The 248418-nt window shown below is 42.0% G+C and overlaps 5 protein-coding genes and 1 non-coding gene across 10 annotated transcripts; 3 read left to right on the top strand and 3 right to left on the bottom strand.

The window, feature by feature from the left end:
• Positions 1 to 7236: 7236 nt before the first annotated feature.
• Positions 7237 to 8412, bottom strand: si:dkey-22f5.9 (liver-expressed antimicrobial peptide 2-like). The gene is made up of 3 exons (XM_060934915.1): positions 8365 to 8412; positions 7765 to 7931; positions 7237 to 7276 (listed from the first exon to the last, which is right to left on the bottom strand). Exons 1-3 carry the CDS (start codon positions 8410 to 8412, stop codon positions 7237 to 7239), a joined length of 255 nt encoding a protein of 84 aa, XP_060790898.1.
• A 27437-nt stretch (positions 8413 to 35849) lies between these two features.
• clcn5a (chloride channel, voltage-sensitive 5a) lies at positions 35850 to 80373 on the top strand. The gene is given in 13 exon segments (XM_060936251.1): positions 35850 to 36029; positions 36687 to 36852; positions 39899 to 40041; positions 42962 to 43061; positions 47134 to 47444; positions 47574 to 47780; positions 47939 to 48019; positions 48173 to 48718; positions 60363 to 60525; positions 60528 to 60548; positions 60722 to 61120; positions 67739 to 67955; positions 78529 to 80373. Coding segments are annotated over 12 exon segments (2424 nt in total). The 5' UTR covers positions 35850 to 36029; positions 36687 to 36707; the 3' UTR covers positions 78620 to 80373.
• A 14216-nt stretch (positions 80374 to 94589) lies between these two features.
• Positions 94590 to 113863, bottom strand: tnfsf10l3 (tumor necrosis factor (ligand) superfamily, member 10 like 3). Its single transcript, XM_060935170.1, has 5 exons — positions 113543 to 113863; positions 106773 to 106922; positions 100519 to 100555; positions 100264 to 100356; positions 94590 to 97003 (listed from the first exon to the last, which is right to left on the bottom strand). Exons 1-5 carry the CDS (start codon positions 113813 to 113815, stop codon positions 96546 to 96548), a joined length of 1011 nt encoding a protein of 336 aa, XP_060791153.1. The 5' UTR covers positions 113816 to 113863; the 3' UTR covers positions 94590 to 96545.
• A 13067-nt stretch (positions 113864 to 126930) lies between these two features.
• LOC132894801 (short transient receptor potential channel 2-like) lies at positions 126931 to 193585 on the top strand. The gene is made up of 21 exons (XM_060934913.1): positions 126931 to 127090; positions 130829 to 130970; positions 146956 to 147111; positions 155367 to 155539; positions 158691 to 158773; positions 161613 to 161776; positions 161894 to 161939; positions 164805 to 164980; positions 168928 to 169154; positions 175471 to 176163; positions 177281 to 177490; positions 177600 to 177764; positions 179443 to 179617; positions 181996 to 182193; positions 183945 to 184107; positions 186970 to 187062; positions 187191 to 187383; positions 189042 to 189169; positions 189268 to 189328; positions 189412 to 189520; positions 192354 to 193585. The coding sequence occupies exons 1-21, from the start codon at positions 127046 to 127048 to the stop codon at positions 193064 to 193066; spliced, it is 4113 nt and encodes a 1370-aa protein (XP_060790896.1). The 5' UTR covers positions 126931 to 127045; the 3' UTR covers positions 193067 to 193585.
• A 2491-nt stretch (positions 193586 to 196076) lies between these two features.
• Positions 196077 to 239365, bottom strand: rrm1 (ribonucleotide reductase M1 polypeptide). Of its 5 annotated transcripts, none has more exons than XM_060936249.1 (20): positions 239312 to 239365; positions 232521 to 232991; positions 216819 to 216907; positions 216290 to 216467; positions 214251 to 214351; positions 214114 to 214173; positions 212734 to 212773; positions 212481 to 212643; positions 208563 to 208704; positions 208381 to 208464; positions 206251 to 206412; positions 204975 to 205054; positions 201300 to 201501; positions 201010 to 201159; positions 200670 to 200891; positions 200481 to 200557; positions 198700 to 198835; positions 198096 to 198191; positions 197112 to 197300; positions 196077 to 197026 (listed from the first exon to the last, which is right to left on the bottom strand). In XM_060936249.1, exons 3-20 carry the CDS (start codon positions 216885 to 216887, stop codon positions 196835 to 196837), a joined length of 2343 nt encoding a protein of 780 aa, XP_060792232.1. In that variant the 5' UTR covers positions 216888 to 216907; positions 232521 to 232991; positions 239312 to 239365; the 3' UTR covers positions 196077 to 196834. The 5 variants fall into 5 exon arrangements, with proteins under 5 accessions (XP_060792232.1, XP_060792231.1, XP_060792229.1 ...); XM_060936248.1 differs by lacking the exon at positions 239312 to 239365 and adding an exon at positions 239166 to 239181; XM_060936246.1 differs by lacking the exons at positions 232521 to 232991; positions 239312 to 239365 and adding an exon at positions 229493 to 229671.
• trnad-guc (transfer RNA aspartic acid (anticodon GUC)) lies at positions 230336 to 230407 on the top strand. The gene has a single exon. It is a non-coding gene; the product is annotated as a tRNA-Asp (tRNA).
• Positions 239366 to 248418: the final 9053 nt, after the last annotated feature.

The following is a 248418-nucleotide window of genomic DNA, read 5'->3' as shown; positions in this document are numbered from 1 at the left end:
CATAATAATATTATAGCATATGAACTGTCACAAATACATACTTATTCCTTTGTTTGACACTGCAAGCCATGTGCCAGAAACAACACCACGACATTTATTATGGTGTGACTCTGCTGGGTGCCTGGTGGACAGCAGTGAACCAGCGCTTTCACTTTACATCGTTACTATATAGTTACCATTGAATATCAAACTTGATATGTTGAACAGTTGTCTGGTTACATCTGTCACATCCACGCATGTGCAGCACCATTAAAGGAGAACTGAAGGCAAATTTTTTTATCACCAAAATTCTATTTATCTCATTTTATTAAATATAGGAATGCTTTTTTAATAACTATTTTGTCACTGCTATAGCAAGTTATGAGTGTTTGAAATATGCCATGTAATATATCAGTCCCTATGTCAAAGCAATGGCTGTAAACGAGATTCGTTGAGACCTGTGCGAGACATCGTAGGATGGAAGTAAAACATACAGCGGAAATCAAAGTGACCAACATCTGCCAACGTTGTTAAAAGACGCGTGACCTCTTTCGAATGCAGATGTAATCAAGCCGGAAGTTTTGTTTGTTTTGATAGCAGTCAGGAAAGTTTGAAAAAAGTATGCAGTAATCGTCATTTAAACTCGTTTTTGTGCAATATTTTGTTTGGAAAACAGTTCATTTGGTGGAATAAATGTGACACAAGATGCCGAGGACACCTGGCTGACACTTCACGTTTTGAAGTCTCGCACAAGTCTCGTGAAGATCATGTGAATAAGTGATGCCTGCCGTGGACCAAACGAACTACATTCAAGATGGCTAAAAACCGAATAGGCCGATAAGTATAATATTTAATTGCAATTAGTTGCCAATATGAGTCACGATATAAGGTTACAAAAACCAAAAACATAATTGAATAACATGTTAATTAAGAAATAATGCAAGTTTAAAAATGACTTCAGTACCCCTTTAAGACTAATTACCATGCACCTGTTCGTGATTAGAGCTCAACCACAGCGCATGCATATAAGAACTTGCAGTAACACACAGACTTTGCGAAACCCTTGTATTTCGTATCATGTTTCTGGTTTTGACCCTATTTATGTTTTTGGACTTTGATTATTGTATTACCTATGATGTCCTGCCTGTGCCTCACTGGAACACTGCCTGTTTTTTGACTCTGCCTTTGTCTGCATTATCAGGGCTTTCCCCAAAGATGTCACTTGCACACCAAAAAAAAAAAATCAATATCATAAATTGAACAATGCAGAGTACTTTGTGCACCTAAATATCTCCTATTCCCCTCTGAAAATGAGTAATAACTATAGAAATCGGAAGATATTGTAATATATAGGTCTTGACTAGGGCGGCATGGTGGTGTAGTGGTTAGCGCTGTCACCTCACAGCAAGAAGGTCCGGGTTCGAGCCCTGTGGCCGGCGAGGGCCTTTCTGTGCGGAGTTTGCATGTTCTCCCTGTGTCCGCGTGGGTTTCCTCCGGGTACTCCGGTTTCCCCCACAGTCCAAAGGCATGCAGGTTAGGTTAACTGACGACTCTAAATTGACCGTAGGTGTGAGTGTGAATGGTTGTCTGTGTCTATGTGTCAGCCCTGTGATGACCTGGCGACTTGTCCAGGGTGTACCCCGCCTTTCGCCTGTAGTCAGCTGGGATAGGCTCCAGCTTGCCTGCGACCCTGTAGAACAGGATAAAGCAGCTACAGATAATGAGATGAGATGAGGTCTTGACTATCCTGGTACTCAACCCAGACATAAAAATAAATGGTTTTGCTGCGTGCACCGATTGCCATTCGCAACCATATGTAAAACCATGCTGGTCAATAGATGGCGCTGTTGCGTGATTTGACCTCGATTCTGTTCCTGGCATCCTGGAACTGGAAAATGAAGAGGTGTGCTACAAAGTGTTTTCATTTTGAATCTAAATTTATCCTTTAAATTTTGCACCTTGCATATTTAACAAGGTGAAAAACAACAAATTTAATAATATTGAATTGTGCCTAAATCAGGCCTAGATGCCACCATAATGCACCATTTGAAGTCTCTAGTTTCTAAATTTTCCAGGGGAACATGCCCCCAGGCCCCCCAGCAGCCTTTGGGGCCCTCTGGGCCGAGCCAGCCCTTACAGGCTGGGCTCTGCATCAGTAGTGGTGCTCTGATATTTTTTTCTGGGGAAAGCCCTGATTATGGATCTGTTTGCTAGCATGTTTTCAATAAAACTCTTCCTGCGATTACACCGGTCTACCACCCTTACATGACAGAAACTGTCAACTGTCCAACAAGCTAGTGGACTAATAAAACTGTTTTAACTAGATTTATATGAAACTGTCATGAATATTTTCCATAAAATGTGCTAGTAAATAATCCTATGTTATTTTTTAAAAAGCAAATTAAAAATAAGCACTGGGTAGAAATCCATCTATCTTATGTAAATAAAGATACACATGTTGCTGTCTGGCAAGAAGGTTCTGGGTTCGAGCCCCGGGGCCGGCGAGGGCCTTTCTGTGCGGAGTTTGCATGTTCTCCCCGTGTCCGCGTGGGTTTCCTCCGGGTGCTCCGGTTTCCCCCACAGTCCAAAGACATGCAGGTTAGGTTAACTGGTGACTCTAAATTGACCGTAGGTGTGAATGTGAGTGTGAATGGTTGTCTGTGTCTATGTGTCAGCCCTGTGATGACCTGACAACTTGTCCAGGGTGTACCCCGCCTTTCGCCCGTAGTCAGCTGGGATAGGCTCCAGCTTGCCTGCGACCCTGTAGAAGGATAAAGCGGCTAGAGATAATGAGATGAGATGTTGCTGTCTGGTGGTCAAGTGTTTGAGAGACGTTGCCTTGCACTTACGATTGGGTTCTCTGTGGTGGTGCTACATGTTCGTCGTTCAGACTGATGTTGTACAGTCAAGCCATCAAAAATCAGGTTGATGCATTACCATATTCTCCGCTATGAATTTAATAGGCTTTTGTGTAATATTTTCCATTATGCAACAATTAGTTCCTGTCCACTAATTTGATAAGACAAGAGGCTTTCTATCCATCCATCCATCATCTGTAGCCGCTTATCCTGTCCTACAGGGCGAGAGGCGGGGTACACCCTGGACAAGTCGCCAGGTCATCACAGGGCTGACACATAGACACAAACAACCATTCACACTCACATTCACACCTACGGTCAATTTAGAGCCACCAATTAACCTAACCTGCATGTCTTTGGACTGTGGGGGAAAACGGAGCACCCGGAGGAAACCCACGTGGACACGGGGAGAACATGCAAACTCCACACAGAAAGGCCCTCACCAGCCACTAGGCTTGAACTCAGGACCTTCTTGCTGTGAGGCAACAATGCTAACCACTACACCACCGTGCCAGCCCAAGAGGCTTTCTAATTCTAGGAAATGATTTATTACATTGACATCATTATGACACTATGGGCTGTCAGTCGATCTGTGTGTTGCAAGGCAACGTGCAACACTCTATCCAAATATTGCTTCTTGTTCTTTGTGAAAGGTATAAAATGCTTTCTACTTATTAAATATTTTCAAAACCAGCTAACTTGGTTGGTGTGAAGAAAAGAAAAAAGTTTGAAAAAATCGGATAGAGTATTGAACATGTGACAAAGTGTTATCGCATCATAAAATGTAAAAGGTTCTAGTAGGCCTGCTTGCTTTGGGTTGGCATGTTTCTAATTTGCACCTTTATGTTATTTATAGGGCAGCACGGTGGTGTAGTGGTTAGCACTGTCGCCTCACAGCAAGAAGGTTCTGGGTTCGAGCCCCGTGGCCGACGGGGGCCTTTCTGTGCGGAGTTTGCACGTTCTCCCCGTGTCTGCGTGGGTTTCCTCCGGGTGCTCTGGTTTCCCCCACAGTCCAAAGACATGCAGGTTAGGTTAACTGGTGACTCTAAATTGACCGTAGGTGTGAATGTGAGTGTGAATGGTTGTCTGTGTCTATGTGTCAGCCCTGTGATGACCTGGTGACTTGTCCAGGGTGTACCCCGCCTTTCGCCCGTAGTCAGCTGGGATAGGCTCCAGCTTGCCCGTGTGGGACCCTGAACAGGATAAGTGGTTACAGATAATGGATGGATGTTATTTATAAGGTTAAATGTAGGTTTGTTCTGCTTTCTATTTAGAAAATGTATTACACAGAACAAGTTTTGGATGACTTTACAAAACCAATTGGAGCTGATAATCACACTGGGTACACAGTAGTATCAAACATGTGGTAGGAATGACATTATAGACTTGCAACATCCAGTGATTTATTCTTTTCAAAATAAAACTCTAATAATTGCAAAATTGTGTGAGTAGGCCAATATTTTAACAAATACAACTAGAAGGAAAAAAATTATGCCATTTTTATTTGACAATGTTTTGTTTTACAAGAGTGCACAGTATGTGTAAATTGTACATATAGGTCACACAACTAAGGATTCTTGGTAACCCAGCAATTATTCAAGAGCAAATCATGAGTGAATGCAGGAATAATTTAAAATTCAATAATGCATTATCAAGGCCTTTAACAGTACAAGTTTTTTTACAGTACAATTTTGTGAAAATAATTCACTCTTTCAGATGTCGGCAATAACAAACCACAGTGTATAAATATCACTTTTCTTAATGAAATTAATAAAATGTATGATTTGTATTAAATGTTTGACACTTACAAAACATTTCAGACTTCTAATAAATGTTTAAGAGGCATTTCAGGTATCTGTACACAGGAAATGGCATAATAACGCAATATTATTCAAATTAAAAAGGGAAAAAAATAGTTGCAATAAAATAAAAAAGTGTCAAGTGTAAGTTTTTTGTCAGCTTATTAAATGATAAAAAAAATTGACATGTGCCTCAACTAAACATTTTGAGTAATACATTTTGTATATTTAGTACACACATACACACTCACCGGCCACTTTAATAGGAACTTGTTCTTGATTCTAAGAGTCCTGTTCTTGGCTGCAGGAGTGGAACCCAATGTGGTCTTCTGCTGTTGCATGCTGAGATGCTTTTCTGCTCACCACGGTTGTAAAGAGTTTCTATGAGTTACTATATCCTTCCTGGCAGCACGAACCAATCTGCCCATTTCCCTCTGCCCTCTCTTATCAACAAGACGTTTCCACCCACAGAACTGTCAGGAGCGTAGCTAGGATTTTTCAAAGGGGGGGTCACACACTGACCGGCAGCCTGAGTACATTATGTAACAAAAAATAATTACCATTGCTAGTTTTAGGTAGCTTAGAAACCGGCTCTTCCATTATTGCTGTTTCTTCCACATTTTCTTGATGCTGTGTTCTAGAAACGGCACACTAAAACTTAGCTTCGAAACCACAAAATGCAACTTTAATGGAAAAAATATATAATAAATTACTTTCCTCTCTTCACGTCGAAAGAAGGAGGAAAGTTTTGCTTGTTTTGACATGGCGAATTATTAACACAAGAGGAAATATTTGTAATTCGCAACTAAAAAGACTGCAGCGACACTGGCAGCTTGAACATGCTTTCTAGTGCGATCGTGTTTTGCTTGCGCAGAACTGTGTCAGTCTCGCGCACCTTGGCTCGTGCACCTGAAGGTGCGCCTCGGGCTGGGCGCACACCTAACGAGCTCTGGCATGCGCGCCGTTAACAAAGAACACCTGTCTTTAATCAGTGAACTATGTTTGGGCTATTTAAGGACTGTGCCCATGCAAGGACGATGCGAAGTATTACGCCGCGTCTAGTGTGTCTTACAAAGCCTTGTTTCCTGTCCTTGTCGATCTCCTGGTTTTTTGACTCCTGTTTCTTGTCCCTTGATCTTGTATAGTTTTGCCTTTGATATTCTCTCCACGCCTCGATTGACCTCCTGCCTGTTTCCTTGATTACGACTTTGCCTGCTGTTTTGGACTGTTTGCCTGTTGTGTGGATTTCATGCACTTTATGCTCATATCGCACTGTGTATTATTTAACATATCTGCACTTACATCCGCCTCTCTCTCCCGCACACACGCTGACAAACTGGGATTTTGCACCCAAACCACAGGAAGTCCATACAAGGTTATAGAAACCCTAATGAGGCTGAGGCTCCGGAAACGTGGGTTCCCTCCAGGTGCTCCCGTTTCCCCCACAGTCCAAAGACATGCAGGTTAGGTTAACTGGTGACTCTAAATTGACCGTAGGTGTGAATGTGAGTGTGAATGGTTGTCTATGTGTCAGCCCTGTGATGACCTGGTGACCTGTCCAGGGTGTACCCCTCCTTTTGCCCGTAGTCAGCTGGGATAGGCTCCAGCTTGCCCGTGTGGGACCCTGAACAGGATAAGTGTTAAAAAAAAATCTAGTTAAAAAAATGTTAGAAAAATTACAGTGGGCGCTTTTCTAATATTCTTATGCTGCTATTGAAAAAATGTATGGTCCGACAAAGGGGGGGGGTCACGGGCACCCCAGGACCCCCCAGCTACGCCCCTGACTGTCTCCCACTCACTCACTGTTTTTTGTTTTTCGCACCATTCTGTCTGTGTAAACTCTAGAGACTGTTGTGTGTGAAAACCCCAGGAGATCAGCAGTTTCTGAAATTTTCAAACCAGTCCATCTGGCTCAAACCAGCACCCATGCCACAGTGAAAGTCACAATTTGAGATCAGAGTTTTTCCCATTCTGATGTTTAAAGTGAACATTAACTGAAGCTCTTGATTTGTCTCTGCACGATTTTATGTATTGTGCTGCTGTCAAGGGATCGGCTGATTAGAGAACTGCATCAAACAGCAGGTGGATGGGTGGTCCTAATAAATTGGCCAGTGAGTGTAGTTAAATTAGTAATATACTTACAATAATTTAACTGCTATATATATGTATCCTACACAGTTGTACAAAGACATAAAAATGCTGTGTAGTACACATATTGTTGTGTTATTGTAAATATATTTGTACAATTAAGAAATAAATAAAGGAATGCAATTAATATAGGGTATTGTTACAATATTAAAAATATTAATATTTACATATTTTACATGTGACGTTAATATTTTGTTGTTGTTGTTGTTTTACTTAAGCTCATACTTTGCATAGAAACAATTGTCCAGTTTATACATTTTCAATTAAATGTGCAGACATTTTGCTGTTCTGACATAACAATTTCAGTGAAAAAGAATGAATATTTATAAATTGTAAATTTAATTTTAAAAATGTATTGCTCTCATTTTGTATACCTCTGTTTATATTTGTGTTGTTGGCTTTTGTAGTTTGACATGACATCAACAACGTAATTCTTTTAGCTTGCAGATCCACTAGGAGTGAACAGGTTCATCAAAAGAGCAAAAGCCATTCCTGTGGAGAGTAAACAAGATCAAATTTTGCTTCTAAATTTGCAATGAATGCCTCTCAGTTACAAATGCATGTAGAGAAGCAGCCTTGATACCAAAAGGTCACTGGTTCAATTCCCTGGACCAGCAGGAATGGCTGAAGTGCACTTGAAAAAGGCACCTAACCCCCAACTGCTCCCTAGCCTGCTCTGGGTATGTCATACCATATGTCACTCTGGATAAGAGCGCCTGCTAAATGCCCGTCATGTCATGTAATTAATGTACATTTAGCAGACGTGCTTATTCACAGCAATGTACAACATACCCAGAGCAGCCTGGGGAGCAGTTGGGGGTTAGGTGCCTTGCTCAAGGGCACTTCAGCCATTCCTGCTGGTCCAGGGAATCAAACCGGTGACCTTTTGGTCCCAAAACTGCTTCTCTGACCATTAGGCCATGGCTTCCCCGTACAGTAAATAATGCATACTGATGAATTTGTGTTAAAGTGTCATTTACCTGCAGAGTCTTGTCAAGCACTCTATATGGTCATGACAGTAAGCACCATGTGGTTTACTGGCTAAGTTTCTCCACAACGGAGTCATACGAGCTTTACGGTGCAGTACAGCATCTGATTGCTCGATACCTGACGTATCTTCAGACGTTAGTGTTGGCGCACTAGAGGACTAAAGCACACAGGTTAATGGTAACTACATTACAAAGGACAGTAGTCGACATATTATTAGCAAACTCAATTGGAATCATTTATGTCAATCAAATAGAGCGATATTCAGATTTTTTGTAATATAAATGTAAAGAAAACAATGATATGCATTTACACGCCATAAGTTAAAAATAATGAAAAAAAGGTCAGTAAAAGTAAAAACATTACCTGATGTATTATGAAAAGCAAAGCCAAAAGGCACAATGTGGTTAGAGTTTGGTTGTAATGCTGCATGTTGATGGCAGTTCCTTCCGAAAAGCTGAACGCTGGTCCAGTTGATTGTGAGTCCAAGAGCTCAGTCTGACTTTATAAAGCTGCAGGGCAGGCTTTCATCCCTCGCTCTGCTTTTATGCCCCGTTGTCACTGTCACTCTCCTATGGCCCCAGGAAAATCACCTTGGGCAAATATTTGACAGTTGAGATAGTCTCCAGCCTGGCAACCATTCATTTCTTGTTACTTGGTCTGTGCAGGCATAACGTGAAGTTTATATCTTCAAATTATGTGCATAAAAATGCCATGAATATTTCTACAATGGTAGAAAAGACTAAATAAATCAAGACATGACAAGTTTATTTTTACAGAATGCTTATTTTTATAGAAAGTTAAAGAACAAGGAATGAAGAATTAACTGAAATAATATACCGGATTAAACAATAAATAATGATTAAAAGCAGAATATGATATATATATTTTTAAAAAACGAGGTGATTAGTAATTTTAAGGCTTAGTTAAACTGTGCATGTTTTAATAGGCCATGTATTTTTTCATACATTAATCTTTAATATACTGCTTGTGATTTTCCATGCGTCTTTGCATGCATTTCAAATAATCAAAACTAAAACTCCAATGATAACTTTGGTCAGTTTATGATATTAGAATTGAACTTGAAGGCAGCAAAAGTCCGGTGTACGAATGGAGTCGAAATGTGCTGCGTGTCAGAACATGATGTACTTTCTCCCTTTTACACTAAGGTCAATATCTATGTGCCTGGTCTAGATCTCAGAAATGCAATAAAAATTCGGTGAATTTGCTCTGCTCAGAATGAGTATTCTGTGCTTGCAGTTCAACCCAGTATTATGTTCTTAAACTGGTTAGAATAGAAAAAAAAAAAAAAAAACACAACACAGCGTGCTCTTCTAAGAAAATAATCAGTGATGGGTTGATGTGATCTGGTATCGTTTTGATTGTTTTCCAAGAACAGCATGCCCTGAAGTGTTTTATGTCTCGTATACCACAACAACTTGCCAAACAATTGAATGACACTCCATGATTTTTTTTTATTCATTTATAGTTACCATGAATGTTACAGTTATACTATAACATGTATGCTATTTAATATACTATTTAATATTAGTCAAAATTATGTTAACACTTAAATGCTAGAAACTGTTTATTCACAAAACATACATCATATGTGCAAGATGATTTACAGGACAGTCTCAACCTGTTCGCCATCGTGTTCAACACAAAAAATTACATGTAAATCCGGGGATCGAGATGCTGACCTCTTCTGCTCCTCGGACCTGCCTGATCCATCCTGGTGCCCTGTGTCTGGTTGGAGTCTCATCGCATCGCTCCTGTGGAGGACGGCTCCATATGGACAGTTGAAAGTCGCACTAGGAGGACGCTCTGGACTCTTAGGCCCAATCCCAATTCTAATTTCTACCCCTACCCCTCCCCCTTCCCCTCCCCCTTCCCCTTGAAACTGAGCTACAAGGGATAGGGCTTGAAATTCAACCCTTACGTATTGGGATAGCCCTTCAATGATCGCATACGTCATCGCGTACCTCCGTCAGCGTTTACGTTAGCAAAACGCGACCAAATGCGTCATTGGCTGCGACCAGCCGCTACAGTCAGAGCCAGAGGCAGAACCAGAAATCTCTGCTGGCAGGGTGTGATTTGTTAACTAACACCACTGAATGGGATATCTTTGGCGCTTCGTGCACCACATCCGACAGAATGAGGTGTCAGAACACTCATGTAAACAATAAAAGCGAGAATAACAGAACAAAACGTACGCAGTCAAGCAACCGAAAACAATACTCACTCCCAAAGCTTTTTAGCAGCAGCTTGGATTTCAGAAATCGCTGCTCATTCTCAGCTCAAAAGCGAATCAAGCGGCGTGTTTCCTCTGGATAACAACTTAAAACACGTAAATAATGGAGAAAATACATTTATGACAATCTTTCGCCGCGGGAACCGCCATCTTTCTGAAATCCGCATGAAATCTCGCTGAAATCCGCATGGCATTGTGGGAAATCACTCAAACCCCTTCGTTCGGAGTCAGCTCCAGGAAAATCTCCGTTTGGAGGGGTACAGAAGCCCTACCCCTTCCCCTACCCCTCCGCGTTAACTGGGATTGGGATACCCCTACCCCTTCACGTGAACGCACAAAATGGAGGGGAAGGGCCAAGGGGTTGGTCCAAGGGGTGAAATGGGATTCGGCCTTACAGTAATGCTTTTATGGCTGAGGACTACAGCTGACTTGCTAACTTTAGGACTGCAGTTGTCATGAACAGTTTTGCACTCAAGTTTCCATCAATGAAGAGTTTATAACATCAACGAAACAGACTTCATGTTAAAACTGTTAATGTTATAGTCATGTTGTCTGTTGTCCAGGTGAGGATGGGTTCCCTTTTGAGTCTGGTTCCTCTCGAGGTTTCTTCCTCGTGTCATCTGGGGGAGTTTTTCTTTGTCACTGTCACCACGGGCTTGCTCATTGGGGATAGATTAGGGATAAAATTGGCTCATGTCTTGGGTCATTCAGATTCTGTAAAGCTGCTTTGGGACAATGTCTATTGTTAAAAGCGCTATACAAATAAACTTGACTTGACAAAAACCAGCGAGTAACAGTACCATTTAAAGAATAATAAAAATAATAATAATAAAAATAATCCATTAGTGTTAACATAATTTTGATTAACCGTGTATATTTAATATATTTAATGTAAAAAATCTTCGGCGCGTAAAAAGAAATGCTGTAAAACAAAGATGCCTTCAAACATAACACTAAATGTTTCTACATAGAAATCCTATGAGGGGAAAATCAGTAATAAACTAAAAGAGCACTCGGTAGAGTGAATACCTCCGCCAAGCCACATATTCAGATTTGCATCAAAATCTAATCAATTGTTTCTTGGCCCATGGTGCACCTTTCCTCAAAATGTCATCCAAATCCATTCACTGCTTTTTGAGTTAATTTGGGAAAAGGCAAACAAACAAACGGAGGCGAAAACATAACCTCTTCCAACAAAGTTGGTGGAGATAATAAATACACATTCAAACAAATATACATCCAAATACAAATATATACATATATGAATATACATTCGGCTTCTTTTTTTTCATGTCTGAAAAATGATCTGTTATATAATGTATTGCTTTCTTTACTGACAAAAAAATTGTTTTTTGTCGGAAAATATTAATATAAATATACGTAAATGTAAAATCTTTCTGTGCTGACTCAATAACGCACAAATCCTCAAATAAACATCTTTAACAAAATGTGTTTTTAAAGAAATGAAGGTGAATAAGACTTTAGCACAGTCTTGTATATTGATGACAAAATCTTTTTCTTTTGTTTGCCTTGTAATTGTAATTTTATTTTTCCTTGCTTGGTGCTACAAATATTTAAACTTATTTACATGACTGTATTTACTTGACTTCAGAATGTACTACACACACACACACACACACACACACACACACACAATATACTACAAATTAAAAATGATCAGGGAAAAAAAATGTTTTAATAATAACAGGAAAAAATAGACTTGATAAGATTTCTCTCTTTTCTGTGCGGTTAAGCAGTAGAAATAATGTAGCAGGAATAATGATTAACTCTTTGTAAGGACTGGATTTCAGTGTGTATAATATACTATTCATTACTTAGTTAAAGCTAGACGGACTTTCGATTTCATAAAATCAGTGAAATTTAGTTCCCTCTGAAATTTGGTCAGTGTGATATATGTTTATTTCTGTAATATTTCACAAAATATCAGGCCATTCTGTGGCTGGGAAGTTATTTAATTTGAGGGGATTCCCGAGCAAATAATGGGCATGAAATCCCTCGCTTCGCGCAGTCAAGCAGACAGAGGAAGTCCATGTGTGCATACGCAGGTTTACCTTCTTCTTCTTTTGGGTTTTACGGCAGCTGGCATCCACAGTGTTGCATTACTGCCATCTACAGGTTTACCTTTGACCGTGCACTGACAGTTCCATCATTCTGTCGCTAAACGAACAGCTGATCACACCGAGGTGCTCGCTGAGCGCCGATATTTATTAGTTTGGTCCTGCGTTTCCTTTCCTTCACAACATAACGTCTTTTCTTCTCACTTTCCGTTACTGTAGTCGGTCTTTCACATTTCATTCGCACGCTCATGTCCTCCATTTTTCTCTCCTGTTTCAAATTTGTATCCCACAATGCCTTGCGCGAACAGGGAAAGCCCACCACGTGATGCATGACGTAGTATCTTGAATTGGGTCATGGTGAAGCAGGAAAAAAAATAGCGGAGAATTTAGGGCCACGTGGTTCTAAATTCATTAATTGTTCTATTTTTAAAAAACAAATAAAATTAGAAGTCTTTGATTCGAATTCAGTAGCTTTCGGTCCACTAAACAAAAATAATTGGGTGTCGGGGAAAATTCTTTTTATGACCTACACTTGAAAAATCTGAAAGGCAGTCTACCTTTAACTGCTGTCACTTTGACCTGTACACTTGAATATAATCAGTATGTGAAACATTTACAAATTGTGCACTGGAGATGCATACTAGTGTTACTATTTGTAAAAAAAAAAAAAAAACTACAAAATATGAAAATATATAAGCAATAATATTTTGTGTTCTCCATATGCATTATATGTGGACGTTATAAAAAGAGTTCACTGTGTGAAGCGTTTCGCAAACATTAACTTGGTAGAGTCTAATGCTTGCAGAGAGATATTGCTCATCATGTGACTCCACACAGACCGCAACTCCAAGTCATCCAGTTTGCTCAAGTAGAGAAACAGTGATGATGTAGTGGTTGGTCAATTCTCAATCAGACTAATCACACTGGGGTCAACCATTTCAGAACACTGTCTACACAAGCATTTTCTACACATCACCCATAGGGCAGTGGTCTACTCCATGCCCTTTTACCTATTTAACTATGACCTATTGTTTCTCTCTCTCTCTCTCTCTAATATACTCTTCTTCTGTTTGTGTCAAATATCGACAAGTTCATCCTTTATTAATCCCACAGTGGGAAAGAAGCAAGATATAATAACAGTAGAGTAAGTAAACAAGCAGCAAGAGGATATAAAGATAATAAGTAAAACAGGTACTTCACAATTTTATATATAGTCCCAAAAAAATGTACTCACTCTTTAAATTACAGTAAATGCATTGCGTGAGTACATTACTTGTATTTTTTATTTTTTTGGAAACTTATGACTTTAACTTCACTACATTTGAAAGACAAAGATTGTACTTTTCACTCCACTACATTTCTATCAAGGTCCTCGTTACTATGAAGCAGCTTTGAAAGTGAATGTTTTTTTCTTTTCTAAAATATGATTGTTTTTTTTCTGCAGGTGACACTGAGAGCCGATCAGTAATCACTAGGGTCACGTCACGTCCATAGACTGGATAAAATCAAGTTCAGTGATTTCTCAGCAGCATTATTTAACACGATCAGTTGATGGCAGAATGGAAGGAGGCGGTTCTTCTGGAAAATGCACGCACCCATGGGCCATGAACCCATGTTTCAGTTTTCTGAAAGGATTAAAAATTTGTTTCATTTAAAATGTTTTCTTTGTTTGCCGAAAACGAACCACATCACGGCCTACAAAAACTTGCCGTCCAACCTGCGGAAGCATATTGAGGGATATAAACGTTTTATTCCAAGAGAAAGCTTGCAGTGAAGTTGTCTGTGCTTTTAGAGCTAGCGATAACGTTGCAATAGCTATGCAGTCTGGTTAGTCAAATGACTTTCTATGGATTTGCCCGCTGAGTTGCCATCGCCTTGTCCTTGGAGTTTGCATGCTCTCGCCGTATCTGCGTGGGTTTCCTCTCGGTGCTCTGGTTTCCCCCACATTCCAAAGACATGCTGTTAGGTTAACATGGGGCAGCCATAGCCTGAGGTTGGGCTGAAGTGCCCTTGAGCAAGGCACCTACTGTAACCCACAACTGCTCCCCGGGCGCTGTAGCATAGCTGCCCACTGCAATGGGTATGTATGTGTGTGTGCTCATTGCTCACTTGTGTGTTCACTGCTTCAGATGGGTTAAATGTAGAGGACGAATTTCACGCTGTGCTTGAGTGTACATCAGGGCTTTACATTAGCACCCGCCCACCCGCCGAATGTGGGTAAAATTTGGCTTTGGCGGGTAATGCCTTTAGTCCCTCTAGCCACTTTGGCGGGGGGTTTATTCTGTGGTATGACAATATATTTTAATTGTAGTTTTCTCTGAAGGCATCTGATATAAACGCATTGCAATGTAATATTATGCGCCTACAACTCCCATGAGCACCTGCATAAACATTCTGATAACATTAGAATTGTTTAGAACGTTTGTTAACATCTCAGATAAAATCAATGATACGGTAACCTGCGGTTAATGAAAGAAGCAACAAAGTTGCTGACGACTGACAAGCGCACTATGTGGCAGCATATTGCTGGAGTTTCAAACCCTGCTGCTCAGGAAAAAAGGGGCAGAAATGATCAGGGCCAGAGCAGCATTTTAAAATCACCGAGGTCCGTGATGCGCAAAGTGCATGCCGAAAACTTTGACATATTTAAATGAGAGGGGTGAATTACATGCCATACAAGAAATCTATTCTGAAATTACTTTTAATGGTGTTTGAACTGAATATCATCCGTTTTGAAAAAAAATCATGTATGTGGCAAGAGTAAGAATAATTTAAGCTTGTTTAATGGTTTGATCTGGCCCAAGCAATGAGGACAAAAGATACCCTAACCATGTAGCCTATGGAACTAAGATACATTAACAATCTGGCATCTGTTACACCTACACACATACAAAAAAAAAAATTCTGGGAAAAAAAAAAGTATACACCACCATGTTTTAGGCAAAGTTATCCAAGGCAAACATAAGTTGAAACTTTCCACTCTATTGCTTTGGCTTATCGAATGATTTATTTTTAAAATCACAAACAAGGCAGGCTACAACTGCGCTGCTTCAAAAATGTAAATTGAACAGCTTCGTGAAAGTGCGCTGATGGTTACTATGGAAACCCCGTGTCTCCTGCACTGTGTTCCTCCCCCGAGTCGCGCGCTCATTCGCTTTTGAGTTCTTGGTCTCGGAGCCGCACGCACCAAACACACACACAAGACAGAATCAATGTTTAACATAATTAACAATGCACTTTTTACAGAGAAGTTTTAATGTTATTCTTTTTTTTATCCAGTTGAATATTTAGCGTACAAATGTATTTTCAGCTCTTAAAAATGACCGAGGTCCAGGCCTCAGGGGCCTCATAGCTGGCTATGGCCATGGAGATGAACAAGACGCTAATAGGAAGATGAGACAGTCCAATGACAAATGGAAGTTCGGGTGAGATTGGCTAGTTCATAGCAAAACCAAAAATACCATGTACTGTGAAGACTGTAGAAAGTCTGGGAAAGACAGGCACCAGTAATTTTAAACTCAAAACTATAAAGGACCACAAAAAGTCAAATGCACACATCGGTACTATAACATCAAAACCGGCGAAGACGGCTGGTTCACTACAGGACAGCATTGCTTTCAAGTCCCTGGCTGTCATGAAGTCGGCTGAGCTGGAGAGGATGGAGCTGCTGTTTAGAAACGTTCACGCGATTAGAAAGAAGTTGATCCCACCCCAGTTATCAACTTACGGCCTGCTGGAAGCCTCAGGTCACGAAGACCATTTTTCATGGACCATTCAGACTCATCTGATGATGAATGTAATGAAGACATTTAATGTCTCTCTCTACACGTTCACACACACACACACACACACACACACACACACACACACACACACAATTAATAGATAATACATAATATACAACCCCGATTCCAAAAAAAGTTGGGACAAAGTACAAATTGTAAATAAAAACGGAATGCAATGATGTGGAAGTTTCAAAATTCCATATTTTATTCAAAATAGAACATAGATGACATATCAAATGTTTAAACTGAGAAAATGTATCATTTAAAGAGAAAAATTAGGTGATTTTAAATTTCATGACAACAACACATCTCAAAAAAGTTGGGACAAGGCCATGTTTACCACTGTGAGACATCCCCTTTTCTCTTTACAACAGTCTGTAAACGTCTGGGGACTGAGGAGACAAGTTGCTCAAGTTTAGGGATAGGAATGTTAACCCATTCTTGTCTAATGTAGGATTCTAGTTGCTCAACTGTCTGAGGTCTTTTTTGTCGTATCTTCCGTTTTATGATGCGCCAAATGTTTTCTATGGGTGAAAGATCTGGACTGCAGGCTGGCCAGTTCAGTACCTGGACCCTTCTTCTACACAGCCATGATGCTGTAATTGATGCAGTATGTGGTTTGGCATTGCCATGTTGGAAAATGCAAGGTCTTCCCTGAAAGAGACGTCGTCTGGATGGGAGCATATGTTGCTCTAGAACCTGGATATACCTTTCAGCATTGATGGTGTCTTTCCAGATGTGTAAGCTGCCCATGCCACACACACTAATGCAACCCCATGCCATCAGAGATGCAGGCTTCTAAACTGAGCGCTGATAACAACTTGGGTCGTCCTTCTCCTCTTTAGTCCGAATGACACAGTGTCCCTGATTTCCATAAAGAACTTCAAATTTTGATTTGTCTGACCACAGAACAGTTTTCCACTTTGCCACAGTCCATTTTAAATGAGCCTTGGCCCAGAGAAGATGTCTGCGCTTCTGGATCATGTTTAGATATGGCTTCTTCTTTGAACTATAGAGTTTTAGCTGGCAACGGCAGATTGCACGGTGAATTGTGTTCACAGATAATGTTCTCTGGAAATATTCCTGAGCCTATTTTGTGATTTCCAATACAGAAGCATGCCTGTATGTGATGCAGTGCCATCTAAGGGCCCGAAGATCACGGGCACCCAGTATGGTTTTCCAGCCTTGACCCTTACGCACAGAGATTCTTCCAGATTCTCTGAATCTTTTGATATTATGCACTGTAGATGATGATATGTTCAAACTCTTTGCAATTTTACACTGTCAAACTCCTTTCTGATATTGCTCCACTATTTGTCGGGGCAGAATTGGGGGATTGGTGATCCTCTTCCCATCTTTACTTCTGAGAGCCGCTGCCACTCCAAGATGCTCTTTTTATACCCAGTCATGTTAATGACCTATTGCCAATTGACCTAATGAGTTGCAATTTGGTCCTCCATCTGTTCCTTTTTTGTACCTTTAACTTTTCCAGCCTCTTATTGCCCCTGTCCCAACTTTTTTGAGATGTGTTGCTGTCATGAAATTTCAAATGAGCCAATATTTGGCATGAAATTTCAAAATGTCTCACTTTCGACATTTAATATGTTGTCTATGTTCTATTGTGAATACAATATCAGTTTTTGAGATTTGTAAATTATTGCATTCTGTTTTTATTTACAATTTGTACTTTGTCCCAACTTTTTTGGAATCGGGGTTGTACATAATACTTGATAATACACATAATACTTGGATATCAAAACATCAAATGTTTTTCAATGATAAATGTTTTGAATTGGACTTTTGATATTAGAATCAGTTCAGTTGTACTGAATGTTATTTTTCATATTATACGATATTTCATATTGTAAGGGGCTTGAATTTGAGTTCAATAAACAGAATACTCTGTTTATATTTTTGTATAAATTGGTTGCATGTTTTCATATAGGGAGCTACCTTAACAGCACTGAATACTTGAGTGCTACTGTAGAGATACATTATACGCTGCCATTCATAATTAAGTCTAGATCTTCCGAACTTTAACGTATCATGGTGAAGAAAAAACTGTGATTTCCTGGCAACAAAATTGTGGCTAGTGAAAAGGCTGAATGGCTAGTGACTCGGGAAAACCAGTAGCCACAGTGGCCGGTGAGCAAAAAAGTTAATGTAAAGCCCTGGTGTACATGTGACTGTAAAAAGTATGAATACTTTTTAAACCTGTGCACAACATGTGGACTTTTATATGTGTCAATGTATCTGCCTTGGCTTGTCTTTGTCTTTGGTTTTGTTTGTGTACCGTCCCTGTTCACTCACACTATATTACCCAAAATGCACCACACCGTTAGTTACATCGGCACGCTAATTGCATGTATCTCCATTGAACCGGCAGCGGCATCTACCCGGTGAGTTTTGATCATTAGCGGCACACATTACAAACCATAAACACAGTTACTTTACCGTTTAAATGCAGTTTAATCCAAACATCCTAGCGAATAGTAAGATAACTTCTGATTCTGCTCCATTTTCCATTCCGTTGTTGATATTGGTTTCTCCACAACTCACACACTTGCATTCATTAGCACTGATGTCTCCCTGGTCCGTCTGACATGGATTCCCCGTAGGAAGCGCGCGCCTCGGGTGAGCGATGTTTTTAAGTTCCACCTTGGGCTAGGGAAAGTTTACTGGTTGTAGGGGTGACTGTTGTGTCTTTTGTGATGTTTGTGTCATTTATGTTAACTGTGGGGATGTGTCATTTATGTTAACTGTGGGGATGGGAAATGTATGTAGGTATAGTGGTAGATGTTTGTTATGCATTTTAATGGTGAATGGAATGTTGACATTTTTAATCTTCACTGTGAATGTTGATTTGTTTTGGTTTGTACCTCTGTGGTGAATGGATTCATCCAATCATTTACACTGGTTTTCATTGGTGGTTGTGTTTAGGAGGTAAGTTGGCCAATTATAGGATTATTACTTTTCCTATCCCTGTCAATTATCGTATTACTGTGCATTGTATTTCAGCCAGTCATAGCACTCCGCATATTGTGGGCTCAGCCAATCAGAGGGTAATTGGTGGGATATTTAAAGGGCTGTATTTTCTTTGTTGTTAGTTTTTTTTGACAGGCTCTGGTGGAGGTGAGACCCTTGTAATTCAGAATTGAGAATTGAGAACTGTGAACTGTAAGCACTGTCGTTGCAACTTGTCGTGAGGTTGCCTTCCAGTTCTATGTGTGTTTATTTAGTTATGCCTATGATGGCCCGTTTGGTTTCATTTTGAAAGTCTTTTTGTTTGCATTTTGAGTACTTCTCCGCATTGTAAAATAAATCACACTCATTTACTTTTAAAACTTTCATTCTCGTTGTACTCATTTGGTGGTGACGCTTAGTGGAAGTGGGACAGCAACGGTACCCTTTCACAGTGACGAATAAAGGCTTCTTGGCTTGGCTTCTTAAATAAGTCAAATTTGAAACTTCAGCAATACTGTGATACTAATAGAGGGAAATGATCTGAGATAACGTGAAGGAATTAAACAATATGATTACCTAATCATAAACAAAAAGTGTAAATGTAACAGCGATAGTATAATGAGGAACAAAATTAATTTAATTAATTAATTAAAGGATAACGGGATTTTTGGTCAAACTATTCCTGTATGCGGCAGCAATCAATTTTCTTTGATTGTTTATTTATTTATTTTTATTTCTCCAGATGGGAGCTTTGGACCCTGACAACAAGTGCATGACTAGTTTCATCATCCTCACCTGTGCCAAATAAGAACAGTGTTCAAGGCCTTACTGCTCACACCACTTGAGTGTGTGTGTGTGTGTGTGTGTGTGTGTGTGTGTACATGAGTGATTTTTGATCAGCTCCCTCAGGTTTTTTTTGTTTTTAATCTTGTAACTTGCCAATTACTAGGTATTGGCTTCACAGGGGTCAAAAGATCAGATGACTATCTAATGTGTGTGTGCGAGCATACTCTGTGCGTACTTTGGCCTGAATTTGAGAATCCAGCTGATCCACACTGACTCGGAGGAGAAAGAAAAAAAAAGTCACACCCGTGCAAATACCTTTGTGTACGTGTATGTGTACCTTTCTCCATCCAAATGTTTTCAGGTTCGAGTGCTCATGATTATTGTAACCTATTAAACCCTTTTACATTCCAACTTTGTGTTCTGTGGGGTTTTTTTTCCCCCCCAATTAAAACTGCAAATTGTACAAATGGTCATTGTGGCAGCGGGGGCGTGGCCAAGCGTCGGTCTGTGAACAGAGGGCGGAGTCAGGGAAGGTAAGTGGCAGAATCACTACACCTGATGTTAGTTAACCTGTGTTTGTGTGTCTTCCCCAGTGACCACACCCTATAAAAAAGGAGAGAGAGAGCAGAGGAGGGAGACTCTCTCCGGCCAGGAGGCTTATGTGTATGTATAGTTTAAAGCTGAAAAGCTATAATAAAGAGTTTGAGAACTCAGTTCTGGCCTGCCGTGCTTCTGTGCTCCACCCACCCTAAACGATTGCAACAGTGGTGCTGAAACCCGGGATGCGGAGTACAGAAGAGAACAGCCTCATGGAGTCCTCCCCCTTCAAGGACCTGGTCCATGCCCTCGCCACGGCCCAACAGAGCCAGCACCAGGCACTGGTAACCCTCCAGAAGGAGCAGGAAGAATGGTTTGAAGCCCTGGTGCTGGTGCAGCAGGAAGACCACCAGGCGTTCCGGCACCTGCTCGCGTCGGCAGGGTCCACCATCACCACCGCCATGGACCCTCCCCACCTCACCCTAACGAAGATGGGTCCGCACGATGACCCCGAAGCCTTCCTCGCTCTGTTTGAGCAGGCAGCAGAGGCGTGGGGTTAGCCAGTGGAACAGCACACGGCACGCCTCCTTCCCCTGCTAACGGGCGAGGCGCAGCTGGCCGCGCTACAGCTCCCCACCGACAGCCGGCTGGCCTCCACAGGGCCGTCCTCCAACACGTGGGGCGCACCCCAGAGCAGCAACGGCAGCGCTTCCGTGCGCTGCGCCTGGAGGAGGTCGGCCGGCCGTTCGCGTTTGGCCAGCAACTCCGGGACGCCTGCCAGCGGTGGCTGAGGGCCGACAACGGCAACACCGAGGGAATCCTCGACCTGGTGGTGCTAGAACAGTTCATCGCCCGACTTCCAGAAGGAGCAGCAGAGTGGGTCCAGTGCCATCACCCGGCATCGTTGATCAGGCCATCGAGCTGGCGGAGGACCATATGGTGGCTGTTCCGACAGCAGGACAGCGTGTCTCCTCTTCTCCCCTCTCTTTCCCCCCCTTCTGTTTCTCGTCCTCACCCCATTCCCCCACCGCAGAGGTGGGGGCCGGCTCCACCCCAGCCGGCCCGCCGCACCTGCGGTGCCCTACTGTTTCCTGCTTCCATGCCTGTGTCTCCCCCCCCCTCAGGTGAATGAGCCCCAAAACACCGGTGCAGAGAGAGAGCCTGAGCCGGTTTGCTGGCACTGTGGGGAGCCGGGGCACCTCCAGCATCAGTGCTCGGCAATGGAGGTGGGCGCAGTGGTCCAGATCCCCGAAGCGCCAGGGACCGCCCTCGATCGGGCCGGAGCGTATCGCATACCAGTGAGTATCCAAGGGGATACGTATCAGGCTTTGGTGGACTCCGGCTGTAATCAGACCTCAATCCACCAAAGCCTGGTGCAAGACGAGGCATTGGGGAGAGCACAATTGGTGAAGGTGTTGTGTGTGCATGGGGATGTTCACAACTACCCTTTAGTGTCAGTCCACATTCTATTTTGAGGAGAAAAACTTAGAGTAAAGGCAGCGGTTAATCCTTGCCTTACCCACTCGATAATTTTGGGGACTGATTGGCCGGGATTTTGGGAGCTAATGACTCATTTAGTGAAGAGTGGGTCCTGCCATAGTTTAGCGGGGGGAGGTCCCGGTGTGGCATTGGCAGGAGCAGCTGTCACAGAGCCATCTACATCATCACCGCATCAGAGCGAGGAGCCACCGGCTCCTCCTCCCTCTCTCGGGGAATCCCTCACAGATTTTCCATTAGAGCAGTCACGAGACGAGTCTCTGCGGCATGCGTTTGACCAATCAATGGTCAAACGCTCCAGCCAAACACCACCCCGTCCTTCCCCTATTTCTCCATCATGAGGGATAGATTATAGCTACCGAGTGACGCAGGACACTCAGACTAAGGAGCCGATAATACAACTTTTGATCCCAAAGAGCCACCAGGAATTGGTATTCCAGGTGGCTCACTTTAATCCCATGGCTGGACACTTAGGGCAGGATAAGACACTAGCCCGAATAATGGCCTGGTTCTATTGGCCAGGGATTCGCGGCGATGTCCGTAGGTGGTGTACGGCGTGCCGCGAATGCCGTTTAGTAAATCCACTGGCCATTCCAAAAGCGCCTTTGCGCCCTCTACCATTAATCGAGACCCCGTTCGAAAGAATTGGGATGGATCTCGTTGGGCCATTAGATCGGTCAACACAAGGGTATTGCTTTATTTTAGTTCTGGTGGACTATGCAACGCAATATCCGGAAGCAGTGCCGCTTCGCAATATCTCTGCACGTAGTATTGCGGAAGCGCTCTTCCGCGTCATGTCCCGAGTCAGAATCCCCAAAGAGATTCTGACTGATCAAGGCACTACGTTTATGTCACGCACACTGTGGGAACTGTATGGGTTACTGGGAATCAAGCCGATCCGCACCAGCATTTATCACCCACAAACGGACGGCTTAGTCAAACGGTTTAATCGCACCCTCAAACATAATTAAAAAATTGTAAGCGAGGACGCTCGTAACTGGGATAAATGGCTCAAGCCCCTGCTTTTCGCAGTGCGAGAGGTCCCACAAGCCTCCACGGGGTTCTCCCCGTTCGAATTATTATATGGGCGTAAGCCGCGTGGCATCCTAGATGTGCTGCGGGAAAGTTGGGAGGAGGGACCTTCACCGAGCAAAAATGAAATTCAGTATGTTATTGACCTGCGCGCAAAACTCCACACACTCCCACAACTAACCCAGGAGAATTTGCGGCAGGCTCAAGAACGGCAAATCCGGCTGTACGACAGGGGCACGCGCCTTAGGGAGTTCGCACCGGGAGATAAAGTGCTCGTGCTGTTGCCCATGTCGAGCTCCAAATTGATCGCCAAGTGGCAAGGACCCTTTGAGGTCACACGGCGAGTCGGGGACGTCGACTATGAGGTGCGGCGAACGGACAGGGGTGGGGCGTTACAGATTTACCACCTCAATCTCTTAACTTTGGAACGAGGAGGTCCCCGTGGCATTGGTGTCGGTGGTTCCAGAGAAGGCGGAGCTGGGGCCGGAGGTTCAAAAAGTAAAATTGACATCACCCACCTCTCTCCGACCCAACTCACGGAGGTCACCCAGTTGCAGGCAGAATTTTCTGATGTATTCTCACCCCTGCCCGGCCGCACCCACCTCATAGAACACCACATTGAGACGCCCCCGGGGGTGGTAGTGCGCAGCCACCCTTACAGACTGCCTAAACACAAAAAAAAGGTGGTTCGGGAAGAACTCGAGGCCATGCTCGACATGAGCATTGTCGAGGAGTCCCACAGTGAATGGAGCAGTCCGGTGGTCTTGGTTCCCAAGGCTGATGGGTCGGTCCAGTTCTGTGTGGACTACAGAAAAGTCAACGCGGTGTCTAAATTCGATGCGTACCCAATGCCTCGTATTGACGAGTTGCTTGATCGACTAGGCATGGCTCGTTTTTATTCGACACTGGTTTTGACAAAGGGATATTGGCAGATCCCCTTGACTCCATTATCCCGAGAGAAAACGGCCTTTTCCACACCGTTTGGCTTACACCAGTTTGTCACGCTTCCTTTTGAGCTGTTTGGGGCGCCCGCTACGTTCCAGCGGCTTATGGATAGGGTCCTCCGCCCCATGCCACCTACACGGCCGCATAGCTCGACGACATTATTATTTATAGTAATGACTGGCCGCGGCATTTACAACACCTGAGGGCCGTCCTTAGGTCGCTGAGGCAAGCGGGTCTTACAGCCAACCCAAAGAAGTGTGCGATTGGGCGGGTGGAAGTATGGTATCTGGGCTTCCACTTGGGCAATGGGCAGGTGCGTCCCCAAATTAATAAGACAGCAGCGATTGTGGCCTGCCTGAGGCCCAAGACCAAAAAGGGCGTGAGACACTTCCTGGGGCTGGCTGGCTACTAGCGTAGGTTTATACCTAATTATTCGGATGTCACCAGCTAACTGACTGATCTCACTAAAAAGGGGGCACCAGATCCGGTCCAGTGGATGGAGCAATGCCAGCGGGCTTTCTCTGAGGTAAAGGCTGCACTGTGTGGGGAGCCACTATTACACTCCCCAGACTTCACTCTCCCCTTTGTTTTGCAGACGGATGCGTCGGACAGGGGGCTGAGGGTCGTTCTGTCCCAGGAGGTGGAGGAGGAGGACCACCCAGTGCTGTACATCAGCAGGAAGCTGTCGGTGCGTGAAGGCCACTACAGCACTATAGAGAAGGAGTCCCTTGCCATCAAGTGGGCGGTCCTACCTATTGGGACGCCCTTTCACCCTCTGTTCGGACTACGCGCCCCTCCAGTGGCTCCACCGCATGAAGGATGCCAATGCGCGGATCACCCGTTGGTATCTGGCACTCCAGCCGTTTAAGTTCAAGGTGATCCACAGACCGGGGGCGCAGATGGTCGTGGCGGATTTCCTCTCCCATCAAGGGGGGGAGTTGGCTGCAGGCCGGATGGCTCCCCGGCCTGAGTCGGGCAGTGGGGGTATGTGGCAACGGGGGTGTGGTCAAGCGTCAGTCTGTGAACGGAGGACGGAGTCAGGGAAGGTAAGTGGCAGAATCACTACACTTGATGTTAGTTAACCTGTGTTTGTGTGTCTTCCCCAGTGACCACGTCCTATAAAAAAGGAGAGAGAGAGCAGAGGAGGGAGACTCTCTCCAGCCAGGAGGCTTGTGTGTGTGTATAGTTTAAAGCTGAAAAGCTATAATAAAAAGAGTTTGAGAACTCAGTTCTGGCCTGCCGTGCTTCTGTGCTCCACCCACCCTAAACGATTGCAACAATCATATTTACATGTGTGCTCTCACATGCATCTTTATGATATCATTCAGTCAGGGTGAACATAGTCCAGTTGCCATGTGTTTTGTAACCATCAGCACATTCCCAGATTAGTGCTCCGAGCAGCTCGGTTAATGTGTCGTATCTGTGAAAAGGTGAGTAGAAAGACACTTCGAATAATCTCTGAGAAAAGAAATAATAAAACTGTGGATTATGGAACATTTAACAGTACACACAGTTACCAGTTTATTAGGTATACCTCATTCACTCTTCACTGGGTAAACTTAGTTATAGATCATTTTGTGGGTTTACAGTTACAGACAGTAACCCATATGTTCTTATAAAGTTCTCCAGAAACTGCACCTGATAATAAAATGGCCATAATGGCAGTAAAACCCCAACAATAGTGCTGTATTTAATGCACTCACACTAGCAGCACGCACACTACCACGTCAAGGAATTCTAGTGGTCCCTTTTTTTTTCTTAAATAATAGACTCAGTTGAACAGATTTACATCCAAAGTGCATCTGTATGGTAGGTTGTGCAGATATAATTTAGCCAAACCCAGTGAAGGGCTCGTGTATATCATAATGGCATATTTATTTATTACATTTGCTTAAAATCCTTTTTTTTGTGTGTGTGTGGGGGGGGACCTGGTACCTAGTTCTATTAGCATCTTTATATATGAAGAACCCAGATGATAATAGCACACCCAGAGCAGTGGGCAGCCATGCTAACAGCACCCGGTTGGGAGTTAGGTGCCTCGCTCAAGGCCGTCCCATATTAACCTAACCGCATGTCTTTGGACTGTGAGGGGAAACCGAAGCACCCGGAGGAAACCCACGCAGACACGGGGAGAACATGCAAACTCCACACAGAAAGGCCCCCACCGGCCACTGGGCTTGAACCCAGAACCTTCTTGCTGTGAGGTGACCGTGCTAACCACTTACACCACCGTGCTGCCCCAATAATAAGGTAAAGCTTTTTGTAAAGAGAAGTTTATTTAACATTTCTGAAAGGAGTCTCCAGTATAAGTGCTTTGTAAGAGTCAGTGAGACCAAGGCAGGGTGAGACCGAGTCGAGACCAGAACCAGACCCGTGTGTGTGAAGGGGGGTGGGGGAGAGGTAATAGCCGTTAACAGTAACAAAAATTTCAAATTAGCAATGAGTCACATTATCAGATCCATTTGAAGCAGGAAGATTGACATCCAATCACAGTAATGATGTTAACAAATAAATCAGACAATGCATGGGCAATTTAGTGAAATCCCTACAGTTGTGGTCTTGACCAGTCTTGAAATAAAATCCTGAGTCCTCTATGTCTGAGATCAAGACAAGAGCGAGTAAAAACGCGGTCGATTCCAAGACAAGACCGAGATCTTCAAAGAGTGGTCTTGAGACTGGTCTCGAATACTACAACATGAGCTTGACCTGCGGTTGCTTCACTTTTTAGTCTTTACCAGAGATGTTATAAGGGAGGAGACGTCACACTAAGATTTCCTGAATAAGAAGCTATGGGAAAAGTCTGCAATGTCAAAGACGGCAGTTAGATGCACATACTCCATCCCTCTCCCCAAAAAGCCAATTGTCTGCCAAACTGGGAAACATAGTAAAGCTAAATGCGTTGTTGCACTGATGCAAGCATGCAGGTGCAGACACGTCATAGACCCTGGTGCAAATTCTACACAGGATCCTGTAGGATCCTGTAAGATCCTGTAGGATCCTGGTAGGATCTTATTTAGGAATGGGATCCTGAATAGGATCCTACATAGGAACAGGATCCTATTTAAGATCCTGAATAGGATCCTATGTAGAAATAGGATCCTGCACAGGATTACATTCCTATTTAAGATCCTAAGTAGAAATAGGATCCTATATAAGATCCTGTGCAGGATCCTAAATAGGATCCTAGAAGGAGCCAAAATCTTGGCAGTGATAGGATCTTGAACAGGATCCTGTATAAGATCTTGAAAAAGTATCAGGATCCTGTAAAAGATCCTAAGTAGGATCCTGAATAAGATCCTAGCTCATATGCTTCAGGATCCTAAGTAGGATCTTGTAGGATCTTAAACAAGATCTTCAGTGGGATCCTGAATAAGATCCTAACTCAAATGCTTCAGGATCCTGAGAATGATCTTGTAGGATCTTAAACAAGATCTTGAGTAGGATCCCGAATGAGATCCTAACTCGAATGCTTCAGGATCCTGAGTAGGATCTTGTAGGATCTTAAACAAGATCTTGAACAGGATCCTGAATAAGATCCTAACTGGATACCAACAGGATCCTGAGTAGGATCTTGTAGGATCTTAAACAAGATCTTGAACAGAATCCTGAATAAGATCCTAACTCAATTGCAGCAGGATCCTGTGTAGGATCTTGTAGGATCTTAAACAAGATCTTGAACAGGATCCTAACTGGATACCAACAGGATCCTGGGTATGTTCTTGTAGGATCTTAACAAGATCCTAAGTAGGATCCTGAATAAGATCCTAACTGGATACCAACAGGATCCTGAGTAGGTTCTTGTCGAACAAATTCCCAATACTCTGATTCAGCAAATTCAGGGTAGCATGGAAACAAGGCTTGCTAGCCCTAAATTCTTGAATAGATAGTGCATTTAAAGTTTTTTTGCGAGGTTTTTTTTAAACTTAAATAAATATCCTTCTGTACAAGAGCAGAAGAGGGCTCACACATACTATATGTGATTTAGGGCTTAAATATAGCTAAATATGATGACCTTTATTTCAACAAACCATAATAACGTGAATATGGAAGACAATTTTAACTATTCCATGATAATATTTCAGAGTTACAGTTTTCATTAGTTTGCTTGAATAAAGTTATAAAGAGCAGTGTTCCATATTTATTCAAATATGAAACCTAGTACAATCAACAGCATGTTTGGTTGAAAAATAACCTTCATAATAATGTGATTCATCTAAAAGTATGCATATACCTGGGTCACAGCTGATTCTTTATGAAATGAATGCAAGCACCCTCTTAAATGTTGATTAAAACAATAATGGCTATTCAGAACACCACTTGAATAGGCTTTACTTGTTTAACCTTTTCTACCAAAAAAGAAGTCAGGTCTTACAATATGGTTAATCAATCATGTTGATAACTCTTCAAGGTGGAAGAAACATAGCCATCAATACCATCAACATCATCCTGGTACACACATACCCTGGTGCAAATCCTGGCCAGGATCCTACCAGGATCTTACCAGGATCCTAACCAGGATCTTGTACAGGATCTGAAATATAATCCTAAAGGATCCTGTCCAAGATCCTGTAGGATCCTGTTCAAGATCCTGTAGGATCCTGTTCAAGATCCTGTAGGATCCTGTTCAAGATCCTGTAGGATATTGTAGGATCCTGTACGAGATCCTGTAGGATATTCTAGGATCCTTCACAAAATCCTGTAGGATCCTAAAGGATATTGTCCAAGATCCTACAGGATCCTGTACAAGATCCTGTAGGATCCTACAGGATCTTGTACAGGATCCTGTAGGATCTTGGACAAGATCCTTTAGGATTATATTTCAGATACTGTATAAGATCCTGGTTAGGATCCTGGTAGGATCCTGGCCAGGATTTGCACCAGGGGAAGTGCAGTGACCTCGCAGCAAGCTTGCACATGCGAGGGAAAAACCTGTAGGGAAAAAAACTTTTTAAACCTTATTTTGGGGCAAAGTCACCAAAATGTTTAAGGTTTTTTTTTTTAATAAGATTTGACTGGTGATTCTACACATGCTGTTTTTATGTCTCTGTGGTCATTAAAAATGCAAAGTGCAATTATGGCTCTCTCTTCATTCATTTACTTTTCATTTTGATTTTAATGATTTTACTTTCTTTATTTTAATTTCTTTTTAATCTTGGATTTTAATGATTTTACTTTTACTTTAATTCTTTGTTACTGTTCTTATGCTTTTATTTTTTGTGAAGCACATTGAATTGCCTGTGTGTATGAAATGCGCTATACAAATAAACTTGCCTTGCCTTTACTTGTAGATATGGAGTCAGTCTCATTCACCTGAAATAACTGCCTGGGTGTGTTACCAAAATGGCTGCTGAATGGCAAGACTTTCTTATAAAAGACTTTGTCTTTATGCTGTCCATGTTTTGTTTTGAACAGTTATTGACAGGTCCTAACATTCCACAACCTTGAACCTATCTGTAAAATGGCTAAAAGTACAAAATGTTTATTAAATCTTTTATTAATTTTAAATCTTTGGCAAATTGCAGCTATATAATATGAATAAAAGACTTCAAAAGACTTATTGGAAAATATTCAGTTTTGGGGTTGATTCACACCAAATCTTAATTGAATACAACCCCGATTCCAAAAAAGTTGGGACAAAGTACAAATTGTAAATAAAAACAGAATGCAATAATTTACAAATCTCAAAAACTGATATTGTATTCACAATAGAACATAGACAACATATCAAATGTCGAAAGGAGACATTTTGAAATTTCATGCCAAATATTGGCTCATTTGAAATTTCATGACAGCAACACATCTCAAAAAAGTTGGGACAGGGGCAATAAGAGGCTGGAAAAGTTAAAGGTACAAAAAAGGAACAGCTGGAGGACCAAATTGCAACTCATTAGGTCAATTGGCAATAGGTCATTAACATGACTGGGTATAAAAAGAGCATCTTGGAGTGGCAGCGGCTCTCAGAAGTAAAGATGGAAAGAGGATCACCAATCCCCCTAATTCTGCGCTGATAAATAGTGGAGCAATATCAGAAAGGAGTTCGACAGTGTAAAATTGCAAAGAGTTTGAACATATCATCATCTACAGTGCATCATATCATCAAAAGATTCAGAAAATCTGGAAGAATCTCTGTGCGTAAGGGTCAAGGCCGGAAAACCATACTGGGTGCCCGTGATCTTCGGGCCCTTAGACGGCACTGCATCACATACAGGCATGCTTCTGTATTGGAAATCACAAAATGGGCTCAGGAATATTTCCAGAGAACATTATCTGTGAACACAATTCACCGTGCCATCCGCCGTTGCCAGCTAAAATTCTATGGTTCAAAGAAGAAGCCATATCTAAACATGATCCAGAAGTGCAGACGTCTTCTCTGGGCCAAGGCTCATTTAAAATGGACTGTGGCAAAGTGGAAAACTGTTCTGTGGTCAGACGAATCAAAATTTGAAGTTCTTTATGGGAATCAGGGACGCCGTGTCATTCAGACTAAAGAGGAGAAGGATGACCCAAGTTGTTATCAGCGCTCAGTTCAGAAGCCTGCATCTCTGATGGTATGGGGTTGCATTAGTGCGTGTGGCATGGGCAGCTTACACATCTGGAAAGACACCATCAATGCTGAAAGGTATATCCAGGTTCTAGAGCAACATATGCTCCCATCCAGACGACGTCTCTTTCAGGGAAGACCTTGCATTTTCCAACATGACAATGCCAAACCACATACTGCATCAATTACAGCATCATGGCTGCGTAGAAGGGTCCGGGTACTGAACTGGCCAGCCTGCAGTCCAGAGCTTTCACCCATAGAAAACATTTGGCGCATCATAAAACGGAAGATACGACAAAAAAAGACCTACAGTAAGACAGTTGAGCAACTAGAATCCTACATTAGACAAGAATGGGTTAACATTCCTATCCCTAAACTTGAGCAACTTGTCTCCTCAGTCCCCAGACGTTTACAGACTGTTGTAAAGAGAAAAGGGGATGTCTCACAGTGGTAAATATGGCCTTGTCCCAACTTTTTTGAGATGTGTTGTTGTCATGAAATTTTAAATCACCTAATTTTTCTCTTTAAATGATACATTTTCTCAGTTTAAACATTTGATATGTCATCTATGTTCTATTCTGAATAAAATATGGAATTTTGAAACCTCCACATCATTGCATTCTGTTTTTATTTACAATTTGTACTTTGTCCCAACTTTTTTGGAATCAGGGTTGTATTTTCCTTCTATCTGCTTATATACGGTATCAAATTTACAACAGCATTTTAGCACCAATTTAAAAAAAAAATACAAACAGCAAGATTTCAAGAATAAAGTTGAAATATTTCAAGGAAAAAAAGTCATAATTTTATGATTTATATTTCCTAAATATTAACACTTTTTATCTAAATCTTTTTAAGTGACCCTAAAAGGCCTTTGTACAAATCTCTCATTAGGATTTGTCGAGTTTCCTGTGAAGAAAAACAAGAAAATCAGTATGATCTTACAAAACAAAAATGATGAACTCTAGTAATATAATTCTATGTCTGTTTATACACTAAATATTATTTAATTATGTCACGGTTTTGGTTCTCCAAAACCGTGACACAATTAAATAGGAAAACAAGCTTGTCTGCTTGTTTTCCTTTTCCCCCCTTTCTATCCATGGACAATCTTTAACTACAGCATTTCCTACATAATTTGTTTCTTTCTTGAAGCTTCCAAATTTGTTTGTTTCTTGAAGTTACTTAAGATCCTTAAAATTTGTGAAAGGAGCAAAAGCAGAAAGATTGTATGATATTTTAAAACATTTTCCCACTGAATTAGAAAGAAAGAAAGAAAGAAAGAAAGAAAGGACAACTTTATTCATCACACACTTGTGAAATTTCTCTCTGCATTTAACCCATCTGAAGCAGTGAACACACAAACGTGAGCAATGAGCACACACACATACCCAGAGCAGTGGGCAGCCATGCTAACAGCGCCCGGGGAGCAGTTGGGAGTTTGGTGCCTCGCTAAAGGGCACCTCAGCCCAAGGCCGTCCCATATTAACCTAACCTGCATGTCTTTGGACTGTGGGGGAAACCGGAGCACCCGGAGGAAACCCACACAGACACAGGAAGAACATGCAAACTCCACACAGAAAGGCTCAAACTCAGAACCTTCTTGCTGTGAGGCGACCGTGCTAACCACTACACCACCGTGCCGCCCAAATTAAAACTGTTTCCCCTTGTATGTATAGTGGTATGCAAAAGTTTGGGCATCCCTGGTCAAAATTGCTGTTACTGTGAACAGTTAAGCAAGTTGAAGATGAAATGATCTCCAAAAGGCATAAAGTTAAAGATGACTCATTCCCTTTATATTTTAAGCAAAAACAATTTATTTTCATCTTTTAGATTTTCAAAATGACAAAAGGAAAAACACCCGAAGCAAAAAAGTTTGAGCACCCTGCATGGTTAGTACCTAGTAACACCCCCTTTGGCAAGTATCACAGCTTGTAAACACTTTTTGTAGCCAGCTAATAATCTTTCAGTTCTTACCTGGGGGATTTTCACACACTCGTCCTTGCAAAAGGCTTCCAGTTCTACAAGTTTCTTGGGCTGTCTTGCATGCACTGCTCTTTTGAGATCTATCCACAGATTTTCAATGATGTTTAGGTTAGGTGACTGTGAGGGCCAGGGCAAAACCTTCAGCTTGTGCCTCTTGAGGTATTCCATTGTAGAGTTTGAGGTGTGTTTTGGATCATCGTCTTATTGTAGGACCCATCCTCTTTTTAACTTCAACTTTTTTACAGATGGTGTGATGTTTGCTTCCAGAGTTTGCTGGTATTTATTCGAATCCATGCTTCCCTCGACCAATGAAATGTGCCCTGTGCCACTGGCTGCAACACAACCCCAAAACATGATCGATCCACACCCATGCTTCAGAGTTGGAGAAGTGTTCTTTTCCTGGAATTTGGCACCCTTTTTTCTCCAAACATACCTTTGCACATTGTGGCCAAAAAGTTCTATTTTGATTCCATCAGTCCACAGGACTTGTTTCCAAAATGCATCAGGCTTATTTAGATGTTCATTTGCAAACTTCAGACGCTGAATTTTGTGGCTAGGACTCAGGAACGGTTTTCTTCGGATGACTCTTCCATGAAGGTCATATTTGTTCAGGTGTTGCTGCATAGTAGAACAGTGCACCACCACTCCAGGGTCTGCTAAATCTTTCTGAAGGTCTTTTGCAGTCAAACAGAGGTTTTTATTTGCCTTTCTAGCAATCCAACCAGCAGTTCTTTCAGAAAGTTTTCTTCATCTTCCAGACCTCACCTTGACCTCCACTTTCTGTTAACTGCCATTTCTTAATAACATTACAAACTGAGGAAACAGCTACCTGAAAACACTTTGCTACGTTCTTGTAGCCTTCTCCTGCTTTGTGAGCATCAATTATTTTATTATTCAGAATGCGAGGGAGTTGCTTAAAGGAGCCCATAGCTGTTGATTTTAGGGACAAGTTTGAGGAGTCAGAGAATTTATACAGCTTTGAAATCTGCATCATCTGACCTTTCCTAACGAAGAATTTGAACAAGCCACAACTCAATAAGCTAATTAAGGTCTGGAACCTTGGTAAAAGTTCCCTGAGAACTCAAATGGATTAGGGTGCCCAAACTTTCGCATGGTGTTCCTTGTCTTTTTTCACTCTCCAGTTGTACAAAACAAAAATAATACACAAATTTTGCAGAAAACGCTGAAAAGAAATGTGCCGTCTTTACCTTTATGTCTTTTGATGATCAGTTCATTTTCTGCTCACTTAACTATTCACAGTAACAGACATTTTCAGTAAGGGTGCCCAAACTTTTGCATGCCATTGTATGTGTGTGTGTGTGTGGGTTTTTTTTATTATTATTAGTTTTCTTGCTTATCTGCTTGTTTTCCTTTTCCCCCCTTTCTATCCATGGACATCTTTAAAGGTCCCATGGCATGGTGGTTTGTTGATGCTTTAAACGGGCTCATGGAGGCTTCCGGATGTTATATCCGCAGCCTTTCTCGAAATGAACCCTCGGCACATAGATCTAGCCTCCTGGGAGAAAGCCCCATTTCAGCGCTTTTCCCAGTGCGTCGTTTTGCTAATGAGAAGCAGGAGGCGGGGAAGGGTAGAGGGTGGGGGCGGGTCTTATCATTAATGTTCATGACACGTAAACGTGTTACCTCTGGCTAACAGCACTGTGACGCTACCTCCAGTGGGTCAGAACAAGCGGATGTGGGTGTCTTACTATGGCGAGAGAGAAGGAACAAACCGCAAAGGGAAAAATACCGCGCGCTGACGTCATTAAGGTGCGACGCGAGGAAATAAAATAAATTCAACAAATGTTTGGGTTTTTAGTGAACAAACAAACAAATAAAATGAACGAGTGACCTAAAAAAAAGAATGTGGGTGTCTTTGTAAAAACTGTTTTGATTGGCTATTATAACAGAGCATGCTGCATGCTTTTTGGTTTTGTAGCGCAGAGTACCTGGCTAACTGCAGGAAGCGGTTAGCTGCACAGCTAATGTAGCCATTGCAAGGCTAACGTGGCACCGATTTTAAAACATGGCAAAATGACCAGTTATACACTTACTTGTTCGGTGTTTGAGGCTGATGCGGCAGGGATGCTTGGTACGGACCCAGGCTTCAGTAACAGTTGATGTGCAAAACCTGCCCTGTACTGTCCCAAGTTGTGGAAACATTCATCAGTAAAATGCTTCCGACAAACATACACCGTCTTAGGTAGACTCGACGGCGTATTATTGAAGTAAATAAAATTAAGCCACTGCGTCTTCAGGGGCTCTCCCGTCGGCAGTAAAAACAGACTCCTTTCTGTGTTGTCACATCCATGTACAGCGCAACTTCCATGTTTCGCTCGCTTAGGTGGTGCCATGTTGTTGTGTCCTCTATGGTCTCCTCACTACAACTGGGCGGGCAATCCATACGGTGGGTGGGAATCCAGAGGGGGGGTGTGGGGATCATCTCCCTTGCTGACGTCGGCAAGGGAAGAGCTTCTCAACGCGTCGTTTTGACGCGCCATTCTCAAATGTTGGGCATAGTTTGGTTTACACGTCATGAAATTTCTAGCCACTGGGGTGACTTAAAAAGGTCAGAGGAACTCATTTTAATGTTAAAAAACCTCAGAAAGTGAAAATTTCATGCCATGGGACCTTTAACTACAGCATTTCCTACATAATTTATTTTCAGTTTTGTATTAGAAATTCAGGGGTGGCACGGTGGTGTAGTGGTTAGCGCTGTTGCCTCACAGCAAGAAGGTCCTGGGTTCGAGCCCCGGGGCTGGTGAGGGCCTTTCTGTGTGGAGTTTGCATGTTCTCCCTGTGTCCGCGTGGGTTTCCTCCGGGTACTCTGGTTTCCCCCACAGTCCAAAGACATGCAGGTTAGGTTAACTGGTGACTCTAAATTGACCGTAGGTGTGAATGTGAGTGTGAATGGTTGTCTGTGTCTATGTGTCGGCCCTGTAATGACCTGGCGACTTGTCCAGGGTGTACCCCGCCTTTCGCCCGTAGTCAGCTGGGATAGGCTCCAGCTTGCCTGCGACCCTGTAGAAGGATAAAGCGGCTAGAGATAATGAGATGAGATGAGATGAGGGGCGGCACGGTGGTGTAGTGGTTAGCGCGGTCGCCTCACAGCAAGAAGGTCCTGGGTTCGGGGCTGGCGAGGGCCTTTCTGTATGGAGTTTGCATGTTCTCCCCGTGTCCGCGTGGGTTTCCTCCGGGTACTCCGGTTTCCCCCACAGTCCAAAGACATGCAGGTTAGGTTAACTGGTGACTCTAAATTGACCGTAGGTGTGAATGTGAGTGTGAATGGTTGTCTGTGTCTATGTGTCAGCCCTGTGATGACCTGGCGACTTGTCCAGGGTGTACCCCGCCTTTCGCCCGTAGTCAGCTGGGATAGGCTCCAGCTTGCCTGCGACCCTGTAGAAGGATAAAGCGGCTTGAGATAATGAGATGAGAATGAGTATTAGAAATTCAATTGCTTATACTAGATTTCTATCAGATTGTTCCCTTTGATAATTTCTCTGTTCTTCCATATATTTAATAGGTCGATAACATGATGTTGCTATATTGGTTTTGTATATTTGTACTTTTTCAGTAAAGTGTTATTTTAAAAAAAATATATATCCAAAAGAAAACAAGAAAATCTGAAAGTGTTTCCTGTTAATCGATTCCCGAGTCACTGTAATGGTGTATCGTCACTCCATTAGTTACGTCTGTTCGGGAAATGCAAGTCAAGCTGGCTGAGTAAAACTAGCTAGCGTAGCCAGATAATATTTAACTAACCTGACAACAATACACATTCTCCTTAAGTAAATATGTAACGTGTTATAAACTTGGTTAAAACATACCCTGAAAGTGTTGAACTAAGTAAGAGGTATGAATTTCTCTTTCTAGTCGCGGAGCAACTTTTAATTTCTCTCTGTTTTGCTAACATTAGCTGTCAATGTTTATCCTACTTTCTAGCTAGCAGCTAGCTCATGTACATTTTCTTTGACGTTATTAGCTCACACCAGCGGCTAAGTTTCAGTATTCAATGAACTGCTCTGTTTTCTTGGATAATGTTTCGTTGTTGAGGGGAAAAAATGACAAAGAAGTTTGTTTGCTATCTTGCTTTAGCGACACTGAATCTGCTCTGATTTGTGTGTGCTAATCGGATATAATACACTATTATCAAGGAAGCACTGGATTAGCTGTTGGATCAGAAATGTATGAGTGTGCTAAAGCGATTTGTTTATTCATTTCGGTTTTTCTAACTATACATTAAGCGTCTCAGGTCTTTGTATGTTTCAATATTGCAGATTGAGCTGGTTTTCCTCCCTGATTTGAATACTTGTTCTGTACTTATTTAATAATCTACTGTTTTCGTCCTGTTGATTATTCGTCGTGCTTGTTGTGGTTTTATATTTCACTGACCAGACTGAAACATGGAGTTGAGGCTGTGATTTGGCAGGTAGTAGTCACTCATTCCAGCTCAGCAACCCTGCTGTAAGATGTGTCATTAATTCAGTCTCCATTGTCTGTCTGATCACAGGACTGCCTGCGTAAGGTGAGGATGGAGAATCCTGGCTATGCTGAGAGCTTTCCTGACATCCACACGGCCACCAGTAGCGACGAAGATCTAGTGGAAATCGCTGGGGCCACTTTGGATTTCTCCAGCACTGATGATGTGCCTCCTTTAGACCGGGACTATGGATCAGGTAGATGTCCAAATGACCTGAAGACTAGAATGCCAGATCAGATTACACACGATAGTCACAATGTCCGATTAAGCAATCAGAGTGCCATAAATTCTTGGCTGGGAGACTGGCAACATGACAAGTTTGACTACAGCCAAGCATTGTTTACGTCACTGGGGAGGAGGGTCAAGAAATTGTCAGTCATAGTGACAGAAAGAGCGTCAAGGAACATGTCATTGGAGTCGTCGAACTAGGTGAGGGAAGAAAAAAAAAATTCTGACATACTAGACTTGTCATGAGGTGTCCCAAACATCAGTTCACTGTTCTTTGATTATGTCAGACTACATGGCCTGTTCATCATTCTCAACATTCATATTCGGACCTGACACTGGAAATTTGTCAGCTGTGATTCTGATCTTGGCATAAAACACATCTCGCACGTCAACAACAAAGATTATTATTATTAGAAATCTTTATCTATAGTTCATACCTGCAAACTCGTCACCTTTCGGCGAAATTCGCCGTTTTGATCCCAAAATAGGTCACTTGTGTGAATCGTGTAGATCCGAAGAGTTTTTTTTTTTGGTGGGGGGGGGTGTGCGAGGCTACGTTGCCGAACATTTGGTTTCAATGTACTACTACTTCAAAGTACTACTACTACTTTTCTCCTCACACCCACATTCAGACCATTTCCGCCTTCTTCATACTTCAAACTTCTCTCTGATTGGATGACATTCCAATGAGCCAATAGTCTTACAGAACGCTGGACAGTATCCGCGAATTGTAACTGAATAGAGGCGGGGTTTTCTTGAATACGGGTGTGTATAGGAGGATGGCAGAGATCATCCAAACGCAATGCAGAACGGGACACTGAGTCTTGAAAACAGCTCACGGAATCATATTTTCTGATTTTTTCCGGAACTCTATATTACATCTGGAGACGGAAAAACATTTTTAGTATGCGGAGAAAGCTGTGTTACGATGAGTGCGATTTAAAGAGGCTTTAGGGTGGTTTTTTTGGTACCTGTGATTTGGTGGTCTGTGAGTCGCGTTTTTATGACGTAGGACGCAAGGGGCGGGGCTGTTATGTTTGAACCGAACGCGCGACACGGAAGATGTTTCTGTGGGCTGAAACAAAACAGAAAAAAATGTCAAATCAGTTTGAATAAAGTCATTTTTTGTTGAACATAAGGATCTATAAATGCGTGTTTTGGGTAAGAGAAATCATTTTTATGTGAAACTATTGGTGGGATTGTCAGAATTATAACGTAATGTGTGTTGATCTCGGTTGTATTCAGAGAACCAGTTAGTTGTGAGGTGAGAGTGTGTGTGTGAGTGAGTGAGATTCTCTCTCACTCACACACTCTCTCACTCACACACACACTCTCACACCATGAATTTGGCAGCACTGAAGGAAAGGAGGGCTGAATTTGGTGTCCAGCATGGCGCGAAAGAGGCACATGGCAGAGCAGCATAAACGTGCCCTTGAACGGCTTGTTCGGGCCAAAAGGTCTAAAAAATGATAAACTGGTCTGCTGAAGAAAGTTTCCAGTGTCACACTTCAAAAATTACTTTTTTAAATTCAAATTTTACTTTTTATACTTTTCCTTCCTTAATGGTAATGTAATGAGGTGTCAGATGCAAAACTGAAAATTGCAAAGCTAAAAATGAATAAATCTTGTCTTTGTTTTAAATGTTGTCTTTTCCCTTTATTTTCCTTGATCGCGCGCTGTTTAGGGGGGGGGGGGGGGGTTACTGGTGGTTTGACACCTTTTTCAACCCTCATGAGTTTGCAGGTATGATAGTTTGGCTATTTGCAGGCAGCGAGAATGAGTGAGTATTTAGTACAATGTAGCTTAATAGCTTTAATTTTATACACAGTGCTGTTGAAATTTCGATTCGCATTGGTCGGAAGATGTTGATTAATTTTCTATTGCATCAGCTCAGACAGTAGTGCTGGTTGTGAGAACGCAGGTTTTTATTAATGCGGTCATTCTAATGTTATAGAGACGTTTATTTTTGGAAGGAGTCTCCACTGTCAGTGCTTCATAATAATCAGCTTTAACTTCAAGACAGAGAAAAATGAGAGGCTAGTGAGGGAAGGCATGACGTAATTCTTTAATAAATAAAAATTGTAATCGTAGGAAAATTGCTGTGCTGTGAGATGAATAATACACTTTGGAAAGTGCTATTGTTGGAAAATAGTCCACTTTGCATCAGGCCGCATCACACTACAATTCATTTTAATGTTATCTCTGAAATGTAACGGCTAAAACCAATGAGGAATCACACCGATCGCTGAGGTGTTAAACGCTTCGTTTTTGCTAAGGAGTAGTCGGAGCCTACGGCAGGATCTATAACAAGCTGTAAAGTACATTCATTTTTCTCCATCTTCATTATGTGACCTACTTTTTGCACATTCCGGGACATACTGTACAGCTTGGACTTCAACAATTTATGTACATAACCTTTAAATACGAGGGTAAGTCAAAAAGTTCTAAGACAGATATTATAATTTCAAAAAGAATTCAAAAAAGGAATACAAAGAAGGAACTGTCCGATGGAAACATCGCTTACAGAAGTGTTTAGACTTAAATGGAGGATATGTAGAGAAATAATCTTTATTTATGAAAATAAAGCTTTTTTCATTTGTCTTAGAACTTTTTGACTTACCCTCGTATGTCCACTTTTTGAATTCGTATATTTTAGAATATTCGTTTTTTTTTTTTTTAATTCTACGTATATAACTACTTTTGTCTTTGCTAAATTCTTCTATCTTAACTGTTCGAGCACCAAAGCAGATTCCTTGTATGTGAGAATGTACTCGGGAATAAACTTGGTTCTGATTTTAAAAACTGCTGTTAGACCACTTTGCAGAAATGGTTGCCTATAACATTTTCCTAGAATAATAGTATACAGTTGCGTGTGTGAAATATAATATTTTTTTGATACGTTTTCAGATTATTCAAATTGATTCCTTTGAAAGTACAGATTCCATGAACGCATAAAGGTTGTGGTGTAAGTTCAACTTTTCCATCTGTATTTGTCCAACATCCTCTTTGTGCAGGTGCAGTTGGGAATGGGTTTAATGGCGTTCCTAAGCTGATGGACCTTCTAGATGAGCCAGTGCCTGGAGTGGGCACTTATGAAGACTTCAACACTATTGACTGGGTGCGAGAAAAGTCCAAGGACCGGGATCGTCACAGAGAGGTTGTGTATACTACACTGCAGTAAGATACAATCCAGTCTCCAGTGTGGCTCGACGTTTTCATTCCAGCCGTACAGCAGCACCTGATCTGTACGTCATCGTGTGTTTAAAGTGCTGATGACACGTTTTTGACATCTTTGGCGATGTTTTATAACATAAAAAGTAATTCCCGATGATCCATATATTAATTCATGAAGGCGCCTATTTTACAAGTTATGATAAAAAACGCGGCTATTTGGGCAAATTTGACGGGGCTGCAGCACCCAGGAGACGAAAGAGGAGGAGGGGCTATATGACGTCAGCGAAAGAACCTTCCTCCTAACTTACCAGTTTGTTGTTGATGTGACAGGTGTTCAGTTTATCATTATTATTATTATTATTATACATTATTATAATATATAGTAGGGCTGTAACGATACACCCAACTCACTATTCGATTCGTATCGCGATTTTTGACCCACGATTCGATACGCCCACGATTTTTAAAAAAATGTTTTTTTAAAGTAGTAAATTTGACTTATTAACATTTACTTACTTACATTAACTATTTAATAACAAATAATTCAGACCACTGCAGAGAATGAGTAATATGTATGCAAAAATGAACAAATGTATATCCAAAGATATTGTTTTATTTCTCAAAATAATACTGTTGAGCCGGAAGCTCTGTTTTTTTCAGTTCTGAAAAAGTCATTTTTCCAAATCGTGTAAATCCGTTAAGATTTTTTTTGGGGGGGTGGCTCTCTCACTGTCTCACTCTCATAGGGCCAATGATTTTCTGTGATCGCAGAAAACAGATGGAAATTACGGAATTTTTATGGTGAAACATTGCTCGCGTGTCAAAATGTAACTACCATAGAAGGCTTCCGCCCAAGCAGACATGCCTTCAGTGTTGCCAGATATTGCTAATGTTTTCCACCCCAAAATATGTTCAAAACCAGCCAAAAAGCACCTAAACCCGCCCAATCTGGCAACACTGCATGCCTTTCCGGTCAAGTGATTGTGATTGGCTTGTGGCACACCTAGCCAGCCAATGAGCTGCTTGTTTACAGATTCGCTCCCCGCGTCGCAACCAGAATGGCGACTGCTTAAAAGAAACGAATGCTCTGCCAGTGGCGAGTGTGGACGTTGCGTGACTCGCAGAAGATTGTCGCAGGTCGGCGAAAAAACGACTTACTAATAGATATAAAAAAAATAAAAGTAATTTAAGTAAGTTTAAAATGTAATTTAAATAAAAAGTAAAGTATTCATAAATTGAAGTTTGGAAGCGCCTCTGTTTTTGGGCTGAGGAGAAGTTTGAAAGGGTGTACCGCGATTCTGCCTTCTTGTATCGCGATACGGATCGTGGCTCTGCGTATTTCGATTTCGATACGCATATCGTTACAGCCCTAATATATAGTTATTATGCCTTCGCGTTGTGTTGCCGGCTTTTGCTCCAAAACCCACAAGGATGGGGTAAGTTTATTCAAGTTTCCCAGAGATCCCGAGCTGCATGCGAAGTGGGTGAAGCAAGTCAGGCGCACTCGTGACAAGTGGGAGCCCTCACCAACATCCGTCCTGTGCTCTGAACACTTCGATTTGGATTGTTTTGACACCCTTCCCAGCTTAAAGGAATCTCTTGGGTGTTCAGTTCAGCACAAACGTGTGCTGCTACCATCAGCAGTGCCTACAGTATTCCGGAGGGGGTCTACTAGTAGCTATGCCGGATCCAGCAGTCGCCTGGGACAAGGCGACTCCTCCAAAGACAGTCCTCCTGTCAGAACATGTGTTGAGAAACGACATAAGATAAAGGTACGTAGCGCTATAGAGTGCTCCGATATGATGCTAAAAATAGTAACCATGCGGTCTGCGCGACCATCTTGGAAGTGACTCGCTCCAGAGCGCTCATAGAGTACACATTCATGATAATCATAAATGTAATCATAAAGTCGGCGTGATATCAGTCATGTATTTGCTTGTGAAAGCTTGTTTCTCAAAGCAAACACTGAGGGAAAGCTAACTTAGCCAGACAAATAGGCTACAGATTGTCATTTGCTTACGCTGATGTAGGTTATCAAATATTTTGCTTCATTCAAGGATAAAACTAAGAAGCCATAAACTAGAAGACGTGCCTGCCAATATTATCCTAAATGTATCACGGATCAGGCATAGTCGTAAGCTTATTATGTTAGCCGTTTGCATGCTCCATTAGGAACTATGTATTCAGTGTAGCATACGGCTTACATGATATAAGCAGTGTTTACACATGCAAGACAACAATACACAATATTACAATATTGATTCCGTAACATTTTGAACAAATACGGGTTGACCTACCAATCCTTGTTATCCGACCTTGTGGTGTTCAATGCTGGGCTGTCTGCCTGTCCGCTGTCCATCTCGGGGTCGGAGTCGCTCTCAGATTGCACAGTAACAGGTTCAAACCTGTACGGTTGGATGCACCCGTGTTCGTCATCACTTGATTCTTCCGATCTATCCCACTCACAACACCATTCTAGACTCCCAGAAAAGGAAGAGCTAGCACTAGAGAGTTCACCGGCGTTTTCATGTGCCATTTCCATTGAGTAGACAGCCAGTGAACCGCAGCGTGTTCTTCCGCTGACGTCACAACATGGCCGCGAGCCACGGACCCAGTTTTCTTGCGCTGCGCAATTAAAAGTTGGATATTCGCGTAACAACAGCTTCTTTTCACGTAATTATAACAGAAATCTAACATGTTTGCCATGTTGTATAGTTTATTTAAGAAATTGCATAGAGTCATGTTCGTGTCATCAGCCCTTTAATAACCGAGATCTTTCAGCAATAGGTGTACTTCTGCTGAGTTGGACTGAAAATCTTCAGCCCTTTGGACACCCCCGGGATATACTGTAGTAATATCTACGAGTCTGTTTTGGAGGCACTGATTGTGCATGTATTTTGCAGATTGCCAGTCAGAGCAAAGAGTCGACATGGGCTTTAATGAAGAGCATCAATGATGCCTTCTCTGGTTGGCTCCTCATGTTATTGGTTGGACTGATGTCAGGTTAGTAATGACTTTCCCCCCCTCCATTGACTCTAATAACTGATAGTAGGTCCAGTTCTCTCAAATCCCCAAGCATTGGGTCTCATTTATCTAACTGGATATGAGCAAATTTATTCATAGTGTGTGTACAGTACCAGTATGTTTCTTTCTTTATTTTTATTAATTAAAAGACCCTTCATTTTTTAAAGTAATGATAGACTATTGTTTCTCTTTACTTAGTTGAGCGGTTCTTGGCATAATATATTATATGGACACGAGTGTTTTACTGGGAAATGCACCACTTGTATTTTTCATAAGCGCTACATCCAGGACATGGAGAACCAAAACCGTGACATAATTAAATAATATTGGCTGGCGTTGAGTGGTGTATCAGATAGATTCCATTCAGCTAGCATGATGTTGTACTCTTGCACTGTGTGTGTGTTGTAGATTGTAGTCCTGTGATGTTTAATGTAGCACCATGGTCCTGGAAAAACGTTTCGTTTTAACTGCGTACTGTACCAACTATATATGGTTGAAATGACAAATAAAAGAATCTTAAACTTATGAGTCGAAGATGAGTAGTAAGAGTGCTATTTAAAAAAAAAAACCACACACATTCTGTGCAGAATGTGGTTTCGCATTGTCTTATTGAAATATGCATGGACTTTCCTGGAAAACCTGTCGTCTTTAAGGCAGCATATGTTGCTCCATGTACTTTTCTGCATTAATGCTGCCATCACAGAAGTGTAAGTTACCTTCGCCAAGGGCACCGACACAATCCCATACCATGACAGACCCTAGCTTTTGGACTTGTTGCTCGTAACAGTCTGGATGGTCCTGGTCATCTTAGAGCACACAGTGTCCGTTTCCTCAAAAAAAAAAAAGGACCTGGAATTAGGGCTGTGCGATGTGGGAAAAAATGAATATCCCGATACGTTTTCTCCGTTCCACGATATACGATATATATCTCAATATATTGAAATCTCCTCTAAAGGACCCCATGAAATCTAACTTTTTTACTCTTTACTGTTTTCACTACAATCCCTGCAGATTAAATAACATTCTTGGTTAACTTTACAGGTGGTTTTCAACAACACATTTTAAATTTTCATGTTAGTGATTAATCACAATTGAGTTGAAATAAGACTATTTTTATTCAACAAAGATGTGGCACAAACTGCAAAAACAATCTTGAAAATTGCAACAAAGGGGCAACACAATACAGAGCTGCTCAGAGCTCAAACCAATAAAGTGCAAGCTCAACACTGAGAAAGACATTTAGCCTAAATAGGAAAAGTGCTCATTCATTAAATTATTTTAAAAAATAGATCTCCAAGCTATTAATCTGACTACTGAGAACCACTGGAACATTCACAATAGAGAGAGAGAGAGAGATTGAGGGAGAGAAGAGAGAGAGATCTGCAAAACATAATTTTTCTCTTTGCACACTTTTGAACTGAATGTTTTCTGGCTCTGCCTCTCAGATGTGTATAATTCCGGCTGCTGCCTTTCGTGATGACAGGTTTTTTTGCACACTTTACAAACTGGCATTTGCTGCTCCACGTCCTCCTCGCGATACCCAAAAAAAATGCCAGATGACTGACCCCTTACTAGTTCTTTTAGGAACCAATTCGTCCGCTTCCATTTTTTATTTGTCGCTAAAATTGACAGAGCTTACACAGTAGCCTATGCAGCACGAACTGAGTCAGCGCTGTAAACCGGAACCAGGAAATCTTCCCGCCGGCAGTGTTGCCAGATACTGCTGACGGTTTCCAGCCCAAAATATGTTCAAAACCCGCCAAAACGCACTTAAAACCGCCCAATCTGGCAACACAACCGAAACTAGAAAATCTTCCCGGAAGTTCCTTTCAGCACCAAGATGTCGCCCGGGATTGGTTGGCGAGTGCGTGACGTTATTGTTTTCTTTACCCTTAGGCAGCCTCTCACGTTACTGCCTGAGGGACAGGGAGAAAACCACCGGGAAATGTTTTAAACAAACACGAAACGAACGCAAGTCGGAAGATGACCATAAAATACTCGATAGTTACGATATAATAATTTTATGTATCGCACACAGAATTTTTGGCGATATATCGAGTATATTCGATATATCGCACAGCCCTACCTGGAATACTGATTTGTCTGAACACAATGCACATTTCCACTGTGTGATGGTCCATCCCAGATGCCTCCGAGCCCAGAAAAGTCGACACCACTTCTCATCTCATTATCTCTAGCCGCTTTATCCTTCTACAGGGTCGCAGGCAAGCTGGAGCCTATCCCAGCTGACTATGGGCGAAAGGCGGGGTACACCCTGGACAAGTCGCCAGGTCATCACGGGGCTGACACATAGACACAGACAACCATTCACACTCACATTCACACCTACGGTCAATTTAGAGTCACCAGTTAACCTAACCTGCATGTCTTTGGACTGTGGAGGAAACCGGAGCACCCGGAGGAAACCCACGCGGACACGGGGAGAACATGCAAACTCCACAGAGAAAGGCTCGAACCCGGACCCTCTTGCTGTGAGGCGACAGCGCTAACCACTACACCACCATGCCGCCCGACACCACTTCTGTTCACATAAAGTTTCTTCTTGCACAGTAAAGTTTTAACTGGCATTTGTGGATGTAACTCTGCATTGTGGTGCTTGGCAAAGGTTTTGCCAGAGTAATCCTTAACCGATGTGGTTATATCAGCTATAGATGAATGACGGTTCTTGATGCAGTGCCATGTGAAGGATCGGAGATTACAGGTGTTCAGCTTTGGCTTGTGCCCTTGCCCTGAACACACTGAAATTCCTCCAGATTCCTTGAATTGTTGAATGATATTGTGCACCGTAGAGGGTGAAATATCCAAATCCCTTCTTATCTTTCTTCGAGGAACATTGTTTTTAAACATTTCAATAATTTTCTCATGCATTTTTTGACAAACTGGAGATCCTCAGCCCATCTTTGCTCCTCAAAGACTAGGCCTTTCCTGGATACTGATTTTATACCAAATCGCGATTACGATCGGTATTTTACGGTATTTTTTGGGGCTGTAGTTAGATGCGACCAAACTCTTCCGCGTTTTTCCTGTTTACATAGGTTTATATGACCAGTGACATGAAACAAGTTCAGTTACACAAATTGAAACGTAGCGATTTTCTATGCTATGGAAAGTCCGCACTATAATGACAGGCGTACTAACACCTTCGGCAGCGCATTGATATCTGAGCTCTGTATCAATGCGCTGCCGAAGCGCGCAGAAGGTGTTAGTACGCCTGTCATTATAGTGCGGACTTTCCATAGCATAGAAAATCGCTACGTTTCAATTTGTGTAACTGAACTTGTTTCATATCACTGGTCATATAAACCTATGTAAACAGGAAAAACGCGGAAGAGTTTGGTCGCATCTAACTACAGCCCCAAAAAATACCATTGGCCATACTGAGCCTAGCTACATTGCTAACAGGAGTGACAGCGCGTCTGACTGACTGGGAGGTCATGCAAAGCTTGGAGAGGTACGGATCAGCTTGTCCCAATTCAGATAAGAGCATATTTCATTATAGAAGTACGGTGGACTGTTCCTTTAACATCGGTTTCGAATCACTTGATTATTTAATTACCGCATTACTAGCCCTACATTTTTTTTTGGAATGTGTTACAGGCCTGAAATGTGCGAATGGATGTATATTAACAAATGCAATGAAGCTGACCAGACAAAACATGAAATACTGTCTGCAATGAATACAAGTCAAAGTAAATTTAGAAATTGCTGCTTTTTTTTTTTAATTTGCATTTTCCATACCCTCCCAAGTTTTTCTGATTTGAGGTTGTATATTTTATTGATCTTCATAAAAAAAAAAAAAGGTACCTACTGCCGTCTGGCAAGGCACGCTACAATACAGATGTAAGTGGGGAGTCAAACTCTCGCGGTTACCCCACTGTAACCCTAGCTATGTAATAGGCGAGAGGCCGAGCACTACAGAAATGGAGATCGGCACTGCCGTATGCGCCACGTGGTGTGGGAAGGGACTTTGATATTTTATTGATGAATCCTCCATTATCCATTCTGCTTTATTTCCTCATTTGTTGTGAAGGTGCTCTGGCTGGTGGGATCGACATCTCTGCTCACTGGATGACTGACCTGAAGGAAGGAGTATGTCTCAATGGTTTCTGGTTCAACCATGAACAATGCTGCTGGAACTCCAATGAGGCCACATTCCAGGAGAGAGACAAGTGTCCGCAGTGGAAGAGCTGGGCCGAGCTCATGATTGGCTCCAACGATGGACCCTTTGCTTACATCGTTAGCTATCTGATGTACGTGTGCTGGGCTCTGCTCTTCTCCTTCCTTGCAGTGTCTCTAGTTCGAGCCTTTGCTCCTTATGCCTGCGGATCTGGTATCCCAGAGGTACAGTATTGATTTCCTTTAATCTGTTTTTACTGTTTGTAGAAGACACAGTTTTGTCGAGCGGAGCTTCTAGTTGTTATTCATGATATTTTTCTGACAGAAATGTTTTGCTCTCACTCTGGTCTTCAGATTAAGACCATCCTCAGCGGGTTCATCATTCGCGGTTACTTGGGCAAGTGGACCCTGATGATTAAAACAATCACTCTGGTGCTGGCCGTGTCGTCTGGATTGAGTCTGGGCAAAGAGGGGCCGCTGGTCCATGTAGCCTGCTGCTGTGGAAATATACTGTGCCATCTTTTTACCAAGTACCGAAAGAATGAAGCCAAAAGGCGAGAGGTGTGTGTGTGTGAGAAAGAGAAATGAGGAAGAAGTGTGTAAAACTATCCTGAAATTAAATAGAGTCTGGGAGTTTTAACTAAACTCTACACCTCAGCTTTGTTGGTTCTGGTCTATTGTAACCGTTCTCTCTATTGTGTGTTTGTTTATTACATCAGGTACTCTCCGCTGCTGCTGCAGTCGGTGTTTCAGTGGCATTCGGTGCTCCTATTGGAGGAGTTCTCTTCAGTCTAGAGGAGGTAAATGCCCTCCAGTTATTCCCTTTTTTTACTGCTGTTCGGTTGTTTTTGAAGTGGTTTGTTACTTCTGCTGGAATAGAAGTCTTATCTCTTATAGTCGATCAGAGCACTAAGTTCACCAAGCAGTTCTCTCTGAACATTTCTCTCCTGCAGGTGAGTTATTACTTCCCCTTAAAGACACTGTGGCGTTCTTTCTTCGCCGCCCTTGTGGCAGCCTTCACGCTGCGCTCCATCAACCCGTTTGGAAACAGTCGGCTGGTGCTGTTCTATGTGGAGTTTCACTCTCCCTGGCACCTTGTTGAACTGGTGCCCTTTGTGTTACTGGGTATCTTCGGTGGCATCTGGGGTGCCTTCTTCATTCGGGCGAACATCTCCTGGTGTCGGCGGCGCAAAACAACACGCCTGGGCCACTACCCAGTCCTGGAGGTGCTGGTGGTGACGGCGCTCACGGCTGTGCTGGCTTTCCCCAACAGCTACACACGTATGAGCACCAGCGAGCTCATTTCCGAGCTGTTCAATGACTGCGGCCTGCTTGACTCCTCTCAGCTGTGTAACTACGCCAACGCAACCGACATCAAGAGCAACAGCAACGCTCTGCCCGACCGACCCGCCGGCCACGAAGTCTTCACGGCCATGTGGCAGCTGGCACTGGCGCTCGTCTTCAAGATGCTCGTTACCGTGGTTACCTTTGGCATGAAGGTCAGTTGAAAAAGTAGCTCAGCTCTTTCAGTAAATAACCTAATTTGAACATTATTAACGAGTAATATGTCTCAAGACCAAACCCAGTAAAATTAATAAAAATGAGCAAAGGCTGCATTTTAATTTCAGACTTGGAAAGAAAAGTGTTCTTTTAAAAGCATATTCTATGAAAAAGTTGAATGCTGACACTAGTGGCACACAAACAGTCTTTGTGCTTGCTTATCTTACACACATCAATCTGTCACTGTGAGAGCTCACTGAAAATTGGGCCTTGTAAATAAGTATAGTTTTAGAGGCCAGGAAGTGACAGGTTTACTGATGGGCCATAAAAGAGAAGTCAGAGAGAAAACGGTGGGGGTTTTCTCTGGATCTTGCCGCTATAATGAAAAACTGCAAGTAATGTTGGCTTAAAATTAGTGCTGTCAAAAATGTCGCGTTATTAACGCGTTAACTTGACTCAATTTTAACGGCGATAATTTTTTTATTGCGAGATTAACGCTCTGTGACATGATGTAGGTTTTTCATAAGCTTTTGAAACTGCCAGGAACTTGGAACAGAGGCTTTGCTTAGAAAAACGATAGCGGCTAGCCACGCCCCGCACAGCCAGAGTCCTCTGCCCTCCTCCCTCAAAGAAGCAGCGTGGGCGGGGCGCGCTAGTAGAGATGGGATTTATGGCTCTTTGATGGGATCCGCATCTTTGTGATCCGTTCTTTGAAAAGAGCCGTTCAAAAGACTGGCTCATTTGGCTCTTTTTAAATATTTATTCAGTTTTAAGAAGACAGCGTCTAAAGAAGCCAGATCCCTCTGAACTGTAAACTCAATGCTATCCCAGAAATCCTTCCTGTAATATGCAAATTTGGCCGCCTCTGATTGGACAGCGCGACGTATCAACAGGCAGAAAGTGTAAAAGTACAAAATGTGTTAAAGGGATAGTTCGGGATTTTTGACATGAATCTGTATGGCATCCCCATCAATAGTGTCGTGCAAACATACTGACTTACCCCTGACAGCATCCTGTGAGTCCAGTTCTTGTCCAGTTTTGGTCCAGACGAAAGTAGTCCGGCAAGTTTGTTGGGGTCACGAAAGTAAAACGTTTTTTCTCTCAAAACAGTATGTGTTCAAAAGAGTGATATATTTGCATCACAAAACCGTTGTCAAATAAAAAGTCAGACCTCGAAATCGCTTGGCACTATTTTCTCTCCCTTCTTATCACTGCGCGCTGCCGCCAGGTGACAGCCACGGCTGTTTCATTCATTGTTTTAGTGATGGGAATTTCGGCTCTTTTGGCTCGTCTTACTATAAGGAGCCGGCTCTTTCGGAAGATTTTTTATAATTATTTCTCATGACTTGTACATTCACATCGAGTACACATATCAATGCAAATTAACACGAAGGGATTTACTAGACCAATTTATATCTGGAACTATTTTCAGCCACAGCACAGGCAAAGCACCGCTGCAGGCGCAAACACACCGCGCAGCGCCTGAAAATGGGTTTTCAGGCGCTGCACACCCGTTTTCAGGCGCTGCGCGGTGTGTTTGCGCCTGCAGCGGTGCTTTTGCCTGTGCTGTGGCTGAAAATAGTTCCAGATATAAATTGGTCTAGTAAATCCCTTCGTGTTAATTTGCATTGATGTGTACTCGATGTGAATGTACAAGTCATGAGAAATAATTATAAAAACTCTTCCGAAAGAGCCGGCTCCTTATAGTAAGACGAGCCAAAAGAGCCGAAATTCCCATCACTAGTAAACAATGACTACGCTTACATGCACGTCCAAATCGAGCTGCTGTTGGTAATCGAGCAAAGGGTCCCAGCAGAGGTGCCAGAGAAATCCAATCCTACATGCACAAGTGAAATCGGGCTATTGTGCAAAGTGCATTGTGCACCCGAGCCACACGTGGCGCTACACGCCCCATCGTGTTGGTACACTTCCGGTTGTCGTCATGAAGAAGAGCTATAGTGTTGCCAGATACTGCTGACGTATTCCAGCCCAAAACATGTTCAAATCCGCTAAAATGCACTTAAAACCCCCAATCTGGCAACACTAGCAGTTCCGTGTTCAAGCTGTTAGGCTTGCTCTAACAGACTATGGCTACAAACTGTCCGGCGCAGACCACTGTTTTGTAAGACAACTTATTTTGCACAATAATATTTTTCTAAAGTCCATTTTTTGCTTACAATTTAACTTATGTCTTAATAAACACACAAAAAGTTCAGTTGTTTTGTTTTTATTGACATTCTTCAGATGTTGGACATATATACACACACACACACACACACACACACACACACACACAAATACAATGACTTGTTTATGTACACAATTCACAGCTATGCAACAGCTGTACAGATGTATTTGGTGATACAGTAAGTGAGCTAAATTTTAACAGTGCAAACAATGCCACAAAAAGAAAAGATTCATGCCGTTGTCATGATTCGTTGTCATGCCGACCGAGGCTGTTGTGTTTCCCGCTTGTGGTCTCGTCACTCGTCACTTCCGGAAGTAGCTCGACAACTAGCTCGATAGGGTATACATGCGCAAAATAGCTCGGCAGAAATCGCATAAACTAGGTCGTGTAGCTCGATTCCGAGAACTCAAGTTCGGTTCAATTTCAGCCGAATTAAGGTGTATACATGGCATTTTGAACTTCGATTTCAGTCGAGCAACGGCAGAAATTCGATTCTCTCTATGTGCATGTAAACGTAGTGAATGAATGAAACAGCCGTGGCTGTCACCTGGCGGCAGCACGCAGTGATAAGAAGGGAGAGAAAATAGTGCCAAGCGATTTCGTGGTCTGACTTTTTATTTGACAACGGTTTTGTGATGCAAATATATCACTCTTTTGAACACGTACTGTTTTGAGACGAAAAACGTTTTACTTTCGTGACCCCAACAAACTTGCCGGACTACTTTCGTCTGGACCAAAACTGGACAAGAACTGGACTCACAGGATGCTGTCAGGGGTAAGTCAGTGTGTTTGCACGACACTATTGATGGGGATGCCATACAGATTCATGTCAAAAATCCCGAACTATCCCTTTAAGTGAGCTGAAACAGTAAAGATCAGATTCAATGCAATATTTATCAACGAACAACTTAAAGTTAATATAATAGTGTACTTTATATTATAATCAAGCAAGTCAAGCCTACCGTCACTGTGTAACCTGTCTCTCTGATAGACTAACTCAAGCAGTAGATCACTTCACTCATGGTTCTCTTGTTAGTCTCGGGACGAAGAGCCACGGTGCTCAGCTTAGGTTTCAGTTTGCAGTGGCTGTGTCAAGACGTGTTATGCTTTGCAATAAGAAAAACATTGGTACAAAACAAGCCCATTCACTTTTTTATGCTGGTAAGAGAATTACAATGGTTTTTCGTGTGACAAGAATGTGCGATTAAATTGCGATTAATCGCGAGTTAACTATGACAGTCGCGACATTAATCGCGATTAAATATTTTAATCGCTTGACAGCACTACTTAAAATATAACTTGTTTCAAAACTGCTGACATTTAGTCATGGTTTCGGGACCCCTTAAGGATGTTTTTGATTTCTCCTTGGTTTTCCTTGAGCGGTTTTGTAAAGGATCACTTTCTAGTAGTGTATAAAGTAGCCTGCTTCAGCATTTGAGTGTTGAGTAAAATTCTTTGAAACACATTTAACCCAAGTTAGCCGGGGATCAGTCCGCCTTCCCTCTCCCCGGCCACCTCCACCAGCTCTTCCAGGGAGTGGGAAGTCTGGGCTGCTCTGCTTAGGCTGCTACCCCTGCAACCCGGATCCGGATAAGCGGTAGAAGATGGATGGACGTTTAGCCCGAACTGAAGTACAGCATTACCACTGTATATGATCAAATAACGTTTATTCGCACAAGAAATTAAGCCTACTGTGTGATTGTAGGGCAGCCAAAATGTATATTTTACGAGCTGATTATTATTCATGTGAACTACAAATAAAACTGGCTGTAAATGGGAAGATCTGCAACAAACAAAACTATAGGAAACATCTTAAAGTGCCATTCCACCATTGGATGTATTCTTTGGCATAAAATACAATATATTTTATGACAACATGACTAGACAGAGAAATCTTTTAGCTTCAAAATGATATATCAAACATAATTTTTTGACAACGACAAGTATATTAATTTTGCGACCAAAGTCACCTACCCTTTTAATTTCCGCGCGGTAGTGAAACGTGATGTCATCGGCAGGTTCCCCTTCTTGTGTAGACATGGCACAGATTATCAGCAATGGCGGATAGAACGCGATTTCCACTTGTTGATTGCTGTGCCGATATTCACCATCGACCGTCTCCTTTGGGCATCACTTGCTATTTTCCTTCGCTTCTTTTCCGAAGCTGACAATCGCGTTCTATCCGCCATTGCTGATAATCTGTGCCACGTCACACGTGACGTGGTACACAAGAAGGGGAACCTGCCGATGACATCACGTTTCACTACCGCGCGGAAATTAAAAGGGTAGGTGACTTTGGTCGCAAAATTAATATACTTGTCGTTGTCAAAAAATTATGTTTGATATATCATTTTGAAGCTAAAAGATTTCTCTCTCTAGTCATGTTGTCATAAAATATATTGTATTTTATGCCAAAAAAATACATCCAATGGTGGAATGGCACTTTAAAGTGCATATTCTGGACCAATTTCATGTGTTTTTTTTTTTTTTTTAAATATGAAAGTATGTCCCTTTACACACTCATCCAGAAGGGTAATTTAGCACAAGGCCATCTGTCTACAGCAGAAAAAAATAAAGTAACAAAACGCGTCTGGAAAAATCCCAAGGGAGTCTGGAGCCAGATTCGTGACGTTACCTGCGGAAGCGTCAGCAGGCTGCGCGAGCTTAGCACAGTTTCAGTGCACAGCCTGTGTAGACCAAGCGCTCCCATTTCTCTCTCATTGTCTGGGCTTTTGGAAAACGATGAGTACTAATCCCATCAAGATTGGTGTTGCTACACCCTCCTACGATACATCTGTTAACCATTTTAATAATTGCGTGATAACGTTGAAGAAATTTGCAGCAAACCACCAGGTTGTTTTCTCATAAACAAACCAGCGCTGAAGTAGGATTCAGACGGAGGCGTCCGGCACGCGACGTCACGAAAATCAATGTTTGCCGGGAAATTCAAATGCCAGGTTTTTTCCGAGGCGGACCAATTCGCCTCAAATGGCTTGATTTCAACTGAATTTGTCTGGTATTGCGCAAGGTAAAAAAATTGCAGAGAATGCAGAATGTTACAGATATTTGACCAAAGTTTAATATAAAATAGGAGAATTACATTGATCTTGCTCCTGAATTTACCCGTGATATGCCCTTTAACATATCACTGTACTGATGTTCTCCTCTCAGGCTAATTTAAAGGTTATTCCTTGTTACAATCACAGTAACCAATTTAATTTACAAATAAGGAATTTGACAAGTCGTTCATTTTAAACAAATCATGAATTTTAAATCTAAGTCTTTCTGTCTATTTATTCAGGCTTTTCTAAATTACATAGATGTTCCTCATCATTGTCAGAGTGGTTTAGCTGTTTGCATGTTCTCCCCGTGTCCGCATGGGTTTCCTCCGGGGTGCTCCGGTTTCCCCCACAGTCCAAAGACATGCAGGTTAGGTTAACTGGTGACTCTAAATTGACCGTAGGTGTGAATGTGAGTGTGAATGGTTGTCTGTGTCTATGTGTCAGCCCTGTGATGACCTGGCGACTTGTCCAGGGTGTACCCCGCCTTTCACCCGTAGTCAGCTGGGATAGGCTCCAGCTTGCCTGCGACCCTGTAGGACAGGATAAAGCGGTTACAGATGATGGATGGGTTCCTCATCGTTAATCTTAACAAGCCAAAATTAAATTGTCTAAAACTGCTTCATTAAAGTATGAAATGACTACACACATTCAGTATTAAAGCCTTTAAATGAAATGTAATATGCCAGTGATGAGTGTTTAATTTATTACAGGAATTGTATGAAACGTCACACATTTTATTTTATTTACTTATTTTTTTAAAGATATTTTTTGGGCTTTTTTCACCTTTATTATTAGATACGACAGTGTAGAGACAGGAAATGAGCGGGAAAGAGAGACAGGGAGGGATCGGGAAATGACCTCAGGCCCGAATCGAACCTGGGTCCCCAGATTTATGGTATGGCACCTGAGCCACGACGCCCCCACGTCACACATTTTAAAGCTGTACTGCCTTTCAGATTTTTCAAGTGTAGGTCATAAACAGAATTTTTCCCGACACTCAAGTTATTTTTGTTTAGTGGACCGAAAGCTACTGAATTCAAATCACAGACTTCCGATTTTATTAGGTTCCCCCCCCCCCCCCCCCCCCCCCATAGAACAATTAATTAATTTAGAGCCATGTGGCCCTAAATTCTCCACTATTTTTTTTTCCTGCTTCACCATGACCCAATTCAAGATACTATGTCATGCATGGCGTGGTGGGCTTTCCCTATTCACGCAAGGCATTGTGGGATACAAATTTGAAACAGGAGGGAACAATGGAGGATGCGAGTGTGCGAATGAAATGTGAAAGACCGACTACAGTAACGGAAAGCGAGAAGTAAAGACGTTATGTTATATACGAAGGAAAGGAAACGCAGGACCAAACTAATAAATATCGGCGGTCAGCAAGCACCTCGGTGTGATCAGCTGTTCGTTTAGCGACAGAATGATGGAACAGTCAGTGCACAGTCAAGGTTAACTTGCATATGCGCACACTGACTTCATCTGTCTGCTTGACTGCGCGAAGCGAGCGATTTCATGCACATTATTTGCTCGGGAATCCCCTCAAATTAAATAACTTCCCAGCCACAGAATGGCCTGATACTTTGTGAGATTACAGAAATAATATCACCGATTTTTTTATGAAATCGAAAGGCCGCTTGCTTTAAAGTTTATAGTTAATATTGTGAAATGTCCAAAAGACAAGTTATTTCCTGTTCTCGCTTACACTCACCGGCCACTTTAATAGGAACTTGTTCTTGAGTCTAAGGGTGTTTTCACACCTGGTCCCCTTTAAAGGAACCAGACTCAGTCCTCTTAAAGTGGACCAACAGAAAAAGAACTCAGTTCTTTTTGTGTTCACACTGTGAATTTATTACAAAGAGGACTGGGTTCTCTTTCTGGTCCAGTTAAGCTTTGATGGGGCCTCAGTCCTCTTTCTGTTCACACCAGGTCCTCTAGAGCCCTCAGACCCCCAGTGCACAGAATTCTGGGTAATTTTCTCTTGAATCAAAATGTCTGCTGCCATGCTTGCCCTGCTGTATTCTTTGATCAAAATAGTGCGGATTAAGGAAAATAAATGTATTATATAATATAAATATATTAATATTATATATATATATATATATATATATATATATATATATATATATATATATATATATAAAAACACACACACATACATATATAGTTTATATTATTGTGGCCGACTCGTCAGTCAGTAAGTTCAGAGAACTGTAAAGCGGCTGTGGTAAGTTGCAAAAGGAAGTTGAGTTTCCCTGCTACAGTCACGTGACCAACTACGGCAAACGAAGAAGGTTAAACTACAGTGAAAAAGGCGAAGTGAACCCGGTGCGCTTTTTGTTCACAATGCGCAGATTAGGTGAACCGTACCGTTGATTTTTAGCAACCCGTACTGAGACCACCTCCTGAGGTGGTCTCAGTTCGGTTCGCTTTAAAGGGGTCTGGGTACGGTTGGAGTGTTCACATATGCACAAAAAATGCTGAGTCATCGATCTGAGTTCGGTTAGATGGCTGAAAGGGACCAAGTGTGAAAACACCCTAAGATTCCTGTTCTTTGCTGCACGAGTGGAACCCAATGTGTTCTTCTGCTGTTGCATGCTGAGATGCTTTTCTGCTAACCACGGTTGTAAAGAGTTACTATGAGTTACTATATCCTTCCTGGCAGCTCAAACCAGTCTGGCCATTTTTCTCTGACCCTCTCTTATCAACAAGGCCTTTGTTTCCACCCACAGAACTGTCATTCACTCAACTCGATGTTTTTCGCACCGTTCTATCTGTTTAACTCTAGAGACTGTTGAGTGAAAACCTCAGGAGAAACCGCAGCAGTTTCTGAAATACTTAAACCAGTCCATCTGGCTCAAACCAACACCCGTACTACGGTGAAAGAAAGTCACACTTTGAGGTGACAGTTTTTCTCATTCTGATGTTTGACGTGAACATTAACTGAATCTCTTGATTTGTATCTGCATGATTTGATGCACTGTGCTGCTGTCGAGGGATCGGCTGATTAGAGAACTGCATAAAACAGCAGGTGGACGGGTGTTCCTAATAAACTGGCATGTGAGTGTATATTATAGCTATGGTAAACTGGCATTCCTTCACCCGTCCGTCCGTCCGTCCATGCCTTGTCATTGTCACACACCTTGAGTGTGTTGTACATGTTAAATAAATCTCTCCTAATATTATAGATTTTACTTTGTTAAAGAACACTTTTTTTTTTTTTTAATTCTAAATATGTTTATTATTAGTATTGGATGATCTGGAGCATCTGTCATACAAGTCCCTGCGGATGAGCTGTTACTATGGAAACAGCATATTTGAATGAGCACATTTAATAATAACCTATTCATATTACAGCTGGAGCTACTGTCCAAACCATCCTGTTATATACAAAAATAATGCGCACCATCTGACCAATCAAATTCAAGCATTCAACCACGCTGTGAATAATTTAATATCGGGATTATCACCCAAGAGGGAGTGCTGTTGTACTGAATGCCATGCAGACTTTGTTGCTGTGTTTTGTTGAGGGCACAAACTCAATGGGCTGTATGAGGTCATGATCAGCCTGTCGGAGTTAATAGGTGTACTCGTTTTGTCTGTGAAATATGAGCTGTGAAAATGACTGACTGAAATACGCATCTCTATATCGCTTCTACTGTCAGATAAATAACACATTGCCTGCGGTGTAGATAGCATTTGACAACAGTTTATTCTCCCGACAGGAGTTCATCTGTAAGTGTTTATATAATTAAATTGCACTTCATCTTGTATATATGTAAAAAAGCAAAGCTATTAAAAATGAGCAAAGAGTTTCTGTTTTAATTGGAGTTTAAAGCTGGCAAATGTTAACGTTTCGGTGTTTGTTGAGGTCCATTAAGAGCATGAGGCACGTTTTCGTACTGCGCCTTTTAATCTGTAATGTGTCAGCGATGAGAACAGTACTTGACTACATTATTCATTTTATTGGACTGATGGTTTTGTAACTGCAGCATGTTGTATGCAGTTTTAAAGGAGAACTGAAGGCAATATATATTTTTTTCATCTCATCTCATTATCTCTAGCCGCTTTATCCTTCTACAGGGTCGCAGGCAAGCTGGAGCCTATCCCAGCTGACTACGGGAGAAAGGCGGGGTACACCCTGGACAAGTCGCCAGGTCATCACAGGGCTGACACATAGACACAGACAACCATTCACACTCACATTCACACCTACGGTCAATTTAGAGTCACCAGTTAACCTAACCTGCATGTCTTTGGACTGTGGGGGAAACCGGAGCACCCGGAGGAAACCCACGCAGACACGGGGAGAACATGCAAACTCCGCACAGAAAGGCCCTCGCCGGCCACGGGGCTCGAACCCGGACCTTCTTGCTGTGAGGCGACAGCGCTAACCACTACACCACCGTGCCGCCCTCTATTGATCTCATTTTATTAAATATAGGAACGCATTTTTGATCGCTATTTTTGTCACTGCTATAGCAAGTTATGAGTGTTTTTGAAATATGACAGGGTCTCCGCGGATCCTTAAAAAGTCTTATTTTTAATATGTGTTTTTTAAGGTCTTAAAAAGCATTATATTTCGCTAGTTTTGAGCTATGGTATTAAATTTCACATGGGAGGTCTTAAATTTCATCCGGGTAGCCTACGGTAAATGAAAAAAAAACAAACATATGTCTGGATTTTTTTTCCGCGCTAACGTTATTTATTCAACCAGCGTCGTTTGTTATCAAGATGCTGAACAAGTAGCACAAGAGCCGTTGTGTGTCTAGCACTAGTTCTAATAGCGCAGGAACCACGCCACAGGGGGCAGTGTGTTCTTTTATCCATGTAGTAGAACCATTGAGAGTAGAGCAGACGAGGAAGAAGTGGTTGAACTTGAACGGAGATGGGGAAGTGTAAGTTTAGTAACAAGTGGCTTGAGGAGCCAAAATAGAAAAGTTGGCTAACAACAGCAACTTCAGAATATGAAGCGAGATGTAAGGTATGTCGGAAAGACATCAAGTTAACAACAATGGGCTGTAAAGCCCTTGACGCTCACTCGAAAGGGGAAAAGCATATGTGCTATGCTGCTAGTCGGGCAACAACAGTCCCCATGCCAATGTTCGCCTCTACGGTCACAAAAAGTGCAATGCCAGCTTTAGCGTCTCCGGGTCCCAGCACAAGTGCTTTCGCGGCATTCGCCCCAACCGCTACGCTGAAGGCAGAAATACTGACAGTATCGAGAAGGCAGCTAATGTTCTGTTTTGTAAACTGAAGATGCACTTATTTATTTAAAAAAAATGAGCTTGAGGAGCTGAAAAGAAAGAGAGTGGCATTGGAGGGGGTATGTGATGGTCTACAAAATGAAGCGGACCAGATGGCTGACAAAGCAGAAAATTCTGGTGGAACAAAAATGGCAACTCTAATAACAAAATCCAACACACTCAGACGTCGAGCCAAAGAAAAAAGGGAGGAGTTGGTTGGCCTGAAGGCTGACATTAAGGAGAAATCCGATGCACTGAGGCAGTTCGATCAGTAGTCAAACTTCCTTGTTTCCTCACTGTTTATGTTCATGGCAGTACCCTACTATTAAAATATCGAGAAGGCAGCTAATGTTCTGTTTTGTAAACTGAAGATGCACTTATTTATTTAAAAAAATGCTTTGAACTTAACCTAGAGTGTGCTTTTTTTTTTACTGTACGTATTTGTTCCGCGGTAGTGGTCTTATTTTTTATACTCAGTGGTCTTAAAATGGTCTTAAAAAGTATTATTTTTGCTGGTCAGAAATGTGCAGAGACCCTGTGCTATGTAATATATTAGTCCGTATGTCAAAGTAAACAAGATTCGTTGAGACCTGTGCGAGACATCGTAGGACAGAAGTAAAACGTACAGCGGAAATCAAAGTGACCAACATCTGCCAGCATTGTCAAAAGACGCGCGCGCCCTCTTTCGAACGCTGATTTAATCAAGCTGGAAGTTTTGTTTGTTTTGATAGCAGTCAGGAAAGTTTGGGGAAAAAAGTAGGTAGTAATCATCATTTAAACTCGTTTTTGTGCAATATTTAGTTTGGAAAACAGTTTTCAAAATGGCGGCACTGACACCTGGTTGACGCTTGACGTTTCGAAGTTTCGCACAAGTCTCGTGAAGATCGTGCGGATAAGCGACGCCTGTCGTGGACCAAACAAACGAAATTCAACATGGCTAAAAACCGAATAGGCTGATAAGTATAATATTTAATTGCAGTTAGTTGCCAGTACGAGTCACGATATAAGGTTACTAAAATGTAATTGAATAACACGTTAATTAAGAAATAAAGCAAGTTTAAAAATGACTTCAGTTCTTCTTTAAATTATTTGTCTTTTTTTGGGGGGGGGTCTGAGTATTGACTGGTCATTTTTCTCTATGCAGGTTCCCTCGGGTCTGTTCATCCCCAGCATGGCTGTGGGGGCGATTGCAGGAAGGCTGTTAGGCGTGGGCATGGAACAGCTGGCATATTACAACCATGACTGGGTTATCTTTAGGGGTTGGTGCTCACCTGGGGCAGACTGCATCACACCAGGCCTTTATGCAATGGTGGAGCTGCTGCCTGCTTGGGTAAGAGATTATGACCGACAGACTGCACTGGTGGGTTTGAATTTTCAGTATTGAAGAACTCACAAATGCAGTTTCTTTTGATGAAAGATTTGAAATGAAGCAGAGATGTAGAGCATGCGAAAAAAGGAACGAAGTAAAATCTTCTTGCTTCTACGTATATTCTGACTCTGCAGGTGGTGTAACTCGGATGACAGTCTCCCTGGTGGTCATAATGTTTGAGCTGACCGGCGGTTTGGAGTATATTGTGCCCCTAATGGCTGCCACTATGACCAGTAAGTGGGTGGCGGACGCACTGGGCCGCGAGGGCATCTACGAGGCCCACATCCGTCTGAACGGCTACCCGTTCCTGGAGCCTAAAGAGGAGTTCAGCCACAAAACGCTGGCCATGGACGTTATGCGGCCTCGTCGTAGTGACCCCCCGCTCTCAGTCATTACGCAGGATGGCATGAGCGTAGAGGAGGTTGAGACTCTCATCGCTGATACATCTTACAGCGGCTTTCCCGTCGTGGTTTCACACGAGTCACAGAGACTGGTGGGCTTTGTGCTGCGCCGGGATCTCATCATTTCTATCGGTATGTGAGTTCAGAAACCACCACAGCTGTAGACTTTCTGAAAGTAAACACATGTTGAGTTCATTTTTGTCTTCTGTATTCCAGGGGTGGACAAAGGTTTTGTTTTGCAGAAGGCAATAAGGAGTGGGATTATTTATTTATTTAGTTAGTTAGTTAGTTTGTTTTCTGGTTATTTAACCTACTTATCCACTATGAATACAAACTTATAGCATGGATACAAAATCTTCTGGGTACCTGGATTACTAATTTGTCCACCTCTGTATGTAAACAGTGTGAAGTGTGTGTACAGCAGGTTTCAGTTTATCCCCAGTTGTAGCTCGTTAAAGGGCATATTCTGGACCAATTTCGTGGTTTTTTTTTTTTTTTTTTTTTTTTTTTTTTATGAAAGTATGTCCCTTTACACACTCATCCAGAAGGGTAATTTTGCACAAGGCCATCTGTCTACAGCAGAAAAAAATAAAATAACAAAACGCGTCTGGAAAAATCCCAAGGGAGTCTGGAGACAGATTCGTGACGTTACCTCAGGGCTTTGAACCGGTTCAAGGAACGAAAACGAAAACCGGGAACTTTTTCTATTTCACATGGAACAGAAACGAAACCAGAAACTTTATTATTTTTTATGCTCCGGAACAGAAACGCTTATTAAAAATAATGGTAACCGGTTAATACCGGTTTTTATTTCGTTCCTCAAAGTTTCCGTAGCCTACAAATTAAAAAGCCATTCTTCTCCTGCGCAAGTTTCTATGACCCGCTGGGGTTCACTTCCTGTGTGACGTTCGCTGACTGAATGTAGAGAGCGGGAGGGTGGACTACTATCACGTCTCCACATCTTAAATAAGAGGTAAATATTGCAGTCTATCGTTATTCAAAAACGTCAATTTCAAACACGATATCAATATATTTGTCCACGTTATTGAGAGGCTCGCGAACATTAAATGACGTTAACCTCTGTTAGCCTATCAATGCATAGGGCCTGACTAGCCTTTGGTAACACACTAAACGAATTCTCTTTCATTTTTGGCACTTTTTCTGTTTGTGTAGATGGGAAGACATACTGAGAATCCAAATCGCCAACATTTGAAATAATAATTGTTTTGAATTATTTCTTGTCTTATTTAATGAAGGTTGTAATAGAATTAGCCTACATTTGGCTTAAGCTGGATGAGACAGAGACATAATTTTATAGCCATTTGTTAAACAGCTGGCAGGGAACGTAATTAACCGTTCCGGGAACGAAATTTTTTTGTTCTAACCGGTTCGGGAACGTCTATTTAATGGTGGAACCCAAAACCGGAAACGTTAAAATTCCGTTTCTGTTTGGAACGAACCAATAGGAAAAAAATTCTGGTTCAAAGCCCTGTGTTACCTGCAGAAGCGCCAGCAGGCTGCGCGAGCTTTGCATGGTTTCAGTGCACAGTAGGGCTGCGTACCTAAACGTAACATCAGGTACAGGTACCGGTACAGAGGTTTAGGTACAGGTCCGGACCTGTACCTGAACAATTTGACAAATTCTTCTGGACTTCTTTAATAATGACAGAAGCATTAATCAGGGATGAGTTTTTTCCGCTTTTCGGCAGATTTCCGCTTTTTCTGAGTAAAAATCGACCTTTTTATATTATGCCAAATCCGTTGAGATTTTTTTTTTTCATTTATTGAGGGGGGTTGGGGTATGTTCCTTCGTGATACTCAAGCGTAATTCATTCCTACGATGATGTTACATTTTTTCATTTTCGCCATCTTAAGTCTCGCGGTAGAATACGTGTTATCTACAATGTAATTGGCCAAAACATCGCTGGCGAGAGCATGATAGCCAATCATAACAGTTCTTACAAGAGTGTGGGAGAGAACAAAAGCCAATCATAACAGTTCTTACAAAAGTACCCGCATCTGTTCTATTTTATCGAAACTTGCACATGTTCATCGTGGCTGCGCTTCAAAAATACGTTTCTCTTTCGTATCGGCTTTTTTACTCAAAATGCCGAATACAATTGACAAGCGAGACGAAGCGAAGGTACGTGAAATCAATGCTGGTATAAAAAACAGGGAGGACTGACAAGCTCTTGTCTTTGGCCAAAAAGCTGAAGAAGTCGTCGAAACGATCAAATGAAAATGAGAAGTGACTGAACTATAAATAATTGTATAAAGTGTACATAGACATTATCCCATAAACTTAGCATTCGTTTGATTTAATACATTGAACATGTATATGATAGTAAATCTGAATTAATGCTGACAGTTTTGAAAACTTAAATATTTCAAAAGACTTTTTGAAGAAATCATATGCAACTAATGAGGACATGGGGAGAAAAGGTCAGTCACCCTAAGAAATTTTATTTAATATATGAACATTTTGATAATTAATAAAACTTAAGTTTAATGTGAATTGTTTGTCATTTTTGTTGATCATGAATTATAACCATACCCTTGAATGTAGAATGTGATTTTATCTTGAATTCAAACAATACTCCTATTGATTTGAAACATATTTTCATGTAAATATATAAAAAAGACAACAGATATATTTTTTTTTTATCTACTACAGCTCAGATTGCAGGACAAGTGGTTTGTAAGGCCTTATTTTTCAAAATTTTCCCGGGGGGCATCTTGAAGCTATTTTCTGCTATTTTGATGACCACTCACTCTCGTCCCTGATTAATAAACTGTTGACAACTTGTCAGTATCTTTATTCAAAGAAAACCGAACATAACTAGGTTTCCTACCTCACTTCTCAGTCTCACACAAAAGTTAACTTGGGACAAAAAGTCATAAGTTGTCTCACAGCGAGAAGTGACTACGCTAGAGTACCACAGACTACGCGCAGTCCGCGGCCTTCAACTTACGTGGCAAAATTACACAAAGCAGCAAAGACTGCCAATGCCAGCAAAGGAAAAATGGCTGACCTGATTTTGAGTCTTTTTGACCAATCAGAACGCTGGATCAGCCAAGCTCTCGCAATGTCTCGTGAGACTGTGGCGAGAGGATCTCAAATCAAAGATGGCTCTGATTTCAAGTTTCAGCGCGGCATTTTTATGTCTTTTCCAGTGCTAAATTTTCGCCTTTGTGGTAGGATTTACGCATCTTCAGTCACAAAATAAGCAGATACTTGGTGTAAATTTACATCGGTACAGTACCGGTACTTCATGATCCGGTATTTTGGACCTGTACCGAATCAATTTTCATGGTACAGTACCAGTACATAGTACTAGTGCACAGCCTGTGTAGACCAAGCGCTCCCATTTCTCTCTCATTGTCCGGGCTTTTGGAAAACGATGAGTACTAATCCCATCAAGATTGGTGTTGCTACACCCTCCTACGATACATCTGTTAACCATTTTAATAATTACGCGATAACGTTGAAGAAATTTGCAGAAAACCACCAGGTCGTTTTCTCAAACAAACCAGCGCTGACGTAGGATTCAGACGGAGGCGTCCCGCACGCGACGTCACGAAAATCAATGTTTCCCAGGAATTCCAAATGCCAGGTTTTTTTCAAGGCGGACCAATTCGCCTCAAATGGCTTGATTTCAACTGAATTTTTCTGGTATTGCGCAAGGTAAAAAAAATTGCAGAGAATGCAGAATGTTACAGATATTTGACCAAAGTTTAATATAAAATAGGAGAATTACATTGATCTTGCTCCTGAATTTACCCGTGATATACACTTGAACTGGCTATTTTGTCATTCAGGTATTAGGCGAAGCATTTAGGCTATGACAATGTTGTTCTTCTTTTTCATTTAACGTCTTTTTGTTCCCATATTTCATGGGGTTAGACGAGCTATGAGCGTTTTCCATCTCAGTCTATTATAGACCATCTCTTCTTCGAGGTTAAGTTCCTTCAGATCTTCCTCGATACACTTCTTCCATGTTTTCGGGGGCGTCTTCCATCAGTTACAGCTTCTGCTGCTCTCCGTGCCACACTACTCTCTTCTTTTCTTTTGATATGCCCGAACCATCTCAAACGTTGTCTTCTCATTCATTTCCATATGCTTTCTACTTGACATCTCTCTATCACTTCCTCACTTGATATTCCCTCTTCCCAATGTATATTTGCTATATATCGGAGCATCTGGCAATCGCATCTCTTCACCATGTTTTCAAGGTTCCTAGTCATCGGCCATGTTTCCGCTCCGTACACAAGTACGGGCCTAATGCGTGCGCAGTACGTTTGTACTCTGCTTTTTAGGGGAATTCCTTGATTCGTCAAAAGACTAGATATCTGTCTTCATTTTGACCAAGCAGCTGATATTCTGGTTCGAACCAGAATATATCTGTGAAGATACTCAGTCATCCAGGTACATAGTAATCTGTGGTTGGTAGAAGAGAGCAACTGGACTTGCTTGAAAAGTCTTGAAGACGTTTCGCCTCTCGTCCGAGGATGCCTTTCGGACGAGAGGCGAAACGTCTTCAAGACTTTTCAAGCAAGTCCAGTTGCTCTCTTCTACCAACCACAGATTCGAACCAGAATGTTATTCCTTTCTAAAATGTTAATGTTTCTTGTATTCTGTTGCTTTAACTCTTTGATGCAAAACATATGCACACCCCTTCTAATGCACAACATGGGTCAAAAATGACCCGCATTCATTTTCCAGGTTATTTCATGCTGACTGAGTTTTTCTTTGCTCTATCTTTTGAAATCAATTTATTTTATGATTGAATATTCCAAGTATTCTTTAAATATCTTTGTTTTTAATTACCACAAGTCATTCATTTAATTTTTTCTTTCCTACTTTATGAACAAAAATACTTTTTATATTACTACACATGGGTCATCCAAGTGTGATTTAAAATTAAATGTCTTAATACTATAATAATGATTTGTTTCAAGTAATTACTTTAGCAGTGAATGGGGCCAGTTATTTATTTATTAACTATGTAGTTAGCTAAGCCAACTACAATAAAATTAGCTAACTAAAGTAGAATACGTCAACAGCTCGGTAGCTAATAGTAATTACTTGTAACTTTCTGACAAGTAATCTACTCACTCTCAAGGGAACCTAAACATAATCCATTTTTTTCTAAGGTAATGTTAGAACAATTGAAAAACATTACTGACACGTATTATGCCGCTTTTCCACTACAAACGCGGCTGAGTCGGGCTGAGCCGTGCCGTGCTGAGTCGAGCTGAGCGGGGCTGTTGGAGTTGCATTTCGACTACAACCGCGCTGAACCGTGCTGGCTGGAAGTGGGTGGACACATAGGGTGGAGTTAGCGAAAGTGGGTGGACGTCAGGTGATGTCGTTAGGCGGCGCAAACAGTGACATCAGTGATCTTTTAAGCGGTAGTCTCACGACCCGGAGAGTAAACAATAAACATGGAGGACATGGAGTCGTTAGTGTTGCTGGTCTTGGTGCTGTGGCTTGTTGTCACCGACAACGCCAACAGATACTGGCAAGAGCGTATAGATGAGGCTTGGCGCATAAGGCTTCATAATTCTCGTAATTCGTAATTATTCTTCTTCCGGGTTTACGGTGTTTACAGATCCCAGCGTGCTCGCGGGGCGTGTGTGGGCATGTGAGGACACTCCTCCTCACCAATCAGTGCACAGGGGAGTGTCTGCTCACGCCCCTAGCCCCACTCGGCTCGGTTTGGCTCGCTTCAGCCCCACTCCAAAACCGTGCGAGTTTTGGGGGCTGAGCAGGACTGAAGCGAGCTGAGTCGTGCTGCTCTGAGGTAGTCGAAACGCGAGCCGTGTCGGGCTGAAGCGAGCTGAAGTGAGCTGAAAAAGGGTAGTGGAAAAGGGCCATTAGATGGGCAAAGGGCGCTGTGCTGAGCTGTGAAATGTCTGACACAAGCACACTTCACAGTTCCCACCGAACGCTGTAGTAAATGCATGCGGGTCGTTTCTGACCCATGTGTGTAAACTTGATGTAGAATTACAAAAGCTGTGCTTGTTCATAACTTAAGAAAGGAAAAATAAAAATGATTTGTGCTAAACAAAAACAAGATATTTACTGCATATTTGGAAAAGTAAATGACAAAATGAATTTATTTCAAAAGTATATCATAGAAACCCTCAGCCATACATGAAATAACCTGGAAAATGAATGCAGGTCGTTTTTGACCCATGTTGTGCATTAGAAGGGTAGTGGTACAAAAAGGGTTTTTATTCAAAAAGTAAGAAAGGAAAAAATAAAATAAGGATGTATGATGATCAAAAACAAGTTAATTGAGGAATACCTTGAATACTGAATGATGGAATTAATTTATTGCAAAGATATAGAAGATAAAAACTCAGCCGGGTCACTTTTGACCCATGTTTTGCATCAAAGGGTTAAATAGATTTTTTTTTTTCCACAAGTAGTACTACACACTGGTAATCCATATTTAGCCAGCATATTTGTTTGAAGAAAGAAGTTCCTTATGAACACATTTTTGGATTTATCAGCCATGAAGCTTAGTGGAGTTCCACATCTGGAATAAGGTGTTCCAGTAGGTTCGAGGAATTTGCAGCACCCAGTCGGATCAGTTTGCCGCTTCACATTATAACTAATCAAAATTATAGCTTCAAGTTATAGAATTTCATAGGGCTTAATTATTAGTATCTTGTTGCTTGGTCAGTGTTTAATTTTGATATTTTTTTTTTTATTAACCCCCCCCCCCCCCCCCCCCCCCCCAGAAAATGCTCGGCAACGCCAGGAGGGCGTGGTGAGCACGTCACGGATTTTCTTCTCCGAATATGTTCCACCCCAGCCCCCTAACTTCCCCCCTCCCCTGAAGCTACGTGGCATCATGGACCTCAGCCCGTTCACAGTTACCGATCACACAGCCATGGACATTGTGGTGGACATCTTCCGCAAACTCGGGCTGCGCCAGTGTCTCGTCACTCATAACGGGTGAGCAAGTCCCTATGAAATCAAAACTGGCATTTTGGAGCATTTAGTATGAATTTCTCAGAACTGTAAGATCAGTTGCAGGATCCAGGGGTGCAAAGGTGGAACATATGAGAAAAATTAACAATTTCACAAAGTCACTTATCTGTCATCAGAATATTGATTATTTATTAGATTTGATCACGAGAACAAATATTTTAGTCATTTTGAGAGATTATCTATTATATACAGAGGTGGACAAAGTACCCAAGTTCATTACTTAAGTCAGAGTACAGATCCCGCTGGTCAAATGTTACTCCGATACAAGTGAAAGTTATCCAGTCAAATTTTTACTTAAGTTAAAGTCCTGAAGTACTCGCTTTTAAAAATACTTAAGTACTAAAAGTACATTTTCTGTCAACGCATCGTTGTATTATTGCCAGAACGCTTACAAAACCTAACGCCATTACCAAAGACAGAAATGTGAATTCACAAAATGAACGCATGCTGTGCCATCATGGTGGTTTAACGTTAAGCTAGCTAGTCAGTGAAACTCCACCTGACATGCTAGCAAGCTCTTTTCAAACTTGAAATCATATTGGGTAGCTAACGCTACTAGAAAAGAAAGATTTCTACATTCTGTTTGTTTGGCAAGATTACGCTAAAACATATTTCTGAAAGGACTTCCGATAAGTTAACGTTATTCATGTTAGCGCAACTCCGTTTTTACATGCTAACTAACAGTGTCCACGTTAACTAGCTATGTGTAAACGTTAGCCGTGGACAAGGCGATGGCAACTCAGCGGGCAAATCCATAGAAAGTCATTTGACTAACCAGACTGCATAGCTACTGCGACGTTATCGCTAGCTCTAAAAGCACAGACAACTTCACTGCAAGCTTTCTCTTGGAATAAAACGTTTATATTCCTCAATATGCTTCCGCAGGTTGGATGGTGAGGTTTTTGTAGGCCGCAGTGTTGTTTTCGTTAACGATGACGATGACTAAATGATTTCGTTAACCCACCTTTTTTCATGACTAAAACGAGACAGTGACGAGCTAAACATAACTCTTTGATCACGACAATATGACGAGACATATCTGTTGTTTTCGTTGACGAGACGAAAATGTTAGTGGGTTGGCTATAGGACTATCAAAATGCATGGCGTTTCCTCCAGCGGCGCGTGCACGCGAAACATTAATGTCTGCATCGCGCATATGACGGAGTGCGCGAGGGAGAGCGAGAGTGAGTCTGCATGTGTGCCTGTTCATGTAGCGCATGCTAGACAAAGAGCATCCTGATTGGTTTACAGACATCCAAACTCATTTCAGGAAGGTGTTGTGACGCATGGCTTTTTTCCCATCAGCGGGGGGGGGGGTCACGACACCTCCCTGAAATGAGTTTGGATGTCTGTAAACCAATCAGGATGCTCTTTGTCTAGCATGCGCTACATGAACAGGCACACACGTAGACTCTCCCTCGCACACTCCGTCATATGCGCGATGCAGACATTAATGTTTGGCGTGCACGCTTTTGCTCTAGATTCCGGGAGATATTCTCCAATTTGCGGGCATCAGGGAGCCACTATCAATATGCGGGAGACTCCCGGAACTTCCGGGAGACTTGGGATGTCTGCACTAGACAGTGTTTATGTAGAGAGCATGCGCACTGGACAGCGTTTATGTAGAGCGCATACACACTTCAGTCAATCTTTTATTTCAATTACATATAAACATATAATGGACTATACGAGTCTGCAAATAGCGCACTGCTAATCAAAGCAGACTCATGTTTACGAAGAAAAATATATATTTTATATGAATTAATATAATACTTAAATATGTATGAAAAAGATAAAACATACTTGACAAATTAACAACTATTTGGTAAGAAAAAGAGGAGGCGGCACGGTGGTGTAGTGGTTAGCGCTGTCGCCTCACAGTAAGAAGGTCCTGGGTTCGAGCCCCGTGGCCGGCGAGGGCCTTTCTGTGTGGAGTCTGCATGTTCTCCCCGTGTCCGCGTGGGTTTCCTCCGGGTGCTCCGGTTTCCCCCACAGTCCAAAGACATGCAGGTTAGGTTAACTGGTGACTATAAATTGACCGTAGGTGTGAATGTGAGTGTGAATGGTTGTCTGTGTCTATGTGTCAGCCCTGTGATGACCTGGCGACTTGTCCAGGGTGTACCCCGCCTTTCGCCCGTAGTCAGCTGGGATAGGCTCCAGCTTGCCTGCGACCCTGTAGAACAGGATAAAGCGGCTAGAGATAATGAGATGAAGAAAAAGAGGAGACAATACTTGTTATTCGATATAAAGTTATAGTAATATATCATTCAATGACATTGGAAAAAAAAAAATATATATATATATATATATATATGAGAGAGAGAGGTATACTTGTCATACTGATAATAATAATTCATGCATAGTATTAAATAATATTTCAAGTTAAAACTAAGATAAATAAATAAATAAATATAGCTCTTAATTATATATAGAAATAAAGTTATGTAGAAAGAAAGAGTTTGGAGATGCCAACATCATATCCATATCTACTTAAATCGGAAAAAAGGTGATGTCTGACTTTTTTTCTTGAACGACAATTTAGATGAAGATCTTATAGAAGTTGGAATCTGGTTCCATACCCTAACACCAACACGGGAAAATGAGTTCTTTTGTAGATTTGTACAAGAATACTGAGTATATGAGTGATTCCACGCTTATGGGTACTGAAATGGGGACATGAACTTATTTTTAAAAATTCACCTAAAACCATTTCTTTTTTTACCATCAGGTCACAAAACATGTAATCTTTAATGAATGACATGTTAAAAGATAACTTTAATTTTCTGAGATGTAATAAAAACATATTTATATGCCAAAGTCAAGCCTATGAGTTCCAAAATGATGTCTGTTACATTACTTCTGTTACGATTGTCCATCTCGCGTCTGTTACAAATTAATTACAATCTAGCTATATACCATGTTAATCTTATTGAAAGAATGTGTATGTTTATTCTACTACACATGTTTATTAATTATATTTGCTAAAACATCACCTTCCTATGTTTCAAAAAGTAATTCTACATTGTTAAAATTGAGAATATATATGTCCACAACACTTCTGTTACGTTCTGACTTTGGCATATAAATATGTTTTTATTACATCTCAGAAAATTAAAGTTATCTTTTAACATATCATTCATTAAAGATTACATGTTTTGTGACCTGATGGTAAAAAAAAGAAATGGTTTTAGGTGAATTTTTAAAAATAAGTTCATGTCCCCATTTCAGTACCCATAAGCGTGGAATCACTCATATATATATATATATATATATATATATATATATATATATATATATATATATATATATATAAAATATAAGAGAGAGAGAGGTATACTTGTCATACTGATAATAATTCATGCATGGTATTAAATAATATTTCAAGTTAAAACTAAGATAAATAAATAAAAATAGCTCTTAATTATATATAGAAATAAAGTTATGTAGAAAGAAAGAGTTTGGAGATGCCAACATCATATCCATATCTACTTAAATCGGAAAAAAGGTGATGTCTGACTTTTTTTCTTGAACGACAATTTAGATGAAGATCTTATAGAAGTTGGAATCTGGTTCCATACCCTAACACCAACACGGGAAAATGAGTTCTTTTGTAGATTTGTACGAGAATACTGAGTATATAAGTTCTTGGACTAAGATGACCTAGTGTTATAAGAATGGATACTAGAAATAGAAGAAAATAATTTACAAATGTTTGAGGGTGCACTTTGATTAACAACGTCATACATTAATTTAGAAATACATTCATAGAAAATATTTACTAGTAAAATATTGGTTTTGGAAAATAATGGAAGGGCACTTTCTCTATTATCAACAAAATGGATTAATCTTAAAGCTCGTTTTTGTAGGATTAATACTTTATTTATGAGTTTTGCAAGCCTGTCCCCAAGAACGAAGACCATATGTTAAATAAGGTTGAATCAGAGAGTGATATAATGTCATAAGGGTATGTAGTGGAATAAAATGTCTAAGCTTGGCCAAAAGGCCGACAACCTTGCTTATTTTGTTGCAAATAAAATCAATATGAGGCTTCCAAGAAAGATCGTCATCGATTATTAAACCCAAATATTTGACATACTTTTTACGTTCAAGTGAAACAAGTTTGTTTTGAGACACTGTTTTGAGAGCATGTTATGCACAACCTGTCAACCTCGATTACAGTTTCCCATCTCTGTATTGGCCTAATTTAATGTTTTAAAATAATTATTTTTTCGACTAAAATGAATGACTGACTAAAACTGGACTAAAACCCTTTTAGTTTTCGACTAAAACTAGACCAAAACTATCAAGGATGGAATTGACTAAAATGTGACTAAAACTAATAAGCATTGCGTCCAAAAGACTAAAACTAAATAAAAAATGGCTGCCAAAAACAACACTGGTAGGCCGTGATGTGGTTCGTTTTCGGCAAACAAAGAAAACATTTAAAACGAAAAGTATCTTTAATCCTTTCAGAAAACTGAAACATGGGTTCTAGGTATGGCCATGGGTGCGTGCATTCCCCAGAAGAACCGCCTCCTTCCATTCTGCCATCAACTGATCGTGTTAAATAATGCTGCTGAGAAATCACTGAACTTGATTTTATACAGTCGACGGATGTGACGTGACCCTAGTGATTACTGATCGGTTGTCTCAGTGTCACCTGTGAAAAAAAACCATCACGTTTTAGAAAAGAAAAAAAAAATCCACTTTCAAAGCTGCTTCATAGTAACGAGTAACGAGGACCTTGATAGAAATGTAGTGGAGTGAAAAGTACGATATTTGCCTTTCAAATGTAGTGAAGTTAGTCATAAGTTTCCAAAAAAAAATACTCAAGTAAAGTACAGATACTCAAGAACTGTACTTAAGTACAGTACTCGAGTAAATGTACTTCGTTACTGTCCACCTCTGATTATATGATTCATTTTAACTAATACCCAGAATGCACTGCGGGTATGGTCTTTTTTTGATATTTTCACATTTATTGTCTTTTCTTCGAGTTCTTTTTTTCCCTTTTGTTTTTTTTTCCTCCAAATCGCTATCGAGTTCGTAGAATCTTCCACTGTGATATTTTTTTGCAAGCGAAGCGTAAAAAGTCACGCTATCTTCGCTAGTCACACAACGTTTAGCAAGGCTGTTCATCATATCTATTGTTATTAGGGGTACTATTTTATATTAGCCCCCCTCGAACAGTTCATCAAAGACCTTCACAAGAAGAAGAAATGGCCGCGAAGTGAGCGGAGAAGTAAGTTTGAACCTTTTTGTTTACGGCGCTCGCTTGCTTTGTAAACTGATACTGCCAAAGTAATTCTTAGACGTCGGTGATCGAAATGTGTGTTCAGGGTTTCAGTAATGCCGCTTTTCCACTACAAACGCGGCTGAGTCGGGCTGAGCCGTGCCGTGCTGAGTCGAGCTGAGTGAGGCTATTGGAGTTGCATTTCGACTACAACCGCGCTGAACCATGCTGGCTGGAAGTGGGTGGACACATTGGGTGGAGTTAGCGAAAGTGGGTGGACGTCACGTGATGTCGTTAAGCAGCGCAAACAGTGACATCAGTGATCTTTTAAGCGGTAGTCTCACGACCCGGATAGTAAACAACAAACATGGAGGACATGGAGTCGTTAGTGTTGCTGGTCTTGGTGCTGTGGCTTGTTGTCACCGACAACGCAAACAGATACTGGCAAGAGCGTATAGATGAGGCGAGGCGCATAAGGCTTCAGAAATTCTCGTAATTCGTAATTCTTCTCCTTCCGGGTTTGCGGTGTTTACAGATCCCAGCGCGCTCGCGGGGCGTGTGTGGGCATGTGAGGACACTCCTCCTCACCAATCAGTGCACAGGGGAGTGTCTGCTCACGCCCCCAACCTCACTCGGCTCGCTTTGGCTCGCTTCAGCCCCACTCCAAAACCGTGCGAGTTTTAGGGGCTAAGCAGGGCTGAAGCGAGCTGAGTCGTGCTGTTTTTTGGTAGTCGAAACGCGAGCCGTGAGCTGAAGCGAGCTGAAAAAGGGTAGTGGAAAAGGGCCATAAATGTGTAATTTTGGGAGCTGTTTACAATGGAATCAAGAAGATTTGGTACCAAAAGAACATTTGGGATATGAGAATGACAGTTCAAGCCTTGCTGTTGTTAAGACGCGTTGTATGCGATCCCAAGAAAGCATAAGCAAAATGGCTGAGTTTTCCTGCGATTTTTACCTGCATAAATGTGTTCAGGGTTGAGAATTCAGTGTAATTTTGGAATCGTTATTAGAAGTAGAAAGCTGAAAATTCGCAAACAGTAAGTAAATCGTATGAGAACTCTTGTGTATTTTTTTGGAAGAGAACTTTAGCTTGTATGAAGTTAAAACTTAATGATTTTATTTTATTTATAGTATAATTAAAAACAGCATTACGTAATGCGTGTTTTGTTATTTTGCTTGAAATCTTTCATTCTCGAGTTCAGTATTCTCCAGTTTTGGTTTATATTGTTAGCGTAATAGTCAAAGTGTAAAATTCATTCAAAAATTGATGCATTTTTTAAAAATAGCGAGTAAAAGTTCTGTTGGTGAGCAGCTTTCACGTTACACGTTACATCGAAATTTACAACCCCGATTCCAAAAAAGTTGGGACAAAGTACAAATTGTAAATAAAAACGGAATGCAATGATGTGGAAGTTTCAAAATTCCATATTTTATTCAGAATAGAACATAGATGGCATATTAAATGTTTAAACTGAGAAAATGTATCATTTAAAGAGAAAAATTAGGTGATTTTTAAATTTCATGACAACACATCTCAAAGTTGGGACAAGGCCATGTTTACCACTGTGAGACATCCCCTTTTCTCTTTACAACAGTCTGTAAACGTCTGGGGACTGAGGAGACAAGTTGCTCAAGTTTAGGGATAGGAATGTTAACCCATTCTTGTCTAATGTAGGATTCTAGTTGCTCAACTGTCTTAGGTCTTTTTTGTCGTATCTTCCGTTTTATGATGCGCCAAATGTTTTCTATGGGTGAAAGATCTGGACTGCAGGCTGGCTAGTTCAGTACCCGGACATTTGATATGTTGTCTATTGGGCCTTTTCCACTACCCTTTTTCAGCTCACTTCAGCCCAACACGGCTCGCGTTTCGACTACCTCAGAGCAGCACGACTGAGCTCGCTTCAGCCCTACTCAGCACCCAAAACTCGCACGGTTTTGGAGTGGGGCTGAAGTGAGCCCAACCGAGCCGAGCGGGGCTAGGGGCGTAAAGAGACACTCCCCTGTGCACTGATTGGTGAGGAGGAGTGTCCTCACATGCCCACACGCCCCGCGAGCACGCTGGGATCTGTAAACCCAGAAGAAGAATAATTACTAGCAACACTAACCAGCAACAGAATTACCAGCAACGCTAACAACTCCATGTCCTCCATGTTTATTGTTTACTATCCGGGTCGTGAGACTACCGCTTAAAAGGTCACTGATGTCACTGTTTGCGCCGCCTAACGACATCACGTGACGTCCACCCACTTTCGCTAACTCCACCCAATGTGTCCACCCACTTCCAGCCAGCGCGGTTGTAGTCGAAATGCAACCCCAACAGCCCCATTCAGCTCGACTCAGCCCAACTCAGCACCGCACGGCTCAGCCCAACTCAGCCGCGTTGGTAGTGGAAAAGCCCCTTATGTTCTATTGTGAATACAATATCAGTTTTTGAGATTTGTAAATTATTGCATTCCGTTTTTATTTACAATTTGTACTTTGTCCCAACTTTTTTGGAATCGGGGTTCAAATTTCCAAATACTAAAATCGCTGAAAAAGTCCACGTCGGTTGTATTCCTATGACCTTTGGTGTGGAAGTAGTTTTCCCTTCTAGTATCCTGTGTGAGCAGTACCGATTTTATTGCCTTCTTCGTTGTTACATAGTTTAACAATATATATACACGGGATACAGTACATCTTGTACCCCTGGATCCTGCAACTGATATAAACACAAAAACAAGTGTTGGAAGATTATTCTAACTATTCTTTAAGTTTGTTTCTTAAGACACGTATTTTTTAGTATGTTACCTCGTTTGTTGACAGTTTCGGCGAACACTTCCGCCTTCTTCAAAACAGTCACCAGATGTCGAGTGGTGACGTGCCTTATCAGCTGATGTTACTCTGTGGAGGCGTGAACGTCCCGCCCAATTTGACAGGTAGTCCACGCCTCCTGCTGTCAGGTCGCTGCCCCAGGACTGCGCTCCAGGTGTGTGACAGCGCGTACGCTCCCTCATCCCGGTTCATCGTCCTCTGCGCCCGCTTTTATGTATGGTAATGTGTTTGTCACATTACCATACATAAAAGGAGTTACAGAACGCATCCAACGATCCATGAGGAAATACCACATCAACGCCCCGGTCAAACCATACAAGAACCTCCGACAGCTGCTAGTTCACCCCAAAGACAAAATACAACTGGACAATAAATGCAACGTCATATATGAAATCCCTTGCCGTTCATGCAATAAAGTCTATATTGGTGAAACGGGCAGATGCTTCCACACTCGCAGGAAAGAACACCAATTAGAATGTGAAAAAGAAACAACAAAAAGACTCACAAGATCCGAAAAAGAAAAAGCAAACCAAGAAAACTTAAAATCAGCCATTTCAGACCACTGCAAACGACATAATCATATAATGCAGGGGTTTTCAAAGTGTGGGAGAGTCAGCCCCCCCTCGGAGAGCAAATAAACAACCGCGCCCCCCCCTTACAATTTTTTTGTTGCTATACTTAATGTTCCATTCGTATTTTTAAAAAATGGTTGTTGTACACATTATTTTTTTTCTTTTTCACATTTTAAACATCTGTGCTTTTTAAAACATCTTGTTTTACACATTTTAAACATCTCATAGCATCGTTAGCTAGCACCTCTTGGCAGACAACACACTGTGGCAGTGGAGCATCTTCAGATCCAGTCCATGAAAATCCAAACTTTAAATAATCGTGGTCATACTTCCTTCTTTTTCCAGTCCCCCAGGATTCCGCGGGCCTTTTTTGTGATTGTTGCGGCTAAAATGTCTGATGTTGCGGGGGGTTTTCCAAAAAAAATTGCGATGAAAGTTGCGGTGTTTTTTAGGTTTTTGTTGCGATTACATTGCGGGAGGAAGTGAAAGTTGTGAGAAATTGTTGCGATTTTCTCTTTTTGTGATTAAAATTGAGTGATATGTTAAATATTAAGTTATTACTGAAAAACTATTGATTAAAAAAACAAAGACACTGAGAAATGGTCCTATAAACAACTTTACCAATATAAAAGATTACCAGGACTACAAAAATGCAGAAAAATAGGCTTTACTTATCCAAATGCACCTGTTGGTTCTAAAGTTAAAGTGCAGAGAACCTCACAGCACAACATGAAGTTCCCTTAAAATATAATATAAATGCCTCAGCTTTCATATAAGAAAAAAACTATTAATACTAGTACTGTGTGCAAGCAGTCTCTCCTGAAGACTAAATTAAACAATAATTATAAACTAATAAAATAAATTCGTAGAAGAAAAAAGCAATTTGAACAGAATCTCACAGTATGATGCTGAAGCTGCCTAAACAATGGAAAATAAAATACCATTTTGGCAAAAATGTTGGCATCCATTAATTTCTTGTATTAAGTAAAAAAAAAATAAAGTGCACACAGTCCTTCACTGTAAACATAACACACTTCAGTGTTGCCAGATACTGCTGACGTTTTCCAGTCCAAAATATGTTCAAAACCCGCCAAAATGCACTTGAAACCTCCCAATCTGCCAACACGACGCGCATGCTGCTTCTCTTGAACACATGGAAGTAAGGCGGAAGGTAGTTTGTCGATGTCACCTCAAGACGACGCCAATGATTGGTCAAATTTGCGGGAACGTTGCGGTGATTGGATATAATTGCAACACCGCCCTGAATTCGCGGGGATTGGTTGAATTTGCGCTGAAGTTGCAAATCGCAACATCCTGGAGGCTCTGTTTCTTTGCTTGGCCCAGACTTTGTCTCCTCACTCACTGTAGCTTTAGGTACTAAAAATCGATCTATTTTGTCTCTCACGTTGCGCCCCCCCGAAGAACTCTGGCGCCCCACACTTTGAAAAGCCCTGATATAATGAATTGGGAAGAGGCCAGAGTCATTCGCGCTGAAGAGAATAGATACCAGCGTTGGATTTTGGAGGCAGTGGAGATACGAAAGCGGGCGCAGAGGACGATGAACCGGGATGAGGGAGCGTACGCGCTGTCACACACTTGGAGCGCCGTCCTGGGGCAGCGACCTGACAGCAGGAGGCGTGGACTACCTGTCAAATTGGGCGGGACGTTCACGCCTCCATAGAGTAACATCAGCTGATAAGGCACGTCACCACTCGACATCTGGTGACTGTTTTGAAGAAGGCGGAAGTGTTCGCCGAAACTGTCAACAAATGAGGTAACATACTAAAAAATACGTGTCTTAAGAAACAAACTTAAAGAATAGTTAGAATAATCAGACATGGTGAATTTTCACTACATAAGTGTTGGAAGATTATCTATGAATATTACATAATAGTATATAATATCTTCTTTTCATTTCCAGGCGCTTACTGGGAATCATCACCAAAAAGGACATTTTAAAGCACATGGCTCAAATAGCCAACCGCGACCCAGACTCTATCCTGTTCAACTGAAAGCTGGCTTTTATAATCTCATCTCATCTCTCCAAAAAAAACAACAACAACAAACAAACAAACAAACAAAAAAAGCCCTGTTTGATTTTGCACTACAGACATTAGTGCTAGGTTAAGAGCGCACTCACACTGTGATGGCCGTTTTCAGTGCCAAGATGGACACCTCATGCACTACAGCTTCATCATCCTACTTGGCCAGGTTATGACATCAAGTCCTGGCTTCCAAGTTGCACGTAGCCAATCTGTCGTAACATATCATGACTAATGGTTCAAAAAGAGTGGGGAGTTAATTGAGGGGATATGCATGCACAATCCCAATCTCATCAATTTCTTAATGTAGCGAAAGTATATTGAAATTCCTACAAAATGAGGAAAATTATATTGTAAGCTAAATCTGTGATTCTGTTTTCACCCTGAATACAATTCACAGGCGTGTGTTTGGAAGTACACTACGAGCAATTAATGACTAATCTCAGCTTAATATTTTTGCAATATTTCAGTCATTAGTTTTGCCAAAACTTTAATGAATGAGCTAAAACTGAGTATCAGGTAACAGTGTGTGTGTTTCGCGTCTACGTAGATGTTCTCTTTTTTTTTTGTTTTTTTTTTGTTTCATGTCTTTACATAGCTGTGACTTCAACCTCTTGAGCAGGTAGCTAATTGTTTATGGCATTTTGAAGGGGAACAGGTTTACAGCGTTTGTAAAATATGTGAATGAGATTACTGTAAAGGCACTTTCTTCCCCCTTAGAAGGCGAGTCCCTTGGGGGTTTGCACATTCAAGCATCCAAAATCTCTCCTCGTTCTACCCCTAATGAATCTGCAGGGCAGCTGGGCATTCTGCTTGGTAGATTTAATGGGCCGTTTTGTGGCGTTGCATGGATTTACAGCTGGGTATGATTGACTGTTCCGCCCGCCTGCTTGTCCTTCGATTATTATATATTTTACTTTTTTCTTGGAAATCTCATTAGCGGTCGCTTCCATTGTTGATTGCGTTTCTTACGTTATGTTAATCAGCATGGCCTCATGGCCATGCACCAGTTATGTGATTTGACGTTTTGTTTTATTTTGTTATACATTCTTTTTCGGGTATATTTAGACAGCATGTGATCATTTGCAGCAGCGGCCTCTGTAGTTGTAGAAGTAGAAGTAAAAATAATAATAATAATAAAGTTATTCCACGAAATTGAGTCATACATGAGCAGATGGCTGATGAGGCGCGTAATGCCGAGTTCAATTCAATTAAAATTCAATTCAAAACACTTTATTTGTCCCCTGGGGCAATTTAAAAGGCGCGCATAGCATAGAAGTCCAGTTAAACACATAAATGAAAAACAAAACAAACATAAAAGTTGACAGTGTGCAAGGTGGCCGTATGTAGATAAATAACTGTACAGTGGTACAATAGGTATAAATATGATAATTTAAAAAAAAAAGTTGGCTATAAGCCATGTATGACGAGATTGAGTGGAATAATTGTTTTATTATATCCACATTTGCTGGATTTTGAGAAACGGAGCTTTTTTTGTTGCTGTTTCTTTTTGCAAATTCAATAAATAAAAACTTTTTTATACAAAACGTCCAACAAAATTTCCGCGTAGAATGTAAACAAAGCAGCAAAATGACAGTAGCAATTTGTGAAAAATGCTGTAATCATCTCATCTCATTACCTCTAGCCGCTTTATCCTGTTCTACAGGGTCGCAGGCAAGCTGGAGCCTATCCCAGCTGACTACGGGCGAAAGGCGGGGTACACCCTGGACAAGTCGCCAGGTCATCACAGGGCTGACACATAGACACAGACAACCATTCACACTCACATTCACACCTACGGTCAATTTAGAGTCACCAGTTAACCTAACCTGCATGTCTTTGGACTGTGGGGGAAACCGGAGCACCCGGAGGAAACCCACGCGGACACGGGGAGAACATGCAAACTCCGCACAGAAAGGCCCTCGCCGGCCACGGGGCTCGAACCCGGACCTTCTTGCTGTGAGGCGACAGCGCTAACCACTACACCACCGTGCCGCCCTGCTGTAATAATAATTCTTGGAAAAAAAATATATATGTTCTTACCATCAAATACTTTTTTATTCCTTTTTTTTTTTTTTTGTATATTTTGGGGGGTTTGTTTTCGAGTACAGCTTTTATTCCGTCCTCATTTGGTTCAGCAACACCATTTTGTTTTTCTCTACTCACGGTATATGAGCTGATATCCTAGTAGAAGAGCAGCCAATCAGAGCACACGATTGCTCATATCCAGTGAATGTGGATAGAATAAATATGAGAGATATATGCATGGTTGAAGACTTTATCCATATTTTAACCACAACACTAATCTCCGTGTTTAAGACGAATCTATTTGAAAATATACACTTCTCATCCAAAGCAGTGCATATAACGTATCGTTTAGTTAAATGGCGCGAAGGTTCGAAGTGTATGAGCGTTTTCCTGACATGTTCTTGACGGCTGCCTGTTGAGTTTGTTCACTGACACTGCTCGCAATCAGGTGCATAAACCAACTCTTTCATTGTTTACATCCTCCAAAGACACTTTCATACGTATTGCTTTAAGCTATTTGTAAATCCATCAAGGGCTAGAGATTTACTTGGCGGTATTTATATCAGCAACACCTGATTCCATTGTCAGGTTTTATGCCTTTAATAAGGTTGAGAGCTCTTTAAGGAAATCATGTTGGAGCTGCCCCTTTAATCACACCTGTCCTCGTGTACCAGGGTCTTGCATCCTCCCGTTTCACTTACCGTGGACCTCACTTAAATGTGTCTGCAGATCTGGATACATCACAAGGCCACTTTTCTTTGCCAAGCACTCCATTCGAGAAGCGCATTATGTACTTGTCAGGTCTTAAAAATGTAATGTCTTTAATGAGTTGTTTGTACTTGTTTAATTATCCGATTTGTGTGTTTATCATGAACGTTTGTGTTCTAAAATCTGAATGTTATCACAGTAATTTATTCATTAACACTCATAAAGCAAGTTGTGATTTGATCTCCTGTGTTTATTGTTTATAGCTGTGGGAAAATGGCATGGCGCTTTGAAATTTTCTGGCTGAGCTGCAGTTATTTAAAAAAAAAAAAAAAGCTGCACGTTTAGAGTAGCAGGGTTGAACAGAATTATTTGGTTTCATACTCGGGCTGTATTTTACATAAAAACAGGCCAGTGACGGTTATGTTCTCCACAATGTTTTATTCTAACAGTTTCACGTATTTCTATTTCCCTGGAAAGCAGAAACTGTTCCTATTGTTCTTAAGTATCAGTGGTGTGTTGTTCACAAATGACTCTGCTCTTTTACAGTGGTGCTTGAAAGTTTGTGAACCCTTTAGGATTTTCTATATTTCTGCATAAATATGACCGAAAACATCATCGGATTTTCACACAAGTCCTAAAAGTAGATAAAGAGAACCCAGTTAAACAAATGAGACAAAAATATTATACTTGGTCATTTATTTATTGAGGAAAATGAGCCAATGTTACATATGTGAGGGGCAATAGTATGTGAACCTTTGCTTTCAGTATCTGGTGTGACCCCCTTGTGCAGCAATAACTGCAACTAAACGTTTGCGGTAACTGTTGATCAGTCCTGCACACCGGCTTGGAGGAATTTTAGCCCATTCCTCCGTACAGAACAGCTTCAACTCTGGGATGTTGGTGGGTTTCCTCACATGAACTGCTCGCTTCAGGTCCTTCCACAACATTTCCATTGGATTAAGGTCAGGACTTTGACTTGGCCATTCCAAAACATTAACTTTATTCTTCTTTAACCATTCTTTGGTAGAACGACTTGTGTGCTTAGGGTCATTGTCTTGCTGCATGACCCACCTTCTCTTGAGATTCAGTTCATGGACAGATGTCCTGACATTTTCCTTTAGAATTCGCTGGTATAATTCAGAATTCATTGTTCCATCAATGATGGCAAGCCGTCCTGGCCCAGATGCAGCAAAACAGGCCCAAACCATGATACTACCACCACCATGTTTCACAGATGGGATAACGTTCTTATGCTGGAATGCAGTGTTTTTCTTTCTCCAAACATAATGCTTCTCATTTAAACCAAAAAGTTCTATTTTGGTCTCATCCATCCACAAAACATTTTTCCAGTAGCCTTCTGGCTTGTCCATGTGATCTTTAGCAAACTGCAGACGAGCAGCAATGTTATTTTTGGAGAGCAGTGGCTTTCTCCTTGCAACCCTGCCATGCACACCATTGTTGTTCAGTGTTCTCCTGATGGTGGACTCATGAACATTAACATTAGCCAGTGTGAGAGAGGCCTTCAGTTGCTTAGAAGTTACCCTGGGGTCTTTTGTGACCTCGCCGACTATTACACCCCTTGTTCTTGGAGTGATCTTTGTTGGTCGACCACTCCTGGGGAGGGTAACAATGGTCTTGAATTTCCTCCATTTGTACACAATCTGTCTGACTGTGGATTGGTGGAGTCCAAACTCTTTACGGATGGTTTTGTAACCTTTTCCACCCTGATGAGCATCAACAACGCTTTTTCTGAGGTCCTCAGAAATCTCCTTTGTTCGTGCCATGATACACTTCCACAAACATGTATTGTGAAGATCAGACTTTGATAGATCCCTGTTCTTTAAATAAAACAGGGTGCCCACTCACACCTGATTGTCATCCCATTGATTGAAAACACCTGACTCTAATTTCACCTTCAAATTAACGGCTAATCCTAGAGGTTCACATACTTTTGCCACTCACAGATATGGAATATTGGAGCATTTTCCTCAATAAATAAATGGCCACATATAATATTTTTGTCTAATTTGTTTAACTTTATTTACTTTTAGGACTTGTGTGAACATCTGATGTTGTTTTAGGTCATATTTATGCAGAAATATAGAAAATTCTAAAGGGTTCACAAACTTTCAAGCACCACTGTAGGTAAACAGTGAGCCTCTTGTATACAAGTCTTTTTATAAATAGACGTAGGCGATACCGTTAAACTTGCAGTATAATTTAATCAAAACCCTTCCACTGAAACTTTTTCTCAACAGCTGAACTTGTCCAAAATATCTTAAAGAGATCCTCCAGCGGATTTATTCGCAAACTTATTTTAAGTAAAAGTAGTAGCAGATTTAAAAAATCAAACTTTCATTTTCGGAGACCAAACAGTGTTTGAGAAAAATGAATGAATTTTCTTTAAAATGCCTGATGTGCTTCATGCGGTGGTGACCTATGTGATGACGTCAAGTAGTGGTTGCTTAGAGCAACTCAGCTGTTTATAGTCTCTGTTTAAATCATAGTTTTGCTAGTTTTCCAAGTATTTTAATGAATTTATCAGTTTTTAAATAAGTATACCTCATTGTGTAGCATATAAATGCCACAATGATACTAAAAAGAAAGCACAAGCTGGAATGCAGTCGAGCATTTCCACAGAGAAAATGCAAAGTGTACTTGATCAGCTGTAGCAGAGGGTCACTGACAGAAACTGGATCAGACATGAGACCTTGTGCTGCAAAATCTTTTTTTTACATGATCCAGTGTGTGTGTGTGTGTGTGTGGCTACATGCTCTAAAATCTTGGTTTAAAATGGTTCAACTCACAGCGGAACGTGACATTTTATTTTTGACACGACCACAGGAAGCCCATCTGACATTTTAAAGAAAATTCATTTTTCTCAAACGCTATTTGGTCTCTGAAAATGAAAGTTTGATTTGTGAATAAATCCGCTGGAGGATTTTAGCAAAAACAGCAATGAGGCAAAAGGGTCAATTATTATGTGTAAGCTGATTTAAAAGGATCCGACTCACTTTAAAAAAAAAAAAAGGGACGAAATAGTTACCTAGTCATGTGTTCTCTTTCTCTTTCTTTCTTTCTCTCACACACATTACTCATCTCATCTCATTATCTCTAGCCGCTTTATCCTGTTCTACAGGGTCGCAGGCAAGCTGGAGCCTATCCCAGCTGACTACGGGCGAAAGGCGGGGTACACCCTGGACAAGTCGCCAGGTCATCACAGGGCTGACACATAGACACAGACAACCATTCACACTCACATTCACACCTACGCTCAATTTAGAGTCACCAGTTAACCTAACCTGCATGTCTTTGGACTGTGGGGGAAACCGGAGCACCCGGAGGAAACCCACGCGGACACGGGGAGAACATGCAAACTCCGCACAGAAAGGCCCTCGCCGGCCACGGGGCTCGAACCCGGACCTTCTTGCTGCGAGGCGACAGCGCTAACCGCTACACCACTGTGCCGCCCTCACACACATTACTTTTTTACGTTGTTATCCATTGATCGTACCAACAAGCATCAGCAGCAATTTAAGAAAAAAAAATGAAATAAAAACCCTCACACACTTATCCTGGGTCTACTCTCCCAGTCATGTTTTCAGTGTAATGTTATTTTTCTAAACAGAATTTCCTCCGGGCGGCACGGTGGTGTAGTGGTTAGTGCTGTCGCCTCACAGCAAGAAGGTCCTGGGTTCGAGCCCCGGGGCCGGCGAGGGCCTTTCTGTGTGGAGTTTGCATGTTCTCCCCGTGTCCGCGTGGGTTTCCTCCGGGTGCTCCGGTTTCCCCCACAGTCCAAAGACATGCAGGTTAGGTTAACTGGTGACTCTAAATTGACCGTAGGTGTGAATGTGAGTGTGAATGGTTGTCTGTGTCTATGTGTCAGCCCTGTGATGACCTGGCGACTTGTCCAGGGTGTACCCCGCCTTTCGCCCGTAGTCAGCTGGGATAGGCTCCAGCTTGCCTGTGACCCTGTAGAAGGATAAAGCGGCTAGAGATAATGAGATGAGATGAGAATTTCCTCCAGTCAAAACAAATAATTAATTCAGTTTGGGTCACACTTCATTAGGAACGCTGTACTAATCCTGGGTAGGGCCTCCCACTGCTCTCAAAACCGCCTCAATTCTTCATGGCATGGCTTCCACAAGATGTTAGAAACATTCCTTTGAGATTCTGGTCCATGTTGATATGATTGCACCACGCGGTTCCTGACGATTTTTCAGGTGCGCTTTCATGCTGCGAATCTCCCATTCTACCACACACCCCCAAAGGTGCTCTATTGGATTCAGATCCGGTGACTGGGACGGCCACTGAAGAACAGTGAACTCATTGTCGTGCTCATGAAACCAGTTCGAGACGACTTTTGTTTTGTGCCATGGTGGATTACCATGCTGGAATATGATGATAATGGATGATTCGTGAAGCATGAGATGTTAAGTGGATTCACACATTAATGCAAAAGATGGATTAAATGAGATGCATTTTAAAATTAGATTTCGAGGTAAAGTGTAGTTACAGTGCACTCGGACTAGCAAAAATGCTGTACATAGGTTTTATTAATGTCCACAATTTACTGTCAAGGACATTTTACCTATATTTAAAATGTCTTTATGTATGTCCACTATATGACTTTGTGGACACCTGACCATCACACCAATATGTGCGTTATTTTATTTTATTTTTTTGAGAACATCCCATTCCAGATTTAGTCCCTAACCCTTTGTTCTTACAATAATAACCTCCAGTCTTCTGGGAAGGCTTTCCACTAGATTTCAAAGTGTGTCTGTGAGGATTTGTCCATTCAGCCACAAGAGCATTAGTTAGTCAGGCCTGACACTGATTATCACATGAGGGGATCTGGTGCCTCCCAAAGGTGTTCAGTGGGATTGAGCTCAGGGTTCTGTGCAGGCCACTCGAGTTCTTCCACATCAACCTTGGCAAACCATGTCTTCATGGAATGCGCTTTGTGCACAGAGGCGTTGTCGTGATGGGACATGTTTGGGCCCCTTGGTTCCAGTGAAGGGAAACTGTAATGCTGCAACATACAAAGATATTCTATACAAGCAAGTGCTTCCATCTTTGTGGCAACAGTTTTCTGGAAAGCCCGTGCAATGGGTGTGTTCACATACTTTTGGCCGTATAGTTAGTATATTTAACAGTTATTCCACAAAATTGAGTCGTACATGAGCTGATCGCTGACGAGGCACGTAACGCCAAGTTGGCTGTAAGCCATGTATGATGAGATTGAGTGGAATAACTTATTCTATCCACATTCAGTGGATATTGAAAAACAGGGCTTTTTGTAATTTGCAAATTTGATAAATAAAAACTTTTATACAAAATGTCTGACAAAATCATTTCCACTTAGAATGTAAACAAACCGGTGAAATGACGGTAGCAATTTGTGAAAAATATAAAATGCTATAGTAATAATTTTTCAAAATATATGTTCTCACCATCAAATACTTTTTTTTTTGGGGGGGGGGGGGTTGTTTTCAAGTAGGGTTTTTATTTTGTCCTTGGTTGGTTCAGTAACCCAGTCTGCCATTTTCTTCTTCTTTAAGGTTTTTGGCTGTTTGGCGCCACCAACTGGGCTGGAGTGTGGAACAGGAGATATTGGGGGGGACTATATTCTTTTAGCTATTTCTGGGGGTTTTTTAAAGATATTTTTGGGCTTTTTTCACCTTTATTGGATAGGACAGTGTAGAGACAGGAAATGAGCAGGAGAGAGAGAGACGGGGAGGGATTGGGAAATGACCTCGGGTCGGAATCGAACCCGAGTCCCCGGATTTATGGTGTGGCGCCTTATCCACTTTAACCCTACTATTATCTTTGGGGTCAATTTGACGCCATTCAATGTTCAACATCTCTAAATATATGATTGACTCTTTTTTTTTTGCTTCATATTTAATGACTTTTCCTAATTTAATGGGGACAACTGGGTAAACATAAAATTAACATGATATGTTTTCAATTTCCTGTACACGTTGTACGCATTGGTGTTCTTTTGGGGTCAATTTGACCCCAGGCTGTTTTAGCTGTATAAAACATAAAAGAAATATCAACATTTTACACACATTTGTTTTAGTTGTTTTGGATGATACTGAGGTCACTATAACATGCAATTTTATAATCTTCAAAGGCTTTAGGGCCCTAACAACCATAACTGTAGCAGTGCGAGAACCACCGATAGTTCACATGACCTGGGGGAGGGGAAAACATCATTCTCGTGAGAAATTTGATATTTCCCACACTGTGGGGCCAGGAAAATATGGTTCCCGCCAAAAAATATTGATACTTCACACAACAAAGAGGTGGAGCAAACATATAAAAGCTTGCACAGCAGCCTTCTAAACCATTTCTCTTGGTGCTCTGTGTGCTTTCTCTTTCTGCTCCCTCTCAACTGAAAATGACATCTAAGGAAAGGTTTTCTGTCCGTGTGTTGTCACATGTCTTTGACCATGAAAGTGACGTCGAGGAAGATGTGTCTGAGACAGACGATGATGTTGACGAGGACCCTGATTATGAGCCATCCTCCTCTGATGAGAATGAGACCCTCAGTGTTGACCCTCCTGTTGTCTCTCAACCACCAGCAAACACACTACCTTCCAAAAATGGAGAGTTATTATGGTCAGTCTCCCCACTTGAACAACAGGGTAGACTTGGTGCTGCTAATGTCATCAAAATGGTTCCAGGCCCCACCAGATACGCTGTCAGCCATGTCCAAGACACAAAATCAGCATTTGAGCTCTTCATAACACCATCAGTCGAAAAGGACATACTTGAGATGACAAATTTAGAGGGGAGGTGCGTGTATGGGGACAGTTGGAAAGACTTGGATGTGATATCTCTTTCCAATTTTAGGTCAATCAGTGAGATTTTATTGGTGATCTGCATATTTCTCCATAGTCGTGTAACAGGTATTCTGGATGTATAAGGGGGGTGGGGGGGAGGTTGTTTTCTTTAAAGGGCTATTTAGGTAGTCAACAAACAAACATAAACTTGGGGAACAATTTTAATTTTCATCATTTTTTGAAAGTTTAAGTTGCTGGGGTCAAATTGACCCCAAGGATAAAAGATGTTAGTAATTTTGAAGGTAAGAGGAGGGTTAAATACTTGATAAAATGATATATCTGACTTAATGTGCTCTGCCATTTTGTTTTTCTCTACTCATGGTATATGAGCTGATATCCTAGTAGTAGAGTAGCCAATCAGAGCACACGATTGCTCATATCCAGTGAATGTGGATAGAATAACTGTATCAGTGGGACACAAATGGCACCCAATTGTGGAATCACTCTTCTAACTAAGCATAACACAATACAACACAAACTTTTACAACCCCGATTCCAAAAAAGTTGGGACAAGGTACAAATTGTAAATAAAAACGGAATGCAATGATGTGGAAGTTTCAAAATTCCATATTTTATTCAGAATAGAACATAGATGACGTATCAAATGTTTAAACTGGGAAAATGTATCATTTAAAGAGAAAAATTAGGTGATTTTTAAATTTCATGACAACACCACATCTCAAAAAAGTTGGGACAAGGCCATGTTTACCACTGTGAGACATCCCCTTTTCTCTTTACAACAGTCTGTAAACGTCTGGGGACTGAGGAGACAAGTTGCTCAAGTTTAGGGATAGGAATGTTAACCCATTCTTGTCTAATGTAGGATTCTAGTTGTTCAACTGTCTTAGGTCTTTTTTTGTCATATCTTCCGTTTTATGATGCGCCAAATGTTTTCTATGGGTGAAAGATCTGGACTGCAGGCTGGCCAGTTCAGTACCCGGACCCTTCTTCTACGCAGCCATGATGCTGTAATTGATGCAGTATGTGGTTTGGCATTGTCATGTTGGAAAATGCAAGGTCTTCCCTGAAAGAGACGTCGTCTGGATGGGAGCATATGTTGCTCTAGAACCTGGATATACCTTTCAGCATTGATGGTGTCTTTCCAGATGTGTAAGCTGCCCATGCCACATGCACTAATGCAACCCCATACCATCAGAGATGCAGGCTTCTGAACTGAGCGCTGATAACAACTTGGGTCATCCTTCTCCTCTTTAGTCCGAATGACACGGCGTCCCTGATTTCCATAAAGAACTTCAAATTTTGATTCGTCTGACCACAGAACAGTTTTCCACTTTGCCACAGTCCATTTTAAATGAGCCTTGGCCCAGAGAAGACATCTGCGCTTCTGGATCATGTTTAGATACGGCTTCTTCTTTGAACTATAGAGTTTTAGCTGGCAACGGCGGATGGGACTGTGAATTGTGTTCACAGATAATGTTCTCTGGAAATATTCCTGAGCCCATTTTGTGATTTCCAATACAGAAGCATGCCTGTATGTGATGCAGTGCCGTCTAAGGGCCCGAAGATCACGGGCACCCAGTATGGTTTTCCGGCCTTGACCCTTACGCACAGAGATTCTTCCAGATTCTCTGAATCTTTTGATGATATTATGCACTGTAGATGATGATGTGTTCAAACTCTTTGCAATTTTACACTGTCGAACTCCTTTCTGATATTGCTCCACTATTTGTCGGCGCAGAATTAGGGGGATTGGTGATCCTCTTCCCATCTTTACTTCTGAGAGCCGCTGCCACACCTATTGCCAATTGACCTAATGAGTTGCAATTTGGCCCTCCAGCTGTTCCTTTTTTGTACCTTTAACTTTTCCAGCCTCTTATTGCCCCTGTCCCAACTTTTTTGAGATGTGTTGCTGTCATGAAATTTCAAATGAGCCAATATTTGGCATGAAATTTCAAAATGTCTCACTTTCGACATTTGATATGTTGTCTATGTTCTATTGTGAATACAATATCAGTTTTTGAGATTTGTAAATTATTGCATTCCGTTTTTATTTACAATTTGTACTTTGTCCCAACTTTTTTGGAATCGGGGTTGTATGTTCTGGCTTGTGGATGGAATGTGGTACGGGAATTAATCTACACCCGATGACTTGGGCTGAGGAAAATATTTTCTCTAATTAGAATAAAACAATAGTCTGTCCTGGTGGTGACCACATAAAGCCAACGGTTCCTTGAAAGAAAGGTCATGTGTGTGTATAAACTACACTGACACATTAACCAGCTTTTTCATGTGGGTTAAGTCCAGTGTTGACTCAGGATGTTTCCCATGTGCTCTCACCTCTTCACACAGCATGGATCTGAGTCAGTCATGTGGCACTGTAGCCTCTGGCTGATGCACGTGAGCATCTGGAGCTATTTAAAGACCACAAACATGGGCTTAAGAATGTCTTTTATTTTCTTAAAGAGCCTATTTACAATTCAGAGCTTGAGTTTATTAAGAACTACCAGCATTATTTGAGTTGAAATGCAGGGGTGGGAAATACTTGAGTGTTTTTGAAACTGAATGTTTGTACACTTACTTAAGTACATCTCGAAGAAATGTACTTTGAATTTTTTTTTTTTTTTAGACCTTTCAAATCTCAAAAGTCTCTTATCCAGTCAAAAAGTATGTACGCTATTTACCGTACACTCACCATCCACTTTATTAGGAACACCTGTATATCTGTGCGTTTATACCGTACATGTATCTAATCAGCTAATTATGTGGCAGCAGTACAAGACATAAAATCATGCAGATGCAGGGCAAGAGCTTCAGTTAACATTCACATCAAACATCAGAATGAGGAAAAATTGTGGTCCCTGTGACTTTCACTGTGGTACGGGTGTTGGTTTGAGCCAGATGGACTGGTTTGAGTATTTCAGAAACTGCTGATCTCCTGGGGTTTTCACATACAACGGTCTCGAGTTCACACAGAATGGTGTGAAAAACATTTAGTGAATGACAGTTCTGTGGAGTGAAACACCTTGTAGTTGAGAGTTCAAAGGAAAATAACCGGACTGGTCTGAGCAGACAGGAAGTCTATAGTAACTCAAATAAGCACTCTTTACAAGCGTGGTGAGCAGAAAAGCATCTCAGGACACACAACAGATCCAACCTTGAGGTGGATGGACTACAACAGGAGATCATCAGCAGAAGTTCCACCCCTGGTAGGCAAGAATAAGAAACCTGAGGCAGAGACTCATCAAAACTGGACAGATGAAGGCTGAAAAAAGACCAGGTGGGATTTTTTTTTTTCCTTCTAGTCTTCAACTGTCCAGTTTGGGTCAGCCTGTGTACATGACAGCCTCAGATCCCTGTTCAATTACTTTCTATATTTTAATACTTGCATACATTTAAAAGTATCAACTTTGTGACTTTCACATACATAGGACATTTTCGGCTGGATACGAGTATGACACATTATCTATACCTCCACTTAAAGTGCCATTCCACCATTGGATGTATTCTTTGGCATAAAATACAATATATTTTATGACAACATCACTAGACAGAGAAATCTTTTAGCTTCAAAATGATATATCAAACATAATTTTTTGACAACGACAAGTATATTAATTTTGCGACCAAAGTCACCTACCCTTTTAATTTCCGCGCGGTAGTGAAACGTGATGGTCTATTTTTAGACCAGGAAACCCCCAAAGTGAGAGAGTCATTTCTCCTCGTATATGGGGGCCAAAAAAATTGCGAAAAATTTTGAGTTAATCTTTCAGTTAGCTAGATTTATTGGTATTAGCTAGATTTATTGGTATTATTTTTATCGCGTTCTATCCGCCATTGCTGATAATATGTGCCACGTCACACGTCACGTGGTACACAAGAAGAGGAACCTGCCGATGACATCACGCGCGGAAATTAAAAGGGTAGGTGACTTTGGTCGCAAAATTAATATACTTGTCGTTGTCAAAAAATTATGTTTGATATATCATTTTGAAGCTAAAAGATTTCTCTATCTAGTGATACCATTTATATATGTTGTCAAAATATATTGTATTTTATGCCAAAGAATACATCCAATGGTGGAATGGCACTTTAAGTATAATTTCTCAGTACTTTGAAATGTCTGTTAAAATTCCAAGTGCATTTGTAAAAGAATGGCTCTAGGATGCAATTTTGGAGTTTGTTTCTACACACACACACACAATATTCTATCCACATTCACTGGATATGAGCAATCGTGCGCTCTGATTGGCTATTCTAGTACTAGGCTATCAGCTCAAATACCAGGAGTAGAGAAAAACAAAATGGCGGCGCATGTTGCTGAACCAGCCGAGGGCGAAATAAAACTCTACTCAAAAACAAAACCTCAAAAAAAGCAACAAAATATGGAATACAAATATTTGATGGTAAGAACTTTATCTTTTTTTATTTTTCAAGAATTATTATTATAACATTTTTCACAAATTGCTACTGTCATTTCGCCGGTTTGCTTACATTCTTAGTGGAAATGATTTTGTCGTACGTTTTGTATAAAGTTTTTATCAAATTTGAAAAAAATAAAAAAATAAAAACACTCTGTTTCTCAAAATCCAATGAATGTGGATAGAATAAAACAGTTATTCCACTTCATCTCGTCCATGGCTTATTGCCGCTATCAGTTCATACAACCCCGATTCCAAAAAAGTTGGGACAAAGTACAAATTGTAAATAAAAACGGAATGCAATTATGTGGAAGTTTCAAAATTCCATATTTTATTCAGAATAGAACATAGATGACATATCAAATGTTTAAACTGAGAAAATGTATCATTTAAAGAGAAAAATTAGGTGATTTTAAATTTCATGACAACAACACATCTCAAAAAAGTTGGGACAAGGCCATGTTTACCACTGTGAGACATCCCCTTTTCTCTTTACAACAGTCTGTAAACGTCTGGGGACTGAGGAGACAAGTTGCTCAAGTTTAGGGATAGGAATGTTAACCCATTCTTGTCTAATGTAGGATTTTAGTTGCTCAACTGTCTTAGGTGTTTTTTGTCGTATCTTCCGTTTTATGATGCGCCAAATGTTTTCTATGGGTGAAAGATCTGGACTGCAGGCTGGCCAGTTCAGTACCCGGACCCTTCTTCTATGCAGCCATGATGCTGTAATTGATGCAGTATGTGGTTTGGCATTGTCATGTTGGAAAATGCAAGGTCTTTCCTGAAAGAGACGTCGTCTGGATGGGAGCATATGTTGCTCTAGAACCTGGATATACCTTTCAGCATTGATGGTGTCTTTCCAGATGTGTAAGCTGCCCATGCCACACGCACTAATCCAACCCCATACCATCAGAGATGCAGGCTTCTGAACTGAGCGCTGATGACAACTTGGGTCGTCCTTCTCCTCTTTAGTCCGAATGACACGGCGTCCCTGATTTCCATAAAGAACTTCAAATTTTGATTCATCTGACCACAGAACAGTTTTCCACTTTGCCACAGTCCATTTTAAATGAGCCTTGGCCCAGAGAAGATGTCTGCGCTTCTGGATCATGTTTAGATACGGCTTCTTCTTTGAACGTTTTAGCTGGCAACGGCGGATGGCACAGTGAATTGTTCCCAGATAATGTTCTCTGGAAATATTCCTGAGCCCATTTTGTGATTTCCAATACAGAAGCATGCCTGTATGTGATGCAGTGGCGTCTAAGGGCCCGAAGATCACGGGCACCCAGTATGGTTTTCCGGCCTTGACCCTTACACACAGAGATTCTTCCAGATTCTCTGAATCTTTTGATGATATTATGCACTGTAGATGATGATATGTTCAAACTCTTTGCAATTTTACACTGTTGAACTCCTTTCTGATATTGCTCCACTATTTGTCGGCGCAGAATTAGGGGGATTGGTGATCCTCTTCCCATCTTTACTTCTGAGAGCCGCTGCCACTCCAAGATGCTCTTTTTATACCCAGTCATGTTAATGACCTATTGCCAATTGACCTAATGAGTTGCAATTTGGTCCTCCAGCTGTTCCTTTTTTGTACCTTTAACTTTTCCAGCCTCTTATTGCCCCTGTCCCAACTTTTTTGAGATGTGTTGCTGTCATGAAATTTCAAATGAGCCAATATTTGGCATGAAATTTCAAAGTGTCTCACTTTCGACATTTGATATGTTGTCTATGTTCTATTGTGAATACAATATCAGTTTTTGAGATTTGTAAATTATTGCATTCCGTTTTTATTTACAATTTGTACTTTGTCCCAACTTTTTTGGAATCAGGGTTTTATATATATATACACACACACACAGTGGTGCTTGAAAGTTTGTGAACCCTTTAGAATTTTCTATATTTCTGCATAAATATGACCTAAAACATCAGATTTTTGGTCATAAATAAATGACCAAGTATAATATTTTTGTCTCATTTGTTTAACTGGGTTCTCTTCATCTACTTTTAGGACTTGTGTGAAAATCTGATCATGTTTTAGGTCATATTTATGCAGAAATATAGAAAATTCTAAAGGGTTCACAAACTTTTAAGCACCACTGTGTGTGTGTGTGTGTGTGTGTGTGTGTGTGTGTGTGTGCGCGCGCACGCATATAAGTTATTGAATCTTATTATTGAATAAATTATTGAGTTTTCCATAAATGAACATATTGAGTAAAGCACCATAGGGCATAGAGTGCTTTCTACCGCTGGATTTTCCACATCTGGTGATATTTCAGCAGGTGTTTATCCTACACAGAGAAAATTTGCTGAGGTTTGCCAAATAAACAAAACACATTGCATACATCTCCATATATCAGCAAGAACAGAAGCAAATGAAAAAATTTAGAGATAGTGGTTATTTGGTTTCTTAACTAAATTATAGTTATGAACTTAAATAACCAGTTCACTCAGTCGGGAAATGAAACCATTTCCCCTCACACTTAATGTAGTCAGCTAATATGTTTGCTTCTTTAATTTTCCACTGGAGTTAGAAGGCTAATGTAGTTCATAATTAACAGAAACCTATGGCTACAAGTTTAGCGTTATGTAAACTGCATGTCTGAATCGACACACATTCATCTCAAAAACATCCTTTGACTGTGTGATACTGTTGAATAGAATAGAATAGAATAGAATAGAATAGAATAGAATAGAATGAGTCCATATTAAAAAATCAATGTTGATGAGAGAGGTCAAGGCCAAGCCAGACTGGTTCACACTGACAGGAAATCTATGGTACCTCAAATCACTACTCTTTACAACCGCGGTGAGCAGAAAAGCATGTCCTATCCAGTATTATTATTGTGTTCCTTATAAAGTGGCTGGTGAGTGTATGTGCTGAGGAAAAAAATCACAAGTTAGGCTTCAAGATAGAGCTACGACTCGGAGCTGCTTTTGGTCGTGACGTGTCGTTTGTACATTTTTCCAGATAAGAGTATGAGGTAGTGTCAGAAATCACACGAGCATATCTGTTTATGACCTGACAATGTTTTAAGCACACGTGATGACTCGATATGCATTTTCCACAATGTTAAACTGGGGGTATTAGTGATGTGCTGCTCTTGAACAAATCAACTCTCTCGTGATTTTATTTTCTTTTTTTAACGTAGATGAAAGCAATGTCATTACTCATTCATTCATTTTTACTAACTGCTTAAATGATTCAGTGTAAACCTGCTTTGAACTTCTGAGCTGTGTCTTTGTGTGAGCTGGTGAGCTGAGCCAAATGATCTGACTCGCAAAACAGAGTTGGAATTCACATCACTGAAAGGGTGTAAGCCTCACTGACTATTAGACGAGTAGCTCTCGTGCAAGTAAAACTAAAGAAGCAAACATCACACACACACACATTTCAGCTGATCGACTATATTCGCCATAAAAGAAAACTGGATATTTTATGGATAATGCTGTGAGCACTAGTGTGTTTGTATATCCATGCATTATGGTGCTCTTCGTTCAAACTAATTTGTGGTAAATTCATAAAATTCCTCATCTGTTTCTCCACAAACTCTGCTCCACCCACTAGATTCCCATTCGAGGTCTCACTGCACATTTTTAATGGAAAATCTCATGTCATCTGTGATGCCCTTTGACCAAGAGCAATGATTACTTGAGGACTTCTGAGTATGAGTTTTATCCTGTTTTTTTTTTCCCCCCAGTTCGTCTTTCCCTTCCAGCTCCTTTATGAAGCATCCTTCTGGTTTTAATAACTTCATGTGCCTTCTGCACTGGATTAGTCTGCTGTTGAGTCACTTGATCTCGCTTCAAGGAGGTTTCTGAGTAAACAGGAAGCGTCACAGATCCTTCCTTATTCCACCCCCTTTTTTCCTTTTTCTCACAATGCACACCCTGAACGATTCAGAGACTCTCAATGAACAGGGCTCAGAGGTCAAAGCGAAAGGCTCCGAAGTAACTAGACGAGTCTTCTGCATGCACTGCGGTAGGAGAGGACACTGAGACGAAGATCTCATCTCCTGCTCGCAGTTCGAACATGCCTCCTTGGTAAATGGAATGAAGGGAGTTCTCACCTTCCGGGGCCCAGCACTTGGTGCCCACTCCCTTTAGCAGCTGAATGGGCTGCGCATAAGCCGTCTTCTTATACACACACTGCACCACCTGCTGGCTTTCTGAGCTGGACTGGTGCTTGCTATTGGACAGCGTGAGGTACCGGAAGTAGACCTGAGCATACAGGTAATAGCGTCCTGTCTGAGGGATCCGCAGCCGCCCGTTAGACACCGTCATGTTGTGCAGGTGCGAACCGAAGCTCTGGTTTCCCCAGGAACGTACGGGGTGACGGCAGGACTGGTGGAGCTCTCTTTGAGGAGTTAAAGATGTTGGACCTGAAAAAAAAATAACGACTTACATTTTAAAATAAAATGTTTTTCACTGGGGCGGCACGGTGGTGTAGTGGTTAGCGCTGTCGCCTCACAGCAAGAAGGTCCAGGTTTGAGCCCCGTGGCCGGTGAGGGCCTTTCTGTGCGGAGTTTGCATGTTCTCCCCGTGTCCGCGTGGGTTTCCTCCGGGTGCTCCGGTTTCCCCCACAGTCCAAAGACATGCAGGTTAGGTTAACTGGTGACTCTAAATTGACCGTAGGTGTGATTGTGAGTGTGAATGGTTGTCTGTGTCTATGTGTCAGCCCTGTGATGACCTGGCAACTTGTCCAGGGTGTACCCCGCCTTTCGCCCGTAGTCAGCTGGGATAGGCTCCAGCTTGCCTGCGACCCTGGAGAACAGGATAAAGCAGCTAGCGATAATGAGATGAGATGGGAGACAATCATTTTAATCAAGTTATTCATCACACACTTGTGAAATTTTTTCTCTGCATTTAACCCATCTGAAGCAGTGAACACGCACGTGAGCAATGAGCACACACACATACCCAGAGCAGTGGGCAGCCATGCTAACAGCGCCCCGGGAGCAGTTGGGAGTTTGGTGCCTCGCTCAAGGGCACCTCAGCCCAAGGCCGTCCCATATTAACCTAACCTGCATGTCTTTGGATTGTGGGGGAAACCGGAGCACCCGGAGGAAATCCACGCAGACACGGGGAGAACGTGCAAACCCCACACAGAAAGGCCCTTGCTGGCCACTGGGTTCGAACCCAGAACCTTCTTGCTGTGAGGCGACCGTGCCGCCCAAGTTACACTATATGGCCAAAAGTACTGTATGTGGCACCTGACCATCACACCCATATGTGCTTGTTGAACATTCTACCTCAAACTTGGTCCTACTCAAACCCTGTTTGCTGTTATAATAACCTTCACTTTTCTGGGAAAGTTTTCCACTAGATTTTGAAGGGTGGCTTTGAGGATTTGTGTCCATTTAGCCACAAAAGTATTCGTGAAATCAGACACTGGTGTCCAGCTAGAAGGTCTGGTGCACAGTCAGTGTTCCAGTTCATCCCAAAAGTGTTCATTAGGGCTGAGGTCAGGGCTCTATGCAGGCCAAGTTGTTTGTGCACAGGGACATTGTCATCCTGGAACAGGTTTGAGTAGGACCTTTAATTCCAGTGAAGAGAAATCTCATCTCATCTCATTATCTCTAGCCACTTTATCCTTCTACAGGGTCGCAGGCAAGCTGGAGCCTATCCCAGCTGACTATGGGCGAAAGGCGGGGTACACCCTGGACAAGTCGCCAGGTCATCACAGGGCTGACACATAGACACAGACAACCATTCACACTCACATTCACACCTACGGTCAATTTAGAGTCACCAGTTAACCTAACCTGCATGTCTTTGGACTGTGGGGGAAACCGGAGCACCCGGAGGAAACCCACGCGGACACGGGGAGAACATGCAAACTCCGCACAGAAAGGCCCTCGCCGGCCACGGGACTCGAACCCGGACCTTCTTGCTGTGAGGTGACAGCGCTAACCACTACACCACCGTGCCACCCTGAAGAGAAGTCTTCATATTAAATCATATAAGGACAGTTGAGACAGTTATGTGCTTCCAGCTCTGTGGTAGTAAAGTCTGGGGAAGGCCCACATATGGGAGTTATGGTCAGGCATCCACAGCAATGTAGATTTAATAAGTTAATAAGACTAAAACACACACAGTTTGTCATCTTACAGAGAAAGTGAAAAACAGTCTTTTGAATACCCCATAACACTGGAGACTCCTTCCATAAATGTTAAATAAATGGCTCCTTACAGAAAAACTCAAAATATTTAAGTTATTCCACGAAATCGAGTCGTACATGAGCTGACAGCCGATGTGGCGCGTAGCACCGAGTTGGCTATAAGCCATGTATGACGAGATTGAGTGGAATAACTGTTTTATTCTATCCACATTCACTGGATTTTGAGAAACAGAGCATTTTTTTTTTTGCAAATACGATAAATAAAAACTTTATACAAAACGTCCAACAAAATCATTTCTGCTTAGAATGTAAACAAACCGGTGAAATGACAGTAGCAATTTGTGAAAAATGTTATAATAATAATTATAATTCTTGAAAAAAAAGATATATTCTTACCATCGCATACTTTCATTCCATGTTTTGTTGCTTTTTTTGGGGGGGGGGGTTGTTTTCGAATATTTTTTATTTCATCCTCAGCTGGTTCAGCAACACGTGCCGCCATTTTGTTTTTCTCTACTCACGGTATATGAGCTGATAGCCTAGTAGTAGAGTGGCCAATCAAAGCGTGAATGTGGATAGAATAATAATGATTATACGTTTTTCATTGTTAAATAACGGCATGTTTTTAATCCGTATATCATTAGGCTTAAGTGATGGAGAGTGTCTGCCGTACAAATCCCTGAGAATTAGATGTTACTATAGCAATAAGAACAAATTAGAACAAGTGCATTAATATAAACCTGTGATTTGGATTACAGCTGGAACATTTGTCATAAACTTAATCAACACCTTCTGACCAATCAGATTCAAGAATTCAACTGAGCTGTGATATAATGGCAAGGAAAAACTCCCTGATGCCCCTTTTCCACCAAAGCAGTTCCAGGGCTGGTTCGGGGCCAGTGCTTAGTGTGGAACCGGGTTTTCTGTTTCCACTGACAAAGAACTGGCTCTGGGGCCAGAAAAACCGGTTCCAGGCTAGCACCAACTCTCTGCTGGGCCAGAGGAAAGAACCGCTTACGTCAGCGGGGGGGCGGAGTTGTTAAGACCGACAACAATAACAAGACCGCGAAAGATCGCCATTTTTAAGCGACGAGAAGCAGCAGCTGTACAAACGCGAAGTCATCCATTATTATTATTATTGTTGTTGTTGTTGTTGCTGCTTCTTCTTCCGCGTTGTTTTTGCTTCGATATTCGCGCCAAGGTTTATGCAAACGTAGTGACGTGACTGACGTGTACAGCAACGTAATGACGTGGCTTCCGTTAGCACCGCGAACTATGGAAAAGCAAACTGGTTCTCAGCTGGCTCGCAAGTTGAACGAGTTGTGAACCAGCACCAGCACTGGCAACGAACCAGCCCTGGAACTGATTTGGTGGAAAAGGGGTATGAGAGGACATAAAGAAGAAACCTCGAGGAACCAGACTCGTTCTGAGTCATACCCAGTGGGAATACGTTTTACAGAGTATGAGTTTACATAAGAATAGAGGTTACACCCTAACTCTCTCGAACATGCGCGCACACACCTTGTAATCCGTTGTCTTGAAGGGTGAGGTGAGCAGACGGACGCTGGTTACCACCGGTGAGGACTTTCAGGCGAGGCTCAGCTCTTTGCCTTTCTAGGAGAAACACAGATGGCCAAGCAGTACATGAGTAATTTGAACATTCAGAATTTAGTTACTTGTTTAAAGTGTGTGTCTGTGTCCGGTGTCATGGAAAGCTTGCTTTAGAATGATGTAAATCCAGCTATTATATATCAGGTTCGACAGATAAAAGATTACCTTGAAAGATGTGCTGAGAGATGATGGTTTCTGTAACCTAAGTGAGAAATTGGAAAAAGCTGCTCAGATTTGCAACAACAATGAAAATGTAACAGCGAGTATTATTTTTGTTGACCTCCTTAAAACTGTAGTGGGATCAAATGTCTCTCTTCATCTTCACAGAAAAAAAAGAAAGAAAGAAAATCCACAGTGTAAAGCGTAATGGAAAAGGATCTGCATCCAGGAAATTTTAACACTGCCTTTTGGACAATAGAGCTCAGCAGGAGTACAGGGCTTTCAGAGCGCCTTGTAACAACATTCAAGTCACGTTTATCCTCTCAGAATCAGGCACAGAGCCTCTGAGAAAACAAAAGCCACAAGGACAGCGGGCAAATTCCTGCCAACAGCACAAAGAAGTGCTGACATCATAAGTGATCGACTTTCCTTCATGGCCACATATCAAATATACAAGAATGTTTTCCAGAGTGTAGTCCATGTCCAGAGAAAGAGAAGATAAACCAAACTGGAAAGAGAAACACTGAGGAGGGACATGATGAAAGCTCAGCGTAGAGGGCAAGAAGTTCCACTTGATTTTTTGACACCCTAAAAAAGCTGGTCTGTCCATTTTAACCGGTGCAGCCAAGCCAAACTGCAATATACTTGAGTAAACAAGATACGGTACAAGCCATGCTTTCAAAGATAAATCTTTTCATAAATATTGTTCTATTCTGGGGTTGTGCTGCTGTCTCACGACGGATCCTAAACCCAGATGACCCTGAATTCACACTGGACATGTTGCATAAGCATGGCGCCAAGAGTTGCATCAAACCCTCAGTTAAGCCACATTTTTTTCAATCAACACTTGTTGCATTTCTGTATGAGCTCCTGACAGCAGAAATTGCAACAACCAACTTTTTTTTTTAAACTTGATTATCAGTTATGAGTGGGTGAATTTACATTTCTGATTTTTTTTCCCCAAGGGATCCATCCATGGGCGGCACGGTGGTGTAGTGGTTAGCGCTGTCGCCTCACAGCAAGAAGGTCCGGGTTCGAGCCCCGTGACCGGCGAGGGCCTTTCTGTGCGGAGTTTGCATGTTCTCCCCGTGTCCGCGTGGGTTTCCTCCGGGTGCTCCGGTTTCCCCCACAGTCCAAAGACATGCAGGTTAGGTTAACTGGTGACTCTAAATTGACCGTAGGTGTGAAATGTGAGTGTGAATGGTTGTCTGTGTCTATGTGTCAGCCCTGTGATGACCTGGCGACTTGTCCAGGGTGTACCCTGCCTCTTGCCCGTAGTCAGCTGGGATAGGCTCCAGCTCCCTCCACCTTGCCTGCGACCCTGTAGAACAGGATAAAGCGACTAGAGATAATGAGATGAGATGAGATCCATCCATCCATTATCCGTAAACGCTTATCCTGCGCAGCGTCACAGGAGCCTATCCCAGCTGACTATGGGCGAGAGGCGGGGTACACCCTGGACAAGTCACCAGGTCATCGCAGGGCTGACATGGAGAGACAAACAACCATTCACACTCATGGTCAATTTATCCATCCATCCATTATCTGTAGCCACTTATCCTGTTCTACAGGTTCGCAGGCAAGCTGGAGCCTATCCCAGCTGACTATGGGCGAGAGGCGGGGTACACCCTGGACAAGTCGCCAGGTCATCGCAGGGCTGACACATAGACATTCACACTCACATTCACACCTACGGTCAATTTAGAGCCACCAATTAGCCTAACCTGCATGCCTTTGGACTGTGGGGGAAACCGGAGCACCCGGAGGAAACCCACGGAGAACACGCAAACTCCACACAGAAAGGCCCCCGTCGGCCACTGGGCTCGAACCCAGGACCTTCTTGCTGTGAGCCAACAGTGATAACCACTACACCACCATCCCAAGAGATATTAACTTTAATTTTTCATAATTAAAGTTCAAGAGATACCAGGAGCCCCAGCCAGAAAAAAACATGCCCCCTTCCAGCCACGCCCCCTCTCAGCCCCACAGCCAAGCCGAGCATTTAGTTCCCTGTATAAATGTCCCTCAGCTTGTAACTAACATTTCCATGGGAATGGCCTAATGGTTAGAGAAGCAGCTTTGGGAACCAATAGGTTGCTGGTTTGAATCCCTGGACTAGCAGGAATGTCTGAAGTGCCCTTGAGCAAGGTACCTAACCCCAGGCTGCTCCCCAGGCTGTTCTGGGTATGCTGTATTGTCGCTCTGGATAAGAGCGTCTGCTAAATGCCTGTAATGTAATGTAATTTCTACACAGGCTTATAAAATAAGATAAAATCTCAAGATGAGGAAATCGAATCCACCTTTTGTTATTTCAATGGGTTTGCAGCTACTTAAACTAAGCAAAACCTGTCCTGAAAGGGTGCTAATATAAACAGACTGGATGTAAAAGCACCTCAAATTAAAAAAAAAGAAAAAAGACAAGAAGAAGAAGAAGAGGAGCTCGCATTGCTGAGATTGTTCTCAAGCCTTCATTTTGTTCATAGTGAGCTGTAATTATAAAAGCTTTCACCTAAAACTATGGCATGGTTATATTCAGTGGGTCCCTGAATACAGTGGGGCAAAAAAAGTATTTAGTCAGTCACCAATTGTGCAAGTTCTCCCACTTTAAAAGATGAGAGAGGCCTGTAATTTTCATCATAGGTACACTTCAACTATGAGAGACAGAAAGGGAAAAAAATCCAGAAAAGCACACTGTCTGATTCTTAAAGAATTTATTTGCAAATTATGGTGGAAAATAAGTATTTGGTCAATAACAAAAGTTCATCTCAATACTTTGTTATATACCCTTTGTTGGCAATGACAGAGGTCAAACGTTTTCTGTAAGTCTTCACAAGGTTTTCACACACTGTTGCTGGTATTTTGGCCCATTCCTCCATGCAGATCTCCTCTAGAGCAGTGATGTTTTGGGGCTGTCGTTGGGCAACACGGACTTTCAACTCCCTCCAAAGATTTTCTATGGGGTTGAGATCTGGAGACTGGCTAGGCCACTCCAGGACCTTGAAATGCTTCTTACGAAGCCACTCCTTCGTTGCCCGGGCGGTGTGTTTGGGATCATTGTCATGCTGAAAGACCCAGCCACGTTTCATCTTCAATGCCCTTGCTGATGGAAGGAGGTTTTCACTCAAAATCTCATGATACATGGCCCCATTCATTCTTTCCTTTACACGGATCAGTCGTCCTGGTCCCTTTGCAGAAAAACAGTCCCAAAGCATGATGTTTCCACCCCCATGCTTCACAGTAGGTATGGTGTTCTTTGGATGCAACTCAGCATTCTTTCTCCTCCAAACATGACAAGTTGAGTTTTTACCAAAAAGTTCTATTTTGGTTTCATCTGACCATATGACATTCTCCCAATCCTCTTCTGGATCATCCAAATGCTCTCTAGCAAACTTCAGACGGGCCTGGACATGTACTGGCTTAAGCAGGGGGACACGTCTGGCACTGCAGGATTTGAGTCCCTGGCGGCGTAGTGTGTTACTGATGGTAGCCTTTGTTACTTTGGTCCCAGCTCTCTGCAGGTCATTCACTAGGTCCCCCCGTGTGGTTCTGGGATTTTTGCTCACCGTTCTTGTGATCATTTTGACCCCACGGGGTGAGATCTTGCGTGGAGCCCCAGATCGAGGGAGATTATCAGTGGTCTTATATGTCTTCCATTTTCTAATAATTGCTCCCACAGTTGATTTCTTCACACCAAGCTGTTTACCTATTGCAGATTCAGTCTTCCCAGCCTGGTGCAGGTCTACAATTTTGTTTCTGGTGTGCTTTGACAGCTCTTTGGTCTTGGCCATAGTGGAGTTTGGAGTGTGACTGTTTGAGGTTGTGGACAGGTGTCTTTTATACTGATAACGAGTTCAAACAGGTGCCATTAATACAGGTAACGAGTGGAGGACAGAGGAGCCTCTTAAAGAAGTTGTTGCAGGTCTGTGACAGCCAGAAATCTTGCTTGTTTGTAGGCGACCAAATACTTATTTTACAGAGGAATTTACCAATTAATTCATTAAAAATCCTACAATGTGATTTCCTGGATTCTTTCCCCCCATTCTGTCTCTCATAGTTGAGGTATACCTATGATGAAAATTACAGGCCTCTCTCATCTTTTTAAGTGGGAGAACTTGACAATTGGTGGCTGACTAAATACTTTTTTGCCCCACTGTAACTATTATACCGTGTGTGTGTTTATTTTCTTTCCCACTGTTGGTATCACAGCATACAAGCACTTTGCCCTGCAGCTAGCATAATCTTCGTAGATTATAATTTTAAATAAAGTGTACAGCGTATAAAGTGTGAGTTTGTGATTTTCACTGGGCTTCTGTTGTATTTATGCTTCAGTTATGTACACAATTGGGAAAAAAATAGGCTCAAAGCCTAAAACAAGAGCAGCTGGAATTTGACACTTCAGTACCGTGGCCCTAACACAGCCGGTGTGGACCGAAATCCCTTTTAAAATGCAACTGAATGAGGTCTTGATAACGTCAAGACCTCATTCAGTTGCATTTTAAAAGGGATGTTGTATGTAGTGATGCTACATGTGACACGACGTGACATCCAATGTGTAAATGAGTGTGTGAATGGTGCCCAGTGATAGACTGGCATCTCATCCAAAAAGGGTCTACGAGGGTACTTCAAATAGTTCTCGGCCTCACCCAGAAAACGTCACAGGAGAAAGATCGTTCTTGCATTATTGTTCAACATAGTCTCCTTTCAATGCACTTGGTCCACGGATGTTCATGTTTCGTTGTCCCTTCGTGGAAGAAGGTCACATTGTGAACCTCCAGATTCTCCTCAACAGCATGGATGACTTCATCATCACTCTGAAAATGGCGACCACGCAAGTGGGATTTCAGTTTGGGAAACAGAAGTCACCAGGGGCGCAGATACGTTTTTTGAACTGGGGGGGACAAAGCTGCCAGCAAACCAACCCCACCCCCTACGACATTACTCACTACGACATTACTTTGAACAGACTATCAAAAAATTGCAAGGTGATATGATAAAGTAAGGCACAGTTTACTTACAGTCGTTGTTTTTTGAAAAAACGATGCAATCGTTTTCTGCCTTTTCGGTTTGGCACCCTTCATCATGCCGTGTTGGGGTCCTGAACTAGGAGCTGTCCCCGATATGCCTGTCAAACTTGTTGTGGGTAACCATAGCAACCAAGCTCGAGCTCGCAACCTGTGCAGTCTGCGCAGCTCAACCAACCGAATATCAGTCTTTGTTTTGTTTTATGTGAGTTGTTGCAACTATGTATGTACTGCTGTGCACCTCAATAAACCGAATGGTAATTAGTCTTTTGATTTTTCCGTGAGGTTTGCCTTATGCAAAGAAAGACAGCATAGACGTTTTTTCCTCCCTATAAGTGGGGGGGACCGAACGAGGTGAATTTAAATCTGGGTGGGACGAATCCCACCCGTCCCACCCTCTATCTGCGCCCGTGGAAGTCATGCAGTGCCAGGTTGGGTGAGTAAGGTGCGTGGGGCAACAGTTCAAAGCAACATTTGGCTGCTTCTTCCACTGCCACCTGTACTGTGTGGACGGGCACACTGCCCCGAAGCAACAGCATGCCAGCTCGAAGTTTTCTTCTCCTTTTTTCTTTGATTGCTTCTGTCATTTGAGCTTTTGTGGACAGTGATATAAGGCTTTATAGTGTATAGTTAGGCGGCACGGTGGTGTAGTGGTTAGCGCTGTCGCCTCACAGCAAGAAGGTCCGGGTTCGAGCCTTTCTGTGCGGAGTTTGCATGTTCTCCCCGTGTCCGCGTGGGTTTCCTCCGGGTGCTCCGGTTTCCCCCACAGTCCAAAGACATGCAGGTTAGGTTAACTGGTGACTCTAAATTGACCGTAGGTGTGAATGTGAGTGTGAATGGTTGTCTGTGTCTATGTGTCAGCCCTGTGATGACCTGGCGACTTGTCCAGGGTGTACCCCGCCTTTCGCCCGTAGTCAGCTGGGATAGGCTCCAGCTTGCCTGCGACCCTGTAGAAGGATAAAGCGGCTAGAGATAATGAGATGAGATGAGATGAGATGAGATGAGTGTATAGTTATACCCTAACATGGCAATTTCTGGGTGAGGACGAGAACTTTTTGAAGTACCCTCATATTCCTGCCTCATGCTGAGTGCTTCTGTGATCCATACACTTACTAACAATGAAAAACGAATGAGTGAATGAACAAATTAATGATTTAGAAATCCAAAAATTGTGATCGCAACTAAAACACAATTCATTGTCCAGCGACAGTAAGAAACACAAAATATATCCGCATCTACCTTGGATATATACGTCTTAATTCCCTCAGCCAGTCTGATGCAAGGTTCACCAAAGAGCTGTACCAGACCATCCGGCACCTCCTGATCTTTCTCCAGAGCGTTCAGCAGCCCAAGACAGCGCAGCTCCTCAGACACACCCTGACTCCGAGCCTGTCCGTCCGCCAGAAAGAAACATGGTTAAAAACAACGTTACCCAAAAGACCATGTGATCATTCAGAGTGCACATGGATTGAAACAAAGAACTGTTTAGAGCATAACTAAGAAAACATGCGCATTGTGCAAGCAGATGTGCTGAGCTGCCTGCAACCCTCCCTTCTCAAGAATCCACGCTGCACCACATCCAGAAATGTAATCACAACAAAACTGTAATAAAACCACTGCCATGAAATGACATAAACATGTGGTGAGCTGGATGAAAGTTCTGCTTAATTCCGTTATTGTGTGTGTATGTGTGGTGATGTTAACCAGGCATGGGTGATAAACATGCAAGTGAGACTGAGAATACATCTTCTGGCGTCTTTGTGTGTGTGAAAACTCCCTAAATCCTGATATTTGACAGTGATGTTTAAGAGGAACCTCCGTAAGCGTTAGGTATTCCATATTTCTTGTGCACCACTTGGGTAATCAGAGCATTCATCAGGGGCTTCAAAGTTTGGGAGAATAGCAGGGTACAAATAATTTACAGCTGGGTGCAAAATGGCACGCAAAGCGTGCAGGGATAGATAGATAGATAGATAGATAGATAGATAGATAGATAGATAGATATGCATGTACGAATTTTTCATGGGGCGGGATGGTTTGGAACAGGCCATCTAAAATTGGGATAACATTTACCCGGGACGGGTATTTGAGGCGGGTCATCTAGCTTAAGCTTGATTAGCGTTGTTACGCACGCCAGTGTTTCCCACAGAAATTTTGGAGACTATGGGGGCAAGCCATGGGGGAGGCGCGGGGGTTGTTTAAAATTGAGTGATATGTTAAATATTAAGTTATTAATGAAAAACTATTGATTAAAAAAACAGACACTGAGAAATGGTCCTATAAACAACTTTACCAATATAAAAGATTACCAGGACTACAAAAATGCAGAAAAATAGGCTTTACTTATCCAAATGCACCTGTTGGTTCAAAAGTTAAAGTGCAGAGAACCTCACAGCACAACATGAAGTTACCTTCAAATATAATATAAATGCCTCAGCTTTCATGTAAGAAAAAAAAAACTATTAATACTAGTACTGTGTGCAGGCAGTCTCTCCTGAAGACTAAATTAAACAATAATTATAAACTAATAAAATAAATGGCTCAGGCTTCATAGAAGAAAAAAAACAATTTGAACAGAATCTCACAGTATGATGCTGAAGCTGCCTAAACAATGGAAAATAAAATACCATTTTGGCAAAAACGTTGGCATCCATTAATTTCTTGTATTAAGTAAAAAAATATGTTGCCAGATACTGCTGACGTTTTACAGCCCAAAATATGTTCAAAATCCGCCGAAATGCACTTAAAACCGCCCAAATTGGGCGGGAAAACGCGCAATCTGGCAACACAGGCGGCAGTAATGGCTACACTCGTGTCGAGGATGTAAACACAGTTGACGCGGCAACGGACATACATGACATAGTGGATGTAATTTACGTTCACAACTTTTTTTGCTGTCAGAAATATTTAATATTAAATTTTGTGACTCGACTGACAATAGCCGGCGGCATAACAAGCCATAGCCGGCGATTTGCCGCCGGTGACCGGCTACTTTTGAGACCGCTGATTCATGTAATAACGGTGTCTTTATTGCTTCTTTCCACTTGTCTTTATTCGTTAAAGGAATTTATATAATAATGACATGTTTCAGGGTAAACACTAAGCACTGACTCCATTTTAGTTATCTTTCGTTCCCTATAAGGTTTGTAAAAACGTTCTTTATCGCAAGTTTCATGTGATTGTTAATCTTAATTAGTGTGTAATTATTAATTTATTCTTAGTGAAAAAAAAAATTACACAAGTTCGAAAGCCTGTATCTCCCTTCCCGTACTAAATCTAAAAACTAAATAAGGAATAAAACATGACAGGGAATGCTGTAATGAGGAAATAAGCATTATTCTATCCACATTCAATGGATATGAGTAATCACGTGCTCTGATTGGCTACTCTATTACAAGGATATCAGCTCATATACCGTGAGTACAGAAAAACAAAATGGCAGAGCGTGTTGATGAAACAGCCAAGGATGAAATAAAAACTCTGCTCAAAAACAACCCCCCCCCCCAAAAAAAATTTTTTTTTAAAGTAACAAAATATGGAATAAAAGTATTTGATGGCTAAGAACATATCTTTTTTTTCAAGAATTTATATGATTATTTTTATTATTATAGCATTTTTTACAAATTGCTGCTGTCGTTAAGCCGGTTTATTTACATTCTAAGCACATAGGATTTTGTCGGATGTTTTGTATAAAGTTTTTATTTATCAAATTTGCAAAAAATAAAAATGCTCTGTTTCTCAAAATCCAGTGAACGTGGATAGAATAAAACAATTATTCTACTCAATCTCGTCGTGCATGGCTTATTGCCGCTATCAGCTCATGTGATTACTGTTACACAATACATTGCGTCAAGTAGAGGTTATTAGACCACCCTGTCATTTAACAGTTATTCCACGAAATTGAGTCGTACATGAGCTGATAGCTAACGAGGCGCGTAGCACCGAGTTGGTGCTTTATTCCTCTGATACCACAGCAATTTGCCAAGTATTACAATGATTATACTGCATATTTTCTTCTTTTATTGTTACTTTTAATGCTGTATACTGTTCACAAAACAAATTTGTTCCTGTTATTGTTTATGTTAAACCAATAGGGTGTTAGATTTCAGCAAAATTTTTTATCCCAACTACACCTCAAAAACCACACAAATAACATGAAACTGCTCCTCTTGCCCCCACCACAAAACGAACCAAAAATGGTATAAAGGAAAAGTGAGACACATCTTCTTTGAAATAAACTCATCTCATCTCATTATCTCTAGCCGCTTTATCCTTCTACAGGGTCGCAGGCAAGCTGGAGCCTATCCCAGCTGACTACGGGCGAAAGGCGGGGTACACCCTGGACAAGTCGCCAGGTCATCACAGGGCTGACACATAGACACAGACAACCATTCACACTCACATTCACACCTACGCTCAATTTAGAGTCACCAGTTAACCTAACCTGCATGTCTTTGGACAGTGGGGGAAACCGGAGCACCCGGAGGAAACCCACGTGGACACGGGGAGAACATGCAAACTCCACACAGAAAGGCCCTTGCCGGCCACGGGGCTCAAACACGGACCTTCTTGCTGTGAGGCGACAGCGCTAACCACTACACCACCGTGCCGCCACAATTTCATCTCATCTCATTATCTGTAGCCGCTTTATCCTGTTCTATGGGGTCGCAGGCAAGTTGGAGCCTATCCCAGCTGACTACAGGCGAGAGGCGGGGTACACCCTGGACAAGTCGCCAGGTCATCACAGGGCTGACACATAGACACAGACAACCATTCACACTCACATTCACACCTACGGTCAATTTAGAGTCACCAGTTAACCTAACCTGCATGTCTTTGGACTGTGGGGGAAACCGAAGCACCCGGAGGAAACCCACGGGGAGAACATGCAAACTCCACACAGAAAGGCCCTCATCAGCCACGGGGCTCGAACCCGGACCTTCTTGCTGTGAGGCAACAGCGCTAACCACTACACCACCGTGCCGCCCCAATTTAATAAATATCTCATCTCATCTCATCATCTCTAGCCGCTTTATCCTGTTCTACAGGGTCGCAGGCAAGCTGGAGCCTATCCCAGCTGACTACGAGCGAAAGGCGGGGTACACCCTGGACAAGTCGCCAGGTCATCGCAGGGCTGACACATAGACACAGACAACCATTCACACTCACATTCACACCTACGGTCAATTTAGAGTCACCAGTTAACCTAACCTGCATGTCTTTGGACTGTGGGGGAAACCGGAGCACCCGGAGGAAACCCACACGGACACGGGGAGAACATGCAAACTCCACACAGAAAGGCCCTTGCCGGCCACGGGGCTCAAACCCGGACCTTCTTGCTGTGAGGCAACAGCGCTAACCACTACACCACCGTGCCGCCCCAATTTAATAAATATGATCATTTTAATTCCAGTTATTTGCAGTAAAACAAGATCTTGAGTCGTTTTAAACAAGCCCAATTTGGCGTAAAACCATGACCCTGGCAATCTTGTTAATAATCATCCTGTCTGCTCCTCCTCCTCCACTGTTAATGTTCACAGAGCAAGAATGGGGCAGCATGAATCCTGTCCCAGTGGGCCTCTAGTGGCACAGGTTGCACTTCTCATTTTTAACCACCATCTAATAAAAACTATGAAATTAAATGAGGGCAGTGACCACTTAAAATAGGTCATTAGTATTTCAGTGGCATTTACAATCCATGGAGTTGTGAATGCCACCTAATCGCAAAGTTAGTGTCTTTAGTTTTGCACTGGAGCCTCATAGGCTGATCCTTACAACAACAACAACATATAATTTCCAGTTCAGCATAGTGCAAACAGCGAGTTACCAGTCTATGACTTTAATAAACAACCCCGTATGAAAATCTCATATACCATTTCTGCTTTCCGTTTGTTTGGGTGATTGCTTTAACAGCCGTATCTCTGTGGGAAAGTCACTCACTTCTAGCTGTAGTCATAGTTTTCTCCCCAGGTCCTGTGGTTTTAGCAAGGTCAAACTATTTACAGGATGGTTATGCATTATGTACACAGAGTTTCAGAGTGTTGCTTCGTTGAAGCCAAGCATTAGGCTGTGGAAAATCATGTGAAGTAGTAAAGAAATCTGTCATAAGCTGCCATAAAAACATTTTGTTTTAGTTAAGTCTCTGCATTAACTGGGGAAACTCTATACTTTTTGTGAGAACACTCTGAAGCTATTATGGCACCTTTATTTGCATTGACCAACATGTGCTTGGGCATCTTAATCTTAAAGCTTACTGAGTTGATGGTTTGTAATCATTAAAGAAATGGAGAATTTAAGGATTCAACATGTTACGAATACGCATTATGTAACTTGTGCTTCAGGAAAGTAGATCAGCTGGATAATTTTCCCAAATTAGAATAAAAGAAGGAAATGTCACAAACCAGAAGTCTGTCCGAATAAGTGTAGACAAAAGCGGGGGGGGGGGGGGGGGGGGGCGATAACAATGCAGTCTTTTTAGTTGAGCAAATTGTGTGTTAATGATGAGAATGCATGGGAGGAAAGAGGTTTGGAAATGCTGTACACAATGCTGAGAGATGAAAGTGTGTTCAGTTCTGTTCAAATCATCATGGCAACTTGTTTGCATGCAAACCTTGCTGAAACATTTTGTTTTAGTTAAGTCTCTGCATTAACTCTATACTTTCTATGATAACGTTCTGAAGCTATTATGGCACCTTTATTTGCAATGACCAACATGTGCTTGGGCATCTTGATCTTGAAGCTTGTTGAGTTGATGGTTTGTAATCATTAAAGAAATGGAAACTTGTGCTCTAGGAAAGTAGATCAGTGCGGGATAATTTTCCCAAATTAGAATAAAAGATGTCAGAAACCAGAAGTTTGTTTGAATAAGTTTAGACAAAAGCACAGAGAGAGAGAGAGACAGACGGACGGACGGACAGAGACACAGAGAGAGAGAGAGATAGACAGAGGGGGAGAGACAGACAGACAGACAGAGACAGTGTGTGTGTGTGTGTGTGTGTGTGTGTGTGTGTGTGTGTGTGTGTGTGTGAGAGAGAGAGGGACAGAGAGTGAGACACAGTGAGAGTGTGTGTGTGTGTGTGTGTGTGTGTGTGTGTGTGTGTGTGTGTGTGTGTGTGTGTGTGTGTGTGTGAGACAGACAGACAGACAGAGAGGGACATGCAGACAGACAGACAGAAGGAGAAAGACAGACAGACAGACAGAGGGACATAGACACAGAGAGAGAGACAGACAATCAGACAGACAGGCAGCAGACAGACAGAGAAAGAGAGAGAGAGACACAGACAAAGAAAGAGAGACAGACAGACAGACAGAAAGAAAGAGACAGACAAAGAAACAGAGAGAGACAGACAGGCAGCAGACAGACAGACAAAGAGAGAGAGAGACAGACAGAGCAAGAGAGACAAAGAAAGAGAGCAAGACACAGACAAAGAGAGAGACAGACAGAACAAGAGAGAGACACAAAGAAAGAGACAGACAGGCAGCAGACAGACAGAGAAAGAGAGAGACACAGACAAAGAAAGAGACAGAGCAAGAGAGAGAGACAGACAAAGAAAGACAGACAGAGCAAGAGAGAGAGACACAGACAAAGACAGACAGAAAGAAAGAGAGACAGACAGGCAGAAAGAGAGAAAGATACAGACAAAGAAAAAGACAGAGAGAGAGAGAGAGAGAGAGGGTAATGCAGTGTTTGTAGTTGAGTAAACGGTGTGTTAATGATGGTGAGAATGCAGGTAAGGAAGGAGGTTTGTAGCCGGAAAGTGCAAAACAAAATTACAAAATGTGAAACACTTTTACAAAGCATTCTCCGTTTTGCACTTCCCGGCCACCGCATTTATAAACACTGTGCGCAACGCAGAGCTGAAAGCGTGCTGAGCTCTGCTCGGATGATCAGGGAAACCTGTCTGCATGCAAACCAGGGTGCCAATACTTTCGGGTTCGGTTTCATGTCGCAGTTTCCCTGCGGAGAGTTAAAGCTCGTACACTGCCAGGGTTAAAGGGAGCTCAGTTACCTGCGCCATTGACATATTGAGGTAAAGGAATAATCCAGTAGTCGAGGCGACCTGAAGAACAGCCATGATGATGAACACAGTGGTGATCCACAACCTGCTCGGCGCTTCTCCGCGGAGTTTCGGCTGAGCCATGATGAAGGAGCTCGACTCACTGCACACACACCTCACAAACTCCGAGTCGGAGCTGGCCTCGGGCTCCAACGCCTTCCTTTCGGGCGACTGTCCCTCACTGCCTTCACACGAGGCTGCTGGAGACACGGACACTCCATCCATCCCACTGTCCAGAAGCCTACTGACAAACCCGAGCTGATGGACTGGAGACTAAAGCCCATGGCGCAGCGCCAGCCTCTCCAACCCACAGGCACCTGGGCATTTCCTCATGGAGTCTGAATCACAGAACCCAACAGCTACGCTTACAACTTCATTATTAGTCATTTTCTGTTTTTCTTTATTACGTGTTTCCTGTTCTATTCTCAGCTCACTACCTTACATTTACAGACAGCAGGGTTGTCCCGGGCTCCATGCAGGTTTCCTCCGGGTTTTCCGGTTTCCTCCCACCTTCCAAAGAAAAACTATGCCAGTAATTAGACTGGCTCAGATCAATTTTCCACCAAGGTTATGAATGCAACAATGAGTCTGTACATGGTGCCCTGTGATGGACTGAGGTCTCATCTCATCTCATCTCATTATCTCTAGCCGCTTTATCCTGTTCTACAGGGTCGCAGGCAAGCTGGAGCCTATCCCAGCTGACTACGGGCGAAAGGCGGGGTACACCCTGGACAAGTCTCCAGGTCATCACAGGGCTGACACATAGACACAGACAACCATTCACACTCACATTCACACCTACGGTCAATTTAGAGTCACCAGTTAACCTAACCTGCATGTCTTTGGACTGTGGGGGAAACCGGAGCACCCGGAGGAAACCCACGCGGACACGGGGAGAACATGCAAACTCCACACAGAAAGGCCCTCGCCGGCCCCGGGGCTCGAACCCAGGACCTTCTTGCTGTGAGGCGACAGCGCTAACCACTACACCACCGTGCCGCCCTGGACTGAGGTGAAAATGTGAATTTAATTGCATTTAATCTATTCTAAACCTTCAAGGAATATTATATTTAGTAGTGTATTTAAGCTACCTTTAAAGGAACAGTCCACCGTACTTCCATAATGAAATATGTTCTTCTCTGAATTGAGACGAGCTGCTCCGTACCTCTCCGAGCTTTGCGCGACCTCCCAGTCAGTCAGACGCGCTGTCACTCCTGTTAGCAATGTAGCTAGGCTCAGCATGGCCAATGGTATTTTTGGGGGCTGTAGTTAGATGCGACCAAACTCTTCCACGTTTTTCCTGTTTACATAGGTTTATATTAGTCTGGTTAACACCAGACCATATCACAAGTGAAATATGGTCTGGAATCCGCCTATTGAATTTCTCATAGGGGAGGTGTGGTTTACGATTGTCAACGGCCGTTTATTGGACGTTGCGAATGTCTATCATTTGGCGTATACGTAGCCCATGGCCAATCATGGCAGTTGTACCCGGTGACGTAGTTAGAGCGACGAAGAGGCGAAGAAGAGAAGGAAAGAGAAAGAGAAGGCAAAACAAAAATAGGAAAACAATGGCACCAAACGATTACTGCCGTTTGTGCAAGACAAATATGAGAGAAGCTGGTTTGGTTAGTTTGGTTCGTATCGCTCGCCGCCATGTTAAATGTGATCCGTAAACAGTCCCAAATAAACTACAAGCTTCCGTTTGTCGAGTAGTACGCGTCACCGTCTTTCCACCCCTCCCCACTCTCTGATTGGCTCCCTAACTCAGGCGAGCCTTTAGACCATAGTTTCCATGCTGTCTTTTCAGATCGGAACGATTGTGCAAAGCAGCATGGGATTTCCCAGGCTAGGTTTATATGACCAGTGACATGAAACAAAGTTCAGTTACACAAATTGAAACGTGGCGATTTTCTATGCTATGGAAAGTCCGCACTATAATGACAGGCGTACTAACACCTTCTGCGCGCTTCGACAGCGCATTGATACCGTCACTCCTGAGTGCAGGTATCAATGCGCTGCCGAAGCGCGCAGAAGGTGTTAGTACGCCTGTCGTTATAGTACGGACTTTCCATAGCATAGAAAATCGCTACGTTTCAATTTGTGTAACTGAACTTTGTTTCATGTCACTGGTCATATAAACCTATGTAAACAGGAAAAACGTGGAAGAGTTTGGTCGCATCTAACTACAGCCCCAAAAAATACCATTGGCCATGCTGAGCCTAGCTACATTGCTAACAGGAGTGACAGCGTGTCTGACTGCGTCTGACTAACTGGGAGGTCGCGCAAAGCTCGGAGAGGTACGGAGCAGCTCGTCTCAATTCAGAGAAGAACATATTTCATTATGGAAGTACGGTGGACTGTTCTTTAAAGGGCATATTCTGGACCAATTTCGTTTTTTTTTTTTTAATATGAAAGTACGTCCCTTTACACACTCATCCAGAAGGGTAATTTTGCACAAGGCCATCTGTCTACAGCAGAAAAAAATAAAATAACACAACGTGTCTGGAAAAATCCCAAGGGAGTCTGGAGCCAGATTCGTGACATCACCTGCGGAAGTGCCAACAAGCTGCGAGAGCTTAGCACGGTTTCAGTGCACAGCCTGTGTAGACCAAGTGCTCCCATTTCTCTCTCATTGTCCGGGCTTTTGGAAAACGATGAGTACTAATCCCATCAAGATTGGTGTTGCTACACCCTCCTACGATGCATCTGTTAACCATTTTAATAATTATGCGATAACGTTGAAGAAATTTGCAGAAAACCACCAGGTCGTTTTCTCATAAACAAACCAGCGCTGACGTAGGATTCAGACGGAGGCGTCCCGCACGCGACATCATGAAAATCAATGTTTCCCGGGAAATCCAAATGCCAAGTTTTTTCAGAGGCGGCCCAATTCGCCTCAAATGGCTTAATTTCAACTGAATTTTTCTGGTATTGCGCAAGGTAAAAAATTGCAGAGAATGCAGATATTTGACCAAAGTTTAATATAAAATAGGAGAATTACATTGATCTTGCTCCTGAATTTACCCGTGATATGCCCTTTAAGATCAGCCCTTAAATTTATGAGTAAATTTAAGCACCTTTAGTGAACATTTTTAATTAATTAAATATACTAGCAACTGGGCGGCTAGTATATTTAGCTACCACGAGTTGGCCTAGTGGTTAGCGTGTCCGCCTCTCGATTGCAAGTTCTACTCACGGTTGGGTCATACCAAAGACCATTATAAAAATGGTACCTACTGCCATCTGGCAAGGCACGCTGCAATACAGATGTGAGTAGGGCGTCAAACTCTTGCGGTTATCAGAGAACTAGCCCCCCACTGTAACCCTAGCTATGTAATAGGCGAGAGGCTGAGGGAAACGGAGATTGGCGGTGCCCTATGCACCACATGGCGTAGGAAGGGACTTTGACTGAACATTTTAAATTAATTAAATATACTAGCAACTGGGTGGCATGGTGGTGTAGTGGTTAGCACTGTTGCCTCACAGCAAGAAGGTCCTGGGTTCAAGGCCAGCAGCCGGCGAGGGCCTTTCTGTGTAGAGTTTGCATGTTCTCCTTGTGTCCGCGTGGATTTGCTCCGGTTTCCCCCAAAGACATGCAGGTTAGGCTAATTGGTGGCTCTAAATTGACCGTAGGTGTGAATGGTTGTTTGTCTCTGTGTGTCAGCCCTGTGATGACCTGGCGACTTGTCCAGGGTGTACCCCGCCTCTTGCCCATAGTCAGCTGGGATAGGCTCCTGCGACCCTGTAGAACAGGATAAAGCGGCTAGAGATAATGAGATGAGACCTAATTATTTTTGTTTAGTGGACGGAAAGCTACTAAATTCGAATCACAGACTTCTGATTTTATTAGCTTTTTTTTCCCCTAATAGAACAATTAATGAATTTAGAGCCATGTGGCCCTAAATTCTCCGATATTTTTTCCTGCTTCACCATGACCCAGTTCAAGATACTACGTCATGCATCATGTGGTGGGCTTTCCCTGTTCACGCAAGGCATTGTGGGATACAAATTTGAAACAGGAGAGAAAAATGGAGGACGCGAGTGTGCGAATGAAATGTGAAAGACTGACTACAGGAACGGAAAGTGAGAAGAAAAGGCGTTATACTGCGAAGGAAAGGAAACGCAGGACCAAGCTAATAAATACCGGCGGTCAGCGAGCACCTCGGTGTGATCAGCTGTTCGTTTAGTGACAAAATGACGTAACTGTCAGTGCACGGTCAAAGGTAAACCTGCGCATGCGCACACGGATTTCATCTGTCTGCTTGACTGCGCGAAGTGGGCGACTTCATGGACATTATTTGCTTTAATCCCTTCAAATTAAATAACTTCCCAGCCACAGAATGGCCTGATATTTTTGTTACATGTTACAGAAATCAACATATATCATAATGACCAAATTTCAGAAGGAACTAAATTTCACCGATTTTATGAAATCGAAAGGCCGTCTCGCTCTAAGACCCTTTATTGGTATTCTTAAAAGTAGTAGTGACTTTAAGTGCATTTAAATATTAAATTTAGTACCTTTAAGTGACATATTAAACATTTCATTATCTTTAAGAAATCATGGAAAGTCGCTTAAAGTTATAATACACTGAAATGTAGCATTTCGTAAATTTTTAGGATACTTTAAGAATATCTTAAAGCTAGGGGAGTCGTGGCTCAGGTGAATAAGGCGCCATACCATAAATCCGGGGACCTGGGTTTGATTCAGGCTCGAGGTCATTTCCTGATCTCTTTCTCTCTCCTACTCATTTCCTGTCTCTACACTGTCCTATCCAATAATAAAAAAGCCCCAAAAAAATCTTTAAAAAAAGAATATCTTAAAGCTGTTAATTTGTCTTGCGCTATCCAGGATGTATTCCTGCCTCACACCTAGTATTCCTGGGAAAGGCTCTGGATCCACCACCACCCTGACCAGGATAAGGCACTTACTGAAAATGAATGAGTAATCGCACAGTTTAATAGGAAGGGACATGGATTCATGATGTGAGAATGATGAGCGCGCGCACACACACACACAGTTGCCAGGGAATCACTTTAAAAGGTAGAGTAAATAACTGTAAAGCAAAATTCCAGTAAAAGTATCTTAATTCCTTACATAGTTTTAACACATAATCCATGACATTTGCTTATTTGGCTAATGCTTTTCTCATCTCATCTCATTATCTCTAGCCGCTTTATCCTTCTACAGGGTCGCAGGCAAGCTGGAGCCTATCCCAGCTGACTACGGGCGAAAGGCGGGGTACACCCTGGACAAGTCGCCAGGTCATCACAGGGCTGACACATAGACACAGACAACCATTCACACTCACACCTACGGTCAATTTAGAGTCACCAGTTAACCTAACCTGCATGTCTTTGGACTGTGGGGGAAACCGGAGCACCCGGAGGAAACCCACGCGGACACGGGGAGAACATGCGAACTCTGCACAGAAAGGCCCTCGCCGGCCCCGGGGCTCGAACCCAGGACCTTCTTGCTGTGAGGCGACAGCGCTAACCACTACAGCTAATGCTTTTCTTTTGAAAAAAGAAGCTTACAATTGAATTAAAGCAGGAAACTGATCAGAAGGTTAAGGGTCTGGCTCAAGGACCCAACATAGGTCCTGCAGCTTGGCAGTGCTGGGACTTGAACACACAACCTTCTTGTTTGTGACTGAAGTCTTAAAGTGCCATTCCACCATTGGATGTATTCTTTGGCATAAAATACAATATATTTTATGACAACATGACTAGACAGAGAAATCTTTTAGCTTCAAAATGATATATCAAACATAATTTTTTGACAACGACAAGTATATTAATTTTGCGACCAAAGTCACCTACCCTTTTAATTTCCGCGCGGTAGTGAAACGTGATGTCATCGGCAGGTTCCCCTTCTTGTGTACCACGTCACGTGTGACGTGGCACAGATTATCAGCAATGGCGGATAGAACGCGATTTCCACTTGTCGATTGCTGTGCCGATATTCACCATCGACCGTCTCCTTTGGGCATCACTTGCTATTTTCCTTCGCTTCTTTTCCGAAGCTGACAATCGCATTCTATCCGCCATTGCTGATAATCTGTGCCATGTCACACGTGACGTGGTACACAAGAAGGGGAACCTGCCGATGACATCACGTTTCACTACCGCGCGGAAATTAAAAGGGTAGGTGACTTTGGTCGCAAAATTAATATATTTGTCATTGTCAAAAAATTATGTTTGATATATCATTTTGAAGCTAAAAGATTTCTCTGTCTAGTCATGTTGTCATAAAATATATTGTATTTTATGCCAAAGAATACATCCAATGGTGGAATGGCACTTTAACCATTGAACCACCATAATTAGCTCAATGAGCATGCGTTATCTCAGCCACTTTTCAATCCTTGATTCAATTCCACCACTGAAATAATTTGCGGTAAAAGATTTCAGTGCTTTACTAAACCAATGATTTTACTTTAAACTTTAACTCACATGAGGTTGATCCACTAATTTGCAAATGTTGACACAAGGAGACTTTTTACCATTCTCACCCCTGCCTAAAACATTAGATATCCCATTATACATTGCATTTACTGGTATGGTACGTTCCTGCAAACCAATCCACTTCTCTAAATGCCTAAAATGTTTACAGTACAATCTTCTAAAAATAATAAAACAGTATTTTGGTGTAAAATAAATACTGTAAATTTACAGCAATTCTTGAAAGTTTGAAACACTGGCAGGACTTTTGTGCCTTTATGACTAACCAGTTCAAGAAATCATACTTAATCATACTTATATCTCCATTTCATATCATTTCTTTTGACTGGAATTTATTTTAAACTTTAAAGGAAATATATTATCCCACCTCCAGTCTGATGACCTATTTACTAAATTTTGCATTAATGTCTCTTGGTAGTATCACTTCATTTAGATTTCCCTTGTAATAAATCATTCAATATAATTGGAAGGTAAATAGGAAAATCCCATTCCAAAGTTGGTCTCCACTTTGCTGTTGTAATAAATTATAATAACATCCACTGTTCTGGGAAGGTCTTCCACTTGATTTTGGAGCACGGCTTTAGGAATTTCCACCTTAGAGAGGTCTGGCACTGATGTCAGACGAGAAGACCTGGGTGTGGTCGTATTCCAGTTCATTACAAATGTATTCAGTGGGGTTGAGGTGAAGTCAAGTCAAGTTTATTTGTATAGCGCTTTTAACAATAGACATTGTCGCAAAGCAGCTTTATAGAATTTTAATTACTTTAAACATGAGCTAATTTTATCCCTAATCTATCCTCAATGAACAAGCCTGTGGCGACAATGGCAAGGAAAAACTCCATCAGATGACATGAGGAAGAAACCTCGAGAGGAACCAGACTCAAAAGGGAACCCATCTTCATTTAGGTGGTAACAGACAACGTGATTATAACATTTTTAACAGTTTTAACATGAAGTCTGTTTCGTTGATGTTATAACTCTTCATTGATGGAAACTTGAGTGCAAAACTGTTCATGACAACTGCAGTCCTAAAGTTAGCAAGTCAACTGTAGTCCTCAGACAAAAAGCATTACTGTAAAGGCCTCTGCATGCTCTTGCGACAAGGCTTTCGCAGATAGCTTTTCGCAGACAGTTGTAATTTATTGTTGAGCGGGGAGTAATAGGCGTGCGCGATGTTATTCACTGCCACAACGCAAGGGGGCGGGAAGTCGCGAAATCGCTAGGAGTAGTTGGTGGGTGTGGTTAGTGGAGTGTTTATCCTCCGGTTACTTATAATGACTAGAACTGGAGTCGTATAGATGTACGTACTTCCTCACTTCCTCGATCAACCGCTCTTCGTGCTGTTCCATCTTCGCTCGTGTTTTTAAAAATGGCGGTCGTGAAAACAAAACAAACCGGGAAAGTAGGGAAGCGGAAGTGCGTGTACAGCGGATGTAGAGTGGACCAATCAGAGCCCTCTTGTCTGCGACGCTGTCTGCGAGGCTTCTGCGGTGGTCACAATTTTTGGGAGGTGCGCGCAGAGAGTCTGCGAAGGTGGGGGGGCTACGCAGACACATTATCTGCGACGCTATCTGCGAGGACTGGGTTGTCAGCATAAATTGGCCTTTAGTCTCTAGAGCATCTTCCAAGTGTGACTTTCAACTGTCCATAGTCTTTGTGAAGTCTTGGTGTAGACCACTTCAGTTCTTCAACACCAACCCTGGCACATCATGTCTTTATGGATGTTGCTTTGTGCACAGGGGCATTGTCATCTTTGAGCTCTTAGTTCCAGTGAAGGTAAATTTTAATGATACAGCAGACAAAGGCATCCAATGCAACTGTGTGCTTCCAACTGTTTGGGGAAGAACCACATATGGGTGTGATGATCAGGTGTCCACAAACATAACCAGGATCAAATAAGTCAAGTATGCTTTATTCAATCAAACAACTTTGTTTAACCAGGAGTATGAGACTTATTGAGATTATAAGTCTCTTTTCCAAGAGTGTCCTGCCCAAGACAGAAGCGCACATAACAGTTTCAGATACAAACATAAAACATTGCAAAAAAAATTATCAATTTTTGAAACATCTGCAACTAGATGTAGCTGTATCCAAGTCATTTAAAATCCCTTTAAAAGTGTTCAGTGAAACCAACTCCCGAAGGTTTAAATGATTCTGCAGCTGGTTCCAAGCAGAGGGAGCAGCGTATTTAAAGGCCTTTTCCCCCAGTTCAGTACAGACTTTGGGGACGGTAGGAAGGAATAAATCCTGGGAGCGAAGAGAATTATTTCCCGTACTTTTTTGTTATATATATATATATATATATATATATACACACAGTGGTGCTTGAAAGTTTGTGAACCCTTTAGAATTCTCTAGATTTCTGCATAAATATGACGTAAAACATCATCAGATTTTCACACAAGTCCTAAAAGTAGATAAAGAGAACCCAGTTAAACAAATGAGACAAAAATATTAGACTTGGTCATTTATTTATTGAGGAAAATGATCAAACATTGCATATCTGTGAGTGGCAAAAGTATGTGAACCTTTGCTTTCAGTATCTGGTGTGACCCCCTTGTACAGCAATAACTGCAACTAAACATTTCCAGTAACTGTTGATCAGTCCTGCACACCGGCTTGGAGGAATTTCAGCCCATTCCTCCATACAGAACAGCTTCAACTCTGGGATGTTGGTGGGTTTCCTCACATGAACTGCTCGCTTCAGGTCCTTCCACAACATTTCGATTGGATTAAGGTCAGGACTTTGACTTGGCCATTCCAAAACATTAACTTTATTCTTCTTTAACCATTCTTTGGTAGAATGACTTGTGTGCTTAGGGTCGTTGTCTTGCTGCATGACCCACCTTCTCTTGAGATTCAGTTCATGGACAGATGTCCTGACATTTTCCTTTAGAATTCACTGGTATAATTCAGAATTCATTGTTTCACCAATGATGGCAAGACATTCTGGCCCAGATGCAGCAAAACAGGCCCAAACAATGATACTACCACCACCATGTTTCACAGATGGGATAAGGTTCTTATGCTGGAATGCAGTGTTTTCCTTTCTCCAAACATAATGCTTCTCATTTAAACCAAAATGTTCTATTTTGGTCTCATCCATCCACAAAACATTTTTCCAATAGTCTTCTGGCTTGTCCACATGATCTTTAGCAAACTGCAGATGAGCAGCAACATTCTTTTTGGAGAGCAGTCTCTTTCTCCTTGCAACCCTGCCATGCACACCATTGTTGTTCAGTGTTCTCTGGATGGTGGACTCATGAACATTCACATTAGCTAGTGTGAGACAGGCCTTCAGTTGCTTAGAAGTTACCCTGGGGTCCTTTGTGACCTTGTCGACTATTACATGCCTTGCTCTTGGAGTGATCTTTGTTAGTCGACCACTCCTACGGAGGGTAACAATGGTCTTGAATTTCCTCCATTTGTACACAATCTGTCTGACTGTGGATTGTTGGAGTCCAAACTCTTTAGAGATGGTTTTGTAACCTTTTCCAGCCTGATGAGCATCAACAACACTTTTTCTGAGGTCCTCAGAAATCTCCTTTGTTCGTGCCAGGACACATTGCACAAACATGTGTTGTGAAGATCAGACTTTGATAGATCCCTGTTCTTTAAATAAAACAGGGTGCTCACTCACACCTGATTGTCATCCCACTGATTGAAAACACCGGACTCTAATTTCACCTTCAAATTAACTGCTAATCCTAGAGGTTCACATACTTTTGCAACTCACAGATAGGTAATATTGGATAATTTTCCTCAATAAATAAATGACCAAGTATAATATTTTTGTCTCATTTGTTTAACTGGGTTCTCTTTTTCTACTTTTAAGACTTGTGTTAAAATCTGATGATGTTTTAGGTCATATTTTTGCAGAAATATAGAAAATTCTAAAGGGTTCACAAACTTTCAAGCACCACTATATATATATATATATATATATATATATATATATATATATATATATGTAGATAAAACGGAAGAAGTCCAAGAACTGCCTTGTAAATAAAAATATGCCACTGCTTCAGTCAACGGGTAGACAGGGCCGACCAACCCACCCGCTCCTACAGAGAGAGCCTTGAGATTTGTGATCAATCTCAATGCTCCATGATAGACTATCCAGCATGAAGAGGCATGCATATATAAAAAACATCCCCATAGTCCAGCACAGACATAAAAGTAGCAGCTACAAATCTCTTCCTGGCCTCAAAAGAGAAGCAGGCCCATCCATCCATTATCTGTAGCTGCATATCCTGTACAGGGTCGCAGGAGCCTATCCCAGCTGACTATGGGTGAGGCATGGAGTACACCCTGGACAAATTGCCAGGTCATCACAGGGCTGACACAGAGACAAACAACCATTCACATTCACACCTACGGTCAATTTAGAGCCACCAATTAACCTAATCTGCATGTCTTTGGACTGTGGAGGAAACCGGAGCACCCGGAGGAAACCCACGCAGACACGGGGAGAACATGCAAACTCCACACAGAAAGGCCCTCGTTGGCCACTGGGCTCAAACCCAGGACCTTCTTGCTGTGAGGCGACAGTGCTAACCACTACACCACTGCGCTACCCTAAGCAGGCCTTATTTTGAGAATAAAATCCCAATTTCAATTTCATCTTTTTTACCAGCGGCACGGTGGTGTAGTGGTTAGCGCTGTCGCCTCACAGCAAGAAGGTCCGGGTTCGAGCCCCGTGGCCGGCGAGGGCCTTTCTGTGTGGAGTTTGCATGTTCTCCCCGTGTCCGCGTGGGTTTCCTCCGGGTGCTCCGGTTTCCCCCACAGTCCAAAGACATGCAGGTTAGGTTAACTGGTGACTCTAAATTGACCGTAGGTGTGAATGTGAGTGTGAATGGTTGTCTGTGTCTATGTGTCAGCCCTGTGATGACCTGGCGACTTGTCCAGGGTGTACCCCGCCTTTCGCCCGTAGTCAGCTGGGATAGGCTCCAGCTTGCCTCTGACCCTGTAGAACAGGATAAAGCGGCTACAGATAATGAGATGAGATCTTTTTTACCAATTGCTGAATATGATGCTTGAATGTGAGACCATCATCTATTACAATACCAAGATACTTGTATTGAGATACAGACTCAATCTCAGAGCCCTGCAAGGTGGTGGTGATAGATTGATGAATCCCTTTTTCCCTTTGTAAAGGCAAAATAACAGAAAGAGTTCCATTATCTACTATGGGAAATTCAAGGTGCTTCATCAAACATATACATAGCTGTCAGAGGTGGACAAAGTACCCAACTTCATTACTTAAGTCAAAGTACAGATCCCACTGGTCAAATGTTACTCCGATACAAGTGAAAGTTGTCCAGTCAAATTTTTTACTTAAGTCAAAGTACTGAAGTACTTGCTTTTAAAAATACTTAAGTATCAAAAGTACATTTTCTGTCAATGCATTGTTGTATTATTGCCACAACGCTCTGATAGCTAACCACTTACACCACCGTGGAGCGGCACGGTGGTGTAAGTGGTTAGCACGGTCTCCTCACAGCAAGAAGGTTCTGGGTTCGCGGCCAGCGAGGGCCTTTCTGTGTGGAGTTTGCATGTTCTCCTCGTGTCTGTGTGGGTTTCCTCCGGGTGCTCCGTCCAAAGACATGCAGGTTAGGTTAATATGGGACGGCCTTGGGCTGAGGTGCCCTTGAGCGAGGCACCAAACTCCCAACTGCTCCCTGGGTGCTGTTAGCATGGCTGCCCACTGCTCTGGGTATGTGTGTGTGCTTATTGCTCACGTGTGTGTGTTCACTGCTTCAGATGGGTTAAATGCAGAGAGGAATTTCACAAGTATGTGATGAATAAAGTTGTGCTTTCTTCGCTTTCTTTTTCTGTTATGTATAGACTTTGTTTTATATATCTATCACTGCTCCATAGAGCGTGTGCTCATGTACGGACTGTGTGTATGGTACGGCAGCTGCACATCCTCAGAGAAGAAGGCGCTCCACAGGGTCGTTAGGGCAGCAGAGAAAACAATAGGCTGGCCCCTCCCACCCTGGAACAGATTTATACCTCCAGATGCCGCAGGAAAGCAATGGACATTTCAAAAGACTCTTCACACCCCGGTCATTGTCTCTTCCAGCTTTTGCCATCAGGCAAGAGATACAGAGCAATGAAAACCAGGACAAACCGCCTAAAAAACAGTTTCTATTTGTCTCATCTCATCTCATTATCTATAGCCACTTTATCCTGTTCTACAGGGTTGCAGGCAAGCTGGAGCCTATCCCAGCTGACTACGGGCGAAAGGCGGGGTACACCCTGGACAAGTCGCCAGGTCATCACAGGGCTGACACATAGACACAGACAACCATTCACACTCACATTCACACCTACGGTCAATTTAGAGTCACCAGTTAACCTAACCTGCATGTCTTTGGACTGTGGGGGAAACCGGAGCACCCGGAGGAAACCCACGCGGACACGGGGAGAACATGCAAACTCCGCACAGAAAGGCCCTCGCCGGCCACGGGGCTCGAACCCGGACCTTCTTGCTGTGAGGCGACAGCGCTAACCACTACACCACCGTGCCGCCCCATATATATTCTTATCAGTGCAATCTGTGTACATATAGAACCAATACAATACAATTCTATTTATATTCTGTTTATACTATTTTACCAGTGCAATTCTGTATACTTTACTATTTATTTTTATACTTTATTTGTTCTTATTTTTTTCTGTAACTCATAAGAGTCAACAACACCTTCAATTTCGTTGTACCTTTGAAAAAGTGACAATGACAATAAAGACTTATTGACTTTCCCAGAAATCATTTTCCAACCTCAACCTCTAGGGGGCGGTAATGCACAACGAAATAGCGCCTCAACGTCGACAAAACACGAAGAAGAGCTTCGTTGCTTAGTGACGGTCAGCTGAAACAGCTGGCGGGAAAAAAACGAAGAGTTGTTCTGTATAAACTTTATAACTGTATTATTACTATTAAAAAAAAAAACATTGGTTGTTAAATGAACCGCTTCCACAATGGCACCAGTTAGAATTAAACATGTTGTCTCGTTCACGTCAGAGGTAAGCGATAATGTTTATGTTTATAAGTTAGCTTGTTGTTTATCCTCTGCTAGCTAAGCTAACCTCACTTCCGCATCATGCGTAGAAGTTGTATAAGGTTATAATAAAGCAGTCCCCCCAGGATTCCGCGGGCTGTTTTTGTGATTGTTGCGGGCTAAAATGTCTGATGTTGCGGAGGGGGGGTTTCCAAAAAAATTGCGCTGAAAGTTGCGGTGTTTTTTAGGTTTTTGTTGCGATTACATTGCGGGAGGAAGTGAAAGTTGCGAGAAATTCACTACGTTCAGACTGCAACCTGAAACGACCCATATCCGATTTGTTGTGAAATCCGATTTTTTTGTTAGGCCGTTCACATTACCAATTATATGAGACCTGTATGCGATCTCCAATATGAACGGAAAACGACCCAAAAGTGTCCCGCATGCGCAAATTGACGCGTAATAAGCACATCGTGGACTGTGTGTGTGTGTGAGAGGTTGTGTGTGTGAATGAGAGTGTCTCTGCGTGAGAGAGAGAGAGGGTGTGTGTGTGTGTGTGTGTGAGTGAGTGGGGCCGTGGCAGCAACCTCCGTTGAAAGATTGATTGATTGATTGATTGATTGAAGTGCGCATGCTGTCTACATAAACACTGTCTAGTGCAGACATCCCAAGTCTCCCGGAAGTTCCGGGAGTCTCCCGCATATTGATAGCGGCTCCCTGATGCCCGCAAATTGGAGACTATCTCCCGGAACCTAGAGCAAGTGAGCAAGCGCGTGCACGTGAAACATTAGACTACGTTCACACTGCAAGGCTTAATGCTCAATTCCGATTTTTTTGTGAAATCCGATTTTTTGTGAGGTCGTTCACATTAACAAATATATGCGACTTGTATGTGATCCTCAGTATGAACGAAAAGCGACCTAAAAGTGTTCCGCATGCGCATTGCAGGATACGACGACGTCACACGCAGTGAGCATGGCCAGTGTTTATGGAAGTAACCTAAAGTTTCCTGTGTATGACAGTAGCCAGCATGGAGTACCTGGCGATGATGCAGTTGTTGTTGCGACGGAGCCAGAACATGCACAATAGCCTGATGTTAAGGAGGAGGTTGAGAAGGAAGAGGGCAAGGGTTTTGGCTCAGGCGTTCTGCGGGGTAGTGACTGCAACCTCCGTTCAAAGGAACATCAAAGCCATGTTGTTGTAACTTTTTTTGAGAGACCCGCCGCCTACTTCAGCGCAGAATAGTGACGTTTGTGGCTTGTTGATGACGTGTAAGTCGGATGAATGCGACCTGGCGGTTCAGACTGAAGTCGCATATGAAAAGATCGGATAGGAATCGGAATTAGGACCACATATCCAAACGGCCTGGGTCGGATTTGAAAAAATCGGATCTGTGTCGTTCATATTGTCAATAAAAGATCGGATACAGGTCACATATGGGCGAAAAAATCGGATTTGAGTCACTTCAGCCTGCAGTGTGAACGTACACTTTCGCTACGTTCACACTGCAAGGCTTAATGCTCAATTCCGATTTTTTTGTGAAATCTGATTTTTTTGTGAGGTCGTTCACATTAACAAATATATGCGACTTGTATGTGATCCTCAGTATGAACGAAAAGCGACCTAAAAGTGTTCCGCATGCGCATTGCAGGATACGACGACGTCACACGCAGTGAGCATGGCCAGTGTTTACGGAAGTAAAACCGCCCGGTTGCGGTATGACTAGTGTTGCCACACGTCCAGGTTTTTCCGGGATTGTCCCGGTTTTTTTGTGGAAAATGGAAAATGTCCAGGAAAATGGAATAACCTTCCCGGGACACGTTTTGTCCCGGTTTTTTACTTCCTCACATTATCCCCCATTGAAATAAACACAAATCATTAATGTTTCTCGCAGCCACTTAACATATTAATAGTTTTCACGTAAGCGGGCATATTGTAGGCAGCTACTTGTGTGGCCTCACCGAATGTTTGCGCACGCAGCCAGTCGCCGTTGCTAGGTGATCGTGGTCAATACAACGGCGGCCGCGTGAAATCAAAGATACTGGAATACCGTAATACAAACAATAGGTGAGAGTTCCCTTGGTCGGTGCGCAAGTAGGCTGGCTGTCTACTTCCTATGTTCTGATTCTGATAAAGGCTGGTTCTAAAGCCTGGGCCAATTTCATCAATAAATGAATCATTAAATAAATCATTAAATATATCAAAAAAGAATGCCTGAACACTGGCGTGAGAAATGAATAAATCAGTTGTCCCAATAACATAGCACCTCTCTCTTGTGATTAAAACAAAGGGTTAGGGCTATTTGGTATGATACGGTAGTCTAACTTTTAAAGTTCAGTTCTCCAGAGAAAAGGCTAAAACAACAACGAAGCAGACTGAGAGAAATTATATTGATTATATTTGTATTATTTTGATTTGGAAACGGAATGGGAGGAGAGACTCTTCAGGGGGCTGTTAGCCTACTATTAAATATTTGTTAAAAAAATATTGGCGTCCAAATAAGATCATTCCTATATGAAATTATTTTTTGTAATAATATTTGTGGTAGTGCCCATTTAAGGGTTAAGAAGACAAAATGAATTTTAACTAAACGCCTAACTGCACCAGTTGAACTGTTTTATTTTTAAACGTGAACATTCACATAAGGCATAAGGCATCGTAGATGTGCGTGTCCGCAGCCCTCAACCCCCGCGCTCGTACGTGCGCGCAGGCGCGGCCGCCGACCGATGTGTCCCGGTTTTTTACAACTCAGATGTGGCAACCCTAGGTATGACCCATCCAATCTAGCTTGAATAACTGCATCCCCCCAAATGGAAATCAGCTCCCTAACCTCTGCGTCCTTCCATTGAGAAGGTTCAGAACCTTCACAGCCCGAAGCGTCCCTCGCATTGATGTCATGCGCAGGGGCGCAGATACGTTTTTTGAACTGGGGGGGACAAAAAACTGGGGGGGACAAAGCTGCCAGCAACCCAACCCCGATATGCCTGTCAAACTTGTTGTGGGTTACCATAGCAACCAAGCTCGAGCTCGCAACCTGTGCAATCTGCGCAGCTCAACCAACCGAATATCAGTCTTTGTTTGAGTTGTTGCAACTATGTATACACTGCTGTGCACCTCAATAAACCGAATGGTAATTAGTCTTTTGATTTTTCCGTGAGGTTTGCCTTATGCAAAGAAAGACAGCATAGACGTTTTTTCCTCCCTATAAGTGGGGGGGACCGAACGAAGTGAATTTAAATCTGGGTGGGACGAATCCCCCCCGTCCCACCCTCTATCTGCGCCCGTGATTATGCGCCATGTTGTTGTAACTTTTTTTGAGAGACCCGCCGCCTACTTCAGCGCAGAATAGTGACGTTTGTGGCTTGTTGATGACGTGTAAGTCGGATGAATGCGACCTGGCGGTTCAGACTGAAGTCGCATATGAAAAGATCAGATAGGAATCGGAATTAGGACCACATATCCAAACGGCCTGGGTCGGATTTGAAAAAATCAGATCTGTGTCGTTCATATTGTCAATAAAAGATCGGATACAGGTCACATATGGGCGAAAAGATCGGATTTGAGTCACTTCAGCCTGCAGTGTGAACGTAGCCTTATGGCTACGTTCACACTGCAGGCTGAAGTGGCTCAAATCCGATTCGCGGGGATTGGTTGAATTTGCGTTGAAGTTGCAAATCGTAACATCGCGAAATCCTGGAGGGTCTGATAAAGTGTCTGCCGACATTAATTCTCAGATAAATAATAGTGACATGTGGCTTTTCAGGACCCGAAGCACCGTGTGGTGAACCTGTGCTCTGGTGCTGGAGGAAGCGGGCCGTGGCTGTGTAGCACAGCAGAGCGGAGCGGCCTGCTCAAAGCTGAGCTGCAGCTGGACCGGGCTTCGACCATCGCCTTTATTGATGTGGGTCAGTGTCTTAGGGTTAATAAGAGTTTAAATCAACAGGCCAGGATGGATGAGATGATCTTCAACCGATGTACTTCATACACTTCATCCAAACTCCTTAGAACAGGACTGTCAAACTCATTTTCACTGAGGGCCACATCACTACATTTCTAGGTCATTGAGGGCCAAATAATCACTGAAGGTGTCTCTCATAACCCGGTACGGAACACAAGAGCGTAAAAACGGTGTTGATATTGGTGGGGACATAATTTGGCCAAGCGCCCCAGTGCGCCATGGTTGTCGCACGAAATGTGGCCTACACTGTACAAATGATTGGTTGTCCATTCCTTTGTGTTATTTTGATTTTTAGCACCAGGTACACTTAGTCTTAGACTTAGGCTAACATCTGCATGTATACGGGCAATACATTATCACACACAGAAAGCGGACATTGAAGTTGTTGTGAATTCCGCTGTAGTGGATGACCTACCCAAAATACAACAATACAATCAATCAAAATTATGTGCTGCTGCTTCATTTTCACACAACTTTTAGTCCCTGAACTACAAACTGGCAGGCTTTCTGTTGTTGCATCCTATTCAAATAACATAATGTCTGTTTTGGCTTTAAATGGCACATGATGCATTGGCATTGCACAATGTACATGTAATCAGTAAAGGGCACATTTAGTCTACATATAAGTCTACAGTATATGCTTCAATTTACCTGTAATGAAGACTGTTCTACGGGGTTGCTTTGTTGTGGACTACACGGCATTAAAAGTGTTTACTATGAAAATTGTTCGATTAAATTGTGATATAGGCCTAACTATGGTGTATACAACTGCTAGATGTTAAGGTGTTTTTGCCTTCTGAGGCAGAAGCTAAACAATTGGAGTCGAGCGCTTGGCAGAAGAAAAGGTCACTGTCTGAAGAGGTTCTCTAACAAGGCTATTTTGTTTTGAATAGCTTACCGTTGACTGGGTAAAATAATGTCTTATGTCCTCCTTACGTTTTCTTTTATTGCCCGACATCACTGCCTGTGTGCTGTTTTGCTGTAGCAGCGAGCTGGATGCTGATTTTACCGCTTGCTACTGCTTACAGCCAATGACAACAAAAAACCATAGCAACGTCAAGGCAACGGGAGGTGGGCCAATCAAAGCTTCATAAAGCTTTTTTACCTGTCCCCACCAATAGTCAGCCGTCTTTGAGAGGTCTGTTCACAACTGAAAATCAGCTGGAAGCGATACCGCATTTGGTGTTTTTATTCAGCGTTTCCCGCATCGCGGCTTCTCCATTCAAAAATGGTATGGACATTTTAAACTCAGCTGAATATTGGTATGGACGCGTCCATACCGTCCATACGCATTTTTACGCCCATGACAGAACATATGAACCGGAACGGGATGGTACATAATAATAATAATAAGTTCAGTTTATATAGCGCCTTTCACAAACCCAAGGACGCTTTACACAGGAGTTTTACACACACACACACCAAAAAAAAAGCAGGTGTTCTGATAAACTGTCCTACACGTCAATGCGTCCTACAAAGCCCCACTGCGCAGAGCACAAAACATCATTTCTTGGCATTTGAACAGATTTTTGTCCTACATCAGCTGTGCTATAAACGGTGCAGATTAACGGCGTGCATTCAATCTTTACTACTTAATCTAACATAATGCTGATTTCTAACCATTGTTAATGTAAAGGCATATTCTGATGGTCATTGAGTTGTCAGAAAGTCCTGCATTCATATATTAAAGTAAAAGAATATTCTGACGAGGTCGTTTGAACTGTCAGAACGTCCTACACTCCTATTTTAACGTAGAAGCATATGTCAGAACACCCTACATTCATATATTGTAAAAACATATTCCGATGGTCATTTGAATAGTCAGAACATCCTACTTACTGTAGAAGCATATTCTGACGGGGTCATATGAGTTGTGAGAACGTCCTGCGGCGTCATTTGAATTGTAAGAACGTCCTACACTCATATTTTAATTTAGAAGCATATTCTGAAGGGGTCTTTTGAATTGTCAGAACATCCTACATTCATTTATTAATGTAGAAGCATATTCTGATGGGGTCATATGAGTTGTGAGAATGTCCTGCGGCGTTATTTGAATTGTAATAACGTCCTACACTCGTTTTAATAGAGCAAATGGTACTTGTGAATAGTGACAAAAAAACTATTAATTCTACATATTCTGACAGGGTCAATTGAAGAGTCAGAGCGTCCTAGATTCATATGAATGTACAACCCTGATTCCAAAAAAGTTGGGACAAAGTACAAATTGTAAATAAAAACGGAATGCAATGATGTGGAAGTTTCAAAATTCCATATTTCATCTCATTATCTCTAGCCGCTTTATCCTTCTACAGGGTCGCAGGCAAGCTGGAGCCTATCCCAGCTGACTACGGGCGAAAGGTGGGGTACACCCTGGACAAGTCGCCAGGTCATCACAGGGCTGACACATAGACAACCATTCACACTTACGGTCAATTTAGAGTCACCAGTTAACCTAACCTGCATGTCTTTGGACTGTGGGGGAAACCGAAGCACCCGGAGGAAACCCACGCGGACACAGGGAGAACATGCAAACTCCGCACAGAAAGGCCCTTGCCGGCCCCGGGGCTCGAACCCAGGACCTTCTTGCTGTGAGGCGACAGCGCTAACCACTACACCACCGTGCCGCCCTAGAACATAGATGACATATCAAATGTTTAAACTGAGAAAATGTATCAGTTAAAGAGAAAAATTAGGTGATTTTTAATTTCATGACAACACATCTCAAAAAAGTTGGGACAAGGCCATGTTTACCACTGTGAGACATCCCCTTTTCTCTTTACAACAGTCTGTAAACGTCTGGGGACTGAGGAGACAAGTTGCTCAAGTTTAGGGATAGGAATGTTAACCCATTCTTGTCTAATGTAGGATTCTAGTTGCTCAACTGTCTGAGGTCTTTTTTGTCGTATCTTCCGTTTTATGATGCGCCAAATGTTTTCTATGGGTGAAAGATCTGGACTGCAGGCTGGCCAGTTCAGTACCCGGACCCTTCTTTTACGCAGCCATGATGCTGTAATTGATGCAGTATGTGGTTTGGCATTGTCATGTTGGAAAATGCAAGGTCTTCCCTGAAAGAGACGTCGTCTGGATGGGAGCATATGTTGCTCTAGAACCTGGATATACCTTTCAGTATTGATGGTGTCTTTCCAGATGTGTAAGCTGCCCATACCACACGCACTAATGCAGCCCCATACCATCAGAGATGCAGGCTTCTGAACTGAGCGCTGATAACAACTTGGGTCGTCCTTCTCCTCTTTAGTCCGAATGACACGGTGTCCCTGATTTCCATAAAGAACTTCAAATTTTGATTCGTCTGACCACAGAACAGTTTTCCACTTTGCCATAGTCCATTTTAAATGAGCCTTGGCCCAGAGAAGACGTCTGCGCTTCTGGATCATGTTTAGATACGGCTTCTTCTTTGAACTATAGAGTTTTAGCTGGCAACGGCGGATGGCACGGTGAATTGTGTTCATAGATAATGTTCTCTGGAAATATTCCTGAGCCCATTTTGTGATTTCCAATACAGAAGCATGCCTGTATGTGATGCAGTGGCATCTAAGGGCCCGAAGATCACGGGCACCCAGTATGGTTTTCCGGCCTTGACCCTTACACACAGAGATTCTTCCAGATTCTCTGAATCTTTTGATGATATTATGCACTGTAGATGATGATATGTTCAAACTCTTTGCAATTTTACACTGTCGAACTCCTTTCTGATATTGCTCCACTATTTGTCGGCGCAGAATTAGGGGGATTGGTGATCCTCTTCCCATCTTTACTTCTGAGAACTGCTGCCACTCCAAGATGCTCTTTTTATACCCAGTCATGTTAATGACCTATTGCCAATTGACCTAATGAGTTGCAGTTTGGCCCTCCAGCTGTTCCTTTTTTTGTACCTTTAACTTTTCCAGCCTCTTATTGCCCCTGTCCCAACTTTTTTGAGATGTGTTGCTGTCATGAAATTTCAAATGAGCCAATATTTGGCATGAAATTTCAAAATGTCTCACTTTCGACATTTGATATGTTGTCTATGTTCTATTGTGAATACAATATCAGGTTTTGAGATTTGTAAATTATTGCATTCCGTTTTTATTTACAATTTGTACTTTGTCCCAACTTTTTTGGAATCGGGGTTGTAAAAGCATATTCTGACGGAGTCGTTTGAATTGTCAGAACGTCCTACATTCATATGAATTCTGACAGGGTTGGTGGACGTTGTATCAATGTAGAAGCATGTTCTTTGCAGAGGGAAAAACCGCGAACTATGACTAAAAGTTAAAGTTGAATCACACTGTAGGATTCCCTGCAATGTAAGACTGCTCGACAGACATGTCTGACATCCCCTCCTACCGTAGGAGGCTTTGCGGATGTAGAACCGTTTATCAGAACACCACACTAGGAAGAGTAGTGTGAGGTAAAGAGAAAAGTTTTCGAGTTTGAAGGAAGAGAGAGTGGAACAGTCACGAAACGATTGTGGTAATGAGTTCCAAAGTTTAGGAGCAGCAACACTGAATGATCTGCCACCCATAGATGCCAGTTTAAAACATGGTACAGTCAGAAGCCCACAGACAGACGATCTGAGGGAGTGAGAGGGACAGTACAAATGCAGGGGCGTAGCTAGGATTTTTCAAAGGGGGGGTCACACACTGACCGGCAGCCTGAATACATTATGCAGCAAAAAATAATCACCATTGCTAGTTTTAGGTAGCTTAGAAACCGGCTCTTCCATTATTGCTGTTTCTTCCACATTTTCTTGATGCTGTCTTCTAGGAATGGCACTAAAACTTAGCTTCGAAGCCACAAAATGCAACTTTAATGGAGAAAAATATATAATAAATTGTTTACCTCTCTTCACGTCGAAAGAAGGAGGAAAGTTTCGCTTGTTTTGACATGGCGAATTATTAACACAAGAGGAAATACTTGTAATTCGCAACTAAAAAGACTGCAGCTACACTGGCAGCTTGACCATGCTGTCTAGTGCGATCGTGTTGTGCTTGCGTAGAACTGTCAGTCCTGTGCGCCTTGGCTCGGGCACCTGAAGGCGCGCACACCTAACGAGCTCCGGCACGCACACTGTTAACAAAGAACACCGGTCTTTAATCAATTAACTACTGTATGTTTGGGTTATTTAAAGACTGCGCCCATGCAAGGACGATGCGAAGTATTATGCTGCGTCTAGTGTGCCTTGTTTCCTGTCTCTGTTCTTGTTGGCCTCCTGGTTTTTTGACCCCTGTTTCTTGTCCCTTGATCTTGTATAATTTTGCATCTGATATTCTCTCCGCGCCTCGATTGACCTCCTGCCTGTTTCCTCTATTACGACTTTGCCTGCTGTTTCAGACTGTTTGCCTATTGTGCACGTTTCACGCACTTTATGCTCTTATCGCACTGTGTATTATGTAACATATCTGCACTTACATCCACCTCTCCCGCACACACTCTGACAAACTGGGTTTTTGCGCCCAAACCACAGGAAGTCCATACAAGGTCATAGAAACCCTAATGAGGCTAAGGTGACAATCTAGTTTTAAAAAATGTTAGAAAAATTACAGTGGGTGCTTTTCTAATATTTTTATAGTCTGGCTAACGCAACTTCAAAGCTCTGCGAGCATTGGTCTGGCATAGATATTAAGCCCAACCGTTTCCCAAAGCGCGTGGTTGACCCGCCTCCCTGAAATGCCTCAGTTTGCTACTGGTCGAAGCCAGAAAAGGCTGTGACGAAGCTTAAACCAATCACATCACTCTTTCCTCTGACATATGTGACGCGACGGAAACTGCTTGAGTAACAGGAAGAAGATAAATACCTCCAGGGCTGCTCTTTGCTCCGTTTTCAATGAGAACTTCCCGTTGAATGCTTTCAATACAGCATCCACCGCTGTGTCAAAGGCTTGCCGCTGCTCCATGTTCCTAATGTTTCTAGTGAACGAAGCGCTTCCGGCATAGATTCTGTAAACAATCTATGGCTTCTGGTCGCAGTTCTACTACGTCACTGCCTTGAACACGCCTCTACCCAGGGCCGTTGGAGATGCTCAAAGTTGATTGGCTCCCGATTTTTCGGGAGCTTGGAAGAGCTGGAGATAGCTTGCCTTGCCAGACTAAGTTCGCAACAGCCCCCCGTGTTGCGTCACACTTAGGATGGGCGGGCCCAGGCTAATATTTTTATGCGGCTACTGAAAAAATGGGAGGGGTCCAACAAAGGGGGGGGGGTCATGGGCACCCCAGGACCCCCCCCCAGCTACACCCCTGAAATGAATTAGCTCACAGAGATAGGAAGGGGAGAAACCATGAAGAGCTTTATAGGTTAAAAGCAAGATTTTGTATTTAATCCAAGAAATAACTGGCAACCAATGCAGTTGCTGTAAAACAGGAGTAATGCGAGCAGTGCATTTGGTGTGTGAGGATGTACTGCAGGCGATTGAGCAATGTGGCAGGGAGACCATAAAAGAGAGAATTGCAATAGTCAAGACGAGAAAAAATAAACGCATTGACCAACATTTTGGCATCAGTTTCCAAGAGAAGACGGTGGAGACGTGCAATATTGCGGAGGTGAAAGAAAGCATTCTTAGTAATTAGTTTAAAATGGGGTTCAAACGTAAGGGTGGCGTCAAAGAGAACTCCAAGGTTTTTTATAACTTGGGAAGGACTAATAGACACACCATCAACATCAATAGTGAAACTGGAGAAGTTCAGAACTTGTCTTTTGGTACCTACTAATAGAACCTCCGTTTTGCTAGCATTAAGTTTAAGGCAGTTCTTATGCAACCATTGCTTAAAGTGCCATTCCACCATTGGATGTATTTTTTTGGCATAAAATACAATATATTTTATGACAACATGACTAGACAGAGAAATCTTTTAGCTTCAAAATGATATATCAAACATAATTTTTTGACAACGACAAGTATATTAATTTTGCGACCAAAGTCACCTACCCTTTTAATTTCCGCGCGGTAGTGAAACGTGATGTCATCGGCAGGTTCCCCTTCTTGTGTACCACGTCACATGTGATGTGGCACAGATTATCAGCAATGGCGGATAGAACGCGATTGTCAGCTTCGGAAAAGAAGCGAAGGAAAATAGCAAGTGATGCCCAAAGGAGACGGTCGATGGTGAATATCGGCACAGCAATCGACAAGTGGAAATCGCGTTCTATCCGCCATCGCTGATAATCTGTGCTACGTCACACGTGACGTGGTACACAAGAAGGGGAACCTGCCGATGGCATCACGTTTCACTACTGCGCGGAAATTAAAAGGGTAGGTGACTTTGGTCGCAAAATTAATATACTTGTCGTTGTCAAAAAATTATGTTTGATATATCATTTTGAAGCTAAAAGAGTTCTCTGTCTAGTCATGTTGTCATAAAATATATTGTATTTTATGCCAAAGAATACATCCAATGGTGGAATGGCACTTTAAGGTCAGTGATGCAAGTCCATTACAATAACCAGAGGTGGACAAAGTACCCAACTTCATTACTTAAGTCAAAGTACAGATCCCGCTGGTCAAATGTTTCGCTGATACAAGTGAAAGTTGTCCAGTCAAATTTTTACTTAAGTTAAAGTAGTGAAGTACTTGCTTTTAAAAATACTTAAATATTAAAAGTACATTTTCTGTCAACACATCGTTGTATTATTGCCACAACGCTTACAAAACCTAATGCCGTTACCAAAGACAGAAATGTGAATTCACAAAATGAACGCATGCTGTGCCATCATGGTGGTTTAACGTTAAGCTAGCTAGTCAGTGAAACTCCACCTGACACGCTAGCAAACTCTTTTCAAACTTGAAATCATATTGGGTAGCTAACGCTACGAGAAAAGAAACATTTCTGCATTCTGTTTATTTGGCAAGATTATGCTAAAACATATTTCTGAAAGGACTTCAGATAAGTTAACGTTATTCATGTTAGTGTAACTGTTTTTACATGCTAACTAACCGTGTCCAAGTTAACTAGCTATGTGTAAACGTTAGCCGTGGACAAGGCGATGACAACTTGGCGGGCAAATCCATAAAAAGTCATTTGACTAACCAGACTGCATAGCTATTGCAACGTTATCGCTAGCTCTAAAAGCACAGACAACTTCACTGCAAGCTTTCTCTTGGAATAAAACGTTTATATCCCTCAATATGCTTCAGCAGGTTGGATGGCGAGTTTTTGTAGGCCGTGATGTGGTTCGTTTTCGTCGAACAAAGCAAACATTTAAAACAAAACGAATCTTTAATCCTTTCAGAAAACTGAAACATGGGTTCATGGGCCATGAGTGCGTGCATTCTCCAGAAGAACCGCCTCCTTCCATTCTGCCATCAACTGATCGTGTTAAATAATGCTGTGGAGAAATCACTGAACTTGATTTTATACAGTCGATGGATGTGACGTGACCCTAGTGATTACTGATCGGCTGTCTCAGTGTCACCTGCGAAAAAAAACATCACGCTTAAGAAAAGAAAAAAAAAACATCCACTTTCAAAGCTAATTCAAAGTAATGAGGACCTTGATAGAAGTGTAGTGGAGTGAAAAGTACGATATTTGCCTTTCACATGTAGTGAAGTTAAAGTCATAAGTTTCCAAAAAAATAATACTCAAGTAAAGTACAGATACTCAAAAAGTGTACTTAAGTACAGCACTCAAGTAAATGTACTTCATTACTGTCCACCTCTGACAATAACGTTACGTTTTCTAAATATTCAGGGGTTTCATACTTAACATCTTGTACTCGCATACAGCGCTCGAAACTAACGGTGTCCCGGCGTCCCGGGGACCATAAAAAATGTCATCGGGACACAAAATTATCATATCTGGGACAATCCCGGGACAATGAAAAAAATAGATCTAGAAAAAAAGCTCTACATTAATATTATTTACAAAGCCGTAACACATACGTAGACATTCACCTAATTTGTCAATTTTAATTTTAAAACGTTAACAGCGAAAAATACATAGTAGCTACACTTTCGATGCACCTGCATCCGTAGGCTACAGAGCAGCGCATTCTGTTCTAGAATCTTCGGCCGGAGTCCGCATTATATGGACTTGGAATGGAATTGCTACCGCACACGCTGCGCCGACTCTTGCCAGAACAAAAATGCTGAAGTGGTTGAAGCGGACCGACCGCGGGGAAGAAACTGAAAGCCCAGACATAACGTCTCCGGGACCTTCAGGATCCAAAGTGTCATCGCCTGGTCTGCAGGCAACGCGAGCAACTGAATGAACTTAATGAACACTGTTAGACACGTTATAAAATACAACAGGAATGATGTGGATGATATTGACGGAAGATACCGTTCAACAGAATAAGTGAGTTTTCTTGGTGTCTTTCTAGTTCAGAAAGTTTAGTCAGTCAGCAGCACAACTAGGCTCGGACCTGCCACTATGCTGATGTTGCTAACATTTGCACCCACGTTTCAGCAGCGAAAGTTCATAAAAAGGGATAACGGAAAGTTCATAAAAATGGATAACGGTAATGGATAACGGAAAGTTCATAAAAATGGATAACGGTAATGGTGAAAATTACAAGTTGGCCTTATAAGTGCCAACAGATATTCAAGGTATAAGTAGATGAAATGAACATAAAAGGGGTCTTATTTTCAACTAAAGTGTACTGCAGATGTAGGGAGTTGAAACATTTTCTGAATGAGCTAGTTGGCCCCTTTAAATAAACGGGTATCTATTCATACAGTGAGATCGCCAAAGTTTAATAAACTGAAAATGCAATAACTGTAATTTTGAAGTAGATGATGTATAGGACATGTGTCGCTTGTGTCTTGTGACTTATTGTAAAAATGATATAAAGGGTTCAAAATCGCATAGATACAAATATAATAGTAACTTCATATGATAATATTAACCACTGGTTATTTCAGAGAGGAAAAAAATGGGGACACTATTGCTTCCATTCGGGACAATACAACACAGAATTCGGGACCACTGGGGGACACAAAGAAAAAAAGTGAATTTCGAGCCCTGCTCGCATATACACTACCGTTCAAAAGTTTGGGGTCACTTTGAAATGTCCTTATTTTTGAAAGAAAAGCACTGTTCTTTTCAATGAAGATCACTTTAAACTAATCAGAAATCCACTCTATACATTGCTAATGTGCTAAATGACTATTCTAGCTGCAAATGTGTGGTTTTTGGTGCAATATCTCCATAGGTGTATACACTGTAAAAAAAAGAATAGTCGAGAATACTTGAAATTTCAAGGCAACCGTCTGCATTAAGAATTTTATGTTTTGCCAACGATGTATGCCCATGATAATACTGTTATCTTTATTAAGAATTCTTAATTAAGTCAATTTTCAATTCCTCATTCTGCCAACATAGATTTCTCTTTTTGCTGAACAGTGGCATTCACAGTAGTACAATTGAGGTTATCACAATTTTTTTTTACCTTTATTTGGATAGGACAGTGTAGAGACAGGAAATGAGTGGGAGAGAGAGACGGGGAGGGATCGGGAAATGACCTCAGGTCGGAATCGAACCCGGGTCCCCGGATTTATGGTATGGCGCCTTATCCACCTGAGCCACGACAACATGAACTTTGACCGGAGAGAGAACCACATTGCCCAGCCCTTGCATTTGGGAGAGGAAACCCTGTGTCTTGGTCATTAAGAGCATGCACTGAATAAACACCTGTGGCAATTATGTATTTTCAATTCAGATTATTCACTATTGCATATTTACACATCATTGAGGTACACGCTATCAGTTTGATGTGGATTTCTCTGTTCGTTAATAATTATTCATATTTTCTTGTCCATTCAATTGTGAATATGGAATTACTTGAACAAAGCGTAATTCTATTTTTTACAGTGTAGAGGCCCATTTCCAGCAGCTCTCACTCCAGTGTTCTAATGGTACAATGTGTTTGCTCATTGCCTCAGAAGGCTAATGGATGATTAGAAAACCCTTGTACAATCATGTTAGCACAGCTGAAAACAGTTTAGCTCTTTAGAGAAGCTATAAAACTGACCTTCCTTTGAGCAGATTGAGTTTCTGGAGCATCACATTTGTGGGGTCGATTAAATGCTCAAAATGGCCAGAAAAATGTCTCGACTATATTTTCTATTCATTTTACAACTTATGGCGGGAAATAAAAGTGTGACTTTTCATGGAAAACACAAAATTGTCTGGGTGACCCCAAACTTTTGAACGGTAGTGTAGCTGGTGTAGTGGTTAGCACTGTCGCCTCACAGCAAGAAGGTTCTGGGTTTGAACCCAGCGGCCGACGAGGGCCTTTCTGTGTGGAGTTTGCATGTTGTCTGTGTGGGTTTCCTCCCACAGTCCAAAGATATGCAGGTTAGGTTAATTGGTGGCTCTAAATTGACCATGAATGGTTGTCTGTGTGTGTGTGTCAGCCCTGCGATGAGCTGATGACTTGTCCAGGGTGTACCCTGCCTTTCACCCATGGTCAGCTGGGATAAGCTCCAGCTTGCCCCCTGCGACCCTGCATGGGATAAGCGGTTACACACAAAACAACAACTAGCATGTATCACTGTCATGTATTCTTTGATTATCCAGTATTATTATATCCCGTCACATTGTATTAACGTTATATTCATGATATTTTAAATCAAAATTGATCTAAAAGCCCGGAACTCCAATTATGGAATATACCTTGGCGTGACGTCACAAAGAAATCCCGTGTGGCGTTATCTGTTTTGACAATAAAACAACTAAACAACATATTTTCTTTTTCTTCTAACTTTATTTATCATACGTGACAGGACGGGTTCATCTATAAAGGCGGGATGACTAATGTAAGTACCAATTAATAAAATGGTGGACGTGACAGATGTCTCTGTGAAACTGGAACAAAAAAGGTAAGATTATACATTATGTAAATAAATGTCACAAAAAGGGTATTGCAGGACGGAACACTTGTTATACATGGGACAGAACAGCATTTAAAAAACCGGAAGGCAAAAATAAGAAAATACGTGACACCACATTAAAATACGTGACGGTACTGTTCCGTCCCGTTCTGTTCCGTACCGGGTTATGGGAGATGTGCCAGTGAACGTCCATTTAGAACGGGCAACCTTGAAATCTGCACGGCAAAATGATTAATTTAATCAAGAAGTTTTGAACACTGTTTCACTGTGAGTGCAGTCTCCTTTAACATTAATGATAATAATGAAAATAAGTGCAGTCAACAATTTACATTTAGTATCAGAACTTGCCTGTCTTCACCATTCAAAAAACTATGTGGCAGTAAAAAGTCTATTTGCATGTATTTGAGTGAGTGATTGTGTGTGAGACAGAGAGAGAGAGAGTTTCAGTCAGTAGAGCTGTTAGCCTAGTAAACTAGACTCACCCGCCTAGCGGCCAAAAATATATATATATTTTTTTTAAAGATTTTGGGGGGGGCTTTTTTCACCTTTATTATTGGATAGGACAGTGTAGAGACAGGAAACGAGCGGGAGAGAGAGATGGGGAGGGACCGGGAAACGACCCCGGGCTGGAACCGAACCCGGGCCCCCGGATCCACGGTATGGCGCCCCATCCACCCGAGCCACGATGCCCCCGGCCAAAAATATTTTTGCCTACGAGTGAGTCTAGCCTTGGACCATATCAACAACACACCCCAGGCATCAAATCGTGCCCGCCAATCACAACGCAAGGTTTTTGTTTGGATTCTTTGGGCGGGCTTTTGCAGGAGTGACGACAAAGCTGCGCGACGCTGGAGAAAGCACAACAGGAAAGATGGCTACGGCTAGTGAACAGCGCTCGTTTGACTCTGCTTTGGAATCAGTTTTAGAAGAATTAGACTTGGAGTTTTTGTTGAAACATGAGCAGGAAGAGGCTCTCCGCTCATTCCTTTTCAAGAAGGACGTTTTCGCTGTTTTGCTGACCGGCTATGGCAAAAGTCTGATCTACCAGCTGTTTACCCTCCCCCACTGCTTTCTGTTGCTCTGACTACGTGACAGTCACTGTTGCGCTGATTGGTCAGAGCGTTGGCCTATACGCACAGAGACAGTTTGAAAGACAACAGGTTGTTCCTACCCACACCCTTCGGAAATGTCTACGACCGAGACCAGACTAAATATTCACATTTAGTCTGGCTTGCCAGGCTATAGAGCTGTGAGTAAACTAAACAAATTGGCTTACTCTTAACTTCCCAAAACAAGTAGGCTTTTGTCCATTTTTCCTGAAAGCATTGACTCTTTATCATCTTTCCTTTGCTTTGACAACATCTTGACACTTGACAGCAAGAAGCTAGCTCGCGATCTTTCTTTAGTCATGAATGACTAGCTGTTTACTTGAAATGGGTTGAAACCATCTAGTGGATGGATGACGAATTGCATTTTGTGGTAATGGTTGACGCAAAGAATGGAGAATCTTTGGTTGACGTGTGGTGCGGCATGGTGGTGTAGTGCTTAGCACCGTCGCCTCACAGCAAGAAGGTCCTGGGTTCGAGCCCAGTGGCCGACGAGGACCTTTCTGTGGGAAGTTTGCATGCTCTCCCTGTGTCTGCATGGGTTTCCTCTGGGTGCTCTGGTTTCCTCCACACTCCAAAGACATGCAGGTTAGGCTAATTGGTGGCTCTAAATTGACCGTGAGTGTGAATAGTTGTTTGTCTCTATGTGTCAGCCCTGCAAAAACCTAGCGACTTGTCCAGGGTGTACCCTGCCTCTCACCCATAGTCAGCTGGGATAGGCTCCAGCTTGCCTGCAATAAGTGGTTGATGTGTGGGCCATTTTGAATCTTTGTACGGGCCGGGTGTGGCCCACAGGCCGTATGTTTGATACCCCTGCCTTAGCCCATGTTTACATTAGACCGTATCAGCGGATCATCAGATTAACGTTTTTAAAACGATTAGTGTGCACAGCAACACCAATACACGATTTGCGTGCACACAGCAACACCAATACACGGATACGCTCGGCTCCGCAGGCATCCTGCGCTCCAAATCACTCCGCCCTGAACAGCGAGTGCCCTCTGGAGGGTGCGCACTCCGGCCCTGCGCAGCTCACAGAGCGCGCGAGTGAAGTGCACAAGCAGTGTTTTCGGGACTGAGCCGCTGTGTGTGTGATCCCAGCGCATATCACTTACCACTTGCAAGTGGAAGGATGGCAAGCCTAAAGACAATCATAACTACACAATGGGCAGTATTTGCATCAGTATTTGCAGTATTTTTTCATACTTTTATACTCTTTAATGAAAGGTGATACAAGGCGGAAGTCCGCGCCGTTTTTCAGCAGTCGCGTCACATGACCAACGCCAGCGAATCAGGAAGGTGGATGTCACAGTGACGTTGTCCAATGAGACGCCAGCTAGAGCTCAGCACAGCGTATCCGCGTATTCTCAATGTTTACACAGCACCGGATCTGACACGATCTGGATTGAATACGTGGACGCTGGCGGATTCCCGTTTCCCGGCGTTTCCAGGCGGTTTAATGTAAACGGACAGTGCATCCGCGAAGAAAACGAGACAGATACGGTCTAATGTAAACTTGGCCTTAGAATGTCTCTGAAGATAAGCTTGACTTAATTGAAGGGGCTGACTCAGCCTTCCCACAATCCAGTTCGTTGTTTTTGTTTTGAAAGCATGTGACTGCTACTCTGCTAGCTCTCTGTGCAGCAAAACCTCCACAAATTCCCTGTTAATGATTCCTTCGAAACCTGTCTTGAACTTTTTCTTCATCAACGTGTCGTAAAAGTTTTGAATTGAATATACATGATATTTTCTTTCCTTCGTGGCTGCCTGCAAGAGACGACTGAGATAAACAGAACAGATCAAATGAAAGAATTGTCAAAGTAGGTATATTTGACAAACATTATCAAGTTCACATTACAATGTATGATCTATAGCTTAGAATATAGCTTCACGGCATTGTTGAAGGGGCGGCACGGTGGTGTAGTGGTTAGCACAGCAAGAAGGTCCTGGGTTCAAGCCCAGTCGTTGGCGAGGGCCTTTCTGTGTGGAGTTTGCATGTTCTCCCCGTGTCTGTGTGGGTTTCCTCCGGGTGCTCCGGTTTCCTCCACAGTCCAAAGACATGCAGGTTAGGTTAACTGGTGACTCTAAATTGACTGTAGGTGTGAATGTGAGTGTGAATGGTTGTCTGTGTGTCAGCCCTGTGATGACCTGGCGACTTGTCCAGGGTGTACCCCGCCTTTCGCCCGTAGTCAGCTGGGATAGGCTCCAGCTTGCCTGCGACCCTGTAGAACAGGATAAGCGGCTACAGATAATGGATGGATGGATGGTATTGTTGAAGCTTGTTTTTCAAACAGTGGAATATCCACGGATGCGAAAATGGTGACTTGTTACTTGACACAGAGGCTTCTAGGAAGGATGACCCGGCCCCTTTAAATATAGCAAATGTTGGTTTAGGTGGCACAACATCCTTTTAAGTCAGTTTCATGACAACAGTGGCTGCTTGGTGGTGCTCTCCAACCCTCTGAGCAGTAACCCAGAGCCTTAACCTGTTGAGCTACCATCCCCACACCCTATTAAGTCATTTAATATTTTCAGCTGTCTGCACGTGTCAACTGAACATGCCAAGAACATGTATGTAGAAATTTATATGAAGCTCGTTTTAGATTTTGACAGTACTGTAGCTCAGTTTGTACTGTTTAGTGTTTGAAGAGCAGGAGAGGTTATAAGTTGTCAGCGCGACTCAGTAGATGTCTTACAAAATAATAAAGCACCACAGAAATCCAGTAATCTCATATTTTCTGGAGAAATGCCACATAATCGACTTCATGCTCACCCTGTGCTTATGTCACGAGCCACTAGAGAACTTGCTTTATAATGGCAAGGCCAGTAATAATTAGCTCAGGAGAACTCCATACAGAAAACAACACTTTACTTAGTCTTTATTTGTGGTAAGGAATGTTTTTTCCACCTCATCGATGCACTGTTAATGAAGTCGACATGCTTACCTGTAAGGTTTTCGTGCTTTTACACTCTCTTTCATTTGCTTTGTCGTTTAAAGGAAACCATGGCTCTGCGTTCGTTCAGGTGGACGTAGGCCGTTCGTCGTGGTCTATAGATCATCCTTATGTCACTCTGCTGCCCACTGCAACCCTGATGAGCCCGGCTGATTCACGACAAGGCACAAGAAAGCACAGTGTGCGCATGTTCAAAAAAGGTGTCACTTTTATCTATCCATCCATCTTCTTTCTATCTCAGGGCTCTACATTAACTTTTGAAACCACTTGTCCTGTCGGGCAAGTTGAAAGGAAATTTACTTGTCCGAATGTGAAGTTGACTTGTCCAAAGAAAAAAATTGGACTCCATCAATCATTCATTTATTTATGAGAAATTGAAAGCCAGAAAATTAAAATTATATATATTTTCATTTTTAAATTATTAACTTTGAATATATATCCTCCACTGATTAACTGTTGTTGTCTAATTATTCAGTGTGGCTCCTGTATGGTATTTAATGGACAAAAAAAAGATAATTAATAATTTCAAATAATCCATAATTATATCTAAATTATAGAGCCCTATGTTTCAAATCCCTAAACTCCCATTACTAATTAATTAATTAATTAATACAGCCGGTAACCTAATTAGCAGCCATTTGACAGCTTGGTATTTCATAGATAACTTTCCCCAGTCCTACCTCACTCCCTGTCAATCCACACGCATGCAGGCGCACATTCCCCGCCAGCACACGCTCGGCTATATAATGAACACCATCAACAACAATTCAAAGATTTGGAAATTACCACATACTCAACGTAAATATACAGTTTAATAATGATCCCGCCAACAGAAATGTCAACAAATCCACGTGTATGACACGATTGAAACCAATCATAAACGATATCTGTGAAGATACTCAGTCATCCAGGTACATAGTAATCTGTGGTTGGTAGAAGAGAGCAACTGGACTTGCTTGAAAAGTCTTGAAGACGTTTCGCCTCTCGTCCGAAAGGCATCCTCAGTTCTGTCTGTCTAATAGGGAGTATCAAGTATATACTTGACAAAAGGTGGCTCTTTTGTCTTGTAGACGTCTTGAAGACGTTTCGTCTCTCGTCCAAAAGGCATCCTCAGTTCTGTCTGTCTAATAGGGAGTATCAAGTATATACTTGATACTCCCTATTAGACAGACGAGAGGCGAAACGTCTTCAAGACTTTTCAAGCAAGTCCAGTTGCTCTCTTCTACCAACCACAGATTACTATGTACCTGGACGACTGAGTATCTTCACAGATATGTTTCTACGCACTTTGGGATGAGTTCGCTTCGACTAGTGTGGGAGTATGAGAGGACTTCCAGAAAACTGGCAGACATCTTAGCCAGAGGGGATCGTTCATTTTTGTCAACCTGGAACAACCATCACTGAACAGAGGTGGGTGTCTATGACATCTATCAGCCACCTTCAATGCAGCCATCAGCATTCTGATTCGGATTCTATGATGATCCATGAGAGGATAAATACTTGATACTCCCTATTAGACAGACAGAACTGAGGATGCCTTTCGGACGAGAGGCGAAATGTCTTCAAGACTTTTCAAGCAAGTCCAGTTGCTCTCTTCTACCAACCACAGATTACAATCATAAACGACTGTTTACTTTTCAGCTCAAATACACGAAGCGGTATTGGCCGGTTTCGCAAGTGGAATATTGCGCATGTGCACATCTCTCTCTCCGAATAGAAACATCCGGCAATTCATCAAAACAATATGTCGAGTGAGATGCTTCGGAAATCATGTGAATAAACTGATAAATTTGATATGTAACCCGAATATCGGCGTATTTTGGCACTTGTCCGATCGGACAAGTAACTGAGACGATGAACTTGTCCGACATAAAGTATCACTTGTCCCGGACAAGTGTTAATGTCGAGCCCTGTATCTTTCTTTCTATCTTTAGGTAGTCTTAAGTTAAGAAAGATTTTGTGACGATGGATCATTTTCAGGGCTCGAAATTCGCGGTGGTCCGGTTGCCCGAGGCGACTTAGGGTGTTTTCACACTTGGTCCCTTTCAGCCATCTAACCGAACTCAGATCGATGACTCAGCATTTTTTGCGCATATGTGAACACTCCAACCGTACCCAGACCCCTTTAAAGCGAACCGAACTGAGACCACCTCAGGAGGTGGTCTCAGTACAGTTCGCTAAAAATCAACGGTACAGTTCGCCTAATCTGCGCATTGTGAACAAAAAGCGCACCGGGTTCACTTCGCCTTTTTCACTGTAGTTTAACCTTCTTTGTTTGCCGTAGTTGGTCACGTGACTGTAGCAGGGAAACTCAACTTCCTTTTGGAACTTACCACAGCTGCTTTACAGTTCTCTGAACTTACTGACTGACGAGTCGGCCACAATAATATAACTATATTATATATATATATATATATGTGTGTGTGTATATATATATATATATATATAAAATTTATTTTCCTTAATCCGCACTATTTTGATCAAAGAATACAGCAGGGCAAGCATGGCAGCAGACATTTTGATTCAAGAGAAAATTACCCAGAATTCCGTGCACTGGGGGTCTGAGGGCTCTAGAGGACCTGGTGTGAACAGAAAGAGGACTGAGGCCCCATCAAAGCTTAACTGGACCAGAAAGAGAACCCAGTCCTCTTTGTAATAAATTCACAGTGTGAACACAAAAAGAACTGAGTTCTTTTTCTGTTGGTCCACTTTTTGGTCCACTTAAAGAGGACTGAGTCTGGTTCCTTTAAAGGGGACCAGGTGTGAAAACACCCTTAAAGAGGACTGAGTCTGGTTCCTTTAAAGGGGACCAGGTGTGAAAACACCCTTAAAGAGGACTGAGTCTGGTTCCTTTAAAGGGGAGCAGGCATGAAAACACCCTTAATTTGTTTAAAAAATATATATATGAAGCGATGATTCAGACACACCGTCAACTAAAGCCGCCACATATTAAGCGTGTGCCGTGTCTGTGTTAATCGATGTGTTTATCGTCAGGACGGTCAGGCTGTCGGTTTTTTCACTACTGCGCATACATATAATAGACATCCCAAGTCTCTCGGAAGTTCCGGGAGTCTCCCGCATATTGATAGTGGCTCCCTGATGCCCGCAAATTGGAGAATATCTCCCGGAATCTAGAGCAAGAGCGTGCACGCGAGACATTAATGTCTGCATCGCGCATATGATGCGCATATTTAGTATTCTTATTGTGATATATTTTTATTGTTGTTTTTTTTTGGGGCCCACAGTAATTGGTTTTTACTGTTGTGGTGTCCCTGCCTATCCGTCATTGTATTTACCAGGCGAAGTTAAATAAATAAATAAAATAAATATGACGGAGTGCGGGCGGCACGGTGGTGTAGTGGTTAGCGCTGTCGCCTCACAGCAAGAAGGTCCTGGGTTCGAGCCCCGGGGCCGGCGAGGGCCTTTCTGTGCGGAGTTTGCATGTTCTCCCCGTGTCCGCGTGGGTTTCCTCCGGGTGCTCCGGTTTCCCCCACAGTCCAAAGACATGCAGGTTAGGTTAACTGGTGACTCTAAATTGACCGTAGGTGTGAATGTGAGTGTGAATGGTTGTCTGTGTCTATGTGTCAGCCCTGTGATGACCTGGCGACTTGTCCAGGGTGTACCCCGCCTTTCGCCCGTAGTCAGCTGGGATAGGCTCCAGCTTGCCTGCGACCCTGTAGAAGGATAAAGCGGCTAGAGATAATGTGATGTGTGATGTGATGACGGAGTGCGCGAGAGAGACTCTGCGTGTGCGCCTGTTCATGAAGCGCATGCTAGACAAAGAGCATCCTGATTGGTTTACAGACATCCCAACCTGCAGACCCCCCCGCTGATGGGGAAAAAAGTCCAATATATTATTATTTGTTGATATTATATTATGGTGCTCTGTGTTGTTCTCATTTATGTATTTAACAACAGTATCAAAATCAGGGGTGAAAGTAAGCCGGTCCTGGCCGGTCCGGTGTACCACTAAAAGATTTGGCCGTACCGGAAAGAAAAATATACTGTCTCTGGGAAAAAAAAAAAGCACTTTCAGCATAACAACCCACCTGCTAACGTCAATTTACCAAAAGCAACACGTTTTCCTCAATATACATTGCATATAACTCGTTCTGACCTGTCTCTGAATTCTGTCTGAAGTGAATTCCTTCCGTGTTTCACTCGACAGACAGCGTGCGAGATAGTGCGCGGAGCCCACTGCTTAACCATCTTGCGCCAACGTGCGCAGCTGGTATCCAAAGTGTTTTAGTAGACAGACGTTTGTTGCAAAGTCTCCCAAATAAAAACAACATATACAGAAACATATATTGATGTTTCAATATTCTATTATGTGTGCAGTGTTTCACTGGACAAACAACGAGCGAGCTACAGCGCGCGTACGGCTTAACCAGATCTTGTGCTATAATGTGCACAGCTGGTAATCAAAGTGTTTCAGCAGACAGACGTTAGTTGCAAAGTCTCCCAAATAAAAAGGCATATAAAGAAACATGTTAATGTTTCATGATAGGCTATTTAAAAATTACTTTGATCAGAATTCGTAAATGGGGCGGCACGGTGGTGTAGTGGTTAGCGCTGTCGCCTCACAGCAAGAAGGTCCGGGTTCGAGCCCCCATGGCCGGCGAGGGCCTTTCTGTGCGGAGTTTGCATGTTCTCCCCGTGTCCGCATGGGTTTCCTCCGGGTGCTCCGGTTTCCCCCACAGTCCAAAGACATGCAGGTTAGGTTAACTGGTGACTCTAAATTGACCGTAGGTGTGAATGTGAGTGTGAATGGTTGTCTGTGTCTATGTGTCAGCCCTGTGATGACCTGGCGACTTGTCCAGGGTGTACCCCGCCTTTCGCCCGTAGTCAGCTGGGATAGGCTCCAGCTTGCCTGCAACCCTGTAGGACAGGATAAAGCGGCTAGAGATAATGAGATGAGATGAGAATTCGTAAATCGAGTGGAAGTTGGGGCAAAGATTCTAGATTACTGTCTGGTTGGAGCGAGCAGAGTAACTAGGCTACCAATGCATGGCACACGCACTGAGAACACACGCACTTTCTCAAACGTTCCGACACACCCGTGGGAAAATACAAAGCAGACATCCCAAGTCTCCCGGAGGTTCTGGGAGTCTCCCGCATATTGATAGTGGCTCCCTGATGCCCGCAAATTGGAGAATATCTCCCGGAATCTAGAGCAAGCGAGCAAGAGCGTGCACACGAGACATTGATGTCTGCATCACGCATATGACGAAGTGCGCGAGGGAGAGCGAGAGAGACTGCGTGTGTGCCTGTTAGACAATAATAAATAATTAGGTTACTTTCACCCCTGATCAAAATACTCCGGTTCTTGAAATAAATGCACATTAGTCATGAACAATAGTAACTACTCTCTTTTGCGTTATTTTTGACAGAAGTAAAATTCATACACGAACAAATTTTGTCTAGTTGATTTTCTGTTTGGCGAGTTACTTTGGAAGGTAACTAGTCCGGCTGGCTGCAGTGCCGTATTAAGCCAATGCGGTGTCCCTGGGCACTATACCTCAAGTGCCCCACCACCACCACTCTGCGCGCACGCGTTCAGTAACCTCCTGCACACACTCACAAACCTTGCCCTTTGCTGTCAAAAATAGTAGCATATACATAAACAATAGTACACATAAACAAGGTCATTCTTCCTCATTGAAAATGTATTAAGTAGGCTACATCAGCCCATCAAATTCACTGAAAACAACCAACGATATGCATGTAGGCATATTGAAATGTCTTATTCAAAAATGAGCAGCATATATTTGTATGTCTCAATAAAAACCTTCAAAGCATCCATACTCTATTCTATCCATATTAAAATGTCTCAATTCAAAATGTGTATCAATTCAAACAGCATCAGCAATTTAAACAGCATCCATCTATATACAATACAGCATATTCAAATGTGCCAATTCAAAATGTGTATCAGTTAAAATAGCATCGATCTAGGCAACATATTCAAATGTCTCAATTCGAAATATAAATTCAAATAACATCCAGTACGGCATATTCAGATGTACAATGTACATACAGTGGTGCTTGAAAGTTTGTGAACCCTTTAGAATTTTCTATATTTCTGCATAAATATGACCTAAACCATCATCAGATTTTCACACAAGTCCTAAAAGTAGATAAAGAGAACCCAGTTAAACAAACGAGACAAAATTACTTGGTAATTTATTTATTGAGGAAAATGATCCAATATTACATATCTGTGAGTGGCAAAAGTATGTGAACCTTTGCTTTCAGTATCTGATGTGATCCCCTTGTGCAGCAATAACTGCAACTAAACGTTTCCAGTAACTGTTGATCAGTCCTGCACATCAGCTTGGAGGAATTTTAGCCCATTCCTCTGTACAGAACAGCTTCAACTCTGGGATGTTGGTGGGTTTCCTCACATGAACTGCTCGCTTCAGGTCCTTCCACAACATTTCGATTGGATTAAGGTCAGGACTTTGACTTGGCCATTCCAAAACATTAACTTTATTCTTCTTTAACCATTCTTTGGTAGAACGACTTGTGTGCTTAGGGTCGTTGTCTTGCTGCATGACCCACCTTCTCTTGAGATTCAGTTCATGGACAGATGTCCTGACATTTTCCTTTAGAATTTGCTGGTATAATTCAGAATTCATTGTTCCATCAATGATGGCAAGCCGTCCTGACCCAGATGCAGCAAAACAGGCCCAAACCATGACACTACCACCACCATGTTTCACAGATAGGATAAGGTTCTTATGCTGGAATGCAGTGTTTTCCTTCCTCCAAACATAACGCTTCTCATTTAAACCAAAATTTCCATTTTGGTCTCATCCATCCACAAAACATTTTTCCAATAGCCTTCTGACTTGTCCACATGACCTTTAGCAAACTGCAGACGAGCAGCAATGTTCTTTTTGGAGAGCAGTGGCTTTCTCCTTGCAACCCTGCCATGCACACCATTGTTGTTCAGTGTTCTCCTGATGGTGGACTCATGAACATTAACATTAGCCAATGTGAGAAAGGCCTTCAGTTGCTTAGAAGTTACCCTGGGGTCCTTTGTGACCTCACTGACTATTACACGCCTTGCTCTTGGAGTGATCTGTGTTGGTTGACCACTCCTGGGGAGGGTAACAATGGTCTTGAATTTCCTCCATTTGTACACAATCTGTCTGACTGTGGATTGGTGGAGTCCAAACTCTTTAGAGATGGTTTTGTAACCTTTTCTAGCCTGATGAGCATCAACAATAATTTTTCTGAGGTCCTCAGAAATCTCCTTTGTTCGTGCCATGATACACTTCCACAAACATGTGTTGTGAAGATCAGACTTTGATAGATCCCTGTTCTTTAAATAAAACAGGATGCCCACTCACACCTGATTGTCATCCCATTGATTGAAAACACCTGACTCTAATTTCACCTTCAAATTAACTGCTAATCCTAGAGGTTCACATACTTTTGCCACTCACAGATATGTAATATTGGATCATTTTCCTCAATAAATAAATGACCAAGTATAATATTTTTGTCTCATTTGTTTAACTGGGTTCTCTTTATCTACTTTTAGGACTTGTGTGAAAATCTGATGATGTTTTAGGTCATATTTATGCAGAAATATAGAAAATTCTAAAGGGTTCACAAACTTTCAAGCACCACTGTATGTGTATCAATTCAAAGAGCATCTGTTCTGTATGAACCTAGACATGTTCTCCCCATAGCGCAGGATCAGTTGAAATAGAGAAGTGTTCTACTGGCGTCGGCTGCGCTGGGTTGACATCCATAACACCCTCGTCTTCCTTCTCGTCACCATGGTGTGAACTGATCTCTACCTGGCTTAAAGTGGCTTCGCGCATATCCTCCTCCCCGGCTTCAGCGCTGGTAGTGACAGCAGTTGTCGATGTTTTTATAAAAAAAAAATGATCTAACACTGGAACATTTTTAATTGCAGCTACACGCCTGGAGTCTTTCTCTTTTTTTTAATTTTCTCTTCACACAACCACTCAATTGATGTCTGTCCATTTTTCATTTCTACCACGGTTTTTAAAAAATTCATACATTTCACCGTAGGTGGACTGGCTCAACTGACAGGTTGAGGAAAGGGGGGTTAATGGTCACATAGGCCACTCTTGCTCAGAATTATGATTATTGTTGTTGTTGTTGTTGTTATGAAATTAGTGTTCATAATGAATTATATATGACTATTTAACAATGTCAAGTGTATAACCATTTTAAGTGTACAAACATTCACGAAAAAATATTTTTAAAGTTTCTGTCATGTGGTGCCCCCCCACTGGCTGTGAGTGGTTAGTGCCCCTGGGCACTGTGCCGCAGGCCCATATAGTTAATCCGGCCTTGGCTGGCTGGTGAAAAAATATACGAATTTCGAGCCCTGATTTTCATTTCTAGCTCACAATTGTGTATGTGAAGGTGAGGAAAGGGATAACAGTGAGCTCCTTTGTGTATGCATGGTCAGGGGACTTCTTGCCCGAGGCTGCTGAAGAGAGCTGGGACAGGCTGAGGGTCACCTGTAGTCAGCCCTTCAACAAGCGCAACCAGTTTGGCCTGTCTTTCTTTCGTGTCCGCTCTGCTGACGAACACACTGAAGAGCCATCTGCCAATAAGGAGAACACAAATAGCAAAAATCAGGCAAGACATTTTATTCATTCTTGTTGGAATAATATGCTACAACTTAATTATAGGGCAGATAATTGACTGACAGTCAGAAAAGCCACAGCACGAGGTGAAAATGTGAATTTAATGACATTTAATCTACTCTAAACCTTATGAACCTTAGATTTAGTAGAGTATTTAGGTTACCTTGAAGACCAGCCCTTAAATTTAGGAGTAAACTAGTAGTTATTGCCCATGAACCTGATTTCCTCTGAATGGAACAGTGGAGAGTTGAGTGGACACATGTGATATATATGTTTTCACTGTGTTCTGTCAAAATGATGTAAATCGCTCCTCGCGTCTCCTCAGTGACATAGACTGGGCCCTAGCAGAAGTCTCCGGTGAGGAGCGCTGATTGCGAGATCCCGTACAATCAAAACTCTCAGGCGAGTCGGGGAGGGGGTTCCTCGCCAACGCTGTGCGCAGTGTGTTAGGGTAGTATCTCACTGGGCTGCGACAAATTGCGAACATCATTCGCGAGAGAGTTTCAAAAGTGTCTTGAAACATTCGCAGGGCTTCTCAATTTCCTCGCATGAGTCGCAAAGTGTCGCTCCTTCGTCGCTGAAATTTTGAACATGTTCAAAAAATTCGTGCGACAAAATTTCTCTCAAAATAGCCGCAAATGCGTCGCTGGTGTCGCGAAGCCATCGCGAACCCTTCTCAAGTCAGTTTCTGTGAGGCTTCCTCTACTTCCCTGCCTGCCGAGGGAAAGCCAGGCTGCGATAGCCTGCGACTAGTTGGACATACCTGCCATCCTGTACGCATCTTGCGTAGCCGCTACGAATTTTTACCTCATTGTACGACTGTACGTTTTCACATTAAAAAGTACGCGTATCGTCCGAACTCGCATTTCAGTCAAGTTCTCGCTGAAGTTGATACCGCTGATCTGTGAGAAAACTCAAAGCCAGAATGGAACGCTTTGCCCAATCCCCCCGCCCCTCTTCCAGAGCGTGTGGCTCTGCCCTCTTCAGCCCCTCCCCTTCCTCCTTCACGTCTCTGACTTGAGTGCAGCCAGGTGGCTAGAGCGAGTCGGGGATTGAAACGTCAGTTAGAGACGTCGTTTTTATATTTGTAACAGAAACGGTTGTGTTTCACGTGTTCTCAAGAGCTTCCTAGCCGTTATTTTGTGCATTTACAGCACCAACAGTACAGGCTAGTTCTTCATTTAACTTCAAAGCCGTCACTCGAGGTTGCATATTCGATGCGGTAACCAACGAAACCTGATTACAATTCCTCTCGCGCTCTCATTGAATCACTGTGATAAGTACCACTTTATTGATGTGCTCAACAAAACGTAGCGTGTTGTATATCTTAAGGGCAGTCGGTAACTTCTGTCAATGGTAGCCTAGAATGTTTGCAGATGATGTGAAGTTGAAAACTAGTCATCCCTCTTATGAAAAAACCTGCGTGGTACTGCAGTATCAAATGCTTTTTTATACAGTATTACTGCAGTAAATGCAATATTTCGAATGCAAATGCAATAGTTTGCACATGAAAAAGGCATACTACAAAATACTGCAGTGTACTGTATAATGCAATATTTTTACTGTATAATGCAATATACTTCCAACATGTTAAAAAATGCAAAAGTCTAAACCTATTGCATGGGAAATTTGTGCATACCATGTTTTGTGTTGAAAGTGCCTTTTTTACATACTGTATTAATTTAATGTGTTATTTATTTTGAAAGAGTGGCTCTGGTTTATTTTCATTTCATTTGCACATGTATTTAATGTTTGTTGTGCTTTTCAAAACGGAAGGAAGTTCCCAAGAGCCATCAATAACAGTTTCCCAAAGTCTATCAATAGGAATGTTTTACAAAACTGGACTATGTTCCCAAGGTCAATCAATAAAACTGGATTGAAAGTGTGTTTTTGGTCTGCTGGCTGTGGTCTGTGGGGGCGCATGCACACTGGGTTGGGGTGAGGTTGATGCGAGGGGGGGGGTACTCATCTCATTCTCTCTAGCCGCTTTATCCTGTTCTACAGGGTCGCAGGCAAGCTGGAGCCTATCCCAGCTGACTACGGGCGAAAAGCAGGGTACACCCTGGACAAGTCGCCAGGTCATCACAGGGCTGACACATAGACACAGACAACCATTCACACTCACATTCACACCTACGCTCAATTTAGAGTCACCAGTTAACCTAACCTGCATGTCTTTGGACTGTGGGGGAAACCGGAGCACCCAGAGGAAACCCACGCGGACAACATGCAAACTCCACACAGAAAGGCCCTCGCCGGCCCCGGGGCTCGAACCCAGGACCTTCTTGCTGTGAGGCGACAGCGCTAACCACTACACCACCGTGCCACCCAGGGGTACTCATGAAATTGTAAAATTGTACTCATAAAATTTTTTCAAGGTTGGCAGGTATGGTTGGAGACACAACAATTGCGGTAAAATATGCGAATATCAATTCAGTGTGATTCCAAGTGAAATTTGTCACTAATTCGCATATTTTATCGCAATTGTTGTCTCCAACTAGTCGCAGGCTGTCACAGCCCAATGAGATAATGGCTTTAGCGTGAGCATGTAGCCTACGGGAAATTAATAGTGTGTGGGATTAGCACTAATCCCATGTTTTGGAAAATCAAAAATGTTGTCTTGGGCCCCTCTGGGGTGTCACCAATCCATGTGCAAAGTATGGAGTATGTGTGTCCAGCTGTGTCGATTTGTATAGGTGAACAGACAGACAGCCTGTAGTAGTATAGATTTAAGTATCTTGACTGAGCTTTTTAAATTCGTTAAATATACTAGTAACTTTAAGACCCTTGGTTGGTGTTCCTAAAAGCAGTACTGACATTAAGTGCATTTAAATGTTAAATTTAGTAACTTTAAGTGACATCTTAAACATTCTTTTCGACAGAATTTCATTATCTTAAAGAAGTCATGGAAAGTCACTTAAAGTTATACTACAATAATTCTTAAAGTTATAAGTAAATACACTGAAGTGTAGCATTTCGTAAACTTTTAGGATACTTTTTGAATACCTCAAAGCTGTTCATTCGTCTACTGCATCTCCTTCATTGAGAGTGACTTCTTTGTTACTAATAATCATAAACTTGTAAGAAAGGGAGGCTCAGAATCATGGGCAGGTGCTTAAGATGTTTTACTTGGCTTTTAACAGAGTACACCAGATAAGATGTGGTCAATCAGAGAGTGGATCTCCAGCCCTCCTGTACAACACACCTTCTTTGGTCAAAAGACAGGGTGAGCATAAATTAAAGGTCTTATAATCTTCATACAGTGGTGCTTGAAAGTTTGTGAACCCTTTAGAATTTTCTATATTTCTGCATAAATATGACCTAAAACATCATCGGATTTTCACACAAGTCCTAAAAGTAGATAAAGAGAACCCAGTTAAACAAATGAGACAAAAATATTATACTTGGTCATTTATTTATTGAGGAAAATGATCCAATATTCCATATCTGTGAGTGGCGAAAGTATGTGAACCTCTCGGATTAGCAGTTAATTTGAAGGTGAAATTAGAGTCAGGTGTTTTCAATCAATGGGATGACAATCGGGTGTGAGTGGGCACCCTGTTTTATTTAAAGAACAGGGATCTATCAAAGTCTGATCTTCACAACACATGTTTGTGGAAGTGTATCATGGCACGAACAAAGGAGATTTCTGAGGACCTCAGAAAAAGCGTTGTTGCTGCTCATCAGGCTGGAAAAGGTTACAAAACCATCTCTAAAGAGTTTGGACTCCACCAATCCACAGTCAGACAGACTGTGTACAAATGGAGGAAATTCAAGACCATTGTTACCCTCCCCAGGAGTGGTCGACCAACAAAGATCACTCCAAGAGCAAGGCGTGTAATAGTCGGCGAGGTCACAAAGGACCCCAGGGTAACTCCTAAGCAACTGAAGGCCTCTCTCACATTGGCTAATGTTGATGTTCATGAGACCACCATCAGGAGAACACTCAACAGCAATGGTGTGCATGGCAGGGTTGCAAGGAGAAAGCCACTGCTCTCCAAAAAGAACATTGCTGCTCGTCTGCAGTTTGCTAAAGATCACGTGGACAAGCCAGAAGGCTATTGGAAAAATGTTCTGTGGACGGAGGAGCCCAAAATAGAACTTTTTGGTTTAAATGAGAAGCGTTATGTTTGGAGAAAGGAAAACACTGCATTCCAGCATAAGAACCTTATCCCATCTGGGAACGGAGATGAAAGTCTTCCGGAAATACCCGGAAATCAGGATATTTGACAAAACTCTTGAAAATCTCCGGTTTTCCGAATGGAGAAATTTATTTTTCGGATTTTTCGCGATCCTAGACGTGGTGTAATACTTCGCATCATCCTTGCATGGGCACAGTCCTTAAATAGCCCAAACACAGTTCATTGATTAAAGACAGGTGTTCTTTGTTAATGGCGCGCATGCTGGAGCTCGTTAGGCGTGCGCGCCCAAGGCGCGCCTTCAGGTGCACGTGCTAAGGTGCGCAGGACTGACACCATTCTGCGCAGGCGCAACACAATCACACTAGAAAGCATGGTCAAGCTGCCAGTGTAGCTAGTCTTTTTAGTTGTGAATTACAAGTATTTTCTCTTGTGTTAATAATTCGCCATGTCAAAACAAGCAAAACTTTCCTCCTCCTTTCGACGTGAAGAGAGGTAAGCAATTTATTATATTTTTTTTCCATCAAAGTTGCATTTTGTGGTTTTGAAGCTAAGTTTTAGTGTGCCGTTTCTAGAACACAACATCAAGAAAACGTGGAAGAAACAGCAATAATGGAAGAGCCGGTTTCTAAGCTGCCTAAAACTAGCAATGGTAATTATTTTTTGTTACATAATGTACTCAGGCTGCCGGTCAGTGTGTGATACACACACACACACACACACACACACACACACACACACACACACCCTACGCCCCTGATTTACATGAGAAATTTGGTATTCATTGGTGTGTTTAAATTTACAGACAATACGAACTAATGTAAACAATTGGCTTCAACTCGCATAAATATGAATTGGAAATTTTTAGTTCACTTTAGGGGGTAAACATGGTGGTGGTAGTGTCATGGTTTGGGCCTGTTTTGCTGCATCTGGGCCAGGACGGCTTGCCATCATTGATGGAACAATGAATTCTGAATTATACCAGCAAATTCTAAAGGAAAATGTCAGGACATCTGTCCATGAACTGAATCTGAAGAGAAGGTGGGTCATGCAGCAAGACAACGACCCTAAGCACACAAGTCGTTCTACCAAAGAATGGTTAAAGAAGAATAAAGTTAATGTTTTGGAATGGCCAAGTCAAAGTCCTGACCTTAATCCAATGGAAATGTTGTGGAAGGACCTGAAGCGAGCAGTTCATGTGAGGAAACCCACCAACGTCCCAGAGTTGAAGCTGTTCTGTACGGAGGAATGGGCTAAAATTCCTCCAAGCCGGTGTGCAGGACTGATCAACAGTTACCAGAAATGTTTACTTGCAGTTATTGCTGCACAAGGGGGTCACACCAGATACTGAAAGCAAAGGTTCACATACTTTTGCTACTCACAGATATGTAATATTGGATCATTTTCCTCAATAAATAAATGACCAAGTATAATATTTTTATCTCATTTGTTTAACTGGGTTCTCTTTATCTACTTTTAGGACTTGTGTGAAAATCTGATGATGTTTTCGGTCATATTTATGCAGAAATATAGAAAATTCTAAAGGGTTCACCAACTTTCAAGCACCACTGTAACTCCTTTTGTGGATGTTTTACACTGATGGTAAATTCGAATAGTGATATTTTAAGTTAAAATACGTGCAGAAATACACTCCACAAATGTTTAATACAGGGACAATAGAGGTAGTAGTTGAATGAAATGACCTGATTTGCATATTCCATGCAGGTTTCAGTTGAGTGAACCAGACATGCATTTTGCTGCAAGTGTAAATTCATGTGGGTAAAAAAATTTTATCAGGATGCAATCCAACGATGCAGCCAAGTGTGCAAAGCCAAGCCGAAATGCGTTTATCCCTGATCTGATTTAAGCAGACTGCTTATGGATCTGGGGTTAATTTCTATCTCTAGTTTTCTCTCTTTCTTTCAGAGAAAGCTCTCCAGGAGAACCCACAAAGGATCGTGGGAAGCTGAGCAGGGCAGAGCGCATGGTTACAGCTGCACAGTCAGTCAGGCGCTCTCTAAACAAAACCTCCTGCGATTCATTCATCAGCCGTGGTGAGAGACAGGAGAGGACTCAGACCCCACAGCATGGTAAGACTCGTGATTAGCAGATAGTTTGGGGGATTGTACTTGAAACTGAGCCATTTGAGTCTGAGACAGTGTGCGGTTGTTTTGTAGCATGTTCAAGTGAATGTTCTTCTCTTTTAGGTCCAGCCAGGACTCCTCAGGCATGCAGGAGAAAGTCAGAAACAATGTATGTACTGTATATTGCACATGCTCAAACAGTTCTTGTAGCACTGTAATATGTGCCAAAGTTACAGTTGAGGTGATATCTATGTCTCTGGCTATATTGTTTGTAGTTGTACATGAGAAAAATGCAGGTTGTTCCTCTCATTTTCTTTCATCCATTTTGTTCATGACCATGAATAAATGTTTTATAGTATATGGACTAGGGCGGCACAGTGGTGTAGTGGTTAGCGCTGTCGCCTCACAGTAAGAAGGTCCGGGTTCGAGCCCCGTGGCCGGCGAGGGCCTTTCTGTGCGGAGTTTGCATGTTCTCCCCGTGTCCGCGTGGGTTTCCTCCGGGTGCTCCGGTTTCCCCCACAGTCCAAAGACATGCAGGTTAGGTTAACTGGTGACTCTAAATTGACCGTAGGTGTGAATGTGAGTGTGAATGGTTGTCTGTGTCTATGTGTCAGCCCTGTGATGACCTGGCGACTTGTCCAGGGTGTACCCTGCCTTTCACCCGTAGTCAGCTGGGATAGGCTCCAGCTTGCCTGCGACCCTGTAGAACAGGATAAAGTGGCTATAGATAATGAGATGAGTATATGGACACGAGTGATTTACTGTGAAATACGCCATTCATATTTTTCATACGAGCTCCATCGGGGATATGGAGAACCAAAACGGTGACATAAATCTCTACATGTCACTTGTGAGTAAATTGATGAATTGTTTTGATAAATTTAGGTACTTTTTGTTTGTGAATGTGTCTATGTAATAAAACTAAAATCACACGTTGGCTTGAAGATATGAAATTTATCTTCTCGTGTTGAAAAGCTCACATTTTTCATCCGAAATGCATCGTGGATCTGAGTGACAGATTTCCTGATATTTCACTCCAGTGACGTCACTGCCAGATGATGTCATTGTCGTTTGTGCCGCTCACTTGTAAATATGTTCACCACTCGAAGATAAACTTGATATCTTCGTGCAGCTGTGTAATATCCTCTATATACAGTGCTCAGCGTAAACGAGTACACCCCCTTTGAAAAGTAACATTTTAAACAATATCTCAGTGAACACAAACAATTTCCAAAATGTTGAAAAGACAAAGTTTAATATAACATCTGTTTAACTTACAACCCCGATTCCAAAAAAGTTGGGACAAAGTACAAATTGTAAATAAAAACGGAATGCAATAATTTACAAATCTCAAAAACTGATATTGTATTCACAATAGAACATAGACAACATATCAAATGTCGAAAGTGAGACATTTTGAAATTTCATGCCAAATATTGGCTCATTTGAAATTTCATGACAGCAACACATCTCAAAAAAGTTGGGACAGGGGCAATAAGAGGCTGGAAAAGTTAAAGGTACAAAAAAGGAACAGCTGGAGGACCAAATTGCAACTCATTAGGTCAATTGGCAATAGGTCATTAACATGACTGGGTATAAAAAGAGCATCTTGGAGTGGCAGCGGCTCTCAGAAGTAAAGATGGGAAGAGGATCACCAATCCCCCTAATTCTGCACCGACAAATAGTGGAGCAATATCAGAAAGGAGTTCGACAGTGTAAAATTGCAAAGAGTTTGAACATATCATCATCTACAGTGCATAATATCATCAAAAGATTCAGAGAATCTGGAAGAATCACTGTGCGTAAGGGTCAAGGCCGGAAAACCATACTGGGTGCCCGTGATCTTCAGGCCCTTAGACGGCACTGCATCACATACAGGCATGCTTCTGTATTGGAAATCACAAAATGGGCTCAGGAATATTTCCAGAGAACATTATCTGTGAACACAATTCACCGTGCCATCCGCCGTTGCCAGCTAAAACTCTATAGTTCAAAGAAGAAGCCGTATCTAAACATGATCCAGAAGCGCAGACATCTTCTCTGGGCCAAGGCTCATTTAAAATGGACTGTGGCAAAGTGGAAAACTGTTCTGTGGTCAGACGAATCAAAATTTGAAGTTCTTTATGGAAATCAGGGACGCCGTGTCATTCGGACTAAAGAGGAGAAGGACGACCCAAGTTGTTATCAGCGCTCAGTTCAGAAGCCTGCATCTCTGATGGTATGGGGTTGCATTAGTGCGTGTGGCATGGGCAGCTTACACATCTGGAAAGACACCATCAATGCTGAAAGGTATATCCAGGTTCTAGAGCAACATATGCTCCCATCCAGACGACGTCTCTTTCAGGGAAGACCTTGCATTTTCCAACATGACAATGCCAAACCACATACTGCATCAATTACAGCATCATGGCTGCGTAGAAGAAGGGTCCGGGTACTGAACTGGCCAGCCTGCAGTCCAGATCTTTCACCCATAGAAAACATTTGGCGCATCATAAAACGGAAGATACGACAAAAAAGACCTAAGACAGTTGAGCAACTAGAATCCTACATTAGACAAGAATGGGTTAACATTCCTATCCCTAAACTTGAGCAACTTGTCTCCTCAGTCCCCAGACGTTTACAGACTGTTGTAAAGAGAAAAGGGGATGTCTCACAGTGGTAAACATGGCCTTGTCCCAACTTTTTTGAGATGTGTTGTTGTCATGAAATTAAAAATCACCTAATTTTTCTCTTTAAATGATACATTTTCTCAGTTTAAACATTTGATGTGTCCTCTATGTTCTATTCTGAATAAAATATGGAATTTTGAAACTTCCACATCATTGCATTCTGTTTTTATTTACAATTTGTACTTTGTCCCAACTTTTTTGGAATCGGGGTTGTAGTTACCTTGCAACATTTACTCATGATAAGTGTTCACCTAGCGAACTAGTCGCCAGGCCAAATTCACGGAAATCATGTGACTTAGAAGGTTCCATTACATTTACATGTACTCTTTTGGTAAAGAATATCAAAAATGTTTTCTGTTTTTCAGACAAGAGCAGGAAAGTGTGTCCTCTACCCCAAAAAGGTCCAGAGGTGGTACATCAGACGTTACTGCCACCAAGAAGAAAAATGATGCACTCAGACACAGCCCTGTTAAATCTCATATACCAGGAGCAACATCACATTATCCTGAACCACCTGAGACCGTATGCCCAATATGTGGAGGTGCGTGTGTGTGTGTGTGTTGGCCTGTCATGTGATTTTTATAGTTAATTGCTACAGACAGAGGGAACGTTAGAAGTGGCACCACACCATTTGTTCATATTGCTTAAACCACAGGTAAACATCGCGCAGCTTATTCAAGCAAAGAAAACAAGCATGCACAGGGTGCAACATAATGACACGTGCCTGTAGATGCCGTACGTTCACTGTACACCTGATATGTTCAGATATACCCAAAAGAAAACAGTTCAACCATAGGAAAACAAAACAGAGAGTTCGGTAAATACAGCGCCCTCCACAATTATTGGCACCCCTGGTTAAGATGTGTTAAAAGCCTTAAAATAAATTCAATTTTTATTGCAGAAGCATAATCTCACACTGAAAATTGTAGAAAAATGTAACCCTTAACTCAAGTGAATTAAAAAATAATAATAATAAAAAATCCCCAACTAAGAAATAATTATTTTTTCATAAAATCACCTGTTCCACAATTATTGGCACCCATAACAATTCCTAGAAAATAAATGTAATTGAAGCATTTCTGTCATTAGTGTGCTTGCAAAAGCACACTACTATTCTTCTTAAGTTTTATTTTTATTATTCCGTTTCACCCGTTTTTTGGATCCACTACTCCTCCTAGGGCTTTCGAGATAGAGACACCGTTCCAACGCTGAAACGTAGGGCCTGATCTGGAATGGCGTGCTTGTTAAAATGGTTGCACTACCCCTTGTCATTCGTTCGGTATTCCCGTTTTTCGGCAAAATTCCGTGCCATTGAAATGAATGGGTAGAACTTTGGAGTGATGATGTCATAAGGAGCTCCTCCACTCTAGTATGCTAGCTGTTAGCATGTTCGTATGCTAGCTGTTAGCATGTTCGTATGCTAGCTGTTAGCATGTTCGTATGCTAGCTGTTAGCATTAGCATGTTGGCATGCTAGCTTTTAGCATGATAGCATGATAGCTGTTCTGCTACAGCTCAGCAAGCACACTTTGCATTTTCTCTGCGGAAATGCAGTCTAGTTTCTACTGTAGTTTATAAAGTTGATCAGAGTATCTAGGAACCTTTAATTAGTAATTCATCACAGCCTGTTTCCCTGGGGTGTAAATATGATGTGATACAGACGCCTATTTCTCTTATCCACTCTTCAACATGAGAAAGACAAGAGAACACACCATTCAAGTAAGGCAGATGTGTGTCGACCTTCATAAGTCAGGCAATGGCTACAAGAAAATAGCCGCTCGCCTACACCTGCCCATATCTACAGTCAGAGGAATCATCAAGAAGTTTAAAACAACTGGAACAGTAGCAAACAAGCCTGGACGAGGATGCAAGTTTATGTTGCCACCACGCACAGTGAGGAGGATGGTAAGAGAAGTTAAAAGTTCTCCAAAGCTCACTGTTAGAGAATTGCATCAAAGAGTAGCATCTTGGGGTCACAAAGTCTCCATAACAACCATCAGGCGCTATCTACATGCCAACAAGCTGTTTGGGAGGCATGCACGGAAAAAGCCTTTTCGCACTTACAAGCATAAATGTAAACGTCTGGAGTTCGCTAAGCAGTACTGGGACTTCAACTGGGACCGTGTGCTTTGGTCAGATGAGACTAAGATAGAGCTTTTTGGCAACAAACACTCTAAGTGGGTCTGGCGTAACACAAAAGATGAGTATGCAGAAAAGCACCTCATGCCCACTGTGAAGTATGGGGGAGGATCGGTGATGCTGTGGGCCTGTTTCTCTTCCAAAGGCCCCGGGAACCTTGTTAGGGTGCATGGCATCATGAACTCTTTGAAATACCAGGGCATTTTAAATCAAAATCTGGTGGCCTCTGCCCGAAAGCTGAAGATGGGTCGTCACTGGGTCTTTCAGCAAGATAATGACCCTAAACATGTGGCCAAATCTACACAAAAATGGTTCACCAGACACAAAATCAAGCTCCTCCCATGGCCATCTCAGTCCCCAGACCTCAACCCAATTGAAATCCTGTGGGGTGAACTGAAGAGGAGAGTGCATAGGAGAGGACCCAGGACTCTGGACGATTTAGAGAGATTGTGCAAAGAGGAATGGTCGAATGTCCCTCTCTCTGTATTCTCCTGTCTTCTGAAATGTTAATAGAAGATTAAGTGCTGTCTTGTTGGCAAAAGGGGGTTGTACAAAGTATTAACATCAGGGGTGCCAATAACTGTGGCACACATGATTTCATGTAAAAGAATGATTTCTTAATGTGGGATTTTTTTCCCACTGAATAAATGCACTTGAATTAAAGGTTGGATTTTTCTCTTTTTTTTTTTTGCATTGTTGTCCTATATTATTTTTTTTTAAATGAATTTATTAGAAGCCTAAGAACACAACGAGGGGTGCCAATAATTGTGGAGGGTGCTGTACCTGTTGGAAATGAACTATTAATGTGTAATATCACTTTATGTATACATATTTAATTAAAGAGTTTATCGGTTATGTTCCTACAATAAAGGGAAAATAATTGAGTACTTGAATGGCAGTGTGGGTAAACCAAAATGAAAATAGACCACCATGTTAATAAAAGAAATGTAAATTTAAAAAAAATAAACTGGAAATTTATTATGAAATAATCTTGGACAGAATTTTCTGACCAATAGGGCGAATGCAATCTTCAAACAACAGAGCAAATGCTTTCATGTTGTGCCACTTGGGAGCCATTCAGGTTTTTTCCTTTAATGCCTCGGTCACAACCGGCCGTACGTGCTCCTACGGCCGGTCTACGTGCAAGAAACGCACGGAGGGCACGCGTGAAACGCACGGAGGGCACGCGTGTGACGTGCTGATTTTCGAGCCGTAGACTGGCCGCAGACCGGCCGCAGAGGTTCTTTGTCATGTCAAACAAACTCTACGGGGGCTTACGTTTTTTTCAGGTTACAAGACAAACTTACGGCCAACGTGCGTCTTTCTCCACGAACAAAAAAAACACAGCAATTTGGGAAATGCCAAAAATCGCACGGCCAAAAAATCGTACGTCCGGTTATGACCTAGGCTTAAGTGATGCCTGGTATCACAGGAATAACATTAAAATGGAATCTCTCCCCCCAGTGTGATAATTGCCGCTACTCAGCCTCTAGTCTTCTGAGACGGCTTTCCGTTCGATTGTGGAGCACGGCTGTGGGGTTTTGTGTTCATTCAGCCATCAGAGCATTCGTGAGGTCAGGCAATGATTTTGGGTGAGGAGATCTTGAACGCGGGGCGGCATGGTGGTGTAGTGGTTAGCGCTGTCGCCTCACAGCAAGAAGGGCCGGGTTCGAGCCCCGTGGCCGGCGAGGGCCTTTCTGTGTGGAGTTTGCATGTTCTCCCCGTGTCCGTGTGGGTTTCCTCCGGGTGCTCCGGTTTCTCCACAGTCCAAAGACATGCAGGTTAGGTTAACTGGTGACTCTAAATTGACCGTAGGTGTGAGTGTGAATGGTTGTCTGTGTCTGTCAGCCCTGTGATGACCTGGCGACTTGTCCAGGGTGTACCCCGCCTTTCGCCCGTAGTCAGCTGGGATAGGCTCCAGCTTGCCTGCGACCCTGTGGAACAGGATAAAGCGGCTAGAGATAATGAGATGAGATGAGAGATGAGTTCTTGAACGCAGTCCACGTTTCAATTCATCTCAAAGGTGTTCAGTGGGGTTGAGGTCAGGGTTCTGTGCAGGCCACTCGAGTACTTCCGCTCCAGTTGGAAATGTACAGCATACTTAAATACCTTCAAGATAATCATGTGTCTCAAACTTTGTGGCAAAAGTTTGAGATTGGCCCACAAACAGGGGTCATGGTTACGTGTCCGCATACTTTTGGCAATATAGTTTCATCTTATTTTCAGTCCCCTCATTCGTTCTCCCATGACAATCCTTCTTACAACCATTGTGTGTGTGTCTTCATTTTAGAAGAATTTTTTTCCCCATGGTCATTAACATTTATTTTCTTCTTTTTTCTATTCCATGCAGTGTCTTTTAGCCCGGACTTATTGCCCCTTCATGCCTCTTCCTGTCTGGATTTTGGTTCAGTTGAGTTCTCGAGTGTCATGGACAGAGAACCTGGGTCATCTTTTTCCTTTCATCCACCTTCTGGTCTAAGCACAGATGAGCTCATGGTCCCATGTCCTCTGTGCTCCTTCAGGTTCCCTATAGACTGCATCCAACAGCATGCCAGTACTTGTGGTGACACTGTGTGGGTGGACTAAGTGTAGTCCTGACTGCGTAAATGCGTCAGCCAAATGAATAAATGTAAAATAAATGATTACAGTAAGCCTAACGTCTGGGGAAGGACAACGTTGTTCATTATATCTAATGAAATAATGAGGAGTGAAGTCATTTGTATGTGGCTTCTCAAGCTATAGCTAGAGGACAAGGAATGTCAGTGACCACGTTTTCCAATGATATCTAATATCGGGGGCGGATGACACTGAAATATTGGACTAAATCTGAGACAAACAGAATTTCCACATGAATGTGGCGCAAATGTTGTATTTTCCAGCATGACACAGATACGTTTTGTATTATTTTTAAAAAATGTAATGCAAAATATGAGGTTGTAAATGTTCTGTAATGTTCTGTTCACCTTTTTTATGTTGTCATTCACTGCGAAAAAATTACACAAAAAAACAACACTTGTATTTTTCATACGAACTACATCCGGGATATCGAGAATGACAGCCGTGACATATTTTTCAATATCTTCACTTGTGAGGAAATCAATGAATTGTTTTGATAAACTTGGGTACTTTTTGTTTGTGATTGTGTCTATATAATAAAAAGAAAATCACACGTTGGCTTGAAGATGTGAAGTTTATCTTCTCGTGTTGAAAAACTCACATTTTTCATACAAAATACATCACGGATCTGAGTGACAGAGTTAAATAATATTGGCTGGCTTTGAGTGGTGTATCAGATATATTCCATTCAGCTAGCATGATATTGACTGAGCTGAAAACGAGTTCAATATCATGCTAGCTGAATGGAATATATTTGATATACCACAAAAAAAAGCCATTATTATTATTATAATACATTCCTTTCGGGTGTTCAACGTGTCTTTCTTTCAAAATTCTCTCAAAATCTTCCATCTTTAACGAAGCAAACCTAGCGGCCATGTTTGTTTACAAATTGTCGCTCGCTAGCGTGGAAGTTTTACATCTCCGATGTGTGACATCATGTTGTCTTGACAACCATGCAGTATCGTAAACCATATTCAACACTCGTTCGCCACTGGGTAGATTGACGTAATACGTGTAGGATAAGCAATATGCTCACAATATTGCATGCTATCAAACCAAATGAATGAAACCTGCTAGAAGGGAATAGAACAGACATTTTTATTCCATTGAAAAAGTGTCCTGTATATATAATAATTCCTGATATTTCACTCGGACGACATCACTCGCAGTGTTTTCCCGCTGACTAGATGCATGTTGTCAAAATGGTTAACTGGTTCAAAATGTAAATTCTTTTGGTTAACTTGCATATTTTTTGTGGCTGTGTAGATATAATAAAAAGAATATTACATGATGTTTATCTTCTCATACTGAAGTATTGAAAAATATTTCATGTAACCTCCTGAGAACCAACCCAGAGACTTGTGTCCTCTGTAGTTGACATTTGTTTTACGTGCACACCCTCTTACTCTTTCAAGCTATTCACTTGAATCCTGGTGTCTGGTAAAGAGTGCATCCTGGGCTTTCCAATGATATACCATGTGACTAGGAGGGTTGCTGGGAAATTCCTAGTAAGGAAATCACAACAAAAGAGAAATCGAGAGACACATTTTTTTCTTGGTTCCCAGGAGGATATATACATTCACCACTCGAAGATAAACTTCATATCTTCATGCCACTGTGTAATATTCTCGCTCTCTCTCTCATTATATATATATATATATATATATATATATATATATATATATATATATATAAAATAGGGTGCATCAGTTGCCCCCTAAAAATGAAAAGTTCCTCCGATCATGATGCATTTTTGTTCTTATGTTCCTTTTGGTAAGAAAACACACTGGGTGAAATATTTTGACAAAATTCAAAAGTTTAATGGTGGCACCAGGAGCTCAAAGTTTTGGAAAAAGCTGCTATTTTATGACTTTTATGACAAAATTTCGATCACTTTTCATGAAACATTATGGCACCTTATAGAGTATACCAAATATCTTAGATACACATTTTTAGTACATATTCTAAATATATTAAGCACCGTTTGAGTTTTAGCTGTTCATTGAATCATTGTTCAACTACTTTTAAACAATACAAATGTATTATGAATCACATTACTGCTTCTCAATCCCTTGCAAAGGTTCTTAACATGATCTCTGGGTCACAAGAAATCAATAAATGGAGTCCAACATTGTGATTCAAACCTTGCGCGAAAACATAAAATAAGCGTTTTTTGGCAAAAAATGAACCTCATGGTGCCACCATTAGACTTTTGAATATGGTCAAAAAATTTTACAGGATGTCTTGATTGGTGAAAAGGAACACCCAAACAAAAATACATCAGATTTTATGAAAGTGAGGGCAACTGATGCACCCTAATATATATATATATATACAGTGGTAACATTTTCTATATTTCTGCATAAATACTGTATGACCTAAAACATTATCAGATTTTCACACAAGTCCTAAAAGTAGATGAAGAGAACCCAGTTAAACAAATGAGACAAAAATATTAAATTTGGTCATTTATTTATTGAGGAAAATGATCCAGAATTACATATCTGTGAGTGGCAAAAGTATGTGAACCTTTGCTTTCAGTATCTGGTGTGATCCCCTTGTGCAGCAATAACTGCAACTAAACATTTCCGGTAACTGTTGATCAGTCCTGCACACCGGCTTGGAGGAATTTTAGCCCATTCCTCCGTACAGAACAGCTTCAACTCTGGGATGTTGGTGGGTTTCCTCACATGAACTGCTCGCTTCAGGTCCTTCAACAACATTTTGATTGGATTAAGGTCAGGACTTTGACTTGGCCATTCCAAAACATTAACTTTATTCTTCTTTAACCATTCTTTGGTAGAATGACTTGTGTGCTTAAGGTCGTTGTCTTGCTGCATGACCCACCTTCTCTTGAGATTCAGTTCATGGACAGATGTCCTGACATTTTCCTTTAGAATTCGCTGGTATAATTCAGTATTCATTGTTCCATCAATGATGGCAAGCCATCCTGGCCCAGATGCAGCAAAACAGGCCCAAACCATGATACTACCACCATGTTTCACAGAAGGGATAAGGTTCTTATGCTGGAATGCAGTGTTTTCCTTTCTCCAAACATAACGCTTCTCATTTAAACCAAAAAGTTCTATTTTGGGCTCATCCTTCCACAAAATATTTTTCAATAGCCTTCTGGCTTGTCCACGTGATCTTTAGCAAACTGCAGACGAGCAGCAATGTTCTTTTTGGAGAGCAGTGGCTTTCTCCTTGCAACCCTGCCATGCACACCATTGTTGTTCAGTGTTCTCCTGATGGTGGACTCATGAACATTAACATTAGCCAATGTGAGAGAGGCCTTCAGTTGCTTAGAAGTTACCCTGGGGTCCTTTGTGACCTCGCCAACTATTACACGCCTTGCTCTTGGAGTGATCTTTGTTGGTCAACCACTCCTGGGGAGGGTAATATTGGTCTTGAATTTCCTCTATTTGTACACAATCTGTCTGACTGTGGATTGGTGGAGTCCAAACTCTTTAGAGATGGTTTTGTAACCTTTTCCAGCCTGATGAGCATCAACAACGCTTTTTCTGAGGTCCTCAGAAATCTCCTTTCTTTGTGCCATGATACACTTCCACAAACATGTGTTGTGAAGATCAGACTTTGATAGATCCCTGTTCTTTAAATAAAACAGGGTGCCCACTCACACCTGATTGTCATCCCATTGATTGGAAACACCTGACTCTAATTTCACCTTCAAATTAACTGTTAATCCTTAAGGTTCACATACTTTTGCCACTCACAGATATGTAATATTGGATCATTTTCCTCAATAAATAAATGACCAAGTATAATATTTTGTCTCATTTGTTTAACTGGGTTCTCTTTATCTACTTTTAGGACTTGTGTGAAAATCTGATGTTGTTTTAGGTCATATTTAGGCAGAAATATAGAAAATTCTAAAGGGTTCACAAACTTTCAAGCACCACTGGTGTGTGTGTATATATATATATATATATATGGGGCGGCACGGTGGTGTAGTGGTTAGCGCTGTCGCCTCACAGCAAGAAGGTCCTGGGTTCGAGCCCCGGGGCCGGCGAGGGCCTTTCTGTGTGGAGTTTGCATGTTCTCCCCGTGTCCGCGTGGGTTTCCTCCGGGTGCTCCAGTTTCCCCCACAGTCCAAAGACATGCAGGTTAGGTTAACTGGTGACTCTAAATTGACCGTAGGTGTGAATGTGAGTGTGAATGGTTGTCTGTGTCTATGTGTCAGCCCTGTGATGACCTGGCGACTTGTCCAGGGTGTACCCCGCCTTTCGCCCATAGTCAGCTGGGATAGGCTCCAGCTTGCCTGCGACCCTGTAGAAGGATAAAGCGGCTAGAGATAATGAGATGAGAATGAGATATATATATATTAGTGCTGTCAAAAATGTTGCGTTATTAACGCGTTAACTTGACTCAATTTTAACGGCGATCATTTTTTTATCGCGAGATTAACGCTCTGTGACATGATGTAGGTTTTTCATAAGCTTTTGAAACTGCCAGGAACTTGGAACAGAGACTTTGCTTAGAAAAATGATAGCAGCTAGACTGTAATGCCACGCCCGCACAGCCAGAGTCCTCTGCCCTCCCCCGAAGAGCCACGGTGCTCGGCTTAGGTTTCATTTTCCCATCGGCGGCTCCAGCCCCACTTTGCAGTGGCCGTGACAAGACGTGTTATGTTCTGCAATAAAAAAAAAACATTGGTACAACCAGTGTTCGAACTATGCCGATATTTTCGGGGGGTCCCTTTTTTTCCCTTGGGGGGGTGCTTGCGCTTGTCTCAGAGCGCGGATCTCCATCGCGCGCTCACTTCGGATATGCAAATGCTTCCCGTTACACACGATTGCTATGTCAATAAACATCATTTTGCCAATATTTTAGAGACCCCCCAACATTTCCCAAATCATGTTTTCAAGGGATCTCATGTCTGTTTCATGGGATCTCGGATCCCCTGAGTACCCCCGTAGTTCGAACGGTGAGCAAGCCCATTCATTTTTTTATGCTGATAAGAGAATTACATGGTTTTTCATGTGACAAAAATGTGCGATTAAATTGCGATTAATCGCGAGTGAACTATGACAGTCGCGACATTAATCGCGATTAAATATTTTAATCGCTTGACAGCACTAATATATATATATATATATATATATATATATATATATATATATATATATATATATATATATATATATATGTGTATAAAACATACACACCAAAAGGAACTACTTTGGATTGTGATGTTTGATGCACATCATTCAGTTATTCTCTTTAGGTGGAAATATTTATGGTAAAAGAGCTGGACTGAACAATGGGCCATAATGAGATGTGAAACATATTGTCAGTGTTGTGTTTTGAATTGGCTGGGACCCTTGGGGATTGCAAGGTGTTTGGTTTGGGAAGTAATTGAAGGTGAATTAACCCATTCAGGTCTGTTCACCTGCTGTTGACTCATCAGTTGCGTGTAAACTGTTGGAGTGAGCTAAACACACATCGCAGTCCGGTTACAGAGATTTTGACAATATTTCATCCTGTGATTTTGAAGGCTCAAGAGATGGTGATGTTGGACATGTGGAATTACTGATATTTTTTTCACTAACCAGATTTATAGGAATATTGTTTATTATTTAATTTTTTCCAGTTTGTGACACAATGGAGCACCTCACGGTAAGACATCATTTGTGATCCTACATTGCATTCATACCTCATGTATGTTTGGTTGGTAATGAACAGAATGTTAGGTTACAAAAGTCAAAGTAGCACACGGCGTAAAAGTAGGGCCTGTTTTGTTTCAGGGTACTGTTTAATTCAATTCAGTTCTCTTTTTTAGTGCATTTAACAATGGACAAAACAGCGTTACACAAATATATAAACTGTTGTATAGATTTGATTCAGAAATAGGAAAACATTGAATATTGTCTAAATTGATTTTAATCATCATCCACTGGAGGTTTTATAGAGTATATATTTTATAAATGGTTCAAACACAATGTGTGGGTTTTGTATCCACATTGCCAAAAAATAATTCATATACATACATTTGAGATCAGTCCGCTCTTCGGCTATTTCTCTGTCGGTGCACAAACTACAAAGTATAAAATTTCAGGTTAAGGCAGAAATATTGTTTAGAATAATTTCATTCACATTAAAGATAAAGTGATTTTTGACTGATTTTAGTAGTTCTCATTTGATGGCAGTTGTGCATTTAAATGAGAAAAGGAACAAAAGCTATAAAAAATAAATCAAACATTCATGTTATTTATGATACAATATTGCATTTGCATTGTCAATTTCTACCTCCCAGTCAGAGCAATGGCGCGAGATTGTGAACAAAAAGTTGCGCTTTCCCCCGGAGCTCATCAGCGCCATTCAAGAGGGGAACGTGTCTGTAATCGGTAACCTGCTGAAGACTGGCGACGGCATCATCCGCCAGCTGGAAGACTCAGAAGACAGGCAGTGGAGAGAAGCACTGAACCTGTCCATCCGCCTGGGCAACGAGGACTGCATGGTTACTCTGCTCCATGGAGTCAAGTTTGATTTCCGGCAGATCCACGAGGCTCTTTTGGTGGCTGTTGACACTAACCAGCCACGTATTGTGAAGCGCCTTCTCGACCGGCTCGATCAAGAGAAGGGCAACAAGATGGATGTGCACTCTTTCAACCAGGCCATTTTTGACCATTCCATTGATGACTCTCAGTTTGCCCCTGGGGTGACACCCTTGACACTGGCCTGCCAGAAGGATCTATATGACATTGTGATCATGCTCACACAGAAAGGCCATGTCATCCCATGGCCCCACAAGGTCTCCTGTGCTTGTCTTGAGTGCCGGAACGGACGCCAGTATGACTTGCTCAAGTTCTCACTGTCACGCATTAACACCTACCGTGGCCTTGCCAGCCGGGCATACTTGTCCATCACTGCTGAGGATGCCATGTTGAGTGCTTTTTATCTAAGTCGGGATCTTCGCAAACTCTCTAAGAGGGAACCGGAGTTTAAGGTTAGGCACAGATGGTCTGTTTGTTAAAAATCATAAGCATTTGAAGCATATGTGTGATTTCCTGAGCTGAGCAAAGTCAATTTCCTTGGGCAGCTGCCCTTATATTCCCAATATACCTTTAACAGTTATTCCACGAAATCGAGTCGTACACGAGCTGATATGCGCCGAGTCGGCTCTAAGCCACGTGCGACGAGATTGAATGGAGTAACTGTTTTATTCTATCCACATTCACTGAATTTTGAGAAACGGAGCATTTTTTATTTTAATTTTTTGCAAATTTGATAAACAAAAACTTTATACAAAGCGTCCAGCAAAATCATTTATGCTTAGGTGGACTTTTTAAAAACCTGCACGAATTGAGTTTAGTGTTGGTTTTTTGTAGAAAGTGCCGTCTTGCTGTCGTGCCGAGGTATAGAATGGCTTTAGACATTTATTTAATTCTTCCTTGGACATTTCAGTTCTGTAATTTTCAAACTTCTATGAGCTTTTGAACCAGTCTAAAAAAAATTCAACAAATTTTCATGCTTAAAGATGAAGAATGTGAACAAACCAGCAAAATGACAGGAGCAATTTGTGAACTGCTATCATGATAATTATTGAAAAATAAAACAAGATACGTTCTTACCAAGTACTTTCATGGGGGGGGGGGGGTTGTTTTCGAGTGGAGTTTTTATTTCGTCCTCGGTTGGTTCAGCAACACGCGCCACCATTTTGTTTTTCTCTACTCACGGTATATGAGCTGATAGCCTAGTAGTAGAGCAGCCAATCAGAGCATGCGATTGCTCATATCCAGTGAATGTGGCTAGAATAAATGATTTTTAGTCAGCATGTTTTCTGTCCTTTACTCTTTACAGGGAACAGTGTTGAATTTCTTTGCCCATGGTAATCACACATATCCTACAGATGTGGTAAATGGAGATCATGCTTGAAAAACACTTGAGCATTCCTTGAATCTCAGATAGAATTCAAAGAACTTTACTTCAGATATAAATTTATAAAGCCGAACACTGACTCGTATTTAGACTCGTGTTGTTTTTAAATAAATATATTGCACATGCGAACTATTCTGTACCGTGCTAATTGGCTTCCGAGTAAATGAGACGAAATCCTGTTTCAGCCACAGTACCTTGCACTTGAGGAGCTGTGTCAGGATTTTGCCGTGGAATTGCTGGCAATGTGCCGGAATCAGAGTGAGGTCACCACCATTCTCAACAGTTTTGGGCTTGAAGATGCCAGCAGTCAAGAAGAGCTGAATAAACACTCATTTGAAGAGGGCATACCAAACCTGGGCCGATTACGACTTGCTGTGAACTACAACCAGAAAGAGGCTAGTTTCTTCTCACATCTTGACCCATTTCTAATTGCTCGTAGTGTGAATACATTGTATACTTCTGCATGTATAGGTTTTATATGTTGTATATCTTTTATTGGTACAGTTCGTAGCCCATCCAATCTGCCAGCAGGTTCTTTCATCCATCTGGTCTGGAAACTTGTCTGGTTGGAAAGGCAGCAGGACTGCTTGGAAACTCCTGGTGTGTCTGGGGATCTTTTTCACCATGCCTTTCCTCTGCCTCATTTACTGGATTGCCCCAAAGTCAAAGGTTTGTCCTTATGGTTTGGTCAGTTTCGGGATTGTGGATACTTATTATACTACTGGACCCCTTTAATTTATTTTATGAACCTAATCAAACTATTCAGAAGTTCATAAATGTGTAATAAACCTAAGTGTGTAATAATATTTTCACAGTTTATTTCTGCCGTAGAGCTTTTAATTACTCACCTTTCCACTGACAGAACATACCTGCACTACCGTTCAAAAGTCTGGGGTCACTTTGAAATGTCCTTATTTTTGAAAGAAAAGCACTGTTCTTTTCAATGAAGATCACTTTAAACTAATCAGAAATCCACTCTATACATTGCTAATGTGCTAAATGACTATTCTAGCTGCAAATGTCTGGTTTTTGGTGCAATATCTCCATAGGTGTATAGAGGCCCATTTCCAGCAACTCTCACTCCAGTGTTCTAATGGTACAATGTGTTTGCTCATTGCCTCAGAAGGCTAATGGATGATTAGAAAACCCTTGTACAATCATGTTAGCACAGCTGAAAACAGTTGAGCTCTTTAGAGAAGCTATAAAACTGACCTTCCTTTGAGCAGATTGAGTTTCTGGAGCATCACATTTGTGGGGTCGATTAAATGCTCAAAATGGCCAGAAAAATGTCTTGACTATATTTTCTATTCATTTTACAACTTATGGTGGGAAATAAAAGTGTGACTTTTCATGGAAAACACAAAATTGTCTGGGTGACCCCAAACTTTTGAACAGTAGTGTATAGGTCCTGATTTGTCAAAGACTTATCAGACTCATACCTGAGAACGCAATAGTAAGTACAGCTTTGATAATGTTGGGTTGTGATTTTGACCACAGCAACTAAAAGAAAATGACAGAGCCTCTGGTTATAGTTATTATTAGCTCATCCGTCTGACAGGCAATGAACCATCATGTGTTGTCCGTTGTCCGTCCAGCGTGGTCCACATTTCAAGAAAATCGCTTCTTCGCTCTCAATTCTTCACTGATTTTTTTTCTTTTTGCAGGAAGGTAGGTCTGCCTGGGGTGCATATAGATTCGACCCAAATTAGCATAATTGCAATTAATAATGAAGATATGAAGTAATTAAGCCCTAACCAGCAGTTTCCACACAAATCACTTCTTCTCCCTCAATTCTTCACCGATTTTGATTCTTTCTGGCATGAAGGTAGGGGTACCTAGGGTGCATATAACCTCCACCCAGATTTGCTTAATTATAATTATTAATGAAGTTATGGACTAATTAAGCCTTAATGGGTAGTTCAACAAAAATCGCTTCTTCTTGGTCAGTTCCTCGCCGTTTTGGATTCTTTCTGCCAAATAGGTAGGTATTCCTAGGGTGTATATAGCTTCTATATATAGCTTGTATATAGTGTCTATAGCTTGCAACGTTTATTGCACAACATGGCCCACTTTAGATCGTTCCTTCTGGACTAGATGGGGCCGGCGTGAGCTACGCCGTCATTGACGGTCTCGTTCACAGACCCCACTTTGAGAACAACTCTAATAGAAGTTGAATGGAATTTGTATCGGAAACTTAGTATGCTCACTGCAGCGAAACATATTTATATATTTACTTATACAAAGTGCAAACTCTTACTGTGCTTTACATTTCTATTTGAGATTTTTACACCAGGTGGTGATTTTTTTTTAAATTATTGTATCTATTTTTTTTTTTTTTTTGTTATAGGTGGGAAAGATTTTGAAGGTTCCAGTGATTAAATTCATCCTTCACTCGGCCTCCTACTTGTGGTTCCTCATCACACTGTTAGCGGAATCCATTTTCATGGAACTGTTTCGTGAGACGTTTTCAAGCAGGCATCAGACCATACTATACACCTCTATCCACATGGTGTGGGTGGCTGGTGTGTGTTTTCCTTCATTACCTCCACACTTACAGTGCAATGCAATAATGAGTACACCCTCTTTGAAAAGTAACATTTCACACAATATGACAAGGAACACAAAGATATATTTCCAAAATGTTCCCAGACTAAGTTAAACACAGGTTCTGTTGAGCTTTTGAACTCAAAACAAAGGCTAATAATATAACTTAAATGATTTTTATTTCAGTTTTAGTGAAATTTGTGTGGTGCAGAAATGAGTACACCCCACTGAAGGGCTCTGAGTAAAGCAACTTTTTAGGCTACCAATGTGGACCTGAACAAACAATTAACCACAGGTGAGTCTAATTATTCATTACACAGGTGTTAATTAGGCAGTTGGCTACAAAAGGCTGTTACCTAAAGCAAACCACCCTTTCCCATTTCCTGCTGTCAGCAATGGCACCTCATCTCATCATCTCTAGCCGCTTTATCCTTCTACAGGGTCGCAGGCAAGCTGGAGCCTATCCCAGCTGACTACAGGCGAAAGGCGGGGTACACCCTGGACAAGTCGCCAGGTCATCACAGGGCTGACACATAGACACAGACAACCATTCACACTCACATTCACACCTACGGTCAATTTAGAGTCACCAGTTAACCTAACCTGCATGTCTTTGGACTGTGGGGGAAACCGGAGCACCCGGAGGAAACCCACGCGGACACAGGGAGAACATGCAAACTCCACACAGAAAGGCCCTCGCCGGCCCCGGGGCTCGAACCCAGGACCTTCTTGCTGTGAGGCGACAGCGCTAACCACTACACCACCGTGGCAATGGCACCTCATGGCCAGGAAATGTCTCTGGATCTGAGAAAGCGGATTATTGCTTTACACAAGAGAGGTGAGGGCTACAAGAAGATCAGTAAAGCCTTACTTATCAGTAAGAACACGGTTGCAAAAGTGATCCAAAAATTCAAGACAGATGGAACTGCAGCCAAAGTACAGAGACGTACAGGCTGGCCAAGAAAATTAACACCCAGGCAGGAGCGGCTTGTAATGAGAAAAGTTGAGGAAAATCGGCATGCAAGTGCACAACAGGTATCTAAGGAAGTAGAGACTGAAATTGGAGTGAATGTGTCACGTGACACAATATGCCGTACAGTGCAGCGGAATGGCATGCATGGGTGTCGTCCCCGAAGGAAGCCTCTCCTAAAGCCCAGTCACAAAAAAGCCCGTCTAGAGTTCGCCAGGGCACATGCTGAAAAGGATGAAGGCTACTGGGACTCTATACTCTGGAGTGATGAGACCAAAATCAATCTTTTTGGAACTGATGGCTTCAAAACAGTCTGGCGTCGCAAGGGTGAGGAGTACAAGGAAAAATGCATGGTGCCCACAGTGAAACATGGAGGGGGTAGTGTTCTTATGTGGGGTTGCATGAGTGCTGCGGGTGTTGGAGAACTGCATTTCATTGATGGCATCATGAATTCTCAAATGTACTGCTCTATATTGAAAGCTAAGATGCTTCCATCACTTCGGGCCGTTGATCGTCGTGCCATTTTTCAACATGACAATGACCCAAAACACACATCTAAGGCCACTGCTGACTTTCTGAAGAGGAACAGGGTGAGAGTGATTCCATGGCCAAGTATGTCACCTGATCTGAACCCTATAGAGCATCTTTGGGGAATACTGAAGAGGCAGGTTGAGCATCACTCTCCATCCAACATCCAGGCTCTGAAAGATGTCATCCTTGAAGAATGGAAAAAGATTGATGTAGCCAAATGTTGTCAACTTGTGCACTCCATGCCAAGGAGACTTGGGGCTGTCATTGCAAATAATGGAGGCCATACAAAGTACTAAATGTACTGGATGTAATTGAGTTTGTTGTGGGGTGTACTCACTTTTGCTCCACCCCACTTTCACGGAAACAGAAAAATATGTAATTTAAGGCATCTTTTCACCTTTCTGCTTGAGTTATAATGTAAGAACATAGTGCAATAAACATCATCAAGGAACTGTTTGGGACATATTGTTTGTGTTCATTTTAATACTGTGAAAAATGTCGTTTTTCAGGGGGGGGTGTACTCATTATTGCATTGCACTGTATGATAACAGCACAGTGTAATGCATACAGAGTGGACTCCAGAATTGTTGGTAGCCTACATGAGAAGAGAAGAAAAAAAAACCCACACAGAGCAAAATTTTGAGCTTAAACAAACATTTTTTTTGTGCAACTTCATATTTATACCCCAGGGAAACAGGAAATGGTCAACAGTGGAGTTCTTGGAGAAATATGTAAACTATATCCACCACTCTGCCTCATTGCTGACTCTTTTTAAAATAATGTTTACTTTTAAAAGTGGCCGGTAGAGCTGGAGATGAGGGAAGAGTACTGACTTAAGTGCATTGTTTTCTTTAGGGTTTTTCTGGTTTGAGTGTAAGGAGATCTGGATCGAAGGCTTGAGGAGCTATTTCCTGGATTTGTGGAACTGTCTGGATATGATTGTGCTCAGCATGTATCTGGCCTCTTTTGCCCTGCGAGTGGTGATTCTGGTTAAAGGCTACATTCTGTGCCAGTCACCAGAAAGTGAACATTGTCTCTATTTTACCCAGTCTGGTGAGCACACACATTTTACACCCTTTATCTATGTATATACTAAACGGCAAAGTTCGTTTGTTTGTCGTGAGCTAACGTCGCCATTTCTCGACGGATTTTCACCAAATTTGGCAAGGAGGTCGGGGGATGACCCCGAATTTTGCAGATATAAACAAAATTCATGTACAGGCCGCAGGGAAGTCCCTAGGGAGCATAATGTCCACCCACCCCCTCCACCAATACCTTTCACGTTACATTTATCAACACAAACTCTCGACAGAGCTCCACTAAACTTGGCTCGTAGGTACAGGAGATAGCCACAATTTGGCAGAACTCAGAAATTCCATATTCGGACCCCAGGGGGTCCCTGGTGGGCCCCTGGGTGGTGGATGTTTGGACTTTTGTTTGTCTTGGGTTAACATCACCATTTCTCGACGGATCTTCACCAAATTTGACATGGAAGTCTGGGGGCAACCCAGAATTTTGCAAAACCTGCTAGTTTTTATATATTTTAATCACATATCAAACAGTTAGCTTATTAAAAGTCATCCGTATTTTGTTAGCTTATTAAAAGTCATCCGAAGTTGTTTTTCGGTACTGAATAATAAATCATTTGATATGATATGAGTGCTATAAAAATGTTTGCTTCGAAAAAGGGACACATTTATTACTCGGTCAAAATTAGACGACTATAAACTCTTAAGTTTGGAAGGAAAAGTACAAGAAAGATTCACAAAAGAAGAAAAAGATCATGCACTGAATCATTTTAGTTTCTGAAGTTAAATTAGTGCCCCTTTCACCAAGAAACAGCCTTATTCCTTATCTCTCAAGTGATTATGCAAACCAGCTGAATGCCAAAAGCTGACTGTCACAAAACAAACAGCCGTGATAAATACAAAGTGTACGTACCAGTAGGTAGTTTACAGTCATGGGTGTCATTCTCACTGGCACATGTGTTGATATGTAAAAAAAAAATTATATATATATATATATATATATATATATATATATATATATATATATATATTTTTTTTTAATTATTATTATTTTTTTATTTATTTATTTATTTTTAATTTTGATCAACTCTTTGAAGATGTCTGATGCTAAAAATTCACCTTATGATTTGCATAATTATAGAGAAATGGAGGGGTTTTGTTATTGAGAATGTACTTTGAAGAGCGTGAAGTAGAAATTAGTGAGTACAAGTCAAAAGTCACCTATAAAGTGAAAAAAAAAATCCTCAAGTAAAGTACAGGTACTTGAAACCCAGACTTAGGGTGCTGTGCAAAAGTATTAGCCCCCCTATTTTTTCATACAAACTTTGTTATAGATTTCTATTTTATGACTTCTACATTATCGAGTTGGTACAAAAACATTTTAGAGTCCAAACATTCGTTTTTCCAGCACAAAATTAAGTGTTACAGAAAAAAAAAAAAGTTTGTATCTGAGCAGCATATTACATAAGAAAGCACTTTTCAGATTAAAAAAGAAAACGTAATGAAGGCTACTGGGTTTTGGTGCAAAATTAAGAAGTGAGTGTGACAGTCAAAGTGTCCAGAAGATAATATTATACTACTATACAAGTGTACCATACGTGATTGGCTTTTGATATTTTATGACATAATAACAATTGACTGTCACACTGTAGCAGTTTATTATTATATATAATCTGGAAAAAGTCTATGGTTTCACTATACAGAGGTGAAACATCATTTTGCAATAATCGTTGATGCTTCATGTGATTAACTGATTAATTGGCCGTTCTTTCCCAGATCGTCATGAGTGGCATCAGGAGGACCCTCAGCTAATAGCTGAAGTGCTCTTTGCTGTCACCAGCATGCTGAGTTTCACACGTTTGGCCTACATCCTGCCTGCACAAGAGTCTCTGGGAACCCTGCAGATCTCTATGGGAAAGATGATTGATGATATGATCAGGTATAAATAGCAGTTGCAAAGCTAAATGGTCATTCACTGCTGGGATGAAAATGGAGTTACAAGAATGGTTTGTTTGGTTTTTTTTTTTAAATACAATGTCATCCCGGGGCGGCACGGTGGTGTAGTGGTTAGCGCTGTCGCCTCACAGCAAGAAGGTCCGGGTTCGAGCCCCGTGGCCGGTGAGGGCCTTTCTGTGCGGAGTTTGCATGTTCTCCCCGTGTCCACGTGGGTTTCCTCCGGGTGCTCCGGTTTCCCCCACAGTCCAAACACATGCAGGTTAGGTTAACTGGTGACTCTAAATTGACCGTAGGTGTGAATGTGAGTGTGAATGGTTGTCTGTGTCTATGTGTCAGCCCTGTGATGACCTGGCAACTTGTCCAGGGTGTACCCCGCCTTTCGCCCGTAGTCAGCTGGGATAGACTCCAGCTTGCCTGCGACCCTGTAGAACAGGATAAAGTGGCTAGAGATAATGAGATGAGATGAGATGAAGTTCACGTCTTCAATTTTGCACTGGAGCTACAAAGCTAATGTCATTAACGAGTAAGAAAAGCTGATAGGTGATGTCTGAGTTGTTTACATGTAAAACTAGTAACATTCAGTGGTGATATTCCATGGCTTTAGGTTTTAATTGTCATTTTTCTGTCCTGGACAATTAAATTGTTAATCACGATTTTTCTTTCTTTATTTTTTTTATTGTAAATTGTGAGCAGAATTAAATCAGTAGCACATGCCTAAATTATCTCTAAATTATCACAAACTTCAAAAGAATGTTTGGTTGGTTTTATTTGATTTAGACAATCTTATCTATAAAAATGAACAAAAGAACATCACAGATAAAATCACAAATAGAAACTATCTTCTATTATTATTATAGCCACATTCACTGGATATGAGCAATCGTGTGCTCTGTTTGGCTACTCTACTACTGGGCTATCAGCTCATATACCGTGAGTAGAGAAAAACAAAATGGCAGAGCGTGTTGCTGAACCAACTGACAATGAAATAAAAACTCTACTCGAAAACAAAATGCAAAAAAAGCAACAAAATATGGAATAAAAGTATTTGATGGTACGAACATATCTTTTTTTATTTTTCAAGAATTATTATTATTATTATTATTATAGCATTTTTCACAAATTGTTCCTGTCATTTCACTGGTTTGTTTACATTCTTCATCTTTAAGCATTGAATTTTGTAGACTGGTTCAAAAGCTCAAAGAAGTTTGAAAATTACAGAACTGAAATGTCCAAGGAACAATTAAATAAATGTCTAAAGCCATTCTATACCTCGGCATGACAGTAAGATGGCACTTTCTACAAAAAAACAACACTAAAGTCAAGTCGTGCAGCCATTGATAGGTTTTTAAGAAGTCCACCAAAGTGGAAATGATTTTGTCGGACGTTTTGTATAAAGTTTTTATTTATCGAATTTGCGAAAAAGAAAAATGCTCTGTTTCTCAAAATCCAGTGAATGTGGATAGAATAAAACAGTTATTCCACTCAATCTCATCATACATGGCTTATAGCCAACTCGGTGTTGCACACTTCGTTGGCTATCAACTCATGTACAACTCAATTTCGTGGAATAATTGTTAAATATTGGCATGCCTATATTAGCTCACAATTACAGTATATAGCTTCTATGATATAGCTCACAAACCAGAGACAACTTTTTCATTTCTTTCAACTCAAAGTTGTTGGCATTCACCTAGAATGCTCAGTAAAAATTTACTTTCTGGTTTGGCTAAACTTTATACTTTGCATTGCGGCTTTTCAGAAAAGCAGAGCTAACAAGGTGTTGCTGTATCAATAATAATAATAATAATAATAATAAATTTTATTTAAAAGCGCCTTTCAAGACACCCAAGGTCACTTCACAAATAAAAACAAGAATTACAGAATGCATTCTGGCATTAATATTATTATTGTGCCTGTACTGTCAAACTTTTCTCAAATTTCATTCCTTATTCATCAAAGTAGATCTGAAGATGATTCCTGTCCATTTAGCCAACGTTCACCTAAAAGCGGTGGTTCAAAGAGTTGACTCATCTATGAAAAAAACAAACAAGAAGAGCTAAAACTAGATTTATTGAAGTCCAAACCTACTCCTATAATATATTTAAACATGTTTAAAATCAGGGCGGCACGGTGGTGTAGTGGTTAGTGCTGTCACCTCACAGCAAGAAGGTCCGGGTTCGAGCCCCGTGGCCGGCGAGGGCCTTTCTGTGCGGAGTTTGCATGTTCTCCCCGTGTCCGCATGGGTTTCCTCTGGGTGCTCCGGTTTCCCCCACAGTCCAAAGACATGCAGGTTAGGTTAACTGGTGACTCTAAATTGACCATAGGTGTGACTGTGAGTGTGAATGGTTGTCTATGTCTATGTGTCAGCCCTGTGATGACCTGGCGACTTGTCCAGGGTGTACCCCGCCTTTCTCCCGTAGTCAGCTGGGATAGGCTCCAGCTTGCCTGCGACCCTGTAGAAGGATAAAGCGGCTAGAGATAATGAGATGAGATGAGATGTTTAAAATCAGGGCGGCACGATGGTGTAGTGGTTAGCACTGTTGCCTCACAGCAAGAAGGTTCTGGGTTCGAGCTCCGTGGCCGGCGAGGGGCTTTCTGTGCGGAGTTTGCAAGTTCTCCCCGTGTCCGCCTGTAGTCAGTTGGGATAGGCTCCAGCTTGCCTGCAGCCCTGTACAGGATAAGCGGCTACAGATGATGGATGGATGGATGGATGGATGTTTAAAACCAATTGCAATGCACTTATAAGCTACAAAGAGTGATGAGAAAGATTCGAAAGGTGTCTCACCTGATTTTACATTTTGTCGAAAATTGTGAACATTTCATTTTTATACTTTTCTTTCTCTAGGTTCTTGTTTATATTGATGATCATTGGTACAGCCTTTTTGTGTGGCATCAACAATATCTACGTTTCTTACATCAACTCTGATTATCTTGGAAGGTTTGAACTTCTTATAATTTACTAGTAATAGAAAATTTAAGGAAAAGAACTTTAATATGTCATTGTTGATTGGACCAGGGCTTACTGTTTACAAAAACAAACAAACAAAACCCCTATGTCTTTTCCAGGTTTAATGAGACCTTCCAGTTCCTGTTCTGGACAATGTTTGGTGTTGTCAATAAAGAATATGTGGATATGCCTGATTATGTTTTGGCTGAGTTTGTGGGCAGAATCCTGTATGGCATCTTTACCCTACTGATCGTCATTGTGCTACTTAACATGTTCATTGCTATGATCACAAATTCTTATCAGAAGATTGAGGTAAGCTATTTCTATGTGCTGTTGAACTGAAGACTGCTTTGTTATACAGTATGAAATGATGCTTTAGCGGTGGCGAACCGTTACTGTTAGAGCTGGGACTTGAGCTCAGCCAAAACTTGGCCAGACACACCAAAAAAGCAACAGGGCAAAGGATTTTGCAAGGGATTAGTGGCAGGGTGCCAGGTCACTCCGTTGTGTGTAGCTGTCGATGTTGGTTTTAAAAGTAGCTAAGTAAATTACACAGGGAAATGAATACTTACGTCTGAGTGAAAAATACTGTGGTGAGCGTGCGTGGAAGAAGAGTCTGGAGACAGAAATCTTAGTTTCTCGGTTGTTAGCCTGTGCTACTTGCTCTTGATAGCACTGGCTTGACCGCTTTATTAGCATTGACGAAAACTACCGATGAACGACTCGCAATTAAGCTTGCGTTGGCGTTCGAGAAGGCCGAGGTCGATTAAATTTTTTATCTCTCCCACTATAAATCAAAATCTGATTGGTTAATTCATCTCTCACTTCCTACATAAACATACACTGCCATGGCCTTTTGTCCCGGCAATGAAGCCCTAACCAATGAGTGAGCCAGTTCTAAACTCTTCTCCGCCTAGAGACAACAAACAAACAAATAAATCTCACCGAATAACTCTATTTTAATGTTTTCAGGACAGTAAGCCTTTCAGTTCTGAAGCAAATTTGATAGAAAATGAGTCCAAATTAGAATTAGAAGAGAATAATTATAATGAAATTATGAAAGAAATGAAAGAATAAAAGAAATTAAATTTAACATTTGAAATGCTGGGGCGAGGGCGGCACGGTGGTGTAGTGGTTAACGCTGTCGCCTCACAGCAAGAAGGTCCGGGTTCGAGCCCCGTGGCCGGTGAGGGCCTTTCTGTGTGGAGTTTGCATGTTCTCCCCGTGTCCGCGTGGGTTTCCTCCGGGTGCTCCGGTTTCCCCCACAGTCCAAAGACATGCAGGTTAGGTTAACTGGTGACTCTAAATTGACCGTAGGTGTGAATGTGAGTGTGAATGGTTGTCTGTGTCTATGTGTCAGCCCTGTGATGACCTGACGACTTGTCCAGGGTGTACCCCGCCTTTCGCCCGTAGTCAGCTGGGATAGGCTCCAGCTTGCCTGCGACCCTGTAGAACAGGATAAAGCGGCTAGAGATAATGAGATGAGATGAAATGAGAAATGCTGGGGCGGCACGGTGGTGTAGTGGTTAGCGCTGTCGCCTCAAAGCAAGAAGGTCCAGGTTCGAGCCCCGTGGCCGGTGAGGGCCTTTCTGTGCGGAGTTTGCATGTTCTCCCCGTGTCCGCGTGGGTTTGCTCCGGTTTCCCCCACAGTCCAAAGACATGCAGGTTAGGTTAACTGGTGACTCTAAATTGAGCGTAGGTGTGAGTGTGAATGGTTGTCTGTGTCTATGTGTCAGCCCTGTGATGACCTGGCGACTTGTCCAGGGTGTACCCCGCCTTTCGCCCGTAGTCAGCTGGGATAGGCTCCAGCTTGCCTGCAACCCTGTAGGACAGGATAAAGCGGCTAGAGATAATGAGATGAGATTTGAAATGCTGATATGTTTGGGCCTTCTCTGAAGGCCTAGCAGGCCCTGACGGTTCCCTTCTGTGCTTTAGTGTCAATTTATTTCTGCTTATTTCTCCTTCTCTAGGATGATGCGGATGTGGAGTGGAAATTTGCTCGCTCCAAACTCTATCTGAGCTACTTCAGGGAGGGACTCACGATGCCTGTTCCCTTCAACATCATTCCCTCACCAAAAGCTTTCTTCTACCTCCTACGGTATGCTCGCAATCTCTCGCTCCAAAACAAGGCAAAGAAATAGAGTTTCAGGTTCAAATTTATTTATTTATTTATTTATTTATTTTGTCTTTGAGTAGAAAGCTCTGTTGCTGTTGCAACTTTAATTCCACCGTGGACTATCCACCCATCGGCTCTATGGTGAGATTATTTCACAATCAGCTTTAAATAGCAGTCCAGATTTTAGAGCTTTTCATTAATTTGTACTGTTTTGCCTACTGCAGTCTAATGAGACAGATGAAAATACGTCGTACAGAAATCGGGTGATCCAGGCTTTAGTGCATCGCTATATTGAATCTGCCAGGAGAACGTTTGAGGAGACGAAGCGCAAAGGTATGACGAAGGAAGCTTCTTGATCTCAGTTTGTCAGTTTTATGGTGCAAAGCGTAAAAATAAACCCATTCAAGACTGTCACATGAGGCTTACGTATATATTTTTCTCAGAATCATATCCTTTGACATTTCATCCAACCCCTAACATTCTTTGCCTTTACTCTATATACAGCGCCCTCCACAATTATTGGCACCCCTGGTTAAGATGTGTTAAAAGCCTTAAAATAAATTACATTTTTTATTGCAGAAGCATAATCTCACACTGAAAATTGTAGAAAAATGTAACCCTTAACTCAAGTGAATTAAAAAAATACAAATAAAAAATCCCTGACTACGAAATAATTATTTTTCATAAAATCACCTGTTCCACAATTATTGGCACCCATAACAATTCCTAGAAAATAAATGTAATTGAAGCATTTCTGTCATTTTTACTGTAGTTTATAAAGTTGATCAGAGTATCTAGGAACCCTTAATTAGTAATTCATCACAGCCTGTTTCCCTGGGGTATAAATATGATGTGACACAGAGGCCTATTTCTCTTATCCACTCTTGAACATGGGAAAGACAAGAGAACACACCATTCAAGTAAGGCAGATGTGTGTCGACCTTCATAAGTCAGGCAATGGCTACAAGAAAATAGCCGCTCGCCTACACCTGCCCATATCTACAGTCAGAGGAATCATCAAGAAGTTTAAAACAACTGGAACAGTGGCAAACAAGCCTGGACGAGGATGCAAGTTTATCTTGCCACCACGCACAGTGAGGAGGATGGTAAGAGAAGTAAAAAGTTCTCCAAAGCTCACTGTTAGAGAATTGCATCAAAGAGTAGCATCTTGGGGTCACAAAGTCTCCATAACAACCATCAGGCGCTATCTACATGCCAACAAGCTGTTTGGGAGGCATGCACGGAAAAAGCCTTTTCGCACTTACAAGCATAAACTTAAACATCTGGAGTTCGCTAAGCAGTACTGGGACTTCAACTGGGATTATGTGCTTTGGTCAGATGAGACCAAGATAGAGCTTTTTGGCAACAAACACTCTAATACATCACAAAAGATGAGTATGCAGAAAAGCACCTCATGCCCACTGTGAAGTATGGGGGAGGATCGGTGATGCTGTGGGCCTGTTTCTCTTCCAAAGGCCCCGGGAACCTTGTTAGGGTGCATGACATCATGAACTCTTTGAAATACCAGGACATTTTAAATCAAAATCTGGTGGCCTCTGCCCGAAAACTGAAGATGGGTCGTCACTGGGTCTTTCAGCAAGATAATGACCCTAAACATGTGGCCAAATCTACACAAAAATGGTTCACCAGACACAAAATCAAGCTCCTCCCATGGCCACCTCAGTCCCCAGACCTCAACCCAATTGAAAACCTGTGGGGTGAGCTGAAGAGGAGAGTGCATAGGAGAGGACCCAGGACTCTGGACGATTTAGAGAGATTGTGCAAAGAGGAATGGTCGAATGTCCCTCTCTCTGTATTCTCCCATCTTGTGAAATGTTATAGGAGAAGATTAAGTGCTGTCTTGTTGGCAAAAGGGGGTTGTACAAAGTATTAACATCAGGGGTGCCAATAATTGTGGCACACATGATTTCATGTAAAAGAATGATTTCTTAATGTGGGATTTTTTTTCCCCACTGAATAAATGCACTTGAATTAAAGGTTGGATTTTTCTCTTTTTTTGCATTGTTGTCCTGTATTATTTAAAAAAAAAAAAAGAATTTATTAGAAGCCTAAGAACACATCTTAACGAGGGGTGCCAATAATTGTGGAGGGCGCTGTAAGTCATAAGAGCTTGTATGGAATATTTCAAGAATATTGAATGTGTGTATTATGATAAAATAAGTATCAGTAAGATTATCAAGCCTCTCGCTCAATGTTTTCGAAGTTTCAAGTTTGAATTTGCCTTGTTCTGTTAGTAGATAATATTTGCTTCTTTCTATAAATACATTTTCGAAATAATCAAAATGATCTGCCAATAGAATGACATTTCCAAGCTTGAAATGAGTGAGGAGGTGTAAAAATCCTCAGTTATTATATAATAATCTAATAATATGGGAGTGCTATTATACCATAGTTCTGTACAATTCGCAAATCTGAAGGTGTGGATTAATTTTCTCGAACAGACAGCTCTGCCTCTGACTTTAATTCAGATCACAGCACTCATTCTTAGCGTCATCGTGTCTGCAGTAACAGCTCATTCACAGAGACTTGTGTAGAGGACGAGCTACATTATAAGACTAATAATAAATAGATAAAAAAGTAGTTTTTATTTAACAAAGATACATCTAGTTGTTGATATGGTGAGGTTTTTCCATAAGAAGACGTTTATTATGGATGGAGCCTCCAGTACCAGGTCTTTGTCGGTAGGTTTTCTGCCAGGGGAAAGTCTTTTCCCAGTAACATGACAAGCTTTTTTGTCTTATCTTTGAGAGTGGAAAACAAGAGAGTCTGATGAACGATGAGCTGTTATAATGTGAGTGACGCCAGGAACTAACTTAGGAGTTTTTGATAATCGTCTGTAAGAAATGTTTTTAAAAAAATATGGAGTATCTGAGGTTCTTTGGATGAACAATGGTTCTGGTTTTCTAAAGAGTTTCTACTTGGAAACTGATAAGATTACCTCAGATGGACAAACCAAGGTTCTCTTGAGAGTATCAGATGGATTTCTGAATTTGTTAGATTTTTTTTCACAGTTTTTGAAAACTCCTTGAGTTACAGATAGGGACTTCTTTCATGACTTGTGCGCTTGACATATATACAGAAAGAATGTGAGGGTTTTTTGTACATGTTATCAGTTGACATATTTCCTTTGACATTTTATGTGCAGATGTTGGAAACCGGATCACAGAGCTGAATAAAGTGGTTGGACATCTACACGGTGAGATGAAGCAAATTCACCAGACGCTGTTAGACATGGATAATAAACGACTGGATCCTTCCGGACAAAGTGCTTCCTCCATCCTAGGGAAGTACATCCAGGGAGCCAAAAACAACTTCCGCAATTTTAGCTATGGCCTGCCGTCAGACAGCAAAAGTACCCCTTTGCTGGCCAACATCCACCACCCGAATTCTGAAGATGTAGGCAATGTGAAGGGAGAGGAGATAAAAGACACGGCTGAGATTGCTGAAGCTAAGATAGAGAAGGAGGAAACGGTTGATGAGATCAGGGAACAGGTGGGTGAAGATCAGTCTGGTGGTGATCAGTCTGGTGATGATCAGTCTAGGTATGATCAGTCTGGTGATGATCAGTCTGGTGGTGATCAGTCTAGATATGATCAGTCTGGTGGTGATCAGTCTGGTGGTGATCAGTCTAGGTATGATCAGTCTGGTTATGGAAGTAAGGCAGAGAAGGATGGAGCCAGTAACAAGATCATGGAAGAGGAGAGTAATGATCAGACTGCACTTGAAGATGAAACAACGCTGATGGAGGAAGGGAGAGTCCATGAAGGACAAGAAGTATCACTCATCGGCAACAGTGGCTCTCGGGACACCGGGTTTGGTTCTCAAGAGTCAAAACTCTCCACTCACAGTTCTGAGTAATTATAACAAAATATCTCCCTGGGTTCATTCTGAACTACACCAGCTGTTAGAAAATAACCAGCCTGCTATAAATGAGCCTTTTAACATCTTAAACATTTCTGTAGCCAAACGCAATTCTTAAGTTGTAGTCCATACATTTGTAAATCTGTCATTTGTACCCTAGATTTTGTGTACAGTCCTTGTGTGACTTTTGGAAATCCACAGTTCTGAATTTGATCCTGATCTGTTGTCCCAATGTCTGCTGCACTTCCCACCCCTCAGAAACCTGCCAGTAGATGGTTTGGCTAGGATCTAATGCCCTCAAGTGTATGTATGCTTGGTGCCCTGTGAAGGACTGCCACCCCATCCAGGGTATATCCCATTCCTGGCATAGGCTCTGGATTCACTTCGACCTTGACCAGGATGAGTGCTTATTGAAAGCAATGAGTATGTTGTTGTGATTGATAGAAATATTAATCCCTGCCCCTGCAGCTGTCTATAGCCACCAACTCGCCATATATTCTTACCTAATCACAGCCTGCACCAATCAAAGTTCTCACAGCATCTTTTTAATAAATGATTTACTTTCAGTTGTAAACAGTGGGTAACAGGACTGCACTTTCATACTGACGAGTCATTATATCACTGAAAGGAAGCAAAGAATGCAACCTTTTTCTTCTTTCTATGATCTTCAGGAAATTCAGATGATGCAGCTTTCTGTTGAACATGTGATTTGTGGAATGTTCCAAATATTTCATAAGAGTGAACACGTTCATATAATAGAATTGAGTGAATGAGGTTTTTTTTTTCATAGCCTGTAATAGGCGATTCTGAAACAGGCAAACATTTTAAATGCTGTAAATCTGAAACTTGCGCATAGGTAAAGTGTATTTCATAAATATATAACACACTACACAATCTTTAATAGGAACACTTGCTCATTCATGCAATTATCCAACTGTGTGGCAATTGTGTCGATACAGGTCAAGAATTTCAGTTAAATTTGCATCAAATCTCAGAATGGGGAAAATGTTATACTGATTTGGTTAGTTGGCTGTTAAAATATTTCAGGAAATGCTGATAGACTTGTTTGAGCCAACAGAAGTCTATAGTAACTCCAATAGCTACTCTTTACAACCATGGTGAGCAGAAAAGCATAAGAAATACCTGCTGGAGCTTCAGATTCCTGTTCTCAGCTGACAGGAGTGGAACCTGATGCAGTCTTTGGCTGTTGCAGTTTCTTCTCCTTAAGCTTGTGCAATTATCAAACATTTATGACAGGAATGCAAGTGTGTGCACACGTGTGAGAGTAAATATTGTCCTTGCACAGCCAATTTAAAAAAAAATTAAAAGCCACCAATTTGCTTAAACTGTCTTCATAGCCATTTAAACATCTAGATGTAATGGTTCAATTAATTTTAAATAAGTTTCATTCATAACATCCTATTATGGTTAAAGGGTGTACATAGAAGGTGGTGTAGTGGTTAGTACTGTCACCTCCAGCAGCCGAGGGCCTTTCTGTGTGGAGTTTGCATGCTCTTGCCGTGGGTTTCCTCCGGGTGCTCCGGTTTCCCCCACAGTCCAAAAACATGCAGGTTAGGTTAACTGGTGACTCTAAATTGACCGTAGGTGTGAAGGTGAGTGTGAATAGTTGTGTGTCTATGTGTCAGCCCTGCGATGACCTGGCGACTTGTCCAGGGTGTACCCCGCCTTTCGCCCGTAGTCAGCTGGGATAGGCTCCAGCTTGCCTGCAGCCCTGTAGGACAGGATAAGTGGCTACAGATAATGGATGAATGGGTGTACATACAGGAAGTGATTCGCTAGTGGACATTCCAGGCTCTGGTTACCTGGGTATCCTGCTTGTAGATTTATTGGCCAGTCAACGGTATTCTTCACTTCCAGTGGTAGTTGCCTCAAAATTGAGATGAATTCAAGTTGGTACCCACCCACTTCATCACCAACAGTTATTTTTATAACTTTCATTGTTATGCTGATGATATTCAAATCTACATCACTATCACCCCTTCCATAGCCTCTGTTCAGCTGCTAAGGACTTGCATCACTGACCTTAAGCAATGGTTGCATAAGAACTGCCTTAAACTTAATGCCGGCAAAACGGAGGTTCTATTAGTAGGTACCAAAAGACGGGTTCAGAATTTCTCCAGTTTTACTATTGATGTTGTGTCTATTCATCCTTCCCAAGTTATAAAAAACCTTGGAGTTCTCTTTGACTCCACCCTTACATTTGAACCCCATCTTAAACTAATTACTAAGAATGCTTTCTTTCACCTCCGCAATATCGCACATCTCCGCCCTTTTCTCTTGGAAACTGATGCCAATATGTTGGTCAATGCGTTTATTTTTTCTCGCCTTGACTATTGCAATTCTCTCTTTTATGGTCTCCCTGCCACATTGCTCAATCGCCCGCAGTATATCCAAAACTCAGCAGCAAGAGTCCTCACACTCACCAAGCGCACTGCTCACATCACTCCTGTTTTACAGCAACTGCACTGGTTGCCAGTTATTTCTTGGATCAAATACAAAATCTTGCTTTTAACCTATAAAGCTCTTCATGGTTTCGCTCCTTCCTATCTCTGTGAGCTAATTCATCTGTACTGTCCCTCCCGCTCCCTCAGATCTTCTGTCTGTGGACTTCTACTGTTCCACGTTTTAAATTGGCATCTATGGGTGGCAGATCATTCAGTGTTGCTGCTCCTAAACTTTGGAACTCGTTACCACAATCACTTCATGACTGTTCCACTCTCTCTTCCTTCAAAGCTCACTTGAAAACTTTTCTCTTTACCTCACACTACTCTTCCTAGTTTTTTTTTTTGGTGGTAACTCTTTTGTAAAGCGTCCTTGGGTTTGTGAAAGGCACTATATAAATTGAACTTATTATTATTATTATTTTGCATGTCATTGCTACAAGTCAACAAATTTCATTGACATTCCATTTTCTAAGGTCACCACATTCTCTCCTGTCTGTCTGTCGGCAAACCTTTACACTTAAAAGAAGTTTCAGGTAACCTAATTTGAACAAGGTAAAGAAATTTTTTAATTACAAAAAAAAAAATGAACAAATCCCCATGCACAGTGTAAGATTAATCCCCACCCACCCCCACAAACGGTTACAAGGTTTTGTTAAGTGAGCTGTAATTCGTCCCCATGGCCTGTGCAGGTTGCAGCTTGCTCAACACCTGTTTGTGTGGCACAGCCAGCTTGTCCCATGGCATTACAATGATTTGCCATCTGGGCTTTCTCAGCGCACTTGCTTTGTGAGAGCACACCTGTGATCCTGCTTTAATAATAAACATACACGAGTAACAAGTTGGTAAATTTTCTTTTCATCTATAAGGATTAGTTAAAACGTGAACAATATTTCACACGTTGCTTTCTCAAAATTAATTATTTTTAATTTGACGAGGCTTAACAGGCTCTGTTAAAGTTATAGTACAGACATTTTATGCAAAATATGTCACCTGGCTACTTTTACGTATTAGTACTTTGATATGTGACTGAATGTTGGTCATACCAAGGAAAATTTGTACAATATTTTGTTACACCATGTAGCCAGGTGAAATAAATAGTGATGTTATGTCCGGAATACAAAGCATATGTACACAGTTATAAAAGAGAAACCAGACAGGCTTTTTGAACAACCCACTTCAACATTTTTTTTTTTTTTTGTTAATCCTAATTGCCTGGATTACTGATGAAACACTGATTATGATCAGATATCTATTCAGCTGATGAACATCAAAGACGACAGAATGAGGAAAGAGAAACTGTCTAAGAGCCACACATCAGACACTCCTCCCTGTTCTCCAGAGAGCACACCATAGCGGCTTTGTTCCTCTCCTTAATCTCTTCCTCGTTGCTTTTGGTTTCCTGCGCCGCCTTCAGTTTCTCTTTGTTGAGGGTGAACTGGATGGGGTTGGCAGCTGGCTTTGTCCTCAAGTAATACATACCAGTCTTAAGTCCCTGTAGACAGAATTACACAACTAAGTGTGAGCAAAGCATACAGCGATAAACAGCACAACAAACACCAAAAGAAGAACTTTCTCACCTGCTTCCAGCCATAGAAGTGCATACTGGTGAGTTTTCCATAGTTGGGCTCAGCAATGTGGATGTTAAGTGACTGGCTCTGGTCGATGAAAGCTCCTCTGTCTGCAGCCATCTTAATGACCACTTTCTGTGAGATCTCCCATACTGTCTTGTACAACTCCTTTAGGTCGTCTGGAATTGTGGGGATTCCCTGTAAAACAAAGCCACCAAGAACCATTAGTGAGGCACTAAGGTGGGGTTTACATTAGACCGTATCAGCGGATCATCAGATTAACGTTTTTAAAACGATTAGTGTGCACACAGCAACACCAATACACGATTCGCGTGCACATAGCAACGCCAATACACGGATACGCTCGGCTCCGCAGGCATCCCGCGCTCCAAATCACTCCGCCCTGAACAGCGAGTGCCCTCTGGAGGGTGCGCACTCCGGCCCTGCGCAGCTCACAGAGCGCGCGAGCAGTGATTCGGGACTGAGCCGCTGTATGTGTGATCCCAGTGCATATCGGGTATGCGCGTCACTTACCACTTGCAAGTGGAAGGATGGCAAGCCTAAAGACAATCATAACTACACAATGGGCAGTATTTGCATCAGTATTTGCAGTATTTTCATACTTTTATACTCTTTAATGAAAGGTGATACAAGGCGGAAGTCCGCGCCGGTTTTCAGCAGTCGCGTCACATGACCAACGCCAGCGAATCAGGAAGGTGGATGTCACAGTGACGTTGTCCAATGACGACGCCAGCTAGAGCTCAGCACAGCGTATCCGCGTATCTCAATGTTTACACAGCACCGGATCAGACACGATCTGGATTGAATACGTGGACCCTGGCGGATTCCCGTTTCCCAGCATTTCCAGGCGTTTTAATGTAAACGGACAGTGCATCCGCGAAGAAAACGAGACAGATACGGTCTAATGTAAACTTGGCCTAAGGAGATAAAAACACAGCTCATCTACAGCCATGTCTAAAACAAAATACCAACCTGGATGGATCCATTATGAGCAATCAGTTGGTTCTTCATGTCTTCATTCCACAGTCCTTGCTCTGTGAGATCTTTCAGCAAGTGAGGATTCACAATCTGAAATGTTAGACATGATCAAAAACACTGGATTAAAAGGGCTATATACAGTACACTTCAGTAAGTCTTACAAGAACTAGTACTTTATCATAACTTCTAGAACATTATTCAACCTAAATAGCAAAAAAAAAAAAAAAAAAAAAAAATGCTTTGCTCTGATTGGAATTTCTAAATATAATCAGATATCTAAAAAGAAACTAACCGTATGAGAATACTGAAAACAGGTTTTCTAAGGCACATCCTCCCAACCCTAGAGTACTCTGTCCTGCATGTTGTAATATTTTCCCTGATTAAATGAAGTATTAGAGCAGGGAAACCATTAAAATATTCAAGACAGAGGGTGCTTCAGGACCAAGGTTGGAACTTACTGTTGAAATATGACAAGTCGAGAAAGACTTTCCACCACACAAGCTTCACCTTTACTACTGAAATCCATCTTCTTTGTACACAAGTGTGTAACTGGTGCAACAATTTTAGAATACAAAAACACAAGTAACTTGTATCGGACCTGAAACTCGCCAGACAGCACACGGCGTGTGTAGATGTTGCTGGTGTAAGGCTCGATGGACTCGTTGTTGCCCAGAATCTGTGCTGTGGAAGCAGTGGGCATGGGAGCCAAGAGCAGACTGTTGCGTACACCATGCCTGCAAAGCAACAACAGCAAAGCTGCAGTTCAGCAAGTCTGCTTTTCACGCATATAGGAACAGTCAGAAAAGAACGTAAAAGGTTCTAAAAGATGGAAAACAATTGAACTGATTTTGGTCACTGGACCTGGGCCAAGTCCAGAGATGTTCTGTCTTGTCCTGTCTCATATCCAGGCTTGGAGTCTCACTGATTGGCCAAATGCCATCTTCGCTCACTGTTGTCCCTTTTCCACCAAAGCAGTTCCAGGGCTGGTTCGGGGCCAGTGCTTAGTTTGGAACCGGGTTTTCTGTTTCCACTGACAAAGAACTGGCTCTGGGGCCAGAAAAACCGGTTCCAGGCTAGCACCAACTCTCTGCTGGGCCAGAGGAAAGAACCGCTTACGAAGACCAACAACAATAGCAAGACCGCGAAAGATCATTTTTAAGCGACAAGAAGCAGCAGCTGTACAAACGCGAAGTCATCCATTATTATTGTTGTTGTTGCTGCTGCTTCTTCTTCCGTGTTGTTTTTGCTTCGATATTCGCGCCAAGGTTTATGCAAACGTAGCGCCGTAACTGACATATACAACGATGTAATGACGTGGCTTCCCTTAGCACCGTGAGCTATGGAAAAGCAAACTGATTCTCAGCTGGCTCGCAAGTTGAACAAGTTTTGAACCAGCACCAGCAACGAACCAGCCCTGGAACTGATTTGGTGGAAAAGGGGTATGACTAATAACATGGAATAAACTTTATAAATAACATTTTTTTGAAAACTGATATCTAACTCATCTCATCTCATTATCTGTAGCCGCTTTATCCTGTTCTACAGGGTCGCAGGCAAGCTGGAGCCTATCCCAGCTGACTACGGGCGAAAGGCGGGGTACACCCTGGACAAGTCGCCAGGTCATCACAGGGCTGACACATAGACACAGACAACCATTCACACTCACATTCACACCTACGGTCAATTTAGAGTCACCAGTTAACCTAACCTGCATGTCTTTGGACTGTGGGGGAAACCGGAGCACCCGGAGGAAACCCACGCGGACACGGGGAGAACATGCAAACTCCACACAGAAGGGCCCTCGCCGGCCACGGGGCTCGAACCCAGGACCTTCTTGCTGTGAGGCGACAGCGCTAACCATTACACCACCGTGCCGCCCCTGATATCTAACTAGCAAACAAAATGTTAATACTGGCATCTAGATGCATCAATATGTAGCCTACCACAATTTTGGTCAGAGGAATGGTATAGCATTCTGTTAACAAAACGAAGCATACATTTATTAGTTAGTCCCCCAAGCAACGTGAAATTCGTTACATTTCCACCTAGCCTAAATACCAAATTAAACCTCGTTTTAAATCAATAAGGAGTAGAATTTTTCTTTTTCTTCCTATGCATGGTTGTACTTGTCCACGCTGTAATTTTGAATTATTTTAAAAATAAATCAACACTCCCCACGCCCCTTATAGACCAGAAATCTGAACCCTGCAGCACTTGCTATGTCCAAGTACTCCAATGAAATCCCCAATAAAGTCACCCGGACTGAAAGTACGCAAACAACGGAAGCAGTGTTGAACAAATGGAGCACTGAGATCCGTCTTAATATCTTCTGAAAAGATGAAATAAGGTGGCGAACGACCTACAAATACTAAAGCTTACTTTGCGATCTTCTCCTTCAGAGCCTTCCAGTCCCACAAGTCTGTCGGAGTCTTGTCCCACATATCATACTGCAGGATCTGAGAAACAAGAAGAGGTTCTTTCAGCACTAATAATCTACACAAGTCTAATGAATGACTACTAGGAAGAACCGGAGAGCCTGTATTGCTGTGCTCCAGTTTGGACACTTACACCCTTGCTAACAGGAGAGCCGGCGTAGGTCTCATATGGGCCGTGTTCAGCCGCCAGCTCACAGCTGGCCTCCAGCGCGGCATAGTAGATCGTTTCAAAGATTTGTATGTTGAGCAGTTGAGCTTCGTTACTCTCGAAAGGGAAACGCATCAGGATAAAAGCATCGGCCAGCCCCTGCACTCCGATACCAATGGGCCTGTGGAGTTTGTTCGATTTCTCCGCCTATCAAAAAAAGTCAAACGCCATTCTAATGTCAATGAATAGACAAATTAAATTAATTGACTATTTATTTAAAAATAATAATAATAATAATAATAAAAATAAATAAAACCTCTCTCACCTCTGGGACTGGATAATAATTGATGTCAATGATTTTGTTCAAGTTCCTAACAACGACCTTTGTGACAGATGCCAACTTTTGGAAATCAAACGTTCGCTCAGGTGTTACGTACATGTTCAGAGCGAGAGATGCCAGGTTGCACACGGCCACCTGCAACATGTTTTATGCGAGAAGAAACCAAGTTAAGTGAATTATTATTATTTTTATTTACATATAGAATACACATTTCCAAACTTCAGCCCTACTGTGCTACGGATACATTACAGTATTTACTAGTACTCGGGCCTCACCTCGTCCTTGCTGGTGTATTCTACAATCTCAGTGCACAGGTTGCTGCATTTGATGGTACCCAGGTTCTGCTGGTTGCTCTTGCGATTGCACGAGTCCTTGTACAACATGTAGGGAGTGCCGGTCTCCGTCTGAGACTCAATGATGGCGTACCACAACTGCTGAGCTTTCACGACACGCTTCGCTTTCCCCTCCTGCTCATACCTGCAATGTGCACAGTTGCTTAAAATCAGTACACTAGTAGGCTTTTCAATTACATATATATTATTTACCTAGCCTGGGCCCACCCATCCTAAGCGTGACGCAACACGAGGGCCTGTTGCGAGCTTAGTCTGGCCAGGCAAGCTATCTCCAGCTCTTCCAAGCTCCCGAAAAATCGGGAGCCAATCAACTTTGAGCATCTCCAACGGCCCTGGGTAGAGGCGTGTTCAAGGCAGTGACGTAGTAGAACTGCGACCGGAAGCCATAGATTGTTTACAGAATCATGCTGTATTGAAAGCATTCAACGGGAAGTTCGCATTGAAAACGGAGCAAAGAGCAGCCCTGGAGGTATTTATTGAAAGGAAGGACGTTTTCGCCTTGCTCCCGACCGGCTTCGGTAAGAGTTTAATCTAACAGTTAGCCCCGCTAGTAGCCAAATCAATGGGGCTCAGCAAGAATCCTATCGTCGCGTCACATACGTCAGAGGAAAGAGTGATGTGATTGGTTTAAGCTTCGTCACAGCCTTTTCTGGCTTCAACCAGTAGCAAACTGAGGCATTTCAGGGAGGCGGGTCAACCACGGGCTCTGGGAAACGGTTGGGCTGAATATCTTGGCCAGACCAATAGCTCGTAGAGCTTAGAAGTTGCGTTAGCCAGACTATTATTTACCAGCTGGGAAGTCCGTATCGTGAAATACCGTGACCATGGTCTTGAAAATACTGACCCAGGCCCCTGGGCCAAGGTCCTTAAGCTGGTAAATAATATATATATTTTTTCTTTACCAAATTCTAACAGAAAATGAGAGCGCCCGAAAGGGAAAACAAAGCCAAGGCGAGCTGGCATTCTGAATCCTCATTCACAACTGCAATACAAATCGAAATGGCTTCCTCCTCGGTATACAAGTGCATGGATTAAAGCAAAAAAAAAAAAAAAAATTATTTGCCTGAAAATTGAAAATTTACGGGGGGGGGGGGGGGGGGGGGGGGGGAATGGGTGGATTTCGATGAAATTCTGAGAATGGTTAACTTAGAACTGATAACTTTATTATCAATTAATTAATAGATTAATATATTCAATTTATTGCACTCTCTTTCCATTGCTTCCGTATATTATTTTTTTGTGGCAAACCACACAAATGCAAGCGCCTGGAATGTTTAGTTTTTTGCACCATGAACTAAATGGCTTTCCGTTTTCACCTATTTCGTACAGCCAAGCCCACCTCCACTTGTTTTTTTTACACCTTTATCGATGGCAGACACATCAGTGCCTTCTTTCATGTAAAGCGCATCCATGCTGCCGAAACCGAAAGCAGAATGACATGCTCCTCTGTACTCGACGTCAATATAGAAAAAAGTTTGGATCTTCGCTTAAATTAAAATTGGGGTTTGACCTTACTTTGTGTTGAATACGACTTCAAAAACAATTCAAGATTTTATTAAGAGAAATATTGTGGCCAACACGAGTGTTAAGTTACCTAAAAGATCGCGTGAAGTTGGCTGCTATCTACTTTGCGTTTGTTCTCATTTTCCTCCATCATTTCATAGGCCAGAAACAGATGTTTTGACGTAATTTAACTTAGTAGGCTATGATTATTATTTAACCGTAGTCTTCTAGACATTTTGACTGTTTGGGGCACTGAATGCTGGTGTATGATTTTCAGGGAATAAAGTTTAGCGCATGTCGGAACATCATTGCGCTCGCAGCCTCCAACTCCTCGAACGTCCTTTAAATTGTGATATAACGTAGGCTATAAGGCACGGTTCTAACATACCTTACACATTGGCCTAACGAAAATAATAATTGTTGGGGCGTCTGCTGATTTGTTAGCTATAAATTTAGGTCTAATTACTTCTGAAAGTCTGCAAGCATTGCACCGTCGGGTCTTCAAGTCTGGCTGAAGCAGACGAGCGGGCTTTCCGGGGTTTATTTTTTCGGGTTTTTTTTTTTAACATGCTCCATTTCTAATGCCGCTTTTCCACTACCAACGCGGCTGAGTTGGGCTGAGCCGAGCCGTGCCGTGCTGAGTTGGGCTGAGTCGAGCTGAGTGGGGCTGTTGGGGTTGCATTTCGACTACAACCGCGCTGGCTGGAAGTGGGTGGACACATTGGGTGGAGTTAGCGAAAGTGGGTGGACGTCACGTGATGTCGTTAGGCGGCGCAAACAGTGACATCAGTGAGCTTTTAAGCGGTAGTCTCACGACCCGGAGAGTAAACAATAAACATGGAGGACATGGAGTCGTTAGTGTTGCTGGTCTTGGTGCTGTGGCTTGTTGTCACCGACAACGCCAACAGATACCGGCAAGAGCGTATAGATGAGGCGAGGTGCATAAAGCTTCAGAAAGTCTCGTAATTCGTAATTCTTCTTCTTCCGGGTTTACGGTGTTTACAGATCCCAGCGTGCTCGCGGGGCGTGTGAGGACACTCCTCCTCACCAATCAGTGCACAGGGGAGTGTCTCCTCACGCCCCTAGCCCCACTCGGCTCGGCTCGCTTCAGCCCTACTCCAAAACCGTGCGAGTTTTGGGGGCTGAGTAGGGCTGAAGCGAGCTGAGTCGTGCTGCTCTGAGGTAGTCGAAACGCGAGCCGTGTCGGGCTGAAGTGAGCTGAAAAAGGGTAGTGGAAAAGGGCCATATATGTCCAAGTTTGAACTAAGTCATTTTGGCAAGATTTAATTTAATACAAAACAGAAATGGTCAGACACAAGCACACCAAGCACATGGGAATGTATTTTGCCAATTTTGACAGCGCATGTTTTTTTTAATGCCACCCCTGCTGATAGTTGATGGTGTTGCAACACAGTGTTATAACCCAATCTCTACCCAACCACCCGTCATTTTAAATTCTCCTCGGATCAGCACCGACCTCACGTTTGGCCTTGGGAGAGTTCAGTTGACGGAAATCCGTCACACAACGGAAAACTTTAATCCATGCAAGTGCACTTCCATGGCAGGGGGGAGGGAAAAAAAAACCCTACATTTTGCTGCCTATGTAGTCCTCTATTTATACAAAACTGAGTCATTCAGGATTCAGCCATGTTTTTGCTCAACATTAGCAACAGTTAGAGGTTTTCGGCTTTCTCCTGAAATGTTTTCTTTTATTTCGTCTTCCTCGGTAGTAAAACTTGCTTCCGCTGTGAACAGTCGTTATCGCTATCCATGCTGTAAAATTAATGCTATTATATTGAGAAATGCGAAAATAGACATTGCCAAAAATGACTACTATGTTGTTGTGAACAAGCGAGTCGCCAAAGGTCCGTAACCGGGGTCCGTATCGTTAGATTCTGGACCGCTCGCAAGCCAATCAGAGCGCATGATTTGATGGAAACCGGACCCCGAAAAAAAATATAATTAAAAATATTCTCTCAGAGCAGAAATGACTAATCAGGCCTGATTCAGTCAGGTGCTGAAAGCATGGAAAGTGGGAATCGCCTTGTACGGTAGCTGCAAGAGAGTAATTAATTCATTTTTGTGTTTGTTTACCTGGTGTAAAGTTTTTCAAACTCTTCTCCCCAGCACTCATTTAGACCTGGACAGTCATTCGGGCACATAAGAGACCAGTCCTGGAAGAAAGAAAAGAAAAATAATTAAGCAAAATATAAGACATGATCTCTTCAGCACAGACTTAAGTGCTTGAAAAAAAAAATTTTAAATAAAGTGGTCATTTTGTAAGTTTACTGCCCTCTGCTGCTTGTGAAATAAATAACCCCTCAGTTGAAGCTACACATTCAGGAAAAGGAGCAAAGCTGAGAAGCTCCAAGCCTATTTAAATTACAGATAATTAAAAATTCTAAATATATGCTCTGCGAACAAGAAGATATTTCCTAACCAACACACCATGACCATTCAACGCAAGCAGGCTCCTTTACATACACTTCTGCATTTTATTTACCACGGTTCCTGTGCATCACATTCACTGCACTTGTAACTCATTTTCAGTCAGTCTCTGATAGAGCTCCAGAAGAAGGTGATCAATCACATATCGGACTTATATGAATACTTGCAAAGTCCCTTCTAGCAAGTTGGAGAAAGGCATCAAACTGTACTTCATCGTAAAAACTATCCAAGTAAGAAAATGCCGATTAACAGAAATGAATATTCAAGCTAATGTTAATCCACACAATTCACTGCAGAACAGCTTGTACTGTTGCTAACAGGGTGTGTGCAGTTGAAGACTACTTGGATCATATTAGTTTCTAAACACAACGTTAAACTATAATGTCAGTCTGTCTTTTTTAATACAATAATCCATATGGTACATATAAAGGTAGCTTTGCCAACACATCAGCATGTAAAAGTCCATCAATTATCCATAACCGCTTATCCCGTGCAGGGTTGCAGGCAAGCTGGAGCCTATCCCAGCTGACTATGGGCGAGAGGCGGGGTACACCCTGGACAAGTCGCCAGATCATCACAGGGCTGACACACAACCATTCACACCTACGGTCAATTTAGAGCCACCAGTTAGCCTAACCTGCATGTCTTTGGACTGTGGGGGAAACCGGAGCACCCGGAGGAAACCCACGCAGACACGGGGAGAACTCCATACAGTACAGAAAGGCCCTCATCGGCCGCTGGGCTCGAACCCAGAACCTTCTTGCTGTGAGGCAACAGTGCTAACCACTACACCACCTTGTCGCCCGCACGTAAAAGTATGTTTAGTAACTGAATATTATTATTACTACTACTACACACACCAGTGCTACCAGAGACACCAAAAGCCCACTGCTATTGAGTATATCTTATGAGCTGCACTTACTCCATTGGTCTCTACTCTCTTCATGAAGAGATCAGGGATCCAGAGAGCATAGAACAGGTCTCTGGCTCTCTGCTCTTCTTTACCCGTGTTTTTCTTCAGCTCCAGGAAATCAAAGATGTCAAAGTGCCAGGGCTCCAGGTACATGGCAAAAGCTCCAGGTCTCTACATTGAGGTAAAAATATTTTGTCATTGCCAACACTCAAATTATGGCTTGTTATAGAGGACCTAGTGTATTTTAGAGAACAGAAATGGCATCAAAAAGTTTATAAATCCTGTCTGCTTGGAGATAAAAATCGATGGATCATGGTAATGTAGCAGAGGTACTGCCACAGGAACCTTATTTTCAATCACGTATTTTGAATGATCTCACTTCATTAATCAGCTGGGTTTTAGTAACGTATGTGATTTAAAATAAATCAATTATATTTCACCAAACTATGATGCATCTTAAATTTTAGTAAAAATATCCAAACCCCATTTCCAGAAAAGTTGGGATATTCGCCAAAATGCAATAGAACAAAACTCTGATGTTAATTCACGTGAACCTTTATTTAACTGACAAAAGTACAAAGAAAAGATTTTCGATAGTTTTACTGACCAACTCGATTGTATTTTGGAAATATAAACAAAATTAGAATTTGATGCCTGAAACACACTCAAAAGCTGGGACAGAAACATTATTACCATTGTGTTACATCACCTTTCCTTTTAATAACACTTAAATCATATGGGAACTGAGGATAATTGTTACAGTTTTGCGATTGGAATTTTTGTCCATTCTTGCTTGATACAAGACGTCAGCTGCTCAACAGTCTGGTTACCGTTGTCTGATTCTGCTCTTCATGATTCACCATCCATTTCTCAATAGGGGACAGATCTGGACTGGCAGCAGGCCAGTCAAGCACACTCACTCTGTATACAAAGCCACGCAGTTGTAGCCAGTGCAGAATGAGACCTGGTATTATCCTGCTGAAATAGGCATGGACTTCCCGGGTAGAGACAGACATCGCCTTGATGAATGTCTCTCTCTAAAATCCCAATATACGCCTCTACATCAATGGTACCTCTGCACACGTACAACTAACCCATGCTGTGGGCACCGATACCCCCATAGATGCTGGATTTTGCACCTTTCTCTAATAACAAACTGGATGGTTGTGTTCACCTTTGGCATGAAGAACTTGAAGTCCAGTTTTCCCTAAAACAAGCTAAAATGTGGACTCATCTAACCACAGCACATGTTTCCACTGTCTTCCCGTCCATCTGAGAGGAGTTCGGGCCCAGAGAAATCGGTGGTGTTTCTGCATAGAACTGATGAATAGCTTCCTCCTTGTGTAATACAGTTTCAGGTTGCATTTCTGGATGCAGCAGCAGAATTTGTTAAGCGACAACAGTTTTCCGAAATACTCCCAAGCCCATGTGGCTATATTTGTCACATTAGCATGACAGTTTCTCAGGCAGCAGCTGCCTGAGGGCTTCAAGGTCACGCACATTCAACAGTTCTTTCCGACCTTGCCCTTTCCACACTGATGTCTCCAAATCCCCTGAATCTTTTCACAATATTATATCCTGTAGAGTTTGAAAGACCTAAACACTCTACAATCTTGTGTTGAGAAATGTTCTTTTTGAATTGATTAACCTGCTTATTGTGGAATCTTCCAAAAATGGCGTTACTTGAATATCCTCTTTTCTTTAAACTTTTCAGTCTTATTTTGCCTCTGTCCCAATTTTTGTGTGTCTGTTGCAGACATCAAATTCTAACATCGTTTATATTTACAAGCTGGCCAGTAAAACCACTGAAAATCTTTTCTTTGTACTTTTGTCAGTTAAATAAAGGTTCACGTGAATTAACAGCCGAGTTTTGTTTTTATTGTATTTTGAAAAAATATCCCAACTTTTCTGGAAACAGGGTTTGTATTTCTGGGGATTCCCGAGTGCCATAACAGAAGCATGTTCCAGAGGTCACTAGTTCAAATCCAGATGATATTGCAGGGAGCCCAAGAAAGGACAATTTTTATACCACAGTACTCTATACTATGATGTACTTCTGATTGAGATGTGTGCAAAGAGAGACACAAACTTCAGGTCAGTGAAGCCTGTACTGTTCAGAACTTTTCAGCAATTTCTCACCTTGTTTCCTCCCTGGTCAACATATCGGGCTGTGTTGTTGTACACTCGGAGCATAGGGACCAAGCCGTTAGAATTGCCATTTGTCTTTATTTAAAAAAAAAAAAAAAAAGGTTCATTTGAATACATTTTATAACCAGTAGAACCAGTCCAAAACTGGGGACTAGTCATGAAGGCTGACTTACTCCTGCAATGTAGCTGCCTGTGGCTCTAATGCAGCTCACAGCCACGCCGATGCCCCCAGCAGATTTAGAGATGAGTGCGCATTGTTTCAGAGTGTCGTAGATTCCTTCGATGCTGTCGTCTCTCATAGACAGTAAGAAACAACTGCAAATAAAACAATCATGTGATTCCTGTTACTTCTATAAACAGTAATTATGCAATATTTAGTAAGCACTTCCTGTACTAAACAGAATTGTTTATCCCTAGGGTTGACTGATAAACGTACTGCCACATTGTTTTATTAGACGTTCAGTGCAGTACATGCGTTACAGCAGGGGTCCCCAACCTTTTTTGTACCAGGGACCAGTTTCACACAGAAACACTTTCTCAAGGACCGGGTAGGGGCGTGAAGGTTCCAATAACAAAAACCTTAATCATTATATTTAGTATGTAATCTGAATGCAACAATTACATTTTATATTAGGCACTTTCATGAACTATTACACTATAATATCAACTCACCAAAATGTGGAATCAGTGGGAGCTCTGGGCTTGTTTGCCTGCAAGTAGACGGTCCCATCTGGGGGTGATGGGAGACAGTGACACTCGAATTGTATTCCTTATATCCAGTTTACGCCATAGTCTTGTTTTTGTTGCTGTCACTGCAGAAAACCCTGCCTCACAAAGATAAGAGGTTGAAAATGGAACCAGGACTTTCAGTGCTTTTGTGGCAATGTCAGGATGTTCTGCTTTGACTTTACTCCAGAATGCAAAGAGATTTGAAGTTCTTTCAAACATGGACCGAAGGCCACCATCATTTGCAATCTCAACTAGTTGTTCCTCTTCTTGTAGGGTTAAAGTTGATTCCCCTGGCTTGTTCACAAATGGGTTCCGGATCCATTCCTTCCCCAGCCTGGGGTCTTTTGCGATGGGGAAGTAATGCTCAAACTCTTTTGAAAGCTGCAACAGGTGATCATGCACTAACTGGGTGAATGAAGGTCCAAACTCAGTCGCTTCCATAATCCCTGCTACTATGTGAAACATGTCAAATATCCCTGTGTTCACTCTCTGTCTCCATAACTCCAGTTTGGCTTTGAATGCTGCAACCTTATCTGCCAACTTGAAAATGGTTGTCATTTTCCCCTGAAGTGAGAGATTGAGTTCATTGAGCAGGTTAAAAATGTCACACAGGTAAGCAAGTTTTGAGATCCAATCAGTGTCACTGAAGTATGCTGCTAGTGGTGACTGTTTTTCCACGAAAAATCTCTGCAGTGACTCTCTTAACTCAAAAACTCTTGCCAGCGATTTGCCTCTTGAAAGCCATCTCACTTCTGTGTATAAGAGAAGGCGTCTATGTTCTGCATCTATCTCTTCACAGAGCTGTTCGAACAGACGTGAATTCAGGGCATGTACTTTTATGTGGTTAATAATTTTTATCACATCTTGCAAAACGCTGTTAAGCTCAGGTGGCATTTTTCGGCTTGCCAGCATTTCCCTATGGATGACACAGTGTGTGGACTCACATTCAGAGGCGACCTCCTTGATCCGCGTTGTCAGGCCCGAAAGCCGCCCAGTCATTGTAGCTGCTCCGTCCGTGCATACACCGACACAGCGCGACCAATTAAGCCTCCCGTAACTCAGGTAGGAATCTTGGTATTTTCTTTTAAATGCAGCTTTCTTTTTGCAGGCAGTCTGTGACCCTTCTGCTGTCGCATCGTTGTCTTGTTTACCTTTTCCAAAGAAACTCTCCAGTGAACTCTGTTTCTGACTCATTTTGCGAAGGCTAGCTTACATTGCTGATGCAGGATAGATACGCGCCAAAGAGTCAAGCACGGAAGTTAGACAAGGGCGGAAGTGGTTGTCTTTCAAAATATGACACCCGGAAGCAAAAACATATTTTTATATATAATAATCAAGATTATTCATTCTTTGCGGCCCAGTACAAAATGATCCACGGACCGGTACCGGTCCGGGGCCCGGTGGTTGGGGACCCCTGCGTTACAGCACCATTATATCATGCCCTATGGCAAGTATATACAGTGAATTAGGGCTGTGCGATGTGGGAAAAAATTAATATCCCAATACATTTTCTCCATTTCACGATATACGATATATATCTCGATATATTTAAATCTCCTCTAAAGGACCCCATGAAATCTAACTTTTACTCTTTACTGTTTTCACTACAATCCCTGCAGATTAATAAATAACATTCTTGGTTAACTTTACAGGTGGTTTTCAACAACACATTTTAAATTTTCATGTTGGTGATTAATCACAATTGAATTGAAATAAGACTATTTTTATTCAACAAAGATGTGGCACAAACTGCAAAAACAATCTTGAAAATTGCAACAAAGGGGCAACACAATACAGAGCTGCTCAGAGCTCAAACCAATAAAGTGCAAGCTCAACACTGAGAAAGACATTTAGCCTAAATAAGAAAAGTGCTCTTTCATTAAATTATTTAAAAAAATAGATCTCCAAGCTATTAATCTGACTACTGAGAACCACTGGAACAATAGAGAGAGAGATTGAGGGAGAGAAGAGAGAGATCTGCAAAACAATTTTTCTCTTTGCACACTTTTGAACTGAATGTTTTCTGGCTCTGCCTATCAGATGTGTATAATTCCGGTATTGCCTTCTCTGTAAAATGTCTGCGACCAGGCAACTCATGTTTGGGATCGAGTGTGTTTAGTAATTTTTGGAAGCCTGGTTTTTCCACTATACTAACTGGGATCATGTCTTCGGCAATGAAGTGAGTGACTGCATCCGTTATAGCTCTCCATCTCTGACTCGGTTTCTCATATGGGGGGCTTTGGAGAACGAGGCCGCTAGGGTTGTTTGTTTAGCTTGTGGGGGGTTTTAGCTCGTGGGCAAGTAGTTCGGAGTTTAAGAGACTCTTCATACTGTACCAGGTGAGTTTATGGAACATATTTGTAGTGCTGCTGCCTTTCGTGATGACAGGTTTTGTTTTTGCACACTTTACAAACTGGCATTTGCTGCTCCACGTCCTCCTCGCGATATCCAAAAAATGCCAGATGACTGACCCCTTACTAGTTCTTTTAGGAACCAATTCGTCCGCTTCCATTTTTAATTTGTCGCTGAAATTGCCAGAGCTTACACGGTAGCCTATGCAGCACCAGCGATTGCACGAACGGAGTCAGCGCTGTAAACCGGAACCAAGAAATCTTCCCGCCGGCAGTGTTGCCAGACACTGCTGACGTTTTCCAGCTCAAAATATGTTCAAAACCCGCCAAAACGCACTTAAAACCGCCCAATCTGGCAACACAACCGAAACTAGAAAATCTTCCCGGAAGTTCCTTTCAGCACCGAGATGTCGCCCGGGATTGGTTGGCGAGTGCGTGACGTTATTGTTTTCTTTACTCTTAGGCAGCCTCTCACGTTACTGCCTGAGGGACAGGGAGAAAACCACCGGAAAAGGTTTTAAACAAACACGAAACAAATGCAAGTCAGAAGATGACCATAAAATACTCGATAGTTACGATATAATAATTTTATGTATCGCACACAGAATTTTCGTGATATATCGAGTATATTCGATATATCGCACAGCCCTACAGTGAATAAGACGCTTTTTATCTGGAAGATGGTGAATTTCTCCAAGGAGTCAACAACCCTCATCTGAAGTTTTATTTTAACAGAAAAAAAAACCCCACAAAAAGACCATGTGTAATCCTATAAAAAGTCCAATAACGGACCGTGCACTGATCCAGAACCTTTCAAGAAAGAACTGCACATCTGTAAATGCTTCTTATAGACAGTATGAGACAGATATAGGTGTCTTCAAAAAGGATTTACTACAAATTGAATAGAAAGAAAAACGGCACACAAAAGCCCAGCTTTAATAAAATGAGACTTCATGCAGTGACTCTTCCAAAACGTTGCAATATGAGGATTTCCCCTCGTGGTGTGTGTACCTGGAAAGCTGAGGCCGGTTGGTGCCTGCGTTGAACAGCGTGGGGGAGGCGTGAGTGAACCACCTCTCAGACAGCAGGTTGTAGGTCTCGATGGCAGCAGCGATGTCTTCCTTATGGATGCCGACTGAGACTCTCATCAGCATGTGCTGAGGCCGCTCCGCAACTACACATACAGAAGCACAAAGTGAATGCTTGTGGTTTATCATTTAGAAACAAATCTCTCAAAACGCATCTATCCCATATCTACTCTTACCTTTTCCATTGATCTTAAGCAGATATGAGCGCTCCAGGGTCTAAAGAAAGACAGCAATATTTAATTGAGATTAGGCACAATGATTCACACATTTCACAATTCAAGTTTCCTCACTATACTTTTGGGGAAAGAACTTAAATTAAAATTGTATTGCCCAACCCCCACGTTTATTTTCCTATTCTTTATCAACTTAAATAATCTTTTTTAAAGTAATACAGGTCGATGTATTAAAAAGATGAATAGTACCCTGTGGAGCTAGAATAACCCTTAGGTACTTGGCTCACACATTGTATTGCCCGCTGTCTCATGCCCGTGAAGGAGAATGAGCAGCGCGCTAATATTTACACTAGGGTACGGAAACGGCTGAAGTTTATCCTAATAATATAATAAGCGAGGTCACAACGAACATGGTGGAACCAGCAGCCTCGGACACAGAAGCGAGTGCTAGAGAGCCTTCAAGCTCACAAGTGTCTAGATTTGGAATATACCCCCCCCCCCCTTTTTTTCTGGTGCGTTTTGCCTCTGACAAATGTCAGATACTTTTGGTCTTGATTTAAGAGTCTTCATTCAATCTGGGTGATCTGTCACATTTGCTGTTGCTCCGGGGTCACGACCTCTGACCCGCGCATAACCTCACGTGACTTTTCCGAACCGGCTGCCGAGTGGTTTGTAAACAGACTAACACGTGGTTAGGATGCCCCACGTTCAGAAATAAAATGTATTGAAACAAGATGATGCGTACCAGTTCAATTCAGAAAGGAGACTGGATTAAATGATTCCTGAAGCAGTACATCGACCTGCGTCACTTTAAAGTAAAACACCCCTTGTTTCATTTTCTTAATAACAATTATTTATCCATATTTGTAAAGGTTGGAATACAATATAATAGCCTGTTAACTAAAATGTTCCTTTTATTAAAACTGCAAGAAGTTAAAATAACAAATAGACCTTTTCTGAATACACGCTTATGAACATTTGTACTACCTCCGTTTGCTTCTCTTTTCCTTAGCTTTTGGCAGTATGGAAAAAGAGCTCCAACTTCTTAAAATCTATTTGTATAGTTAATTGCTCAACAGCTCCCCCCCAGCCCCCTTTAGATTTGCTTTTTGTGGCATTAGAGCTGCGTTACTTCCACCCAGGGTGAAGTCACATGCATTCCTGCTATTTTACTCTCTGCTGTCTAAACAATACAATTACAGCTCAGAAAAACTAAGATTAAGCAGGTGATTCATTCCCCCCATCAATTTGAATAGACAACTTATCGTTACACAATATATCCTTAAATGCCTAATTGTGATCAGAATAAACCACTAATATTAATTACTAGTCATATCACATTTGAGATGAAATAGTAATTCTATTATCCAACAATTAAACTACCTTGAAGCCAAAGAAGTTGTAGGAGAAATCCCGATCGTAGATGATGGCCGAATTGAGGCGCTGTTGACAGGAGAGAATGAGAAGTTTAAAACCAAATCACTTTCTCTTTTTGGTAAACAGTTGCTTTACTTACTTACATCCTTATTTGCCAGGATGATGTCGAGGGTCTCCTTGGAAATCATAGGTGAGTGTTTTCCATTCAGGGGGTTAATAAAGTTGTAGAGGTCCTCCATGACATCTGCAAAGAGGTATATTAAAAAATAAAAATAAAAAAAAAAGAAAGAAATTATATACACACACGGCTCGACATTCGCGGTGGTCCACTTGCCCGAGGCGATTTAATTTGTCATTTGGCGGGTAATTCCTGTCACTAGCCAGCCCGGCTGGCTAGTTGAAAATAAAAATTATATATGAAGCAAAGATTCAGACACACTATTAACTAAAGCCGCCACATACTAAGTGTGTGCCGTGTCTGTGTTAATCAATGTGTTTATCGGCAGGACGGAAACTACCGAAGAATTCCGAATCATATCGTGTACGAGTCAGGCTGTTGGTTTGTTCACTACTGCGCATGCATATAACGCATCTCGTTGAATATCGCGGTAATCACGTGTAGTATTGGACCAGGTGGGTGGAGCACAGAAGCACGGCAGGCCAGAACTGAGTTCTCAATGAACTATTTATTGCTAGCTTTTCAGCCTTTTATCACTTCCCAGCCGTGCGTGCGCGCACGCGCACACACATGTTCTGGTTGGGGAGAGAGAGTTCCCTTTCTCTGCTCTCCTCTCCTTTTAAAGGGCGCGGTCACTGGGGAAGATACACAAACACAGGTTAATCCCCATCAGGTGCAATGATTCCACCACTTACCTTCCCTGACTCCGCCCTCCATTCATAGACCGACGCTTGGCCACGCCCCCGCTGTCACATCACATTATCAAATTCAATAGATGTGGCCACATTATCGCCCATTTAAACACGCGTTTTTGTCATTGTTTACATCTACATCTGCCAAAGCTACGTTGTGATGTGGAATTTTCTGAAAGGTGTACAGAAACTGCCAGAGACGGGGACAAAGCGACCTCGGTCTGAAGAGGAGAAAAAGGCCGCCAATAAAGCGTACGCAAAGGAGAAACGACAAAGGACTTATAAGCAAACGTGGGAGCAGGGTAGGCCTTGGCTGCGATACGATTTTTATGGAATCATTTTTTTTTTTCCAAGTTGATTCCTAGTCAATATGAAGCTCCTAATGCTTTCTCTCTCATAAATGGTTAAATACAGAAAGCATGTTGGACATATTTTGGGTGCTATAGTCATGATAGTAAGTATATTTGTTTTCAATACTCATACACCAAGTTGCCAAGTTGTCCAATATATTATTTGTTGATATTATATTATTATGGTGCTCTGCGTTGTTCTCATTTATGTATTTAACAACAGTATCAAAATACTCAGGTCTTGAAATAAATGCACATTAGTCATGAACAATGGTAACTATTCTCTTTTGCGTTATTTTTGACAGAAGTAAAATTTATACATGAACAAATTTTGGCTAGTTGATTTTCTGTTTGGCGAGTTACTTTGGAAGGTAACTAGTCCGGCTGGCTGAGTGGAAAAAGCCCTCTGGATATCGCTCACACACACATTAACTGTCAATAGTTGAGTGGAAAAAGCCCTCTGGATATCTGGGAAATCATTCATACATGTGCTCTTTCAGTCATACATCGTTTTCTTGGGTTAACACTGAACACTGAGTAATCTTCACCATGACTTATGGTCGTTTCAGTCTTTTGCTCATGCACTCACTCATTGGCTGTTACTCATTAATGTTCTCATTAATTTTAAATCAGAGGGTGTTTCCTCACATGATAAAATTAATCATTGGTAATATTAACAGTCAGGTGGGAATCAGAGCAACACTCATGGGCATCTGTGAGCTTGAGTATGTAGAATAGAGCTGTGCACATCTCCTCCAGGGGTTTTAAGCTCACTGACGATGCTGCAGGAGCAGTAGTTTGAAAATAAATGCTGGCTTTATGTGACTCCGAGGAAGCCTGCGTCAGCCTTCGCTACGTCAGATTTAAGACATGACACGTTGTCATATTTATTTAAACACGTGTTCTTAAAATGCATATACAGCGTGAACTGTATTTGACATTAATCCTCCATGACTACTCACCGCTGAAGACCTTCTTGGTCTCCTTGTGCAGGTTGGACACTGCGATGCGGGCTGCCAGGATTGCATAGTCTGGGTGTTTGGTGGTCAGCGTGGCTGCCGTCTCAGCAGCCAGCGTGTCCAGCTCGACAGTGGTCACACCACTGTACAGACCCTGGATCACCTTCATGGTAATCTGAGTCTGGAAACATCACAACATGGTGCGAGTGTCGAGGAAAATTGAAATGTAACTCGTGATACTGGCTGAAACCACTGTGCTCTATTATATCGTCATTCACTCAGTAACAATCATTTTTAAACATTAAAAAAAAAAAAAACTCTTCTACTTTCACGTCAATGGAAAGGAGATCTGACACGAGGTCAAATTTCCCAGAGACACCCAGGCCAGAGAGCTCTAAAGCACCAATAAAAACAAAATCTTTGCTTTTCAGTCCCAATTCCTCCTCACTCACATTCTCACTTAAAAAAACCATGACGTTAAGCAAGATAAAGTTAATTCATGGGTAAAATCTGTTAAGGCGTGAACACAAACCGGATCAACAAAGTCAGCGTTGAGTCCATAGCAAAGCTTCTGGATACGGGAAGTGATCTTATCAAACATAACGCGTTCCTGGCGTCCATCTGTGAAAGAGAAAAATTGCATTCTGGTAAGACTTCATATCGTGCAGGACTCTAGTCTGAAATTTAATAAGGGTGACTCAAAATTATGCAGGTCAAGTATGCTGGTATTTGTATATCAAATGAAACATGCAAATAATTGTGGTGTCCAATTCAAACATAATAGTAACAAAAGAAAAATATTATGAACCAGTGTTGTAGTCGATAGGCCTGTCGTGATATTTGATATACCGACTTATCGTACGGTAAATGAAAATGAACTCGGTAATTTTTTTTTACCACAATTTTGGCGTTTACAGCTACAAAGGGAAGTGGCCAGAGTATTAGCTTGACCCTTCTTCTTCCGTATATCATCAGATGGCCAACTCGGTGTCGTGCAGCCACGCCCTTGTCTCTGGTCCTAAGTCGAAGAAGCCAGCTTCTGAGGGTGGGCTGTACAGGGGGCAGCCGGTGATTATGTGCTCGGCAGTCTGTTCAGGTTCGCCACACTCGCATGCCGCACTGCCCGATAGGCCCCACTTCTTCAGTGATGACTTGAAGCGGCCGACCCCAGTGTGTAGACGGTTCAGTGAGGTCCACAGGTGGCGTGGCAGGTCTTCTTTTACACCGCCTCCTGGGTCCCTGATGTATTGTTGGATGCGGGAGAGCCCAGCCATCTCCCACGTCTGTTTCCAGGATGCTGCCAGCCAGGCGTCTCTGGACAAGTCCTCAGGCATAGACTGTAGCATCTCTTGTGCTGCCTTGTTGTAAGGATGGCGAGACTTGAGCCTGCCTGGTGGAGCCGGTGTTATTGTAGCTTTGTGCAGGATGTGCCAGTCATACTTCCAGGCTTTTCTTGCCAGGGGGAGGGTAGCTGCATCCTGTTGGAGACTGGCTGGGGTGATTCCAGCAAGGACTGGCAGGTGGAACACAGGGGTGGGTTCCAGACAACCACTTACTATCCAGAGGGTGCTGTTGGTGGCAGTATCTACTTTGTTCACATGTGGACTTCTGCTCCAGGCAGGGGCACAGTACTCGGCTACAGGTAGGACAAGGGCTTGCATGGATATGCGAAGTGTCTGGGGGGAAGCTCCCCAAGTCAAACCCACCAGACGGCGGATGAGCGAGACCCTTGCTGTTACCTTGGCCTTCACTTCATCCAGGTGTTGCTTATAAGACAGTGTCCGATCCAAGCGTACACCAAGGTACTTGGGGGCTTGCTGGAATTCCAGTCGGTTGTTGCCAACATACACGTCCAGTTCCCTTCTTGCTTCCCGATTGTTGAGGCGGTATGCTGCAGACACTGTCTTGCCCACGCAGAGTTGAAGATGCCACTTCTGGAGGTAGTCTGCCAGGATGCCCATGTCTCGATTGAGACCATCTTCCATCGCCTTCCATGTTGGGCGTCGAAGCACTTTGGCCAAATCGTCCGCATAGCCGTACTTGGTAGATATTATATCCGGCAGGTCGTGAATGTAAATGTTGAACAACATTGGTGAGAGGACAAAGCCTTGCAGGACAACATTCTTCAGCCTTCGCAGCCTGCTGGTCTGGCCATCACTGGTCTGTAGGATAAAGCTATGGTTCGAGAGCATCTCCATGATGAACCTCACCATGTGCCGTCCAGGATTGTTCTCAACAGTTTCAGATGTAGTCCACGGTGCCACACGGTGTCATAGGCGGCTGTCAGGTCCAGGAATACTACTCCGGCTTTCTCGTTATCCTGAAAGCTGTCTTCGATGTCCTGAGTGAGTAGGGTTACCTGATCCACTGTTGACCTGCCTCGGCAGAAGCCGGCTTGTTCCGGTGGGAGCTGTGGGTCCACCACTGGCTCAATGTGGCTGTGACTCAGCCTCTCCAGGATCTTATATGGGGCACAGAGCAGAGACATGGGCCCGTAGGACTTCGGATCTTCAGCGGGTTTGTTCGGCTTTGGCAAGGCTATGACAGAAGCATGGTGCCAGGTCTTTGGGTGAGCTTGGACCTCCGGAAGCATGCTGAGAAGAACGAGCATAGCCAGCAAGATGTTCTTTCACTTTGGTGTATGACAAACTCTGGGTGGATATTGTCTCGACCTGGTGACTTGCTCGGCTTCAGTTTGTTAATTGTTGCACTTAGTTCGGCTGCTGTGAAGTCTCCTGAGAGGTTGGCATCGACACTGGCTGCCCTGGAGAGAGACGATACCTCACACGAAATCAGTCGTGTGAAGTTTTTGTCTGCATCTGGGAAGCGGCCATTTTTCAGGAGCTGGGAAGCAATGGCATCTGCTGACACTTGACACCTGTGGGGTGTTGTTTTTCTCCCTGAGAGCAGGTTGATCGTCTGCCACGCCTTCCCGCTAGAGTGGGTGAAGTAGATAGATTCCACTACTTCAGTCCACCTAGTCCTCCGGGCGTTGTCCAGCTTCTGCAGTAAGGTTGCTGCTGTTGCGGCCATTTCTTCCCTGGAGCTCGCCTGCTGGTGTTGGCGTAGCAGGCAGCTGCACTCCTCATCCCAGCCCGGGATGTAGTTCTTGTTGTAGCCACGCGGAATGTTGTGCTTTGCTGCCCTTAGGAGGACTTTACAGTAGGCAGCGTATGCAGCGTCCACATTAGCTGCTTCTGGGTCCAGCAGTTCTTCTTTCCGTTTCTGCCAAAAACAACTGCTAGTTCACCTTCCTGAAATTCCATCTCCTGACCGGTTTGCCAGCTACCGGCTGCACCAGTGATGGCACTTTGATGATGGATGGTTTGACCCACTGACTGAAAACACTGCGCTGTTTTCTGTCATCTCATGCGGCTCTCTGTCAGAGGCAAGGCCTCCCAACATGCAACAGTTATCCAGCCAGGGTATCCACTGAATGGGGAAAAGACAATATGTTGCTCCTTTGTACAGACCATAGGCGTAGAATTGGGTATGGATATGTCCCTACCAATATCAAACGACAGCTGATATGTCCCTACCAATATTTCTGATGGGGGGGCAAGGCAAGTTTATTCATATAGCACATTTCATACACAGTGGCAGTTCAATGTGCTTTACAGAAGTAAAAGCAAAACAGTAAACAATAGAAAATAAAATTAAATAAAATAAAGGGGGAAGAAGAGAGAAAAAAATAAGAATTAAACAATAGTAGAAATAAAATAAAATGAAGTAAAAGTTCAGTAAAAAACAGCAGAATAAAATAGAATAAGAGTTAAGTAAAGTTTAAAACATGCAGAGACTGTAAAAGTTAAAGTTTAAAACATGTAAAGATGATATTTATCAGTTAGCAGAAATCATCTGAGAACAGCTTGGTCTTTAGTCTAGATTTGAAGCTGCCAACAGCAGGAGCATTTTTGATGTCCTCTGGAAGTTGGTTCCATAGCTGTACTGCATAGTAGCTAAAAGCTGCTTCACCACACTTTGTTTTAACAACAGGTTTTAACAGTAAATTTTGCTTACACAAATGGTTACTGTAGGTTTCCACTGGGCGAAACCACGCAAAATTGAATATTCACTCTGGGGGTGTGGTCACGAAAACAGCAAGCAAGTTCGGCTACCATGTCAATTAACAAGTGCGGTTGCAGTGCAGTGACCAGCTGCTAGCTAGCAAACAGTCCTTGAGGACTGTAACCTTAGATTAGCTCGTAAAATTAATCAGTTAACAACAGTTCATATTCAGTGTGTAAAAATGACAACATATGAATATGACTGTTTTCTAAGTTTCTGTGGCATGTAAATAACAATCCGACTTAACAACTGGTGTTCATTAAGGTCACAAAGACATTATTACATCATATCAAATTGTGCTAATGTTGGCTAATATTACACCTAGTCTTGCTCAGATGCGCAGCTTGTGAACAGGCAAGGCAGGCAACTGCTTGGGGCCCCCTGGCTCAGGGGCCCGAGGGCTTATTTATTTTGTTTTTTATTGTTTTTTTACCATTGTATTTTCACATTTGGAATTTAAAAAACTTTGGTTTCATACATTTTTCGTTGGTGTCAGATTATTTATAACATATTGGTGATGAACACTGGTCAGAAGGGCCCTCTGGAAACTTTTGCTTGGGGCCACAACAGACTCTAGAATTGCCTCTGGTCTTGCTTGTGAAACGCCTGCAAACTTTAGCAGCCCGCTAACCCTTAATTTGAAGTGCTTCAGTTAAGACCTGCAGAGCACTGACCAAGTTGGTCTTCCTCAGACGCCATCTTGAGCGGAAAGTCGAGTGCCGAGCCCATTGTGCATTTCCATCGGGATGGGCTCTGCACTCGGCTTTTACGGACTGTCCACTCAAGATGGCGTCTGAGGAAGACCAACTTCAGGTAAGGTCACTGGCGTTGTATTTACTATTCTATACACTATCCGTGCACTTGCAGAGCTAGAGACAGCTCGTTTTGTTTGTAGGAACCCTCTACTCACTTCCACAGAACTGTCATGTTGTTTTGAGCGTTGCAATGGTTTTAAAACTAGCATTTTGTATCGGCAAAAAGACATGCCCCGTGCACTGCCGTGTTAGCGCTTTCCGGTTGAAATCACAAAAACGAATTCTCAAAACACAACCGATTGACATGATTGTGATAGCAACTCAACGTATGCACTCCCAATAACGCGAAAATAGACCTAGAAAGCATTTCACTCCGGAGTATTCCTTTAATGCACAAGTCCAAGTACAGGGATGTGATTTGGGGCTGGTGAAATTATCTGAAAATTTTAGCCGGGGGTCTGGGGGCCGCAGGCCCCCAGCTGGTCCAGGGCAGCGCCCTGGTGGGAGGACAAGGGGGGGGGGCGAAGCCCCCTGAAGCTCCTGGGTTCTGGGGTTTTCTGACTTAAAAATTGTACTAAAATGGCAAGCAAACACACAAGAAAAAACTTGTCATGATTAACAAATTCAAGCCAATTTAATGGTCAACATGCAACTCTGAGCCCCTATAGTAAATTCAATGATTCTTAATTGACAAAAAGCCAAAACATGAAACCTAAAAATGTCATTCTAAATTAAATCATCTGCATTAGAATAAATAGAAAATTGTATAAGGAAAAACAAAATTTATACTTTCAATTACTGTAGAAGTTGAACATACCTAAATGTGCCTTATCAAACAAACATGATGCAACATAAGAATTCATCCACAAGTCTTCAGGAACTCTCAAAGAAAAAAGATGCTAGCATCCATGTCCAGTTCCAGCAGATCAGTCACTTTTTTTCTGCAGTTACTACTCTAGCAATGTCAACTTCATATACATAACTCTATAGTGTTCACTCACCAAAGGATAATCATAACTCCAGTGTACACTCACTTAAGGATATTCAGAACCCCAGTATTCACTCACTTAAAGATATTCAAAACTACTGTGTTCACTCACTTAGGTTTCGTTTCTATCCCGGGCTCCAGCCCGACTTTGCACGCTCGTAGCTTGGGCAGGGGAGGTCCCAGCATCCCCAAACTTGACAGCCAGAGTCCTCTGCCCTCCCCCCAAAGAACCAGCGCGGGCAGGGCGTGCTAGCCCCGCTTCTCGGGATGCAATTCGCCCCGAGGCGAGCCGCGGCGCTCCGCTTAGGTTTCATTTCTATCCCGGGCTCCAGCCCGACTTTGCACGCTCGTAGCTCGGGCAGGGGAGGTCCCAGCATCCCCAAACTTGACAGCCAGAGACCTCTGCCCTCCCCCCAAAGAACGAAATCACTGAACAAATGTCTCACAGTCTTATGTCCAACGTCTGTAGCAACCTCTTTCTCCAACCATTCCCAGCGGAACTTGTTTTTCACTATTCTGTCGATTTCTTTAACTCGATTTGCATCTTTCAACTCTGTTTGAAGCGAGCTTACGTACAGCTATCTAACAAGCGCGTTCATTGGTTGTAGGGCTGTCACGATTACCGGTGTACACGGTTACCGCGCTAAAATATTTTGACGGTGACCATAACCTTCTGAGTGTCAAAACCGCGATAGCTTCCATTTTCGCGAGACTTTGAACTTCCGTGCGAGTTTTCCCGCCGACGCCACTCAAGTTCACTCACTCACTGTCCGAAGTTCAAGCATGGCGGAAGGAGGAGACTGTGGTGGTCATCAAGATGAAGACATCTATCCGCCTTCCAAGCGGATAAAATCGGAAGTGTGGAAATATTTTGGATACAGTGAACCCTCGCTATAACGCGGTTCATCTTTCGCGGCTTCTTTTTTTTTTACAGTGCATTGTGTTCAGAACACTGAACTTCAGCGAGTGGCACAAGAATGGGACCCGTTGATGTGTTGCTCGTTACAGTTTTCAAATATAATCGAAGGTGGCATGTCTGTTTACAAGAATCTTCTTGCCCAGAAGAAAAAAAAGAGTGCCAACAACTACCCATAACTATGTTCTTCTCTCGGAAAAAGACACCTGCACCACAGCCTTCAGCAGAAAATGACGCTACAGCGGAGCGGAGTCAGGACAAAGAGGCACAGTCAGAGGGACTGTGAAATACGCGTGAGTCGCAATGTGTCTAACCTCGTATTCATTATTAAAAATATTATTTTACAGTATTATTACAGTATTATTATTTTAAAAGTATTAAAAACTGTCATAGTTATTTGCAAGAACGTTTTTTTTTTTTTTTTATTTCTTAAACAAATGCTTTACATTTGTATAATAGTTGTAAAAAAATAAAGTTGACTATTTCACGGATTTCGCCTATCGCGGGTCCTTTTTGGAACGTAACCCCCGCGATAAACGAGGGTTCACTGTATTTCAAAAATTCGGAGGGACAACTTGTTGATGACGGTGCTCCTGCATGTAGAGTGTGCAGAAAAAAGGTGTCAGCGAAAGGCAGCAATACATCAAATCTAATGACTCATCTGCGAGACCATCATCAGCATCTGTACAGCAAGTGCAAGGTAGGTTAACGTGTATGTTTTAGCTGAAATGCGCAAAGTAACTTTTGACGAGGGAAGAAGAAACATTATGCTTCTTCCATAACCAGTTTTGCTTTACCATGATGTTGAAAACGGCAGTTTTCATTAGAATGTATTTATATATATATATATATATATATATATATATATATATATATATATATATATATATATATTTTTTTTTTTACATTATATAATAAACACTGCACTTTTTAACCCATTGCTGCATGCTCCCTATTTCCACATACTGTACTTGCATCTCCAGGTCAGGATCCACTTGTCCACAGTCCAAACTTGAAAACCTGAACCACGCCCACTCAACCTGAGCCACGCCCACTCAAATAACCGTGATAATACTGTACACCGCGATAATTTTGGTCACAATAACCGTCATGTTAAATTTTTATACCGTGACACCCCTAATTGGTTGTTACAGAGCGATGGGCCAATCGGGTACCTCGTTTCATCTCAATGACGGAATTACTGAAAGTTGGAACGAACGCGGATTTTTGAGCGAAAAACCGGAAATTTTTTTTTTTTAATTTTGAGGTGAAAAAAGCGGAATTCCGCGAATTCGCGGAAAAATCACATCCCTGCAAGTCAAGTCATGAGTCAGACTCAGGGTTTCCCATACATAGACCATTGTGTGGCGCAGCGCCACACAATGGATTCCTATCGCCACACAATCAGACTCGCGATTTTGAAAAAAAAAAAAAAATCATTGCGCATCGTTCCGTTCATTCATAGTGCTCTTTCTTCTCGCGTGCGCACACACACACACAGAGAGAGAGACGTGTACACAGGCCTGCCGGTGCGCATATACCCGGACTGCAAGTAGTACTGTTAGGCTAATTAAAAATAACGCAGCCTTCCCGATTCGCCTTCCGACCCCTTATCTTAAAAGGTAGCCTACCTCGTGCTCGTGATGAGCTTCATCATAGCTTTCTTGGCTTACAGGAAACGGACATCCCTGACTCAGTCTATAAACCAATTCTGATGCATACAGTAGCAGCTTGATGCGAGGAACCGGCCTTATTGCATTATCCCGCTTCAGCAATAACTTCCCTTACAATAGGGCACTTGAGTTTTTTTTCAGGAAGCCACGCAGAATTAAATGTTCTGATAGAGCATGTAGGCTTTGCATCAATTAGGGTAATGCTTTTCATTATTGTTAGTTGCCTTGGTGTTACCTTAAATGGTTTCTTACATCTAATTATATTCTATTTTATTATTTTAGTATTGGCTGAGGTAAGTGTTGAGTTCAATATTTAAAATAAAAACCTCCAGCTTGTTTTTTGCAATTTATTCCTTGAATGTCAACTAAAGAATGATTGAAAGATAGCCAACAAAAAGGCAAAAAACTAAGGTCGAAACCAGAGATGCACCGATTGACCGGCTGCTGATCGGAATCGGCCAATTTTCACGTGATCGGCCATGACCGGCGACCGGCCGGTCAAAATTAAAATATGCCGATTTTCTGCCGATCGAAACTTGTGTATCACAGAGATGAAAGTGGAAATACTCGTAATTCGCAACTAAAAAAACTGAAGTTACAATGGCAGCTTGAACATGCTTTCTAGTGCGATTGTGTTGCGCTTGCGCAGAACAGTGTCAGTCCTGCGTGCTTAACGAGCTCTGGCGCGCGCGCCGTTAACAACAAAAAAATTCACTATATTTGAATATCCAAATATAGTGAATTTTTTTTTTGTGCCAGATATTGGATGTGAAAAGAAGAAAACGTTTGTGGTTGTGTGAATTTCCCATTACAGGAATTAATACGTTAGCCTATTACCAAACATCTAGTTAGATTTGTACAAAGAGAGAGAGAGAAAAAATGTCTGTTTGTTTTACAACCTTGGGTGCACTTGATTCCATTGGAAATTACTCTACAAATACACATTTGACAAAGATGATAGAATGGCTACGGTATAAGTATGACTGGAAATTATTTTTGTATTTTGATACTGAATGAAGAAATGGGTTGTTCCATAAGGCATAAGTTTTCAGATCTAAATAGGCTTATGAAAGTGTGTTCCATAGCAGTAGGCAAATAATATATGAGGGGGAAGTTGTTTTTGTGCCAGATATTGGACGGGAAAAGAAAAAATGTGTGAGAATTTCCTATTTCAGGAATTAATATGTTAATACTAAACATGAAGAAAGAATTTACAAAGAACAATGCCTTTTTGTTTGTTTTCAAGCTTTGAGGTGTTGAAAATTTATTACTGAAAATCTGGCAGAATGTTCTATTAAAGAAAAGATAAAAAGAATATAGTCTTTGTGTGTGCTGTGAAGTGGTTTGAAAAAATGAAATCGGAATCAGCCAAAATCGGTATCGGCAGGTCACACTCCATGGAAAATCGGAATTGGCCCAAAAAATTGCAATCGGTGCAAAATTACTCACCAAATTTGAAGTTAAAGTTTAGTTTTTACTAGTTTTTAGTAAAAACTAAACTTTAACTTCATTTTTGGTGAGTAATTTAAGTTTAGTTTTTACTAAAAACTAGTAAAAACTAAACTTTAACTTCAAATTTGGTGAGTAATTTTCATAAATTTAAAAAGACAGGTTTTCCACCAACATCAAGTCCAGCAAACTAATGGCCTGCCCTGTAATGTAAAGTTGGGTCTAGGAATGAAACCAGGCAGGGTTCTGGTAAAAATTGTTTTAGCTGTCTTCTCTTAAAGAACTTAAAAGAATTTAGATTGAACTGAATAATCTCAAATGCTTCTTGTAGCTTTAAAATAGTCCCAGCAGGTGACTCTGAAGAAAAATACTGTGTTTGAACACCGCCCGCTGTAAACACTTTGCATACACCCCAATGACCGACTCCACCGACCGCCACGACACCACCGCGCACGATTCCCTCATCGGCACAGTGGAGCACCATAAATTGCTACCTGGTCTGTGGGAAACACTGACTACGTTTACATGCACATCCAAATCGAGCTGCTGTCGGTAATCGAGCTGAAGGTCCCAGCAAGGTGCCAGAGAAATCCAATCCTACATGCACACAATGAAATCGAGCTATTGTGTGAGGTGCATTGTGCACCTGAGCCACAGGTGGCACTACACGCCCCATCGTGTTGGTACACTTCCGGCTGTCGTCATGAAGAAGAGCTATTCAAGAGTATAAACAAAGTTATCAGCAGTGTTGCCAGATACTGCTGACGTTTTCCAGCCCAAAACATGTTCAAATCCGCCAAAATGCACTTAAAACGGCCCAATCTGGCAACACTGGCAGTTCCGTGTTCACAAGTTCCGTGCTCAAGCTGTTAGGCTTGCTCTAACAGACTGTATGGCTACAAACTGTCCTGCGCAGACCACTGTTTTGTAAGACAACTTATTTTGCACAATTGTATATTTTTCTAAAGTCCATTTTTTGCTTACAAAAAAATATTTTTTTTGCTTACAAAAAATATTTTTCTAAAGTCCATTTTTTGCTTACAATTTAACTTATGTCTTAATAAACACACAAAAAGTTCAACTGTTTTTTTATTGACATTTTTCACATGTTGGACATCTATATACACACACACACACACACACACACAAATACAGTGACTTGTTTATGTACACAATTCACAGCTATGCAACAGCTGTACAGATGTATTTGGTGATACAGTAAGTGAGTTAAATTTTAACAGTGCAAACAATGCCACAAAAAGAAAAGATTCATGCCGCTGTCATGCCGACCGAGGCTGTTGTGTTTCCTGCTTGTGGTCTCGTCCCTCGTCACTTCCGGAAGGGGCAGTGCTGAAGTAAGTAGCTCAATAGGGTTTACATGCACTAAGTAGCTCGGCAGAAATCGCATAATCTAGGTCGTGTAGCTCGATTCCGAGAAATCAAGTTCGGTTCAATTTCAGCTGAATTAAGGTGTATACATGGCATTTTGAACTTCGATTTCAGTCGAGCAACGGCAGAAATTCGATTCTCTCTATGTGCATGTAAACGCACTGACTGAGACTCGAGTCCGAGTCCTGGACTCGAGTACTACGAGCCTGCTATGAACCCACAGACGAGTATTTTAACTCTAAGCCCAGTTTCCTGTAAAAGTTAAACAAAATGCAGCAATAAAATGTTTATCAAAGTGTCCATTATATTATCACTCTTAGTGTAATTTAATATTTTTAATGACTTGGACTCAAGGTTTAGTGACTCGACTACTAGGCCTGTCCCGATGACAAATTTTGCTGGACGATATATTGTCTCAGAAATTATTGCAATAAACGATATTATTGCTGACGTCTTTTCAAGACAAATGATCAACATGTCTCACTGCAATCTCAGATTTTGGGTTTGTTTAACTCAAACTGTTTGACGTGAGCAGGGCGGCCTGTGTGGAAATCTACTTTAACATCCTATTCTCCTGGGTTCTACACGAGATTCAAGTACACTGTGACTTGAGTAGAAAGATTAATGTTCATTGTAGAAGAGGCTGTTAAAATGAAGCCACGCATCTATGGTAGGGAGTGTTTTATTGCATGTTTTTGGACAGCCTGCTTTTTATTTTATAGTTCTGCACAGTTTCTTTGTATGATGATTGGTAGATCTAATCTCTCCAAGGATTGAACCTCATAACCAACTGCCAATCACTGACAAATCAAACATAAGCAAAGCAGTCAGGAATGACTTGGAGTTTGCAGTAGTGGAGTCATTGATAAATACTGTAAACAAACTACGATTCATTTCTGAAATTTGTTTTTAAGTCCGTCACTTCCTTCTTCAGCTAGAAGTTTAGCTGCTTGTTTTGCACAAAAATCTGACAAACAACTTATGTCTCGATTTTAGAACTTTGATGATCGTAGTTATGAGGACAAACAACACCCAAAAGTCAAGGAGCAAAAAAGGGTCTTTTAGGTATGTTGGGACAGTAAACTCAATAAACCGAGCTGTGTTTATTGTTAGTATTAGTTCATGTGGAGCTTCTGCCATACTGTGAATGACATGTATAGAAAAGGGGTTAAAAATAGTCAGAGCTTTTAAAATCCTACCTTACAGTGGTAGAGAAAACAGAAGAAAAGTGAATAACCTACATTTAATGTGCAAAAACTAGTAAAGTTCGGTGCAAGTTACTCAGAGGGTTAAATCACTTTGGCGCCAATATTGCTGACAACAAAGGAACAACATAGCATAGGTGGGGCAGAGTCAAGAAAAATCAGGTTTATTCCAGTATTACTCCAAATATTTTAGTCAGAAATATCAAACCAGTGTAGTCATTAAACAGTGCAGGAGCTGGTATTTTACACTCATGCACTAGTATGAAGATTTGTCTTTGTAAATTAGACCTGCGGTTTGCTGCTAGCTAACTCACCTTTCTCACCAGTTTACAGAATAATTAATGCTAACGAGGTAAACTATGATTTTATTTAAATTAAAAAAAGAGTATACAGCAATATAGAGTGGCTAATAATATAAGAAAAATTAAAACCCAGCTTGGAAAAATGGTGGCAAGGTAGCTAGCTAGCTAACAGACATTACTACAACAATCCTGTTATAGCTAGTAATAATAATAAATATTATAACAAAATCCTGTTGTCTGAAATTTAACCGACTGCAATATTTTGTTTTTACCATTGCTCATTGCTCACCTCGTTTAATCACGTGCATATTGATTGAGTGTAGCTAGCTTTTCTGCAAAAAAAATTATATATATATATATATATATATATATATATATATATATTGCAGAAAAGCTAGCTATACACTCATAATCCCTGACTAATGTAATAATTCAAGAAATAAAATAAAACCATTGCTCACCTCGTTTAATCACGTGCATATTGATTTTATGTATTAAAGCAAAATAAATATGTAAAAAACCTTATATTAATAAGATTTTTTATGTTTTTGTTTTTAATCAAACTGTTAACTTATACTCGGACCAGTTGATGTTAAGACCGCAAACCCAAACGGCTTAAAACGCGCCAGAAAAGAACCCGGGAATCTGAAGACTTCCGGGGTCATAGTTCACGTTTGTGGCGAACAATCTAAAAGTTTTTTTAATATTTATTATTATTATTATTATACATTTTTAAATGACCGTGGAGTGGGGTTGAGTATTTTATCATGTTATATTAATTATAACTGAATAATAATAATAATAATGTTGGGGTTCAAGAGCTCTTAAAACGTTCTTAAAGGGGGAAATAGTAGCAGTTTTCCCATTGACGAAAACGTAACAGCTAGCTAGCTAGCTAGCTTTAGCTTCGGTCACGTGTATCACTATGAGCCAATAATATCAGTTCTCCGACATCACCCAACATTTTCCTCAGAGGTGTTGTTTAAGATTTCAATATACCGGGTGGAGGAAAAAATAAAAATAAAAAACCCAACGTGTAATGGCTGTGAGGTCTTTGAGAGGAGACCACAGGCTGTTCTGTTTGAATGGAATCTTATGGAAGAAGTTGCTCAGTACTTTGAACAAACGAATATTTTGTTTCATAATAACAGAGATAAATAATGATGTCTGTGCTGATCTTTAACATCTTTACCCATAGACTAGCAAAGGATAACAGCACCTACTAAAACTTAAAAAAAAATTGTGTAACGAAACACGACAATACAAGGTGTTATGATGACCGGAATCCATGTAAACGCAAGCTCTCCTCGTTAGTATAGTGGTAAGTATCCCCGCCTGTCACGCGGGAGACCGGGGTTCGATTCCCCGACGGGGAGGTTAAGCATTTTGCGTGGTGTAATGGTTAGCATTGTCGCCTGACAGCAAGAAGGTTGTGGTTCGAGCCCAGCGAAAGTTTTAGATTAGATTCAACTTTATTGTCATTACTCAGTATAAATACAGAATAACGAAATGCAGTTAGCATCTAATCAGAAGTGCAAATAGCAGAAATGCAGTATAATGCCGCTTTTCCACTACAAACGCGGCTGAGCCGTGCCGTGCCGAGTCGAGCTGAGCGGGGCTGTTGGAGTTGCATTTCGACTACAACCGCGCTGAACCGTGCTGGCTGGAAGTGGGTGGACACATTGGGTGGAGTTAGCGAAAGTGGGTGGACGTCACGTGATGTCGTTAAGCAGCGCAAACAGTGACATCAGTGACAGTGGCGGAACAAGTCAGAGCCGGGCCGGGGGCGGGGCAAATGACCGGGCCCTTTATTAAAGCTTATCATAACATCATTTTAGGCTACAAAATGTCCGCAACTGCGGTGATTACCAATTTCAACACTACCGGGTGCAACTATGTTATTTAGTACATCAAGTCCTTCAAACGAACATGTAACTCAGAAACAAAAAACATTAGGATACTGTACATGGCTCATAATAAAACATCAATAGCCTATACTGCGCACATTATTTGAAGGGCATACGAATGAGCGCTCAGAGGTTGCAACGGTGACAGGAAGAGTCAGAAATAAAAGGAGGGCGGTGCAAACCTCACTGAATGCACTGTGTTTACCAATTTCAACACTACGGGGTGCAACTATGTTATTTTGTACATTAAGTCCTTCAAACGAACATGTAACTCAGAAACAAAAAAACATTAGGCGACATACTGTACATGGGTCATAATAAAACATCAATAGCCTACTGCGCGCATTATTTGAAGGGCATACGACGAGCCTTGCGCTCCGCGAACTCGTCCACGATGCTCTGTATGTCACTGATTCAGTGATCTTTTAAGCGGTAGTCTCACGACCCGGATAGTAAACAATAAACATGGAGGACATGGAGTCGTTAGTGTTGCTGGTCTTGGTGCTGTGGCTTGTTGTCACCGACAACGCCAACAGATACTGGCAAGAGCGTATAGATGAGGCGAGGCGCATAAGGCTTCAGAAATTCTCGTAATTCGTAATTATTCTTCTTCCGGGTTTGCGGTGTTTACAGATCCCAGCGCGCTTGCGGGGCGTGTGTGGGCATGTGAGGACACTCCTCCTCACCAATCAGTGCACAGGGGAGTGTCTGCTCACGCCCCCAACCTCACTCGGCACGGCTTGGCTCGCTTCAGCCCCACTCCAAAACGGTGCGAGTTTTAGGGGCTAAGCAGGGCTGAAACGAGCTGAGTCGTGCTGGTTTTTGGTAGTCGAAACGCGAGCCGTGTCGGGCTGAAGTGAGCTGAAGCGAGCTGAAAAAGGGTAGTGGAAAAGGGCCATAATACAAATAAATACAGTATGTGCAGATAAGCAATATGTATAGATGAATGCAGCTATGTACAGCTAGTGCAAATGAGACGGTTATAGTGAGTAGAGAATGTACAGATAAATAAATAGGATGTTCAATAGTTCTGTGCAGTATATGTACGGTAGTTAAGGGAGAAGTAACTACAGGTAGGGCTATAAAAAAGGGTGGTTATAATTATCCTTAAAGCTATATACAGTTGCTATGCAGATGTCTTGTGAATATAAAAGAATAAGAGTTGAATAGGCATACAGAATATACACATATACATCTGTGCAGTATATGTACAAAAGTTATGGGAGAAGTATGTACAGGTAGGGCTATAAAAAAGGGGTGGTTATAATTATCCTTAAGGCTATATACTGAAGAACTAACTTGCAATACAGATGTCTAGTGAATATACAAACAATAAAAGTTAAATAGGCATTCAGAATATACATACATACATACATACATACATACATACATACATACATACACCTATACATGCACACCTAAACTCAAGTGTGGATGTAAGCATATACATATATACACACATATGCAAGACTGGCTGTGTAAATAGATCCAACAGTAGAGAATATGTACAGCTATGGAACCAGATGTGCAGTTATCAAGTGCAACAAGAGCCAATACAGGTAGAAGGAGGGTGTGGGATCACCTGCTGGCAGAGTTCAGTAGGGTGACAGCTGTGGGGAAGAAGCTGTTCCTGTATCTGCTTGTTTTGGTCTGCAGACTCCTGAATCGCCTCCTGGACGGGAGGAGCTGAAAGAGTCTGTTGGCTGGGTGGGAAGAGTCTCTGAGGATGCTACGTGCCCGGCGCATGCATCTCTTCTTGTAGACTCCCTCAATGTCCGGAAGTGGAGCACCTATAATGCGTTGGGCAGTTTTCACCACCCTCTGGAGTGCTTTGCGGTCAGCAGCAGAGCAGTTTCCATACCACACTGTAACACAGTTAGTCAGGATACTCTCTACTGCGCAGCGGTAGAAGTTGCCCAGGATGACAGCAGACAGGCGGTTTCTCTTCAGTGTTCTTAGGAAGAAGAGACGCTGATGGGCCTTCTTGATGAGGTGGGAGGTGTTGGTAGACCAGGTCAGGTTCTCTGAGATGTGGGTCCCCAGGAATTTGAAGCTGGAGACAAACATGTGGATCAGTGTATATGTAGAACTATTTTATAAAGTCCAGTTATCTTTTGTTATGGTAAGGTCCAGAGTGGCCCCTAAACACTCTACATCAATCCCATGTGCAGCTCTAACAGGAGCTCAACTGTCAAAGTTACTTCATTCAGAGACAAGTTTGTGACCTGATAAGACATTTATCTGGTCTGACTCTACAGCTGTGCTCTCTTGGTTATAGTCTGAATCCCCAGAGGTGGACAGTACATTTACTTAAGTACACTTTTTGACTATCTGTACTTTACTTGAGTATTTTTTTTTTTTTTGGAAACTTGTGATTTTAACTGGGCGGCACGGTGGTGTAGTGGTTAGCGCTGTCGCCTCACAGCAAGAAGGTCCTGGGTTCGAGCCCCGGGGCCGGCGAGGGCCTTTCTGTGTGGAGTTTGCATGTTCTCCCCGTGTCCGCGTGGGTTTCCTCCGGGTGCTCCGGTTTCTCCCACAGTCCAAAGACATGCAGGTTAGGTTAACTGTGACTCTAATGCCGCTTTTCCACTACAAACGCGGCTGAGTCGGGCCGAGCCGTGCCGTGCTGAGCGGGGCTGTTGGAGTTGCATTTCGACTACAACCGCGCTGAACCGTGCTGGCTGGAAGTGGGTGGACACATTGGGTGGAGTTAGCGAAAGTGGGTGGACGTCAGGTGATGTCGTTAAGCAGCGCAAACAGTGACATCAGTGATCTTTTAAGCGGTAGTCTCACGACCCGAATAGTAAACAATAAACATGGAGGACATGGAGTCGTTAGTGTTGCTGGTCTTGGTGCTGTGGCTTGTTGTCACCGACAACGTGGACAGATACTGGCAAGAGCGTATAGATGAGGCGAGGCGCATAAGGCTTCAGAAATTCTCGTAATTCGTAATTCTTCTCCTTCCGGGTTTGCGGTGTTTACAGATCCCAGCGCGCTCGCGGGGCGTGTGTGGGCATGTGAGGACACTCCTCCTCACCAATCAGTGCACAGGGGAGTGTCTGCTCACGCCCCCAACCTCACTCGGCTCGGTTTGGCTCGCTTCAGCCCTACTCCAAAACGGTGCGAGTTTTAGGGGCTAAGCAGGGCTGAAGCGAGCTGAATCGTGCTGGTTTTTGGTAATCGAAACGCGAGCCGTGTCGGGCTGAAGTGAGCTGAAGCGAGCTGAAGCGAGCTGAAAAAGGGTAGTGGAAAAGGGCCATTAATTGACCGTAGGTGTGAGTGTGAATGGTTGTCTGTGTCTATGTGTCAGCCCTGTGATGACCTGGCGACTTGTCCAGGGTGTACCCCGCCTTTCGCCCGTAGTCAGCTGGGATAGGCTCCAGCTTGCCTGCGACCCTGTAGAAGGATAAAGCGGCTAGAGATAATGAGATGAGATGATTTTAACTTCACTACATTTGAAAGGCAAATATCGTACTTTTTACTCCACTACATTTCTATCAAGGTCCTCGTTGCTCGTTACTACGAAGCAGCTTAGAAACTGGATGCTTTTTTCTTTTCCTTTCTAAAACGTGATTGGTTTTTTCGCAGGTGACACTGAAACAGACGATCAGTAATCACAAGAGTCACGTCACGTCCATAGACTGTATAAAATCAACTTCAATCATTTCTTTAACATGATTAGTTGATGGCAGAATGGAAGATGGCGATTCTTCTGGAGAATGCACACGTACTCATGGCCAATGAACCTACAGTTAGGTCCATATATATTTGGACACTGACACAAAGTTTGGTTTTTTTTACCTGTTTACTGAAACATATTCAGGTTATAGTTTTATAATGGACATGGAGATAAAGTCCAGACTTTCAGCTTTCATTTGAGGGTATCCACATTAAAATTGGATGAAGGGTTTAGGAGTTTCAGCTCCTTAACATGCGCCACCGTTTTTAAAGGGACCAAAAGTAATTGGACAATTGACTCAAAGGCTATTTCATGGGCAGGTGTGGGCAATTCCTTCGTTATGTCATTCTCAATTAAGCAGATAAAAGGCCTGGAGTTGATTTGAGGTGTGGTGCTTGCATTTGGAAGATTTTGCTGTGAAGAAAACATGTGGTCAAAGGAGCTCTCCATGCAGGTGAAACAAGCCATCCTTAAGCCTTCAACCTTTATATGCTCCCACTTGGGCAAATTATCAAGAACAATTCAATTTTATATCACTGCTATGCAGATGATACCCAAATTTATCTTGCTCTATCACCTAATGATTATGCCCCCCTTGAATGTCTCTACCAGTATATCGATCAAATCAACAACTGGATGTCACAAAATTTTCTTCAGCTGAACACAGATAAAACAGAAGTAATTCTATTTGGAAAAAAAGATGAAAGACTCAGGATTACCACTATTCTTGACACAAAGGGGATTAAAACAAAAGAAATGGTTAAAAATCTTGGTGTTTTCATTGACAGCGAGCTAAACTTTGAGAGGCATATGAAAGCAATCACTAAAACGGCATTTTATCACCTAAAAAACATTTCCAAACTAAGAGGACTTATGTCAAAAAATGATCTGGAAAAACTTATACATGCCTTCATCTCTAGTAGGGTTGATTACTGCAATGGCCTTTTCACAGGCCTGCCAAAAAAAACCGTCAAATGACTTCAGCTGGTTCAAAATGCAGCGGCGAGGGTTCTCACACGAACAAAAAGAACAGAGCACATTACTCCAATTCTAAGGTCCCTTCACTGGCTTCCAGTAAGCTACAGAACTGACTTTAAAGCATTGCTGCTGGTGTACAAATCTCTAAATGGTACAGGGCCCAATTACCTCTCTGATATGTTGCAGCCGCCTAACCCAATCAGATCTACCAGATCGCAGCAGAAAAATTTACTGGTAAAACCTGTTGTTAAAACAAAGTGTGGTGAAGCAGCTTTTAGCTACTATGCAGTAAAGCTATGGAACCAACTGCCAGAGGACATCAAAAATGCTCCTGCTGTTGGCAGCTTCAAATCTAGGTTAAAGACCAAGCTGTTTTCAGATGCTTTCTGCTAAATTATTAATATTGCCATCTCTACATGTTTTAAACTCTTTACTTTTACAGTCTCTCCATGTTTTAAATTTTACTTAACTTTTATTCTATTTTATTCTGCTGTTTTTTTTAAATTGAACTTTTATCTCATTTTATTATTTTATTTCTACTATTGTTTAATTATTAATTTTCTTCCCCATTTATTTTATGTAATTTTATTTTCTATTGTTTACTGTTTTGCTTTTACTTCTGTAAAGCACATTGAACTGCCACTGTGTATGAAATGTGCTATATAAATAAACTTAACTTGCCTTGCCTTGCCTAAGCTGCGAAAACAGAAAAAACCCATCCGAGAAATTGCTACAATATTAGGAGTGGCAAAATCTACAGTTTGGTACATCCTGAGAAAGAAAGAAAGCACTGGTGAACTCATCAATGCAAAAAGACCTGGACACCCACAGAAGACAACAGTGGTGGATGATCGCAGAATAATTTGCATGGTGAAGAGAAACCCCTTCACAACAGCCAACCAAGTGAACAACACTCTCCAGGAGGTAGGCCTATCAATATCCAAATCTACCATAAAGAGAAGACTTTATGAAAGTAAATACAGAGGGTTCACTGCACGGTGCAAGCCACTCATAAGCCTCAAGAATAAAAAGGCTAGATTGGACTTTGCTAAAAAACATCTAAAAAAGTCAGCACAGTTCTGGAAGAACATTCTTTGGACAGATGAAACCAAGATCAACCTCTACCAGAATGATGGAAAGAAAAAAGTATGGCAAAGGCGTGGTACAGCTCATGATCCAAAGCATACCACATCATCTGTAAAACACAGCAGAGACAGTGTGATGGCTTGGGCATGCATGGCTGCCAGTGGCACTGGGTCACTAGTGTTTATTGATGATGTGACATAGGACAGAAGCAGCCGGATGAATTCTGAGGTATTCAGAGACATACTGTGTGCTCAAATCCAGCCAAATGCAGCCAAACTGATTGGTCGGAGTTTCATAATACAGATGGACAATGACCCAAAACATAAAGCCAAAGCAACCCAGGAGTTTATAAAAGCAAAGAAGTGGAATATTCTTGAATGGCCAAGTCAGTCACCTGATCTCAACCCAATTGAGCATGCATTTCACTTGTTAAAGACTAAACTTCAGACAGAAAGGCCCATAAACAAACAGCAACTGAAAATCGCTGCAGTAAAGGCCTGGCACATCATTAAAAAGGAGGAAACACAGCGTCTGGTGATGTCCATGAGTTCAAGACTTCAGGCAGTCATTGCCAACAAAGGGTTTTCAACCAAGTATTAGAAATGAACATTTTATTTACAATTATTTAATTTGTCCAATTACTTTTGAGCCCCTGAAATGAAGGGATTGTGTTTAAAAAATGCTTTAGTTCCTCACATTTTTATGCAATCATTTTGTTCAACCCACTAAATTAAAGCTGAAAGTCTGAACTTCAACTGCATCTGAATTGTTTTGTTCAGAATTCATTGTGGTTATGTACAGAACCAAAATTAGAAAAATGTTGTCTCTGTCCAAATATTTATGGACCAAACTGTATGTTTTAATTTTGTCAAAGGATTAATGATTTGTTTCATTTAAAATGTTTGCTTTGTTTGCCAAAAACGAACCACATCACGGCCTACAAAAACTCGACGTAAACATTTTATTCCAAGTGAAAGTATGCAGTGAAGTTGTCTGTGCTTTTAGAACTAGCAATAACGTTGCAATAGCTATGTAGTCTGGTTCGTCAAATGACTTTCTATGGATTTGCCCACCAAGTTGCCGTAGCCTTGCCCATGGCTAACATTAACACTTAGCTAGTTAACTTGGACACTATTAGTTAGCATGTAAAATGGTGTTACACTAACATGAATATCGTTAACTTATCTGAAGTGCTTTCAGAAATGTTTTAGCATAATCTTGCCAAATAAACAATGTAGAAATCTTTCTTTTCTAGTAGTGTTAGCTACCCAATATGATTTCAAGTTTGAAAAGCATTTGCTAGCATGTCAGGTGGCGCTTCACTGACTAGCTAGCTTAACATTAAACCACCATGATGGTACAGCATGCGCTCATTTTGTAAATCCAGTCGGTTGCTTCAGAGGCATTAGGTTTTGTAAGCGTTGTGGCAATAATACAACAATGCACTGACAGAAAACGTACTTTAACTTAAGTAAAATTTTGACTGGACAACTTTCACTTGTATCGGAGTAACATTTGACCAGTGGGATCTGTACTTTGACTTAAGTAATGAAGTCGGGTACTTTGTCCACCTCTGTGAATCCCATAGATAGAAAATGGTTGTGGCCAGCCACATCACAGAGATTACTGAATGCACACAACTATCATCTTGGAGGTATTTGATTCTCAGAATAATCCAGCTCATGACATGACAAGGGAAATGAGAGCGAGGGATTTGGTTGCGTGACAAAATTGGTATCAAGGTCTTTCTTTCCTTTACTTATCAAGTGATCATTGGCCAACAACCACATTTAATGGAAAATCAGACAACTCTAAGGTAAGAAAACCCATATTCTGTTGCAATATTCAAATCAGCAATATTAATGTTCTTCCTAGTATTACTCAGTTACATATACATCTTTACAAGGTGATTTAAGTGACTCTTCTCAGCAATGAACTGACTTGTTCCAGTGTCAGTTGATACATCTTCAACAGGCACAGAAATAATCTTTTTCAGACAAATTCCAGTTCCTGAAACATGGTCAGCCCATTTCTAAGCAGTGTCATCACAAAGATTTGTCACCTGAATTTGACAGAAAATCAGGTTTAACCTGTGTTGGGGGTAGCCTTGTAAAGCAGCCACCTTAGATTTAGACACTCGACATCCTGTTTTGTTAGATCCCACGAATCAGATCACCAAACTCCTTATCAAGCATTATAATGAAAAGCTTTTCCCTCCAGGACCAAATCCAGGTCTGAAAATCCACAGGCATTATTGAATTTTGAAGGGCAGCAAGCTATAAAACACCAACAGTACTGTTTTGAATGCAGAAAAATGAGGTTAAGCCCCAAACCTCCTAGAATGTCAGATTTGATAAAATCTCATCTAATACATTTTAAACCACCTTTCTGGTCAACCAGAATGGATTACTTCTGTCCCTTCATTGTAAAAGTATGTTGTTAAACTATAAAGAGATGGGGTATCATATTAAATGCTGAACAAACCATTGTGTTCATCTGGATGTATTCCATAATCTTGATAATGATAGTTTCCTCATATCTTTAAGACTTGATCATGTTCACCATAGACAATTCCACCCCACTATTCTTTTAAGTTCGTTTCTTAAGACACGTATTTTTTAGTATGTTACCTCGCTTGTTGACAGTTTCGGCGAACACTTCCGCCTTCTTCAAAACAGTCACCAGATGTCGAGTGGTGACGTGCCTTATCAGCTGATGTTACTCTATGGAGGCGTGAACGTCCCGCCCAGTTTGACAGGTAGTCCACGCCTCCTGCTGTCAGGTCGCTGCCCCAGGACTGCGCTCCAGGTGTGTGACAGCGCGTACGCTCCCTCATCCCGGTTCATCGTCCTCTGCGCCCGCTTACGTATCTCCACTGCCTCCAAAATCCAACGCTGGTATCTATTCTCTTCAGCGCGAATGACTCTGGCCTCTTCCCAATTCATTATATGATTTTGTCGTTTGCAGTGGTCTGAAATGGCTGATTTTAAGTTTTCTTGGCTTGCTTTTTCTTTTTCGGATCTTGTGAGTCTTTTTGTTGTTTCTTTTTCACATTCTAATTGGTGTTCTTTCCTGCGAGTGTGGAAGCATCTGCCCGTTTCACCAATATAGACTTTATTGCATGAGCGGCAAGGGATTTCATATATGATATTGCATTTATTGTCCAGTTGTATTTTATCTTTGGGGTGAACTAGCAGCTGTCGGAGGTTCTTGTATGGTTTGACCGGGGTGTTGATGTGGTATTTCCTCATGGATCGTTGGATGCGTTCTGTAACTCCTTTTATGTATGGTAATGTGACAAAGCCCCGGTTTGTTTTTTCTGTGTTTTTTCTTGTTTGTTTCTTTCCTTTTTTTGTGTCTGTGATTTTCCTTTTCGTATTGCCCACGGTGGATATTGGCAGTTTTTTAATGCCTGTTGGATGTGTTGTTCCTCCTCCTGTCTGTCTTTCTCCTCCGTGATGTTCTGTGCTCGGTCGTATAGTGTTCTGATTACTGACATTTTGTGTGCGATGGGATGTTCAGATGTCCAGAGAAGATATTGGTCGGTATGTGTAGGTTTTCTGTATGTTGTAATTCTGATGTTCCCTTCTTCTGTGTGGTGTATCTGGAAACCCGAGCCATAGAAACAGCACCGGATGACTGCAAACCTATCTCAGGCAACATCAAATTCACACACGAAGAGGAAACGGACAAGACAATAGCATTTCTGGACCTAAAAATACACCACACAGAAGAAGGGAACATCAGAATTACAACATACAGAAAACCTACACATACCGACCAATATCTTCTCTGGACATCTGAACATCCCATCGCACACAAAATGTCAGTAATCAGAACACTATACGACCGAGCACAGAACATCACGGAGGAGAAAGACAGACAGGAGGAGGAACAACACATCCAACAGGCATTAAAAAACTGCCAATATCCACTGTGGGCAATACGAAAAGGAAAATCACAGACACAAAAAAAGGAAAGAAACAAACAAACAAGAAAAAACACAGAAAAAACAAACCGGGGCTTTGTCACATTACCATACATAAAAGGAGTTACAGAACGCATCCAACGATCCATGAGGAAATACCACATCAACACCCCGGTCAAACCATACAAGAACCTCCGACAGCTGCTAGTTCACCCCAAAGACAAAATACAACTGGACAATAAATGCAATATCATATATGAAATCCCTTGCCGCTCATGCAATAAAGTCTATATTGGTGAAACGGGCAGATGCTTCCACACTCGCAGGAAAGAACACCAATTAGAATGTGAAAAAGAAACAACAAAAAGACTCACAAGATCCGAAAAAGAAAAAGCAAGCCAAGAAAACTTAAAATCAGCCATTTCAGACCACTGCAAACGACATAATCATATAATGAATTGGGAAGAGGCCAGAGTCATTCGCGCTGAAGAGAATAGATACCAGCGTTGGATTTTGGAGGCAGTGGAGATACGTAAGCGGGCGCAGAGGACGATGAACCGGGATGAGGGAGCGTACGCGCTGTCACACACCTGGAGCGCAGTCCTGGGGCAGCGACCTGACAGCAGGAGGCGTGGACTACCTGTCAAACTGGGCGGGACGTTCACGCCTCCATAGAGTAACATCAGCTGATAAGGCACGTCACCACTCGACATCTGGTGACTGTTTTGAAGAAGGCGGAAGTGTTCGCCGAAACTGTCAACAAGCGAGGTAACATACCGTAAAATACCAAATAATAGCCGAGTTCCAATTAACCGCCGAGTTCCCTTTAACGGCCGGGTGTACGCGTGTGTTGTGACAAATAAAGGCCGGTTCCGAATACTCGCCGGGGTCTAAAAAAAAAAAAAGCGTCCGAACGTTCTATCTAGAATCTTGAGGCCCAGCACTTTTCTGGTTTTCTGGTGTTTAAACGATTTTGCATTGCATAGTTTTCTACCGAAACAATATGAATGAATGAATGAATGAATGAATGAATGAATGAATGCAAAATGAAATTATTTCTGTAATACTGTTTACAACATTTTGTTACGTGATAATAAACATGCCATTTCAATGTTATAATCTTGGTCTACCGTAATATTTCTTGAGGAATGCAACTCCGTAACTTTTGACAGATGTCTTAGCCAATTACGTTTGACATGGGTGTGTGGGATATCACTTACGTCATCGAATGAGGAATACCCCTTTGGGTATACCCAACGAAAGCCAGCGTGTGTGGTGACATTGAGGACTGCGGGTTTCCAAGGTTGGACTGCTGCTTCTGTTAAACGACCTAAATTGCCGAATGCATGCGTCAAAGCACACACTGAGTTTTATTAAAGACCTTATACCATTTCACTTGCCCTTACCCATTCGGATCTGGAAGACGCTTTACAAAAAAGGTGAGAGCGTTCTAACATGCATTTCAGTCTGCTCGCGGCCAATCTAATCCAAGGGGCCTTTTCAACAAGTAATCTGTGGTGCAAGTTGGGCAGAAGCACGCGTCAGGCAGGCAACATGTAGGCCTACAAGTCAGTAACCTATTCAACTAACTTTCATCCGAACTTTAAGTTTTCTACGGGGTCGAGCCACCGTACCAACTCACTCGGGGAATAGGCTCATATCGGCCAAATAGGGAGACGTCTTGGAGAGAAACGTGATGCAAGATGACAGTATGTAGCCACTGCAGGTCACTTATTTTTCAGCATAAGAAAAAACCCTTTGGTTTGACACTTCGCACCCTAATTATGTTGCTTCAACGTCGCGCCCTCCATGCAATTTCAGATTGACAGACATCGCGAAGCGCAAAGGGTGGAGGCTGCATGGGTGAGGGTGATAGCAAGTGACCATAACTTTGCAGAGTAATTAAATCACAGTGCTGCGCACAGACAATGGTGTGGTTTCTTGATTATTTTGTAAAGCATGCACTTAACTAGTCATTAACAGGAAAAGGTGTGTGATTTATCCTTTATCCACCCCGACTGTGCCATGCGAAGATACATTCTGCGTCTTCAAAATTCCCCGAAGTCGGCACCGTGCTATCTGTAATCTAACTCTAAACAAACTGTAAGTTATACTGGTTAAAAGTAGGCCTATCTGAGAATGATTTTTTTCCCCGTTTTGAGGTAGATTTTGGGGAAGGTGTTTGTGAAGAAGGAATTAATCGCCTGTTCCAAATAGCCGCCTAGTCTCTAATACGCGCCGGGTCTCTTACGCGATTGAGACAAATAATAGCCCGGGCTATTATTTGGTATTTTACGGTACTTAAAAATACGTGTCTTAAGAAACGAACTTAAAAGAATAGTTATAATTATCAGACATAATGAATTTTCACTACACAATTCCACCCCACCCCCGCCCAGACCACCAGAGGGCACCCTCACTCACACTTTTTGAATTTCTTCCTTTGTTGTCTTAGTTTCTTCCTTATTTGTGCACACTTGTATTGTGTTCCCCTAATTAGTTACCCTATTTATTTCACTTGTGTGTTTTCCCTTATTAGTTGCCAAGCATTATGTTGTATTTACGGTTATGTTGTATTGGCACCATGAGTAGCTTTTGTTTCCATGTTCAGTCTTCTTTGTGTGATCTTGCCTTGCCCTAGTCTAGTCCTTGTTTTAGTCCTGCTGCTGTGGATGTCGCGCCGCCTCCCTGCTTAGCTGGAGACGTTGCTCTGCTTTCCTTTTTGGCTGGGGACGTTGCTCTGTCTGCCAGCTTGGCTGGGTATATCACTCCACCTGCTTGCTTGACTGTGGGCATCTCTCTACCTGTCTGCTCAGCTGCTGACTTCACACCCCCAACCTGCTGCTGTGGATGTCACTCCACCTACCTGCTTGGCTGGGGACATAGCTCCGCTTCGCTGATTGGCTGGGGATGTTGCTCCGCTTGCTTGCTCGGCTGGGGACATCACTCCACCTGCTTGCTTGCATGGGGGTGTCATGCCCCCTCTGGCTTTGCTGTGATCATTATTTCACCCTCTGGATTCATCGTGGTTGTTGCCCCCATCCTCTGGCCTCACCATGGCTGTCACCCCCTCCTCTGGACTTGTCATGGTTGTCACCCCCCTGTGGGGACATTGCTCTGCTTTTCTGATTGGCTGGGGATGTTGGTCTGCCTGTTTGCTCGGCTGGGGATGTTGTTTCACCTGCTTGTTTGCATGGGGGCATCGCTCCCCCTCTGGCCTTGCTGTGATCATCACTTCACCCTCTGGATTCATCGTGGTGGTTGCCCCCATCCTCTGGCCTCGCCGTGGTTGTCAACCCTCTCTGGCACTGTTAGGGATATTGCCAGTGTAGGCACGGCAAACTTACACTCATCCCACGTGGGCCCCCTGTGAGTTAGCCCATGCAGGCCCCACAGCAGTTTTCCCCTTTAGGGCCCTATGTGGGTTTTCTGTGGGTAAGCCCATAGTTGGGTATGTTCACAAAAAAACTATGTGGGCCCTCCTAAGTTTGGGTGTCTTCAGGAGCCGCACCTGAATAGGAGAGGGTGCGATGTCATATTCACCATAGATAACCCCCCCAACCACCAGAACACACCTTTTGCCCCTATTACTCCCTTTGTTGTCTGCCTCACTTCCTTGTTTGTACACACCTATTCTGTGGTTCCCTAATTAGTTACCTTGTTTGAATTCTGTGTTTTCCCTCCTTAGTTTCCAAATGTTATATTGTATTTGCGGTTATGTTGCATTTGCACCATGCTGCTTTTATTTTAATGAGTTTTCTTTGCTTTGCCTTGCTTTAGTTTAGTGTAGTCTAACCTTATCTTGTTTTAGTTTTTGGTTCTGGTCCAGTCTTTATTTGTTTATTAGTTATTTACTTAATAAAGACACTGCACTTGCATCCAACTCCCTGGATTTCTTGACAGAATTATTGCATAGAGAGGCAAACTCTTTGAATTGATTTCAAACCAAGGCATTAACATTTGTGGAAGGGAAAGAGAACTCCAAGAATGATTTGCAGCTTATTCTTCAACTTCAAGAGCATTTAGAAAACCATCAACTCCAATTCTGGTTTAATCCTCCTAGTGCCCCTCATTTTGCGGGAACATGGGAGAGAAAGAGGTACGTTTTGTGAAAGCAGCACTTTGTACAACACTTGGGAATCATACTGTCACAGAAGAAGTCCTGAGAACAATATTAGTAAAAATTGAAGTTCTCATTTAAACTCTAGGATGTATCCACTGATAGTTCTGATCCTGACCACAGGCGATTGCTCTAAGACAACGAGGGAGGCTCAGCCTCCTCTAAAAATGACAAACATCGTGTAGGATGAATTGCGCTAGGCTTATGTTATAGCCGACCTTATAACATTGCTATTTCAGATCCAGAATCATAGAAATATGTGCTCAACCCAACTACAGTGTGAAATCATTCCGTTATAACTTTCCCCAGTTCGCCTAATGTGCGCGTGAGGTTTTTCCCCCTCGTGACAGCACGATGCAGCCCAGCCTCAGTGGACTTCAATGGCATTTGGGAGCTCTGCGCTTTTCAATCTCAAAATGCAAGACGATTATTGGACAAATACTGCGAAAACGCCCGCCCACGGAGTCTCACGGACTCCCAGCCTCAGTGGACTTCAATGGCATTTGGGAGCTATGCGCTTTTCAATCTCAAAATGCAAGACGGTTATTGGACAAATACTGCGAAAATGCCCGCCTACGGACTCCCAGCCTCACATGGGAGGGACATGGCAGTTTCCCTGAGGAGACTGGTGATTGGTGAAAGCGGCCGGATATTTTCTTTGATTGACAGCTCGTTTCAACTATAGACAGGCAGCGGTGAATCTCAGTTCAGTCCCATGCGGATTCGCAAGTGCTGTGGTGTATTGTAAGAGATCAGCTTACATTTCGATTTCATTCATTACATACGGTTTCTACCAGCTTTTTTAGTTTGTATATATTTTCATTGTAAATAAAATGTAAATATAGTGTTGTCAAGTTTGCTATCTTAGTTCCAGAAATTTCGTTTATTTGAGCGACTGAACTTGAACTTGAGGCGGCTAGTCAGCTAGCAAGAAAGCTGCGCACGGATGCCAAGCATTGCTGATTTAATTTTGGCGAAGCCATTTGCCAGTCTTCCTTTCGAGGAAAAAATTAAAATTAAAGAGCAGGGTAGACCAACGCCTCAAATTGACTTGGTGAAAAAGGTAGGGAATAATACTCGTTCCTTTCAGCTCTCCTGGTACGAGAAAGTGAATTGGCTAACAGCAAGTGACCCACATCAACAACAGTAAATAGGCTACTTTAGTAATATATCATGGATGGACCAAAAATATAGAATCTATTTAAAATGTTTATGCTGAGTATATTATATTGGAATATATATTTTTCTGGATATGAATTAAACACAGCTACAATTTGGAAAACATTTTTAAACAAAAACACAGCCGAGAACATTTCACACTACAGACCTGGATTAAAAGTGAAGGGTTATCAAAATTGTCAATAAAACATTTCTCAGTCAAAATAAGTAAAATATAGGGAAAGTGTCATTGAATGAAATGTGTGGCACCCAGCTCTACTGCTGAGGTTCCTGACAAAGAGCTGCTTTCAATAATGATCAATTTTTAAACGACATGCCACAATTTTAAAATATAAAATGTTAAAATATACTCCCCCAACACCACCATCATGTATATTGGACAGTAGGCTAATGGGCCAAAAGAACCTGTTATTTCACAGTTTGTGACCCTGCCAACAATCAGCCAGATCAGAGGCAAGAGTATGGGCAAAATTGATGTTTTTTCTTTTAAAATCTGGAAATATCGTAACCGACCAGCCTCTCCTGTTTAAAAGACTACCAGCCACCACTGATCCTGACCCAATCATTTCAAATTTACTTCTTATTGGGTGGCATGACTCCTTTTTGCCTCAAGTTTCCTATGTAACACCAGAGCTACTTGGACATACATGAGGACTCCATGTACTCATGGATCATTTTTGAAGCAGAGTTTTTAAAAACATTATTTACCTATCTTACAAAATTCTCCAAAAAAATGGCAGAAGGGCATGTCTAACTCAATTCATAGGTCAGTGTGTCCTGTGGGTAAAGTCACCAAAGTGATGATGACAGCTGTATATACACTCCTGAAGTCACGGTTAATAGTAAAGTCTATATTTGACCTGTCTGCAAGCTGTTTGAACTGTCTGTGATGTAGGTTGATGGCAACACTGCAAATATGTAACCATATTTGGGGCAGCTGTAGGAACATCCATCCATTATCTGTAGTCACTTATCCTGTACAGGGTCATATGCAAGCTGGAGCCTATCCCAGCTGACTATGGGTGAGAGGTGGGGCACACCCTGGACAAGTCGCCAGGTCATTGCAGGGCTGACACATAGAGACAAGTAACTATTCACGCTCATACCTACAGTTAATTTAGAGCCACCAATTAGCCTAACCTGCATGTCTTTGTACTGTGTGGGAAACCAGAGCACCCGGAGGAAACCCTCGCAGACACAGGGAGAACATGCCTCGTCAGTTGCTGAGCTCAAACCCAGGACCTTCTTGCTGTGAGGTGATAGTGATAACCACTACACCACCGTGCCACCCTAGCTGTAGGAACACTGGTTGGAAAATTACAATTTTATGCTTATGATTGACTATGTATGTAGTCCTATGTATGTCCCTTTGTGTGTCTGAGTAATGCGGGTATCCTTCACCTTTCCCCCAAATTTGATGTTTCTATGACTCATGGTCTTTGTGCTCCATACAAATTTACTAGAAAATAATAACAATAATAAAGAAGAAGAAGAAAAAGAATCTTAACAAAAGGGTTACAGCACCTTTTTGTGCTTGGACCCCTCGTAGTAAACATCTAATAATTTAAATATAGCCTATGACGGTGGATAGTGAACCCCTGGAAGGGTTCATATAACAGTAGGAGCACTGATTATATTTAGAATTAGATTATTTTAATGTTCTGTTTATTGACTTTTTCCACAGGTGTCATGTCAATGCTAGAAACAAAATTGCTTCCCACATCAGGTAACAAGAAGTGTCCTACAATCATTGCCACCGAGTACAACTCCCAGACCACAGAGCCGCCTCCAAACATGGCTGCCGAGGAGTACAACACCCAGTCATCACGAACTCTCTCATTTTTACATTCATCCTCATTCTGATTGCACAAACTCGGACTCTATTACATAATCACAGCCGCACTATTTAAAGACTCTGTTAGCACACACTTTGCAAAGTATCTGTTCAGTGTCACATACCTATCTATATCAAGCCTTATAATTCCTTCCTATTGTGTTTATGGTCATGATTACATTTCTGGGTCCTGGCTTATGTCTTTGTCTCTTGGCTACGTACCTCTGTTTTGCATATCGCCTGACTTCTGCCTTTTTGTTGACTTTTGATTTGTTTGCCATTGTTAAAATAATCTTAATCTACAACTGTCACTGTCTCTGCTGCCTGACAACATTTTACACTTTAATGCCCAACCTGCCCAGTGAATCCACGCACAAAACCTACCATTAAACACCCTCATCCCAACTGTCAAGCCTACCAGTCAAGGGAAACCAAAGGAGGAGGATAAAACCAACCAACCAACAAATGAACAAATAAAAGGCTGTGGGTAGAGCCAAGTGAAAAAAAACGTAAAGGTTATTTGGAGTGTCTAAGGGGTGGCACGGTGGTGCAGTGGTTAGCACTGTTGCCTCACAGCAAGAAAGTTCTGGATTCGAGCTTTGTGGCCAACTGGGGCCTTTCTGTACAGAGTTTGCAGAGCCTTGTGCCTGCATGGGTTTCCTGCAGGTGCTCTGGT

This window comes from Neoarius graeffei, chromosome 12 (assembly GCF_027579695.1).
Source record: "Neoarius graeffei isolate fNeoGra1 chromosome 12, fNeoGra1.pri, whole genome shotgun sequence".
NCBI classification, from domain to species: domain Eukaryota; kingdom Metazoa; phylum Chordata; class Actinopteri; order Siluriformes; family Ariidae; genus Neoarius; species Neoarius graeffei.
This window is presented reverse-complemented; position numbering and strand designations above follow the sequence as displayed.

Excerpts from the sequence above, each read along its gene's own strand:
- rrm1 (XM_060936246.1), bottom strand. Across the intron at positions 212,644-212,733 it reads GCTTAAGATCAATGGAAAAG|TTGCGGAGCGGCCTCAGCAC; the intron begins GTAAGAGTAGAT and ends CTGTATGTGTAG. Across the intron at positions 198,192-198,699 it reads TGCTGTCTGGCGAGTTTCAG|ATTGTGAATCCTCACTTGCT; the intron begins GTCCGATACAAG and ends CTAACATTTCAG.
- LOC132894801 (XM_060934913.1), top strand. The coding sequence starts at position 127,046 with ATGGCACCAGTTAGAATTAAACATGTTGTCTCGTTCACGTCAGAG. Across the intron at positions 182,194-183,944 it reads TCTCTATTTTACCCAGTCTG|ATCGTCATGAGTGGCATCAG; the intron begins GTGAGCACACAC and ends GTTCTTTCCCAG. Across the intron at positions 187,063-187,190 it reads AACTCTGATTATCTTGGAAG|GTTTAATGAGACCTTCCAGT; the intron begins GTTTGAACTTCT and ends TGTCTTTTCCAG.
- si:dkey-22f5.9 (XM_060934915.1), bottom strand. The coding sequence starts at position 8,412 with ATGGTTGCCAGGCTGGAGACTATCTCAACTGTCAAATATTTGCCCAAG. Across the intron at positions 7,932-8,364 it reads CTGTCAAATATTTGCCCAAG|TCCTCTAGTGCGCCAACACT; the intron begins GTGATTTTCCTG and ends TGTGTGCTTTAG. Across the intron at positions 7,277-7,764 it reads TGCTTGACAAGACTCTGCAG|GAATGGCTTTTGCTCTTTTG; the intron begins GTAAATGACACT and ends TACTCTCCACAG.
- tnfsf10l3 (XM_060935170.1), bottom strand. The coding sequence starts at position 113,815 with ATGGATGGAGTGTCCGTGTCTCCAGCAGCCTCGTGTGAAGGCAGTGAG. Across the intron at positions 100,556-106,772 it reads TTAAGACGTATATATCCAAG|GTTACAGAAACCATCATCTC; the intron begins GTAGATGCGGAT and ends TTTCTCACTTAG. Across the intron at positions 100,357-100,518 it reads CTCTCAGCACATCTTTCAAG|AAAGGCAAAGAGCTGAGCCT; the intron begins GTAATCTTTTAT and ends TGTTTCTCCTAG.